The sequence below is a fragment of the Caenorhabditis remanei genome, chromosome X (assembly GCF_010183535.1).
Source record: "Caenorhabditis remanei strain PX506 chromosome X, whole genome shotgun sequence".
NCBI classification, from domain to species: Eukaryota; Metazoa; Nematoda; class Chromadorea; order Rhabditida; family Rhabditidae; genus Caenorhabditis; species Caenorhabditis remanei.
In genome coordinates, this window is record NC_071333.1 from 6,409,710 (window position 1) to 6,688,683 (window position 278,974).

Below are 278,974 nucleotides of genomic sequence, written 5' to 3' on the forward strand. Positions count from 1 at the left end.
GAATCCGTACTAGCGTGTATAATTAGCTGCAGAGGCTACCACCGATAAAGAGTATCGAACAGCAACAGTGTCAAAAATGAGAAATGAGCGGAGAAGAATAGATGCGAGGGGTTTGAATGGGCCAAAAAGCGCGGGAATTTATTTAGAGGGAGAGAGACGCAGGCAGTCGCAACACGGTTAGAGAGAAGGAGAACGCGCGGAGTGCTCCAGAAAAAGGGCACCCGTTGGGGAGAAGAACACTGAGTAGAGCGGGGGGGGGACAACAATGGTGTGGAAAAGAGGGGAGAAGGGACGACCGATGCGGACGGACCGCCGACTGTAAGAATGAGGTTGGTGAGGACGGAATGGAATGACAAGTGCGAAGGAGGGTGAGGGGCGGAGCGTTGACAAAAAGAGTGAGAGAGAGCGGAGAGAGCAGAGAAGTGATTGTGAGGTGGTCAATGGCATGTGTACTTGGGGAACATCTGTTGGAAGAATGGTTCAGAGAGGAGGAGATGGAATGGTCTCGAAAAATTGGGTTTTGAACGTGAGTATATTGAATGTTGGGCACAGGGTACGTAGAAAAAAAAAGAAACTTGGAAAGTTGGTCGAAGATGTTGGAGGAGTTATGGATGAAATTGACATTGACCTCTTTGAAATTGAAAATAAAATCTCTTGTCAAACTAAAAAAGGTTGAAGAAAAATTGTGCTTCCTGGGACTTCCTGAAACAACAACTATCAAGAAAACACATTTTTGTCCAAAGGGCTTTCGGTCTTTATAGAAATGTCTTGGAGGTGGAGCTAATCCCTACTTTTCAAAATGATGTAAGATGATGGTTTCCGACTTTTTTGCAAGATGTGAAATGTGTTCATTGTGTAAAGTATACAAAAGCCCTCATTTTACAAAAAAAACTGTGTGGGCTCCCAAAAACTCAATTTTTCAAAAGATGCGCCGGAAACGACGGATGAAAACATCCGTCCTCTCACAAAACCTCTTTTCATAAAATATTCGATTGGAAGTTTTTGATGGGAACCTGGCAAAACAACTGAAAAAAACCAGACTACTTTTTTTCATAATTCAGAATGAGCAGAGCATTCTTTCCTGTTTTGAGCAACTAGACAAAGCAGGTAGAGGAAAAATAATCAGAACGTTTTTCTTCTGGAAATTTCTTGGAAAACGCGAGCAAAATACATCCAATACCAAAAACTGCCTAATTGGTGCGAGTGCTACTTGAAATCTTAACCACTCAAGTTTCTCCAGAATTTCTTATTTGTTGAATGGTTTTGCTGTTTTTTCCCGGACTGAATTTTGTTATTTGTCACGTAAACTTCTGCTACTTGTGAACGCAGCCAAAAGACGTTGTAAATAGGCCACGAGGGAAAAAGGTCAAAAACTGTTTATAATATTACACTTTATAAGTGGGCCCACTAAAATGTGGTGCATTAGTGAGATTGTGCTCAATAATCATTTACAATCGGTCGGCTCTGACCTTTGATTTATTTTCAATTACCGACTGTAATAATCAAACCATAAAACTTTGTTCTTTATGATTCTAAAGAGCACGTGAGGAGGTAGATCTTCCGGAAAACTTTTCCCACAGACATACAGCCTGGAGCTGAATCTTTGGCCGATTTTAATAACGTTCGAAAAGTCTTAGAAGATCAAGGAAACGCAATAAAGAACATTTTTATTCTTTGAAGTAGCCGACAGTCTGGATTCGAGCCAGGATTTTCTAGAAAATCTTTGATCTCTGAATGATTTAATGTGACTATCACTTCAAAACGCCTGCAAACCATTCGCAAACTCTAGAAATTTCTAGACGATAGGCCGCAGACGTTCGGTAAAAAAAATTGTGTTCTACAGATCGTACATCTGGTTAGAGGTCAGACACCCAGACATGGATGCCCAGGTGTTCGAGATGTCTAGGTCCCGTATTCTTGCTCGTATACCAGTATGGTACACAGAAGAGACCAATGATCAGACTGAGTATCAAAAGATCAATTGAGATTCAACAAACTGCGAAATTTCAATATTCGAATATGCATCTATTTTTTGGGACGATGAAACAATAACAAAGGAAAATAACTATTTGACCCTAAAAATTTAATGTTCAGACACCAACTGGAGGGGTCAAAGTATTACTTCGTAAATTCTGATAATCAAATAAAATTCCGGGTAGTTCCAGTGAAAACTGAAAAAAACTAATCAAAAGTCGAATGATATAACTGTTGATAACCGATGGACTTTTTATGTGTGCGTAACCATTTTTCAGACGGCAAAAAACTTATCAGTGAGTGCGTTTCGTGCACTAGTTGTCAACTAGAAGGAAATAAAATGGAGATTATAATGACAGAAATCAGACAACTGAAACAGCCAGGACTGTTTTATAGAAAAAACTGCCGCGCTATAAAATACTGCCAAAAGGTGCGAAGTTGGTTGAATATGTTCTTCAGTTTGTCTATTCTGGCAAGTATGTTCCACAGAAATTAATTTCCGTTCGGAAATTGTTTTTATTTTTCAAATTTGAAGTGCACTCTGAAAGTACACCGTTTGTCGGAAGAAAGGTGTTGAAATGTGAGAAAAAATCATTACTACCGGGCAAAATAAGACATTCGAATTCTGCTGACCTTAAAAAAATATTAGACAGAAATAATGGTTGGGAGAACAAAGGAATGGGCAGTATAAAAGTTTGAATGTAAAATGACGAAGCTATTTTAATAGAGTGAATTTGACATCACGAAGACGTGTGAATAATTGTCACTTGAAAATAAAAAAGTGGATTGGATAGTGATAGATTCTTGGCGTAATGAGAGATAAACTGATGTCCTTCATCATAGCGAACCCAAAAAAAAGAAGATAAAAAAGGTGAGAATTGTAACACAAAATTCCACGCGCGCATCACTTTTGACAACTTTTGCAAAAATGGAGAACAGAAACCAATTTTTTCTGAAGAATTTGCAGTACAGAAATGTTTTCTTCTTTCATTTTCATTTTGGCTAACCGAGACTAAATAAACGTTAGTCAAGAAATTATTAATAGAGAAATGGAATTCACAAAAAAACGTTAAAAACTGGAAGTAGTAGTCTGGATAAATTGAACGTCACCGAAACGAGATCCGTGTGGCTGTCTGAGAGCACCTCGAAATGCACTGAACACGTGATGGACAAGCGTTCCGTTCTCTCGTCACTAATTGATTAGTGTTAACTGGAGTGTAAAGTAAAATTGGTCTCCGGTTTTCGCTTTCAAAACCCATGTGTTCATTCAACCAAGTTTTAGGCACAAAAAGTTATATATGGGAAAAAGAGAAAAGTGACAAATTTATAATAGTGAAACTCTACACAATGTTTCGGTGAAACTGTTACAATTTCTGGCGGGAGTTTTTGCAGTGGAAGATAGGCACCTATGATGATAACAGGGTTTCGATGACAATTCAGTTCAAGAAATATGAGATCAAGGACTCCACGTGGAGGAGTGTTTGTTTTGCATTTAATGATAAAATGAAAGTGAAATCAAAAGGCGACAATGTTCGTTGATTGATTGGGTCTTGGCAAATGTAAGAAAAATGTGGAAAGATGATAAGTCTACGGAGAACAAGTCACGTTTGACTGGGCCCCTCGAGGTGTCCTCTGTTATCAAGTGATCAAAGTAGGTAGGTGGGTGTATGATTGAGAATAGTGAAGTGAACGGAGGACAAATATACATAAATTACTCTAAACAGCTGTTCCCGCGAGACCTTTGGCGAAAAGTACTTACTAAACTCTCTCTTCTTTCTTGTTCTCTTTTTCAATACTTCAGTGAAGTACTCAGAGCTATAGTTGAGTTTACATTTCATGAGTCAGACAACGGAAACTGAGAAGTATTGGGATGGTATAGATTAGAGGTCAGTTTGAAAGTTGTTGAAAACAAAAGATGTAAGAAAATATTGGAAGAATCGCGAACTTTACTCGAACAGCGAACAGAACTTCAGAAAGTTCACATTTCCTGCTAAATTCTCAATTACCAAGAACTGACAAAACAGACACCAATTTTTAAACAAATAAACAAATTCTGAGCAGGATGAACCTTTCAATTTGTTTATCTTTTTTTCGTCGTGATGTCAGGACTGAAGCAAAAAGGATACAGCTACCCTCAAAAAATGAAGGAATAAGCAGAAAACATCTGCACACCATTATTGTTTACGACTCTTCTCAAGGTCTTCATAGAAAAGTAAACGGGAGGTCGTAATAAAAACACACAACAAAAAAGGAGCCGGTCAGTTGACGAGACTGAGTTCAGTTTCAAATTGTGTGAGGTGTTGAATTACAAGGAAGGAAGATACGAAGAGTATACCGAGTTGAAATGTGTCGAGTTACAAACAACGCCATTGTTGATTGGATTAATCCGGAGGATGTGGGATGGGAGAAAAAAACAGAAAAGACGGATAAGAACAAATGAAATCAGAAGTATTTGGGTAGCGGGAGAAACATTGATGTGAGAAAAAATATTTAAAGATCAACAAATTGAAGACTTTGAGAAAAAAAATCAGAATGTTTCGGAAACCTTTGGAGAATAAAAACTAGTCTAGAATGTAAAAGAAAGAACATTTTTGACTTGTTTTTCCTTATTTCCTTCTTCCCTAAGCACTTGAAGAATTAGCTATTTATCTGTCATTCCAATCTTTCACTCACGCATAACATGCTCTCTGAAAAGAAAAAGTAAACAAGTAAGCTTTTAAAATTCTCATCAAATGATTATAATCTTATTCTATTTCCAATGAAAAACCAAAATGTGTTTTAAAAAAAGACGAAGAAATTCGAAATTAAATTTAATGTATGCAAAAGAGTGCGCGTGGGGAAAAAAGCAACGAGGTGGTCAGGAGAAGGTCTTTGTGTTGCTCATACTCCTCCAAATGTGATGCAATCTCTCTGTCTGTCGCATACTCCAAAAAGCCTCGGCCTCCTTGTCATGTCTGCTTCACGTCAGAATGTAAAAACGCTTTTCATTTCCATATTGCTCGGTTAGAATATATTGAAATTGAGAGAAATGATTGGCGGTCTGAGTGGTTTTCTAGTAACGTACAAACCGCTTTCAGAATAATCTGAAAATGCAATTTTTGGAATACTGCATTTTCCAAGACTCAGATATTTGAGTCTTAAGTTTGCATCTTATCAATGTTCTTATCACTTTTTAAAATGTGTCTACTCTCCAGCAAAATGTAGGATAACGAAAAGAATAAAGAATCAAATAACGAGTGGCAACTTTATTGGAAAAAAAAGACATTTCATGGTAGAAGAAATGAGAACAGAGCAGAAAAAGAAGACGGATGGAGAAAAATGATCTTTGTAATGGGGCTTCAGTTTTCTGACCATGAAAAGACATATCTAGAAAGTACATAGTCATGCCCTATTCCTTCTTCGTTGCGAGTTTAAGTTAGATTCTTGTTTGCATTAGCAGAAAAGCAGTTAGAGAAAAATAGAGAAGAAAACACATGAATCAAGATTAGAAAAGGGATGAATCCACTAGCACGTATTCCGGAACTCCAAACGTATCTTGTTGGATAAGAATACCTGTCCTCTTCGTCATCGGCAATCTGAAAATAAGAAACGAACTGAGATGTTCTTCGACCCTTATGAGGTGTGAATGTCTCGATAAGAGTTACACGTACCGTTTGATTGTTGCAAAAGTCGCTATCGCAAATATGAAATGGTGTTATAAACGGTGTAAGATGGTATAAGCCGGCCTGAACATGACGGATTTTATTGCACTTCTTTTGTTTAGTTTGGAGGTACTACGATCTATTTTAGGACGTTACTGGTTGAAACAAAAACGGGGAAGAATATTTTTTGAACAAAAAGATGTTCGAAAATCATTATTCTGAGAGAATGAGCTCACAGCTGAACATGATCACTTTCCGAGAAATCATACTCGTCACGGGCCGGGCCAAAATCAGGAAAAATCTCGGCCCGGCCCGCTCGGCCCGTTTTGAGACATTTTTTGAAACTTTTTTTTTGAATTGTTTTTTTCTGAATCGACTTTTTTTGACAATGGAACACTTCTGATCTTATATTCTTTTTTCCTAGCCCTCTAACACAATAAGAAGTAGCACACATGTGGCTCATAGAACACATCAATTTTATTGTGAAGCAACGACGAAAACATGACTCGTCAATTTTAATTGGATAAGAAGCACACTACGGTCATACGGTAAGTTTATCGAGTCTTTAATTACAGAGTACTCTTTTTCAACCAAACACAATTTCTAGGGAGTGGGTGTTACCTTCAGCGCAGCTCCTTCTTTGTTGAATTGGGAAATGCATCCAAAATCCGGTTCGGCGGAGAAACAAAACTGGCCGACACATGTTGAATTCTAAATTTCTTAGTGTTACCTACACGTTCCGGTTATGGTTCTTCTCACTTTCATTCGTTGATCTTTAATTTCTGATGGTGCATAGCATTTTATATTTCCGGGCACTTTTTGCTTGAATGGAGTGGTTTTGTTCTGTATTTATTTGTTAGTGACAAATGAATTGAGTTTAACTCACTGTTTTATAGACACAGTATTGATCTTTTTCAAAACGTGAATCCACTTGTATTGAGTAGCAAGCGCTTATAGGAAGTAGCATTCCAGTTTGGACAAACCTGCAATAATACTGATATGTTCTGTTTTAAACATTCTAAGTTACCCAATATCATACATCTCGATTTCTTTTTCTTGAGAAGTGCAATAAACTCTCTGAATTAAAAAAAAATTTTTATTGAAATAAACCCCTCTCACTTCCTCATCATAACTGGATGATTTCTTGTAACACCATGGTTGAACACAGTTCTCTACAATTGGCCACATAGCATTATCAATCGTTTGACAGGTCAAATAGGTCAAGTTTTTCTCATCTCTGACATTTTGAAATTCATTGCAATTGTTGGTGCTGCTGAAATTCACAAATTTTTCCTGAGTTGGGTAATAACAGGACTTACTTGCAGATACAGAACACACTTCCTTTATTGTTTTGAGAACATCCAAGAGGCATATCAATAGGAGAGGTTAGACAACCCTGAATGTATTTCAGTTTTAGTGATTCTGATTTAAAAATAAATATCACTTTCTGAGTTCATACTAATAACTTTACCTGAAAGAACGATTGTTGTGCTTTGAATGAAGTATGCCTATTGTTATACTTCACAATGTAACAATAATCTCCTGTACAGTTAGTGCATCTAAAAAGCAATTTTGTTACTTTTATTTTTTTGTACTGTTTTTACGTTTTGTCAGGAGACACAACTCTACCGTCGCACTTGACGCATTCCAGTTCACCGTAACAAAACGGCGAGAGTAACAGTAAAAACCATAAAATCGGAAGCAACATGGGACTGAAGTTGAGTTGACACCTTTATGTTGGTTCTCATGTATGTTACCAGCTTTCAATTTTCTCATTTTCAGCTGCCACATTCTCGAAGAAAAACCCAATTCAGGTGTTACTAGATTGGTTTCTATAGCAATTTGTATGTAGATTATATGATTGAAAAAGTGAGACTTGGTGTAATTGAACATAACCAATTGTCAAGAGAAAAAAGAGAGGAGGAAGAGATTTGTAAGATTAAAATTGATAGACAGTTGGTGAGTTGAGGGCAGAGTGGTCCCGTGAAAAATGAGGGGAAGTGCGAGAATGAAACAATCAAAGCTCATTGAACCAACGTATTTCGATTACTATTGCTGTGCAATGAGTTGGGGTTTTTGGACTAAAACTCAACCAATTCTCAAAATTTCAAAGTTAGTAAATGTCAGGCTGATTAGATATTTGATATTTAAAATGTGTCAAAAATACAAACTTATTAGTAGTCTAGTGTTCAGCATTTCTGTGTTTCAAGTTTCTTTTTCTTACAAAGTTTTTTCATTAGTCACAGGCCAACTGAAGACAGTGTTTTGTATACAATTTTTCTTTGACTTCCGCTTATTATCTAACTGCAATCAAAATGCAAGAGAGGAGAAGATCAGCGTCGATTCAAAGTTGGCAGTAATATCTTTTATTACCCTTGTTCTGTTCTATGTACTTCTTTCAAAGTAGCGTAAGACCTACAAAAAGATTATGACGGTAGAATGCTCTTCAATGTATAGGATCTTTCCTCCAAATATGGTTTGGTTTTTCTTTTTTACCTGATTCAGTCTTTGTTCTTTACCTATTGTTACCAATATGTTTTTCAAAGTTTTCGCTTCCCCAACATCAAAGGTATTGTTGTGTCCAATCGTGTATCGAAACTAACGAGAAACACTCGTCGCATCGAAGTTTTGAAGGTCACTAGAAATTGCCAAGAGAGCGATCATTCCCTTCTTCTCCATTTTCAAAGATTCTTTTTTTCTATCTGTATATAGAACAACACCATTTTAGATTTTCTCTTTGAGATTCATGATAAAGACACAATCTGAGAACAGGCAAATATGAATCAGGTTATACATTTTATTTGTTTCATTTTCAACGACATTGAGTAAAATCGGAATTACTGGATTTTTCTCATTGTTTTGAATTACACAAAATGTTTATGAGTATTCAAAGGTTCATTATAATACGCACTTTTCTAAATATTCCCAGAGAGCGTGTACTTTTGTCTTTCTTCTAGAATATGAGTCATTTGTGTTTAAATATTCATGTCGGCGAATTAGAAAAATTTGTTCTCTCGCATATAATTTTTTTCTAGAGCTGCAAGAGACATTAGTCTACGAGATGACATCAAAAATAGAATGGGTTCGGACTATGTTTGATTCTTCATAGATTTCATAAATTTTTAGTAAATCTAACAAGCAAATATGATAATTTTATGAATCATTGACATTTCCAATCAAACTTGAATAGCTAGAATTTTGATTGTTCTGTTCGGAAATTATTTCATTGAATTCTGTTGTCCTGCCATTTTCAAATCATTCGACGCATTGATTTATTGATACGATACAAGACCTATTTCCGTCGGTAATCAATCAAATCGCAATTCCATACTGCATTTTCTATTTCCGGTCGCCGCGTTTTTTCTTTCTTCTCAATCTAAAAAGAAAAATTAAGAATACCAAGTCCAGCTTCTCCACATATCTCTTCTCTGATTTATTTGCAATTTGGTTGCATGACGCATAAAGTTTTACTCCTGTTTTTGCTCTTACTCTATCCTATTCAAACAAGCAGAATGTGTGAGAATTTTGAGTATTTTTTTAGGGAAGTGGAAGTGTATTTCTATTACTTCCCACACAAAAAGTATGTTCATGGTAAAAACTTCTTTTTTTTCCCAATTCACTCCCAATTTGACCGGTTACTATCCAGTTGTCAAATCAAATTGGATACCTGCCTGTCATCTCATCCGCCTCTCATTCTCTCATCATCTACCCTCAGTATTTCTCTTTTCCAAAATGTCCATTTTCACTTTTCATTCTGTATTGTTGTTGACACGGGGCCGACGACTGTCTCGTTTCGTCCTTTACTCACTCTACCCCCGCCTTGTCTCGTTTTCTGCCTCAACCTCTACTCAAAACGAGTCTGAATTTCGTACCGTAATCGATTTTTCGATTTTTTAATAGAAGTTTGGCCAGCCGTCGCACCCTTACTCAGATAATTCTTTGAAGTGAAATTATATTATCGGGCATAACTTTCAGAATACAATGCCAAAGCAAGATTTCAACCCACTCGACTACACCGGACCAATTGTCGTTGGAGCCATCTTTTGTGTTACACTCTTTCTGATCTCATTCTTCGTGATCAACTTCTTCTGTATCACCAAATACGACGATATCACCAAGTTTGAATTGGTAAGTTGACTTTGTTTCCAAAGAAACATACTTCATTTACACACTATAGGCTACATGAGTTACTTGGAAAATTATTTCATCCTTTTTGCTTTTTTTTGTCTGAAAAAACTCGTAACCTTACATGTTAGCTATACATTTATTGTACTCTCAAAATATTTCTCCATCTCAATGTGTTTCAGATGGGTGGTAAATACGGTTGGCGTCTTGGGCCACATCCACTTGTCATTGTCAAGAAAGGAGGATTTGTTGCTGAGGAAGACGTCGACGATGCTGAGAGTGTCTAAGTATTGGATACGTTAGCCCTACAAATGCTATTTTATAAATAAGCTTTTATGATAATTTTACGAAACAAATGTTCAGCATTTATTTACAGCATTTGTACAAGCAATCACATTCCTAATAATGAACAATTTCTGAAATTCAATGAAATTACAATGTGAGATATCAATTATTGGAGTTGACGAACAGCGGCATCGATTGCGCTGGCAACGTACTCCACGTTTTGAGTATTCAAGCCGGAAAGACTTAGACAACCACTGTCCAGAATTCGAACACCGTAGTTATTCAGCAGATATGTTATCTGAATGCCTAGAAAAAGTTAGTTGAACCGATAATCACGATTATTGACTTACTGTTAAGACCAGTGGACAGAAACAAACCTTTCTGTTGTTTTAAATGGATCCAGTGTCCCGGTGTCTTCATTTTTTCGAACGATGAAATAAGTTTATTACGCACATCTTTCAATCTATCGTACATAGTTTTTAACGAGTTCGTCCATTGTATCTTGAGATCCTGATTGGTAAGAATGGATTTCACGATACATGCTCCGTGGGCAGGAGGGTTGGAGAACTTGGATACATTTACACAGGTAAATTGCGATGCAATCTGAGACATAAACGTTGATGTTCTTGCCACGACGGTCAGGTTGCCAACTAGTGAAGCTGAAATAATTATTATGACTGATAATTCGTTTTCATCGAGGTACTCACAGTAGAGCCCGAAGGTTCTCGTCATGGACTGGGCTATAAACATCTCCAAATCCATTTCCACAAAATAACGCACCGCCCATGCGTCGTCATCGAGATCTCCTGACGCTAAGCCCTGGTCGAAGGCCGTAAAGAATGGAAACAAGTTGCGACGCTTGATCACTTGAAAAATTTCTTTCCATTGAGATCTGCTTGGATCAAGTCCGGTTGGGTTATGAGCGCAGGCGCTTAAAACAACGACCGACTTTTCTGGAGCTATCTCTAGATCTTTTATCATTTGAGTCACATCGATCGATTGACTCATTTGATCCAAATATGAATACGTTTTTATCGATTTGAATCCAGATTTTTCAAATATGCGGAATTGAGTATGGCTGAAATGAGTATACAAATATGTTTCAGATTTTAAACTATTATTACCATGTCGGATTAGATATGTAAACAGTGTCCAGATGAAGAACTTGAACGAGAAATTCAGCTCCAGATCGAAGAGTTCCAGTTCCGGAAAGACATTGAATTCCAGCAGCACGGTTTTCTTTGATTGCTCGAGAATCTTCTCCAAGGACAAGTTTCATAGCAGAGTCCCGGAACAGCACATGCCCCAAAATGGGAAGATAATCATGACAACCATATGGGCTCTTTGCGTACTCCAACAAAGCCTCTCGAACGACAGGAAGAATGAAGGGTTGTCCATCGTCAGTACGATAGGCTTCAAGAGTCAAATCCACCACATGGTTTTCGTTTTCATCGGAAATCGAATCGTTCAGTGGTGAATCGGCATCGAGAGAAACAACACAGTCAAAGAAGGAGGACATTTCTGAAAACAAGAAGTATGAATTCACAAAACCCGAGTTGAAAGAAGGAATACTGGTGAAACTTGAAAAATTCTGATAATTGTGCCCTTTTATGAGAATTGGACTGAATGTGAGTTCAAAAGTCGAAAAAGAGTGTCTAGAATTACTTATCTTGACAGTTGGTCTTTATCGTATCACCGGACACGGGAGGAGACATATTTCATTTCTCTACCCTGGAATAAGCCGCCGGAAAAAATGGGAAACTGGCGATAAGACCTTGACACTTCGAGGTGCACTTTCTGTCATGGAGTTACTTCGTGGGTTTGTCACAAAATTTGGGGAATAGAGTTTGGCGAGTATGAGCAACAGTAAGGAGAATTTTTTATAAATATATTTGCTCCGGCTCATTAGCATATCCAGAGCATTCAAGAAAGGTATATGCCGACTGCTCAAGGAGACCTAGTATAAGACAAAAGATTTACACTAAACGTAAGTTCAACCAAATAGTATAACTGCAAAAAGCTGTCATCTACAAATATTTATTAGGATTACTGTACCAATCGAACAAGTTAGTTTGGGAAAATTCAGAAGCCACAAACTGCGGCAAATGAAGCATCTTAAAGATAGAATGCTCTTGAACATGTCGAATCTCCATCAATCCATTAACAATCCCAATTCAATTATTTTCCCAATTTCTTGTGTTTTTACGATTTCTGTTTTTTTTCAATGAAAACTACACATGATGATCATGTTTCATTGAACCGTTACTGAATTTTTCGAAAACTGTTAATAGATATTTCTTCCGGAATCGCATCATTAATCATTTGGTAATAGTATAATGATAAGAACGAAATGAAATTAAACCTTTTCCCACTCCCTCATTCCTTTCGTTTTCAACGAAACGCACAAATATTTTGAGATAAGTGATATGTTATTGGAAACACGGGCACAATTTGTTGTACTTTGAATTGACATCACGCGCTTTTTTGAGCTCTGATAAAACTATATACTTTCAGTTTTCATCATCCTATCGAAAATGTTGGTGTGAAAAACGGAGGAGAATTGGAAAAAGAAACTAAATTTTATTATTTGGAAAACAGAAAAAGAATTTTGAGCGTCTTGTCGATAAGCCTGACGTCATATTCATCATTCTTATGCTCAGTCCACAGATGTTGTTCGGTCATCATTGAGAAAAAAAACTTTGTGCTGGCCGGTGTAGATGGTCAATTTGAGCAGCTGTAATTCAAAATACAAGCTAGTCTTGAAACCCACATGGTAAAAAATGAAAAAAAACTGGTTTGCTAAGCAAGTGTAACTAAAAAATCCAATCCAATTTCTTAGGTGAGATGTTCTCGAAATTCAAAAATTTTACATCTTAGTACGGTTCGTCAGTTTGATAAAAGAATTTTATATAAATTAATTGTTATGGTTTCTGGATTTTAAACGTTAAAGTCGAACAATTCCAGCCCTAGCTTCAAAGTGTTATTTACAGGTATCAGTATCGGACCCTCTAGACGCCAAGATAAGATCATTTTTTCCAGAAAACCTTTTAAGTCGACTTCCATCTGTTTTGAATATACACCGTATTTTTTTAAATACTTCCGCCAGGAAACAGTATTCGTGATTACTGAAAATGAGGAGGATGAAAATGGACAATGTGAGCAGTTGCTTTGTAAACGCTCAAACTGCGATAAAGTATAAAGTGAACATTTGAAATCCAGTACATTTCTTAAAATAAATAATACAGAAGAAAGCAATGCTAAGTGCATAGAAAATACTCAGTCTACACTTAAAACTCAATTTAAAGTAAAAAGAAGTCGAGTTTCATTAGAATCAGATGTTGCTCTTGACAGCGCGGACGGTTTCATCGATAGCCTTGGCGACGTAGTCAACGTTTTTCGTGTTCAATCCGCAGATGTTAATGCGGCCGTCGCTGAGAAGGAAGACTTTGTGTTCGGCAATAAGATGATCAACTTGAGCGGCTGTAATATGGAATCCTAATATCAAACTTACTGTTCTCAGATGAAATAAACATACCAGTGAGTCCAGTGTAACTGAACATTCCAATTTGCTGAGTGATGTGTCCCCAAGTTCCAGGTGTCTGAAGCTCAGTCAATTTGTTCAACAAAGCAGCTCTCATCTCCTTTATACGGGATGACATCGATTGAATAGCTTGATTCCATTGCTCACGGCGAGCTGGCGTAGTGAGAACCTTGTGGACAATGCGGGCTCCATGGGCTGGTGGGTTGGACCAGTTGGCTCTGATAACCAAAGACATTTGGGATTGGAATCCAGCAATGACGGCTGGGTTGTTGACAACGACGGTCAAGTTTCCGACACGCTCATCTACAAAAGAAGAATTAAAAAAATTGGCTATTTAGAACGATTGAGTCACTTACTGTAGAGTCCGAAGTTCTTGGCAAACGATTGAGAAACGACCATCTCCATTCCTTGATCAACAAAATAACGAATAGCCCATGCATCAGCATCTGGATTTCCAGAAGCGAATCCTTGGTAGGCAATGTCGAAGAAAGTGAAGAGGTTCTTTCTCTTAATCACCTCACAGATCGACTTCCATTGGTCTTGAGTTGGGTCCATTCCAGTTGGGTTATGCGCGCATCCATGAAGAATAATCACAGACTTTTCTGGTGCGGCCTCAAGATCGGCAAGAAGTTTCTCAATGTGGACACGCTTGTTGTCGTAGTCCCAGAAGGTGTAGTCGTTGACAGCAGTAAATCCGGCCTTCTTGAAGACAAGCTTGTGATTTCCCCTGAAATATTATAACCTTCTTTTTGTGTTTCGACAGTAAGATGTGACCGCATTTTTATCGAAAGCTTACATTCCATTGTCTTTTCAAAATAACTCACCAAGTTGGGTTGCTTACATAAGCGGTTTTCATGTTGCAGACACTAGCCAAGAACTCAGCTCCGGCACGGAGAGCTCCTGTTCCTGACAAGCATTGAACTCCGAAGGAGCGTCCTTCCTTGATAGCTGGAGAGTTCTCTCCAAGAACCAATTCAGTGGCAGCTTTGCGGAATCCCTCGTGTCCAAGAACTGGGAGATATTCATGATTGAGGGTGGTGTCGTTGGCAATCTCAACTTCAGTCTCATGGACGACTGGAAGCACCCATGGCTGTCCTTCTTCAGTACGATAAGCTCCAATAGTGAGGTTGACTTTCACCGGGGCAGTCTCGTTGAGGTAAAGAGCGTTTTTATGGAAGACTTCGATTGGTGGGGCAACTGGGATTCCGTCGAAGAAAGACATGTTGAGTGGATACCTGAAACAAAATAGTATTATTTTTAGCGGAAAATTGAAATTCAAACGTAAACGGTGTTGTATATAACATGAAAAGACGAAAAGAGAAGAGTGAGTGTGTATGTCAACACTGCGAAAGACGATAATGAGGTGCATTTATATAGTGTTGAGATCAAAATCGAAAAAAGACTACGTACAAAAAAGAGGTCATCTTGTGGTGGTCACCTCATCGACGAGGATTTGACGGGAGAAAAAAAAGGTTTTTTGTTCTGTGTAAACGTTGTATCGATTTGGGTGAATGGGTTATTAAATGATTAGATAGAACTGATAAGAGGTGTAAAAGGCAGACAATTTATTCTGGAAAAAGATGGAATTGAGAAAAAGGGTGAAATTTAGAGAAAAATTAGAGTAACTTCGAGTTAATCAACACTTTGGAGATGAAAAATAGTTAATTTGAAGGTGAAAAATACGGATATTCGTTCCTTGAGTTCTATTGTTTGCCAACTCTAAAACTTATTGAACGAATTGCTTTTTTTCTGACGTTTTGGGGGTCTCAAACACGGACTGCCTCTTCTCAACAACTCTTTTTCGTCAGTCACACTCCGCAATGCACACACTATTTCTAAGCCACAGCACATGCCATCTCGGATAGAGATTCAAAGAAGTAGGTAGAGAAAAGCGGCGAAGAAAAAAATGTTTGCTTCAAAAAGTTTTCTTTTGCCCATTGGCAATGAACGTGACCATTTTGAAGTAATTTTCAAGGAAGACATGTGAAAAACGTGATTTGAAAAACAAATGTTGCAGAAAAAGGACAAAGAGGACTGATGGGATCAGATTAACAAAGTGATTTGTTGATGAAGTGTCAATGTTCTTTGGTCATTAAGATAAGAAGAATAATTGAATAAGATTCCCTCTGGCAATCTTTCTTAATATAGGTAACGTTTCCTAATGGTAGATTGATCTCAAAACACAGAAAAAATTCGGAAATGACCAGGAAAATGACAGACTTCATATTTGAACTAACACTGTGAAATAAATCAAAATTCAAAAACCAATCGACCATTTCTTTTGACCTTCTGAGAAATGAGGAAGAAAGTGACGCCAGCGAAAACTACCATTTCACACATCCCGTGGACCGGTGATGCGGAAAAACATGTTTATGCAGATTTTTGGAGAATAATCGGTTTATATCTATTTTTCTAGCGATGACAAGATCAAAACGATGAGCGGTAAAGGAACAAACCATGGCAAAAAGAAAAACCCCGACTTTTAACTGTTGAGTGAAATGTTTCAAGAAAGTAACTATTAGGGTTACTTATGATATAAACGCAGGAATATATTAGTTTTGTACTAATGGAATACACCTAAAGAAATCAGAATAGACTTGAAGAATTCAGTTTCATCTTGCACTCGGTTTTCGGAAAGTATTTTAATCGAGCATTAAATAGTTCGTAAGAGGATAAGAATATTTCCGATGGCTGAATTAATTATAATTTGACTGTTCAAGTAACATGATATGCTCACTTGAACCACATAAACTTTTGTATCATAATGGAAATATAGCTAGAAAGTCGCAGGCCAAAGTTCAGCCGATTGTTGGTCAACAATGGAAACAAATAATAATTGAAATTCAGATTTTCAGTAATTTTAATATTGCAGCAAAGCTAGAAAGTCTTTGTCGGGTAGCGAATAAAAAAAAAAAAAAGAAAAAAAAAGAAAATTGGAAACAACGACACTAGAATTGTGCAGGGAATAAACATTGTTTCAAGTTTCCACCGCATTCTTCTCCGTTATTTTTAACTCTTCAACCTCACAAATACTTTTGTTTAGAAATATGACTCTTTCTTACTTTTTCTCCCGTCGTTTAAGTTTTCCATTGCTTTCTTCAATTGTCATGAGAACTTGGTGAGACGTAAGTCTGATTGCTCAAAATATTATTTTTAGAGCTTTTCGCACTTCTTAAACAGATTATTGTTATGTGATATTCTTATTCCTGACTAGATATCACATGAGTATTCCCAATGTTCCCCCTATCTAAAAGAGAATCGACTTGCTTGTTATGCCACTAGAAGTTCCACTAACACTATAATTTTCTTCTCGAACAGCCCAGTCCAACTTCCCATTGTTATTCAAAAAATGGAGACTATGAAGTTACGATATTGCACATTTGCTGTTTCATTTTTCTCTAGAGGCACGTGACCGGGCAGGTACACTCCACAACCAATATATTCCCCGTTCTGATCCGATTACTTCAACAAAAGTCGGGAGTCTGATACTCACTTGTCACACAGTAGCCTCCTGGCTCGTTTCGGCGGAATCGAAGTTGTTATAAAGTTACAGTTTTCAACACTTTCAAAGTTTTAACTTACAAAATTTCATTTTTTTTTTGTCATTTCTTACCTAATATGGGCCAAATGCGGGCAATAAGTGTTCTTAGAAGTTGACCTATTTTTGAACGTCTAGGTCTAAATATAATCTTGATATAATGCTCAAAAATCCTAGGGATAAATACCGGATTAGAAAATAAAAACAAGCGGATTACGAAGAATTTCCGTAATCCCCATTTTGACATTTCTTAAATCACTTCTAATGTTTCAAACACATCGTTCCAAGTGCATAAATTTACCAAATCTCAGTCTTATGAAATAATGTTTTATGTATAACTATATATTCAAAAGCCGAGAATCGTGATCATAAATTCTTCAGAATGTAAGAGATTCTGTTTTTTTGGTTTCCACTTGCTCCCGATTCCAAAAATATTGAGAGCGCATTGAAATTCTATATGTAACATCGAGTCCCAATTATTTTCCACTAACTAGCTAAAACTAAAACTAAAACAATGAGGAAAGTTTTCCGTGAGTTTGATGTTTTCAGCCACGTTCTATTTACTTAGTGAACCGCTGGCTTCGAGCTCGTGGTTTGCTCAAATAAGTTGGTGGTCTGTTCGACGTTAGGAGAAATATGCTTATTCACGTTTCCCGTTAACCATCATATTTTGTGAGCATAAAGTTTTGTGCATATTCATTTTTCCTACTCCGTCCCATTTTTATTATTTCTTGCCTTGAAAAAAAAACCAAAAATTTCAGAAATGTTCTCTCATCAAAACCGAGATCGAGACCGTGGACGAGGTGGTGATGAAGACGATGCGCCCGATAATACGGAGATGAAATCAAAGAGTCGCAGTCAACCGAGCGGACTTAATCGGGTCAAGAATCTCTCAAGAAAGCTATCCGCCAAATCGCGGTGAGTTAAAATACAAAAAACATTTTTCGAAAATTCAAAAACAGGAGAGAAAAAAAAAACAACAAAAGCAAGTGTCCTATGCAACAATAAAACGAAGTGCGCAGAAAAAGAAAACAATCAATAATTGTTTGCCACGTAGTTATAGTTTTGTACGATTGAGGTTGGGGTGTATGTGTGTATGCGCGCGCTGCGATAGTGGCCATCCAAAACATTGCCAGTACGATGCTCCGTAATCCCCCTATTACGAATCGACCTTTATTCCCAAAATTTCGTCATTTGCTCATTCGTTTTGGTTGTCCTCCCAATATTTCCACTTCTTGGGCCCATTTTCACAGCGACCATGCTGCAAAATTGCTTAGAATCTAGACGAGACGCAGACTCTTGGCGCCCCGTTAAAGCGCGTGAGGCGACGGAGACTCTTTTTCTTTCTCTTTCTCTCTATTGAGAATAACGTTAAATTGAGTGATCTCATCGGTTCTCTTTTTTTTCTGTGTACGCACCAAAGCTTGATGGAGTCACATGTATATCATGAAAAACACAAACAGATACACACCACACTACCGCCGGATGTTGAGAGTCTTAGGTTTTCCATTTTTATCTAATTTCCAAAATAGAGGATTAAGAAAGAACGAGAAGGATTTCCTATTCCAAGATTATCCGTTTTGATTACTGTAACTAGTGCAAGTGCACTAGTGATTTGTCATGACAGTTTTTAAGCTAATACCTTTACCTTTTCCCTTCCATCTTTTTAAGACCACTTTAGATCGTATCATATTATGATTACTGTGATTATCTTCACCTCCCTCAATCATTTCTGTGTGTGTGTATCAAATTTCGTCGACAACACTACCAAATTTCGGCGCCTCACGGGCTTGTTTTTCTCAGTCTTCTCTTCTGTCTGGTCTCGTTGTTTTCATTTTGATTCGGTGGGGACTTACCTACACAGAGAAGCCAAAATTATTTGAATAACTCGAGTTGATTTGTTTTTCCTAATTATTCTTCAATTGTTTTCTTTTATGCGTCAGTTTACTTGGGAGAACAAGGTCGCCATGAGACTACTGTTTTGGCAAGTAGTGTCTGGTGTCTAGGCGTAAAGGGGTGTCATATGACTGACCACTATTCAAAACCGTTTCCTTTTCAACACGTTTTTTTTTCAAAGAACAAAGCGTCAACTTTCCGAACCTCCTCTGCTTTTGATAAGATGTTTATCCATTTTCGACGGCGTATCGTGTTGAGTTATCAATTTGAAAACTAGGGGGAATCGATCAATCTTCACCTGGTCAAACAACCCCGCTCACCCAACCCATGTTGTGTCCACATTGTACTCGCCTTTACAAAAACGCGATTTTCGGTTTTCAATCTTATCTCAATTCTGGTTTTCTCAGCGCCCTCTCTGTTTCTCTCTCACACTGTCTGCTGTTGTATGTATGTACAGTGGAAAAAATGTCATAGAAAGAAAGTTTCTACAAAACATATTTCATAAAAAATTTCGAAAAAAAGAATGAAAAAGTCAGTTTTCCTCCAAGAGGAAATTTTTCCTCCTTTCTATCATTTTCGTTGACTACCACGCTGTTTGCATCCACGACCACCGATCTAACCGATAGAAGACGAGAGGAAATGAAAAACGAAGGAACGGATTCCTGTCTTTTTCTTTGTGTTTTTCTCGTTTTCTCTCTTTGACCCCGTGTTGAATGACTATCTCTAAGACTACTGTGAGCGCGTGTTTGTGTGTGAGAAAGAACGAAAGATTGTGAGGGAGTTGTGGAGGGTGAGCGAGCGAATGGTGGGGGGTCGTGTGAGCGGAGGTTGAGTGAGCGCGGGAGGTTTAGCGAGCGGAGAGGTTGGTGGGACCTCTTTCCTCAATGCCAAACCGAAAATAGTGCATTTAGCCTTTCTCCCTGTTTTCTATCGGTATCGGGAAATGTTAGTTTTGCGAATTTTTTCCGCTGTTTTTGTCGTCATTTGTAAGGAGACTTGTTTTGAAGTCACATATTTTCTAATTTCTCTAATATCTTGTTTTTCAGTTTTCTCCTTACCTTCGCAAAAGAAAAAATCAATTGTTGAAAAATAAGTAGAAAACTTTCGAAAAATGCGCAAGGTTTCCATTTTAGTTTAGACTACTCCATCTAACAGGTAGTTAGCTCGTCACGAGATCTTCTTCCTTACAAAATTTATGTGCCTTCTCGTTGTTTCGGAGAGGCTCCTTGACGAAGTGATGTCGTTGTCGTCGTCGTTGTCGTCGTCGTCAGTCGTAAATTCCCAGGTTTTATTCATATTCTGCGCGACTACCAAGCTCACGACGCGAAAAAAGACAAAAAAGCTCGGCGAGCTCCACCCCACATCCACTAAATCATCCTTCCGTTCTAAATTCAAAACTAATTCTTTTCTACTGTTATTACAATGCGTCGAAGTATTGCCTTTTTTAGAAAGGAACGTAAGGACCGTGATCCAATTGACAACAACTCGAAAATGTCTTCACCTGGAGGAGAAGCATCGTCGAAAGCACAACCGGAGCTCAAAGCTCAGATCAAGATTGGTCATTACATTTTGAAGGAGACATTGGGTGTTGGTACTTTCGGAAAAGTCAAAGGTAAGTATTTTCTACGATTCGAAGAAATCACAACACCAATTCTTCCAGTCGGAATCCATGAAGGGACACAATACAAAGTGGCTGTCAAAATTCTGAATCGTCAGAAGATCAAGTCACTGGACGTTGTCGGAAAGATCCGTCGTGAGATTCAAAATCTCTCACTGTTCCGTCATCCACACATCATTCGACTGTACCAAGTGATCAGCACGCCATCGGATATCTTTATGATCATGGAACATGTCTCTGGAGGAGAACTCTTTGACTACATTGTGAAACACGGACGTCTGAAGACTGCTGAGGCCAGAAGATTTTTCCAGCAAATTATCTCTGGTGTTGATTACTGTCATCGTCATATGGTTGTGCATAGAGACTTGAAACCAGAGAATTTGCTGCTCGACGAGCAAAATAATGTCAAAATTGCTGATTTTGGACTCTCAAACATCATGACCGACGGAGACTTCTTGCGTACAAGTTGTGGATCACCAAATTACGCTGCCCCAGAAGTAATTAGCGGAAAGTGAGTTCATGGTCTGATGATAAAGCGAAAAGACCAGAAATTAGAGTGTGCAAAAAATGTGCGTGAGTCCGCAAACACCGTCACGTCACATTACACACACTGCCGATTTTTTGTCGACTAAAACCCTACTTTCGTGCTTTATATCAAAATTATCAACATAAAATTGGAAACAAATCACCAAAAATAAATATTTCAGATTGTATGCAGGTCCGGAAGTCGACGTGTGGTCATGTGGTGTGATACTCTACGCCCTTCTCTGTGGAACCCTTCCATTCGACGACGAGCATGTTCCAAGTCTCTTCAGAAAGATCAAATGTAAATTTTCAATACGCAGAAAGTTGGAAACCGTCATAAAGCTTTGATTTACAGCTGGAGTGTTCCCAACACCAGAGTTCTTGGAGCGCCCGATCGTCAACTTGCTTCATCATATGCTTTGCGTTGATCCAATGAAGAGAGCAACGATTAAGGACGTGATGTAAGTGTCATTTCAGAATCCTCACCACGTCCTTCTTCTTCTTCTTTCAAACCCTCTATTCAATTTTCAGCGCACACGAATGGTTCCAGAAGGATCTCCCTAATTATCTCTTCCCACCAATCAACGAGAGTGAGGCTTCAATTGTTGACATTGAGGCTGTTCGTGAAGTCACAGAGGTACTGTAACAGAACATGAGTCATTTTCTAACCTCTCTGAAAGTTTCAGCGCTACCATGTTGCCGAAGAAGAAGTGACGTCAGCTCTACTCGGTGACGACCCACACCATCATCTCTCTATTGCCTACAATTTGATTGTCGACAACAAGCGGATTGCAGATGAGACAGCCAAGCTGTCAATTGAAGAGTTCTATCAAGTGACACCAAATAAGGGACCAGGACCGGTTCACCGTCATCCGGAGCGTATTGCAGGTAAGAATGAGTATAACAGTTTCAAATAAGGGATTGTACATTTTTAGCTTCCGTGAGCAGCAAGATCACTCCAACTCTCGACAACACTGAAGCTACCGGCGCTTCTCGCAGCAAGCGTGCTAAATGGCATCTGGGGATTCGTTCACAAAGTCGTCCTGAGGATATCATGTTTGAAGTTTTCCGTGCCATGAAGCAGCTTGACATGGAATGGAAGGTGCTCAACCCGTACCACGTCATTGTGAGACGCAAGCCAGATGCCCCTGCCGCGGACCCACCAAAGATGTCCCTTCAGTTGTATCAAGTTGACCAGAGAAGCTATCTGCTCGATTTCAAGAGTTTGGCGGACGAGGAGTCCGGATGTGAGTTTACAATATGATGAACTCAAGAATAATTATTTTTCCAGCAGCTAGTGCATCATCATCCCGACATGCTTCCATGTCAATGCCCCAGAAACCAGCTGGTATCCGTGGAACGCGGACCTCAAGCATGCCGCAGGCGATGAGTATGGAGGCGAGTATTGAGAAAATGGAGGTGCATGACTTTTCGGATATGTCGGTGAGGGTTGAAGTTTTCTTACATTTTTAAATCTTTGCTTCCGCTAACTTGAACTGTATCTGGAGTGCTCTTACAGTTTTTAATTTTCCTAAAATCTTTCGAGTGGTTAAATTCAATTGACACACTGGAACCCTTTGTTCCAATAACTAATTCTACAAATTATCTCAGGATTTCCAGTGTGATGTCACACCACCACCATCACCAGGAGGAGCCAAACTGTCACAGACAATGCAATTCTTCGAGATTTGTGCTGCGCTCATTGGAACATTGGCTCGTTAATACCATTTCACTACAACACTTGTTCTTCTCAACCCACATCTATCCATTCCTGTCTTCAATGTCTTTTTATTTTTGCTTTTTAGTATATTTTCATATATGAAATCATCATTCGCTGCTAAATTGTCTCAGACTTTCTTCCATTATTTTCTTTGTATTTTTCTGACTCTCTTGTTTGATTTCTTCCTCCACCTCAGTGCATGCCACGTATGGTTTTATTAGTGCCGCTTTCCCAACTTTTTAGCCAAATCTTCTTCTTGAAACTTGTAATTTTTTGTAGACGTATATATTTTCTTTTTCTTTGATTTTTATTTTTTCATTCTTGTCATTATACTTTTCTGTGAATAGATTTTTGTTCGTGCGAGTAGTGCTTAATTTTCTTATTTTCTAACTTAACACCACACTTTTCCCCGTACTCACCCGAATTTTCTGCTAACACTATTGTATGAACTGTATGCTCCTCGTTTTCAAAAAAAAGAAACGAATGTAAATGAAATGTTTTATTTCAAGAAAAATAACAAAGAGGATTGTTCTAGAAAGATCCAGAAGCAACTTTTTTGGCTTTTTCCGCTTTTTTCTTTTTATACAGGGAATAATTATGCTCTGCACTCATGTATGCAGTCTCGAAGAACAGGAAGACGAATTCACAGCAAGTCAAGAAGGATATTCCACACCACAAACCGAGTTGACCACCAAAATCGGCCAGCAGGTTTACGAACTGAAAGTATTTGAATCAGAAAAACGAGAAATAATTAGTAAAACATACTCCATAGGCCTCTGACTCTGTAAGCATTTCGAAGTTTAACTGCTCATAGAAAACTTCCACCATAGCACCATTTTCTCTGGAAGATGTTAGTTCATTTCCTATTTTCATGTTTACTTTTTTACTTATAATGCTTGTTACACTCTACTGCTGTTCCATTACATGACCCTAGCTGAATCTGCAACGACAATGACGGCCACTTTGCAGGTGAATACGTAACGGAGTATATAGACTGTCGACAAGGTTGCTGACATCTGCAATACAACCGGTTTATCAAATATGATACAACGGGTATTTATAACCCACCTGCATCGGAAAGAACCATGTAGACCTCCCAAATCGTTCATTCTCGCATCCAAACATTTTCCTAAAAATTGAAAGAAATTGATTTGATGACCCCAGAGAAGTTACTTACTTGCAACTGGATCCGCTGCATCACAATGTCTTGCATTTTCAGGTACTGGGAAACGGGGGTCTCCACATCTGCACTCTTTCAGCACTAACTGTTGGAAACAAGAACGGTAGCATCCCTGAAACAATTGAGATTGCAAAATCTCACGGATCGGACCCTTACCTCTACGGAATATTCATAGTTACTGTAGATATAGTCCGAAGTTTTACCATCTGGGACACAATCACCATATGGTGCTGGTAAACGGGACATTTTCCTCTGAAATAATGAGACGTGTTATGAATTTCCCTATGCTTTTCATGTACCAATCTCAAACCAAATGACGATACATAACCAGTTGGAGCAGAGTATCCGAACGTGTCGGGAAATGGGAAATCCTCTTTGTCATGAATTGTTAATCTGACTCCTGTTGCTTCTGTGGTGGGCATGTAGTCAGAAGCGTTAACATATACCAGCATACGCAAGCCGTACATAGGACCTGAAATTAGTTTGTTGTAAGATATGGTGCAACCATTTCAAAAACGGTGCAGCCATTTCAAAATGATGCAATCGACTCAAAATTGATGCAACTAACCTGCACGGATGCTAGTTAGATTAACTGTTCGATTATGATTGAATGTGAAGCAAGAGCCAAATACTGGGTCGATATGAGTTAAGAAATCTCTGAAAAATTTCCGGTAGAAAATTCAGAACGTTAAAATGAGTAACGTACGCTTCAATGTCACAAGCCTTTCCATTAAACGAACACTTATGTACTAGCTCTCGTTTTGTGGTGCTCAGTCGTTCTCTGTCTTGCATTGAGAGAGTCGCCATAGCAAACATGATGTTTTCTTTTGCTTTTGTGACAATAGCTACTTCATCAGTCATACCCTGAAGACTCCGAACTATCTTTCTCTTTTTTACTGCAAATAATGTACCTGGAAACCCATAGCCTCCAAGAAATTTGGGTCCTCAGTTGGAGTTCCTCCTTGCAAATACGTCCAAATCTCAATTGGTGGTGTCTTCCCGTTATAAGCTACACAGAACCGCGATGGCGCACATATACATGGAGATCTGTGCCCTTTTGCTGAAATTTTAAAAATGTATTGACGTTTCAAGTAGTAATTTGTTACCAGTTTTGTTATCCTTGGTACAGAATGCATGTTCATTGCAAGTATCACATTCAGTAGTTTCCCAGGTACCGTTCAAAAAACATGGCCATGCATCATGAGTCGATCTGTCGAACGCGCAAATGCACCGATCATCAAATCCAGTAGGCTCATCAAATTTAGTTCTGAAATTTCATTTTTCGAAACTTTCAATAATTTCTTTTCTCAAGTTCACCTTTCAGATTGACATTCTTCCATCATATTCATTCCAGTTGTCGTTTCAACGTCATAATTCTCATAGTGCTCATTGTCATACTCCTCCACTCCATCCCACTCCTCATCGGCTTCTGTATAAAAGATGTTTCTCCCGATTAAACATGCAACGCTTACCATTAATATCAAATGACTTTCTGGTGGTCGTTTCGCGCATCTCCTCTTCTTTTTCATCATCTTTCTCCTCCATTTCACTGGAACCTTGACTTCCGCACAGACATCTCGCAAATCCTGGCTCAAAGAATGCACCAGACAGATCTCGTTTTCCACGACGACGAGATGGCTTTGTTGTTGGCGCTGGAGTGGTTGGTGGCTCAGTGACAACTTCCTTATCTTCTTCGTGTTCCTTGTTTCCTCCGGCTTTACCCATAGCACCGTCGAATGCAGATAACGTTCGCTTGACTAAATCGACACTGGTGGCCAGACTTGCCTTGTATGGGTTCAAATTACAAAGCGTGATGGCAGGAAACGGTGCAGTGTCTAAAAAAAAAGATTTGAGAAACTTTTCAAAAGGAAAATCTATCACTTACCAAATTTTAGCTGAATATCTACAATCTTCTCATTTCGGTTGTACTTGTCAAGAACGGATTGAGCATTGAGATACAGCATAATCATACATCCAAGGAATAACATAACCCAAACTGCTCTATAATACACATTAGGTGCTTCTCCTATCATTGGAATTCCATGAGCAGAAGTTTTGTAGCAAAACTCTTTGAAATGCCACGCAAGCCGTTTGTCATAAGGCAGTAACTTGGGATCAAACTCGCCAGTGATCAGTTCGCACTGAAATCTCCCAATAAAGAAACAATTTTCAAAGCTATTACTCACTTGCACTTCAGATTCCGAAGAATTGAAACACTCTCCATAGCCATAGTCTTCATAATATTCTCGCTCCGTCACAAACTTTGTGCTTTCTTGAAGATAAGCCAATGGGTCTCCGTAAACTTGGGACATGTACTCGGATGGATCCCGTAGATGTTGATAATTTTTCAAGTTTTGCATCCATGACATTCTGGAAATAAACGCAATAGTTGAATTAGAATGGAAAGTTAGAAATGCCAGAATAAAAAAAATAGAAACCGCAGATACCAAGTTGGGGCTCTGACGACAATGATTGTGGGCGTTGGAATGCTTCTTGAGTGATTCTGTATGCATGGAATACCAAGTCTTGGTGTTGAGAGCGCACGAGGAAGATTCTGGAAGCAAGGTCATCTTCGGAATGTGTTCGAGCCTTGAACTTTTGTGTTTTCTGAACATTGGAAGTGTAAAGTGTATAGTTTATGAAGTTTATGAAAAACTTTCATGATAACCGCCAATATTTTCGAACTACTGATTTGTCTAGAAATATCTCTCGATTTCAACTTCTTGAGCAGTAAACGCCAACAGCTGTTTTTTCATTACTTTTGTGTATCACTTTTATTTTGCAAGAGAAAAAAGTCTTTTGAAAAATAATTGAGCACCAGTCAGGCAGATACATAAAAGTTGTGATAAAGCGAAGTAGGCCGGGTTCTTATAAAGAATTTCCGGCAGAGCACAAATAATCGGGTCCATAATGGAGAAAAATAATTAAATGACGAGAAATTGAGAGTTACATTTGACGTTGTAATATAAAAAATATAGAGGCGATTAGGCGATGTCCGAAACGACGGTGACCAGTTTTCCATTGACAAAAGTCGTTTTGAATTGCTCCGGAACTGGGAACTCGGACTGAAAAAAATAAAGATTAGATAGTTATGTCTCTTCCTGAATTCTCTTACATAGTCACCGTCCTCGGTAGTTTGGAGGGAAATGTTCATTTCACTGGATTTTGAGGTGACGATCTCACAAGCCTGGGCAGCTTTGGAAAGGTAGACTTGGCATCCATCAGTCTTCTGGATAGAGAGGGTTGGAAGTTCTCCGAGGGTCTGAAAACAGTCATATCAATAATTTTATAGTTGGAACGCTCTATGTAAATTGCTTCCGATTCCCTATTTACCTGGATTTGAACAGATTGGCAATTGACAGTCTCACACTGCGCAACCAAAGCGTCAAAGACCACCGACGTTTTCTTACATCCATCCAAAGTGATCGAATTGGCTTTTCCGTTAACCTTGATTACAGAGTTCTCACAACGGAAAATGTAGACAGTCTGCTTCTTATCGGCAACATCGATGACAATGTTTGGGTCGTTGACAAAGTACTCCTGCAAGAAACGAGTGCTTGAAATACGTTTCAAATCAATGAAAGGTTCAATTTAATACTCACCACAATCCATTGCTTTCCATTTTCCAATTCCTTATGTGGTGGTTTCTTGGCCGGAGCAGCTGGGGCTCTTGCTGGGGCGGCCGATGAAGCACCTCCCTGTTGGGGCGCAGCTGGAACAAGAGCAGTTCCACGAAGACCTGGATTCTTATGAGTCTGCATATCAGAAGTGACTTTCTTTAGTCTGGAAGTGACATTCTCTCCTTGGTTCAAAGCAGCGAACAATGCATCACGATTAGCCTTGTCAGCATCAACTGGTGGTGGAGCAATGTTAGCAAGGAAATCAGCTGGTGGTGGTGGAGGTGGTGGGGGTGGTCCACCGGGGCCTCCTGGAGCTCTTGGTGCTGGTGGAGCTGATGGAGCAGATGATGACGAGTCTGGGACACTACCAGGAGCACTATTCCAGACTAGTCCGGTGGTGTGAACTTGGCGGACAAACTTCTGCATCTCTTCGAAGATGGATTTCCATGCTTTGGTCCATTCGACGTGGCGCGGATCAGAATCCTTGAACTCACGGAGAATTGGGTTGATGTAGAATTGAGCAGCCTCAATATATTCCTTGACATGAGGAGCTGGAGTCTTTTTCTGAAATCAGGTAACGATTGACATAAGGTTTGGAGACAGTAATTAAGATAGTTTCGTTTCTAAAAAAATACTCACCACAGTAAGCCATCCAAGAGCTGGAAGAGCCTCAGCAATTGAGTTGAGATGGTTCCATTGTGGAGTCTTTCTCTTAGTCTCCTTGAAATTATTGATTTCTCCAAGAAGATTGACGATTGGCGAGAGCATCTTCTGAGCCTCTTCACCAGATGGCTCAGGTTTTCCAGCAGCGGTCCAGAGATAGTTGCGAACACTGTCGAAAATAGCCAAGACTTTTGGTTTCTGAATTTTTGAATAGCTTTGTGAGAAATTTAATCAAATATCAAATTGATACTTACCACAGCAGCAAGATCCCCTCCAAGTTGGTCGGTCAACTTAGACCAGTTACTAAGAGGCTCCTCGATAGCGTCATCATAGGCACGAACATGAGGTGGAACTTCTCCCGAACCGGCGGTAGCAGCAGAAGCTAAAAATAAATACATTAACTTTCTACACAAAATCAAATTTGAAAATATACTTGTGTAAAAAACTGTTCGCTCCATCTTTGTTAGTTTTTTAGTTAGTAAATGCCACACACAATCATCACCTTTATCTTGATCAATAAAGACAACTTTCTTCGATGAACTCCGATGAAGTGATGGGTTTTTGATGAGAATCCCGTGCAAGTTATCACCGTATAAGTTTCGATGTCTTCCCGTTTTATCGCTGTCACGAAGATATTTTGGAAGTGCGCGCCGCGCCATTTCTTCAATATCCAAATCACTGTCGTTGTCGTTTTCGTAATTTGAGTTGGGTGAAAAAGTTGGGTTAGAATAGTGGGAGGTGGGTTTGACTGGGTGCACATTGTGACCGTGATGATGATTATGCGTGTGACCATGTCCATGGCCAAAGTGTGGTTTATTATAAGGAATCGGATCGGATGGCATGTGCACATTGATATTCGGCTCAATGACAGCTACTGGAGGTTGCGAAGAGTCACGTCGGTTCCTGGCATCATAATCATCTGTATGACTGTTATAGGTGTGACGGTTACTTGTGAAGCCATTGATCACAGTTGGACCAGATCGGTTGAACACTTTCGACTCAACAGGGCTAAATATCCTATCTGGATTTGGCTGTTGCTGGGGTTGGACATGGACTGGTTGAGATGGTTGGGGTGCAACTTCACGGATTGGGGAAGTGAGTCTAGCATAATCACGGAGTGGGGACTGAATGCGTGCACGTTGAGATTGTTGAACAGGTTGCTGTGGAGGATAATATGGCTCTTCTGGCATTTGATGATGATAAAGATCTTGTTCTGGTTGATGCGGATGAATACGAAGTACACGATCATTGGTTAACCGTATTGGTTCATTTTGAAAAACTGCGGAGTTTCTGTTTGACTCAAGATATTGACTAGCTGGCCGCTCTTTTTCACGAAAAGCAACTGCAGCCGCAGCCACCGTTGGAACATTCTGATAGACTTGATCTGTTGACCCTTGTGCGACCCGTTGGTCTTGGTACCCGCCGCCTGCTCCTGCTCTCAATAGGCTCGTTTCTTGGTTGTAGCTGACTTGATTGATAGGGTTAGGGAACGAGAACGGATTCGGTTGATGAGCATAAGAAATGATAGGTGGAGAGACAACAGGGCTAGGTTCACGATGTTGGATATGGTTGGAGCTTCGTTGGTAGGGATTATCAAAATGAGATGGTTGAGGTTGTTGAGGTGGCTGAGATTGAGGTTGGACTTGTTGGTCCGAAGACTGTGTTGGACCATCACGGTGGTAACTACGGAAGTTCGATGGATCAGTAACCACAGAAGTAGCACGATTGGGCTCACGATACGTTGGCTCCAGACGGAATCTTTCAAAATCCGAATTCACTGTAGTGTTCATTGGGACATTTCGAATAATATAATCTTCACGGAAAGATTTCGGCGGGGGAGGATCAGTCATCCAGTTAGGTTCAATAACACGATTTCGAAAGAATCCATCCATTCGATGTCCTTGGGCCCCGTTGGTACCAGTTGAGAAGTTATTGATAGAGTTGTGTAATAAACCACCGTTATTACTAGTAGGCGTGTTTGGAGTGGAAGTGTTATTGAAATACGTGTTATTAAGAGAATCAAACGACAAATCTGATTGAGTTTTTGCTAATCGTCTTGGTTGCTGATTAGCTGGGAGACTAGAATTTGGATGTTGTTGAGTCGAAAGAGGACTCCAATCTGGTTGACGAGAAGATTGGTCACCTGCATACCAACTCGAAGACATATTATGTGCTTCTGCTTTTTGGCGTTGCAAGTTTCGCAAAAAATCAGTTTCCCTCTGCGTCGGCAATGTATGAGTTTGTGGCTCATAAACTGGTGGTCTTGGCACATTATCATAGCCTCTTGGTGGTGGCTCTTGATACGCGGGGACAGGACTTTGAACACTCCGATGACCATACATACTTACAGATTGGACCGGTGGAGGGTTGTTACAGTATTCACTTGAAATGGATAACGGAGACAACTCTCGGGGTGAGAAATTGTTATCGAATACAGTGGAATTACTTTCAGAACGAATCGGTCGACGAGATCTTGGTGGTTCTTCGGCTGTCCAATAATGAGAATTGCGGTCAATAGGGGATATTGGTGAGATAGGGGAGGCTGGTGATACGCATGAAGATGGAAAGCGTGGAAGAGTCGCTGACCGCTGGTCACTGACAAGTTGTTGAGGGAACGATGACCAACTGCTTGACGGACGAAGTCCGCCTCCGAAACTTCTCAAATCTTGAGTGCTATCGGTGACCGGTCTATAGCCACGTGGATACTTGTTGAATGGTCTGGGAGCCGAGTAATAAAGTGAATCCATAGTGGAAGAAGAAAAACAAAAAGAAGAAGAATAAAACTAGAGCATTAAGGTGTTTTGGTATGAATGTGCGGGGAGATGAGAAGAGATTGGTAAAGAAGAAATATTGTTAAGATTCGAGGGCAGATGAAGAATGACGGGATGAGTGAGTGAGGTGCCAATGAGGGTGGAAACCTAGAAACAGTAGGAAAACGGAGGATAGAGGTTAGACGGAAAGAAGAAACACGGAAAAGACGCAATAGCAAGCAACTGTTGAACGGGAGACGGGACCCCTTCATCCATCGGCGACGGGAAGAGGCGAAGAGCATGCAAGTTGAGAGGCAAGTCCCCAGGATGAACAGAAAAACGACTCTCTTTTGCTGTAAAACACTTTGCGATGAGGAGAAGAAGGAGGGATTGACGGTTCTATGAGAGGATGAGGTAAGGAGTGCCATTAGAATTGATAACTTGTGCACTGAGAGATGACAGAGGAAGAGATGGAGTCAAGAACACGGACTTGGAGGAGTTAGGACGTACCATCGTAGAAAAGGGATCACTGAGGAAAAAGAATTGTCGTTTGAGTTTCTCAGCTTATCATTGATGAGGGTCTACTATGTCAATTTCTATTTTTTCTAAAACTTTCAAACTACAAAACTTAAGAAGCCGAGACTGACCTACTCAAATTTAATGTTGTAACCTGACGCTCTTCTAACATTTTTTTTCAAAACAAAAATATGTTGACTCTTTTTATTTGTTATTTTATTTTTGACAGAGATCCACAGGGGTTTGGATACCAAACACTTACAAATTCTTAAAAAAACTAGCATCTAGGAGAGCAACCTAACTGGAAACAGGTAGCAATGGCGGAGCAGAAAGAATGCCACTGGTCATAAACCTTGTTAAAAACTCACATATGATGCGTATCGGAATGTTCCTGACTCTCCCATTTGATGAAGCAGAAACAGAAACATACTCGTTTGTGCTTCCTTGATAGGTCACGCGTAGCCTCATGATGATATGAGAAGTTTGTGTGAGTAGTGTGAATGGTGAAATGAACACATGCAGCAAACTAACTTTCTATTAGTCATAAGATTTTGAGCAAACAGTTTTTGTCACCTTTCCATTTAGGGTAGTTGATATTTCGACTAACACTTACCACTCGATGCTCCCAAGTTGGTTGGTTTCGGTGCGAGCGCAGGTTTTTGTCCGGAAATTGCTTCGAGACGGATAGTTACATTCTCCAGACGCTTCAGGAAGTCCTCTTGAGCCGACATTTCTTGATCCTGAAAAATTTGATGATTTTCGACGTTTTCTGATAACAAAGTATGCAAAACCTTATCATTCGAAGAGAAACATAGCAAATTCATAGTAATACAACAGAGAAATCAATAGAATAGGAGCGCCTGACAAAAGTACGAGTAGATTTTGTTCCTCTAATTCCAAAGCAAAAAGGTATCACATTTCTCCGTCGCCTATGCATTTTAAATTTGTCAATCCCTTCGGGATAAATGATGAATGAGATTTTTTGAGGTTTTCGAACGGAAATGCCGTTGAATGTCTTGAATTTTGAGAAAAGAAAACAGTTTTCTGTAGAAACAGCGCGCGTTTCGATTTTTTGAATTGAAAAAACATGAGTCAACTTTTTATTTCGCAACATTTTGAAGATTTCAAAAAAGAAACATCAGAAGAGAAGAAAACGGAAGGGAGATAGAAACAAAGAAGAAAATGAGAAAGATGAGTCATTTGTTGTGGTGCGCGGACCGCCTCGGACAGTATAGAACAGCAGCCGCCTTGTGTTCCGTAGAGCGCACTTTCTTATGTATCCCGGTATTCCCAGTGCAGTGTAAATAAATGAGGAAAACGATGCACGGGGATATTAGAATAGAGGTACACGGCAGTCTTTGATGAATTAGTAAAGATTTAAACAAACGGAATATCTTTGAGTTTTTTGATAATGATGTTCTTGCTCGTCTAATTTTCGTTAAATTGGAAAAACTTGCGTAAAGGTTTGATGATGTATCTGAATAAACCGCCAAACCCTGTTATTTTCGAACTAATATTTAATATTGATATTACAAGGACACTTTGCCTAGTTGCGCATATTCCGATTTGGTAGAATCGACAGACCAGGTAGTAGAGTACTTGAGATGAATGCAAAAGAAAAGGCGATTTCGGAGAAAGAAATGAACGTCGGCCGCGTAAATAATTGCTCCCCCTGTCCGTCCGTCACTAAAGGGTAAGCCAGAAATGTGGGAAAAAGTGTTTCCTAGAATTGAAAACTTTTTTGTTTGATTTCGCCGGTTTTTTGATCAAAAAAACATAAATCACCTAGAATTTATACAAAACTCAGCTGGGTGTACAAAATGGGCAAAATGGAGGGAAACGATAGTTTTGAACTTTCTAGAATGGTTTTTTTTGTTTGATGAATCATTTTCTCTGCCTGCCTAACTCTTTGTTTCATTCTGTATGTATTTTTGATTATGTTGACAACGACACGTTCGGTAATTGATAAGAGAAATTGAGAGAAATGGGAAAGCGAAAAAGAAAAATGAGATGAAAGAAAAAACATCGAGATAAACTTTGTTATGGATATGATAAAAACAAAATACGGACAATTCCAAAAGTCTCGGTATTATGTGCTCTGTCGTTTTTGTTTTGTGTGCCTCTGTGGTGCGTTGTGTGTGAGGGGGCGAGCAAGCCAAAGCGCAATCAATAGCCGATGGTCTTCTCCTCCCTGTGTGTCTTTGGGAGGATAGACGGACGGCGGAAGGCAGATCTCATCTCTGCGTTTCTTAAAAGTATATTCTATATCATATACTTGTCGTGCTCTCCCAGGGTCATTGCATTAGTGTGTCAGCGGGTAGAACATCTGTTTCTATTTTTCTCTCACCGAGAAGATTTTCCATCACGAGATCAACAAGGTTTTCGAATCTTTATCTGATTTATCGATAAGCAAAACGGATATTTTGGTATTTCATTCAGTTGGGGAAGACGGCACTTTCTAATGATGAGAATGTTTCGATGTTGTCTGTAATTTAGTTTTTTGAATTTTTCTGGCGGATATCCAGATATTTCTTTATTATGGACGGTTCTTAACTCCTTAAGTAAATGTCCTGCCTATTAAATTTACAAAAACTCATTTCGCGGGACTACATACCTTTATAGTGCAAATTCAAACAATTTCCAAATATTATTTATACTTAATCAGTTCTTTCAAAATACATCAATACAAATGAAATAAAGTTTCAAGTGGGAAAATCAACATAAAGGATTGATGATGACGAGGTGGCATAGTTACCGGTGCAACTGAAGAAGAGAACGTTGATGATCAAGTTTTGTTATGCCATTTTTTCATAAAATGTTTGGCAACTTCTATGGGATATGGCATCACGATTGTGTTGTTCCTGCAAGTTTGAAACACTTTTTACAGTAAATTGTTTGGTTTTGTATGTTTTAGAAACGAATTCTGAGAAAATCCTACCTTTCAGCAGAAATCTTAACTAACGTCTGCAAATATCTCAACTGAATTGTCATCTTATTCTGGGCAATGGTGTCAGCAGCAGTTTGGAGACATCTGAATTCGAACGAAATTGTGAATAACCAACCGAAAAGAAAGAAGAATAAGAAAATGAACTTACGCGCTAGCATCTTTCTCTCCTTGGGCAGCAATGATAGCAGCACGTGCCTTTCTGACAGCTTCTGCTTCTGCGGCCATACTTCTCATAAGTTGATGAGGAAGGCGAATATCCTTGATCTCAACTCTCTCCACCTTTACACCCCACGGATCAGTTCCTTCGTCGAGAACTTTCTCAGTGATCTGAAAATTTGAAATGAACTATAAAATGTGGAATCAGAATTCATACACTGGCAATAGCATCACGTTCACTGAGCATTTCACTGAGCGTTTTTGTACCCAAGACATTTCTCAAAGTTGTTTGAGCCAGAAGGCGTGTACTGAATTGAGCATCATTGACATTTGTCACAGAGATAACTGGATTGGAGACACGGAAATAGATTACAGCTTCCACAGACACTGTCACAGAGTCTCGACTCAAAATTTCTTGTGGTGGAACATCGAACGACAACACACGAAGGTCCACTATTTTCATTGTGTCGATGCATGGCAAAACAAAAAACAATCCGGGACCTTTCGTTCCTCCCTTGATAAGCCTACCCAACCGGAATATGACAGCTCTTTGATATTCTCTGAAAAATAATACATTTCCTTTTTTCTCAATCTTGTGAGGAGAAAACAAGAAGAAAATCTTACTTGACTACTTTTACACAAAAGAATAGACACCACGGAAATGAGAGTAGAATGAGAAGAAAAGAGAAGATGAGCATCATATGAGAAATAAGTGGTGGTGGTTCCTGAAACACATTCAATATTAAAAAGTGAAATGATTCAAGAAATGAGTACTCACTCTTTCTTCATGAAGAAGATGTCTTGTCCGAATAAGCCAACTTTGTGATCTGGCTCGCATTGGGATCTTCTCAATGGCATCCTGAAAAAGAGGAGTTGGGAAAAAGGAAACTCTATTAATAGAAAATTACTCTTAACCTATCTACGAGTGCCTTCTTAGTCTCATGTCATTAGTGGCCGGCTAGTTTTAATTGGTGCGCGGAGTAAGAAGACCAACAAGAGTAAACTAGCTGACTGCCAATACCAACTTCACATTAACTGAATAACGTCACTTACAGCGTTCAGAATATATTAGTAATTACTTTATAGGGAGAGGAGAAGTATACCGCAAAGATGCATTCAGAATACAACTGAACCTTTATTATTTTCAGAACACTGGTTCCCTTTTTAAAACATTATATCCATGAAGTTAAGACTTTCAGTTTCGAACAAACTTTTGAGTTGTGAAACACAAAAAAGTGAGAATGACTTTCTTCTCAATGTCAGTTACATTGCGAATATTTCAGTCGAAATTAAATTTGCCCGTGGGTTGAGGCATCTGATTCTAAATAAGGAAGAAAAACACGTCAGTTTTCAATTTCTTCTCTTTCTGCACCTTGTTCTGACTTTCAGAAGATCTCATACCTTTCTGGTGAATATAGTCGAAGTTTTATGAATTTTCATATTGATCGAATTGAAAGTATAGACTTCAAAGAATTGGTAGAAATTGAAAGTTTGAGTTTCCAAATAAAAATCTGAGACACGAGAATAAGACCTTATTGCTTTTCGTTTTTGTTAGAAAAAGGAGGAGAGAAAAGGAAGAGAAAAAAGAAAAAAGGGAAGGATGAGGGCGAGAACCTACACATATATACGCACCCTTTTATGCGGTGGCACTTCACCACGATCCAAGCCGAGCGATCTAATATCTGGCACAAACAACAAGTTTGGATTAATTGAAGCGGATGGAGGTGCCGATGCTTCATCCTTCACTGAAGCAGTGCTACTCCGACGCGAATCCGCTTCATTACTATATCCGGTGTCTTCGGACTGGAGAGTGTGAATACGACGCATGATCCTTTGACGACGCTCCGTAGCACTCATTTTGTGCATTCCTCGCCTTTCTTCACCGGGACTCCGCTCCATTCTACGTCAATTCTTATGAACAAAGACAATTTTAAAAGTAGAAAAAAGTTCAAAAGAGAAAAAACAGTTTGCAGAATGTGAAAAAAGAAACAAAGAGGTTTTTTGTGGAACATGGATTATAGAGAAGTGATTCAAAGAAAGAAATGACAATCATTAAGACTAGTTTGTCTCAAGTATCGAAGTTTTTTTGCTTTCATTTGGCTATTCCGAAAAATTTGAATTCATGCATCGCTAACATATACATCACGCTTTGAAAAGTTTTCGGAATATGAGTAAGTCGAAATGCGACCAGGTAGTAAGAACTAGAGTACTCAAGTAGGCAAATGAAACATGCATTCTCAATTAGATGTGAGAATCCTGAGCACGCATGTTCTATGACAAAAGTAGGTCTCGAGCCGACTTTGAACTTTTAGACAAAATTAGTGAACCGGAAATAGAAAGGGTAGTGAGCAGAGACTATTTTCAAATATATTCTGGGCCAAAGAAGCTACGAACAGCTGAGCGACGGGTGAAAAATTTTGCAACTTCTAGATTGTACTTGTTTCAGATTTATTTTTGATCTGAACATGTGTTTGTAAAATATAAAATATGAAAGATTGCAAATGCATTGTTATCCGCCATCCTCACTGCGGTTGATCAGTTGGGTATCGGACAAGACAAGAAGACAATTGTGTGTAACATGTTTTAAATTTTTGGACGACAACTCGACTCATCGAGCTATTGAGAAAAGAGGTGGAAGGGGGAGAATCTCTGTCGTTTTCTACTCTCAATGGTGTAGGTTTAGTTTTAATGGGCCGGAAAAATAAGTCGAAACATTTTTGGGGGGTAAAGGGGCGAAAAGAAGAAGATGCAAGTGGTTTGGTGACAACCAAAGTAAAAGTGCAGTTTAATTATGTGGACTGGGACATGTGGACGAAACGTTTTTCAGTGTGTATGTATTTCCATTTCTATTTCTATCTATTTCCGCACACCTACTAAGTAGCCAATATCCTATCTTCGTTGGGTATATGTTTCACTCGAAATTGAAGTGGACTTCGATCTAGAAGACGGAAAAAAGTGTTAGATAGAAAGATGTGTGAAACGTTTTGAATATGCATAGAGCATCTTCACCCACGTTTGTCGCGGGGGGTCCAAAGTTGTTCGGGCGCCAAAATTATGAATTTTTTTCACTCATACACTTTTTGGAGCGGAAGAACAACTTGATGTGCACATTTTGTAAGGAGAAAGAAAACATCTCCCCTTTTGATCAAGTTTGGCAAAAAACAAAAGAATAATAAGTATCCGAAATTGAGGTTTTTGAAAGATTTTGTTCCCCAAAATTGATCTTAATAAAAACAATGAAAAGTGTGTAAATTAGATATCGGTGATATTACTACAAATAAATCGATAAATATATGTATTAGTTTGAAAAAACATAATTAATGAATGATATATTTTTCAAAAAACCATTAAGGTTTTTCCTTGTTGAAGGAGTTGTCAAACTCAATAACGATAGATCTATTAATCTTTGCTATATTGATAAAAGATGAATTAACGAATTACAATGAATCTACATATTGAGAATAAAGTTCAAAATTATTTTTTATCTAGAAAATATTCTGCAAATATCAAGTTAGCTTACTTGTTTAGTTGATATATAAACTTTAGAAAAAAATCAATCTTCTTCTATAACTTCTCACCCTAACTTCTTTTTTAATCATAGTCAGAGTTATAATAGAACAAGTTCTCTGTTTACAAGGGAAAAATTCAAAGTCATATGCTGATTGCGCCCACTCGAAGGTGTTATGTGAGAATGTGAGGTTTTGTCTTCGCTCTCACATCCAGGCAACTAAAATTACAACAAATAGCATCCCAATGAGACACAAATAAATCAAATGACACGAAATGTCGATAAGACGTCGGCTCTCGCGAGGTGGGATATCTTTTGATTGTGTTCTTTTCTGTTGATGTTGACTATCAAGAAGACTTTAAAATTTATCAGGTTCAGAATAGGTAAGTATTGAATAGAGGGGTTGTGAAATGATATAGTTGTCAGTTTGAGTTTTGAATTCTTCAATTTTCCTCTAAATATTTGGATGGTCAGTAGCTTCCCTACGCGTTCCGCTTTCTTTCCCTCAGGCATTTTAACATTTTTCTTCCTGCTATTCTACAGATTTTCATAATAAATAATGAAACTCACTTCCAAGTTTATTCCAGAACTTGCATGAGCCATTCCACGTTTTCGAACGCTTCTGTGTCTGGAAAAAAGATTATGAGATTAGAGCAATAAGAGTTTTAAAGAAAGAATTTTCAACCCTCTCTGATTAAAATTTAAATTTTCAAATATCGAACACAGTACACACACATATCACCTTCCACATCACTTATTCAATGTAAAACAAATATAACATACTTATAAAAAAACATGCAACACTATACCTTCGAAATGATTTCCGGACAGTCCGGAAGAAAGAAGTAGGTGAAGACGAAGCAAGCATGGTTAAATGTCAACAAGTAGTAAGTGTGGTAGTATCAGAACACGAATAGGACAATGGGAGTGTGAGAGTAGAATGTCCCAACAATTACATTCAATTGATGAGCTTCTTTATAGTGAGAATCCTCAAAAGGAAGTGCCGATTTGGTAATTGTATGTCCGTCAAAACCGACTTCTTGGCGACGAAAGAATCTTTTTCTCTTTCTCCTTCTCCTTCTCCTCTTTTACTCCAAATGAATAATTGGTATTGCCTTAAGAGTTCTTTTTTGTCTCTTTATGTGGCTTTCCAACTTTTTTTCATTGGTTGAATTGGTCCTGAGAGTGCGGTATACTTTACTTTAGACAGGAAATACTAAAAAAATTGGCCCCTGGCAGTGGTATCCCGACTTGTTACTGGTGTCGGTGCAGATATGGAAATGAGTGGGGGACTTGGTAAAAAGTTGAAGGACGACTGAGACGGAGCCACTTGATCGAGTCTCGGTTTCGTTAGCACAAGTTGAGTGCCCAAATTAGTATGCGGTGGGGCTGAGGGCGAGCACTGAGATTAAGTCGTTGATTGAATAATACTCTGTGATTCTTGAAGCACTTCACAGCTTGGAATCCTAGCACTGGAATAGAGAAATGAAGTGAAATGAGAGGATTGAAGAAATGTCTTAAGTAAAATAATTTTATTGCTGTGTGGCTACTGTTTCTGGTTTGCAAAAATGCTATTTGGCTTGTATGATGTAACGAAAATTTAGTTAAACTTTGATTCTAATAGTTATGACCATTTTAGAGTGGGACCTATTAAAGTAAACTATTGAATTTTGAAAACCTAATACTGAAACCACAAATGATTAAGTTTGCAAAATGAAAGTCTTTGCAAAATGAAAGTTTTCGAATTTTTCAAAGACTCAATGTGAACTATCTATTGTTCCGAAAATTCTCAGAGGAGTTATGAACTGAAATGTTAATATCACGTTTTCATCATTAATAATTGTTTTCGCTAAAATCTAGAGTTGGAAAAATGTAAATATGTTTCAAATCTGTCAATCAGATTTCAATCAAAGTAAATTCAAGTAAGTTTCAGATCCCAAGCCAGAAAAGTATTTTGCAGTTGAAAAGTTGGGAATATCAGGATGACTACAAGAATTCATTATACAACGTCATCAAAACAATATAATTCCGCGTGTTTCCAACTTGGAACACTGAAAGATACGGCTCTGATGAGACCTCAGAAAGAAAAAGCAAAAAGGAAATGAGAAATAACAAGGCAACGCCTAGTACCCAGTCTCCTTTCCTTGTTTCTGCCGTCTAATATGTATAAGGTGTGTATGCATACCGCTCATTACGCACCACAACTCGTCACTGATTTCGAGTCGAGCTGATGTAGAATGTTGAGCATTCAGGCGCAAGAGAAATTAGAGAAGAATATGGGGGACGTGACTAAAAATCCGGCTGGCGGACGCTGGAGCACTCCGGGTCCACATCAGTTTCTTTGGAGCTATACCGATTAAACATGTACATACACAATCGATGGAAGACGCTGGAGGTCAAAAGAGGGATGTACAGAAATAGTGCTTCTTTTGTTTAGAAATGACGATGTGCACAAATGAGCCGAAAGGCGTCTGGGAAAACGAAGGGTGTGAAGTTACTCATTACACCTCCGGGAATTGCACTTCCCATCATCGCCTTTTTTGTTGACGGAGTAAGTTTTGACGTATTTTAGTGTGAGCCGGTTTTTGTTCTCTTTGTTCCTGTTTTTCGTGGAATATCAGGAAATGAAACTTTTCGAAATTCCATGCATACGAACTATGCACAGAAAATAATGGAATGTGCAACCACACGTTTTCATACATACATCTGCAAACAAAAGGCATGCAAAAAAAGAATGATATTCACATAGCAATGAGCAAGGAGAAAAACGAGATTTTCAAAAAAAAAAGGTGTGAGAAAACATGAATTGGAAAATGGGAAAAATTGAGACAGATAGGACAAAGTAATTTCAAGAGTAAGGGGAAAATGCTATGAAACGTAACAAGATATCTTCTAAAGTTTCGTGAGAATCAGAGAAAGTCTGAGAAAAAAAGACACCGGAAAGATTTTTAATAGTTTTTCGAAGTTTGTCGTAAAATTGAGTTTAGGAACACATTTCAGGCATCAAAAAGCTTATTTTAAAAGAATGGAACCAATATGAAACAGTATTGAAACAGACAGTGGTTTTAGCTAGATCTCGTTTAAAGACACTCGCATTCCAACACTGCTTAAATTATTCTTTGAAGGCTGCCTAGTTGAAAAAATGTTCCGTTTTTTCAATGCATACGTTTTTTTCAAAAGTTCAAGAAGCTTAAGATCCTCCTCCTTCTAGTGTTAGTGATCCTTGGTTAGCGAAGATGTAAATTGAAATTTACACTCTAGAAAACACTGCCAAAATAACATTTTTCCAACTTACCTCCTATCTTTGGTAAACCCGGTAACTGTCAGTAAATCCTTCATGGTTAGATTTTCTCGACAGTTTGAAATCAGAAGAGTAGTAGTCACGAATATGTTTCTAGCTTTTTTCCTGCACCACTGATCCCGAGGGGTCAGATTCTTCTAGATTCCCAAAAGGTCAGTCAAGCAGAACCGTGGTCAAAACTTGTCAAAAAGTTTTTGGCGGAAAAATTATCTTTTTTGTGAAGCAAATGATATCTAGGTGCGATTGTCGCGTGTGTAGTGCTCAATGACACGCAGTTTATTACAATCATAGGCTGGGATGAAAGAAAAAAATGTTCTGCGAAACGGGTGTCAGTGGTTTGACATATGAAGTTAGAAAAAAAGATGATAATGATTGAGAGGTAGCTTCAATCGCAACATTTTCTGCAAGACGTCATGGGAATGACTCTTTTGCTGAGAGACTCTGTTTTGACTGCTACTACTGCATTTGTCTTTTTGATTCAATTGTCCCTCTCACCAAATATTTCCTTTATTGCATGTTCTAGCATTCTAACATGCTCTAATAAACAATTATACTCACTTTTGGAGCAATCGGTGACTTGGCGATGGCGACGGTGAATTTTCTCCACGCATCGATGCATCTGGGGTCGGGGTGTCCATTCCTGAAAATAATTATTGGTACGAATTTTTCAAACCAGGGGGAGTTTTAATAACAAAATAAAGTAAGTAATCTGGAAAATCTATAGATATGAAAGGGATACTATCAGGAACAATACATGACGGTATGTGTTTTATTAGTTTTCATGGTTCAGTGATTCTCAGAAGGAAATTGAAACTCTGTTGATGCAAACATCCTGTGAACTCTATTTTCTGAATTTCTAAGTCTAAACTTAGCAAAAGCACCATTTCAAAAACTATAAAACTTGTGGTTTGCCTTGCCATTATATTATTTTCTTCTAAACGGTTATATTACTTTCAAATTGGAATGACATTCGAAGGACCCAAATTTGAGAGCTCACTAACATCTACGATTCTCGGTTCAGCCGAAACGCCGTCCAATATTTTCTTACATGTGAATCCCGCAGTAAGTCTTCTTTTGCCAAATTATCCGGAAACAAATTGGTAGACCTCCCAGTTTTCCCCCTCGTCGTTCTTTTTTCTCAGTGTGAAGGGCTAATTAGATGTAACGAGGAAATGAGGGAGGAGGAAGAATCAATAGGAGAACGCCAGATTTTTTTTTCTAAACAAGTTTTTTGAGAAAGAAAAGAACAGAATTCAAAAAAAACAGTTACTCATTTTCATAAATGTAAAACACTTGCACATTTGTCAGGAAGAAACAAGCACGAAACAAGAAGGCGAGACAAATGTCACATTTGAAAGTATTGTCGAAAGCGCTGAAGACGATCACATGGAGAGTGAGCATCAACTACAGCTTATTCTTGATTGTATACTACCGCCTAGGTGAGTTACCTGGTAATTTAATAAATTATCTGCTTGGCGTGTGAGGAGAACGAAAACAACGTGGCTGAACGAAACACATATTTTATAGAGTTTACGAACAGAACGGAAAACTATGGAAACAACAAGCGTCGCTTCATCCCGCAACTAGATTGGACATGGTGAGAGAACCGCATAAAAAACTTTGTATACAATTGAAATTGAAGATAAATCTCGAGGAAAAACTAGAGAGCGAATTGAAAGACAGAGGTGCTAAACCATTCGGAATATGTCCCATCCGACGAGATCTCTACGGCCAGTTTTTTGGTGAGTCCCTTTTCCCAAACGTTTAGCGCTTAATGATCCCTTTCGGAGGAAGGACAGGTGTTTGTATCATTCTCATTCCAGATGAACTAATCCGTCAAGTCAGTGTGTCTTGTGCAGAACGAGGTCTTTTATTGGTTCGTGTTCGTGATGAGATTCGGATGACGTTTGCAACTTACCAAAATGTTCTTGAATCGGCTATTGCTTATGGTGAACTTAATCACTGCACCACAATTCAATTCATATTTCATTCCAGGCGTTCGCAAGGCATTATTTATTGAGAATGAGCAAACCAGAGCAACAACGGAGTGGAAAGTGCAGAAAGAGAAAAACAAAGAGCTTCTTTTGAAGGTGAGAACAAAAATAAATGGAAAACCATTAGAAATCCTAATGAGAAAATAGCGATTACACCATGTACAACGGATGTTGCAGATCGCCCAATTAGAGAAAAAATTGGCAACGGATAAAATTGTAAGCGAGGAGGAATTGGAAATTGTTGAGCAACGAATGAAGGATACCAATGAGCGTCTTGTGGAGGCTAATCGCATCTTGAAGGTTGATCTTTCGCAAAGATAGTCGAAGAGAGAAAAACTAATTGTTTCAGAATCAGCTTCAATCAATTCTTCAAATGGATGATATGTCGCATGTGAAAGTTGGTGATACATTGGCACAGTAACAATCCTTTACTTTTTAAACTCATTATATGGTCAAAAATTTGAGTAATGAAACATGAAATTACATATTTGTATAGTAATAATTGATTTTTCCTTGAAGTTCATCGGTGAATGGAATGGAACCACAGAGAAAACTGTTATCTTCATAAGTGGGAGACTTCGAAAATTCTTGTTCGTTCCAAAAGCTGTTCTTGAATTGGATTTTTATACTGTTAAACCAAACTCTATCGAGAGTCGGGAGAAGGTATTGGTAGACCAGCTGAAAGTTCCACAAATGTACTTTACTGCACTAGGCTTTCAATCTCTTTGAACTCACCATTTCATGGATCCTGTGATCAATTGGAGCATTACTCGTGATTCCGAAGTGGATTGCCCGAGCCAAGTACTTTCTCGTCTAAATCATTTTTCGTCGAAATTTTTTTTGTTACATTGCTTTTCTTTCAACTCACAAACTCCGATTTGTCATAAACTTTCTGCAAAAAAGTGAAAGCAAGGCAGTCGAGGTTGTCACGTGTCAAATTATAAACACTTGGCCAAATGTTCTGCAAGTTCAGAAAAAAGTTGATTTTTGCACTCAAAAGAATCAAAACTCACATCTTGATCACACCCGAATGGTCGGAAAGCAAAGTACACCACTGACATCAGTTTTTCAGTGGCGTTCACCAACCCGTCATCGTTCTCGAAATCAATGATTTGCTCTGTGAAAATCTGTTTGGCGTAGTCGGGAACAGAAGTATCCAGAGTTAAAAGTTCTTCCTCGTCAACCTCCTTCTTTGAGTTCTCCGTTAGTTGATACGCTTTCTGAGTTAGGTAGTGAGGAATTTGAATCTGCTCAATCAATCGTTGTAGCCAATATTCATCGACAACTGAAACAATCTAGCTCAAGAAGAACTATACTATTCTCTGAAATCCTTACGATTTTCATCTCCGGATCCTTCAAAAGATTGAAAGTGTCCTCCAGAGAGAATCGACAAAAAACACAGCAGTTCGAGTAACATGGAAAATTGAGAATGAGAAGAAGAGAAAGCGTCAGATGTGAGCTCAGTGTAATGACACTTGCGAGTAAATTTTAGTTTACATTATCTGGCACCACCCTCTTTCTCCCTCCTGACTCATCTCGGTTCTTCTTTTGAACGCAAAACGAACTTTCAGTGTAAACTCATTTTCAAGAAAAAGCAGTTTGGAAGTTGAGGAATGTGAACCTTTTGATTCTGCATTCTTTCAGGATACAACTTTAGTCAGAAAAGAAACAGAATTGTACAGTTATTGAGAAAACTAGAGAACAAAAATGTAGCTCTATCCTGAAAATACAGAAGTTTACAAAATACGCAGAAATTTACATTAAAAGGAACGATGTCTTCATTTAATTTGGTACTGTTCATACTTTAAGTCTCAAAACCCGCGCATTCTTACTCCTGGTTAGACAATCTTGTTGCTCACAATCCAATACATACGATACCCGATATACCTCCTATTTTCCCTTCCTCAGGTAATGTTAAACTCATCAACTCTAAACATCGCACAATTGAATTTTTCTGTTGAGTAGATGAATCAACCGTTTGAACTAGGCTTCATATAGCAGTAAGAGTTGATGAACTCCCTGGAAACAATTTTCCGCTAATAATACACAACATCAGAAATCAAATAAAAAAGGAAATGAAAACTTCCACATTCTATTGGAATGTGAGCATCACTCTATCGCCTTTCCCGCTTTGGAAGTTGACAGTGACCATTCTTCCGTCTTGTCTTCTGAATTGGTAAACATCTGCGTACGTGTTGTCTCTGCAAAATGAAACAGTTGAGTAGATATTTATAATATTTTCGAAAAAGGAAACAAAAAAAAACTCACACCACAACGTTGATTGATTCCAACTTGAATAATTCGTTTCGATATTTTCTTTTACATCCTTCCTGGCAATTCATAGACATAGTTTTCGTTTGTTCTAATCCACCATTAGCCCAGGCATTTATGCAAGCAGCAAGTCCTTCTGGACTGATGATGAAGTAGTTGTCTGGCTTCCTCAAATTGTATGGAGCCTCTTTTCCAATGCGAAGATTTGTGCAGCTCATCTCCAAGAGCGATTCTGGAGCAATCCAGCCACTGGTGGGTAGATCCACAAATGAATATTTAAGTGAAATCTTTACTGGTTCCAGAGATATCACAGTTGTATCCAGTTGTAGGTGTTCAATGTTTTTCTTCTCCATCAGAATGTCGACCTCCTCGACGGTCAGTTCTGGGCAAACCAGTTTGAACAGATTGAATCTGCTCATATAACTCCCAATGAAACCAAAATGGATGTTTGAATCGAAGTTGAACTCCCTGATCTTGAAAAGCCGAATGAGGAAATAGCTGAGATTTTTAAGCATTTCATGTTTCTCAGCCTGGGATTCTCCACATGCGATGAAGAAAACACGTTGACGACGGTAGAATTTGGTCGCCAGAAATCCAATTCTGTCCTCATTGTTTCTTTCGGGAGGAGAGAGCCGGAAGACAATCTTTTCCGTGTTTGGGATGTCAGGGAGAATGTTGATGGCGTAATGGCCAGGTGCTCTCACCAGCCATTTGAGGTTTGCTTGAATTTTGAGCAACTTCGCAGTGATGTGGATGTGTGGGAACTTCAAGGACAGATCGATTCTAAAAAAATTACCCTCTCGAACTTTAATGTAATTTAATCTCTTAACACACTTACATGTCTATCAAGTCCAGTTTTGCGAGAATCGGCTCCAGGACAACTGATGGGAGAACAACAACTCTCTGGTTGAGCTCCTTTTGCTCTGACTCCGACATTTGATGATCTGAAAATATACATTTTCAAAAAATGTTGAGTGCATTGTTTAGAAAAGCCAAGTTTAAGTGAACAAGAAAAAGAAATACAAAATTAAAACGAATAATCAATGTCAGAACGCCAAATAGGAAAAGCCAGAGCCGTGAAATGAAGCATGCGCACAGCAGAGCACGTTTGCATCGCTCTTTGGAAAATCTCTCTGCTGCTGCCCTTTTTAATACATCCGATTTCGCAATTTGATATGATATGTTTTAGATAATGAGAAGAACTTGTGTTTTAAAGAGAACGAGGTTAATTTTGATTTGCTAGATATGTATAACAACTCAAAATTGAGTTAATTGTTTGCAATGATGAGGAATCTTGTTTCAAGAAACTTCCATCTTTTATAATTACAATAACTTTAATTTTAAAAATAGAAAACAAACATCCAACAGTCTTCTAACAAGACTTCTGATAACTATATGCATAAAACAGAAAATTCAGATGTATGGGGTTTGGAAAAGGGTTTCCCATTTTTCATCTTGCTATTCCTTCCTTACTTTGACTGCTAGAGGATTAGCAATTTCAAAATAGATAAATCCATATTATCGCATAGATGGAAACAATGTTTGCTGGTTGATCTAATAATTATTTTATAAACGTCGAGGTTTATTTCTATTAGTTTCAATTCACATCTGTACATATTTAGTAAAATAGAAATCAATATAAAAAACTCAGAAATTTATAAAAATGTAATACATTCAACAGTCAGAGCCTCATGTACTTTTTTAGAACAACTTGCTTTTTGGAAATAAAATTGTACAAATATGTGGAAAATAGAAAACAGAAATTTTTTTGAAAAGTAGATCAAAAATGCTTTTAATATTCAAAAGCCTTCTAATGAGGTATGTACGTTTTCCGATCGAATGATTCAACTTGCATGGTTGAGAAACTTTTTCGAAATAATTGGGCTCAATATCTATTCTGAACAGACGTTTAAAACCAAAAGAAACTTGTTGTACACTTAATCTAATCGAACAACTATTTACTTTCGTGAAGTTAATAAATAAAATATATTTTGAATCTTGTAGATAAATACTAATGATTCTTGATATTGCATGTCCTATAAAGCATTAATTTTATCATATGTAAACAAATTAACTTTTTATTATAACCGAGATTTCAATGATGGATTTAATTATGTTGCTTCAATTTTGAAAAGAGATCAATCAGGAAAAAACACATCGAAAAATTATGTCAATTATTATGAGCTAATTAAAATGAACACGGTAAAACATTGTGGATTCTCATATACAATTTACACTGTGTTTGGAAACAATGAAATTATAAGACGGTTTCCTGGGTCAATATTTTTTCATAGTCATCATGATAAATAGCCCATTCTTCGAACAATTCAATTGTCGGGTCACCAGCATCAGGCTCAGATATTCCAACGGTGTAATTTATGAATAGGGAGAGGTCCTGATACATATGCTCTTTCCAATATCGGTACTGGCGTATAGCTCTAACATATTTTAGTTCGGGAATTCTCTGGTACCTCTGAATTTGAAAGCAATTAATTTCAGTTTTCGTAAAATTTATGACTTACTCTCAACGCATCCAATTCTCTCAAAGAGCAAATTCCTTCCGACATTCTGAATCGACCTTTCTCTGGTAGAGTCAACTGGTCACGAGCATCCTTGTGGAAGGCGGGATCTAAGTCAAAGTATCGGGCAATTTTTTCGGATCCTGAAAATTTAAATATGTAATCATAGACGAAAACCTAGTGATCTTTTGAAACTCACTATCTCTGATAGGCCTCATATCCAACATTTCAAATCGACAAAGATTAGTAACTACTCCGTCCATAGTCGCTTTCCAAATAATTTCATCCTCCTTTGATACATTTGGATTCATTCTTTGTTGAATACGTTCCCGTGTATTTTCAATCAGCAGATATTTGGCTTGTAGTAGTTTTTCCAAAGTATCTTTGTCAATTTCTTCTCGAACTTTGGCTAATCTCTCTTTTTCTTCCTCCTCAGCAATTCTCTTTGCTTCGAACTTGTTTATTTTTGATCTCTTCTTCTTCTCCCTATTAATCAGGTTCATTAACCTTCTTTTCTGAGATTTCTGTTCCTCCTCTCTAAGTTTTTTCTGTTCATCTTCTTCTCGCAGTCTCAGTTCCTCCAATTCCTGCTGTCTAGCCAATTCTTCTTCCTGAATTTTCTTCTTTTCTTCAATGATCTTCTGTTTTGCCATTTTCTCTTCTTTTTTCGATATCGCACGCTCCATTTTCTCCTTCTCTTCTTTCTTCCTTTGAGCACGAAGTAACTCTTTCTCTCGTCGCTTCTGATTTTTGTGAGCCGTATCTTTTACAGGTCTTTCTTTTTGTTTTGTGCTGGTCGGAGTGGATTGACTATTTCTCTCATTATGTCCGGAGGTAGAAGCGCCAGAAGATGTTGAAGAATGTTTGGAGTAAGAAGAAGAAGACGCACTTGGACACGAATACCCTCTGGTGTCCTCATCATCATCATCGTCATCAGAATTGTTATTATGCTTATTAGCAAAGGGTTCATTCCGACAACCTTGAGCGGCGTCCTTTTTCTTTTTCTCTTTATCTTTTTCAGACAGAGACTGACTATTCGAGCACGATGGCCCATCTGGACCCCCTGGAAAGAAAACACATTTATTCACAAATAGCACAAAACGATATTTATTTGCCTTGGTTAACACATTCATCGATTTTTTCGTATTCATTATGTCCTGAACATTTTTGCAAAGCTCGTGCCGCTAGTTCTGTTTGATGACGTCGTTCTAATGCTTCCATCTCGGCTTCAGTTGGGTACCAGAATCCACGCGGCTCCAGAAGAAGTGGTCCGGATCCTGTAACACGCAACAAAAAACGATTAGCCACAGTCACGAGTGCACAAGTGTTATTTCAGTGTTAATATCAGTGTGAAAATGAGACAATGACCACCACAGTACAATTTGTGTTAGCTTCAAACTTACCTCTGACGTGCTCCGGGTCATTAACATCGTCATTATGTTCTAGCATGCGTCTTCTGAATTCCTCAAAGTTTTCATGAGAGGGTAGGGTTCTGTGGGGAATATAGTTCACCCTAAAATGAAGAAGAAATGTGGTTGGGGGACCTAAGGGGACAATTCTTCCTCCTAAACTAATTGAAAACAAAACCAACTAACCCTGGTGCTCGACGTGCAACTCCAATCAAAGGAATTCTGTATGGTGGAAATGGGACACGAGCCATGAATTCCCTTTGTGTCGGTATGATGAATCTTAGTAGCTCATGATCATGAATCCATGCTCGGGGAAATATTCCATCCATTTGCCTAATGGTGCTTTCATGGGATTGGTGACGTCGACGCAATACTGGGACTGGTCTGAGACGTGGCGGTGGTTGGGGTAGTTGCTGTTGTTGCTCTTCTCGGTTGACTGGTGGAGGTGCTTGTCCAGAGATTTGAGCCAATGTGTGATGTTCACCCACCCTCCCATTTTGTACATTGTTACTATTTCCATTCCGATATTGTGGTGGTATTTCAGGAAGACGACGATGAGATGGTCCAGGTAGTCGATCGTCAAAGAGTGGGGCAGGTTGTCGGGTGAGAGGTGGATGGCCTTGTCTCATTGGATTAGTACGAAGCGTTGGCATGTTAGTTGGGTAAGTCATACTGCTAGTAGACCTGCCTCTGTTAGATGGTAAACCTTGGGTTGTGAAAGTGGAAAAACGTGAGGATCGCTGGGGTTGCAAAGAGCATCCATTAGAAGTTGAAGGACCGGATGAACTGACAGTGTTTGTATCAGGTTGGGTAGAACCGGATGTGCTTGTGCTGGGTTGAGCTGATCTCGAAGCGCTTGAGCTGGAACTGGTACGGCTCGAACTAGCTCCAAGAGGAAATTCTGGGCTGCTTGGCCTTGTGCTATTGTCAGAATTGTCACCATCATCCTCGGCACTGAAATTACAACAATAGAATTCTTCTAATGTATAAAATAGTAAACTCACTTTGGAAACTCGGTGTACATAATGATGGTGGCACGTTGTCCAGTTTTGAGAAGCTCAGCCATTTGCTCGTGCTCAAGTTTGTTCAAATTGATTGAAAAGTGATCATCTTCCAGTTTAACCTTTAAAAAAAAAGTGAGATGCTATTTAGGAAACTTATGATTTACCGTTTTCGGAGTGTCTTTGATGTATTTCTCAAAAGTTGCGGAGAGACGAGGACTGAAAACAAAAGTAATCGACATTAAGACTTTTTTACTGTACAAACCTGTCAAAACACATTTTTGAGAAATCTCTTTCAGACTCTCTTCCTTCTGGAATAGCGACATCCTTCTTGGACATGAAGAACTCAATTTTCAATTTTTTACCATTTCCCCCTTTTTGAGAATCATCGAGACCGGGATTTGAAACACGTTCTTCTTCGAACCCATCATAATCTTGGATAATTGCTGGTGCAGTAATACGGTTTGACACATTAGCCGATTCCCATGCGTCTGGATATTTACGGAAGAAAGTTTTCACTTGATCCTGAACATCTCCAATTAGTTTTACATATTCTTCTGCTGCCGCTTCTGATAAATTTCTTTTGGCAACAAGTGGAAAGTTCAGAGCGTTAAAAATGTAAGTCTCTAGTGGTCGTTGTTCGGATTCCGCTATTTCCTCCACGAAAAGAGTATTTTCTTCGTGGCTGATTTGTTCCGACTCAATTTTTGTTTCTTTTTGCGGCTGAAGCTCTTCAACTGTCTCTACTGGAGACGGAGTTCTCACTTCTTCGGACATCGAGTTGGAGAGAGAAGATGGGGAATCTGAGTTGCTATTCGTCAAGTTCATTTCTTCTACTTTTCCAGACAAGTCGCTTGGAGAAGCTGCCAAAACACTATTTGGTGAGATTAAATTGGCCTTGCTCTCGATGCTGGGTGGGGCTTGAAGTGGCGTTTCAGTTTTTACTGGTTGAGTCTGATTATTAGAAAAATGAGCGTTGTGTTGATTTTGAGGAACGGATGAATGAATTTCTGAATAACCGTCGGCATTTTGGTAGACTTGAACTTCACCGTTTGCAGAAGCAAAAGCAGGGTTCACAAAAAGCGCAGGTTTTGGTTCCTTTTTCGGTGGAATGTTGATTGCAATTTGAGGAGGCGGAGGGATTGGTTCTGGTGCAATATACTTCTCCTGATGACCGTTTGGCTGATTCGGTGGTTGCGAAACTGGATTGTAACTCATTTGGTGAGGATTAGAAGCTTGCATTCCATTGAACCCACTATGTGGAGAAAGTGTGACCATATGAGGGAATTGGCTTGGTGGTGTGGTATACGCTGGAGCTGAAAAAAAACATCCAATGTCCGATCTCATTTTTGTATGAATATAGGTTTTGGTCTCCTCTAGATATTGTAATTTCTCTAGATATTTTTGGCGGTTTTCTTCTCAGAGAAAAATGACTAATTTCTATATTTCCCTGTCTAAGAATATTTGTAACGAAAATTGTGATTCTGCTCTAGAATCGGATTTTATTGTTTCGTATTGGATTCTAGAATCTGGCGAAGTTAGGAGAATAGGGGGAACGGAAAAATAGTAGAAATCGAGTGTACTTTTACAATAAATCCCTAAACCACAAAAAATGATAAATTGAAATAACATTTAGAATTTTTACTTAAATATTAGATTCTTCAGTTGTAATCTTAAAGAAAAATTGTGTTAGGGAACAGTTTTTCGCTAAACAAATACCATAATGTTCTAAAATATTATAAGAAAGTTTTTGGTTTGTGTAAGAATATTGGTTAGTTATTCCGCATAAAAACGTGCCAGGTGTGTGAATTATATCTTACTATACATATATTCTTCTGCAACGTGAGGCTAAATCCATACAAAAAATATACAAAATACTGCCTCTTAACCATTATTTGGTGTCCGAAAACCACAATGCTTTTTGATCTCATTTTTTGGCCTCCACATTACAAACATAACCAGTGTTGTTCTATTAAACTGACTGCTTAAGATGAACAATATTCATCTGGGAAATCATTTTGTTATCTGATAATACCATCTCATTTATTTTTTCACATACCTGGTGTTGGGTTTGGAGCTGGCATGTACATCGGTTGTGGAGGGACCATTTGTTGCTGTTGAGGCATTATTCCTTGCTGCTGAGACTGTTGTGAAATCATTACAGGTGGAGGCATCATGTTTTGAGAAACGCTCTGCGACGGTAGTGGAACTGTGTAGGCTTGGTACTGTTGGTAGCCCCGGTTCATTCCATATCCAGTTGGTGGCCCATATCTGTTTCCGTTTCCATAAACTGGAGGACCTTGAAAACTCCAGTTCGTCTGGTACTGAGAATTGTTAGCCATTGGAGGGGGCATATTCTGGTACGTTGGCTGGCGGTGTTGTCCGTTTCTATTCCCATATCTTCCATGGTTTCCAGAACCCGAGTTATGACCATAGGTTTCATAACCTCCGTTACCATTTGTATGTCCTGATTGTTTTTCTCCGTTGTAAATTGGATGACCTGCATGATTACCGTGGCCGTTTCCTTGATAACCGTTTTGTTCGTTTTGGTATTGTGCGGATTCTCCAAAATGCTGCTGCTGACCGAATGTTTCTTTTGGTCGCTTATTGGACAGCATTACCAACTGAAAGAAAAAACACTTTTCTAGACATGCGGAAATCGAATTTCTATGTTTCCGTTTGCTCATATATCCTTTTCACGACTTTGAACGTTTTCATTTTTATGAGACCAGCTTGACGGCCATCACGCGTCGACTCGCGGAGAACAGCGTTTTTTACCATAGAAACATCACATTTTGGTTTCTACGACACAATGTTTTTTTCTATTTTCGGGAACTTTGAAAAATTCTGAATTCTAGTAAGAAAACGTGGAAAAAAGCTGAGGACCTTATCTTAAAAATATAATTTTAATCTGTTGATATATATTTAAAGACAATTTAAATCAAATGTTGCTTTTTGTAGATTCAAAATAGGGATTCAATGTTCCATAAGTGAGTGGTTTCGGATACTTTCAGATTATAGTTTTCTACAAGTTTTGAACCTATAAAGCTGTTACAAACGATCAATTATCAACTCACCGCTACAAACACCAGCAACAGTAATGTTGGGGAGATGGGAAACCGGAATGCTTTCATAAGCAACAGAAACTCAGACTTATATAGTCTGGAATCAAGAAAATCAGATAAAAATGAACGAAAGCAGCCACGATTGGGAATTTAGTCTTGGCGTTTGAGTCAGAAGAGCGGATGAATAGGATGAAAAAATCGGCTCGGGAAGAGTGAGAAACAAAGAAGTGGGCGTGGCCAGAGCAATGTTTGGAAACAGGAGGGTCTAGCCAGTAGCTAGATTTTATGCCTACAGTAGGATTTTTTGGGGCTGATGGGAGGAGTCTCCTTCATGACGTGGAAGAACAATATGATACAAAAATTGAGTCCAAAGAGTGTATGTATTCTGGAATATAGTGCAGACTACAATAAAGATCAAAAAACTAAAAACTTTTGAAAGTGCAGATAATTTGGAGTAGATGGAAATATAAATGTTGTATAGCGACAATTCAGAAGACAGCAAATGCATAACTTTTTGGTGAAATTTATTTTTAAGCAAAGATTGGACAAAAAAGTAATCTGATGAAAATTATGTTTTTCTACATGCGTGCGTTTCTAAGAAGGGTTTTACAATATGTCCAAGATTATTTTTTAACCAGCCTGGCTGCCGCGCCTTCGGCGCTTCATCCGGCTGGCCTCTCCTCATTTACTTGTTCACCTTCTCAGAAGTGTGTCCGCGTGGCCGAGTGGTCCAAGGCGGTGGTCGCTGCCCGAAGAGGGCAAGTTCGGTTTTGGGCTCGGCCGCCTTTCTTTCTCATTTCTCAAAATTTGCGGACATTGGGACAGATGGACAGACTCCACATGCGTTTTATATATAAGAATGATTGGCTTCTTTTTACAAAATCCTGGTTTTTTCACATAACCTATCACAAAAACTGTTATTAAAGTTTTTTGAACAAATTGTTTTTTCAAACATTCAAAAAAGTTTCAGAAAGAACTATAACAATTTCAAGATTTATGGAATCGTACCTCAAAGTTATACATAAGAACAATACAAATTTCATGAAAAGTAAAACTTCTGAAATAATTTGTTATCCCTGACCACCTCATATTCGGAGTTTCTTCTGCCGCAGACTACCCGTCATATACAATATTCTGTCCTGGTCAGTAAAATGAACTATTATCAGAGCAGTACTCACAAAGACATTTGGTTTTTGATATCTATTTTGAAAGCAATTTTCAAAATTGAGACTGATAGCAGTTTCGCCTCTGTCTCTGACTATTTCCTTGAATTTTTCACTTCATTAAGACGCGAGTTCTTGACTATCAGCGACTCGTCTAAAGTCATTCAATGAAAAGTTATAGCTGTCAGAGATAGTGCCACTGCTTGATGTCAAAGTACACACAATTTGATTCAGAATATGTCTAAATGACTAAGTGGTTCCAAAAAGACAGAAATTTTGAAATGTAAGATGAAATAAAAGAGTAAGTTTTACACAAAGAGAAAGTGGACCAAAAACATAAATTTCCCGTTGAAGAGTCGTAAAAGTTCTGTCAAAAACGAAAGTGGAGTTTTTGTAGAAATTTGGAAAAGAATAATAAATTTAAAGAATGACGTGAAAGTATAAATCATAGGTGATGTCATGTAAAATCTTACTGAAACATTCAAAAATAGGTCCGTTTTCCCGAAAAAGGGAACGTTAGAAGAACACTAGAACTTCTCAAACTTTTCTGTTTCTGCAGACTTCAAAGTCGTGCTTATGAAGAGTTTAAGTCGAATTTTAGTGTCCAATCAAAAACTTGTTCATTTTTTTGGATTCTGCTACAAAATGAAAAGAAGTAGCATAGATATTAAAAAGAGAGAAGCCGAACTGAGTGTCACCACCTATTCTAAAAAAGAAAATGCTGGTGAAAGCAAAATGGGACGTCGTCTAGATTCACGGCCCACCACGTCCTCCACCCATCTTTTTGCCCTTTCTGGGGGATGCCGCTCTTTCAGGAAACATCTGCTTAATTCGGAGCTCGCGAAAGAAAAGAAAAGAATGTGAAAAGAAAACGTTTCTTCATTTCTTAGCGCCGTTTTCAAGCTCAGCAGTCGGAAATTAAGCTGTCGACATAAAAAAAGAAGATTGGACGGCAGTGTGCAGCTACAGTAGGAAGGCAGTGGTTTGTACTTGTATCATGTGGTCTCTATGTTCCGGACTCACGTAATTTCTATTGTATCCCATACATACTACTGAACAAAAATTGTTTGTGTACAAATACAGAGGACACATTATTTTGCCTTTCCAAAAATTGGTATCTTCGTGGACGAAGAAAAAGAGAACCCACCAATTTCGGTGTAAAATAAAATCCATGCTCAACAATTATCTATGGACCAGTTGTTGTAACAAGAACCCATTCATCTTCACATCAATCTATCTCCGGACGAATCGAAATGTTGGGGAGCAGAAACAAAATCTTTTCTTTTCAGAATTTCAGTCGCAGTGTGAACTATGTAAACTTTCTATTCATTCCCAACACATTGGGAAAATCATCATATTTGCAAGTGTATTGTTCTTTAGAGGACTTTCTCACACTTGGTCGTTGTTCCATACAATACATATATTTGGAGTTTTTCATCTATATTTCAAAAGGAGCCACGTGTACTGACACTCGGTAAGCAGAATTCTTGAAAGTTTCGGAAAAAATATACAAATACAGTTCAATCAGAACATTTCAGTTCTATGTGGGCGGCAATAAATTTTTCATATTCGCAGGAAGCAAGACATATTGTGTTTCATGCGAGATTATTTCTTTGTGTCTTTCAGAACGTTTGTATAACTTACAGAAAAGTCACCTTACTCGAGTTTCTTTGTAAAACTATAGTGTATCGTGAGGTTACTGTAATCCGAAGCCCTTACTTGACTCTAGTCTAGTGTCTACTCAATATTTCGAAACTCGGACCAACATATGTGTAGACTGTTCACTGATCTCCAAATTTCTCCACTGAGCTCATTGAACATTGAACTACACCCTGTACCAGCCATGTGACTGATACATGTCTCTGCTGAACAGATGTTGCTGAGCCTATATAAGATGTTCTCCATTTCCCTATATGCTATTCATAAAATTTCTGTTTTTCTCGAGATTATCGAATATGATTGAAAACCATCATGAACTGTTTTCCCGTTAATTTGATATAACTATCACCAAAAAGAGAAGCACATGTGATATTGTATCACTCGTTTCATAATTTTATGGAACAGCTGGTTGTCTAAAATTTTGTGACTTGAAGTTTTGACGCCGAAATGTTTCTATCACTAGTCTCCCACTGACTAGGAAAGAGTATTTTAAAAAGTTAGAGTGCTCGAGTTTTTTGTCTTCGGTACTAAGAATCAAGAAGCTAACCTTTCCTCCACTCTTCCTTTTTCAATTTACAAATGAAATTCTTCTAGCTCTTCTACGTCAACATTTGAGTGCTCACGGTATAAGGTTCACATTAACACCACTCTCCCTCTACGTCTGTCCAACAAAGACGATTGAGAGGTCTTACTGATAGCGAGTGGTGGCCTCTATTTTATATTTGATAGCCATTTTTTCGCTCAATTATTCAGCTAATTTAAATTTTAAATCTGCTAGAGAGGGTCGTGGATGGCACGTATCAATATAACCAATAAATAAAATCTTTTCTTTATGGTTTTTCGGAGAATGAACTCAAAATAGTTTTCCCGTTATTAATAATTTTCTTGGAATTTAGTTCATTCAAACTGTTTCAGATGGCATACGAAAAAGTCGCCGGACGTGCTGAAATCATCAGTGTCCATGAAGGACACCTGCTGAAGACAACCACAAAAGAGGAGGTGGACAGTTATTTAAGGATGTCGGAGTCATTGGCCAATGTGGCACCGAGGTGCTGCTACATCATCACCGTAAGCTTTTGACTTTGAAAAAACGTTTGAAAAACTATAAAAATTCCAGAACGGGAAGTTGGTCGAGATGAAAAAATGCATGGTGTGCATCCAGAACTCTTCAAAGATCTCTCAGTTGATGACATCTCACTCCAACGGGTATGTCTTTCATAGTTCGACATAAAAAATAGCCCAACATTTCAGAGAATTCCTAATTCTAAAAGATGAAGGATATGAAATGGTCAATCCACGCATTATGGATCTGAAACTGGGAACACGAACTCACAGTGATTACATCCCCAAAGAAAAAAAAGAAAATCACATACGAAAGTGTAAGGCCACCACTTCTGAAAAACTAGGCCTCCGTCTCAGTGGAGCTGCTTTTGTCGGAAGTGGAGACTCCTTTGCAACGAAGTGGGACAAAGCTTTCGGTAAGCTCACTTAAAATCAGGAAAATCAAATCCAAGATGACATTATTTCAGGAAAGTCTCTCAAATCAGACCAATTCTTCAAAGCCATGAAGAACTTCTTTGACGTTGATGAACGTCAGAAAACTGAAGTTCTTCGTCAACTTCTGAAAATTAGAGTTGTACTAGAGGACAGTACATCTCATCGTTTCTTTGGAAGCTCACTGCTGATTCTGATTGATGACGAAGGGCAGGAGACTGTCAAAGTCAAGCTGATTGACTTCGCCAGTATGGCTCGCTCGGAGACCGGTCAGCAACAATACGACGGCGTCGATAATGGAGCAATTCTGGGTGTCAACACCCTCATCAAGTTTCTCACTAAATAAACCCATACATATACTTTCTCATGTCATTCATAATTCTTGATTTCGGTTCTTAATAATGCATAAATTCCTTGAAAACTTGTTGTATAATACTCAGAAAATAAATTATGAATAACTGTAACTGACTACAATTTTGAATGGTTTCACCTTATCACACTCCTATCGGAGCCTCTCCAGAAGCACGAGTCTGATATGATAGAAAACAAATTTCTTTTTTTCTCAGCAAGGAATTCTACCTTAATGATACTCTTCTTCCTCCAATATTATGCTACTCTTGTCGGAATCACAATCTTTACCCATTCTGATAGGCTAGACACCAGAGAAAACCTCATCTCCCTTAAATTGCCTACCTTTTTCTTGTCCTGCGCGTCTCTCTCCTTTTCTAGTCACCTAAGATCATACACTTGACCGCTGTCCTGTTTTCTCGTCTCTTGATGTCTCAGGAATCCGACGGTATTTTGTTCTTATCGTGTTTGATGATACTGCAAAAACATATGCAGTCTTATAGTAGATACATATTAAAAGAAGAATTATGAACGATAAGGAGCGGCGGAGAAGTGAAAAAATAAAAAGGAAAGGGAATGCGAAAGTAGAATTGAAACGGAAAGGATGGGGAAAAGAGAAGTCTGCGAATGGTTTTTTTTTCGAGGGTTATCATATTGAGAACAAAAGATTGATAATGGCAAGTACCGTAACCCGATGACAAATGACAGGTCATTAATTTATTTTTCTTCGGTTCATTCCTATAATGAGAAATTTTTTTTTTAACTATTCAATTTTTTTTTCCGGATATTAATCAAACAGGCTTCTGCTCCTGCAAAGATCCTAAGCAATCTAGCAACGTGTCGAGGCTCTCCCTCCAACTAAAATCAAACCGAATACGATGAGATGAAAAAGTGCTCCCCGAGTACGGGACCCCCGACGCTCCTTCTTTCATTTCCATTTAGCTTCCTTTTTTCTGCAAAAGAACGGCCTTCAGAATTCTTCTTCATCTCCTTCTGCTCCTTCTTTGGTCTTACTTTTTTGCTTCCTTCTTTGCATTTGGCCCATCTCATTCTCATTTTCATTTTCCTTCTGCTTTCTTGCCTTTCAAAGTGTGAACGACGGAGCAGAGTCCTCCTGGCGGAGGTCCTTTTCTCTCGATTCCCCGCGCCACGACCAGATTGATGTCTTTCACAGGCTCCGTCTCTTCAGCGCGCCACACTTCATCACCACCCATCTTTTCCTCCGGTCGTTTTTGGTAGTGTCGGCGGTGCGAGTAGTGTGAATGAAAGAGAGGAGGAAAAAAATGTGCTCGCCAAGGACAACCGGCACAGGGGACGAGCAAAGTGCTTTTTTATGAACATCTTCGGGGGTGAGGAGAGGAATAGGACAACACAAAAGAATGTTGGTTTTTTTTTATTTTTTCTGTTCGCAAAAACCGGGGAACGAAACCGAGTAAGAATTGGAATTACAAATTAGTACATTTGGTAAAGAAAAAAGAAAAGAGGATTGGACACCAGGAAGCAAACACTAAATTCGACAGACAAAAACCTACAAATTCGCGTGTGGGGAGTACAAGGGGGTGAATTAGGTGTCTAGAAGACTATATGATGTCAATTAGCTTATGTGCCAAATATCATCGAAATAGAATGAGAAATATAAAGTCAGGGAAAAAGACGGGGGTTGACTTAAACTTACTGAATATCAATGTTGCTCTACAAACTTTTTCTTCTCACCCAACTCGCAACCGTGAGAAAGTACATGTAAAACAACATGCCGCTCTCACGGTGTTGACGTTGATAAATCAAAAATTAAGTTTTTTCGGACTACTGTAGTGTCAAAATTGATAACTTACGATGCATAATATTCAAACTTTCAAATAAATTCACTTTTTCAACTTATTGCCAACAACCACGTTTGCAGAGCGCTTATCAGCACTCCATAATTATTCTGTCTCTCTGAAAAACTTGCAGCAACTTACGAATTTTCGAAAAGAATAAGAAAACACACTCCCCAAAACGAGAGGTTATGTCCCGCGTCGAATTAAAAGTAGTGAGAGAGAAATTATAAAGCTAATCAGTCTACGGTTAGAATGCCCTCCACTGCCACACCATATCAGTAGTCGAGAAAAGGAGGCAGACGCGAATCGCGAGATTATGAACAAAGTAACGTTTTTTCGTCGTCCACAAAAAAGAAGTTCGAATGATCGATAACAGTGCGTCGGTATAGTCGAATTCACTCTCTAAGCGGGGCAACGAAAGCGTAATGATTTGTGGGAGTGTAATAGGTTTTCAAATTGTCACTATATGTTCAGTGATGAGGGGGGTAAGAATACTTTTGGCGCCGCCGGAGAAGAGCAGGTACAAAGTGCAATCAAATAATTTTTGCGTACCTGCACTTTTAAAGTTCTGACTGGACATTCGTATAATAGACACTGATTACGAACACATTTTTTGGTGTATAGCGGAAGGTGTTGAACAGAAGAAGAGAAGATTTGTGTCTCTATGGCTACATTTTTCTTCGTGATGTTTTCACATTCTTTTATTCACAATTTTCAAATAAATTTTGGAAGAAAAAGGAAAAGAGGCTAAGATAGAAGGTTAATAATGACTACAATGATTGGGGATGAATGACTTAGCATAATATATCACAATTTGTGTCTCAAAGTCAAGAAGAACTGAGAACTGAGCTCTAGCAATTGAAAACATCATATGCCTAGATGTGGGAAAGAAAAATCCTATGGCGAGGCAAGAACTCCAAATGGGAAAAGAATGTTGACGTGATATTATACAAACAGGAACATTTTTGGGGAGTGAAGTGGGAGAAAAGAAACGTGTAATACAATAGAAAATGAGAAAATCGAAAAGAAGATTTTAATGGTGTGGTGGGTGCTTGGAGTAGCTGTTCTGGTTGCTAGGAAGCGCCGAGCCCGACGCGCTGCTCGAGTTGGATTCCTGCTCAAAGTTAGCCGCATTGGTGAGAAGGATCTCTCGGAGCTCCTGAAATGTACTTCATTGAAAAAAGTTCTCAAATATTCAGTCAATGACAAACCTTATCATTCATATCTCCTGTATGATGACGAGCCCAGTGTTTCTTCGGAGGAGTGACGCTTCTCAAGTGACTTCCTGGCTGAACCACCATAAAGTTGATGACGTCGGACAATGAGATCACTCCTTCAATCCCTCCCTGTTCGTTGACGGCACACAGACGATGGACATTGTGGTCGACGAGAACGTTGACTGCTTTCCAGAAACTTTCAGTGTCGCGGACGGAGACAACTCGCTCGTCGTTCTGAAAATAAGAAAAAAGATAGTCATCAGTATATTCTAATAATCATTCTAACGAATGTTTTTGCAAAATTCCATAATCACCACTGTGTAGCGAAACACTGGCAGCATTTTCCACCCAAAATACATTTTCTGCGTAATCACTTTGCTATAATTCGATAATCTAATAAAAATTCACTACCTCAAACCGTTTTGTATCTTTCGAAGAGATGTACGATCTTTGATATTTATCTTCTTTTTCCCTACTTCCAACCCAGAAAACCATTTCCCCCGGAATCACTGATAACTTTCTCGAACTGGTTTCAGTGTAACACCCGAATCAACTTTCCATTGATGCATGGAATTGATTTCCTGACGGTTACACTCTCCTCGCACTCACTTTCATCGGTCCTCCTTGAGATTTGAACGCCAAAGCCTCTTTGACGGTGATATCAAGACGGTTTTCAAGGGCGATTCCAACAGCGTCAAATCGGGAGTACATGTCGACAACCCTGAAAGTAACAAAACATACAGTTTGAAAAATTCAGTAAGGTCATTCGCGATTGGAATCAGACGTACTTGAAAGTCTCTCTCTCCACCACGGGGAGTCCGGAAACGCCTTTGTTGAGCAGAATATCCAAGCAATCGACAAGTTGAGTGTCTGGGAAGACAACACGGATTCCACTCCATGTTCCTATTCCAAGCTCCTTTGGCGATTTGTGAAGATACTCGAGTGGTGCCAAGTGTTTTCCCTAAATTAAAATACATGTCCTGAGATATTTCGGGATTTGGTTAATCTTCAGAGCTAACACAACGCATGGATGCTCTATTGCTTCATTAGTAGCTATTTACGTCATTTCCTCTCTTAAATATACTTACATAGAGCCACAAAAACTTGAGAATCCGTTTGTGAGTCAGAATGAAAAGAGCGGAACCATCATGAGTGTCGATAACTGGAATACGATGAACACGGTTTTCAGCCAAAATGCAGGCGGCATCAAGAAGACTGCTACTGGCGTCGACGGAGACGAGCGGTCGGAGATTTCCATCTTTCTTGATAAGTTCTGAAAACAAATCCACATATTTGGATTCTGCAGTAAAATTTTCAGATATCTGACGGCTAATGACTAACCGCGATACTGGCGAATATTCATATTTCCAATCTCCTCGTTAGCAATTTGAGTCATGTCAAGCTCTGTTGGCTCTTTCTCACCAACTTTGGCTCTTTCTCTGAAAAATATTCACTAATGACATCGGTTTAACCAAGGAATAAACTTCTGCAAGAATAAAACCAACCTATAAATCTTGAGCATCACTTTAATGAAATCAGTGACACTGAGAATTCCATCGAGTTTTCCTCCCGATTCTGGATCCGAGAGGAGCACGTGACGTGTGCTTTGAGCAAGGAGTCCATTGAAGGCCTTGTGCATCAAGAGCCCTTGATCGAAGACGACCATCTTGGAGCTAGAAGGCATTGCTTCGTAGCATTGGTTGATCCAGAGAAGGCGAGCGAACGCTTCTTTGTCATTAGGCTGAAACAACTTCAGTTTGAATATGACTCATTTTGCCTTTGAATCACAAAGAAAAAACACGTACCGTTTTTGGAAGAACCTCATCCGACTCGGTCATTGTCGTCGATTTTGAGGCAGTCATGTGACTGATTCTCTGGTGGTGAATGTCTTTGAATGAGGACATCTCTTCACACGAAACCCTGAAAAAGAAGAGAAAGATTATTTCGAAATTTCCAAAAAAGAAGACGACAAAAAAGAAAGATAATTGTGCTATCGGTTAGAAAGCGGAAACATTGGGAGGACTGAGAAAGAAGGAATGGGAAGGAGAAGGAGAGATATCAAACACTGAAAGACTGGAGCACAATGAGCAAGAAGTTAAGCGGCGCGAAATGAAAATATACATATTTTGGCTTCTCAGGTCAGGCGTTGTCGATGTCGACGTTTGTTTCCCTAGTGGCCACGCTGGGAGTTGTGATAACAATCTCGTTGAGTGCCCTATTTATTTTGTTATCTCAAACTGGTACAATTGAAATGAAACATTTTGTGTGTCGCCTGATGGTTTCCCGAACATGAATCAAATCATTCATGTGGGGCTAGCACACAATTAGATGTATAGATACAGAGAACATAGCATTGATTGATAAGAATGAGACCAACGGCAACTTTCGTTCGAGACTAACCAAAAAATGCCGGTACCCCAAATACGTGCTGCTCACCGATACACTCAAAGACTCTCTTCTTTCCAGCAAAAAAAGAAAACGTGACGCGTGCTTGTGTAAGCACATGGAAATTAGATTTAGGGGCAAGCGGAAAAAAAGGCGGAAACACGAAAAGGAATGAGAAGCGTTTAGTATGGCAACAAAAGTGCAGATTTTCCAAAAAAGAACAGAAAGAAAAACTAAAAATTGTATTCAGAATACCCCACGAGACATAAAACTCTAATACATGCAAAGTGAGAAAAGATTGGCTCGTTTCTTGTCTCTCTGGAGGATTAAAATAAAAACGTTTTAGGGAAGATAGAAAAAAGAAGGATTGCTTTTCAGAATGATGAATTTTTTGGAAGAAACACACCAAAACGTTGTGCTTCTTTTTTCTTCCCCACTGTTCTGTTCTCTAGACTTTGTACATCGTAATCTATTTATATTTGCTCCTTTCCGCCGCCTGAGAAACTGATCAAGCTACCGAAAGAGAGCTTGCCGAGTGATTAGAGATGAAAAGAAAGAACGTGGTAAGCCTGTCTACTGTCTAGAAGAAAACCTATTGACTGTGTAACATAATACCAAAAGATAGGTCTGACCTATCTCGACAATGGTGAGAGGTACAAAAATCGTGTGATCTCTCTTTTTCGTCTTTCTCTGTATGATTTTATTTTGCATAATAACGACTGTATTATACTAGAAAAGGACGTAGTGACTTTTAGTTTTCGATTCACGGAGAGAGAAGGAAATTCGACGCCGTCGACAATCTCTCAACAGTCTGATGGACCGAGGTGGAAGAAGACGCGCGGTTAACACGTGGGAATTGAATATATGTCTATGTATAGAATCAGGTTTTACAATTATGTTAGCAAAGAATGACGAGAGACCGAAGACGAAATCAAAGAATTCGTCTTTGAAGATTTCCGAAAAATCGCATCGTCCTAATCTAATCAACAGTCTTTCCTGAACTTGTCATTTTAATTACAACTTTTTTTGAAAAACGAACACAATTTTCATGCATGAATGCTTTCGTATTGGATGTTCGTATTATTTTTGATAGAGCGGCTTCTCTTCAGATGAAGAGAAAAACAAAAATAGAAAGAACTGCAACTGAATTACTCGGAAAATATGTGACGGAAAACAAGAAAAAAGAAAAACGTGCACAATAAGGGTACTTGTTATCCTAGTATTCTTTTTTTGGTGCACGTTTTCTATTTTTTTTTATGCAACGGAACAAAAAGGGTCTGGAAAGGAACCCGCACTTTAGTGGATCAGAAAAACATGCTATTCTTGCAGTTTTTGCACGTTTTATTTTGTTGTCTAGTTGACAGTAAGAATACATATTTTACAACAAATTGCTGCAATAGATAAACATTTTCAGTTTCCTCGACGCTCAATATTTAAGCATCTGTTCAATTACCTTTAATGGCTATAAAATATAAATCCTTCTTTTTTGGATACTATCCGTACGAATCCTATGAGAAATTTTTGATTTCTATTCTATACCGAGAGACAACAAAAGGCCAAGAAACACAAAGAAATAAATTAATGGACAACGAGGAAGATGCGAGAAGGTGAAGATGGAGATGACGACACACAACACAATGCAGTAGGACAAGGCGGTAGGAAGAGACGGTGTGGGGCACAGAGAGACGGAGAGAACAGCGGAGAACACACACACTCAACACACAGCAGGAGGATGACCTCAGTCGGCCAAACGACACTCCGTTTTCTCAGTTGCATTATGTTTAACTGTGACGTTTTTAGTGGGAAACTTTTGTTTTTGTGGCCTGTTTTTTGTGTACCACTAAATATTTTTTGATTCAAAAATTAAAATTTTACAAGCTTCAGGCAAAGTTTTGCGCCAAAAATCAAAACTATCCATTGAGAAATCGATTTTTACCAGGGACTTTCCTTTTATTTGAACACCGATGGCAAATAAATTGTCTACCCCGTTTTCCTCTCATTAATTGGCGTTTATTCAACCTTTTTGATTCATTATTACAGACCCGGCCCAAAAATGGATCTCTATCCGATGAATTTGTCTGATGAGGAGATTGACGTTCTGCATTCCGATGAAGAAGAATTGATGCATGCTACAGAAGGCGATGAACAATATATGCATGCAGAAAATGTGTACATGGATGAAGAGGGAGCGTACATCTATGAGGACGAAATCCAATATCGATATGAGGACGAAGAAGTAAGCGTAACATTCAAAAACCCCTTCTCAACTGACAAATAATTTTGATAAGTAGTACTTGTCGGCTGGTGTCACTGGCAAAAGCACAGCGAGAGAACATCATAAACGTCACAGTTTGGAAAACGCGGTGTTTGCCGATTATTTATGACTGGATAATGTTTAACAAAATTCCTGGAACCACGAACTTCCCATTTAAGCGTATTCGTCTGTTTCAGTACGTTCAAGCTAAATTTTCCCAATTTTATGCGTCGAAGTAGATGAATTGAACTCCATGATTACTTAATGCCATCAAATTCTAAAACGCATAATTTCAGACATATGACAACAATCCAGACTACAATTCTCAAGAAAACCCCGAATTCATTGATGAACATTACCTCAATACTGACATCGTCTACGTTGAGCAAAAGAAAGCTGAAGAAAACTATCATTTGCTTGAAAATCGTATGTTGTGGAAAGTCGACTTTTAAAACAAAGCATTCCGTTCATTTCAGCTGACATTATTGAGTTACACTCTCAAGATGATCGACTTAAAAAGTTCCCTGAGATGAACATTCTTCCCGCATTTCATCGATTGATGAAATTTGAAAAAAATGGAAAACCAATTAGAAAGGATCCGCCAAAACATAGAAAGCGTCTGAACGCAAAAGAATCAACTGTTAATGCGCTGTTAGTGGCAAATAAAATATATCCTGGAACAGGAGTGGAAAGACGAGCACCTGAACCATTTGTGAGTAAAATTAATATATTATTCATTAAAATGACTTCATTTCTTTTCCAGGTTCCCCTCATCAATAAAAAATTAAAAAGCGATTCTGCACTATCCAAAAAATTCAAAGTGAAAATGACGCCGGCAATGAAAAAGTTGTATCGGCCGAAACCCAGATTGTTTCCGGAACCTCGGGACGCTTACCTCATTCCAACGGATGAAATGACACCACTCCCGGATCGATATTTCCAAAAACGTCTCACGTTAACTGCTGAACAAGTTGGATTCAATTCGGACTGTGTCGCGTGTGAAACGTGTAATTTCGTTTGGAGACAAAAAGCGTTACATGAATCACACAAAAGCAAACACGACCCCAATGAAGAGCCAAAAGACATCATGAGGTTTGAAACAGCAATTAGGAATTTATTAATAATCATTTCACAATTTTCAGCAAGAATGTAGGTCTGCTTTGCCCAATGCCTCATTGTATGACTCGTTGTGACTCAATTGCAACTGTTGTCAAACACATGAAAACAATTCATAACATCCTCGATATCGCATTCGAACGAATTATTTTCAAAAACTTCATCGAATTCAAGGTAAGACGAGCTTTTTAGAAATGTGTTGAGTTTAAAAATACATTTTATAGTTGTGGAAAACTGAACTCGAGCGTCTCACCATGTCCAAGTTTTCTCGGTCCTCCGGAAAGCAGAACGTCTTCAGCAAGTCAACTTACTATCAATGTCGACTATCTGGCAAAAGGAACTGTGGTTCGATCAACACAAGAAAAAGGGACAGTAAGAAGATTGGGAGAACTTGCACAGCATTTTTCCAAATTCGGGAGAACGATGATGGGTTAGTTGAAGAGCTTAGAGCGGAAACCACTCAACATCAAATTTCAGAACTGTCCTTCTCCGTGGTTGCACAAAACATTCTGGCCACGGACGTGATATTCAAGCACTTCCGATCACTGAAGACATCAAAATGGAGATAGCCCATAAACTGATTGAAGGCATGGACGAAGTGCAAATAGTGGAGCAAATGCGTGAAGAATCTGATCCATCGGACCGAAGATACTACTTGCAAAATTATGAAGTTCGAAATGTATTCAACAAGATTGACAGCTATAAGCTTGAATTCAAGAGAAGGGTTAGTTTTCGGAAATGTCTAAACTCATTTTTATAATTTCTTCTTTTCCAGATGACAAGTGGAGAAAAAATTCCAAATCTTGGGGAGACGTATAGAAGTCCGGACGACCGTCACGGTGTTCTCTTCCCAGTTATCAAGGCAAAATTGGCACGAAGCAAGTATCCGGTTACTGCCAATCCGGAAGAAATTGCTTTGGCAGAAGCTTTAGAGGTTTGTTCTGAAAATAATATATTACGACTAAATTTTGAATATTTCAGGTTCAATCAGGCGATTTTCCTCAGGGAATTCTCATTGAAGAACCAAATGCTGTTTTCGAACCTCTGGAAGACGAAATGCAATCGGGTGTTGATGAATCCATGAGTTCAGAACCCTTGGATTCAGAACCCTTGGCTCCAGATGACGTTATTAAAGAAACATTGCTTCCCGAGGAGCCCAATCCAGTTGTAAAACCGAAGAGAAGCAAGAGGTCACTTCAAAAATTACTTAACACGGAGGGAGTCGGGAAAAGAGAGGAAGTGAACGTTGAGACAAACGTTAAAACACAGTCAGCACCAGTAACTTCCGAAGCAAGAACGAAAAGAGTCAGCCCAATTGGTAGAAATACTGCTAGAAAGCAAGCGGCGAAGGTGAGTAGTGTCTTGGATGTTGAAACAATGAAATAAAACCAAAATTTTCAGAGAAGAAAGATCGAGCAGGAACCAATTCGATACGAGAGCACTGACACAGAGTACGAAGAAGACACATGTCAAGCAAGTACCTCTAACGTGCTTCCAACTCGTATATCATCCCGGCTTCAGCAAAAAAGAGCAAAGTTGCAGGAAGAGGAAGCAGCGGAGGTACATGAGGAGTTTCCATCTTTGAGTTCCACTGGAGATTCCGTGTGATTCAGTTTTATATGTTATTTTTTATTGTCTTTTGTTTTGCTTTAAAAAAAATTTTATTCGACATTATAATTACTTGTAACTATATTCCATAAGAAATAACTTGAATTGTTTCAATTCTTTGCTTGTTTAAGGTATTTTAGTAGTAGACCAACTTGTTTTTTTGCACTTTTCCGCTTGCTGATTTTGGCATCTCATGTATTATTGAAACTCCACCCCGTAATTGTTTAACAGCAGATAGTTTTTCTGCAAATTTGTATTGTTTTTCGAGGATTTTTCAATAAAAAAACCTTTCATTGTGTGATCCAAATGTTTACGGAACAGCAGTTCGTCTGCACCTTTTTCAAGAACGATAAACGCTTTTGGCAGCTGGCCGCACAATTCGTCTTCAATCCCAACGACTGCAACTTCTGCCACTTTTGGGACTGTCAGGATCACGTTTTCCTGCACAAGATCACTCAGATATTTTTGATTGAAGTGTAAACTTACAATCTCAGTTGGAGAAACTTGGTATCCGTTCAGCTTAATTAAGTCTTTCATTCTATCCACTATATTGAAGAATCCGTCTTTTTCATTTGCAATATCTCCTGTATGTAAGTATCCATCCTCATCCAAATTTGGCGTACCGTTCCGGTAAAACTTCATTATAGCGTCGGATTTCAGTAGCAACTCGGTCTCACCGGTTGAGTGTCTGAGTAACTAAAAAGTGTTCGTAGTTATATTATTACTAGGTATCAAGCATACTTTTGCAACGAATCCAGGCAAAATATGACCACAAGATCCAAGGTGCTCGAAGTTGTCGTCAATTGGTGTAACACAACTAAGAACCACCAGCTCGGTCATTCCATAACCTGAAATACTGTTTTTTTTTACAGAAAGCTTTTTGGTTCACCTTGAATAAAATGTTTGACTTGTGGGAAGATTGCAAGCAATCGTTTACAGCGATCTTTTGTCAGGCCGGATGATCCACAGAGTATGGTTCTGAAAATGTTCTGTTTCTGGAATATTGACAGTCTGTTTGACCTCAGACTTGGGCATCTACCCTGAAGAAGCCCCATTTTTATGAAAATATTTGCAATTGAGGGAACAATGTTGATAGTGTCGATCTGAAAAGGGAAGTATCATTGTATGATCATATTCTGCTGCTACCTGGTATTTCTCCACCAAATCCATCATAATGATTGGGTGAAAATCTGACATTATGACAGTAGTGCACCCCTCGAGAAGACATAATAGCAATGCCCAGAATCCAGAAGCATGATGAAATGGTAGAAATGCCAATGTTTTCATATTACTCTGAGCAAGAAGTTGGTCGAAGAGAAATCTGAAAACAAAGCTAACATTTTCAATTTTACAATGAAACTGTATACTTTTTCAACGAGAAAGTCGAAGCAAGAAAGTTGCGATGAGTCAAAAGACAACATTTTGGCAAGCCAGTAGTTCCACTAGAAAATGGAGCTAGGAGATACGAGTCAATGTCCTTGGTTTCAATGTTCAGATGCTCTATCTCTACGATTGGCTCCATATAAGCCATAATGTCCTCAGGTAGGATTTCTACAGTAACCTGAAATATTTTTATTTTTATTTTCATGCCCACCAAAAAATTTTATTTACATACATTCGACAAAATCCAAGCATTGTCTTTTGCAACAGTTTCATCAGTGAAGAAGAATTTAGATCCACTCTCTGCCATGAAAAATTTCAACTCATTAGCGGTTGATTGAGGACTGATGCCGGAAAGAATCGCCCCAATTTTTGCGCAAGCCAAAAATATTATCGGGTACCAAATTGAGTTTGGCATGCATACTAACACTGTTTGATCTGTAAATTATGCACATTAATTATAAGATTAAACGAAAATCAGCTCACCACTTCCAACCCCTAGTTCTAGTAGCTTGGAGATCATTTTTGAGACCAGATTCGGAATTTTATCAAAAGTTATAACACGATCATTGTGAATCTGAAATATCACCCGTGTTTAGGTGTTCGTTTTTATCATTTCTCACCAGAGCTTCACGTTTCCCAAATTTCAAAACATTTTCAAGGATAAGATCGTGAAACAATACTTCCGGATAGTATTTCGCCATTGTAGAGAAAGAAAATGAAAAAGGAAGAAGAGTTGACTAACAGAGTCGGCTGGGCTGTTTATGGTCTATGCATGTCGTCTGCTTGGTGTATCATCTTGACATTTCAGATTAGCTTCAATTTTTGAAATGTTTTCGAGGTGCGGCACATTTCTATGTGAAATAGATCTGACATGATGGCGGCCACTTTGCGAATACGGTATGGCATAATAGTTGCATACACAAACATTGAAAATGTTTTCAATTGGGGATTCTGGAACACTACATATTGTATACAAGCAGTTCGGAGCTTTGACAATATCAAGCTCTCTGCATCACAAGAACACGTTTATGACTAATTCAAAGCTGTGATGCTTTGAACTTTGCTTTTGCGGGGTAGAGTAATCCGAGTTGACTTTTTCGCACCCATGATTTGTCAATAAAATGAAGAAGCAATTAAGAATGATACCTACTTTACTTTTAAAAATATTTACTTTCCAACTTGAAGAACAAGTTTTTCGAAGTACAGTCGAGTTAGTTAGATATAATAGGTTAAGCTGGAAACGCATGGCTTTTGGTTCTCATATTCAGGGATAGTGAGTACGCCTTTAAAAAAGTAATTCGTTTTAGAAATAAACTGCTTCATTAATCATTCTTAAACTATATTTTAGTTTGAAAACAAACATCATGCAACACTTTGTTATACTGAACGAATACACAAATATTAAACCATAGACTACAAAAAAAGAACAAAAACATTTGTACTCATTGAATCTCTGAAAAGTTTGTGAACTGTGACCTCATGTTGAAAATCTATTTTCAGCATGTTCCAATGCTCTTTGTTCAACCCTCCGTGTACCAGTGTTTATTTGCAGATCATACCACTATGCCTTTTTTTCAATCAAAAGACAAGCTAAAGTAAGACGAGGCAAAAAGTAAGAATGGAAAAAGTGTTCCAAAAATGGTTGCCATCTGTGATGTCAAGCAAACATTAGGCAAGCAACGTTTCTGTACCTCCATGGCGGTTGCCTCTCTCTCTCTCTCTCTTCGTTTCAAGCTCTATGTACACAGTACAAATATATTCCAGTTTTGATTAATTCTCACTTCCCACTAACCCTCCTCCCGAATCTACCGCTACCAACTTACTTGATCTACCAAGTTACTTTACTTGAGTCAATCAAAATTTTCTCTCAAACTGACTGATTTTCCACAAATTTCCTCGTTTCTACCAATATAGTCAGGCTAATGAAAACATTCGGTAGTTTACAAACTAATGAAGAAGTGGTAACAGTACTTTGTGCTTTTTCGGAAAACACTTAACAATACTTTTCACGTTTTTTTTCTCCGCGAACAACTCAAAAGCACTTTTCAAACATTGGTTACTGTATTTGAACATAAAAAGTGTGGTCTAACTTCCGGTCACTTTACTCTGCTTGGGATCCAAAAAGCTTTCAGTATAAAGAACAACAATTGCAGGTCACACCATACATGTACTAACTGAGAAATAGGTCAATGAAATCGCCCTCTTCATTTGTTTACCCAGCTTATTATATTTTGATCAAGTTCATTTGCTCCTCAACTTTGTCCACTCGTGAAACCGAAAATCTATGAACAGTTAGGTTCCTCGTTTTTTTTAAATCTGATAGCACAGAAAAGTTGTTAATTCATCATTTGATCAAAATGACTAATCAAACTAGTCAGTTTAAAAATAGTTGCACTTGGAAACGGTAACCAGTTCCATTCCGTTCTTATCTCCTCTTCAATGTTTCTGTTACTTCTTTTCCCTAACTTTCCCATACCTTCTTTCAATTTTTCCCACATTTCGTAAAATCTTCTAAAACGAAAAAAGTAACACCGCTAGCATAATAACCGGATTTGTGGTAGGAGGTCGAGTTGCACAAAATACGTACTTGAACCTACTTATGAGCTGAAAGCTGAGCCTTACTGTCTAAACATCGTTTTTTCGTTATATATCTGTTCTCTGTTTCAACAAAGTATAATATACATTTTTGGTTTCAGGGATGTTGATGGTTGACGAGCAGTTGAAAATTGGTGCGAGCCAAATGCACAGCCCGAGTCATAATTGTAAGTGCTTTTCGGTTTTAATTAATACGTTTATAGAATTTTCACAAATCATGTTGAACTTTCAAAACTTAACTTTGCCTACCTGCTAGCAACCATGATCAACCCCCATTTTTTAATGTTTTCAGTAATCTTTCAAAACAAATACAGAGGACATATTTTTGCACTTGTTTTTAAATACTAGACAAACGAACTCACTAATTCTTAGTTTTCCCAGCAGAACAGAACCATGTTCAAACAACTTGCATTTAGTATTATGCCTTCAGGCATCGTGATTGCCGATGATATGGAAAAAGGTGGAAGTGACAGTGATAGTATTCCTTCTTCACCAACACATCTCCATGAAATCTACAGGAGGCCTTGGATTCACGAACCGCGAGCAACGTAAGTATATTGAAAACTTTGAATTACATAATTTGAGATTGCAGTAACTTTTTTGTACGCCTGATAACCAGTTTATATGCTTTGATAATTACTATAATATCTTTGGTTGTGGAGGTGTCACCAACATGGAGAACAGACATGTGGCGGGCAGAAACGGTATGAATACATACGTTTATTTTAATAATAATTGTTATATTCAGATATTCTATATAGCAATGTATGGTGTTGGAATTTTATTTTTTGCATATTGCTACATCTTCATTATCTATCCGGGACCATATAACTATTTAATCTCCGTGCTTCGTAGGTACAAAATTATCAAAAACTCAGAGGTAATAACTGAAGATTATTGAAAAACCAAAAGTATAACTTATGTCAGGACTGGTTTATTATGCAAAGCCAACACAATGGTGAAGGAGCTGGCACATTGTATTTGCGACTTGGTGCTCTATGTGAGTGATGTGAACATTGGAATTTAATTTTTTATTGAAAAATATATTTTTTCAGTTTTCGGAAGTGTCGGAATCGTTCTATTTGGCCTTGAGTTGTTTCTGTGCATTGAAAACGCAACATGCAAGAAAGTGACAATTGCGAAGATGATTGTGGCAATTATTTTTACTTTCATACAAATGCATTTTATTTTTTGCAACTCTAAGGTTAGTTGGGTAAACAGAAGTGTCATAATTGATTCACTTTAGATAACTGTGAACAGCTCCCAGAAAATCGTAGCATTCGGAATGATGCACCTGATTTCGGTCAACTTGTGGACATGGTTCCGATTTGTGCTGGCTAAACAAGTTTGCATTTTTAGTACTTTTACTAACAATTTCAGCTAAAAATTAATCTAACAACTCATATTTATGTTTTCAGGAAGCGAAAGCTCACAAGAAAGCTCAACTCAAGCAAACATTTCGAAAGTACTACTCTTCCTCCTCCTCATCATCAGAAGAAATTCACGATTTAATAAATGCAGTACTGAATTCAACGGTACTTTGCAGTACCATAGGTCAAAACCGCATAAAGTTTTTTTTAGATCAACAACAGCCCCGAGACAAAGACGATAGAGCCAGCGGTCAGTAGATTGTTTGCTCTTGAGCACTTCGGAGATGTTGCCACGTTTTTGACCACTTGCATTGTCGAGTGAGTGAACAGTTTTGAAAAAAACGAACTGCGTAGAAAAAGTAAGAAAAAATAAGTGGTTTTTGCAGGTATTCGTTAATTGGGGCAGCAATTATGTTCATTTTATGGAAATCAATCGGCCAGAATAGTCATCATCAGAGCAATAGTGGAAAAAGGAAGGTCAAAATGAGGATTGATTGCAGGTAGCGCAGGTATACCGTGTTTTGATTATTTCAAATAACTATTCAGCTCATCATCTACTGGTTTGTTTGCTGGAATCATCTTTCTCATTGGATCACTGGTCTCAATGGGAATGTACACTATATTCGAAACTTTAAGAAACAGCGCCGGAGCTCAACTCGTATTTGGAATTGTAGATTTATCACTATTCTCTATTGCCCTTGGTGCATGTGTAATTGGACTATGGAGGTATTACCACAACAATCCTCCGTTGTGTCATAGTAAATCATTTTTAGGATGCGTCTCCTTCAATATCGCTTACACGCCCATGGTGAAGTAATAGACGAAATCTTGCTCATCATTGGATTGATCGGTGAAATTCTTTACTGTGCTGTTGGAATTGACGTATTTATAACGTGTAGAAGGTCTGCTGACTTAACGGTCAGCGCTCTACCAGCATTTGTGTTTGTGATTCGAATGATTCAAGTTGTGGTTCAAGCTGCATTTATTTTGACTACTTCAAGGTGACTAAAACAACAAAAAAAAGTCGGCTAGATACATTATAATTGAGTTTTTAGATTACGGTGCTTATCAAAATATTCCATTAAATACAAACCAGGAAAAGAAATCATCACATTTTTACTGGTGTCAAATGTGACTTTGTTTGTATTTCACACATTCGAAGGTATGAAATCAAGTTTCGGATTCTCCAGCAAAGCAGCAACGCAATATAACTATATTATTTATGCAGTTGGACCATTATTAGTTTTCTACAGGTAAACACTGTAGTCATTTTTATTAAAGAAGGCATTTTTCAGATTCCATAGTTCGGCGTGTCTTGCTGAAATATGGAAGCACACTTACAGCACAAAGAGCAACGAATACGACCACGAACATACGATGTCACTTTCGGATAGTAATCTCACTGCAATGACCCCAATTTCAGATATAAAGCATGCTGATGTTCCATCTCCAATTGGACATCACTTGAAACACTGATCTTAAACAATAATTTCACAATATATGTATTATATTCATTTCGTATGCAATGCTGATTGTACCTATTCTCATTCAACCTAGATCTTTGAACCATACTTGTTATTTTCTTATCGATATTTTTTCTCACACGGGATTTTTATTTGCGTAACTAGTCTTCTTGATTTGTTCGGGCTTTTTAACGTGATTTATTTTGTAATGAATACTTATTAATAAAGCCAACTGTTGAAAATTATGAACACAAGTACTCGAATTTCAAATTTGGTGTTATTCGAAGCACAATTTCATTTTTTCAGTTGTAGTTTTTTTATATTTATCAGAAAATATGAAGTTGAATATTGAATAAAAGGGAATCCAATCAACAAACTGTTATGTCCAGTGTATTGCAACAGTGTAAAACTAAATTAAAAAATTGTAAATGAGATAAGTTTATTGAGAAAACAACAGTTTTTCAAAATACATCATAATTAAATATATATTTAAAATAATATTAATACGCAAATAAATAAAGTATCTGAAGTTACATTAATAAATTAACAATTTTTCGTTTTAGTTATCCCGTTTGTCATCGTTGGTAACATGTTTCGAACCGAAATATACAGAAATCAAGAAGAATGTCATACAAAAATGTTTAGGCGAAAACTGGAATCATTTCGTCAGACTGGAACAGATACTTGTTCAAATCCTCACTTTCTACTCCTGTGTCATTCAATGGGCTCTCGTGGTTCATTGAACCTGAAATGAAAAATTTACATGAATATCGGGTACTAACATTGGATAAAACTTACTGATATCAATGAAATAAAGCTCATCGTCAAATGGTGTAGGTGTTGTTGCTTTCAAATCATGGTACTTCGAATCACTATTCTTCTTACATTTACCCTTGTCATCCTTATCCTCGAAGTTCATCTCAAGTTCGTATCCAATCTGACAGGTGCATGTGACTGTTTTCTCTGAGCAGTAACTGTTCTGGACTAGACATCTTTTCTCTTCGATTAGTGTCTCCAAACAGTATCCTCCAATGGTCCCATTCTTTCTCTCATCTACAGAGTCCATGAAGATAACAGTTGTTGGATCATAGCATCTTCCAGCAATGTTAGCAAATCCTTCTGGACAGTTAGCAATACACTTTCCTCCGTGAACTAGTGGTTTATCAGTTGGGCAGATACAGTAACCATTGTCACAGGTTGAGTTAGCTTCACGAGCACTACATTGATCATCAGAAATGCATCCCTTCTGTCCAGCAAAGAGAATCTTAAGACACTTTCCGTCCATATTGAAAAATCCTGGCGGACATTCGATCTGACCATTGGGAGATGGGGTTGTTTGTTTGTTAACTGGTTTGTTAACTGCCAACATGATTGAAACAGATGAACAACATTGGAATCTGTTATCCTTTTCAGCGAAAACGCAGGAGAATCCATCTGGACATGGTTGTTGGGAGCATTCAGTGATTTGTTGGTTAAATCCTATCAATGGGCGGGATCCGAGAGGGCACCCACTTTGGGAAGCTTGATTGTTGAATCCTGGGACAACCCCTCCTCCCAAATTAAAATTATTGTTGTTGTTTCCAAAGTTTCCATTATTTCCAGTGTGGCCAGATTCTTGGGAGTTATCAAAGTTTCCAAATTTGTTTCCATTTTCTGCTTGTTTGGCAAACTGCTCTCTGATCTTCTTCTCCATCTCAGCCTGTGCTAGTGCAGGTGGTAAAATTCTGGTGTTGTCTACACCTGGAATTGGGTCTGGCATGGCAACTGGCCCCATTCCTGGAGCTGATGGTCCTCCTGGGAAGGTTTGAGTCATTCCTGGAACGTTGGAATTTGGTGCTTCTGGAGTCTCAAGAAGATCGATATTCTTGGCCGGAGAAGCAAATCCTCTATCTGGATTCACAACATGCACTGCGGTATCAATAGGAGCACAACAGTAAGAATCTTGTTTCTCTGGAGAGTAGATGCAAACGTATGGAGCAGTAGTTGGGCATGGAGACAATTGCATGTGACACGTTGGCGGGAATCCGTCTCTTGAAATGTATGGAATTTGGCGTGGTGGGCAGTATCCTTGGAATCTGTCGCTGAGATCTCCATGAGTACAACAAATGAATTGAGAAGATTGATCGGATTCGAAACAAGTGTATCCTGCTGGACAGTCAGCTCTCATTGGAGAACAGAATTGACGTTGGTTGGTTGCTGGATTGACGTAAGCAACTCCTCGAAGACATTGTGGTTGAGACAGTCCCATTCCAGACCCAGAGGAACAACAGAGATGATGTTGTGGATTGGTTGAAGGCATGCAGCTGTATCCTTGTGGACATTTGTTACTTCCGGCTGGACAGGCAAGTGGTCTACCTCCATACTCGAATACTGAGGATCCAGATGGACAGCGAATCACATTATTATTAGTGCAGCAGACAGCTTGTCCGGTTGAGGAGAACTCGCATTGGTATCCTGATGGGCAAGTATTATGAACAAAGTTGCACTCTTGGAATTTGTTGTCTAGCCCGCGGAACGGTAGTTCTCCGTTCGCACACACAGCACCCTTATTGTTGTTTTGATTGTTGTTGTTGTTTGCGGCTGATCCTTGATTGACTCCTCTGTTCGCTGGCCTGTTGTTCGGAGTTGGTGGCTGATATTTCTGGCAGCAAATCGCTAGTTTTGCTACGCTTGAAGTCATGCATTTGGAGTCTTCTGGACATCCGTCAATATCAACCTGGCACACTTGAACTTGAGTTCTGTCGAGGAAAACTGGAACGTATCCTTTCTGACTACATTTTGGTGGAGTAGTTCTGCAGCATGCTCCCTGCTTGAATCCAACGTCACGGAAGCAAATATGGTTTTTTGGACAGTCTCCAATTTGGTTGACTGTACAACTCTGTCCGCTACTGAAAAGTTGTGGAGGGCATGGAGAAATATTGGAGAGAAGTTCAGCAAAACTATCCGGTTCATATGGTCGTCTAGTTTTTGGAGCTGGTGGTGGTGGAATTGGTCTTACAGGTCTTTGGGATGAGGGAAGTGGTCCGGAGCAGCACATGTGGAATCCTGGAGCAGTAGCTGATTCAAGGCACTGGAATTCTTCTGGACAGTCGTCCCGTTCAATGCTACAAGCAACGACGGAGTTGGTTCCAGGGATATTGTATGGAATACGGTTGTTTGGACAAGCAGTAACAGCTTTACAGCAGATAGGTTGATTTGTTGATGACTTGACACAAGACGATCCACTTGGACAAGTAGCACGAACATTCAGAGTACATGTTTTTGGTGTAATTTCTCCGTCTTCAGTGAATGGATTCATTCCTCTTGGGCAAAGACCAAAAGCGCTGGATTGAACGCATGATTCGGTGCAAGCGACTTTGTTGGTGAATCTATTAGCGGTACCTCCACATCCTGAAAGTTTGAAACCTTGTGATTATTGTTGTGAATCTAATAAATTATTACCATTGTATACAAATTGCGAGCACTTCTTCTTAGATTTGTCATAGAACCACATGCTTCTCTGGGTAGACCCTTTGCATCCGTTTCCTCTAGACATATTGGCGTTACAGGCATTTTCAGAGGTTGGACAACAGAAGGCAGAGTCATTACATTCGTATCCAGCTGGGCATGGATCGTCTTCACTGCATCTTTGAAGTTCGCTATTAGGATTCTTCAATGGGACGAGACCGTCACAAGCTGTAGTTTTTGGGAATTAGTTTAGGAGTTGGGAAAAAAAAAACTAACCATTATCAGCAGAATGGAGGCAGAAATTTTGACATTGGTCAATGGATTCGAAATTATTTCCGTTTCCATTACAACCGTAGTAGTGGAAGGGTTGGCATTTTCTAAATACTTGAAAAATTATTTCTGGATGAAAATAACAGAACTCACTGAGTGGAAGGATTGAAATAATATCTCTGAATAGTGAGCCCTCTTCCAAAACATGGCGTTCCCGCTGACACCATCTCATTGCACGTCAATTCCGGTGTTGGGCAGCAAATAGGGCTCGGGCCAAATAGCGGAAGTTGACAAAAGTGCTGATTTGGGCAAGTGTCTGCCTGTGCGAGTGCGCAATTGGCATTCACCGCACCGACTCGATGAGCTTGACCATTGGGGCATTGAGTGTCAACACAGAATCCCTCGCATTCTTCAAGTGATCCAAAATTATTGGCATTTCCTCCACATTGGGTGAATTTGAATGAGCGACACGTGGCGGTAGCGATATCAAAGTAGTAACGGTTGGAAGATTTCATGGATGAAGCACATTGGACACCTCCGTTTCTTGGCAGAGAGCAAACTTTTTCTTTAGCCGGGCAACAGTACTGAATTCCAGCATTGGAGATACAAGAGTGTCCTTCTGGACATGGAGCATTTTCACTGCACTTCATTGGTCCATTATTCAATGGAGCTCCTGCAGGGCAGACACTAGCGTATGGACAACACTTTTTATCGTTGCAAGAGAATCCGTTCGGACATGGCTTATTGGCAGAACACTGAGTATTCTCAAGTGGTGTTTCACCTCCAGGACATGAGCCTAAATAGGAAAGATATAGGGAGGATACAATTGCCTTTGTTGCGGTTTTTTGCAATAGCTCTGATTTTCGTTCTTTGTTAAGTGTATCTTATTTTCTTTTTCGCCACGATAGGAGAAGAAAAGAATAAAAAAGAAAAAGACAACATGAAATCGGATCGTATTACTCACCCATAATTTCACCGTCCGGATTAGAGCAACAAATGAACTTGTTCAGGTATTGGCTCTTGCTGCAGACATATCCACTCTTACAGGCGCTGCCATCGGTTGGTGAGCATTCAATCGGATTACTTCCTCTCAGCTGAGGAGCCGAGTTGATAGCACAACCCATATCCTTTGCACAACATCTTGTGGTAGTTCCAGCGACTAGAGTGCATCCAAATCCAGCTGGACAGGAGTTGTCATTGGCGAGAACACAGGAACGTGGTTTTCCAGTAGCCATCTGCAAAAAAAGCAAGTAGACAAATATTTGACCTTTTGGCCATTGTATTTTCTTTTCTCGTGGTGGAACAAAGAATCATTTCCTTCTGGGTCACCGAAGTGTGTTTTCTTCGTTTTTAATTCCGGCTTGTCTTGCTAAGACTGACCACCCAGAAAGTTTATGAAAATTGTGCAAACAGTCCGATGAGGAAGAGACAAACAGAAGAAGAGCATCGCTTCAGGAATACTCACCTCAATATATGTAACTCGTCCCTCGCCGCAGTTAATTTTGTCAGTTGAACTTTTGGCGGTTGGTGTTGGGTTTTGACAGCAGTAACTGGATCCTGTGCGCTCGTAAAACTGACAACTGTAGCCTGAAAATTTCAATTGTTAGCTGGAAGCCAGGTGGTTTAAGAAACTAACCATCTGGACAACTGCTGATTGAAGGATTACAGGTAACAGGTGCAGAGAGAATAGTCAATGGAATCCCTTCTCCGCACAAGTCATCTGAAAATTGTATTTCCAAATAAGAATTTGATAAGTTTAAGGCTCACCCGGTGCTTGGAAAAACGGCTGCGAGAAAATATCGTCAATCGGATCGTCGGCCTGCATTAAGGAGTCACATTCTCCAGTTTCACTATTGAAAATTTTGCCGCTAGCACATTTTCGTTTCGAGAAGGATCTAAAGTTTTTATTGTATTTCTGATTGAAATATGGAAATAATCAACACTCACCCTTCCAAATTGCAGTATAAATAAGATTCAGGACTGCCTGGATCTGGTTTTTTAACATTGGAAGTTGGATCACATTCTAATCCAGCGTCTACTAGGAGGATTATTGTGGATATCTGGAAAAACAGGAATACAGAATGAGTTGTTTAGAAAATCTTTACTTACACTGAATAGGTGCCTTAAAGTACACCAGCGCATTTTCTGAAAATGAAAACGGTAGATGAAACGAAATGGGAGAGAAACTTGAAAAATAATCAACAATTACAAAAAGAAAATGAGGCTGAAAATTAAAACGTGAATGATGTGATGATGCTCCCCCAGGTTAAGACGATATATATGACTGATGGATGGAAGTGGCCGAACACGGGCTTCAAGTAGGAAGGCACATGCCCTGCCCTCCCAGGCAAGAACACGAAACCGGCTCCGTGTACCCGCCCCATTGAGGCGCTACGGTCAAGCCACCGGAGCTGCTACAGGCAAACAGCTCAACGCATGTCGGTGCCGCGCGCTCGCGGAAAAAGAGACAGAGACATGACCTGGAAGGGACTCTACCTGGTGCCACACTATTTCTGAGGACCGCCTGTTTTTAATTGGCGCAATGCCTTGAGGAGGAAGCATTGTTCGGCACTGTGTCGTTTGTTTTTCGATTTCGGTTCGCACTGGGGGGCACTAAAACTGATGCGATGAAGAAAAAAAATTGGGTGGAAGGAAGCCGCCAAATATGCCGAAAGTGTTAGAAGCTCAATGAATCAGAGGGAAGGAAGACGAACAGGAACAGGAAGTTTTCGAAATGTGATATTTTGATTCGGGTCTAATTGGGTCATTTGTTGAAATATTTTGTAGTGTGGCAGTTGAAATGGATCAGTCTTTACAACAAAAATAATTTCGCAAGTAATTATGATTTTGGAAAGTGTTGCAATCACTTCTATTGTAATGTTAGGAAATATAAAACATCTCGGGATCAGATTACAACATATTTTTTAAATACGGATAGTCATGTATTGTAAGAACATACCCTGTTAAAAAGTTTTGTAATTCTTATCTTACCTCTGATCACCCCAAGTGTCCCGTTCCGGCGTAACCTCTTCAGCCACCCACATTCTTTTCTCATTTCGTAACCTGTCTACACATCTATTCTAGTACCCATTATTGGCTACTTGGCTCTTTGACGCCGAAAATGAAAACCACTAGAACAACAAACAACATTCTCCACTTTTTCATCCCCTTTCTTGTTCTCATCTCCTCATTTTTCTTCATTTTGTCCCGAGTACATCCGATCAGTGTGTTCGAAAACATTGACAAACAAAATGCGCATTTTTGAACGTGATTGTTCGCAATGTTTCAAAGATCAAAGAAAATCAGAGGATCAGATCAGATTCCTTTTTTCTAAGATTTTTATCACAAAACCAATACAAAGATGCTGTGGAATAATTGAACTTTTGTCAAACTATTCTGATCACAGGCTCCTTCAAACGCTTCTCAAACAAATTAATCATCATTTTGTCGGGTTGCGCGGCTAGTTTCCTGTTCATTCTTTTTTTTTTCTTTTTTTTTCCGGGCGAGCAATGATTGCGATCAGATGTTCAATGGCACAGAAAGCACACGTCAGCCGACGTATTTCAAGTGTGTCTAGCGGTTGCGAGAGCATGAGTCATAGGCCATGTCCGGAAGGAGTAGACTAATGCAACTAGAATATGATTTCATTTTGAAAGTTTCATTACAGTTCGAAGGGAAACAAAGGAATTGACATTGAGAAAAGAGAGAAAAATGGGAAAAAATAACCTGTACTACATATGGTTGTAGATCTAAATACGTTCATCATGCGGAGTATTTTTGTTCATTTTTGGTTTAAGACATTGAAAGCTAAAAACTGTGGAGGAAAGGTTAATTGATTGTGGGGATAGGTGGTCAAAGCTGGGATTGTGAACCCGAAAAAGAGTAGAAGTCATTTTGGACAGTAAATTGATAGCAGAAGTTTACACCATTCTGATAGGGTTCAAATGTTGGAATGAGATGAGAACTTTGGTAGGGTATATGTATTTCTTTCGAGTGAACTTTTTTTGGTGAAGGGAATGAATGATCCATGTCAATCTACATATGGGTCTCCTTGGCAACTCTTCTGGTACCTGGGCTGGCTGTGGATGACATTGTGGACGATGGCGAAGATGCTCCACGTCCCGAGTCCCTGCCATCCAAAGAGTACGACGATGTGGGTTCCGGACTTTTGGCTCTGACAGAAACGATGCAATCATCTAGATGTGATTGGAGCATTTCGCACACTCTCAACGAGTCACTCAGCATTGTGTCGTAAACCTATAAATCGGATCAGGTTGTTTGGTTTTTTAGTTGTATTCTTTTTACACTGAAGGACACTATAAAAATGAGATGAAACGTACTTCTTTCTCGAACAGACAATTTTTCATCGAGTTATCTTCTTTTTTGACGATTCGTGCGTGTTTTGGAATGCTTCTGGCAACAGTTGGTTTCTCATCACCGAATGTTTCGAGAGCTTCAACAAGTGCGGCGGCCTCATCTTCCAAAAGAACATCCATTGACAATGACTGAAACATTTTATGTGTTGTATGGATCTACAAAAGATGTAGCAAGATCAGTCTGGGAGACAGATGCTAACTGATTTCATTCAACATGCAACACAAAAAGTTGAAGAGTATAACTACCTAGGATTAGTAAAAGAAATCTCTGAAGATCCACATTTCAGTTTTCCTTTTTACTAACCACAATAATTCTGAAATTTGATATATTTTCATGTAGACACAATAAAATTTCTTATTCGACTGAAACATGGAGATAATATTGTACTAGAACATAAAATATCACCAATTTTTAACATTATCAGCTAATATTCAGCTGCCTATTTCAACAACTGTTTTATGACGACATATTATATTAGTCATGCTTAGGATTTTAGAGAATAGTCCAGAATCTATTTTTATCCTTCAAAGTAACGAAATAAGACATAACAAGCACAAACCTTTCCAAAATCCTTTCCATTCTTTGTCGATTTATTTTTCTTGTTCTTCTTCCCACCATCCATATCAGCAGGCATCGTGTTGCTGTTCACAATACCTTTGTTTTCCTTTCCAGTTTTCGCTTTGTCCTGAAACGGGAATGAAATCTTAAAGTGCAGAGTTGTTCACACTGTTTACAAGAGTCTTAAGCCTAAGGGTGGACTACTTGAGAGGAGCCAAGCAAGAAAAAAGAACTAGAAAAAAAACTTTGAAAAAACTTGGTGGTGGTGGTGGGAGTTCAGTCAGTGCGATGTTATGAAAGATGAAAGAAAAATGGCAACAAGTGGTGTAAAGCGAGGAGCCGCCGTGAAGGGAGGGCACTTGTTAAAAACCTCTATGTTTTTCAGGAGGGGGACGCAGGATCCCAGAGGGACTCCGGATATTTTTGTTGTGAAGCGGAAGGAGTCTAGTGGTGTTTGGCGTGACAAGAAGTCACACGCTATTGTCATGCTTCATGTTTCTTTTTCCGGGGCGATTTTGGAGCCGCATGGATAAGCGCCATAAAACTCACATTTTTCTTGACTGGCGACAGCACTTCAGACTGGGGCATCTCCTCAGTAACACGCTTCTTTCGACGGAATAACGAGAGAAACGGAGATTTCTTCTCACTCATTGAGAATCTGAAAATTTGAAAAACTTTGGATGAAAAAAATTAAAGTATGGAGAATTAATGACGTGTTCATATTCAAAATTAAAGACACAAATATCAAAAAAAGAAGTGGCAACTTGTTATATTCTTGATAGATATGAAAAATTACAAATTAGAACAACACAAACATCTATATTTAAAAGTTTTCTAAACTTAAGGTTTCACAGTATTATCATTTGTTTCAGGTTCAAAGGGGTTTGATGACTATGAGATATTTTACTTGTACACACTTATACAAAACACATTAATGAAAATGAAACTTCTTCTATTTCAATCTATTTTCTGACTGATGAACCTTTACAGTACTGTATCTTTTCATTACACTTTTCTCAATTCAATGAAATCAACCGGATAAGAAAACGTGTGAAAACGGCGGAAATAAGGAGGAAGAGATAGAAATAGTAACAGTATAGTGTTGTGACTCTAACTTGCGGAAAGTGATTGATGACAAAACTATTCAGTTTTGCTTTCAAACAGGTATATATGAATGTTAGAAATAAGGTTTTTAAATTGAAGAAAGTTATCCAGAATAGTTGAAAGTAAACTATATAGAATTGCTAACATTGTATTTGTTAGACAAGATAGTAAAAAAGACAGAAACATGAGTCAGAGATTCCGAAATACCCTTTTTTGTAGCAATAGTCTAGATGGATAGTAGCGTACAAGCATTTTAAAAAACTTGGTTAAGTTTTTTCTTATTTCTTGACATGAACAGTTGACTTGTGTTTATGGTGGAATTAGAAGAAGCTGGCAGTTTGCTCAGCAAACACTCGGAGAACAAAAAAAAAGTTTGACCTTCTTTTCTTATAGAAGAAGCAACACCCAAAAAATGCTCATGAAGTGAAATTGAGAACTTTCTTCTCGACTTTTTTGTTTGCCGTCTTTTTCGTTTTCATATTATTCCATGAAAAATAAAATGACTATCTTACTGTAGGATGACGTTGTTTGTATATATTTGTTTTTTAGACTAAGACTTTGAGTCAAAACATTTGAAGTTTGTCACTCTGGAAGCTGAATGTCAATAAATTGTTTGCACAACTGATTTGCCTCCGGTGGAAATAATTATAATCTCTTCATTTAATTTATGAAATGAAAACTGAAGAATAATACTAATACTATGGTGTCCAGCCGATAAGAAATGAGTAGAGACAGAAAATGTATATGAAACATTGGCAAACTTGAAGAACAGTTTTTTTTCAAAAACTATAAAATACAGTTGATGGCTTGACTCTTGGCAGAGAATAAAGAAAAGGCACGAAAAAAGAAAACCAAACACTGTGACCTCTCTTCTTCTCCTTCAACTTCAACCCCACAACTGTTGGTATGACAAATATTAGAGGGAAGATACCAACATAGGTTTCTAACTTGACTATTTTTTACTATCCGATATAATAGTCTGGAATAGGCAAAAAAAAAGCAAGTCACTTTTTCTTCCACTAGAATAACTCGCCTAATAGGATAATAGTAGGATCCGCTGTAATTATCGTTTTTGTTCATATTAGTATAGGCATGAACGAATTCGCACTTTTTGTGCGATCCCACCTTCTATGCGGAATTCAGTCTGGATTTTTGACCGTATGGATGACTAGTCTATTCTCACCATTTCTTCACTTTGGGTGGTTTAAAAAGCACTTCACGAATTTTAAGCTTTACAAGGCGTTAAGAAAAAAAAACCAAGAAAACCTGATAAGACGGCGGTAAGGAGCGTAAAGAAATAGGGTTAGAGTGGTTAGTGTAGTGACTAAACAGTCATGAAAAAGAGCAATAAACTTTTTGAGCAGAGAAAAAAGTAAGAGAAAACGCTTTCGGATCCTATCATGCCGAAAGAAGTCATTGGACCCATCTCGGAATCCCATACATACCAAATGGGGCTCATGAATAACAACAACTTTTATGGTTTGTTGTAGTGGTGGTTTTAAAAGAGACAAGAAGAGCAATGAAGAAGATACGAAGAGGAAGCTGAGGGAAAGCTATGAAATTGAAAACAACATGAAATACTCAAATTGAGTAGTAGTAGAAATATCTTCTTCTAGGAGTACGGTAGTTTTAGCCTTGTTCAATATTGTGACACCCAGTTAACGACCTTAATGAGAACTGTCATTAAGTGTTCAAATCGGCTGGTAATATCCTTCTGCACACTTTTAACAAAACGAGTGTCCAATAAAGGGGCGGAATAAATATGCCAGCTGGACCACCTGCGGCGAAGGAGACGAACAGCCGAGATGACGGCAAGTGAAAATAGGAATTGAAAACGGACGACGGTATTGAATTGAGAATATGGGATAGAAGGGAAACAGAAGAAAAAAGGAATAGGGAACGGATCACATTTCAATCTGACAAGTTGGATTAAAAGAACGCTTAAGCATAGGAAGAGCGCCCGGGCGGGTACTTGAGAAAAGGGTGTGTTTTGAGAGAGGATTGGCAGCCAAAAGCACAAAAGCATCAAAGCATCACCTAAAACTCCCTAAAAACTCTACGATCAAAAGCGTAGATAATACCAGAACTAGCAATCTGATGCGCGTCTCTCGAACTTTTTATGTCTAATCCCATGGAATCTGACAGATTTCAATTCTATCTGTTGAAAAGAGAAGAAGGTTTTGGGTTAGAGGGTTAGTTAGACTCAAAGAAAGCTAGACTTGCGTCAAATCATGACAATTGAATTGGTGGAAAAAGGCAAAGGGACAGATAGCACTCGGAGCAAATTTCTCCTTTTTTTTGAAAAAAAAACGGAAAAAGGGTATTATGGCCCTAAGGTTTACGAGGTTTTTCCGTTATTCAAAGTGGGTACTGATGATTTGAAAAGGGTACAGGTACTGGCATAAAAACCGATTGAGTTCTTTACATCAAATGTGATGGTTATTACTATTACACTGCCGAGCATAGTACAGCGTTAAGTAAAGAGCACAGTTATGGACGTTATGAACCACAAAAGCGTCTACCTAAAAATCCGTTCCACGGTTAACCCTGGATGATACTTTTTATTCCTGTTAAATGTTCAATGAGGGTATAAAATGCAAATTTTTCTCTCAATGAAAATAGGAAGTGCCATACGCGTTCAAAAACGAATGAGACATCTGTCTGCAATATGTCCGGACAATTGACAGACTCCCCCACGCGCATCACCATCTGCGAACGCTTATCAAGCATAAAAAATCAGCGTATTATTCAAACGAAAAATGGTGACCTGCGCAGTTGGTAACATTGGAGAAATATTAGTCAGCAGCTTCTATGAAGGTTACATGTTTTACGCGGCGAAAAATGAAAGAAAAACAGAAAAGAACGTGCGTACAGTCTGAGAAATGTCCTTCGAACCAATTTTTCTTTTTAACAGGTAGAACAACACCGCGGTGTATAATTCAAAAACGTAGAAAATGTTTCTTAATAATTCAAACGAAGTTAGAAGATGAAAAGTCCGAAAAATGAACATTCTGTCTGGAGGGAAGTGAGAAAGAGACCCGATGGCGGAGGTCATCAGTGTTTGAGAAGAATGAAAAATTACATTTGAATACGAGTCGGTCGTCTGTGCCCTCTGAGGGTCTTTTGTGGCCAAAAGATACACTCCGAAACCACACTCTTTTTTGGTTACTTCTTGGTTTTGTCTACCGAAAAAAAAGTAGAATAGAAAAAATTCTAGAAACCTCGACGGATATCAATCTTGAAGCGTTCCGGAAGGCAGATCGAACAACATTTGTTGCGTCGTCTCTTGACACCCTGTGCCGCATTACATTGAGAGGTATAAAATATGTGAGGGTAGCACCGAACGGATATATGTGAGGAAATGAGAAATGATTGTTTTCCGATGAGATATTCAAGCGGGTCCTTCAAAATCTAAATTACTTTTTCTTCCAAAAAAGAACCAAAAAACACCAATTCAAGATCATATATTTGAAATAGGCAACGCCCGATGACAAAGAAGGCATGGGTCGTTTGAATTTAATGTGATTGGCTTGTTTTGAAATATCCCTTATTTGCTAGGGTTAGGTAACAAATTAGACATTTTTTGCATTTATTCGCTGATTTTTGTTTTATAGACCGTTTGCACTGAACACGGTAAAATAAATGTTCTGGTACCAACTTGATTCTGATAACCGTAATAGTACTAATCAAGATAGCGGCATACTCATGCAAATTACAATGGAATTATTGACAGACGTGCCGTCTCAATAGAGATTGTGCAGAAAGGGAACAGAGCATCGGGTGTGATCAAAAAGGGGAAGAACACATATAAGATGGCAATAAAAATGTTGGTTTGGATTAACTACGATTTGAGGAGTAGTATCATGGAATCATGGCCTAGAATCGGAGAACCCTTCCGATAAAATTAGTTCATAAATTTCGAGACGCGCGGGAAGGAGTGGTCCTGAGAGGTCGAGTATGACAACATACGAACCGAACGATTGAGCGGGAAAAGGAAGAGAAGAGGTTTGATGTAGAAACGACGTGTCATAATTCTTTTGGTCAATATAGTCAAGAGCTTGTATGGTGCTCAACCTCTCATAACACCTTTAGTATTATGTACTATCTATGAAATGTCATTGGTTAAAAAGAGAAATGGTCAAGTTTATTGTTTTCAAGTTGATAGTCGATGAATGTTCAATATTGCGGCTGAACAAAACTTAATTTGTAAAAAATATCTGTATATGGGGCAAGATGGCAAAAAACAGGTTGCTAGCGTCTTCCTTCCAACAAAATAGACATTTTAATAGATATTTTCTCACTTCTCGGAACCAGAATAGGTGTTATAATGAAAGATACTTGGCAGAATGGACACCTATCGGCAGAAAAGAAAATAACCACAAAGCAATCATAAAACAACAGCTGACAAACCCCGAAGGATGTGCGGAAAAGATATTTAGGATCGGTGTGGCGGGTAGAAGAAGGGGTCATTTGCAATTTGGTGGTGGAAGTGCGGTTTTCTTTAGTCATGGCGGGCGACGACAGCAGTTAAGGGGCACCCATTGGGTAGAACATAAATATTTTTGCAACAGAAAAAAGGGAGACGGATTATAACACAAAAAAGAGATGGTCATTTTACGAGTGACCTGGCTTTGAGTTATGAAGACGGACGGGAGTTAGTGAAGTAATTCGTTTTTTGGTCTTGAGATTTGTACACTTGAGAGAAATGAGTAAACAATGCGTTTTTGTTTTGAAACCAAAAATAGAGATTGGTGGTTATTTTTGAATGAGGTTTTATGAATAAAATGTTAGGAAAAATGAAAATAAACATATTCTGTCCAAAGGTGACTCAGCGCACGTCTACAGAATATGAGATTTCAACACTGAAATCGGATAAGATGCATCCACTGGCGGAAAAGTCTTCAGATCAAACTGAAGATATAGGTTATATTCATATGCGTATCACTCACAACAACACATCGGGAAAGTGACAATTGATAAGCATTCTGCATTTGTGAGGTGTCGATCCTACTAACTATCCTCATTGTCAATAACAGAATGCGCCAGTGGTGTGTTGGACCACCTGCCTACCGCCTGGCGAAGTGTTGCCCACACCAAAGCAGACGGCTATGATATCCAATTAGTCAATTAGTGAAAGGTGTCACTTTTTATTCGAGTGAGAGGAGGAGAATGAGATAATCTCGTATAGCAAATGACCGGCGATCGGATAACAATTATGATGAAAGTTTATAAACATTCTCAAAAGTTATGTAATCCAATTAAACTACAGGTCAAACTAAGCAGAATGGAAACTCCAAGATGTAGAACTTCTCATATTTTTCTATTGAGAAGATGACTACTTGGGAACTAACGACATAACGTAACAAAGAAGTCTTCAACTCAAAATTTCGGCGTTCGGAAAGAAAAAAATAATGATGGGAATAGGGACATTTCGAAATTACACCCCCCCCCCCCCCACACAACGGTAGTTACGTGATGTCCTTGTGTTTTTATCCTCTTGGACAACGCAATTGTGTAACTTTGGATTTGATTTGAAAAGAGATTGAATCGTCAAAAACACAACAGAAGAGAAGGAAGGAAAGGCTAAGAACGAAAAAAGAACAATTCGATGTGAGGCAAAGGATTCGCAATTGAAACAATAGTCTCATCTCTGGACAGATGGATGACGGGGAGAGGCCAGAAGATAATAGAGAGCTGCAGAGAGATAAAAAACTATAAAAAAGTTCAGGCATCTGCTGGTCAAATGATTTTTTCTTGGTTCTACAATTATTCATCGCCCAGATCTTCAAAAAACAGAAAAAAAACTCCGAGTGCCACATGTAAGTTCTCATATGATAAGTTAAAAGTTGGGCACCTGCTAGTGAAGGAAATTTGATAGCTCTTTGAAATTGATACGCGGAACAAGCGTAAAACAAGAGGAAAGAAAGTAGAAACTTTCGAAGAAAAAATTGAAAATAAACATAGCATAAAAAAGGAGAAAGAAAAACAAAGTAAACAAAATCTCTTCACACCTACTCACGGCTTCAGACTTCTTAAGAAAGTGCTAGATTTGCATATGCTGATGGTGGCCCACCAATTAGTGAAGAAACACTTTTCTCTCAAAAGACCCATAAAATCATCACATGTGAGAAATTTTCATGGAAAAGGGACCCTCTTCTCTTCCGGATCTCCAACCCAATATCTTTCACTTGCCACTATCAAATCATTTTCAAATCAGAATGATTATCGAATACTTTACACTTGAGAGAAATTGAAAAGATGTGCCACCATCAAATGATATACATTGCTTCTGCCGGGCACCACATAATTCAATTGACACGATTTTTGAGTCAGTGTGTTGTGTTGTGTTGTCAGTGTGTATGTGGTCCTTTGCGAATAAAAAATGAGGGCATTCTTTGTCGGATGAGATGAAATAAAATGAAACGGGGATGAGAATGCAAGCAAGTAGAAAAAAAAGAAAAGAACAAGAGCGTGGATCTGATTTCATTTGAAAAGCGGGGTGGTCTCGTCATCGTCAACAGGCGATTTGAGAAATGCTTTCTTCAAAACATAAATCAGGTAGAATATAATGAGGGCCACCACGACGATAAGTGCGTAAAACCACCATTTTGAGGAAACGTCGAACGATGATGATTCATTGGTTTGGTGTGGAAGAATTACGGGACCCGGATACATTGGGTACCTTCCGGTTATATTGAGTAGTTGCTTCTGGAAAAAACATGATGTGTGAGTCAGAGCGAACAAGTAACAAAAAAATGATGCGTGAAAAATGAAATTTGAGAAAGGCGTCAAAACGTTAGGGCGCCCAACGTACCTGTCTTGTCACCTCTCTGTCAAACGCCGTCATATTGATGAACCAGAAGTTGACGTCTGCTTCGTGAAACCTTTCTTCCATTTTTGGACCGACCCCTGTCTCAGTATTAACTTCAATAGCATAATAATTCATTCTTGCAGGGTCAAGAGGTTCCCACACTGAAATTAATAGACGATAAATATCGAAAAGTTGAAAAAATAATAACTCACTCGGTGATGGTACTCCGTATTTAGTAAAGTTTACAATCAACCTAGAATAGAATTTGTCCACGAGATCCATGTCGGGTGTATGATAGTCTTCTCGGTGAGTGCCGACGAACCACTGCATATCGGATACGTGACTTGATGGTCTTTGACTGGATAAGAAACACAAATTTAAAGCATTGCTATTTGAAACTCACTTTGATTGAAACAGATAAACCTTTCCTCCAGCATTCACCTGAGCAGCGGCATACGTTGCAGTCGAAACATAAATGCCTTGAGTGAATGATTCGGCTACTGTGCCGTCTGAAACAAAACTACATAGGGTCTCAAATCATTGAGAACCACATACTTGGAGCATTGTCATGATAGTCGTCAAATTTGTTTGCTACTTCATATGGATTCTCCCAATCCATAAAACTGCCTGCAATAGATGGGTTTTCTTTTTCTCTCCATGGCCACCCAAGCTCATCGATTGTGTTTCCAACCATCATTTCGCGAGTCTAAAAGATATCAGTTCTTTTGAATTTCTCATATTTAAATATACCACGGCGTTTGCTTTGAAATGAGCAATACTTTCATCAAGATGCATAAACGGTTCGCCTGCCAAGAAATTCCAAAAGTACAAGTGATCGTGTTCCATTTCCCTCTGCATCAAAATCAACTCATGACTATTTTTCCTTCTCAAGCATGCCACGATTTCTTCGTCATTAGTCTCATTCTGTTTGAAACACTGAAAATATAATTTCACTACCTGTGATAGATAAATAGTTCTTCACCAACCCCTACTCTATTGGCGAAATCATAACAATTTTTGATAAGCAATTCAGGCATGTCGTAGGACGGTACAGCACTGATAACAACAACTCGCTGTATGAGTTGATGGTTGGGATCGATCAACCTATGTTTTATCAGTTGTTTGCAACATTGAAAAAGAGTATATACCGACTAAAGGCAAAGACCATTGAAATATGGCCACCAGCTGAGTGTCCCATCAGATTGATGTCATTTGGATGGCCACCAAAATGGGAGATCTCTTGATGGATAAAATGAAGAGCGTGCTTACAATCTGGTGCAAGAAATTTGAATGCAAGATTGAGATAAACCGACAATTACCATGAATTCCAAGATTATGAGGAACAAGATTGTCATTCCCAAAGAAAAGTAATCCAAAAATTCCCATCCTGTAAGCGGGGATGATGAACACAATGTCTGAAAACAAAATCATAATTGTGTTTTTCCATCAAACTTCAATGAATAACAAACCATTTTGTACATATCTCTCTAATATAAAAGTGTCATTGAACTGAATTGCAGAACCTGAATTGATTCCTCCTCCGTGAATATATATCAAAGTTTTACACTTTTTTGAAATCTGAATTAATGTTTTAGCAGATTTGATTACAAAAAATTCAGACGTACCAAACAATTTTCATTTGTGAATACATTCAAATACAAACAATCTTCACTCATAGGCAAATAATTTGTTGGAGTTTCTTTTGAGGCGTTACTCATGCATGCCGGGCTATATTCCCTAGCGTCTCGGATATCATCATATGGTTCTGGCCATTCCGCATAACTAAAGCGAAGTCTTCCTAACGGTGGTTTGGCAAATGGTACATTCTAAGAAACAGAAGAATCCGAATCGGAACATATCAGTGTCTTACCTTGAACATATGTTGGTCCCTATTGACTGTTTTACCTTCTAACTTCCCATAGCTAGTCGTTACCACCCTCTGACCAATTGTAGAAGATATAAGAAAACATAATAAGAATATGGAAACAGTACAATAAAATCTGAAGCTAATCATTCTCAATAAGTTAGACTGGTGATGACCAACAGTTTTTGTCTGCAAACATTGGACATAAGAAGACAAATGTTGCCATTTATTGTTGACACTTGGCAAAGCATTTCCATTTCTGAGACAGTAATATAAAATGTAGAGTGATTTATTAATAATGAGAAATTAGTGGTTTACATTCATCAGATTTTGATTTTTTGAGAAACTTGAATAACAAAAAGAACATAACACAAAATATTATTGTAGCTGCGTAGAACCATCATTGCTTATACAACCGAAAGTTTTCATTTGATAACTGCAGTTCTTTGGAACGCTTCGACCCACCTGTCATTTTTTTCTAAAAAACTGAAATTCATTTAATTTTTTGTATGTAGATACCTGTTCACTAATATTTCTGTCTAACTGAACCATATCGTTCAACCAAAATTCCACAATTTTTCTATTGAAGTTGTCTTCCATTTTTGGAGTTATTCCTAACTCGGTATCAAGCTTCAAGTAGTTCATTCTCATTGGATCATATTTCGGCTATACTGAAAAAAAACAGCTTTCAAACATCATTCGCAGCAACAAATTTGTTTTACAAGGTGATGGACATCCATATTTTGTGAAGTTCACCAAAAATTTTGAATAAAAAGAATCTAAGAGGTCCATGTCCGGATAATGAACAACTTCTCGATGAAGTCCAATGAAATATTGCATATCAGTCACATGAGCACTGAATGGTTTCTGTGTTGTTTCAAACACATATACATCTGCACCAGCGTTCACCATTGCTTTCGAATAGGTAGCTGTAGAGACAAAAACTGCTGATGAATCATGTTTCATGAATATTCCAGCTGAAAAAGCATTTAAAAAAGTGAACACAATGCATGACCAACTCTGATTCATCACTATATTATCAAAATACTTGTACACAGCCGTAGGATTTTCTAAATCCAAGAAATGCCCCGCAATGTAGGGATCAGCAAAAACAAATTCATGCTCTGTAGTACCAAACAGCAGACTTCTGGACTGAAATTTTTTCATATTCAAACATTGGATTCTTACATACCGGGGTAGTTTTCTTAAACTCTGAAAGTTTACCACCAAGGTCCATGAACGGAGCTCCTTTTATTATGCGAGTGAAATTCTTCCCATCCTCATCTGTCATCTGAATTTGCATTTTGAGTATGTCCATCGCATTCATGTTTCTCATACAGTTCAGAACAGGAGCCAGATCAAAGTCCGTCAAATTTCCAGAAAAACACTGCAATTATAAGTTATTTATTAGATAAAAATGTTGTTGATCACACCCCAAGTTTCTTTGAAATGAAAAGCGAGCTTTCAACAGCTAATTCCTCGTAACCGAAATCTCCAGGCGCACTCAGTCCAATTATTTGTTGAAATAGTTTCATTTCCGGGTCGATTAAACTTAAAATACTACGTGCAGCGTCTAGCAATTAGAAGAAAAGACTTACTGAGAGAATCCTAAAGCTTCAATCATGGTCCCACCTGTTGAGTGCCCCATTATAGTCACGCCATTTGGGTCTCCACCAAAATTTGCGATTTCAGTATTAACATATTCAAGAGCTCGGACAGCATCGAAAAATAGAATGCAAGTATGCCGAGTGCTTTTTAAAGAAACAAGCTTACCAAAAACCAATAGATTTTCTTTCAATTGATTGTTTCGGCCAAAATACAATTGTCCAAACACACCAAGGCGGAATGCCGGTATAGTGAAAACTATGTCTTCACTTACATATCTTTCCAAAATGAAGTCATCAGGAAACATAATCGCTGAATTCGAATGAAATCCACCGCCATGATAATAAACTATAACTGGACATTTTTTGACCTAAAGCATTGAGATTAACATTTTGTGCATGAAATTCAGAAGAATAACCAAACATCTTTCGCTTGAAAATATATTAATGTAAAGACAATCTTCACTTGCAACTTCGTTAGGTCTTCTCTTACTTTGTTTACTCATGCATGCAGCACTGAAACTCAAAGAATCATTTATGTGAACAAATATATTAACTTGCCTGTAGTTTGATGCATCTCTTATACCGTTCCATGTGTCTGGAACTTCTGGAAGTTCAAATCGCAGTTTTCCAAGGGGCGGTTTTGCAAATGGAACACTCTTTCAAAACATTATCTAAAAAGATACACCAAGAAGAGACTCACTTTGAAAGTGTATTTGTGATTCTTGTCTTCAGACCAAACAGTTGATCCTTCCAATGTGCCATAACTTGTTTTCACCAGTTTCGAATCAGAAAGTTCTATCAATGACAATAGTAAACACACGAACTGTGTTCTTGGTATCATTTTGTGAAGTGATTAAATGGCTCAACCAAAATAATGTGTCTCTGAACTGTTACAGAAACCTGGCAACATTTAATTTTCAATTATTGATTGATAAATGTGCAACGTTGTTGTTATAACTCTTATCAGTGCAATATTGCATGTTTGGCATTTTCATTCGGTTTGGGTCGTGGAAAATTGAGAGAATATTACATATTTTCGAGGTTACTTTTTTACCATAGAATTGAATATTACAAACGTTTTTTTTTGTATTTTCATGTTTTAAGTTTTTGAAATTGTGACAAAATTTTTAGACCAAATTCAATTTCCTTGGCTTTCGAAAGATGAAAGAGGAGTTTGGATCATTTGCAACAGGAATTCCGCCAGGTAACTATTTTCGTTTTATGTGAACGTTTTATGTGAAAAATTCAAGGTTGTCTTTGTTCATTGTAGTTAACACAGCTAACGCAAACTATACAATAGTTTTCCGAGCAGGAAATTGCGCCCCTATTGTCATTGACTAAAGTTGAATTTCTTTTGAATCATGTGATGTCATTAGGCAAACTTTATATTATCACTGCAACAAAAAGTTGATCACTACGACTATAGAAATTCAGTCCAGGACTGACTGATTTTGAGACTTTATTTTTCATTTCTTCACTTTTCAACTCGTTTTCAAAATTTATTTAATTTTCTTTGCTCGGTAAGTAATTATAAATCTGAAAAGTTCAATGATACCGTATATTTTTCCAGACATCGATGGACTGCAACATATTGAAGGAGAGCATAAAAAATTCGAAGAATACTCAGAATCCGTGGAAATAATAAATCAGATGGCAGAAAAAATAGAGACACTAAAAGACAGATGTAGGAAACTACATGAACAGTCAAGAGAACTGTCAGACAAAATCACAAAGAAGAGAGCGGAGTACAAAGAAGAGTATGGCATTCTAAAAACTTTGAAAAATAACTTTTCGGATTCATTACTGGCTGGAGTGGAAACTTTCCAACGGATTTCTTCGTGTAAAGCAAAGATTAGTGTTATTAAGACCGAGTTTAAAGAATTGACAGACAAGAAGAAAACTGTTGGAGTAGAATTAAATACAGCCGAACGTGAACTTGCCATCATGGAAGGAAAGATCATCATGGATAGAAAAGTGATGCTAGCAATGAATGCGGTGTTTTGGAAGGTAGACATCCTGTACTTGTTCCAGAATTTCATATGTATCAATTTTCAGTATGGAAGTCCTATAAGTGTCAATATGCTAAAACAAAACCCTGCATTCGGTGACATTTTCAGTCTTCAGAAAGGTTTTTTCATAAAACACGTGTTTTGAACTACCAAACTAGACTGTTTGTACCAAATAAATTTCAGAACAAACATCTATAACTGTAATTTCGAACAATATACTTTCTGCCATCGAATTGTCAGATTCCGATGAAATGAACGTCAATGAAGAGGGAAGCACTGCCGTCAAAGCTATAATTGAAATGCCGGATATACTTGACAACATCTTTCTTGTTGAAAAAAGTGAGAATTTTAGCGTACCTTTTCTTTACCCTAGATCTGCCTCTTTCACCATCTTCTGTTAACTTCTCAAATGAAGATAGAAACTATTTGTCAGGCCCAACAAATCCCGTGATATTGTCGTCAGCACCAATCCAAATGAAGAAAAATTGTGAAAGTGACCAATCAAGAGATATTCAACTTCAGGCGGCTGATCAACAGAAATGTTCCGAAAATTTGTCTAGAGATGATGTTGTGGACAACATAGCTTCCCTTCCAAGCCAAACATTTGCAGAGGAAACTAACGAGGATCATGAAGCCGTGCAAACCAAACAAAACAAATCAACTAATATTACAACAGATGATCCAAAAGATTTCAACCAGCACGTGATTTCACCAGAGGAAGAAAGCAGATCACTAATTGCACCAACAACGCCAAAATCCATCGACAGTCAGTCATCAATTCCGTTAATTTTAACCACAGTTATCGTTGAAAACCCATCGTACTCTAATCCAGGGACATCACCGAGGAAACAATCTGACAATTCTTTTGTTTTCTCACTTGCTGAGATTGCACAAGTGGCTCTCACTGAACAAAAGAATGATGAAGAAGTTCTCAAGCTTTCAAAAAAATCAGATCCAGCCAAAATCATAACAACATTGCCAGCAACAAAAGAATCTTGTATTACAAAAACAACCAACCCAATTGAGAACACGACGAAAAAAATAATAAATCCATTGGTCAAACCGTATACAGGAATATGGCCGAACAAAAAACCCCCTCTTCCTTTATTCATAAACTTTCTCTCGAGCTATGACCAGTTTTCAATTTGGTCTCGTTTGACGTCAGTAACAGTTCAAGAAACAACTGCCAAAGAAGGAATTGAGGTTATAGAGCCTTCAGTGTCAATTGTGTCAGTGCCGTCTGCGGTATTGCCATCAGCAGTGAAAAGCTTTGTCCCTATCGAGAACACCATGAAATGTGGAAGAGGGCGGCCAAGGAAAAATTCTGTTGTTCATGCTACTACAGTAAAGCGTCGTTCTAAAAATAATTCACTCCCAACATACTTCGAAAATGGTGTTGACATAAATGAGATCCAATTGGAAGATATGGAAACTGTCACCTCGGCTAAAGTTACGAATGAAGACAATGCGGAGTTGCCAACGAACAACAGGAGAGAATCTCTTTCGAGAAAAGCAAAAACGTTGCCGAAAAGCTACGTTGATCTTGCTGAAATTTACGATGACGATTTTCAATTGTCACCGACTTCCTCTGAAACCGAAATCTTGGAATTGTTTTGTTGCGAAAAGTCAGTCAGCACTATTATCAAAAACGAAACACCGAGAAAAAGAGGAAGACCAAGAAAGATGTCAATTGTTACACCCATCACAGAAAAACTTCCGGAGTTTGTTATCTCCACAAATCAAGATCATCATGCGTCAATTGAACCTCCAACAAGCAAACGTTCAAGAAACGATTCACATGTCCTCTCGAATTCTACAAAAGAAATAGTGGTCGTTCTTCAACAGGGACTGTATGCATTTGACCATGATTCAACACAACCTGTGGAACCCTCAGAATGCACAATGACACAAGTAGATGAAAAACGTGGTGAGATAGTCCTAGAAAATAATATAACAAAAGTTTGATGTTTCAGATTGCTAATCAAGCTTCAATAGAAATAAAAATAGATGTTGGAAAAATCCCAGCGAAATTTACTTATAAAAATATCAAGTATGCTTTTTATCATTTTCATTATTATTTTTCATATTCAGTATTAGCAGTCCTTGCTTGCTTTTTTAATGAATTGGTTGTTCACGACTTTTAATATAAAAAAAAGCTCAAATCACATTTTTGACACTCGAGACTAAACGAGAACGAGTTAAACTGCAAGTTTTCTACTGGTGGTTCAGAAAATATATGTCCTGAAATTGTACTTCTTTTACATGTACTGGTTCAAACTTTGAACGTATCGAGTTGATTTCTGTGGTCGGACCATTCTACGATGCTTTACCTAGTTTTTACTACTTTCAGATTTTGAATATGTAACGAATTTAACAAACCAGAGGCTGCCACACCTATAGACAAGTCAAATCTCTGTCCATGAGTTATTATTCCTGGTTATCAGCAAAAATTTTTTGATCAACCTGTCAATCGATAGTGCTCTTGCAAACAATATACATACATATGTATGTGCGTTTTATCACGTTCAGTCGCAGCTGCTGTCCATTTTATTAATAGGCAAAAACAGAATTCAGTTTAGTTAATAACGTTTATCGAATACTCAAAATGAATGAATTGTTAAAATCAAGCTAGAAGTGGCCGACTTTCTTCACTTCTTGACTTATTTAAAATCATCAAAATTACAATAGAAACAATTATAACAATGAAAACAAGAATCCCATAAAACCACCACTGATTGTAGATAGGAAAACTTTCTGGAGTGAAAGGTTCAAAAGAGGAATGCGTTGTAGTAGAAGTAGATTCATTACTGGTAGTGCTTGAGTGAAATTGAGTACTCAAATTTTCTGGAAGAGGAGTGTTGATATTATTGAGATTAGGAAAAGTAATTATATTCCAATTCTGAGTAGTCCAATTAATTGGATTCTGAGTAGTGAAATTTGATATAGTAACATTAACCAATTTTCCATTTTCTCGCTTCTGTAAATATTATTTATTCGAAAGAATAAAATCTCCTATTACCTGTTGTGTTATATTACTGTCTAACTCCATCATATCTGTTAGCCAGAAATTTATCAACTCCTCGTGGAATCCGTCCTCCATTTTGGGCCAAATTCCGTGCTCTTCATCTACTTCTAGTGCAAGAAAATTCATTCTACCGGGATCCAGTTTTTCCCATACTAGAAACAAAAAAAGATTAGTTAGTTACTTTTCAATTGGAACAAACTTGGCAACGGTTCTCCGTATTTTGTAAAGTTCACAAGCATTTTTGAATAGAATGAATCCAAAATATCCATATCCTCTGTATGCGTTTTTTCTCGATGGATTCCGATAATGAACTGCATATCAGATACATGCATACTGTATGGCTTTTGTCTTGTTTCGAAAAGATATACTTCTCCACCAGCATTGATAAGCGCTTTGGAATAGGTTGCAGCAGATACAATAACTGATGATGAATCACTGTTCAACAAGTTTTCAGCTGCAAATAAAACACAAGGTGAAATAAAATGCAAAAGCATACTTCGATTAGCAAAATTGTCGTGATAAGTCATAATAACTTCTACTGGATTCTCAAAATCTAGGAATCTCCCTTGTATTCGGAAATATGTATATCGAAACTTTTCAAACTCGTGTTCAGTTACTCCACATAGCATCTTTCTTCCTTTCTGTAAGAAGTTACTTTGTTATTTTTGCTATTTCTTCATGACGTACTGGAGCATTTTTCTTAACCTCCGCCAGTTTTTCTCCAAAATCCATCAGTGGTGGCGCTTGAATAAGGCTTCGAAACAAATGGTGTTCCTGTTCCTCCATTGATTTTTGAGCTTGTAATATATCAAGAGCATTCTTTCCCCTCAAACAGTTTACTACCTCTTTTTCGTTTTCTGAAAAACACTAAAAACAAACAACTTCATGAACAAAAGGGAAATTTACGTTCACTAGCTTTGCAACTTCAAATGAGTTTGCTATTTTGAATTCTGGAAATCCGTATAACTCATGAGCGCTGAGCACAATAAACTTCTGAAACAGTTTCTGCTCAGGATCGACATAATGTGAGAATCCAAGTGCATTGACAAGCTGTGCTCCTGAAGAATGTCCCATGAGAGTTACATCATTTTGGTCTCCACCAAAGTTTGAGATTTCTTGATGAACATAATGCAATGCTTCAATAGCATCTGTAACTTCCGCCGTTTCATCTGTCAATCAAGTATTGAAACGATTACCATGCACTATCAAATTAGTTGGTACAATGTCTCCGTCTCCCAAGTAGAACTGGCCGAAAACTCCCAACCGATAAGCAGGTATCACAAAAACTATTCCGTTTTCCACGTATCGCTCAAAAATAAATCTGTCTGGAAACATTGTAGCCGAGTCCAAACTGAATGAGCCACCATGATAATAGACTATCACGGGACACTTGTTTATCTGAAGAAAAAGAATGAAACACCTGTCTCTCAAAGTATTTTTGTCACCAGGCAATTTTCGCTAGTGAAAATATTGATGTATAGACAATCTTCACTGATAAACTTTTGTGGCGTAGACGTTAACGACGAGTTACTCAAGCATGCGGCACTGTAAGGGGTTATTAAGAATGCATTTGATATGAATATCACCTATATTTTGAACCATCCAGTACTCCGTCCCATGAGTCCGGTTTCTGTGGAAGTGAAAACCTTAAATCACCCACTGGAGGTTTAGCAAACGGGACACTCTGTAATCAAATTTGAGATATTGTTTGTTTTAGAACTTTAAATACCTTAAAACTGTACTTGTGGTTGCTTCCTCCCGTATAGTCTGTAATACCTCGAACCTTTCCATAACTTGTGGTCACAGTTTTCAAACTGTACGAATCTGTGAATAGTAATGAAAGCAGAAATAGGAGCATTAGAAAAATGTGCTCGACTCAATAAAAAACTGATAAACTTATTCTACTCTGTTCTCCTGGCTATCTCTGTTTACATTATAACAATGTTTTCGTACAAATATTTTTCATGATCAACTGACACAATCAAATGGTTTTGGACGAAATTATTGTGCACAAGTTTATTGACTAGCGTGATAGACAGCAGACATCAATCGGTCTACCTAAGCAAAGGAGTTTCCTCTTCTCGTTTTGATCTAACTAAAGAAATTATTACTAGAACAATAATCATTACAACGAGAGCGACAACCAGATAGAACCACCATTGACTCAAAATTGATCCACCGGTTTTTTTGTATTCCTTTTCAGTTTGTACAGTCGTGATTTTCGGAGGAAGTGTATTCTCTCCAAACGCACTAGTGACCGGCAGAATTGGTGATTGTGGCGTTCCTTCCGTTTGAAGTTGAGAACTGACTTCATGACTCTCTGGTTGCAAACCTTGTGCCTTTCTCTGAAAACTCTTACGTGTTAGACCTATACACACATTGATAAGTACTATTTTTGTGACGTTCTTATCAAACTCTGTCATTTCACCGAACCAGAATTCCATTTCTTGGTCATGAAAACCGTCAAGCATTACGGGACCAGACTTATTCTTTGTGTCCACTTTGAGTTCCAAATAGTTCATTTTCGTTGGGTCAAGAACTGGCCATTCTGAATTAGAAACTTATTTTTAAAAAAGAAGCGCATCTCAATTCTCACTCGGTGATGGCACTCCAGTTTTAGTAAAGTTCACCAGCATTTTTGAGTAAAAAGTGTCCAAGATATCCATATCTTTAAAATGCCAAACTTCTCTATGAATTCCAATAAAGTATTGCATATCAGAAACATGGAAACTGTATGGTTTCTGCCTTGTTTCAAACAAGTAAACGTTCGCTCCTGCATTTGACATTGCTGCCGCATAGGTAGCAGCAGACACAAAAATTCCAGCAGTGTCTCCGTTTATCCAGTCGTCTACTGTAATTTGTCAGCATTCTAAAGTTTTAAAACTATGATAACATACTATGATCCATCAGCATGTCGTCAAAATGACGCGAAACGGCCACTGGATTCTCAAAATCTAGGAAGCAACCAGAAATGTACGGATTTCTATACTTAATTGTGCGGAACTCATGTTCCGTCGTTCCATAGACGAGGTTTCTTGGCTGTAAATTATTTTTAAGTGAGATTTAGGTCTGCTGGTGCCAGTCTCACAGAAGTTTCTCTTTTCAAATCAGCCAACTTTCCATTTAATTCTAAAAACGGTGCTCCTCTAATTATGCTCCTGAAGTTCAATCCATCCACTTCTTCCATTTGTCTTTGCATTCTCAGAATCTCGTGACCATCAATTTTCCTTAGGCAGTTTACTATTTCAGCAATATTTGCGTTAGGTCGATCCACCTTCGCGCCAGTGTAGCACTGAAAACTCATCTTCCGGATTTTGTCAGAAATATCAAACTACCCCAAGTTTTTCTGCAAAGACAAACGAGTTCTCCACAACCAAATCATAGAATCCAAACATTCCAGGTGCACTTAGCACTATCATTTGCTGGAACATTTTTACTTCCGGATCGATTAACCTAAAGAGTCACATATGGTCATGTATAGAAAACAATAAGTTTTACTTCGAGAAACCCAATGCGTCCACCAACGTCCCACCAGACGAGTGCCCCATAACTGTGACTTGATTAACGTCTCCTCCAAAATTTGAAATTTCATTATGAACATAACTGATTGCTTGGACAGCATCTGAAACAAACCAATTTTCATCTGCCTAATCAACTGTAAAATCTCACCAAACATCAGCAAATTTTCCGTTAGAACGGCACTGGGGCCAAAGTACAGTTGTCCGAAAACTCCTAATCGGAATGCTGGAATGGCAAAGATCACATCTTCCGTTACGTATCTATCAAGAATGAATTTGTCGGGGAACATGGTTGCCGAATCCAAGTTAAACGCTCCTCCGTGGAAGTACACGATGACGGGACACTTGTTCTTCTGAATCAACAAAATCACAAAAGTTCAAGGACAACGTCATCACATTACCAAACACTTTTCACTGGTAAAAATGTTAATGTACAGACAGTCCTCGCTGATGTATGATTGTGGTGTGCTGGTTTGAGTGGAATTGCTCATACATGCTGCGCTAAACATGTAAAATTACAAGACTTTTTTCAGGTTTATAGTGGTACCTATATTTGGAAGCATCGAGAATTCCACTCCAAGATTTTGGATTCTGTGGAGGAGCGAACCTCAAATTGCCAAGAGGGGGCTTTGCAAATGGGACGCTCTACAACTTTCTAAATTAATTATTTTGAACAACAAACCACCGACTAACCTTGAAAATGTACTTATGGTTCTTGTCATCGGACCAATCCGTGATTCCTCGCACTCTACCATAACTGGTTTGCACTACTTTCAGACCCGGAACTTGTGGCAGTACACAGAAAACTAATAAGAGTACGAACATTGTCGCCGACAACTGAATCTACAAAAAATGGAATGATCGTTTCAATAGGTTTGAAATACTGATAGTGGCCCGTCGACTCCGATGGTTAAGGCACACTAGCAACTGATAATAGCAAAAGTCGGGAGAAAAAAAAACATGCGATTCGTTCTCGCTTTGTCACGTTTTGAATGTGACGACAAAACACAAAATATCGCATTTTTGTTTTGATAAGAGGGAAGAAGAGGAAATACAACTCTTTTATTGCTTTCTTGTTAGGTAACTGAAAAAAGGTCATGATAATTTGAAGTTGTCTGCATCGTACTTCTATAGTTCTGGGTTGAGACAACAAGCATTTTATTTATTAGTTGATTCATTTCAAAAAAAGGCACTAAAGAATCAGTGCAAATTAACAATACTTTTCTGACAATCGAAAAGTGGAATAGTGCAGATGTCATTTGAAAACGTCGTTGGTATCATAAAAATAACTAATAGTAAACAAAGAAGCTCGCAACAATGAGGATCTTGAAATGGTAGCCAGATTTGGGACCAAAACCCATGAAAGTATTACATATTATTTAAAAGTTTCTCCAACAGCCGATCTTGCACATTGATATTCTGCCCTTCCATCATCAGTCCAACTCTTTTTACCTGAAAATGATGCATGAAGTAAGCTTCATCATCAACTTGTACCTTACCTGTCGTTTCTTTGCGAAATACTCGCAAATCATGTACATTGCACACATAGGAATGAGTGAGATAGCACCAAGTGGTCCAAGAAGGAACACCTTCCGGTTGTAGTAACTATAAATTTTCTTAGTTTCCAATTCGTCGCAGTGTTTCCCAGAGTATGGATCATCACAATTGCATTCAGTGAGATGAGTATCAGGAGTTCCGTTGTAACAGATGATCTCTTCACAGAATTCTCCTTTGTAGCCTTTCAAGCATTCAGGGCATCTGAAATATCAGTTTCTTTATTTTCAAGAAAAATCTAGCAATGTCTGTTCTCGACATGTCTTGTGTATTTTTAAGTAACAACTTACGATCCATTCTTATACCGCCGGTAAGACTGACAGTTTTTCTTCTTCTCGCAATGTTTTCCAACAAAGTCCAGTTCACATTCGCAAACACCTTCCACTGGTTTTCCATTAACACACCTGCAATTTCTCACATAAATTCACCACTTCCTACATAAAACTTTCTCACACTGGTTGTCTTTTCCGATGAACTTTCCCATGCCGAATCCGATGGTGGTGATGATGATGTGATAGAGCCTTTGTTTCATCCGAAAGACTATTCTCGTCAGCTACTACTTGTTTCTCATCAATTTCAGAAGAGACTTGTTTCAGAAGACATATTGAACTTATGACTATCAGTGTTGTCGCCAGAGATCTCATGTTTTTTTAGAACTGAAATAAGTGATTGATCATAACAATAACAGACAAAGTGTGAAAAGTTTTGGAGTGAAAAATGGACAAGAGTGGGTGGAGCAGAGAAACAAAGAAAATTGACTGAAAGAGGGACAGTAGCAATTGAAAACTTCTGAAAGATCAACTTGTTAATTAACTACGTCAGAAGATGAAGTGGTGACAGACAAACAAGCAAGTGATCGGACACCGGGCTGAATAACAAAATGAGACGGTCGAGAACTGAAACAAGAGGTGGAGACTTGTATGATGGGCTACTTGATCTAGATGACTACGTTTCGGGTGGCCGAATGTAGTGTTTGATCTGAATCGATTATCGCATCAAGTCAGTTCGCCGAAATCATCCCCACTACTTCTACAATAAATCAATGGTTACAAATATAAAATTGACGTCAGAGAGTTGATCTTTAAAGGTTGCAGATGCCGTTATATTGAATGTGATACGGAAGATATGAGAAGGTGACCTGAATGAAAAAAGTCAAGACAAAAGACAAAACGTCATTTAATTTCTCCACCTCTATTTGAAAACGAAAAAGGGAAGAAGTTAGTTATTCTCAAACGACAGGTGTAATTGTAATCACTAATTGAATTTTTGATAGGATTCAGGGAGGGACATAAAAGAGGAATAGGACTTTGATTTCACCGGTGATTTTTGTTCTAATTTAACTACCGTATCAGAAACGAGAAGGTTACCGATTTCAAAAAGTCAGTCTCACTGATCAAAAAACCGTGATCAGGTGAATTCCGTATAGAATGATATATTTCATAAACATAAATTTCGGGCAGCGAAGACAGTGATGAAAAGTGCGAGAAACACGTTTCTTGACTGAATGCAAATTGCATCTCCCATTTGAAAAGACGGGTTAGAATAAAATAGGAAAGAAAATAGGTGACTGTGAAAACTACTAAAACTCAAACCAGACGTCGTTCAGATTCTGAAATTTGGAACATTTTTATAAATAACTACTTTTCCATTATTTGAAAAGTAGAGGGATGTTGAAAAAACGGCTCACAAACTGTAACTTCAAGTGCTTGGAGTAATCTTGTGTAAGAAGTCTGAAAAATCAGCCATTAACCCTTTGAAAATTATTGAAACTGAAACAGAAGCGAAAGTGAAGAGTAACAGAAACATTAATTTAAGACTTTGCGGGAGAAACGAAATCGCATCAAATTAGCCGTCGCACTTGAAAACTTTTTGATGTTTTCGCTTCGAAATTGAAGTGTTAATGTTTGAAAATAAAATTTGTTACTATCCTTCAAACTGTTAGACACTCTTTTATAAATGAGTTCAAAAAAAAGAAGTTTTTTGATCGCAACAAATTTCTCCCGTTTTTTACTTATCTGGGGCACTTGTCTGTTACTAGAAAAACGAAACTCACAACATACTGCTCTGTAACAAACCAAAATCTAATAATTTATAATTTTATTGTACATAGAACTATGCAAATCCTCTTTTATCCGAGTATTCACAGAATCAAAAATTCATTTTATTGCAAACTTACGGTCTACGGTTGAAATGAAGCACTAGATACGTTTTCAGTTATATCTCCAATGCAAGAATCTTGCAATCAAAATAATTGAATGTTTCTTACTGAGAAGTCATTTCGTTTCTAAGAAATGTTTTCTTGTAACTGGCTGAGTGCACTTGGAATAATTTTCTTATCCATAAAACTTGATTGTATGTATTAGATTTTTTTTCTAGAAGTTCAACTAGTCGGCTGTCTGAAACAAACCTGCATTTGCAAATGCCATCAGTCCAATTTGATGCTTGTGTTGAGTTTTGGAAAGTTGATTGGCAGAAACTTACAGAAGTTTTATAACTTTTATCCAAACAGTTGTTTACATATCAAGTGAAATAGTTACAGTACTTAACAAACGGATGAAAAAGTTAAACAAATCAGAAAGATTCAACATGAAAAATGAAATAAGAATTCTTACTTAAGAAGTGAAATGTAACAAAAATTAATGACGTATAAACAGGATAACCGCATATAAATTTGTTCCAAAAGAAAGGAAACATGAGAAGATAGAGAAAACCAGAGATTCAAAACGGAAAGAAAGGAAGAACCTGAAACCAGAAGAAAAAAAAAGACGGAACAAAGCAGTTACTTTCGGACCATTAGCTGCTGCCACTACTGACTTCGTCAACAATAATACAGTCATCATTATCATCAGTATCGTCGTCTTGAGCATTAAAATTTGAATCTTCGACTTCAAATTTAACTTTTTTAGCGTGGTTCGGATTGATGCAATGATTGTCTGACTGTTGAGCAAACTTCCGTTTATTGTTTGCCCTGAAATTGGTGTATGAGTTACATAATAACTTGGAATCTAAATTGTATGTACTGTGGAAGACGTCACAAACTAATTTGTTTGTGCAGAAGTAGATTAAAACTCACTTCCTACTGGCCTTCTTCATATCAGCTTCAATCTCAGCCATAATAGCTACACTCTCTTCTGTGTACTCTGCAATTTCTAGCAAAGTCTTCTCCCGCCACGGAACATTGACGTGCTCACCGGCCCAAGTGTACCATGGTAAGGAAGTTCCTCGCTTGTGAACTCTTAAAATTCTTCGTCTGTTGTCGAGTTTCAAGTCAGCTTCCAATCGGATCTTTTCTTCAAATTCCTTAGAGATGCTGACACTCATAACGAAAGCCATCTGGATTATTCGATGAAATTCGATACCCTCCAAGGTGTGGCCGTTGTTGAGTAATCCGTCGATTCTGTAAATTTTTTGAATTTTTTACACATTTCAAAAGAGAAACATGTAGTATCATTTATGGAGTAAAATGTGGACAACTTGATTTCAATTATTTTTTTTTATTTTCAAAATAACTCACCTTTTGCGCATAGCATGAGAGTTAGTCCCGACCCACGGCCATCTGTACATAAATTCTGCCATACAGAACGGCTGAACCTGTTTGTGCGACAGGTCAAAAATGAATTTGATAAGCACAAGATCATCTTGAGGCGAGAGGATGACATCTTGAGGAAGTGAATAGGACATTCTGAAATCCGATCATTAATGGAAAAAAGACTTGATGAGAGCGTTGGCAAGATGAAAAAAGGAAAAATGTTAGAAAATGGAGAACTATGTAGTGAGATATATGTAAGTAGTGAGATATATAAAAACATATCTATTCAGATGCTGCATATGGAATTAGTTTTTCTTTAGGAATCATCTTTTTTAAATTCAAAAAACTCCAATATGTTGATATTGAAGATACATTTTTTAGTCAGCAGAGCAAAAATAGTTTGGTTTTGAAATTTTAGAGCTAATTTCAGTGTTGTTGAGGAATAAGATAAGGGCCGTTGAATTGGATAACGTTGGATAAGTTGGACAAGTATGGATGAGAACGGAACGTAATGAAAGAAACCGAGGACTCGGCAGACTGACCACTGAAGTCGACACAGTAAATCGATCTGGGGTTTGCTCATCAGCGACCCCTCACCGCAATGCGACCGCGTTGCAAACGGTGAGCCTGCGCAAGGTACTGAAAGAATGTCGTATGATGAATAACTGTCAGTGAGAATAAGGAAAGGCCAGCTGGGACCACCTGGCGTTTGTATGCGCAAGAAGGACAATGAGAAGAAACGTGGGAAATCGATAGAAAACGTATGGCTACTAAAACTGACAAACCGAAGAAAAAATGTTGCTAGTGTTGATTATGTTTTTATGAACCGTTAAAAACACGGAGTGGGAAATTGAAAATATTTAAAATATTATAATTCTTACTTGCTGGACCTAAAAATCGGGAAATGTTTCATGTTGGTTTTGTATGAGCCTCGATGAGTCAGAAAAATGCCTTTGTAAAAACTTTTATTTCTACATTTTGATTTAATGGATTAGTTTTACGACAACTCTAAACATTTTCATCGTAATTTTAATTTTGATTTTGAATTTTTCTAAGTTTCTCTAAATGAAACAGTCATTATACGATAAAAAAAAGAAAAAATTAACAAATATACACCGAAAAAAGAGGTTTTATTCAAAATAAATTGTACACTGCGTCTCTTTTCCCTAATGCGTGTCCGCGGAGCGCGTTTGCATCATGTTTTGGTTATGAGCGAGTATAAAAATATACACATGTAATTTAGAATTGACAGATATTGGAAAAAATCATAAAAATAAAGCAAAGAATGTCAACCCTAAAATTTCCAATGAATTATTACTAAAAAATCATTGTGGCTGACTCAGAAAAAACACATAGCTCGTCAAAATTTTCTATAAAAAAGCACGATGTTTTATTAATCGGTTAAACAAGTTGGCACGCATCTACTAGAATTAAATCATTCTTTTACTCCCGATTATTTGAACGAAACTGAGATGCTGATGGTGTGTTGCATCTTATCATCTCTAGATCTATCAATTACCCTCGCCTCCCACTGAGATAACTATCTCTCACACTTTTTTTTCTAATTCTTCAACATTTTTCGGTTCTCCCACAACATGAAAAAAGAATGACAGCATATATTTCACGAACTTTATTGTTTACAGAAGCTAAAAATGATATTGTTAGGAATCGTCAATCCAAAATCCAATCATAATCAGAAAATTGGCACATGTCATCAGTTCTAAAGCCACAGCACATGTATATTCCAATGGAGTTCCAATGAAGGTTTCCAGCTTTGCACTGTAATCATTCAGTATGATTTTCAGAGAAATAATGAAAAATTACCTGAATAAACTTTTCCTTTTTCTCAACCGTGGAGTTGCCCACCTTCGCAGTTTATTAACAAGCATTTCTACGCAAATTGCAAACAGCATAATCAAAAGGTTTATGATTATGTATATACCAAGTAAAGGGATACTCCCTGTCCTCGGGATTTTATCTGACATTACTCCAAGAATAAATGTCATTGTCATAATATTTGTGAGGCCAACGTTTAACTGAAGTGAAACATATTAATATATATATATAATGCTTCTAAACTACCAACCTTTGACATTTTATCGGCTCCTTTCAGGAAGACACCAACAATCGACACCGAATTGATCACAAACGATGGGAATACTATCATATAAAAGTAATAGAGCGGATTTCTTGCAATTTTAATTTCAAAAACTGACAACTCCACATCAAACCGATCATTGAATGACAAGAAATCCACCCGATTAGTAAGATTTATTAGTTCCCATTCCGAGTTTCCCATTCTTTCAAAAGACGACACATTTTGAATTCCCTGGTAGACTTCGTTGAATATCTGCACTTCGAGATAACTAAATATTGGAAGTGAGAATCTTATTTGACAGGTTTGTGTGTCAAAGGGGAAGTTGGCAACGTTCATCCGGCAGTTAGCAGATACACGGACTGATAAGTAGTCGTAGATCTGTCCCAAGTTATCTATACATACTAGACGGAAGTCCTGATCACGGAAATCAATCAACTCATTTCTGAAACATTATTAATGATTGGAATGAGTTAACAATCAAAAAAAGTACTGACGCTCCAAATGGAGTAAGTGTCGGACTCCAAACTTTCTCTTGTCTTGTGAAGATTGCTGTTACATTTTTGTAGTCTGATGCATTCCATGATAGCCGAGGGTCGTACCAATACTGAAATACATATAAACTTTTTCCAAAATCTAAACGTGCTACTAGGAAACGCTGTTTCCATCTTTTTAATTCTTTTACATCAAAACACAAATATTCGAAATTCAATACTCACCTCCATAAGCTCTAAAACCACTGAAACCTGCTCTTCTGGCTCGTTGACCTCAACCAATTTTAGACTATACAAAAACAGAGTGTAATTCCATCGTTTCGGTGCATCTGAATCATAACCCAACGGCTTCGTAGTGTCAACTGAAGTTGAGTTTTGACTTTTGGATCGCTTTTGTTACAATTACTTACACCAAGTATAAACAGGGGAGACGTCTTTTTCATAGGTTTTGAATAAATCTCTAGTTAAATTCCCTTGTGCTTCTAAGTAATCACGATATTTTGGGACTGAAACATTCAAAAATCAGAAAAAAATGCTCCAATATTCTTACCGTATAACTGTGGGTCATAGTAAAACAAGTGAGATTCTCCAATCATAAAAAATAGAAGATATAAACAATAACACATACTTACAGAGGCCAGTCAGTAACAAATTGAAACAAAATCGAATAAGCAATACACATAGGTTGATCTTATGTCCCATGACCAGAAAGTCAGAATGTCATGAATGAAATTTGAGACTCAAATACTAAAAATACGTTGGCGTGAATTGGTGGTCCTTAATACTCCAAAAAACCAGGTTCACATCTGAGTACATTTTTGAAAAACCAGAAAACTAAAACATAAAGTATAAAAAGAAACAATTGTTGTGAAAAATGAATCACGGCATAAGGCAGAGAAAAGAAAGCTGAAAGAAATGTATAGTGTGAAGAGTTTTTTTTTTGATGTATTGTATACTTTGCAATACTTTTTCTTTCTTATTGTAAAGGAAAATGGGAGTCACTTTTCATGAAAGTGTTAGATTTAATGGTGATGACATGGCTTCAAACTGTGGGACATGGCAAAATTTTGGTGAGTTCATAATACTTTTATGGCTGTTTGATTGTAAACCTTTTCAGTAACAAACCTGAAACAACAACGTCTGAAAGGGCAGATTCCAGTAGTAACTCGACGTTATGCAGTTTCTATCACTATATTTTTTGCATTATTGTTTCTTGGTATTTCTCAACTGATTGCTGCAGCAAATAATCAAGGTGAGCATGCCATTCTCATATAATTAGTACAAATGGTACAGGATCTTAGTTCATTTATTGAAAAATCAACTAGCCTGTGCTGTGACAATAAGAACACATATGAACAGGCTAACATGATAACTTTGTTCTTGACGAACACATAAAGACAGCCATTAAAACTTTTCAAAAACTCTAATTGAAGTGCAGAAACTTACATAATTCAAGTGTTTCAAAATTTTAGTTATTCGCATTCGAGTAAAATATGACGAAGAGTTCTCTGGATTTATCGACGTTAACGTAACAGGGTTCATACCGGTAGGTGTCAGATATTGTCGAAATTCAAATTGATTTATTTTACTAGGCACCAGTCTATTTTTACTATGAACTTCAAAACACATTTCGAATGCATCGTTCCTTATCTCAAGCGTATTGTACGGAGCAATTGTTAGTTGGTAACAACGCAGCATGCGATAAGTTTAAAAACAGAAGATACTCTTGCGAAAACCCAAAACAAGACAGTTCTGGCATTCCTTTATTACCCCTGTTCTGTACTGAAAAACAGAAGTACTATGCACCAGTTGGAGCTGCTGCATCGATTATGTTCACTGGTGAATCATAAACATGTTTTCTGTTTCCCCAACATTTCTTTTTAGATTACTTTAGTTTAACACTGAACAACACACCAATTGCCTGGACAGAAGACGGAGTGATCGATGACAAACTTCGAGAGGCATATTTTCAACCAAGAGAGAAGAACTTGTGTGATGCAGTCGAAGTATGTTCAGAAACCATTTCTTATCACTAATATCTTTTTTCTTTTTGAAAATTTGCAGTTTCGAAATACAGTGAAACCAATTGGATGGAAACATCATGTTTGTGAGATGGGCGGGTACCGTAATATCTCTCTGATAAAGTGGCTTGAGTCAACGACTAACAAGAACTTCAAAAAGTTATATAGGATTTTAGACACGAAGAAGCACAATGGTCTAAAACAAGGAGTATACAGGTTGCAAGTGGATAACGTTTGTCAGTGCTCGACTCATGGTAGTTCAAGGCGAATAATTGATTATTTTCAGATAACCCTAGTGTAATTAACTGCACCAAACACAAAATGACGAAATACTTTTGGATTTTACACCCATCTTGGTTGGGAACCGAACAGACGTTCTTGGAAAAGACGTATCTGCTTGTTGGATTAGGCTTGTTAGCACTCTCATGTTGTCTCGTTGGATTTCAAATCTTCCTAATGGATCGAAGAATAACTTTCGATAGTGATGACATGTTCTGATAGTGAGAATGAGCCCGAAGTATTTTTGTATCTCTAAGTTTTGTGTTCTGAAAACAAGGATGAAACAGCGCTTTGAATGTTACACAACACACAACGCGCCGAGAAATATTTTGGGGAACAGAGAGGGAAAAGAAAAGTTCACATGTACACTCTCACAAATACACGCAACATTTTTCCCCTTCTCTTTTTACTTTCTCTTCTCACGTCTCTCCGTTTTCAACACGTGAACTTCACACTATTTATTCAGCATGCACCCCTCATACTATCGCCGCCCGGTTAGCTCAGTCGGTAGAGCACCAGACTCTTAATCTGGTTGTCGCGGGTTCGAGCCCCGCATTGGGCTTACGTTTTTGATTTTTTTAGTATGATAAGAACATTATGATGTGGCAGTTCATTTCGTTTTGATGAAACACATTGAGTGAAAAAAGACATATAAAATGACTATATAAATGTCTAACGTTTGGTTTAATATCCTGGAGCGGTTCTTGGTGGTGGGCAGTGGTCGCATCCTCCGCGGGATCCTTCCTTTCCTGGGGCTCCTGGTTGTCCATCGGATCCTGGCTTTCCTGGGGCACCATCTGGTCCGTTTCCTCCTTGCTCTCCTGGAGCTCCTGGTTGTCCATCACGTCCTGGGCGTCCGGCGGCTCCTGGTGGTCCTTGTGGTCCTGGAGCTCCTGGGGATCCTGGCTCTCCAGCTGGAGATGGAACAACATTAGATCCTCCTTGTGGTCCGATTGGTCCAGCTGGTCCGTCAGATCCTGGGTTTCCGGCTGGTCCACGTGATCCTGGTCCACCGCGGGCTCCTGGGCGTCCAGCAAGTCCGTCACGTCCTGGTTCTCCAGCGTTTCCATTCTCTCCGTCTGGCCCTGGACGTCCTGGTGGTCCCGCTGGAGCCTCTGGGCAATCAAAGCAGAATTGGCTGGCATCTGGTTTGTAGTCATCACCATCAGCATCCTCTCCTGGGTTTCCTGGACGTCCGTTAGATCCATCCTTTCCAGCGGATCCGTCCAATCCTGGTGGTCCTGGTGGTCCAGCTTGTCCAACTCCGCAAGAACAGCAAGTTCCCTCGGCGGCACGAGCCTTTCTTGGTGCACGAATTGTGCTGAGCTTAGCAAGCTCTCCTTCAAGAGATGTGGCACGGACACGGCAGAAATTGACCTCATCTTGAAGAGATGAAGAAACTGATTGAAGGTACAAGCATAACATTGGAACGGCAACAATAGCGGTGAGAGTAGACACGGTGGAGACGGCGATTCCAAAGAAAGCAAATCTCTTCACTTTCTCGGTTTCGAATTTCTTATCCATCGTCATCTGAAAAGTAAAAGTATAGTTGAGAAGAAGAAGTGATTAGAAAGTGAATTACCTTTGAAATCACCAGAAAAGATGGAACTGATACATTGGATGAAACGACGCCTTCTTTTATACACAACCATTTCTGTGGGTAGCTGTTGATAGTTACCGAAACGTTACACAAAAAAGGTTTTGTGGATAGATGATCTGCGTCTCCACACAATCATCTCCTTTCGCCGCGCACTTTTTTCTTGGTTTGATACGTCCTGGCAACGTTATCACATGAGTTAGAGAAACAAAGAGCGGCTTGAAAAAGGTTCGAAAGAGAGTGAGAGATAGATAATGAGTGTGTGATACGCGGATGGCGCTGGGCGCCTGATTTGTGGCCGTTTCTGTTCTCTCTCTCTTGGCTTTTTTTGGTTGGCAAGGAACAAGGGCAATGATAGAGAGTGCAGAGTTAACAGTGAACTTCCTGAAACCGACGAATTTGGCAATAATTGTGTTTGTCAGTTTTACCATTTTGAGATAGACGCCGCCGCTATCAAAATGATTGTTTGAAGTTGATGAAAAGGGAGAAGGTGAAAGTGAATTAAAATTGTAATCTTCTACAAAATTTCAGATGATTGAAAAAACATATCCCTTTGATGATTGTAATATCATACCATTAAATTCAGCAGATTAGCACTAAAAACTTTCAAAGAACTGTCACTTTTTCGATTCGACATATCCATCACGTTCCCTTGGCTCGATCCAACATTCTTACACTTTCCGGATAAACGATGCATCTTCCAATGTTTATACCCGCTAGGTTGATACCAGAAAAACATTAAGTCTCGTGCCATTACAACTGAGCAACTGCTTTGCGACCCCACCTCGTTCTACCAGGAGTTCATTTCTTCAGTTGAATTATTTCAGCTCAATCAAGATGATGTTCTTTATTGTACTGCTGATCTTTCTGCCACTGTCCAATGCGGACTATACTGTAAGTGTAATTGGTGACTAATACGATCAATAATTTTTTTTTAGCCCGATTGGGATTCCCTCGACAAAAGGGCTCTTCCTCGATGGTATGATGCATCAAAGTTTGGAATTTTTATGCATTGGGGTGCTTACTCAGTGCCGGCGTTGAAGTAAGTTTTTTTTTTCAATTTGACAAGTTCACGTTCGAAAGAGATGGAATGTTGTTGATTGATAAGAAAAAAAAGTACTGGTTTGCAAACAAGGAACTTTCTTTTCTTATCAAATGACAACCTGAACACTGTTTTCAATTTTCTATCACTTTCGATTCGAGATTTTTATTTCTGTCCTCGTACTCGAGAGATAATGACTCCTTCGAAAAGTGAAAACATTCTTCTTTATCTCTGGTTCTCTCAGTAGTTTTTTTGAGATGATAACGGATGACCAATCAAATTGAGATGATTCAGATCGGAATGGATGTGGTGGAAATGGAAAGGGACCAACCCTGATCCAGAAGTTGTTGAGTTCATGGAGAAAAACTATCAACCTGGATTCTCATATGCCGACTTCGCCACTCAAGTTAGTAAAACTATTGTATTCGAAATCACATAAAAATATGTTTTTACAGTTTAGGGCGGAATATTTCAACGCAAGTCGTTTTGCTGAAGTTGTCCAGAAAGCGGGAGCCAAGTAAGAAAAACTAATCTAGTTTTTGTGATGACTTCGAAATTCAGGTACTTCGTGTTCACTTCGAAACATCACGAAGGATACACCATGTATCCGTCCAAGTATTCTTGGAATTGGAATTCCGTTGACGTGGGACCAAAGAGAGATATTGTCGGAGAGCTGAAACAAGCTTTCAGTCAGACTGACATACATTTCGGTCTTTATTTCTCTCAGTTCGAGTTCTTCCATCCGATGTTTTTAGAGGATGAAAAAAAGAATACAACGACGTATCCAGAGGTTAGTTTTTTTTTCAAAAGAAAAGATTCGTGTTCAAACATTTTTCAGAACATCTCGTATCCCCAAATGATTGAAATTGTGGAAAAATACGAACCGGAAGTTATTTGGAGTGATGGAGACTGGGGAAAAACGGACATCTACTGGAAATCAAAGGATTTCTTGGCGTGGTTGTACAATTCCAGGTATGTTCACTTTAAAAATGTCTAATTGTATACTGGTAATCTCCACTTCTCTGTCCAAATCTTAGTCTTGATAAGATGTGCACAACAAACACTGTGATATAAAAATTGTAGACTTTGTTTGCGTCTAACACAAAATTCATCAAACTTACCATAAATAAAAACTATGAGTGGTTGTGAATCATTTCTTCAAAATCCTTTCTAAACTTTTGCCTTTCCAGTCCAGTCAAAGACAAGGTCGTCGTCAACGACAGATGGGGAGTCAATACATCTGGTCTTCACGGTGGATTCATGACTTATGCTGACAACTACGATCCAAAAGTTATCCTCGGAGTCAAATGGGAAAGTTGCGACATGATGGATACGCATTCTTGGGGACACCGAAGAAACATGCGTCCAGAAGAGATTCGTACTTCCTACGAAATAATTGAAAAACTCGCTCGCACCATTGCATGTAATGGAAACCTCCTGCTCAACATTGGACCTGACATGCATGGTCTCATTCCGCCAATTTTTGAAGAAAGATTAGCTGAAGTTGGAAAGTACGTCAAGGTCTCTTAGATTGTACAATTCTTGAATTTTAAATTTCAGATTCTTAGAATTGAACGGGAAAGCGGTTTATGGAACCATACCTTGGTTGTACCAAAACGACTCAAGTACATGGTAAATTATGAAACATTGAAAGCAATGGTTTGCAACGATACATTTTAGGTACACATCGTCTCATAAGTTCCAATACAAATCTGGACATCCGTCAAACATTGTCCATGAAAACACGGACTTCAATTCCCAGAAAAAAGATAAAACGGTTATATATGCTTTTGTCTTGGATACAAACAAAGATGTTTTCGAATTTCCATCCATCAAAACTACTAAAGAAGTGAGTTCTGCTTGTTTCTGAAAATATGATAGACATTAAAATTACTGCATGAATTGAAAATGATTGATTATAGCAATTGTTCAGAAAAGATATTATTCAAATTAAAAAAAAAATTAATTACTGTTGCGCGTCGCCTTCATCCAAATCAAATTTTAACCCATCTCAAGTTTCCCGAAGTAGTGTTGTTCGAACAGTTATTAGAATTTATTCAGTAGTATTTTTAAACTTTAAAAAACCAGTAATTCTCCACTAATTATTAAAAACGTCAGACAGTGGTCACCTTCCTCGAGTCGAATACGCAGTTGAAGAACTTCAAAGAAAATGAAGTGCTAAAATTCCCATATAATAGTGTTCCATGGAGGAAACTACACAGGCAGGACGTTTTTGTGATTCGTGTGGATTTTGCTGCTGATGACCCGGTAATACCTGCTGAATAACTTTAGAAAAAAAATCATTTCAGACCAACTTACGCAGGTACATAAGTCACATGAAAAAACTTCGCGAAAGGAAAATTGTCAAAGAAGTGAACCGCCGTGGATACTAAGTGACTCGAATAATATCCAATATATTCAGTATAATTTAGTGTGAATTAATCGATTTTTGTTAGAATACAGTTTCAATTTCTCTTTTTCATTTGTTTTCACTTTACGCGGTGCTTGTTAGTTTTGTGTCACTCACATTCAGACACTTGAATACATCAAAAACGTCATGATGTACTCATCACAACTTCAATTGTTTTCTTTTGGAAATCGTCCCCTCACTAATGTGAGACCACATTCACAATTCATTCCTTCAGTTTTCTGAGATGGTGACTGAACCGTGGCCCTTTTTTCTTCGTCCTCTTTTTGCATACCCATTAAAGGGCACGAGGTGGTAACTGAGACGATCTTGGAAATAGGCGAATGAGGACAGGCGCAACAGTAATTAAATATTTTGGATATCGAAACGACCTTTCGCGGTGAAGGAAAGATTGGATCCGCAGTTTGGATGGTTGAAAAGAGGATGAAAAAACAAGGATAATGATGGGACGAGCCAAATGAGGCGCGTGGAGGTTTACCTGCCACCTGCAGCATAAAAACACTAAAAGCGATAGGACCTTGAGAAGACCTTACTCCATTTGAAGAGCATATATTGGGCATTTTGACAAATTACTTTTTACGAAGAGATGAAATATGGATTTCGAAATTCTTGGTTTGTAGATTGTAATCGAAGAATGTGTTTGAGAAACGAGGTGAAAAGCTTTCGTAATCGAATTTCAAAATATGCGTTTTGAAATTAATTTGTATGAGAAAGCGTGGGTTACAGTATAAATGACTTACGAAATCGGATTGTGAAATAGATGGATTGTTTCGTTTGGTTGAAGAGGTGGAAATCAAAAATTGAAAACTTGGAACGACAAAGAGTACAACTATTTATCATGGAACATTCCCAACTAATATTCATAATACAACTATTTTATTTCAGGAAAAGCATTGAGAAACTATTCACGATTGTAGGAGAGACAAAATTACACATATTTCATATCATCCTGAGACATGAGGACCACATAAAACTTTTTCGAAATATTTTGATTTTGACATGTTGCTCTTCTTCTAATGTTTCTCTTGTCTAATATCCCTTTCTCTCATCTTCAATCTCCGTACCTCTCACCCACATTTTGTCCTCACCTCTAGAAATTTGACCACCTGAACTTCTTTATACCAACAACCCTTTCTGTGTTGTTATGTCGTAACTCTTAACAAGAGAATAGCCGCCAAAGAAAGGGCCCTTGTTGGATAACATGCACCCTTACCCATTTTTTTTGTTGCATACATCCTCTCATCCCCTTTTCTCTATTATCTTTGTTTCCACCGTGTTTGACCAGCCGACTTGGATAGACTCTTCACATATTTCTTCCGTTTTGAATGTAGTCATCTCACATCAGTGTGAAGTTTGTATTAATATTTTCAAATGCATTCTCACAATTTTTTGCAAGTTAGAATTGCAAACACTGAAAACAAAATGATTGTGTATGAATGGATTGGTCAGATAGCTAGAGCAGCATTTGATTTATTATTGTATCAAGGAGAGGAAATTGAATACTAATGAAATATCAGAGAGAGCAGGAAATTAAAAATTGGCATGGAACGAGGCTAGGAGCAATAACTATTTGTTGACTTTTTTGGCATGTTTGGCTCAACTCAGTTTTGGAACTTTCTTATAGAAAATATAAACTCAAATCCCTGAGAATTCGATAAAAACAAGAGACATTTTTAAAAACGTTCTTCCTGTTCCTCAATTCCACACAACACACTCCCAATAATTTATCGCTCAAGTTGACAATAAAATTGGTTTTTGTCGAATGTGAATCCATGGCCTCTGGCCGTCCGTCTGTCCACTGTCTCTAGTGTCCGTTCTGTAACCGCCAATTTAAAAAACCCTGGTTGGGAGATTGGCTTCTGGTTCTTCTTTTGTACGTACCGTTTTATCCAACAAACACTATTTTGTTTTAATTGTCCCTCTCTCATCTCTAGTCTAGCCTACGTGCTATGTTTCTGTTGACTTCCTACCCAAATCCAGAGAAATTCGCAAACCGTGAAATAATAATTATCGCCACCAACCAACCCGTTGGCTGCTGCTACTATTGCAGCGTAGCCTCAAAACACTTTCCTCTCATTCCTTTCATTCATATATAGGTGAGATGAGGTATACACTCTACTCCTGCACGCATAGTTAATTTCGGACCCATATAAAACTGGTTTCAAGTCGGAAAATAAAAAGAAGAAAAGACCAAAAGTATGACCAAGAAAGTGGATGACCGGTGCAGGTTGTCATGGTAAAAAGTCCATTAGCTAAATACCCGAATAATTTAAGACTATATAGAATTAGGTTTTCCCTTTGTCTATCCATTTCAATTCCATTTTCAACATGAAACGAATCCGAGGAAGAATGAAAAGAGAAATCCCTTTTACTAAGAGTGGGTTGTAAAAGTCAAAGCTGTCGTGGTTTGCCCATATCCTACAATCTCCTTCAGTGCTTATGTCTTATTTCAGAACAATGACGATTATCTTCCGGCGGGGAACCCATCAGAAGCTCATAAGACGACGGTGGTAAACCAGTGGAAAAGGGTCATAAACATACTTGCCCATTATTCCCCTGTACTAGTCCCGATTATGGGACGTCTGATGGTTTATGGACCCTAAAAATGACATTTTCAAAAGAGACGAAAAACTAAGAATATGAAAGTTGAAAGATAGATAAGTTACTTTGATAGGTTCGCATTTCCGGAAGACATTTTTCTGAAAAGTGGTGACAAGTAGAACGCGCACATTTTCCAGTGGTCGGTCGAACGAAGACGGGGGACCCCATCTTCACCTCCACATTTTTATTACCCTTTTACACAACCAATCCCGATGGGTTTTACTTCAAGAAACCTGTCTTGTCGAGGTTTTCGTGTCCAGCATAATGTTTCGCAATAATCGAAACGTTTGTTCTTCTGTTTCTATACATGTTCGCTCTTTCTTTTTTTCGTCCCACGAGTTCCTACAACAAAAAACTCCGAAAGAATGATGAAATCGGTTGCCAATAGTTCCCAAGCACCGCGCATGCATCTCCAAAAATTTCACTTCAAACAGAATAAGACATGAAAAATTGTTTCTTATGTTGATGAGTTACATGCTGACAGCTGCGAGCTCGATCTCTAGTTGTCCCGGCTGCCGTCAGATACGGTAGCTGTAAAAACGGAAATTGGATGTGAAAAGAAGAAAAAGAGCCGACATCTGTGTGTGCTACTGCCGTATCATACTCGTTCGTTTCTGAATGTAATGTTGACTTTTGTGAGATTCACTTTTTCTTTGATGAAATACACAATGGTGTAAAATAACTGAGAGCAATTCTTATTATTAGATGAACGTACGGAACTGGACAGATTCTGAGACTAGCTGAAGAAAATAGTGGCATTTCTTGATATTAAAACCCTATAAGATGGACCTGAAATCCTAAAACAGTTTTTCATTCGCAGTGGGTTTTATATCAAAAATTTGAGCTCCATTTGTTTTCTGATAGTATCGTTTTTACTGCGATTTTTTTTGGTTCATTTTTCTGAATTAACAAATGTTCAAGTCCCTTTTATCCATTTATAAAATTCAAACCCGGAACTATAGGCATTTCTGATTTGAGACCTTCATGATTATACTTATCTGAACAATAGGTCTTATGGCTCCTTACACCACTTCCGGGTCTATAATTTCAAACTCGTAAAATCCAGATCGACGTTTATTAATTATCACCTCCACTAGTGAGAATGACTCTTGGAAGTAGGCAAAGCGGAAGTAGGATATTGTTTTATGTTGCCTGTCAATCACTTCCTGAAATTAACTTAGGAAATTGCAGAAACTGTGATTTCTGGTCGGTGAAAGTACTAAATTCAGTATAGAAAATTTTGCAGATTGCACTTGTTTTCACAAGACATAAAGTCGTGAGAAAATCTCAAGAATTTTCCAATAAAAATACTTTAACTCGATTAAAAAGCAATATTCAGTATATTTACGTCCACTGCCCTTTTTCTAGTTTTCCAACTATACAATGCGCCCCAATTACTAGTCATTGTGTGAATGTAAGAGACAGTAGAGAAAGAACTTTCTAGAATCTCAAATGCTCCGCCTATCTACAATTGGTCCTACATGTAGATGTCGGTCTGAAGGGCCTTGGCTCCACCCCTCGCTCCCCTCCTCCTGTTGCCCGCGCCGCCGTCGTCAGTCGACATTCGTGAGTTTGGTGCCCTTCAACCACTTCTCTTCAAGCTCTTTTTCTCAATTTGATCGTCTTGCTCAGTGAATTTCGCCTCATCCCCCTATAATCCTATTTCTAATAATTGGTGCAGCAGTACAGTCCGAGTCGGAAACATCAACTGGATCAAGCTGACGTCCACCGTCGCCCGCCTCGTCGTACCGCTCGTTTTACTCTTCGTTTTCTCTGGTAAGCCAATTCACATAGGCTCTCAACGGGTTAAGCACTTGACACCGTTCGTTCTCATATCGCTTCTCTCTAGACTTGAAAGGATATACGCGCATGTGCCTAAAGCAGCGACAGGTGTGTAGAAGAGGTCACTATCGAACACAAAAACCTTGATGCGGCAGGAGGTGTTCTCCAATGGCGCCTTAGAGGTCCACAGGTGTCATGCAGCTGGCGCCAGGACCGTGTCATAAAATAAGAGTGAAAAACATCTAGAGATTTGCTAGAGAAAGTATTTTTGCCTACAATTCATCATTTTTACAGTTTATTGTGTTGCCGCTTTTTCTTTTTCATCGTATATATGAGTTTTTCGTGCTAACCGAGAAGTAAGAATCAGACAATTGTCATGAATGAGGCACTTTCGGTTTTTTTGTTATTGTTGACAACCACGAAACCAAATTTAAACTCGAATAGCTTGAGTATCCCAGCAACTAAAAATGTTAGCCTATACGTAGCAGACTGTTTTCGAAGATTGATGGCTCTTTGGAGCTTTAAAAACGGGAAACCAAGAGACTGATGTAAACAAAATGTAAATTTTCAGTCCACCTACATAAATAGTAAATAAACCTCTACCGTACTCCACGCGTGTCCAAACAGCGGTCATTTATTTTTGCGCCTGAACAACGGGTCAGTCGGTCCGGTTGGTTGCGCAAAACAGATAGGAGCACACACACAATAGACAAATTACCGAATCATACTGATTCGATGAAGAGAACAATAAATTATGTGGCCCCGCAGTGACTGGTGACTGTCGGACATGGGGAATCCAGTCAGTTAGTCAGCTCGTTTCATTTGAACTGGTTCTATTCTTGGACGTGGAAAATGAGAGAATAATGGAAAACACATCACATTACCGGTGTACTGTAAATCAGTATTGGAATTGGTTGTGTAGGTTTCTGGAACCAATGAGACTGTGGCGTGGGCACATCAAGTACCTACTAACATACCAACGTCGTAAAGTGGAAAACACTACTAGAGAATTCAATTTGACCAAATGGATAAGGGAACTTTCTACTGAAGAATAGAACATTCTAGTCTTATGCTCTTTCTCTCTGTTTTTTCTTCTGTTTTTGTGTCTGTTCGTGCATAAGCCCGTCTAGCAGACCGAATCCATCAAATATCTTCTTCTTCTTCTCGAATGTTGGGGGCAAGTAAGAAGACAGTAGTGACAAAGACATAATGTGGGTTTGGGTTCGGGTTTCGAAGGAGGGAATGGACATATGGATGCAATAATCTGTTGTCGTTGCCATCTCTCATCTTTTCTTCAAAAACGTCAGTTGCACAATTTAGATTGAATGTTAGGATTAGAAATTGAAGTGGAGGAAAAGGAGGGGCGAATGATGGTGTTTTGTTTCCAAAAGTGTCAAGACGTTAGAGGTTTTGAGTTCCTGGCTCAGTTAATCTTGAGAGTCTAGAGAGCTGACGGAACATATAAATTACTGAAAGTATTGGTTAGTTTCTCTCAAAAATCCCTTTAATAGGGACATTCGACTAAGAAACATTCAGTGACCCAGAATCTCTGCTTTTCCTCCGACCGACTACTTTTTTCGTGACTAACAACCTCTTTGGCGGCTTTTGAAGAATCCACTAAATAAGATAAATGGAAATGAGATTTACGATAATGATGACGATTTTAATCAGTTTTTGAAAGATGTATGATTTGTGTCAATGTCTCCGGTCTTCGCTTTGAATATGATACAAAAACCGGGAATCTTTCTATCATTCCAGAGTTCTAGCGTTGAGAATTTTTAGAGCATTGTTCTTTAATATTAAAAAAAACCAAAAGTCATGTTTACAAAACAATGTGAATACTAACATTCAGATGATCCAGGTATATGGTAACCGGTATTTTTTAACTTGTCATTCTTCACGTCGTTTCATTCAAAATTTCCCGTTCAAAACAAAAAATGTATGTGTCCCCATTCGCGGAAAGAAGACAGAAGTCAAAATTAAAAGCAGAATTGGAAAGCTGGATGTCTTTTCCGAAGAAGGCGAAAAGGAATGAAAATTGAGAACCTTTTTCTGTTTTCTCCATTCCTTCGCCTCTTCTTTCTCTCAGTTTTTCTTTGGAAAAAACCCATAAAGCTTGGACGTTTTATCTCGGTTCTGTCCAGACCAATAACTCCGCTCTCTTTTGAATTCTTCCGCGTGTTAATGAGTTCCATCCGATTTTCGACCAGTGAAGCATTGATTTAATACCGTTCCAATCTTTAAATTGAATCAGCTAGGTTATCATTAAGAAACATTAGTATAAATCAACAAATAAAGACTAAAATGTAATAATATTGTTATTTACATTTCCCACAAACCCATTTTTTCCAATTTCCGGTTCCTCATAGTTTATTTATAAAGGATAGAGAGAATAGAAGAGTAAAGTTGTTTCCTATGTGACTCATTGCTTTTTCCACTTGCCGGCTAGTCCGTTTACAATCATCGTCCCCGCAATACCGTCCTTTTATTTTATGCGCCGCTAGTTTCCCGCACTTATCACCCATTTCAGGCAGGGATGATTCATTGAACAATCGTTTCCTGTCTTCTTCGTCCCATTCTTATTTTTCTTATTCTTTATTTTATATTGGGTTTATTCAGGACGCTTATTAGTAGGGACTTGTGTCGGATCGGAAAAAAAATTTGAGAAGGGATACATGGGATTAGATTGTGAGAACCGGCAAATGAGTTGGCCTGAGGTATATTGATTCTGAAATATTTTTACCGGATATGTCTGACCTCAATCCCAACCTCACAACAATGTTTTCCATGTGGGTAATTTACGTTGACACCTCACTCGCCAATCCGTTCTTCTCTGATTGCTTAACCTATGCACATTTCTTTGTGCATCGTTGATATATCAGGAAAATAAAGGACTGTACAAACACTATTCGAATATTCATGTCCTAGTACGGCCTCTTCTCTCGACAATTCAAAGTTACGGTCCAGATGCGCATAACTAATTGACCCCGGACAGTTTGATGGCAGAAGGATCAGAATTTCATGTCAGGCAATTTTTCAACGAGAAGAGAGGTCTCCGCAAGAGAAGAATGCTCTAGATATCCCTCTTAGAGAAATCTTCAGCACATCTGCTACCACTCTGGTGTAGGTCGTTTAGACCGGTTGGCGGAAGACAAGGGGGGGGGGCAGACCGCTAAATTTTTATTAATGTATGTAAGGAGGTCTGTTGTTGAACGTTAGAGTTCAAACATCGCCGAGTAATGAACTCATTCTCGTTTCTATTTCAATGTAACGAAGAACAGAAGATAGAAAATGATGAGCAAGAAAAGTCATCTTTCGTTCTTTTGCTTCGCCATGTGTGGTTGGAAAAATAGTAGTAGTCTCAAGCACCATTGTCTTCTCATTTATTCGTTTATGTTCGTCCAAACATATTGGTGTAGCAGCAGCAGAAGATGATGCCTCTATACTCCGGTAATCTATCCGTCTTTGGCGAGGGAGGCTCTGTCTGACACCCCATCTTTGGCCATAATGCTCCGTCTTCTATTTGAGCAACTTTTTCAATCGCGGCTTATGATTCCTGCGTCTTACCGATTTCTATCGCTCCATCGGCCCGAGTTTGACCCGGCCATAAGGAAAACCGAACGCGCATCTTTTCCAAAGGTACAAGTACTCGTTGTTCTTCTTCACAGCTCTCGTGTCAATATACTGTATCCACAACAAACAGGGCCGAGCCTTTTCAATTCGCGTCCTGTAGGATGGAGGGGGTGTTTATGTGTTCCTATTTGTTCAATCGACTCTTCACTCAACTTGGCACGTTTTTTTATATTTCTATAAACTCTTTTCTTTCCTCTAAAATCATTCTTGACGACATTTGAAACCTTCTAACCTTAAAGAAACCTGAATCCCATTTATCTCATTCTAAGCATCCTAGCTTCAGCAAAAAATTATTTTTTTGAAGGCCAACCAGCAGACCAAATTATTATAAGGGTAATAAATTTTGTTGAAAATGAGAAAGATGCAATTGAATGAATAAAAAAGGAAAATCCTATTAGCCAACATCATTAGTATTAATTGCTGATCCTGCCTAAGCTTATAAACCTGCATGTACCGTAAACTACAGTAGCCCTGCAAATAAAATCACCCCATGCGTAAAATGATGTAATACCCTCACTAAATATGAGATGTGCCTGGACCACCTGCACTAGAATTAGCGCAAATTTAGAGAAGGCCTACTGATGATGAGGTGAGATTGTTGCGCACGTGTAATAATTGCGTGTACTCCTTGAGAATCTGATGATACAGATTGGTTTTTGGTCTTCCAGGAATAACCCTTTTTTCTTCTTTTTTTGTTGCTCTGTACTTTCCACAATTCTTCATGTGTCATCCATCAAAATTATGTATATTGCTCTCAATTAGTCATCATCCATTTCGATCCTCTTTTCCGTTAATAGATGAAAATTGAAGGATGTGGTAGGATAATGAAGCAGCCACTTTCTTCTCATTTCTACTAGAATTATCTCATCTCCTCTTTAGACGTGTCACTTTTTATGTACGTCTCCAATTCTTTTTTGTCTTCTCATCCTCTCCGTCGTTTTCTCAAAGCCTGAAGTTGACCGCGCATGCCCTCGCCTTTATCCTCATCGGATACAAGAACAAATGTATAATTACCAGAACGCAAATAGGGTAAGTACAGTAATCCGTGGCAATTGTTCCGAATCCTGAATCGCTGAAACGGCCTTCGAACCTTCGATGCTGGCCTAAAAGAAGGGAGAAAAATGAGGAAGAAGGCCTTTTCCAACAATTTCTATTGTTCTCCGCAATTTGGATATGGTGCGTCGTCGAACTGACCGGACGGCGCCGCCTACCTAACTAACCCAAACATTATCGCCTAGGACGGACGCAGATTGACATTCATCGTGCGCCGGGTAACAGTCCTAGAGGGCGGAGCTTGGAAATTGGCAATGGGCGGGCGACGGGTCACCTGGAAACATTACATTAGTCCCGTCCGTCATACCGTCGTGCGAGCGTGCGCCGCAATGGTTATTGTAAGGCGATGGATGGGTGGACGTCGCTAATATCGTTGGACAACAAAAGAGGCTTCATTATTCTGTATTCATAGTTGGTTTGTTTTTTTACATCAAACGATCATAGCAGTATTTGATATTTTGAGCAAAACTGAATAATTGCTTTTATATAGACTAGCTAAAAATTAGTTGAAGAATGTTTTCCTATTTTGAATTATTATGTTTATCCGATGAAGTAACTAATCAGGAAACACCGATGTATTAGTACACACTATAAGATCTTTGGAATATCCAGAATACATATAAATAGATATATTTACTCCAAACATCCGACCAATACATCTAGTTCTCAACCCGGTCCTCTCATTCTCCACTTTTCATTCTCACGTATTTCACATGCATAATCTTGCTAAAAACCTGCCATAGTAAAAGCCTCGCATCTTTTCTCCGCTGATCGCTCTTCTATTCTCTAATCTTTAGTCCATAACAGGTGGCTAATTCAAATATCCACATCAAAAACTTTCCGTCGGCATGGTGTCCCGTCCTATATCACAATCACCCGCTGTTTTCCACTTCTTCACCAAATTTTTGTGTATTTTGCCATGCAACGGAGGGACCACATCGAATCGGCAGATGTTAGAATGTCATAATGCGCAATATTTTAGATGTCCATCTCGCTCGATATTCCCAGGGACCGTATGCCCTTTTGATCTATGGTTCTTTTGATGCTCATATATCGGAAAACGAAAACGAAACCGAGAAGCCGTGTTGTGTGTATGTATGTCTATGGTGTGTATCGCTTTTGTATGTTTTACAAGAACAGTGTAAAAGATGAATGAGAGTGGGAAGATGGTATGAAAGAGGAGAAAAAAGAGAAAACCTCGGAGGTCTTTGGATGAGACTGGGAGGAGGAAGCTTTTGCCTGAACTAGTCTCTTTTCTATAAATGTTGGTTGGACACACGGGTGTCAAGTTTCGCTTTCCATTATTTTCCTACCATCGGGGTGGCCCCGCTTTTAGTGAAAAGCATCACTTACCTGATGGCCATGCGTGCGCATTGTGAGAAACCAAAATATCAATTCACAAGAAGAGGAGACGCCCCCCCCCCCCTTCTCAGTTTTAGTCCTCCCACTTTTCGGCGCAAAAGTCGAGTGAGCCACTCCCTAACTACATACAAATGTAAACATTGTCGGGAAAGGATCGTTTACATGCCTTCTAAGTCTACGATGGGCCGCACCTAAAGATCTCTTTTCTCCAGTTTCCCACTCGATTCGGATCAGAAAACAGTATTTAGTTTCTCATCAGTCTCCCCTTTTTTGGTTTTCCAAGAAGATTCCTCTAGAAATTTGGACCAAAAGTTTTGCAGAAGCTTCAACACCAAATGCTAATCGAATCTTGGGTTGGTGATGCACTTTTTATTAAATTAAGCTTCGATGCAGCGGGATAGAATGTTAGAATGAACTTTTGTGCTGATGTTCCCATTTTTGTTCGAAATCCCTTCTAAGTTTTGGCTTGGTCTGGCATTAGTTTATTTTTTCTGATTTCTCATTAGACCTCATATTAATCAATCAAAATATTTGAAGCGGTTAGTATTCAAAGAAAGCAATTTACTATTACCTCTCAATGTCTTTCCTTCTTTTCTTCAATCTCAAATCGCCTAATTATGAGAGCGAAAAAGAAATTGGGACTTGTGAGTGACAACAATTATAAATATTGTGAATAGCGGAGAAAAAGGAAGCGAATAGCAATTGTGAAAGGCCCCCCCCCCTTTTTCTCTTCACTTCTTTTTATTTTCTCTAGGGCCCACTACTCACTCTCAACAGCAGTAGCTGCAGCAGTCATGATTGTATGCTCTTTATATACCGGACAGGTGTCTACAAATGTTGAATGACTATATAAACAGAAGGTCGTCGGCACATCTATCATTATAGGATTGATCTTTGGTCTCACACGTTATCCTTGGATCATTTACATTTTTATTGTTGATCGGATATATTACATCTTCTCCTAGTCTTTGCTCTGACTCCTGAATTGCAAAGCAGCGAGGACTGGGAGTCAGTGAAACGAGTCCTAATGAAGTTGTCTTAAATATTTCATCTTCTTGCTCACCGACATAGTCAGGCTCACTGGTACCGGGCCTGGAACCGAGGGTGCCTTCAAGGCCCACCCTCTCGAAACTTGATTTCCGACTCGCTCTCCGGCGTCCTTGCTCCATTCCTCCCGTCTTCTTTTTCTTATTCACTCATCTCCTCGCCTCCTCCACACTTCTCCTCATTCCGTCTGCGGTAGCGGTTGTGTTGGGAAATTTAATCAAGCGGCTCGCTTCCACACACTTCTTCCTCACTCTCGGGAGTGAGAGCTGCAAAACGTTTGCAGCCCATAGGCGTGTGAGTAAAAGTGTCGCAAATTAATATGTAGGTGCTGTTGGTGAAGGGTTCTGGAAACTGAAAAGAAGAGAAAAAGGGGGGAGTGCATGCCGGATGAATTATACACATGGGCGGACCAGAGTGGGACAGATGTAGCAGTAGTGCCATGAGAGACTTGGTTTGAAATATGACAAAAATAAAAATATGAATCTAACCGTTTCAGTTCTTACAATTTCCTCATAATTTTTCAAGCATTTCTAATTTTACTACATAGAAACCCTTGTTTGGACGTTTTCTACAGTAATCCACTTTAGCTCTGCCGCCAAAGCTAAACCCATTTTTGACGTTTCCACCCCAATCCGTACCGACAAAAATGCCATTTTCTCAGGCATGCCCAAATCCGGACGAGTCCTATAATTAGGCATGACCTTTGTCACCTCTTATTGATGGAGAGGCAGCAGGTGGTACCATTGGGAACTTGACCCTCTTTTCTCGGCCATCCGCCTCCGTCTCCTTTTTTGCTTCTGATACATCCTTCTCTTCTTCTTCCCCATCCTTAGTCGTTGTTTACAACTCTTTTGCGATTCATCTCATTTCTTTTCACATTATTCTTATTCAATTCCTTTTGCCTGTCGCTTTTTTCTCATTCAATTTTAAATTGATCTTTCATAACTACCGAACCTTTTCTACCCCTAACTACCACAACACCATTTATTCATTCGATTACTTTAATGATCCATATAATACAGTGAAGTGAGTCAAATGTTGTGGTGGTATGAGGAGAATAACGATCTTCATGGCGGCGCCACTCAACATCTTATTCGTCTCCTTTCTTCAACCCTACGACGTCTTCTTCGCGCCCTACTCTTCGCTTCTCCATTATTTATTCAGTCACTTGTTTGTCGACTAGGACGGAAAAGGAACATAAAGGAAGACTTTATAGGGTGCTAGGCCAAGACGGACGGCCCAATTCACCTAGGTCAACCAACTCTGAAAAGAATTTCAAAATCTGTTTGTCCCCTCTCAGTGTTTCTAGAAAGCAGACTTTTCAATTCTCAACTTTTTTGTGCCATCTCATCCCATGTTTTCTGCTGCTGCTTCACATCAACATGATGGCATCTCAAAAGGATCGAGGCGCCCCTCACTCTCTGGAGAATATCGCTCGTATCGCGCCTATCCTAAACATGTTTTGATTGGCCTGCCGACAAGAACCATGAAAAACGGCCGGCCACTTCTTGACACTAGTAGCTCTCTTGGGAGTATTGTAGGTAATGATTGTTTACGTTTCACATCTCTTAGATCCTAGATTAGCATTACTCAATCGCCCCTTCGTCTTCTCCTTCCATTCACACCCACTAGTTGCTAGCCAGGCAGAAAATTTGGTTATTCCGGGAAATTAGATATTCCTTATAAAATGCGCGTCATGTTCATTTACACATTCATGATTGTCCCTGTCCGTCCTCCTGCAAAAAGATGGTATGGGTGTAATGCCGGAAACAAAGAGGGTTACAATGCTTCTTATCGGTCTAGAACTTTCTTTGGCAATTTAATTCAAATAATTTTTAACTTTTAAAAGTGTAAAACTTCAGTTCCATCTGAATGATTCTTAGGAAATGGTTCTTGAAAGTTTTTGATTTTCGATACGGTATTTCTCAAAATAAGTAAACTTCCGAAGTTGTGTTTTGCCGAACCACTTGACAAAAAATGTTCGCTTCCTATTTTTCCGTACCGGTTAACGAACTGTATGGGTGGTCGAGAAAGGAAAAAATAAATAAGAGGCCGCTCACCTTGAATCTTCCTAATTTCTCTCCCACTCTTCACTTTTTGTTGCTGCCAGCCTACCAGCCAGTTCGGTTCAAAAAACCGTTTTTTTTGTTTCTTACCGTCTCCATTCTTTGTCTTGATATTTCTTCTGTCTTTTTCTTCTATCACACCAGCAAAGAATGAAATTCTACCAATTTCCTATTAAGCCTCTCCTCCAACACTATGCGGCGTGGAGGTCATGATAATGGCGGGAAAGTGTTTCCCCCTCGTTTTTCTCCCTCTTTTCATTTCACTTTCTGACCCCGCCCATTTCTTTCTGGTGCCCGCAACTTCTAGAGTGTATTGGCGGCCACTCATTGTCAAGACAATTTGACAGCATAGTTAGCTAGCTTTCGATTTTTCAGTGAGGCAGACATGCCGACGCCTTTTTCAAATATGATCATTCTGACTAGCAAGTATTTTCATATATCATAGAACAAAGACTATAAAGAAGTGGTTTGTGCAAAAAAAAACTATAGTATGATAAATTAATATTAACATTTTCGAGAGATATAAAGTTGCCCACGCAGCCTAAATGATTTGACCTGAGACCTTGCGTGTTCCGTACCCACTTGGTCATAGAAAAAGACGGCCTTTCATTTTTTCCCGCAGTCTTCCATCCTCCATATTTTTCTCCTATTTTTCCATCTTCTTCGCCCTCGCCTTCGTCATTTTTTCTCCGTTTTTTTTCACACAAGTTTTTATTTATCTCCATCTCCACTTCTTCATTTGTTCTTGCTTTCCAATGCCGTGATTTTTCGTTTGACTAATTCAGATTTTGTTTCAGACCGCTTCTACCTCAACTTGGTGAACAACAAACATACGGGACACTTCACCATGCTTGACTATAAGGGAATTTTGTAAGTTGCAAGTCTAGGAGGAGTCGGAATGAGAGAAAGTTTCTGATATCTGATCCTGAGCATCTTGAGAAGAAAAAGTCAGAGTTGAATCCATATGGCTCCAATTAGAAATGTAATTTCCCCTCGTAAAATTTAGTTCCTCATCTCATTTCGTTTCGTTTCACACACACTAACATTTGAAAGTGGACGATTGAATCCAGGAGAAGAAGAAGAAGAAGGAAAAAGAGAAACGAGTGGTGGTGGTGTTTCGTTAAGTGTATTAAATTTGTATACTTTCTACTGAAAGAATTGAAAAGTCAGTGAGCACTTGGCGCATAAAGCCCACTGACAAATAAATAGTTCTCGATTTCAAATTTTCTTATAAACAAAATATTGAATTACTCTCATTCTTTAGTTCTTTGGGATACACGGAGAGAATCTAAAACTTGATTATTTTATGAAAACAAAAATTGTTTATTTTAGAACCAACATTACGGGTTTCACGAAGACAAACTTCTACGTGGCGTTACGACGAGGAGGCCGGAATTCTACCAACACCTCGGTCACTTCCTCAGGAACCACTTCTTCCGCTTCAACATCTCGGCAAGGAGGCCAACAACAGGAACGGGGAAGAGATCAGGAAAAGAGCCGTCGTCACGTTCGTTTGTCGTCAGAGGAGGCTAGAACAACAACAATCATGGGTCGTGAGGCTCGTGAAGATGGAATCTACACAGAGGAGAATGGTGCTGGATCACCATTTGTCGTAGTTGTCTCTCGTTACAATCTTGGAGACATGAATGTTGAAAAAGAAGCTGACAAAAAGAAGAAGAAGGGGAGAAAGAATCATGAACTCAACATTCCAAAACGCGACATGTTTGCTCCAGACTTTGTTATTCAGCCGGATGAGGATCTTCCAGGATTCACACCGATTGTTAGCGATTTCGACTCCGATGAAGATCTATATGAAGCAGAAGAGGAAAACTTCCGTCGCGCATCTCTAACTATGCCACCACCATTGATGGGATGCAATCCAGATGTTCCAAATGAATACGATCCAGTCATTGGAATCATCTCGATTCAAGGAGTGCCGATTCCACGCAGCCGTCCGATCGACATTGTGCCAAATCGCGAGCCACCGTTTCATTTTTTTGGGGTAAACGGTGATCTCCAAGTCATGCTGATAACTGAGCGGTGAGTGATTTTTTTATTCGAACATTCTAGATTTGGATTCCCTATCTCCTCTCATTATTTGCCAAGGCGACTGTTACAATTTCCCACCTTATATTGTGGTCTAGAAACCTGTACAGTTGGAGCAATAAATGGAAACTCCTGAAGCGTCTCTCTGTCCCGCTCATCCTGTTGTTCCAATATTCCAACAGCCCAGTGATTATTGAGCAATGCGCATGTGCGGGACAGATTGTATGCTGCCATTTGTCCCGCGGTCTCAAAACACGTTTTATCAACTTCAGCCAAGGTTGAAGATCTCATAAATATAAATGTAATTTCAGAATGTACGATGTCTTCAAGGAAAGAGTGCGCACCAAAGGAAAGAAACAAATGTTCACCTTGATGGAGAACATGGCAATGGCACTCACCTGTGGTCAAATGTGTGGACGACTGGTGCCAGTTCAAATGATGGACGAGTCCCTCTTCTACTATGACTATGAAACCGTCACTTTCTTGTCTAAAGAAGAACTTGTCAATCTTTTGATCCTTTGTGAGCCGGATGATATTGAAAACAACTCAGTGGCTGCTTCGTATCCAGATATGTTCTATCGTGAAAACCCAGAGCATAAGCTGGAGAGAAACAAGTTCTACCAGCACTTGATGGAACGTTCGAAGATTTATCTCCGTCGTACTGACTACATGGTTAAGATGAATCATCAGGATTTCACAGTTCCATTTGTCGATACTGTGGACACTGAGCAAAATCAACGCTTGGTAAGAATATATTCCAGATTTCCCAATATCTCCTAAATTTCAGACCATCGAACGCCAGATCAAAGACAACAAGCTCAAGGACATTAAGAAACTTGACGAGCTCATTGAATCCATCAGCCAGAATCTCGAAGAAGCCGAACGTCTTCAAGGCCTTGACTTTGTTCGTCGTAGCACTCTAGCCCTCTATGACGCTCGTGTTGTTATTCCCTCAGTCAATTAATCATTTTCTTCTTTTCTTTGCTTTCACCAAGCTTATTTTTCCACTTCTCAAACTTTTTCTTTTCTCTACTTTTCACCTCTGGCTTCTTAGTTTTGTGGTTGACGGTATAGTTCTAGCAGTCTTTTTTTTCTTCATTTTTCAGTCAGCGCTTGCGCTTCGAGCTATCCCGTGTTACCGTCCCCATGAAAATCAACTCTGGTAGTTTTTCGTTTCAAAAGAAAAAACAAAATCCAAAAATTTATTTTTTCAGTTTCTCTCTTTTATGATTTGAGTAACCAGGTCATGAAAATGACATCTCTCCCAATCATACTAGTTCCCCGTGGAGAATTCCTGTCACTTTTCATTTTTCTTTTTTTCAAAAAATATCAAAACTGATACTGTCAGTTTTATTTTTTCATTTCCAGTCTTTGGTTAAGGCTTTACCCGTCAATTTTTAGTCACTGAACTTTGTTTAGTGCATTTTAGTCATTTCACTTTCCCTCTCCCAATGAAAATCTCCTTGTCCATCCACTTCTCTCCGAATCTAGTTAGATATTGTTCCCATCTCTTCCATATTTTCTAGTATTTTGTCACTACCGACCCAGTATTACATGTTTCCCATCTTTCCATCATTATTCAGGCAACAGAAACAAATTGACATGTCAGTTCGATGTTATTTTCAATTCCCAACTTTGAAAAAAATCATAACAACTCAGTTCAATTTCTTTCTGTTTTTGGATCCCCCAAGTTTTACAAACAACCACACTACGTTTGTGCATTGATCCCTCTTCCATTTTCATGTTCAACTCTATGCACTCATGTCAGCTACGCTGCCACCCATTAACCCTCTCTCAATTTCCGAAAATCAATATATCTCTAAACACTAACATTTTTTGACCTATTATTCCTATTTATCCCTCTCCTGCGATGCAACACATGCGACATGATAGCAGTGGATAGCAACTCTTGCTCAAGGCCCATGTCGCCATTCTGGGTAAGAACATTTGTTTAGTTTCTGAATACTTATTACTAATTTTTCTATTTTCCAGATGTCTTCATGACCATCCAAAAGTTCTTATCCACTGCCACGTCACAAATGCACAACTTTCAACTAACACAATTTTATTGTCCCAAAATTTCAGTTATTTTACTCCCCACCCAAAAAAATATTCTCATTGATTCATGTAGTGTTTTTCTGTGCTCCAAACGTTTTTGTGATTTCCTTAAGTAATCATTTTTCTGTTTTGTAATCGCTTGAATAAATGTAGACTCTAAAAAACAGGTGTTTCTTATTTTCAGATTGAGCGTTTCTTCAAAATCATTATTGTCGGCAAGTTTCAAGTTGTCGAGAGTTTATTTTTTCGGCAAGTTTATTAAAAGTTTTGAAAACAGCTAGGTAAACTATTGACACATTATATGAATGAGTAACCTCTCCAAAACAACAAAAAAACATGATGAATGATGTAAAGTCAGACTTAACAAAACAGTGATGAAAATAATGAAGTTGAGAAGAGTGTTTATGCGAGTGTCACATAAATTTTTTGAACCTTGTATTCAGTTTCCTGGATATAAATATCCAACAGACCGCGTTTTCTCAATTGGAAGAAAGGATCATTGCAACCGGCCAGACTGTGAAAAAGCTTTGAGACAATTTTATATTGGAGTTCCCAGCCATGGGGAATCGTTGCTTTTTCAGGCGGCCGAGTAGAGGACAAGTAGATTAGTCGAGGTTCAAAAGTTCAGCTCAATTGGTTGTACCGCGGCCTAGGTGGCTCTAAAAGCCGCTGGCCTCTAATTTTATGATCGTTTTTACAACAAAAACTGACTAAATACCGCTATTTTTGACGACTGTTAATCACATCACTGCTTAAATTATGAGTTGAGGTTTTATTGTTCCTATCTAGGCGTAACTAAATTCCATATCTGCACTGCTTGCTTCTCAAATAAAAATTGAGTCATAATTTGTATTTCAGCATAAACACTTTCTAATAGTTCAATTCTTTCGAAATATTTGAAAATTTTATAAAATCTCTTGAGGCAAAAAATGAGTAACATTTGAGTTTTAATCATCCAGAGTCACAAGACATGCACTTCTTCCTAAGAACAGCTCTAATTATCATAGATTTGCTTGAAACTTTTGATCTTTCAAATTGAAAAATTGGAATTGAATGCAAAAAGAAGCACTTTCAAACTAAATCTCACGTGAGAAAAAAAATAATTTCGAAACATATTCCTTCTCCAATTTTCTAGGACAGCCGTTTCGGGAAACGATGATGGAAAGAGAGCGGCGGTGCTTTTACGTTTCATTTTCCCTCTTCCCGTCCGTGTCGCATAGCAACTTCTTTTTTCCTCCCAAAATGCATAGGCTCTGCTTCTTTCACCACAGGCTTCACCAATACTGATGAGAGCCGGCAGGGGGAAGAGAGAAGCCTGAGAAGGAGTAAGTGGTGACTACCAGTTTTATTTTTCACTTCTCACTCTTTTCTTCATAACATATTCACCGTCTTTTTTTCAACTTATTTTTGCTTATCTTGTTCGGCAGACTATTGTTTTTCAGCTTTTTTGACGTTCAAGAGACCAACCACTTTTCATTATTATAATAAGATCTCATATTCCATATTCAGAAAAAATAAGACTTTCAAGAGGAAATTGAACGATCTCCAATTTCCGTTGACAATAATGATTCACGTTAAACCCAAAATTATCATTTTATTGGCCATATTCTGTTATCATCATAACATTGTTACTGGCAAACGAACAAACGGAATTCTTAAATCTGAACTGGTACGATTGCAACAAGTCATGGGGTTCCAGTTTTGGATTTAATAATTATCTTCCAGGATTTTGCCTATCTCGATCGATTTTGTTTTCAATCTGACACAGGCGCTCTGGAATACACTTTCAAATATCCCATGGTAACCGGAACTTGTTATTCTTTTTCTTACATCACTTTATTTTTATCTGATTTTTTTTCAGTTTTACCCCACACAAATGTTGCTTTTATATTTTGACACGGAAGACCAGTGGCCAAGAGCGTATAAAGAATTGGAAGTGAGTAAGGTTTCCCAGAAACCAACGAAATATTCAAATGTTTCAGACATGTGAGGATCGCGTGACTCTTTTAACCAATCATTCCGATAACCATCAGATTGTAAGCATTCGTTTTTATTTGCTCGTTTCATAAATGAACTATGTTTTTAGGTTTATCTGAGTCCTCTGGTGCCTGACAGCTTTGGAAATGGACGATGTGAAATACGTCAAGATGCTCTATCAGCGGACTGGGTAGTCTGCTCAGGAACTCGTGTCTTCCGGTTGGTATTTATAACTAATGTGATGTTCTGTTAACCAACGTTCTGAATTATCAATTTTCAGTTCTGCAAGAAGTCGGTGGTGGTTTTTAGCAGTTGCAAACTGTGATCCTGACGAAGCGGCAGAACGGAGAATGTACAATGATAATGAATCTTATGGAGTGTATGTTGAGTTTTCACTTCAAATGACTAACGGAAGACCTACTGAAGTTTTGAAGTACCAGTTTTCAATTGACCAGTGGCGTAAGTGACAGTGAAATTGTTTCAATAACTTTTTTTACTACAGTAATCCTACCGTCCGACACCTTATTCCTAGCACTCCAATGTGTTCTAATTGTTTGCGTATTGTTCATTGGAAGTGAGTAAATCATGGAATGGTTACCACACTTCTGTTTTGTTATTTCAGAAAGTCTATCAGCACGTCGTCTTTATCATAACACGTTCCGCATGTGCTCTCAGTCAATCGTCCTGAACACAATTGGATTAGGATTTCTGGTCACCAACTATGTTATTTACGCAATAGATGGAATAGGCCTACCGCTTATAATGATATCGGGACAATTGATTCGGTAAGTGAAGAACAACGACATGTAAATGGTAATTATGATAAGAATCTGGTTAATTGGTTTGCAGCGCACTGGGAGAGATGCTATTTATGTACATGTGTCTTGTACTGGCCCGTGGATTAAACGTAACAAAGATGCGATTGACCTTGGTGAATACACAATAAAGAGATTTCGGCTTTTATGAGGAAACGTTTTTCAGATGGATAAATTGTTCCTCACGATCATGTTTTTTGTCTTTATCTGCTCGTATTTACTCATGGAATTTTGGGAAGTGAAGGTGGGTTGAGAATTCTCAGTAATTCAATTCAATTTTGATAATAGAAAGGTTAGAACTTGAACAGAAGCTCGATAATAGTTACAGTATGAACATTTAATTCAACTCTTCCAATCTATAATTTGAGCTCCGCATAACAAATTTTGATAATTATTCATGACAATAATGTGACTACAGTAATTGCAGTCAATCCAAAGATCAAAACATCTTCATTTTAGTATTTCGATCCGGCTATGGTGTATGCTCCATCCGAATCCCTACCAGGATATTTGCTTGCTGTTTGGCGTCTCATCGCGTGGGTCTTCTTTTCTTCAGCTGCAATGATGTCTCGAAGTGTTTCCCCTCAAAAAGCTCCCTTTTTCTTGAATTTTGTGTTGATGATGACACCTTGGTAAGTTGGAAGCAGGTGATATCAGGTCAGTATTAAATATTTATAGGTTCTGGGCGCCACCAATCTTTATACTAGTTGCAAATTTTTTGCTCAACAATTGGGTTCGGGCGGAAGTGGTTAACATCGTGGAAAATATTGTCACATTTTACGGATACATTGTTTTCTTGGTTTGTTTTTGTCTAGTTTTTCAATTTTCATATTTCTCCTTTTCAATCAGTGTTCTTAGTATGAATTATGTTTTTCAGTATTTGTCCCGACCGACCGACGGCAACCACAACTTTCCATTTCACATCAGAACCACTCAAGTCGACATTGATATTGGATTTGATCCACAGACCGCTTATGTATGCTAACCTGGCTTTAAATAAAAATTAAATTATATTTTTAGGCCGAGAACAACGGAAATAACATTAATGATGGAATGCATGGAGTCATGGAGCTCGCTGTGACAAGTGGGGACGATCCGGAGAAGGATAGTGGAAGTGATGAAATAATTGAAGACCGAGGGGTGTTGGAACGACCACAAATCACAACTTCTTAAAATCAATCACCTGTGGATTATCTCAATATCAACAGTTAACGCGGTGTTTTCAAACTTTTTTCTGTTCATTGATATTATCTTTAGTCAATCTAATATTTCCTCAAAAAAAACAATCATATTTAACTGCGATCAGATTTTCCGAAAACCCATAATCCTGTGTAAAAACATATTTTGAAGAAACTCTTCCATTATTAAAATAAAATTTGGTTCACAAATATTGTCATTGTATTCAATCAACCAGTAAGTTTTTCAGAACTTGCAAACATACGGTATAAAACAATATCTGACACTTGAAACCTCGATTTTGTTTGTTTTTTTTTTCATTTATTTTCGATAATCAAATGCAAGTGTTGCATAACAAAACAGTTGAGGTTAACTATAATTGTTTTTCCGATAACTATAATTGTTTATATAAAAATAAGAATCATGAATGATGGATTGAAAAATTGAATACATTTAACAGTTGGGTTACTAAGAATAAATTATGACATTGTACAAATTCACAATGCAGAGAAAAAAGTAAAGAGCTGGCCGAATCTTATCAATAGCTAAAACAATCATCAATAACACATGATATGATTCGTGTAAATAGTATTTGGATGGCGCATTGATTGGGAAATCGTATTTCACGCGAACTTGCCAAGAGAAGATTCTCCAAACTATGAAGAACACAGTTTCCAAAGCCAAGCAGCCAGCAATTGTAACTGAAATAGTTTTTGTTATTCGAAGAAAAGAAATATTAGATTATTACCAATGGGTGGAGTACTATCAAAATCCGCGGGTAAATAAGATTCCATTGTCATAAAATTCACAAATTGAATTGCAAAAGAACCGATGAGAACAAACAATTCCATACCAGGAAGCAAGCAGCCGCATGAACCGATCAATCTAAACCTTTAATGTGAACTTGTTCATTTAAAATTTTGAACTTACAAGGTGATTGTAATCAGTGAAGCTCTGAGTTGAACACCCGTTATCCTATTAAATCGTTGAAAGACGAATTCGAAAGTTAGGACGGAAACAGTTTGATCCGCTTGATCCCTGAACCAAACAATAATGAGAATCCGAAAAGTTATAAAGTTAAATGACCTGTTCAATTTTCTTGAAGTCTCTGTAGTTGACAAAAAATCAACATAGGCCAGAATATCCATGATCCAAAATTCTTGGACACTTACTGATCGCTCCCCGTGTTTTGTTATGTAAACAATGTCCACGGATTCGTTCATGATGACTCTGAACATGAGACCAATTATTTCAAAACTAAAAGGCAAATCTTACTCATCTGCAAATGATGACGGGGCTATACGAATTGGGCACTTAACATAATCAGCAGGGTACGTCGAGTAGTCAAATTCACAACTCACTGAAACAGTTGTGTCGATATGAACTGTGAGACGTCCTTTGTTGTTTACAAAAAAGTTTTCGATAAAGATGGTTTGCAACAAACTTTCTCTGCTGTCATGTCCAATCCTGAAAATATTCAAACAATTCTTTCCTAATATTATTTGTCGTATGCTTACACATTAACAATAGCAATGTTGGGTGCCCAGATCTCGTATTGATCGAATACACTAGAATCGCCCATGAATACTCCTATGTCAGAATAATTTGCCGGATTCCAACACAGTTTTTCGTCAAACCAGGTCTAAAATAAAATATATCTCTGTTTTACAAATAAAACTCACGATTGCAAGCTGGAAATTCATTTCCATCAAACCTCGATTTTGATCGATGTTCATGACGTGGCGAATACTAAAATTAACACTGACATTTAATGGCTGAGCGACTGGCCGAATTCCATCCTGTTTTCCAAGAACATCTTCAATCAGTTTTTCCTGTAAAAATAAGTATTTTGTAAGTGGTAACTTATGTCACAGAAACACACCCGAATTTCATTCTTCTCATGTTTGTTGAGATTTGAACTCATAACAGGCGAAATGGCAAGTAGCAACAGGATCACAATAAGAAGGCGAGACATTGTTAGAAGTATCACCAGAATTCACAGGAGTGTTATAGCAATGAATGGGAAAATGAAGAAAGAATTCAATGAAAATTGATACACAATTTGTTTATTGCGATTTTCAACAATTTTTGCAGGGATGTGTGAAGGTAAAACAATCGAAAGTTTATGAATTTTCTCTTCTGTTTATATTCAATCAATTTTTAAGTAAACAGTTGAATATCGGATTGCAAAAATCATTTCATTGAGCAATGAATCTTGTGTAAAGAATCAGAGAACAGATAACGAGTTGGAAAGTTTGGAACTTGATTAATGTTTCCAGATTCTGCAAGATTTTTATGAGTAATCTTCGCATAAAAGTCATACATAGAAAAACATATTCTCGCTCTACTAAAATGTCCAATAATGTCAAGAGAAACGCGTTTATGGGTTTTCTGATATATCTACTATAAATACTAAAGCTTTCGATCTTGTCTTACTTTTTAGTTAGGAGTTATTGATGTAACCCCCAATACTCGTAATGGTTGAGTTCTAAGCAGTTGATATATCATTCTCTTTAAAAATTTCTTTGCATTGAAATATCTTTATTTATTGCTTTTTTCTTTTCAAAAAATATTTTAAACGTCGCTCAAAAATCATATAGGATATTTATCGCCTTTCCAATCGTTTTTCGTTTTTCTCCCATCTCTTCGTTGCATGAAAAATAATCCATGAAATAAGAAAAATGACTTCCGAACAATTGTTTTCTCAGAGTTCCTCGTGGAAATACGTCGCTCCCACGTCTTATAATCCACCTTTTTGCGAATCTGGGAACCCGAAATCCGCGGCACTCGCCTGGTTAATTGAGCGACCTACATCTTAATTTCACACACGCCGTGTCCACACTTTTCCACGATTTTGTGTTTCAAGACGAGTACCGATACGGTGTGTTCTATTGTTCCGGGATGGATTGCGCTTTATTCACAAGTGCATAAGAATAGTAAATTATTGTCGGAAGGAGGAGAGAGATGGTGTCCTTTCTCTATGTTTGCAACAATCCTAACGCATCCGTATGGAAGTGGACAAGTGGTGGCATCTCTTTCTGGATTCATTTCTTATGCATTGCCTATTTTTATGCTTTTTCCTCTGCTCCATTAGAACTCTCATTTCTAGTTTCGCAGTCATGGAGGTCAAATTAATTTGCTAGTTCCGTTCAAATTGTTGGACTTTCCCCTTCTTTTCAAATCGCTTCTTACAGACTCAACCCTCAAAATCATCTTCATTGTTTCTAATCGTCCCAGTTTCCTCCTGCGTGCCACACAGTTGCCTCTAAACAAAGGTGACAGATTAACAAATGGCAACACGAGGAGTACCACCCATCTCATTTCCTTGCCTATCGCGCACCAACTAATGACTATGTAAACGTTCCAACGTATAATCCTCTATGTTAACATAATATTAGTATCATGGAAAATTACTGTAGAACTCGAATTGGCAGACTTCCGGTGCTTATGTCTCGTATGGTTTTCAGAGACAAAATAGGAAACTAAAAACGTTCTGTAATGCTAGAAAACATACGAATATAAATAAGCATCGTTTCCCATTTACATCCCCTTTTCTAAACAAACTATCCCGTCTCTTCATCTTCTCCTTGAAATCATCGTTCCACACCCGTTTATTCGAATTGTCAGTTGACAGACAGGCAAAACGAGGGCACAAAAAGTGGAAGGTGAATGAATGTGTCGGTGTCGACACATGGATCTCCCTCTTTTTCTCGAATCGCTTCAAATTGGCCGTGATCTAACCGTAACCAAAGCTTTTGTGTCGGTTTTTGTGCCAACAATTAACCCAGGTTGAGGTCGGCGCATGTTTTTTTCTTCTGACGGCTTCAAAAAAGATCGCCTTGCATCAAACAGAAGGATTTGTTATTCTTTTGCGTCAATGGTCCCTTGATTACATCTAATCCCTCGTTCTTTCCAAAAACCCCTCACCTTATGTATGTATGTATACTCTTTACCCCTATTATTAGTCAAAAATCCATGCGGACCCGTCGTCCAAACCCTCTAATCATGTCTCATATTCTTGTTCATCTTGTTTCTGTTTCTGTGCCCTTCATCACTCCTCTTCCGTTCATATTTTAGGGATGATTTTCGGCTCGTATTTCTTTTGCCCTCCGTTCCTCTATCCTTACTCTATCTTTAGTTTCCCATTGCCATTAAACCTTGATTAATTACCTTGTTCGCCCTCCCTCCGACCTCAACACCTCATAGGAACGTGTTGTTTGTGAGTTAGGTCAGGTAAATAATAAATTCGCAGGTGATAACAAGACACGTTCATGGGTTTCCCATGGACCTCATTACTTGATAAGGTCGAGTAGAAGACGTTACGAAATCTCTTAGGTAACAGATTATTCACCTCACTTTTTCTCCATTTCTTTATCCATCATTGGTGATTGAACTTCTAGCCTACATCTCTGCAAAAACTGTTTTCAGATTCTTGATATGATTGTCTTGTTTGTTGCCTTTTGCACAGTTTCAATATGTTTTTCTCATCACACCACCCACATAACATTCTTCATATATAACCGGTCAATGGAGCCGGAGCGCATCATATCTATCCCTGCTCTTGCTCCTTTCTTCTTGAGGCCACTTGATCAAGAAGCATAAAAGGAGGTCCAAGGCAGCTGCTTGTTCGACTTTCGATTCTTCATATTAAAATGGGTTCTATCTCTATGGTCTATTGAACAACAATTATGTAGAGAAAGTGAGCCGCCAGACAGTGTGAAAAGATTGCCGAAATAGAGAAGTGCGACTCATCCACTTATCACCAGAAGACTATTTGCTCCAACCGACTGAAGCGAGCCGGTGGGCTCTGAAGATGGCTCCACTTGCCGGTTAGTGAGAGGATGAGTGATAAACAGGCAAGAAATTTCTCACACCATATTAGTCACATTTTCCTACTAAATTTAGCTGAAGTAAAAAATTTTATTGCCTGATATGTTTTTTCTTAGTCTCATCTTATAAGTGTTTTTCATATGGTCCACCATATCAGATAGCCCTCATATTATTTTTGTTTGTACCATATGCTATTGTATTACCAGCCTGTTGGCTTTTTTCATTTAGACTTAAACCTCTTTGAACAAATCCCTTGTTCCATATGCGTGTATCTAATTGACACTATGGGCTTCACTAAATCTTCCTTTCTGTAGCCGATGGCATTAACTCCCTAAGATGCTCTCAAGAACCTTTTTGGTCTAATTATTTGGGTGTACACACAGTGACAGGGGCTACAAACACATGTACAACATCATCTTACCGCATAAAACCAGCTGCCATACCCGCATTGCCCCCATCTTCTAGAGATACGCCTTATTTGAAGTGCCTGTTACAGTGAGCCGCATCATCAGCTGTTGCTTGCGTTTTGTGTAGTCAGAAGCGATGTACTTTTTTCTTGGGCTATTTCGTTATGGTCACCAACGCATTCAAAACGAAAGTAGCCACACCTTTTCTTCGAACACTTTTGCTTAACTTTGCCTCTGTCAAACAGTAAAGACGTCTCGTTTTCTATATGTGAATATAATAAAATGACAGTGCTAGTCTTATTGTGATCAGATCGAATTACGGTCATCTTGATCAAAACTTTTCTCTATTCCACTCCGAGTTTTCCATTCGTTGCATCAGTTGTGTGTGTTGAAATGAATAGGTTTTTCGCAATGTAAAAGAAATGAGGTACGATGACGTTTAAAACGTATATGAAATTTTAATTGGTTGCCAGTATAAGTGGAATAAGCATGAGAATGTGTAGGGATGATTCAAGTTCACTTTTCTTTCTGATGGGTGAAAGTGTAAGTTTAAAACAAACAGAATGTGAAAGTTCATCCCTGGTTTTAGTAATTCGGTTTTAGAACTTTCGTAGCTTGTGATGGAAATTTTCTTCATCCTGCATTTTTGAAATTCGAATTTTATTTTTTGTAACCCTAGTTATTGCAGTTCACGATGCTGAATATTGTACTTAATCGATACGAGAGTGAATATTAATTTTTCTTTAACCAGGCAGTTGTAACATTTTTGATGACAAGAAGCATAGGTTGACCTTGCGTTGTAAAATATGACAATATTGTAGAGTTTACCAAAACTTTTGATAATCTAAAGCCACGAGATTTTAGTTCTCCTCGCACTGGTCTCATGTTTTTTTCAAGCTCTTATTCTCAAATTTCCTGATTTCCTCAAAATGTTATTCTCATCAGAAACTGTGAACTAGCGGATACACAGTTTCTCAACGCCGAATTTCACTTAATTACAAGTATCATCATCCCATGGTTTGCCCATCAATTTTCGGATCCTCTCTCCTCCTCCCTGTTTTCCTCTTCTTTTCCGATCGCATTGTTTCAAAACTCTTTTCTTCTCTTTTACACTATCCCGTCCTTTCGCTTAGCGCTCATAACAAATTGCCAGCTATTAGAACTGTTTTGTACCAGCAGACACCATTCTGTAGTATTCGATATTCCCAACTAACCAAGTTATTATTTTTTGGTTTTGAGGAAAAACAATAGACTGTAAAACTGAAAACCGCTTGACCATGGGTAGTTTTGAGGACGCTGAAAACACAGAACACTGACTGCAATTTGGTTTTTTCCTTCTTTCTTCCAGTTTGGCAGACTCAGCAGGACGCCAGTTTCAAGGGTATAATTGGCCAGTGACATTTATACTGTACAAGAAATAGCTAGTCGGATTTCCTTACAAGGGCTGTGACATGGTTTTGTATATCAAAAGCTGATTTGGATTTCGAAAAGAGATCAGAAAAAGTTCAAGTTTGAAACAAGGAGACATTTCCTTATTTGCCTGTGTACTTCTAGCCAAGTAAAAAAAGATAGAGAAAAAAGATAAATAAATCCAATTTGTCTCGCAGATTTCCATTCTTGCACTTGTGTTCCGTTTGATTCATTGTATCATCATTCCGCCTAACTTGGCAAAAGTGTCTGTCACAAAAATTTAAACTTGAAATTTGTTTTTTTTTTCTAACAGTTTTTTACAAATATTTTGATATTGTTTATTAGAATTCATGATACGGCATTTACGAAAACAAATTTTCTCTTTCACAGGTCTGAACCTTTTTCCCAGTTTTGTTTTTAACGTGACAATTCCAAAAACATTGCAATTTTTCAATATTTGTCTTTTCATCAGTTTCCACAATTTTTCACAAATTCATCCGGAATATTTGTTTTTTGTCCGTACCCATGTTGTCGAGGTGTCTTTCCCTTCTTTGTTTTTGATATTGTTTGCTGACATTTTCGTCAACTGTTTGTCAACTTTTAACCCTCCTCCAGCCTATCAATCCCGTTTTTTGTCACATATTGATACTTATGCAGGTGTGAGCGCGCACCACTCTCTTCTTCTGAAGTTTTTATTTTCTTTCATTTTCTGAATTTTTATCCTTCTGGTTCTATCTCGTTATCACCTTGAAAAAACGAAACTAAATTAATCCAATTATAGACCGACTTCGGATTGCAAGACACGTCTTCTTACACCATTTGTCTTGACAAGGTGAGTAACAACAGGCTGAGGAGAAGACAAATAGGATTACAAGATTTGTCACTCAAGATTTCATATAGTACACAACAATCCGAGAACCTACAATGCCTCTTGTCATCAGTCTTCAATATAAATTAACATAAGCTGATGACAAATTGAGCTATGAAGAGTAATAGGGTTTGAAGCTCTGCAGCTGGGGTAGAATTAAGTTTTCAAATTTTGTTGGCGAAAAAAAAAGAGAATTGTATTGAAAGATAGCGTAGCAGGTAGGCATAGAAAGCGATGACCGAAACTTGTGCATACAAAAGAACTAAAAAGAGATGGCGCCTTTTATGAAACACCAATTTTTGAATAGAACGAGCTTATGCCCACATCTGCTCGTCCTCTTTACCGCGCCCGACACCATTTGATTTGAATGGGTTGTTGCTGTGGGGGACGGGTGGAAATTGCAATTTTGTGGGAAGAATCGGGAGTGCCTACTAGAAGCGATCCTTTTCTCTTTTTTGCGACATGACCGATGCCAAATGACACGTGTCGTTCTTCTGGGCTTGCCGATTTTGATTTACTTGTCTTTGGGTGTTTCGCTTCCTGCGACTTTCGCTCCTCCGGAACCCTGATTTACGAGGCGACGCGCGGCGTTTCTTAGAAGGGGCCACATTTTCATACACACACACCTTTCTTTTCGGTCCTTTAGTTGAAAAGAAAACCAAAACCAAAGAAAGTGGTCATTATCTTAGCCACCTTCTCAAATTTCATCTATATTGTTAGTGTTATGAAAAATATGAAAGAAGGGGTGGGGATATGCGCTCACTACTTCCGGACACTCCTATCTATTCATGATTTTGTTCTGATGAAAAATCTGATGAGAAAATTTAGAGAATGAAAGATAGGAAAAAATAATTATAGTTACTGATGTAAATAATTCAGTACCAATAGCTCTTTATCAAGAAATGTGGTAATTTTACAAAAATAACCTAGTTGAAATTTTGAAAGATTGTATTATCTTGAAAATCTTTGTCCTTTTCTCTAAACTGATCTCCAAGGTCGTTGGATATATCTCTTCCAAAACTCTAAAGAGGTTGTTTGTACTTGTACCTGATGGCTTATTTACCAATTACCCTTTCACCTCTCTACCGACCCACGCACGTGTCAAGGGATCCTCTCATTCTTCTCGCATTTCGCTTTTTGGCACACTGTCATCATTGTGTGTCCGTTTTTGTGTTTTGTCGGCAATTAGCAAAAAAGGCCGATTGTTTGGATATATACAGGTAGAAAGCTGGCGGATAAGTAAGCCGGTGCGTGTAATTGACAGTAACCTCATACTGTTTTGTGTTTCCGTTTTGTAACCCTATTCGTGTATAGTACACAAACAGTTCGTTTGCCTAACTGTCTGTCGGCATTTCCGTTCACTTTGATTTCGGCACCAAGTGCTTTTTTCGATAGTTATCGGATCTTTTCTCCATAACGGTGTCTTCTTCATCTCTCTTTCTTTCTTCCATTTTTCTTCACGTTATAAGTGTGTCTATGTGTTTTTTATCCTATCCTCGCGCACTCTTCTTACCGTTCACGGGCACTTTTATAGGCTTTGTTCCTCTTTTCACGGAATAGGCGGCAAAAAGGGTGCCGACAAGTCTGGTCGTCCTTATTCAATTGAAACGAAGCGGATTGTGGATATATATGTCATAATTCGAGATTTTTTGATTTCTCATCTACTCCCCAGAGGTGTTCTTTACATTCTTTCGTGCAAATATGTATCTACAAATCACTTAAGACCCCCGACTACAAAAAATGCTCCTTTGTACATTTCCCTAGAGTCTATTTCAGTCGTTTCATTCATTTAGTTCCAAAACATTAAGGTATTTATAGTATCCTATGAAAAACCCTCGATTATAACATTCAAATGCTAAGACTGTTAATATGTCTCCCTCTCCGGTACCATTTACTCAAGAAAAACACCTAAAGTGTCAAAAAATGGCATGCAAACAGAGAAAAACCCTTCTTCCGATGAATCACCTCTGACGGGGCCATCATTTGGTGACACCTCCCCCCATGGTGGAGCTTTTAGCCAACACACCATTTGCCTTGACTCATTTTTTGGTTAGTGGCAAGTTTACACTTTGGAGGAACACTTTTCTTTGGTGGGATGTAAACATTTTTTGAAATTTCCAAAGCTTCATAAAGAACACTTCCCTAATTTTTTCTCTTGAGAAGAGTAATGTCCTTGTGCCTAATGCGTCAGCAGGTGTTGTGAGAACTGTCTGTTCTCTTCGCCTTTCTAGGAAAATACTTGTAAGCATATTCTTCAACCCTAACCAAACACTATTGATACATTTGCACTTTTTCGAACACTTCCAACATGCTTAGTCATTTTATGAATGTTCTTTTTGATCATGTAAGATGTCATGAAAAGTTAGACCCACTCCTCTTCTAAACACCTACTCAAAAAAGAAAAACGAAAACGAAAGATGCTAGCAGAAGTGTTCAAATAAAATATTTCTTCCTTTTTTTCTCGAAACAAGTCAAATCATCTCTTCCTCCCACGCCCTGATCCAAGTTCAGTTGTCTAGATTTTCAGTCTGCAAATTGTGAAAAAGAAAATGAGTTTTCTTAAATTTTTTGAACACTTTCCCATACCTCACTATTTCTGTCCACCCTTTTTCGAGAAACGTCTCCTCCTACTTTTTCCACCATTTGAGCGGCTTGTGTGTGTAGACCCCTTCTGCGTCTTCAGAAGAAACAAGAAAAATAGTGGCTTCTTAGCTCCGCCCACTTTTGGTTTTCATATGGTTCACCCTTGTTCAGCAGAGAATGATTGCAAAAACGCATCTCAAGATTCATCATCATTTTTTCCATTAAAAATTTTTTTCGAAATATGAAATACATTTTTTTAATTTCCGGTCCCGATTTTTTTTCCTTGTTTCCTTCCTCCCTCCTACATTTCATTCCCAATCTCTTTCATTGCTCGTTTCTATCCAACATTTCACACCAAAACCTACCCAATTACATCAAAAGAGTCACCCTGTCGTCGCGCCACGCCGCCGACGTAGGGAAATTGTTCAGTAGTGGCTTAGGGGTGCCAATAATTACGGGCTCTTCTCAAAACCAGTCGGCTTCCGTCACCTCTCTCATTAGGACCAGCCACTAACCATGTCGGAAAAAAAGAGAAACTTCGCCTTGCCCAACACATGGTTTGTTTTTCCTTTTCCGCGTCTATCCACGAATATCCTTTACTGTCCGGCAATTTGACAATAGTGTGACATTGAATTGTCAGGAAGAAAGCCGGAACATTATGTACCATTTTCATTTTTTTATTAGACTCACTTGATTTATGTATATACCTTCTCACTTCTTTTCATCTCCTTATTTTCTCTCTGAGATACCGTGTACCTCTCTTCCGTTCTCTTTTCTGCATGATCGCACAGCGCTTTTGTAAGAAAATCAAGGAGAGATTGGTATCTATAGTTTTCGCCCATACTCCCCCCTATTGTGGTCCCCAAGACAATCTGACCTCTTTCCATGTATACATTGAACCTGTAATTAACGGTTTCTAGCAATTAAACATAACCATCCGTCACTATATACTTAATTGCCATCCCTTCCAACAACATGATACTGTAGTCGTACAATAATAAACAATGATGTTCCCTGAAGCTCCTAGAAAACTGATCTCGAGGTGGAATAAGAAACCACAAGACCAAGAGACGTCGAATAAAATGGGAAAGCAATAAAAGAGTTTTGATAATATGAAATGGATGCGAGAGGGCGAAAGGTGCGTTTGGGGTTGGCACCAGATGGTTATGAGGGAAACCGAAGAGTGCTCATAATCATCATCTTGCGTTTTACTCCTCCCTCTTGCTCTTCTCACTTTTCTCATCATGAGTTAAATATATAAGTGGTCTCCCCGGTGGGAGAGAATCATCACTTTCCGAAATTCCCTATTAATTCACGGTCATCCACAATTGCTCAATATTTTACTCTTTCAATCTTTCTTTTTGGTTTTCTGGTTTCTCAAGTTTAGATTATTCATAGGTTCTCAGAATTTTTGAAATATGTTCCGTCTTGAAGTCTACTTGCTCTTTTTTAAACTTTTTTATGGCAAGTGTTTCTTGGTCCCAGTGGAACTTTCTGACACCTTGACTAGTATCCAATATTCATTGCAAATTCAGGCACAAACCTGGTCTTGCGCGAAAAATTGGCGGAGGGCACGGCATTGTTTGTAAGGTGAACAAGTTCTCAGTTTCTGAATTTTTCATCATCCAGCACCTTTCTCACCAAAATTTCTTCGCCTACAAAAAACTAGGATCTTCAATTTTCTGGTTCCCAGCAGTCCCCCGGATTTCATTACTGCCGTTCCCATGAAGAGCCTAACGGAGAGCTTCATCCACTCTACTTGGGTTTCTTTCTCACTATAAATGTGTCAGATTGAGAGTATCCGTTTAAATTGGAAAAGGAAACGGAAGAGGGGGCGCAGTGGCTACTGGGGAGGAGTGAGTCGCCAGAACTTTTACGCCTTTTTCGTGATGTTCTTCTTCTTCTGTCTCCTCCTTTTCTTTTTTCCATTTCGACCACATCCCCACCCATCCGTTGCCTATCTCCACTCAATCTATCCATTACTTGTCCCAAAACTAAACAGCCCCATTTTAGGACCACCAAATTTTTTGAAACATCCAGTGTTTCTTCTCCAAAAACTTTTGTTTTGGAGAAAAGGATGAAGTGAGGGATAAGATGAAGAAACGAGAAAGACTATTAGCCTAATAAGTGTCTTGTAAAACATAAAAGCCTGCATTTCCAACTTTTTCGCATTTCCCATTTCTCATTTCTTATGTTTATTTTCCTAACTAGTAAGTCATCATAATAGCAACCAATAATAACATGGGATGTGTTGCGCTCGCTTGATCTTCAGGCATAATTGATCCACTTCGCTACCATATGCCACCACCTCATTATCTCATTTCGAAAAGCATCCACTCTTTAAACTTTCGGGTTCTCTCATCCCACTTCCCTTAGTCTACCCTGTCTAGGTTTAAGCTCTTTACCCACCCAAAAAACTCAAATCATGTTGGTTTTTTTGTGTCGACATGTACTCCTCTCTTTTTTCCAATCAGGTCGGAAACGCGGAGCGAGAAAAAGTTGATTTACTCTTCCCACCCAATTTGTTCGTTGTTCTGCACAAAATCTTTCTGCCTTTCTCTATTTTTTTACCTCCCATTGAAGGAATTTCATGTTTTTTTCGTCTCAAGCTCGAACTTCACTCTCTTGGTTGATTAATCCTGGTGCCTTGACACGAAATGTCAATAACTCAACTTGACATTCTCTCTCAAGAAAGGTTCTCTTGAATTTAGTCTAAGAACATGTCTATTTTCAGTTGATGTTGATGATACAAAACATGGAAAATGATGTTTTCCTCGTAGGGTCCCAATTTCATAATTTGTTGGGGTCACTGCTCCGCACAAACAGTCTTGGTCTTCATCTATACGAAAAATGTTCCCCAAAAATAAAAATTCTTTTAGAACCCTACAGAATTTTGAAAACATCTGTTGTTCAGATGCTATCGCCCTTCAAATAAACCAACTATTTTGTCCTTCTCAACACTTTTTTTTATTTTTTATACTTCTTACATCTTATAGATTTTTATTCTCTCGAGTACTTCTTCAATTCTGAAATTTCAGCCACCAACTCGCCTTCCAATGTCAAAATGAAGCTACACGACCTGCTTACAACTCTTCTCACTCTCCATCTGACATCTACATTTTCCCTTGCCATCGCACCATTGTTCCCGTTTCTGGGACCATGTCAAAAGCGATGTATCACTCAGGTAATCCGATTTCTCACAGCCTGGTCCGCCACATGTCTGCATAATTTATATGAGAACACTCGTCAAACAGGCTCTTCAAAAAAACGAACACATGTACCCTTTTCCATAATACAATTGCTTAGATATAGTATTATTACAATGAAACGCATCAATCCGGGTCACTGATTCCAATTCCTCGGGATTGGGGATTAAAATTGTATACCGAATTCCACACGGGATTTTCTCAAGCTGAGGTTAACATATTGTTTTGCAGTTTGGAGAGATAAGAGAGCTAGTCACCAACACCGATTCTGTGTACCGCGAAATCGACGTCTTCAACAAAACCGAGTTCTCGCTGGTTAGTGGTAGTGATGATGATGTTTTTCATGTTCAATTTAGTTAGCATCTGGTTCCTGTCTTTTTTCTGATTATCTGGCCTTCTCGCTAAAACACCAGCTAATTAACTAAACTGAACATGAATTGTCGATATTAGTGAAGAGAGAAAACGTGTTCCATTTTACAGTGCAAATTGGGATGCAACAGCCCCGAATACACTGAATTGAACCTGCCTGCGTTTCGCTTTGGACAATCTGCTTATCAACAAATTTCATTGAACGCTGAAGGTAAGACAAGGGTCTGGTATCGAGATAATTGATGAATAAAATTAGTCCAAACTAAAGTTGTTTTCAAATTTGAACTTCGATTTTTGTCAACTTGTTCAATTGTTCAAATTGTTCTCTTTTCCAACATCCATTTTCTAATTCTTCTTTTTTCATCTGACGTAGTACAAGGTCAATCAGTAAGCCAGCCTAATTCGACTAGAACTCACTCATCAAAAAGTGTTCCGCACTGTCACAAAATTTTTGGCGGTAAATGCAAAAAAGGGGGGCGAGAAACCGAAGATACAATGATTGATGGGAAATGTTGCGTGACGAGATGAAATTTAATTTATGAGTGACGGGTGTGAAGTCGTTACCTACCTTTTAGAAATGTTATTTTTGATAAGAAGTTTTTCGGGGAAAACGTTTTGATGGGAAGAGGGCAGAATTAATAAGTGAAGGGTTGAAACCACTGGATAACAATGCAATTGATTAGAATTGAAACCCAAGGAATTTCAGACAAACCAACACGTGAAAGCATCGTGAAAGATGTCAGTATTCTTTGCCTTGACAATTTTCCCTACATGACCAAAAACAGTTCTACTACCATCAATAAGCGTGTGCTCACTGGAACAGTATTGCTAGTACTGGACGATGGAGTTCCTGAAACAGACCATATCCATTTTGTCGAAATTGTTGCCAGAGATGCAGACGATGAAGATACATATATTGTATACCAGGATTGGGTAAGTTGAAATAAGAAGTTTGAAAAATTGAATTCCCATTTTCTGTCACCTACAATTTGAGGCAACTTGTCATTATGTCAACCGTTACCTCTCAACGCTGAGGGATAGAACAAAGGCAATTTATTAAGCGAAGGTTAGGTGGCTATTCTGCAGATAAGGTGTTCTTTCCACAAGCGGTTTCTTCATTTTCCATATTTTGTGTTTTGACAAGCTGGGACACTTCAAAGTGGGCGCCGCTCGTCAAATTAGTGATTTCCACGCCATCTTGAGCCAGCTTTGCATAAGTTAGTAGCTTTCTGCGAGTTATGAAGGGACGTGTGCGACAACTGAAGCGGACAGGCTGCTTTTCCTTCTTTCGAGAAACGGGTACCCCAAATAAATTCAAGTGGCTTTTGCCTGATTTTGTACTACATATGTAAGGTGCATCTTTTTTTTTGAAGATGAAAATTCAAAAAGTAGTATCTCGTACTTCTTCACAAAGAACCCGAAACCACTTGAAAGTCGTACAATCCCAGAATTCCGGCAGATTCGCTCTCACGGAAAGGGCTTGCCAAGAAATGGTAAATGAATGTTGAGACGAGCGTGTGAAAGTGCCCCCTGAATTGAGTAATCTCTTCCCTTTCTAACTCATCATCATGATGGAGGCTTATGAGTTTGACCGGAGAAGGAAGGACCATCACCGGGGGTGAAATAAGCGGGTTGTCATCTTTTAGATGACACTCGTTTGTCTTTTTTGATGTAGCGAGCACGGGTGGTCACAAAGCAAAAAGTATTACATAGTAGTTGTAGTATGCATATTTTAGATATTCTCTACTCAAGGATTAAAAGGTCGTAGGGTGAGAAAGAGGGTAAACGATAGAGTTGTCAGCTAGTTTTATGTACTGATACAACACTGGGAAAAATAGAAGGGGTCTATTGAGATGGTCTTTTTTCAGTGCTACTCATCAAGCTGTAATTTCACGTTCAACACTCCCATCGAGACATCTTCTGGACTGGAAGTCCGTTTGAGAGTTTCTACATTCGATGACAATGGATCAGTCGGAGGGCTTGTGTTATCCAGATGGTATAATATCAACCATATCTTGGCTAACACTTCTGTCGATATGAAACTGAAATCTGTTATTTGGAATGACGATAAAGCAGCAGCGCGTTTAGCATTTGACCGAGACGGAAGTGTCCATGTACCAACTTGCTCCCTTCAAATGATGTACAAAAATGCATTGAGTGCAGAATATAAACATGTGGATTTCCATTTGGTAGATTCATCATTTCTATATTAATGTTTTCAAACAAAAATTCATTTTCTAGGATCGCACTCGAGAAATCATCATCAAGAAACTCGATTTCAACCAAACGTACACGATGCGTCTGGTCCCAGCCACGGACTCAAATCGTCCATCAAGTGCTCTGGCAACCACTAAATTCCAAGTTCCGGCTTGCAGTGACATGGTTAACGACATGACCATGTGTGGTAAGTGAAACATGCAAAAGCTACATTTTTCATGGGATTTTTGGACGTTTTACGCACAACTGAACGCATCTCAGTAGTGGTATCAGTAGGGAAAATCTTGGATGAATGAGCCAAATGTCTTTGCACATTTATCTTACGAACATCCAATACGTTATTTTGTGAAGGCCAGGGGGAGACATAGAGGGACTTAATGTTTGCAAACTTAGAGTTGTTTTCTTGTATTTGGGAATTGCGAAATACGTTTTTAGAAGTAGGGAATGAATATGGACTTAATTACAGCACCACCGCCTGTCATGTCGCTAACACCTCACTGGAACCTATCATCAACCAACGGATGTGGACTGGTCATCGAATGGTCGTACTTTTCAGGTACTTATTCCTGAAATCAATTCTGATTTTTTTATTCAAAATATTTTTAGACGGGTTCAAAAACCAGACCATCCCGATGATGTCCATGTCTCATTTCATGTTTTTTGTGCATCCTCTCATCACGGCAAACAATGAAAAATGTGAAAAATACGAACCGATTCGAAGAGATGTTACATATACTCATCGCAAAGTTGTATTCTACGTCCCTGACGCAGAATGTAACTATGAAGTAGAAGTTTCTGCTTTTGATACTAAACAAAGAACTAGTGAGGTTAAAAAAATCAAGGTAAGTTATGACTCGATAAGGTTTTGAAATCACTATTTAACCTTTTCAGATTTTCCCAATGAACCAACCTGCTTATATGTCGTTTCTCCTAGCAAAAGATATCCCAACATCAGTTGGTCTTGGACTACTTTTGGTTATCGTTCTGTTAAGCTTGGCTTTGTCGGTATTGTTCGTTGTGCACAAGAAGAGAAAGAATACAAAAAAAATAGACGATGAGAGCTATGGAACTGGAGAACGGATGGTGTATGCATATGTTGATGCTACAGATGCCTCCAAAACAGTGATTGGTGTCAGACCGCTGAATTTCCGACTCGAACCAGTAGAAAATATCAATCGGAATATTGAAGCTGCGGTGAGTTCATAATCATTAACACAACGGCTTCTTCTACATTTTTCACTATTCTTTCTCTTCCAACCCTTCTCTCCTTTTCAGCTCGCACAACGAACTTATGGATATAACCTTCATAGTGGAACAAGAAGAGCAATGTGTCAAGTAATAACCCTTCTAATTCTAACTTTTTCTATCTTCAACTTCTTTGCAGAACGAACTCTATCCATACTACCAACCACAGAATCCTTTCCGACGTGAGCCTCGAGAACCACGGATCCCGAGAAGCACTGTTGAGTTGTCGCGGAATGATCATACTTATGCCACGATAATGGATTTCCGTAGCGAGACTGATATGAGTGATGAAGTATTCGAGGTATAAAGCGTACTCCTGTTTTTTCTATAAGAGTGACTACTTCTCTAACCAAAAATTTTACAAGTGCCTGATCCGAAATGATTAATTTTTAAAGGACTCCTCATCATCCAGTCATAGCGAATCTCCATCTCTGTGCACGTTGCCACCAATCGCTCCATACGAATTTTTTGATAACTTCACTGCCTTTCCACTTCAAGACTTCCGAGTCCGTCCTCTACAGGAGCCTGTGGGAAGTCAATACTGGACAATGACAACAGCAATGGACGTTGTTAGAGGACACTGTTATTCATTAAAAATTGCAAAAGACTACTGTAAGTTAATTAGATTTTTTAAATTCTCTCCTGAATTGTTTATTTTCAGCTGAACAAACGATAACAGCCATGCGGAAAGAGCTTGAGTTCCTAAAGATTCTTCCAGTGCATCAAAATTGTGTTAGTTCTGAAGGAGTTGTTTTGTCTAGATGGGAGAACAATCCATATCAAATTGTTGGAATTCTCATGGAATTATGTCGTGGTGGATCTCTTCACAACTATATCATCTCTGTTGGTTCGGTGCTTCGCCGTCATGTAATTGGAACTCCAGAAGCTTCCACTAGTGGGAGACCAATTGAAAACAATGATTTGCCACTTAGAAGTTACAATGAATCACCAAACCCATCATCTGGCTACGACAGTTTTTCTAGTAAAGATAGAAAAACTCCAGAGACTCAAACTCACCAAGCAGCTGAATTCTCTCATCACTATGGTCGTGTCTCCATCCGTTTCACTCAATTCGCCGAACAGATATCCTCCGCGTTGGAGCATCTCCATCGGTCTGGTATTGTCCACACCAGAGTTACTACAATCAGTGTTTATCTCCTCCGTGATTACACTGATCCACTGGATATGTTGTGTGACCAAATGGTAAAACTGGGAGATTTCGGGAATGCTGCAAGAAATGCAGATGAGGTCGTCGTTGATCAAAGTCTCCAGCCACCTGAAGTTGCATTGGGGAAGAAATATGAAGCGAAGGGAGACATTTGGCAATTTGGAACCTGTCTTGCTGAAATGTGCAGTTTAGGAGTACCATTTCAAGCACAAAAGCAAATTCCAACATCTGGATTGGAAGAATTGTGAGTTTTTCAGAGTTGGAGAATGTTCTGAAACTAATAATCTGTTTTCAGTGACAAGCTACCATCAACCGCCGTGCTACAGGATGCCGCCAAAAGATGTCTCAATCCACGAAACCGACCATCCGCTTCTGATCTTCGTGGACTATTCCAAACGGATACGGCTCGCGACATCAAAGCATTGGACATGGCAACTATGGATCAGATGAGACAGTCATTACTTATTTAAACTGACTCATTTTCATGTTCTTCTTGTTTCAATTCCTGTTCAGGTTCACACTACCCTTAATTGTTCAACTCAGTTTTCCAGAGACGGGTAACTCCCTAGTTCCAACTAGTCAATATGTACTAACTTTTCCATTTCTGTCTTTTCAAACATCACAAAATACACGGTAATTTTCCTCCCGTTCAAAAATAGTCGTATACTTTGATAATAGTTTATCCTAACAAACATGAATACTAAAACCCGAGTGGTCTATAATAAAAACCTCTTATTGAACGATACCAATGTTGCCAAAGCCCTCCCCCGTCAGTCCATTTTGTTCTAGTCATTCCCTCATCTTCTTCTAAGAAGATTCCAGTCTCATACAGTTATTATGAACCATTGGCTTGCCAACTTCTGAAACGTTTTTTTCTAAATTAAAATTGCATTTTTCATAAATTCCTTTGTACCATTTCACCGTGTTGAAACGGGTTTTCTCAATCGCTCTTACTGAGTCTTGTATAATAAAGATATTTTAAATGTAAATCAGTTTCTTTCAGCACTAAAAGATTAAAAATCCAGTGATGAAATCATAGCAGATGGTACCACTTAATGAAACTAGAAGATGTTTTCCATTTACTTGAATAGTATAAAAACTGACTTGAAGAAGATGGATGATGGACATGAGCGCTCGCAAAATCAAATTCCGTAAAACTCTGCAAGAACGTCTCCATTATTATTTAAAGGAAAAATCCACGTGTTTGTGTTTAATAATTTGTTATTTCTGATTTTTTTAAATTCAAACGGAAGTTGATAAAATGCGATTTTTATTGTTTTTGATGGCTTCCAAAATCGAAAAAAATTGTATTCCAAATTTAAAACAAGATATTTAAAAAGTTTACTTCCCGAATTCAAAAAAAACTGAAATGCGACAAAATCCTTATTTTTATCTGTTGTTTTTTCTTTTCAAGATTAGCTTTCCGGATGTGACAAAGACAAATCAACTTTGATTCTGTCTAGAATCTTTTGAATTTCAGAGAACAAGCTTTTTGAGAAATTTCAATTCCTTTTATCTTTCTTCCGCGTCCCTTTTTACCACTTTTTTTCTTTATTTTAAGAGATAGAAAACACGTCGGAAGTCAAGCTCGTTAACTTTTTTGTTTATTTCATTTTCAAATTCTCCGAAACTATCTCCCTCCGTTTTTGTCTTCACTTGGTCCCCGTGACTAGCCTGCCCACCCAATTCAGTGTTTGTTTTGTTTGCTAGTCAAATGATACCGACCGGGAGTTGGCTTCTCGCTGGCCGTTCTTCCACTCATCATTCAATAAGCATCTCTTTTCCGTTTGTATATCTTATTAGATTATTTCATATCTAAACATATGAAACCACACGATTCTCAAAACTCAAATTTTAGTGATTCCGATTTCCGATTTTGATTTCATTCCGTGTCTTCTCATCGAATTGTTTATTTTAGAACCGTCTTGCCGTTTCGTTTCAAATTACATTACCGAATTCGATTCCATTATACTTTACGGTATATAAAAGGTGTACATAAGAAGTCAGTCATCTATGACCACAGAATATTTTGTGTTCTTTCTGACTGCACTCTTACTTCTTCATTTTCTCACGAGGCTCACTCATAAGAATATCGACTCCAATACCTAATAATCTCTGTCACATAATACTCGGAATAGCTATACATAGACCTTCTCTCTTATCTTCCTGAGAAAATATTCATTTCCTCAGACGTTCCCCTCCTACTGCTATAATCAATCACTCCCCTCTTCTCCGCACAACTATCAATCAAGAAAGTAGAGAACGGAGACACGAAGGTCTCGCATAATTCAACACTGATATCAAATGTCGGCTGGTCACAACAACATCAGTTATAATGTGATAATGATCTCCCTATAATTTCCCAAACTTGCAAACAGTGTTCGGTTTTTGAACCAAAACATTTTAACGTCATACCCTCATTTTTTGTTGAAATCAAATCGGAAGTAAGTTTTCGCAATCTGGCCATGTTTCTATGCAACTCGTGACAATCCGACTTTCGTTTTCCTCGTTTTTTTCTTCGCTCCCTAACTCACTATATCTCATGATGCTTGTTAATCTCTGCTTGAGATATTCCATCCGTTCCACTTTTCAGTAGTTTTTTGACGTGAGTAGAGCAGAAACATCGCTACCCGAGCAGGTGTGCATTTTACAGATTTTTCCATCTGTTGTTTTAAAAAAAGGTGTGATGAATGTAATACCATCTGCCCTAGTGGGAAAAAGTTTCACTACTCGTAGGCGGTTTTGACTATTTGAGATTTTAGTTATATTCATCACCGGTTTTCCGAACGCCATATTCTTATTTCTGCTAAATCATTTTCCTTCTAAATGAAAATACGTTTTTTGGTTTACATCTGAAAATTTACATCACAATACTTAACTTCCTTCTTCTCAATTGATATTATTACATTCCTTTCAAATCTCTTATGTGCTAAGCATTCCCGCAAGATTTATAACCCATATATAACCCTGAACCGCTTTCTTTTGAAGAGAGGGTAAGCCGGACCGGAACAATTGACACTGATTAAGAAGAGACAAGCTGTTGTGCGCATGAGCACGCGAGAAACAGCACAGCTCCTCCCAAGAGCAACATGATGTTCTTCATGGGTCGGGGGCAAAAGCGTCAACCCAGAATATATATGCAAATCAAAAATCGTGTTATGTGCAACTCTTTTCTTCTTCTCTTTCGCTTCTGCTTTTTCACTTGACACCCTTTTTTCTTTTTTCATTCAGAGTATACATGTTTTCTTTTCTTTTTCCTTTTCTTATTCTTGTTCTTAGTTTATGGATATCTTCCAAGTATGACCTCATCGTCTCATCCTGTTTTCACTTTTCCGGCGCTTTTGCTTCTGAATGACTACAAAATAGCTTCTGGAAATGTGCTCTCTGGTGCAGTTTGATCTCAGTTAATATTACCAAACTGGCGTGTTTTTTTGTTCATCTTAAGTCCCATTCCTCTTCTTTTTGTGTCGTTTTTTTGGTTGCCTCGTGGTTTCCGTAGCTTCATTCAATTAAACCAGGTCCTTCCACACCGCCTCTTCATTGGCCATCGTTCTCTGTTCAGACATCATCAATTTTTTCTCTGTTTGGACCTATTCTTCCTACCAATTTCCTTTCTCCCGAAATCAATCAATCCGAATTTGTTTTTATTCGTGTGATAGGTTTCAGTTTTGACGGAATTCGTCATTGTTATGAGATGAATAGAATTTTATGCAGTCCATATTTTTCTCAAATTTCACATTAAAAATAGAATGACACATTGTTGATGACTAGTGTAAAACTGAATTTTGCATCAGGTCGAAGAATAATAGAGGAATTCTTTGAGACTATTTTTCAGATCTAGAAGCTCAAAGAAGCAAATCTAGAATCTCCTAGAACGGCAGTCATTTTCTGAGCTCAAAAATAACAACCATTTCGCTTTTGTTAAAACTCAATTTTTTGTGTGTGCTTGTACTTGAATTTCAAGAAACACAAAACAATGGGTACCAATTTTTGAAATTCGATTTTGATTTTTTTTTGTGATCTTCAACATTCATTGACATTTTTGTGTTGTTTTCTAATTTAAAAAATTAGTTCTGAACAGATTTTTCAAAATGGTTGTTGTGGTATATTCTTGAGTATCACATCTATATTGGGCTTATTCAGACTGATGAATTCACAGAACTCTGTCTGGCTTCTATTTGGCTATTTTCAGAATTCTGATATTCTTATGGTTTCTTATGGTTACTGATTAATGATATGTTATTTGAGTCATCGCTACCGTATTCTCTTTTTCTCAGTATTCGTTTTCTTCAAAACCTTCTATATTTTGTCACTAGCCCTTTATGAATAAGCGGAACGTGAGAACTAGCCAATCTCTGTCTCCAAAGACTACAAAATCCGATATTCGAGAAAGCGGATTAATTAGAACAAAATAAGGAAATCTTCTCTTTCTTCTTTGTCATCTCAACCCAACTGCTAGCGGTCAGAGGCTCCTCAAATTGACACATGAATGAAAAAGGAATCTTTTCGTTCCCGTTTCCCGTCAGTCTCTAATACCCCTTCCAAACCAATTGAGTGAGCGTTGGCCTTCTGTCGCGTACTCCTACCAACCAAACTAAATGTCCGAATTTATAATTTGTTTTGTTCTAAACCGGCAACAAGAGGAAAAGGCGGAGGCGACACACCCAACTCTCCTGGAAACCGGGAAAAAGAAGAAAAAGAGAAAGAGGAGGATCGGGAAATACTTCGTCTCATATTCTTTTTTTTTCTTGAGTAAAACAACTTTCGTGTCATTTTGCAACAGCCTCATTCGATTTTCCACCCGCTTTCAGCCAGTATCTGGAACAAGTAAACACGCGGAGAAAGAATCTTTTTTTCCTCACAATCCACCTTAATTCTCAATATTGAGTTTTATAAAAGTAGTTGCGCAGGCAGAAGAAAAAAAGAAGAGGATACTAAAAATATACCAGGATACAGAAAATGTCTGAAGACAACAGACTGGCTAGTCAAAACTATGAAATTTCTGACTTTGATCCAAAGAATTAGTATCAGATTTAAAATCAGAAAGACTCTCTGTTGTTTGAATTTTCACGTATTATCTGGTCATAGTAGTTTCTTCTAAATAAGATTCTGCTCATTTTCTAAAAAGAAGCTAGGTGATCAGAGATTCAGGTTCCCAAAGGTGCAACTCTCGTTTGCAACCAATTTCTTGTCTGCTGTTTTCTATTGTTAGGACCCACTAAACTTTCAAGTATCTTCTCTGCTTCCTTTTCTTTTGTTCTTATTCACTATTTCTATTGGAAGAAAACCCCATTTTTTGAGCTTCATGAAAACAGTAGGCGTGATATTAAGGCTAGTAATGTCACCCGACGTTTTCATCCCAATTAGCATGACCACTGATGCAAATCGCGTGGCACATAGCCTCGTCTTTCTGTTGTTCGTCTCTGTCATTATAAACGGTCAGTGACAATGATCGCATGACTTTCTCAAATATTCATGACCGCACGTCCGAACGACGACATTACTCAATCTGTGGCATATAGTTATTAGCTTCTTTATCCTTCGTGTCTATGTCCGAGCATGCAAATTTAGGTTGAGTGTCGTCACTTTCATCTTTGTTCATTTTGAGATATGCATACATCATATTGTAGTAAAATATAAATTAAAAATCTCGGACTTTGATATCAAAACAAATAATTTGTTAAAGTGAATGAGACAGTGAACATTTTTGATTTCAGTTTCAAAAGTATAGGATAGTATTTCGTTTCAACAAATCGCGTTCGACTCCTTTCTTGCAAAATCAAATCTTCACTAAGTATTGCTTAAGTGCTATCAGTATGCATCAATGTTGCTTATTTCTTACCAGTGTTAGCATTTACTCGACCTTTTTCTGATTCCCAACAACAGTCATTGCCCACCCGCTACGTGACATGCTGCCTTGCACAAGATTTATGACTCATTCTTTCAACATTCCATTTCTTACCGTTACCCTTTTTCTTCTCTTTCGACTTTTCTCCGAACTTTTCCTCCAAACTTTTAGAAAACGGCTTTGAAAAGAAAAAAAACTTCCGACTTCCAAGTTTTTCCTTTTGTTACAATAATTTTAGCCTTGACCGATGATTCTATCTCTCATGTTTTTTGCAAATGTTTTAGAAGAACCGTTCTTTCTTGTCTGCCCAACTTTCTTACCTCTTTCCCTTTCCTACTATTTTCTCTTCCCCCGCAAAAAAAAACATTTCTCCATCAAGCATCATTTTTACATTCTCCCCCCAATTTTGATATCACCATCATACGACTGTACTTCTTTCTCCCGTTCTACTATTTTTTAAATTGATTAAAAATGGAACAGTATTTAAAGTACGTGAGTCCAATGCGTCCGGTGCCTCAGCACCGTGGACATCCGCCTCGTAACCGTCGATCAAAAAGTTGTACAGGATGCTGCTCAAAGTGCCAATTGTTTGTTTCATACCTTCTTGTGGTTAGTTTTTTATTAAGTTTTTGGAGAGGAAATACATGTAACAAGGAAGTGAGCAATGAGGAATATGATTCATATGGGAAACAATAAGACGGGGTAGCCAACAGAGGAAATGCTTGAATAAAGATTTAGCGTAAAAAGCAGTTCAAATAAATTAATGAACGGGTCTTTAAAAAGGAAAAAAAGAGTAAAAACCGTTTAATGTTTTGTCTTAAACTTGTTCAAAACATCATCAGTAAAATTGACCTCATCAAAAAAACAGTTTCCCTAATTTCAGCTCGTAATAAACATATCCATTTTAGAGAATACTGACATCTTACAAATTCTATATATTTGTTTTCAGATTGTTGGAATTCTATTCCTTGCTTTGTCCATATGGCTCTACTTCTTCCGTGGTGATCTCATCCCTCTCATACGAAGTGATTTCTACATTCAATCCATCTACATGGCAGTAGTTTGTGGAATTTCAAATGTAGTCATCGGATTTTTGGTTCATTCAGCAGTCAGCAACCGATGTGTGCTTGTCTTCGTGAGTTTACAGTCTTGAAGACCGATATAAATTTTCAGTTTAGTACCTCTTGATGCTCATCGTCTCTATGATTCTGGAAGGATGTCTTATCTACTTCACCTTCTCATACCACACAACGTACATGCAAGAACTGGAAATATCTTTACCAAACGACATTCTCAATAACTACAACTCTGACCTCAACATTGCTAAAGCCGTCAATTTCCTACAAAAAGATGCAAAATGCTGTGGATCAAACGCTTTCAATGACTGGCCAAAACCTGAAGTCGAAGACCATTATCTTCCATATGCTAAGGTATTTTCTGTCAAAAAAAATAATGAATGAAGTAACAATTGTCGAGTTCAGACAGTGATGCAACGTGTTCAGTATGTGCCAGATTCCTGCTGTAAGAGTACTCATCAACGAAAAGGGTGCGCTTTGAGTGATAGTCCCAACAACATCTTCTACAGAGTAAGCGCATTTTCACTTCTGCAAATTCTTTCTTAAACGTCATTTTAGCTTTCTCCTTGAATAAGAAATCTTCAGCCAACAAAGAACGAAAACATACTCAACTATTTTTCAGGGATGTTTGCCGTTCTTGAAAGAAGAAGTCTACAACAATCTCAATTTCCTGTTCACCGTCACTGCAGCTTCTCTGGTCCTTCACTTGGCCAATTTACTCTTTGGATGTTGTGCTTGTTTCAAGACAGATGAAGATGAGGAAGAAAATCCATTCAAGGACTATGTTCAGGAAATGCATCTTTTCGATTAAATTTTTGACATTTTTAATGATTAAACCTAATATTTTCTAGGATGTAATGGTAGCTAAGAAGTTTATTGAAATCAAAAACTACGAACAGTCAATTCCTACCTTCACATTCTATACTCTTCCACTACTTAGGCCCGGCATTCGGGTTAGTTCACTCACGGTAATTCTCATTCATCACAGTTTCATGCCTAGCATTGTAATTTTTCAAATTTCCATTGTCCTTTTTTCAACACTTTCATACAACGATTCCATGGCTTTCTCCCAAGATTTGCGACATTTTCTCTGTCGATCTCCCCCAATTTTCTTTGCCTTTTTTGTCTATTTTTACTCTTGAAAATGAGCAAAAAACGTTTCTTTCAAGTGTTCTTTTATATTCTTTTTCTACTTTTTCTCATTCTATATATACAAGTACTGAAAGAAAAAAGTGTTTTATGCTTGACCCAAAGATTGACAAACAGACAATTGTTTGAAATTGAAAAAGAATAAAAGTGGATTAAGAAATGATTTTCTAGATAAATACAGTAACATCTCCGTTTCATATCAGATAGCTCCGTTCGTTGAGTACAAATGACTCTCCCTGGTAGGTTGTATCATTTCCCGCGGCAACCGATGGACTCGAAACTGGCGGTGTGAATCTTCGCATCGAACCGTATTGTGTGCACTCGCACGTCTGAACTGAACAGTTTCATTTTCGACAAAAATAATTGCACTTCAAAATATAAAATAATAGGGAAAACAGACAAAAAAGGGGTTTGGAGAGTTGACACTAGACAGATGACAGAAGGGGTTGAGGAACATGGACACCACAATGACAGGGAATACTCACATCACTTAATGCGATGGATTGTTCTCCAGAATGAGAATGTCCGGAATGATTGGAGTGACCAGAATGATTAGATGGGTTTGAAGAGTAGTTTGAGTACGTATTATATATAGATGGTCTGGGACTCCGTCGAGGTGACGATGAGTTCTTGTGATTGTTCATATGACGAGGTAACCCGTAACACCGGTCGTCGTGGTACTAAAATTCAAGAATAGTGGTTAATTTTCACTGCTGAAACTAACCGGTAGCTGTTTCAGCGAAGCATTATACTGTGAGTAGATCAAACACTGCTCCGGAGAATGTCTCTCTCCTTGTCTTGGAGGTATACATCCTATAGAACTCCTCGGTAACCTTCCACCGGTATGAACCATTCTGGGAATCCCGTTTTCTGATACAGGACTGTGTATGAACTGCATTGGAGGCCGATATCCTATTGGTGATTGCATTTTGTTATTGTTGTACTTTACAAAACTAGCTGGTGATGACCCGGATCCATTGCACTTCGGCTCGTGCTCTATTCGCATTTGACTAACAGCTTGAGGTCGTAGTGGCTCGGGATATCTACTTGGTGCCGGCTGGTTTAACTGAAAATGTATATCATTTAACTACAATCACAATAAGTTACGAGTTATTACCTGATCAAATAACCTGGAATCTATAGACCCTTCTCTCGCATGTAACATTGCTGGTCCCCAATCAATCACCACTTTTCCTGCTAACACCAATCCGACCACCATTGTTGTCGGGCCCGCAAGCCATACTTTTCCGATTTGTGATTCCTTTTGGAAAATTGCAAAAACAGTGAAAACTAAACCCGTCGTAATAAGTCCACATGATACGATTCCATAGCTGAAAAACAGAAACGGAGTGTTCAACAAAAGACGGCAATACAATTGAGTTCGTTCAACTCGACAAATTGTCCATTTTCAAAGAGACGAAAAATCAAATTGTCTGAATTGAATTTGTCTCACCTTATGAGATGAATCTGATGTCGATGCAATCTGGTGCAGCAACACATTCGGTCTGTCTTTAGTCAAAACTCCCGTGTGTCAACCGGCGATGAGTCGCAGTTGCTCTATCACTGATCTTTGGTTCCACCTCTCAAATGCGCTCATTTATGGACATAGAACAAAATGAATTGATAATTAATTGTGTATCCAATGTCTTGAGTTAGCAACTGACTCGGTCACGTCGGTACTTTTCTGAAGAAAGAGAATTGTTTTGAAATACAACTGGACAAACTGAAAACTGGACAGATCAAAAATAAAGCACCCAAAAAATAACTGAGATAAAAGGAACAGGAGAAGAAGAAAAGTGAACACAACAATAACAGGAAGAATGTGACAAAAAGCGCAGATTTAACATGAATAGAATATCACAACGGGTGTGAACAAGATGTCAGAAGAAAAGAGGACTGGGTAAAAGAAGATCCGACTAGTGAAGGAAACAACTCTAAAAGAAAGAACAATGAAAGTGGTCACGTCGGGGATTTTTGAACCTTTTTTTGGAATTCCTAGGTGCTAGTGATTGGTGCGTACACCTCCCGCGATATGACGTAAAGAAGTGTGGGAAAAACCGCAAAAAAGTTAAAACGTGTGCACTTGGTGCTTCTCACTTGTACTTCATTTTTGTTGCTTTTGTTTTCAACTGTTTGTCCGCCTAAGCTATGTACTACATCGCGTGCAACTTAGTTTTGAACGAGGGAGGAGAATGTGAAAAAAGAAGTAATTATTTTCTTGTCTTGACTAACAAAAGTGGTACTCCCTATTTCTATTGATTCGATTTCCTAGTAAAAAAGCAAAATAAGAGAAAAAAGCCGGCTGGAATTATGCAATTTGCATCTTATTTCATTTGGTGGGTGAAGAAGAAGAGAGAAATGTTTTGTTGATTTAGTCTAATAGAGAGCATCTCTGAAATTTGATAGGACTGGATATGAGAAAACAATATGAATAGGTAGAAAAACACATGTGAAGAGTTTCAACCAGTGATCTATAGGATAATGAATTCAAAAAAAACCAGCTTTATTGTTTAGAGTACGTTAAAAGAAGAAATGCTCAGATTGACCTCTGAATCAGAGTCACACCGTGAAAAATGAAATTGCAACAAGCCTCCCTCCCCCTCTCTCTCGTTGTCACAATTCTAGAAATGACCTCAATTCAATTAGCCAGATTTATAAGTTTTTACGATTGAGTGAGGGTGGAAAAGTGAGCAATGGAATGGGAGAACAGAAGTCTCTTTCTCGCTTTCATTTTCTAGTGCCAGCCTCTCACTTTCCAATTTTATTTCCTGTTTTAGACTCGACTCACACCACCACACCCTATATATTCATATTTGCTTCTGCTTCTGCTACTGAACACATTGCGTTTCGGTGCGCGTACGGGTTCGAAATAAAATGAAATGAAATAGGGGAAACGGGAATTTTGGAAGAAAAAATATGAGAAGACAACAGAATGCAAAAGAAAAGGGAATTGAGAGATGGTCTACTCAATCTGAACGATAGGCGGGTTGAGAATGGGCGGAGTTTAGGTTCATGTCATATACTTTTCTGTCGTAAATAATAAAACATGAGTATACAACGGAATACTGTAGATTTACGACACGAAGTTCTCAATTATTTTCAAAATTAAGGCATATATCTTCGAAAAAGAGGGAGAACATAAAAATAGAAAAGAAATAATTGGATCACAAAATGTCCCCAGCCAATAATTGTCACGAAGAGGTAATACACGTTTTTTTTCAATTCGTTTAAACTTGGATCGGCAAGGCAAAACACAAAAAAGGGAGGGCTCCTAGATGGCCCATTGCAGACACTCAGACTGTGTCTATGTGTGTGTGTATGTGATTCAAGTATCCTAGGAAGGACGAACAAAAGATTTTCCAAAGAAGTAGTGGAGAAGCACAAGTGACTGAGTGTATGTGTTATGTGTCGAGTTGAAAAACGACAAAAAACGGGGAAAGATGATGGGACCGCTATGGAAGGGGGACCCTACACCCCAACAACGACCAATGTGACAATAGCTCAACAATTATGGAGTTTTCCCAGTCTAGAAGGAATGGTCGTATTGACCTGGTGAGCTGTATGCTGGAATTATTGGCATAAAAAGTGAATAAAAACTTTAGAAAACTGTGGATGAATCTCTTATTGAGACGGTATTTTCTATCCATTGAAGCCACGGAGCCACTTTGTGTAGCTGTCTCACACTCATTTGTTTAAATCGTTACGTTTTTTTCTTTCTAATACAGTTCCTTTAAGAAAAATGTGTTTTCACGTTTTCCGAAATCATTTTCGTAATTTTCACCCACTTCTCTTTCAGACTCGTTTTAGGTCAACAACGCTGAACTTCAAAATTAAAACCTGCTCAAAACCGCACAGAATCTAGAAAAATAGTTCCCTCATCTGAACTGTCTCTCTGAAACTAAAGCATAACACAAAAAGCCGAGTGTGTGCTCATCCTTCCTATCTGGTGTCAAAACAAGCCGAAAACGAAAGAATGGGAAATGAGATGAGGGGAAATTGGCTGGAAATTGGAATTCATACATATATCTATCTATCTACAATGTGTTGATCTTTTTGAGAAGCAGCCCCAGAAACCAGAAACAGAATACGTCACAGACACTGAAGCGAATCGCCGACGATATCAGTTTTCGGTACTTGTCTGAAGAGCGGCTCTAACGGGAAATAAGAAAACTCTGGTTTCGTTTGGTTCATTGAAAAATTGAAAAGGGGTTTGAAAATAGAAAATGAAAAGGGCGGAATTCGTTTAAAACGGAAACATTCTCACGAAGGATTTGGGTTGGTTCGTTGGGATGCCTGGGGCATAGTCATAGTCGCTGACCACTTTTTTCAACACAAAATCTTCAGAAACGAAGAAAAAATAGAGCCTTCTTTGCTTCCACTTTACTTAGAAAAGGATAAAGAGCACGGCCAATTGGGCGTGAGGTTTTGACACTGACATCATGGACCGGGCACCCATAAGAAGTAGAAAAAAGAAGAAAAAGTGAAGGAAAAAAAGCAAAATAAGACGAAAAGGAAACCGGGTGCGGGTGGGAAAAGAAGTGGAAAAATACTAGAAACTGAGAAGAATCGCATCCTTTTCTTTGGCCTTTCAACAAAAAAGTTCCTGTGACGACATCGTCTCGGAGGGCGTGAAAAAGAAACGGAAGTGCTTAGCAACCATGCTTCTTTTGCTTCCTAAAAATGCAACGACTAAAAACAACAAAAAAGTGAGAAGAAGAAAAGATGGAACAATGAGATGGGGGGAGGAGAAGAAAGTCTGACTCTGGGATACGGATTCAGACCAAAGACAAGTCAGATTCTTTTGTGTCGAAAAGTGTTTGTCAATTGTTCCTTATGCATTAATTCATAGACGGCTCAAAAGATGTGTAAAGTCTTCACGACTTTTAAAAGCACTGCGAAACATGACATGTCCAGAATATGGGACTATTAATGAAAGGATCTAGTTAAGGTGGTAACCAATTTATAAAAAACATTTCAACCAGGAGTTTTGAGTCAATGACTCATTTCAAGAAATCACACGTTTCTAATCAAAAAATTTTTAAAAAAATAAAAAAACAACATAGCGTCATTCGAAGCCAAACTTTGACGGAAGTTATAGTTGTGGGATTTTTCACGAAAAATTTTTGTCACTTGACTAGACTTATTAGGGGACGGCCATGTACTCAAGTATCTGCAATGTGACAATATGGAAATCACGAATGAGCATATATAGAGATAATTTTTTAAACTTATGTAAAAGTTACCTCAAAAAGTTACGAAAATTTTTTAGAACGTTGTCACTGCAGTTTCCTCTAATATAATTGCCTTATTTTTGACTGAACAATAGCAAAAACTAAAAACCAAAGTTTACGATGAAAACTACAAGTTCTTTCTAGGGACATCGTAGAAAACTTTGCATTTAAAAACACGTACACATGCACCCAACACGGAGAAACACGATCAGATTACCGGAAGTGCCAACAGAATTCCTCCCTCTCTCATCAGAATCATGAATATTTGACAAAGAAGTGGTTGGGGCGGAGAGCGGATTCCTTTCACATCATAAACCACAAGAGTAAATTCAAGGAGAATTAGCGAAGATTCAGTTTGATTTAGCGGAAATCTAGCAGCTCTTTCTTCATCTCTCTCAGCCTCTTCATCTTTTTGATTGGAATTAAATACGTGTCTTTTCTCAGTTTTTATAATTAGCAGAATTAAAAAATAGAGGGAATCCAATGAAGTTGCACAGGACGGCGCAAAAAAAACATAAAAACGAGAAAACCGGAAATCGAGGCTAATCGAGATCTGACTGCGGACGAGATTTTCAGCAAAGTGCTTGCAAAACATGAAACAGCTGAATTGATGTTCTTGGACGTAGAGTTCCGGTTGAAACTATTCTGTTTTTTTATATTGATACATTTCATAGATTACACCAACATCAGAACATTATATCGGAATTTCAATATTCAAGATAAAAGCAGGTGATTTCAGAATCATATAGTCAGGTAACACCTGCTTTTCAATACAAAAATGTTGATGAAAATGTATTGAGTAAGGAATAAAGTATAATACACAATTTTTCATCTTTTAAAATAGTCCTGGAACTAGGGCTATGTACGATTGAAAAACCCATGTATTTCTCTAAGATGGGAACTCTGTACAGTAGTGCGGGAAAATAATCTTTCGTTCCCGGCGATTTATAAATTCTTGATACCACATGATCATGGAAACTAAACGACCCCGTAATAGGGGTTTTCAGGGCTCACCCATGGTTTTGAACTCGCTTTACATGCAAAGATCACACAAACTTTCAAAATTTCGCCGGAAATATTTTGAATTTCACTTCCAGGTCAGTGCTTTTGAGTTACAAGAAGCCTTTGAAGAACGTGCAACGACTAGACACCCCAACACCCACCAAAAAGTAATAACGGAATTCGAGTGAGAAGAAAAAAAGGTTGAAAAACTTTTTCTTACTAAACTTTGTGTCTCTGATGAAGTATAAAAAAGAGGAAAAAAATAAGAAAATAAAGAAAAGTGGGACCCTGATGATTTCAAAAGAGAAAAAGGGGGAAGAAAGGAAAAAAGAAAGGTTGAAGAAAGGGTCGCCAGCGCAGACAAATTCGGTTTTGAATAATTTGACTTTCTGTGCATTGCTTTTTGCTACTTTGCAGGGTCTCTCCGTTTTTGCTACGTCGCCAACAATAGGTACATCATGTGAAGAGGGTGTGCGTGTGTGTGTATGGGACCTCATCCTCCGAAATTTCGTCGACCAACACGACGTCATTTTTTACGCGGTTTTCATTCTTTTCCGAAACCACCAAAAACCTTTTTGGTGGTTTTGGAATATCTGAATAATATGCAATAACCCTGACCAATAAAACAAGCTAATCTTATTCTTTCATTCAGAATTCCAATTTCTGAACACATTCTACAGTATCTCTTAAAATCGGAAAGTGGGGTAAAAAGACAGAGAGAAAAAGAAAAGGAATTGCATACAAACAACATTAAACAATGTTCTTTGACAAGTCTTAACTTAAAATTTTATGATTTTTAATGTTGAGTTCGGGCGTTCACAGCTCGTCGAGGTACGGAACAAGGGCGGTGCTTCCATAGGCAGCGAGAGAAAGTTTTCCATTGACACGAGACAGAGCCTGTGAAAAAAAACGTTTGTGTTATTGTTACACTCCAATCCAGAAGAATCAATTAGTGAAATTGATATCCTCAATACATTCATTCTCATGAATTTTTTATAAATTGCAGAATGGAGTAGTTTTGAACTGAACCCTATTAAAAATCCTCACCTGGGTGACGTCTTGAGCAGTAACTGCCTTGATGGCATCCGAGATATCACGTGGCGAAGCGTCGACTCCAGCGAGAACTTGGGTGGCCTTCTCCAAAGCGACTCCGGAAGCATTTTGAGCCTCCGAGAGAACTTGGACAGAAGCGGCGCTCTTAGCACTGTCGAGTCCGTTGGCATTAGCTTTCTTGATAGCAGCGGCAATAGATTTGGAGATTTCGGTGATTTTTGAGTTATCGGCAGAAAATTGAACTCCAACAAGTCCGGCATCTTGGTAGTTGACATTCACTGAGATGGCCTCAGAGGTGATTTTTTGAGCAGCGCTCAAAAGAATTTGAGCAACAACGGCTTGAACGGCAACATCCTTGACAGAAGTGATGGAAGATCCCTCTCCGGCGATGGCAACATACGATCGGTTTCCACGTCCTTCTCTGGAACGAAAAATTAATGAATACAAGTAGTCTCAAACAAAACTCAAGAGTTGCTAATTTGAGCATAGCTGGGAGGAAAAATTACTTTTATCAAACAGTCGTCTAGAGAAACAAGATTTCACTAGAAATCACACTCATAGTATGAGAAAAATTATACTGACTATGGTAGCCGAGATCATAACAGTGCCATTTTTCTACTTTCGCTACCTGCAAATGAATTTGCGGGTCTCGCAAACATAAATAATTATTTTCGGACAAAATAACTACTTACTTGCGAATCTCTCCTCCAAAATATTTGGCTGGTGCAGCCTTGGCGGCTTGTCCTTGACCAAGTGGGAATTGGGAGTTTCCGGCTTGGACGAGAGTGTCATGATCAACGTTGACTCCGACAAGAACAGCTTCTCCAGCGACGAGTCGTTCCTTCTGAAATCCATCTGAGTTACTTTCAAGACACTTTTCCTTGAACTCACGGCAAAAGCAGACAAGTCCTTAGCAGAGACGTTGTTGACGCTGTAGTTGGAGAGTCCAAGACCTCCGTTTCTGAAGGCAGCTTGGTGAAGTTGCTCAAATGCAATGGTGGTTCCGGTGAGGTAGGTGGCGTCAGCTGGGAGGGTGTCGTGCTTGACGTCTTCAACATCCCATGGCTTGAAGGCATTATTTCCGAGTTGTCCAAGAAGCGAGAGGGCGACGGCGGATTGATCACGGACAACGTTGACTTCAATGGCGAGAACGTCACGGTTGGAAACGGCGGTCTGAAAATTGAATGTTTGTAACTTTGCCGTGAATTTTTTGAACACTTTGCATCGAAAAATTGTTCATAGAGAGTCAGTGCAGATTTTAATAATCTTGGTTGAGTTAAACAGATATTTCATAATCACATGAATTTCTTTTCTGCTTCGCTGAGTTTTGCAAGAAGGTTTACTTTCGCTTTGAAAACTTTTTCTTGCATTTACATTTATAAATCCCAAAAATTTGCTTTCTCACCAATTGTCCTCCGTTTTGAGCAGTATTCCAAACGAGAGCCAATCCTGGGAATTCTGGAGCATCACGTCCGACACTGTTGCGGATGAGGTGGGTGAGTCCTTGCTTGTTAGCTGGTTGATAACGACTGCCTGCACGGAATGCCAATACGATGGAGGAAGTGGCTCCTGCAAATCGTAATAAGTTTTCTTGGATCATTTTGCGCGTTTCGTGAAGGTAGTCCCTTAATTTTATCTACAAACCATTCAATTCGACGCTCGAGACACGGAGACCGTTTTCCAGGACGGTGGTTCTTTCTTGGACTCCGGCTGACTTGGCGGCGGCCGAAGCAAAGCGTTTCTGAAAAACAATTAGATAATATCTTTCAATTTAAATCTCTCTTTTTTATTGTTATCTCTGTTTGCCCAAATCACGATTATTAGATAAGATAAGGTAGAGTACATTTTTAATACAGATGCATATTACATGTGGTCATTTGCATTTTACGTATCTGCATTTTTTTCAAATCCTACATGTTTTGGTTGTTCATTTTTCTCTTTTAGCGAAGTCTAAGCCTGCTCAATCCGAAATTCGACTAGATTCTTTCAATTTTTTCTTTTCTTTATTTGATTGTCATTAATTCGTCTCTAATGGTAAAAAAATCAATAACTCACCGCGACAACTCCAGATGGACGCGACAGCATATTTGTAACCCTGAAAGTTTACAAGTAAATTCTGATAGTGAAATTTAGAGAAATTAAATTACGCGAACACATGTATTTTTGGTTTTTAGACTTTAAAATAATATATTTTGCACAAAATATTTTCCTACCGGTGTCTTTCGATAGAGAAAAAAATCAGCTATCTAATGATATAAAATTTGAATAAAACATAAAATCCCAAGGATCAGGAAAAGCTGAAAACTTTTGGGCGGTGTGTATAAACGTGCGTCTCCGCAATGAGTTATATCAGAAGAGCGCGCTTACACATGGTGGCCGTGGCCTAGCAATCTCCTTTACGACCGCTAAATCGCATTTGTTTCTTCAAGTGAATGAGGCAGAAATGACGGGAAAAAGGGAAAATGAATGAAGTGAACAGATGTATGATTCATTGGAAAGTGTTTCGAAACTAAACAAATAGACCATTCATATTTTAGAATTATGATGATTAAAGCTTGTTTGGAAATAATTAATTGGTGTTATCTCTGAAAAAGAGTTGCTATTTTGTAATAAAATAAAATAGAGTTGTGTTCAGCTAAGATTTTTTCCTATCAGTTAATATTTCATTTCGAAAAACATTATTCTCATTGATGTTGGAGCTTCCATTCCCTTGCCTCTGTAGCTATAGTTCACATTCTCACTTTTTTTTCAATTCTCAGTTATATATTTCAATGTCTTCAACAACTTTAGGAATCCAGATGAGAAACGTCGTGATCCTCGCTGTTGGTTCATTCAATCCTCCAACATTTGGACATCTCCGTATGCTTGAAGTGAGTAATATTGTGTCTTTGAGTTTCAGAACAATGTTGTATTTAGGATGCAAAGGATTCCTTGCAAAAAGCTGGAATAAATGTTTTGGAAGGAATTATGAGTCCTGTCAGCGATGGATATGGCAAGAAAACGCTGATCAGTTCGGATCACAGGTGAGGGAGTAGTGAAGTCACAGATGTAATTGATTAATTTCTAACGCGTATCCGGCTCTTGCAAACGTCTATTAGGGTCTCGCTACAACCGGGATACTGTAGACAAATCGTTCAAACTCTGAAGCAAATAATAAATTAGTAGAATTTGGAAAAATTGACTATTTTGAGTAGAACAAAAAGTGAAAACGAAATAAGAAAGGAGAGATAAATGAGAAGACGAGATGGAACTATAATTTCTCGAGAGTTTGATAGGAAATTCGGTGTAACCTGAAATTATGGGTGCCGTCAAGTTGGCATGTTGTACTGTAAAGGCGTTGAACTGACAATACCTACATTTACTATCAACAAATTATTAAGATTTGCAATGGTTGTTGCGGCAACACAAGACTCAGACTGGATTCGTGCGGATTCTTGGGAATGTTCGAAATCCGAGTGGACAACAACACTCAACGTCCTGAAACATCACGAACATGATGTCAAGGTAAATTAAAAGTTTCTGTCTTTCTTGAAAACAATAATTTTAGGAGCGCTTCGGAGACGATGTCGGAATATACCTCCTTGTTGGAGGCGACGTCGTCGAGACCTTTGACAAGTTCAATGCTGATGGGTCCCCAGTTTGGAAAAGAGAGGACGTTGAAATGCTGGTTTCAATTGGTTTGGTTGTTCAGCCAAGACCAGGTTCAGATCCTGAGAAAACTTTGGAAATTCTGGGATTGCAGGGAGGAGACATTAATGTTCACATGATCAGAGTGAGTTTGAGATAAATGGAAATTAAGTGACTGTTCTGTTTTCTTATACTATCGTCAGTATACATATATTTTCAGAACGAGATTGCTTCGAATGCTATCAGCTCGACTCGTCTCCGTGCAGCAATTAAGGAGCACCGTTCCATCAAATACACAACTCCAGAATCGGTTATCAAATACATCAAGGAAAATAAGCTCTATGAATAGATCTTTGCTTTTTTCTGTTTTAAGTTTTAAATTTTATAATGGAACTGGCACGTGTTGAGATTTTCTCCAAACAATAATCGGTGATATTCAAGTATTTGGGTTCCGTGCGTTTTAAATAAATTGATTGTGCTTAATATTTTATTGAATGTCTGTAAGCACTTTAAATCTGCATAAATACCAGTTAAGCTATTTTTATCATGAATCACAAAAAAATTGATTATTCGAAATTAGACAATGTTTGCTTCCTTCCAGGAAACCACAACACAAATTCACTTCCTTCAATTTTCTCGCCTACTACCAATTTACCGGTTTGACCCCTCCATACTCTTCTAACCTCTAACCCGTTCCTTTCAACAAAAGCGCGCCCTCGAATTTTTTCTTCCATTTTCCGCTCCGTGTTTCTTCTTCTTCATTTTCATCTTGCCCTCGTTTTTTTCATTAGATGTTCTTGTTTGCATTTATTCTCAAATAACTCTCTCCTTCGTGTCTTCTTTCATTTGGGAGGTTGTTCTCCGTTTACTCTTCTTTTCAGGGGGGCAAGTGCGTGGGCATGGGCCAAATGAAATAAAACAAATGGGACGAGTACAGTAATCCTACTTTTTCACTGGGCAAAAAGAAACAATGACGGAGATTGGTTAATCCGAAAAACAAGCAAAAGATTGAAATCGGTCAAATAGACTCTACTTTTTTAAAAGTGATATCTGTAATAAGTCAAATATCTTTTGTGCTTTATACGTCATTTCCCGAGGATTTTTTTTCTGAATGCAATTCGTCAATTTCATATTCTCTTCTTAATCTATGCATGTATCCGATGAGATAAGGTGTCATATTTCAGATGGTAGCATTATTCTGTACTACAAGCCTAACAAAACACCTGAAAACCAAAAATAAAGTGTCCATTTCACCCAAAAAATAATTAATCTTCCGGACTTCTCTTTGGCAAAAAAATAAAAACGAGTGACCCAACACCGCTGTGTAATAAGCGTGCTCCCTTCTACCTGGATCCTCTTTCTAACATTTTTGTTCATTTTCTCCCATTCATCTGTTGAACATGACAAAAAGTTAATTTAACTTTTTCCTCTTTTGGGGTACATAAGTACAAAATTGTATAGAATTCTTCGATGGTCTCTTGAAAGTGTTTTTTTCTTATTCTTCGAAGACAAGAGGGTTATTCCCAAACTCAAAACTATTTCCTTATGGAATGCCACTGTGTGAAGACAGTTTGGCCATTGTCCTCGAACCCCTTTGGCGTGGCATTAGTAGAAATTACGCAATCGAGTTTGATTCCTCTTCTCTTTTCCCCTGCTTTCACTTTTCGTGTATACTCAAAACTAAATGGTTTGTTTTCTTTACCGATTACACTGTCCTTTCTCTTCTTTTCCAACTTTTCTTTTTTCTCTCTCTTTTCTAAAATTCTGAAAAAAGTCTTTGCAAAATGTTTATCAGGAAATAAATAGGAAATAAGAAAGAAGAGAAACGTGGTCAAACGCAGGGAACAACGCAATACCAATACAAAATATAATACAGAAAATATGAGTGTACTTATTCTGCTTACTGCTTATAATCTTCTTACGTTCCGTTTTTCATGAATTTGTGACAGTGAAAAGGGATTTGAATTTGGTTTAGATTCAACGGCAGGAATATTTATTATATGTACTCTACATTACTTTTGGCGGGTGCTGTAAATACAGCTAGTGTTGAACACTAATACGACCGGTCTATGTGGTCCAGTTTGTCTTTTTGTGAGATTTGGTTTTATTTCTTCTACATCGATTCATTTCATTAGCTACTGCATCAATTTACAAAAAGGAAAACTTTCTAGTTGACTGTTTTTTTTTCAAAGTTTTGGTTACGGTACAACAAAGTATTCTTGAATTAAAAAATGATATTATTTCTTTGATCTACAGTACCCAGTTAACAGTGTGAAACCGAATCTTCGATTTTCTGCAGATCTTGCTTCAATGAACACGATCACTTTCTTCATGTCTCCTTTTTCTATATTTTCTTGTCACGATCTTCAATTACCTTTTGTACTTCCAAAAATAAATACGGAAGGACAACCCACACCACCACATTTGCCATATTTAGGAAGTTTCTGGTAGTGAGAAAAAGTGGACCGGTCAGTGTATGAATGTATGCTAATGTGTTTATTTGTCCGAGAAAAAAGGGTTGAGAAGAGTGTGGGAGAACGCGAAAGGTGTGTATTTGTCATATTGGTGTAAAACACGGAAAGAAAGCGGTTTTTGCGGAAGGAGCCGGTTGATATTGTCGTGTTCCGTAAATTTGAAGACATGACATGTGAACGGAGAGAAAGACACCGATTTCTGATGATTAACCCTTTTATGGCTTCTTCGCTATTTTTATTGCTGTCTTATAAATAGAGGCAATCTTAAGAACACCGCTTGTTCATTTAGTCCAGACCACGCGCTTTGTCAGGCAGAATCAAATATAGTACACTTGTAAAAACACAGGTGGTCTATTCTCTCATCCGTATATTCATTTTTGTCCATTATTATCTTCCGGAATCCAAAACTTCGTGTGTCCCATCGGATGTCCTATGTGACTGATGGCCTAGCAATTATGCGCGACACCATCATCATAATTATGTATGAAACTAGTGCCAGAACTTTTTTCATCTTTGAAAACGTGCGCAATTCACTCACTGACCCATATCGTCCCTGTTGAACTATCAAGCAAATGTTATGGTGTTCGTTTGAATCCTATTCCGCCTGACTGCCCACATCATCCAGATCTTCCTTCTTTCTTCATTTTCTTCTAGATCTCCACGTCTTCAGTTTTCTTTTATTTTTCGGAGATTAGTTCATCTAATCTTATATTTCTAACGCCTTATTTTCTAAGTTTATTTTATTTTCTTCCCATATTTTTTGCGCAGGCGGCAACCTTGAATCAAAAACCGAAGCTGTATACGACACACCCTGAATATTGTCTATTTTTCCGAAGAATGTCGTAAATTACCTAGTGATCAGAGTCTCTAATATCTATATGGGTAGTGCTAAGCATCATGCGATGTACTAAAGGAAAACTACGCCCGGAGAAATGTTTTTATTCAAACTTTTTTTCATAAATCTTGTGTCTCAAGTTCACTCTCGGTTCTGCAAAACCATAGGTCAACTCTACAATTTCATTCTTGCAACTAATCGAAGACACACCCAAAATAAATTTTTCCAAAAACGGAAATTCTCATAAATTACCATGTTACACAGTACGGAGAAGATATCTCATTTAGAACCCCCCTTTCAAGATATCTAATAAAATGTCTTCGGTGCGCCGAGATGACCTTCGTTGAAATCCGCCTACTACTCTGAAGCGCGCCTAACATTATTCATACGCCCTCCTCAACCCTCGAACCAGGTGATATCTTGACAGATGAGAGATGAAAACGCATCAGTTTCATCTTTTTGCCGTATTCTTATTCTTTTTGACACTTTTCGAGTGGCAAAGACCTTTTCCGTTAACCTTTGTCATCAATCTCACCATCATTATGATCAAAAGCTTCTTGTTTCTAGGCATCCGCAGTTCTCGTCTATTCTCTTTATCGTCTTAGGCGACTGGGCCACCTGCTGATTTCTGCGTTTTCTCCTTTTTCTCCTTCTAAATATTTGCATATCTACCTAACTGTCTGTTCCGCCTTTCAACTCCGATAATATATTTTTTGCATGAGGAACCTAAAAAAAAAACCTGAAGCAAGTTTTTTTTCGAGGTGATTGAATAGTGTTAAACGGATTGTTTTTTGTTTCCCTTTTTGCCAAAATTTTGGCAATCGTCCCATTTTGTAATTACACACGGGTTTAAGGATTAGTCCTTTCGATAGTTTCAATGTGTAGTTTTTGAACTGGCAATCGGTTTGATCTGTGAATTTACCTTTCAATTGTCCATTTTTTATAGTTTTTTCCTGTACCCATTCTTTCATCGTGACTTGAACTTTTGAATAAGTTTAACAAAACACGAATAATTAACGTGTTTTTTTCTAGCTAAAGAATATCTATTGATTTATTTTTCGATTTCAAATGTGATTCTCGATTATTATTTCAAAACATAAGCTTTTGAATTTTCTTCTTGACCTTGTTCCTGTTTCTTTTTTCTCCTGAATAGTGTTTGTAGGCAAAAAATGAGAGAGAAAAACTGGTTGCCTAGGGTTTGACTGTATACATATTCGGAAGTGAAGGGATCTCATACATAAATAGTGACGACGATGAGGTAACAGCAGGATCTATGGAATAAAAGAAAAGAGCGTGTAATTACCGGAGAGTAGCGGATGATAATCAGAGAATACAGAATTTTCCTCCCCTTCTCTCTCTCTCTTTATCCTCTTTCACACTAAAAGGATTTGACTTTTTTTGTTTGATGTTCGCTTACTGGGCTTACCTCTCTTTTACTGGCTTACAGGGTGATAGAAGGGCTAAGACCTTGTTTGCCATAAAGCTTTTCTGTCATTTCAGACTGAAAAATGAAAAAAGAAAAACATCGCTGTTTATTTTTCAATCCAAAAACTGTCGTTTTACTGTGCGTTGAGGACTAAAAAATCAAGGTGTGAAAGCAACGTCACTTCTTTTCTTTTTCGTTCAATAGTTTAATATGGGCATAGATATGACACCTCTGATGATAGACTTGTTACATTCTTATCTTTATAATAAACCAGATAGTCGAGACCCTTGAATTCTGAACTTCAATTTCTCTTTTCATTCATACGTCAATGCGTCCGTCTACTATGACACGTAATTGACATGGTCGTCTAACCTTGAAATTTTTGAAGAATTCATTTTTCCTCTTCTGGGCCCCCAGCTCATGAAACGACAGACAATGCGAAAATGACCCTATTACGGAAGATGTGGTTTTCTGGGGTAGCTGAGAGGTTGAGGGCGTACATTTTGTAGCACCGCGGGTGGTATCGTTATGCAAATACTCTGATCTCCCAATTTTCTTCCAAGGGCAGCCGAATCAATGAACCCTTCAAATCGAACTGTGGCCAAGAGATCAGTTCTGTCAGATACTCCTACTACCGAGTTCCCGAGAGGGGTGGCTCTACGTGAGTGTTTACACACGTTACACGTACGACGAGCAGAAGACGCGCGTGAAAATCGTCGGCAAATAGTACAACCTGCTACTCATCTTATTCTTTCCGCTCTACCAGCTTGCCCTCTCCAGTCAACCCTCATTTTTCTTGCTTCTCGCAGTTTTTTGCGTTTTCCGCATCTTTCCGCATCTTTTCGCATTGTCATTTGTTTAAAAATCAACCTTCGAACTTGATTTTAGTTTTGATTTTTTCACAGTTTTTGTTGCAAATAAAAATTGTTAGTTCATTTGATATACCTGAGGTTCTGAGAAATTTTTGCAGTTAGCAACTTCAAAATTGTGATTGTTGCCTTTAGTATTGATCCAGTTAAAATTATCAGCAGCCATCATGACCAACATTTCATTCTAATATACTTATTCTTGCTAATTCAAAATTTTACTTTCTTAATTAATTAGAAACACATATTCTTTACTAATAATATTCAACAGATTCCGTCTGTCCGTTTATGTGTTGCAAGCCATAACTCCCTCTGTAGTGGACCGATTTTTATGAAACCTAGACAGATTGATTGGAAATTTCCCTTCGATGATGCCCGAACTTTTCTTTTTTCGAAAAAGTTGATTTTGACGTCTTCTGGAGACGATGACCATTTCAACAGTAAAAAGCGTTGAGAAAGGTGTGTCCCGACAGGGTGGTAGAAAGCTCAAACTTACCGACTCGGTGTTTCTTATCTGCATTCTCGAAATGGCCACGGCCGCGTATTTGGTGTAGCGGTCTACGCAGATGACTCTCACGCACGGGGTGGTGAGTTCGTTCCCACCAGGTCGGAAATGTTTTTTGGTTTTTTGTTTTGATAGAAAAATAGACAGCCAGTATATGAAAGTTGTAAATAACGCCGTTACAGTCGAGATTTCGTAGATCAAAAGGGTTACGTGGGTATAATCGAGGAAAAAACTACGGTTTGGAAACTGCGCCGCAAATTTGCGTTCGTATGTGCACCCTTTCCCCAATTTTCGTTCCTAGATTAAAAGGCTCTCTCCGATTTTCGTAGAGTTCCCAACTTTCAAAATGTTTAAAAATTACAATCCTGCAAACGCTGAGTCAAAAACTGATTTATCCATAAGACTTTCGTCCGCATCTTCTTGGGGAAAGGGAGGCGGCATCGCCGCCGATCAGTCAAAAACTCAAAAAGATTACATTTTCTGTCAAAATTTTTTGTTAAAAGGAAAATATGTTTTGAAGTTTTTGAAAAAAGTTGTAACGTTTTTTGCGTATATCACTATTTAAGCCGCACCCTGTACATAAAGTGCATTTCTTTGAAGATCTTTAAGAATTTTGTCAACTTTTGTGGAGCACTTTCAGGTACAAATGAGGATTGGAATCAAAATAGACTGAATAAGAGGGTACTTCTACTTTTGAACTGAGAAGTATGTAAAATAGTTTTGAAGTATTCCAGAGAAAAGAGGCGGCATCGCCGCCGAAGAGGTATAAAATCAGAAAGCAGAACTTTTCAGATCAAACCAGACTAAGAAGAAGATTTCTGTGTATGTATATGGAAAACATCTTGAAAGGCTTTGGGGAGGGAGGCGACATCACCGCCAATCAGTCAAAAACTCAAAAAAATGCTTTAAGCGCATTATTCATACTGAAATTCCATATTCCAAAGGAAAAACTCATTGAGAAAATTTGTTAAAATATTATCAGAAATACAGAAGTGTTTTAATTGTTCTCTACCGGAAAGGGCTTCTTAGCTAACGAAAACTAGCTTACAAGTGAATAAATTATACGATCCAAAAGTAGAGGAGAATTCTGAGACCTCGATAGTAGTAATTCGGCATGATCACTCGCCTTTTGAGAAGGGAAGAAAGAAGAGTTATCAAGTTCACGTTCTTCTGTGAGATTTTTTTGAAATGAGGAAAACATAAGAAGAAAGTTCAAATTGGTAAATTCAAAAACAGCTCATTCTAAATTCCATATTCTATCAGGATGGAAAAAGTCATTGAGAAAGTTTATAGAATTTGAGTCTGAAATGGAGAGATTTTACAATTGTGCTTTATCGGAATGAACTGCTCGGCTAAGAAGCGCCGTAGGCGCTGTAAAACTGAGAAGGGTAGTGTAGGGAAGGAGGTTTAGTCGCCGTTAGGCGACGTAAACCGACTGGTATTATACTATTGAAGGGAAACACTGTTAGATTACACCAAAAGCCTCCGTTCAAAAATACAAACATTAACAACAAAAACGTAAATAGGAATGTTGTCATGATGTTCTAAACATATTATTCATGTTATCAACCTCTAAAGATCCTATACAGAGCACCAAATCGATTGCGAAACACGCACTATTTTTCCCAATTATCAGCCCTTATATGTCATTTTTTAGTTCATGATAACGTCGTTCCCACTCCCCCGCTAACGACGCCCGTTTCAACTCGCTTTCGACTAGTTTTACCGCATTTTTCATAACTAGTATTCTATTATAATGGGATTATTCAACAATATTGTGGATAAGGTAAGTCATTATTATTATTTTTAAATTTTCATACAGTTATTTTGTAGTTTTTTGTTCTTGAAAATGTTTTCTTAGGAATTAAAGACACGTAGAGGAATAGGAAGCGGAATTGAGGAAAGACACACCCAATTGAACAGAAACAACAGAAAAAAGAATGGATACATAGTAGTTGCTGAGGGGTGATTCATGTTGTGATCACACCTATTTCTCTCTTTTCCCTCTTTCCCAAACTTCTTCATCATCAAAAACCTGTAGTAATTAGTATTCGGTTTTCTTTTTTCTTATTCCGTTGTTTTTCAAGTGGTTCTTTTCTTATTCAACTCACGGCTTAGTTCTTTCCGGATCTACTAGTTTTTTTAAATCTTAACAGCAAGACTAATGACCAAGACTAGAGACAACAAAGAAAGCTTATCAGAAATTTTCCTGGACATGGAATGAGGAGAGTTGCGAAATTGGGTGTGTCACTAGTATAGTTCAAAATTAAAACTTCAGTGAAACTGAATGAATTGAAACAAAGGAAATTATAATGAAAGACTGGAAATTGGAACCGGTCCTAGGAGGGCAGAAGAGCAGGTCGTGTGATTGCATGATTACAGTTTTTCCTTCTTTTTTCATTACGTTATCAAGTCTTAGACTACTGTCATGTGATGAGCGTTTTGTATACTTCATGGGTGGTTTCAAATAATTATTTTCTGTATCAAAAGCGTTGTACTTCTGATTTCGCTCATAACGTCATTTGCTGTTTTTGATTTCTCAATTCTGAAAACTTGAGTTGACTATTTTGTTCCCATTGGTCTGATTTTCATTGCGAATATTCAACTCATTATCAATTTTAGCAAAATTTTCGGTTTCAATTTTTTTTTTACATCCGCTTTATCGGAGAGCACTGATTCATAGAGAACTGTTCCGAACAGAAAACAAATTTTGCGTAAAAACTCCATCAAAACGCGGAGAGTGAAATGTATCTGTAATATACTTAACCCAAATTCTACTACAACTAAAAGATTCACAACTTTTTTGACAGATTCAGCAGGAAACTGGAAATAGCCAGAAAGAGTACTCATATTTCTGGTCATTGACACACTTTCGATTTGTGGAAATAGTGTGACACCCCCGGAACCGGAAAAAACCTAAACCTGACCAAACTTTAGCATCTCCTTACCTTATCTAAGTCTGCCGAATGCTTATAATCCGAATTCTTTTTTTTTGAACACAACTATTCTGCAAAGAGAACAATGAGAATTTGAATCAATCTGGGAATAAGCTCACAATCCTTAAAACATCTTAATCAAACAAATGTTTCCTTTCTATATTTAGAAACAAACGTTCCCTTATCAATTCACACCTCTCGTAAGGTCTTCTGCGTAGGAGTGTGATTCACGTTAATTTCAGTTTGCTCACCCACTTTATAATGAATGAATTGGCGCCAAAATGTTAGTTTTCATTGTTCTTTTATGACCAAAATCATCTGGCAAAGTTTTGATAGGATTAATTTTCATGTGTTAGTCCGCATGTACTTTTTGAAATTTCTGGTATAAAATACTGTTCTAATCTTGCAAATCGTGTAGTATTAATTTAATTTCAATATTACTTCATTTTATTCAATTTTCTTTTGCTTTTGGGTTTGAGAAAAACTAAACCTCATTATTCTGACCATAGGAAATTTGTTCTATTGAGCAGCTCCTGATAATGGTTTTCTTATTGCAACTTTCACTTTCCGTTCAATATCATTCTGATTGAGATAATGAAACCTTCTTTATGATCTCGCCGCCGCCAATTCGTGTGACAGTTGTCTGGTTGCAATAAAAAAGATGATTTGACACTTCTCGACTTCCGTTAGTTGAATCATTCTCAGAAATCAGGAGAGAGTCAGAACAATGCTTAGGATCAGAATCAGTTCAACTCCAGCTCAATTTCCGTTGCATTATGTACGTCAACCCTCTCCCACTTCTTTTTGTACAGTTTTGACACATCATATCAGCAAGATAATCCACTTATGTTTTCAAATGTTCGCATGCAGTCTGTTTCTCTCAAAAGGCAAAAATACTATCTCAGTTTTTGACGTAACACCTTCCTAGAGCCTGCCCCCACCCCAAAAAGCTCCGCCCATCTCTCGAAACTTTTCCTCTTCTTTTCTTTTCTTTTACTTTATGGTTTTTGCGTTTGTTGCTCGTCCAGCCACATTGTGCATGCTTATCATATGCGCCGTAGAAAAACTATCATTCGTTGGCACCGATGACGGGTCTAGTTTTTTTTCTGCCTATGAAATAGATGATGATAGTAGTAGTAGTACTGTTTTTGATATTCAAGTGAGACCAGAACCAAAGCATGTATTCAAATGTGTGGTTGGTCATAAATTAGTCTTATCACACTCCATGTTACAAAGATAGACTTCCATTTTGGCAGACAACACTTGATATTTTGTGTTATTGAGGAAAAATACTTAATCGGATGAAATAAATTGCTTCTAAAAACAAGATTGACCATTCAATATTCACAGTATTCTTTAGTTTTCAATTTCTAATCCGTTTTTGTTCCTATTTCAGCGTACTAAACGACTAACATTTCCAGGTCAAAAGCCTATTCCAAGCGAAGGAGAAGGATCACATCGAAAACATGTCACCCCCACAAGGAAGTCTATGGTCTGGAGGGTACCGTCCAAATTCAAATAGCCCAAAAACTAACAACACCTATTTTACCAAAAGCAAAGGGTCCAGAGAAGCAAGAAAACCGTTGGGAGAAGCCAACTTGAACATTCAAGGTGTGTAATAAGGTTCACCCACTTTTATGACCCTTTGTTGTTTTTTTGTTCCTCAAAAAGTGCTACTTCACTTTCTCTCCTACTCTTTACGTCTTCTAATTTATGACTTTGATAAAATCGACAATTTCACTTTCGATGGAAGTTTTGTTCTTGAGGCAACTTTCAGCTTCCTTCTTAATGTCCCTCAGTCCATCAGACCCCACACCAAGTGTCAAAAGTCTATGCAAATTGAAAGAGTTCCTTATCATCTCCCCATTGTCTCCTCTGACTCGTTTCGTGGTCTTCCATTTCTTTTTATTGCAGTTTTCTTCCAAACCGCAAATTGACTTAGTTTGTTCTTGAACATGTAGTTCAAACTTCATTTTATCCTTGTTGTATTTTGCTGTCATGTATGTCCATGCTCTTTAATTAGTATTCGTATGTTCCTCCATTCTGTTTTCCTTCTTCCCATTCATTTTTTGTCCTTTTATACCGCAAACACTCCTTATGTCGTCTTATTGTCGTCTTATTGTTGTCAGCGGGCGTCATAATCTCATTAGTTGTTGCCACAACTCTTCTTCTCAGAACAATTTCCTGTTTCCAGGCTCAATGCCGGCGAAGAAAGAGGGTTTCAACCGTGTGCTGGACGGTTTGAAAAAACGTCAGTTACAGCATGACTTCAAATTGGAGCGAGCTGCAGAAACATATGAACCAATCCAGAATATTGGGTCAGGAGCGTTTGGAATTGTTTGTGAAGCTGTGGAAACTTCCAGTGATTATAAAGTAAGTATCAAAGAAAGGTGACAATTCATAAATGTCATTTTTAGGTTGCCATTAAGAAGGTTGCTCATGCATCGGCCACACCAACCCTTGCCAGACGTACACTTCGTGAAATACGTGTTCTTCGCTACATTGATCATCCAAATATTGTGACACTACGTGATATCTTCAGAACCCAAGGTCCACTTGGAATCGATGTCTTTCTTGGTAAGTTGCCGAATTGTTTACGACTACTCCACCGAGCACAACTGATAAGCGTAGACTTGCTTGTATTTTACACTATAAATACATCGGCCTGTTGTCGTAGAAAACGTTTGGAACAATTATCAGTACTTGAGAATAGTACAAAAGTCAATATTGTTACTTTTGCAGTGATGGATCTCATGCAAAACAACCTTCATCACATTATTTATGGAAATGAGGAACCATTGGATGAATACTATATCAACCAATTTCTAGGACAGCTTTTGCGAGGATTGGAGGTAAGAGGACTGGTGTTTTCATGTTTTCTCATAGAATCTCAGACAGTACTATGTATTCAATTCATGTATTCATATTCTTTTCTTCACTTTCTATGTATTGATAACACTAATCAAATAGTCCTCTTCTTTCTGAGCGGAAACCAAAAGTGTACTATACGAAAGTAAACATATGATTATATTGTGGACTGAAACGAGCCACCGCCCCAGTTCTGGAAGGAGGGAAGAAAAAAAAAGTTGTATGGTTAGATGAATGGATGACGTCTATCTTCTGGCGCCAAGTCGTAAAATCATAAAAAGTTGAATCAATTATAAAGACTATCTTTGGAACAAGCAGTTCATTGCTGTGTGATAAAATTATACCAGATCGGAAACACTTTTTTTTTAGAAAAATAAATTTACAGTATCTTCATGTCGCCTCGATTGCTCACAGAGATTTAAAACCATCTAACCTACTTGTCAACCAAGATGGTACTCTCCGGATAGCTGATTTCGGAATGGCTAAATTCACAGACAACAGTTCGAAGAAACACGATGACGAGGAACATTGTTACTATATGACTCAACATGTCGCCACACTTCCATACAGAGCTCCAGAACTCTTGTTTGTCCTGCCAGAACACTCAACTGCGGTTGACATGTGGGCGGTTGGATGTATCTTTGGAGAGATGGTCACCAGAAATGAGTTGTTACCTGGAAGAAGTGTGCAAGGACAGATCAAAATGCTTCTGACAATGTTGGGACATCCACCACAACATGTCATTGATGAGGTCCGATGTGATCGTACGCGAAAACTGATTCAGGACTATGGTAGGAAAGCAGATGCCGAATGGGATGATATTATGTTCTGCAAAGCTAGAGGAGAGAATGTAAGTTGATAATTGGTTTTGTTCGTAATCTAATTGAACTGGTTTCAGCAAATCGTTCGTGGTAACTGTGATACGATTGATTTCGTAAAACAATTGTTCCAATACGATGCAACAAGACGCATCAGCATTCAAGAAGCATTGGCTCATCCATACATTCAAAGAGTTGTTGAGCCAATGGGATCACAGAAAAAGTGTCCGTTCAGAGTAAGAATTCTCCGAAACAACGGTCAGATCATTATTATTTTATATTCTAGGTGAAGAAAGACATGATGCAAGTTGAAGATCTGAGTCATCAAGATCTGATTGAAATCATGAAGCAAGATGTTCGATCAGCGGAGAACACTTATAATGAAATGCGCTCTGGAGGTACTTTTTATTCCTGAAATTCTCATTTTCCTGCATGTTCTAACAACTCACTAAACTAACTATTACTAACTTTTATTTAAACAGATTATAACCGATGGACAGCTGGATTCTTCCAAAGTGAGCGAATCAGAGAGATCGAGAATGCAAAGTATTCAAATGGAACTTCTGCCACTTCATATACTAACGGGTGCTTATTTTGCTTGTTTTCCAGTTTTTCAACCTAATTAAACTCACTTTTTACCAAAAATCACAGAATGTGTTTCTAATTTTTTTCGTTGTAGCTAACTGATCCACATAATTGTTTTTTGAATTCAAAGTTTTCAATTTTCGATTCCAGATTCGACAGGAAGCCACAGTTCGGATACCTCAACGGACACGAGCGGAGAATACCCCCCTATTGTGCAGCATGAGCAACTAATGGAAGACGTGGCTACACAAATCTCAATTTGTGAGCCGTCATCTTTGTAAATCATGTATTCAATTCTTAATCCATTACAAATAACATTTCTTCATTTCAACATATCTCCGCAACAGTTTCCCCATCCACTCTTTCTCTATTAAATTGTGTCTGAAAATTGATGGCTTTGCCACACATGTAACATTTCTTCAAATTGAAGATGGTGTATATAAAAAAGTATTTCCTTCATTATTTGTCTTATTACTTCACCAGGTTTATTTATGAGACTATCCCAATATCTTAGCATACATCCCTTCTTATTGCTTCTAGAAGCGTTGGTTCGAACTGAGATTATATTTATATATTGAAAAACATCACTGTGTCTTTTTTGTCCTCCCATCTGAAACCGCTGTTCTGTCTGTTCTAGTCTTTTTTTCCAATGTCATCAATTTTCTTTCTTTATTTTTTCAATTGATGATTCTACTTGTATCTGTGAATTATACTTAAATCATAAAAGATTCGATTCAACAAAAAGTTTTTTCTACAAATTTATTGGCTGGAACCGGAACACAAAACCCTAGAAAAAAGATTGAATGCACTGTAAATCAACAAAATTGGTTTTAATACATAATTAAATAACTGAGAACGTATTCTTGTAAATGAACACACGATCATTTCCAGTACAAGTTGATGCTCAGAATGCTGAGGGTCAGATTTTGGCATCACTGTTAGCTCACAGAACATCTTGAAACTTCAAATTTTAAGTTATTTTTCATTTATTGCTTGTGGTCATTTTTCGTATAGTCACAAACTCAAAGTCCACTTTACTATAAAACATCATCTGATAACCAAATGCCCATTCATTATAATTACTTCTTTGTTGTAACTTTTGAGTTGTCCAGTTTATTAAAAACGTCACCTGATAAGACAATTTGGAACTTTGGAACAAAGGGTTTCTCTTATCAGTTACTTTACTTTTCAGTCTTTACACTGTACGGAAATTGATACGAAATGATTCAAATAGAGAAGTGTCACAAAAAAGAAGATAGTTTAATCCAAGAGAATACACGACAGATATTGCAGAAAAGGGATAGTGACACCAAACATCTCTTGAACGAAACCGGTATTCTAGTTTTTGGAAAATGGTCAACAACCACAATCTGTTTAAGGAAAGTATGAAATGTGAAAGTCAAATGAAGGTTCCTAAAAGTTTTATTCAATTTCAAAATTCAACCATTAAATAATGAAACTCGATTTTGAAAATTGGACAAACAGTTGATTTAGGCATTGTTGACACGGTTGATGATATCTTGAACAGTACTCAATGGCTCGACATCAATTGATTCAGTTGGAACGTTGAAGACAGAAGACAACGCTTCAGCAATCGACGCGTTTAAGAGATCAACACGATCCTTATTAGCGCCCGCCTTGAAGTTGAAATCGTTGTCGATCTCCTCGGCTGGACGTGCGGCCCAGAATGCAATCAATTGTTGAACTTTTCCTTCGACCTAAACACATTTTTGTTGTGCATTGATAACAAAAACTCTGAAATTTGCAGACATTAAAAATTCAAACACTAACTTTAAAGCCTTATCTCTAAAGAATTTATTCTATCACTAGTTTTTAATGGATTTCTCTTTGAATTCCTAGGAATGGCTGTAGTTTGATTTGAAACTTACAGTGTCAGCGGTGATAACTTCGTCGTACGTTGAAGACATCCTGAAACAGGGAAGTTGCCGGTGGGCATTCTCGCCGAATCCAATGCCCCATTCTTACGGTACACGCATACAATCGCAACGACGCTCCGATATCCCGCCACGTGGCAAGGTCGCGTACCACCCATCGCTCCACGCAAGATTAACAGTTCTTTTTTAGTTCTTACTTTTTAAGGTAAATTCTCCCGTTTTTTGTTTGTTTTCCGTGCTGTTTTACTATTTTCCTCTTGTACTTTTACTGTTTATTCTTGGATAAGAATAAATTGGTGTTTTCGAGTATAAAATCTCGTTCTGTTCGTCAAAAAGGCCGCTGAATCCGTAACCACCGGATAATTTGGGGGCCGAACGTGTTTTCTTAGTGAAGCTTTGAATTTATCGTTTGGGCGAGTATAAAACCCAGGCGATTTCGAAGTTTTTGCTGGAAAATAAGAATTTTTGGTGAAATTTGGATAAATTTTACCGAAATTTGTGTGATTGGCGTAATAGGCGATTGATTGACGAGGAGAATACCAAAGTAGTATAAACTTTTGGAACTCCAGGCGGAACACTCAAAACGAAGAATGGAAAAGATGGAGACCGAGGATGCACCGAAGGCGGTCGACGGCGGAGAAGGAAGAGGCGACGGGGACAGCTTGGACGGCTCGTTGTGGGCACACGTCACCGAGTTGGAGAGCACGAATGTGAGTTTGAAGGAAAAAATGAAGAGAATCAGAGGATCCGAGAAATTCGTGGAAAAATCGGAAGAAGTGGTGCAGAACCTGCAGAAGGCGCTGGGAGACACCACGCTGGCGGCGAGAAAACAGGACCTGATGTTGGCATCTTGTCTTGTATGGGCATTGTCTTGTATGGGCAATTCTTCAGGTGAAACACAAGTTTGTTCACATATGCTTATAGAATTTATTCAGATTATGTCAGTTATTGCAATGTTTTATGGGATCAAAACTATTCGATTCTGGTTCTTCCTTCCGCATTTCATTTTCAGGTGAGATGATGTCAGAGCTGGTTTTGTTTGTTTATTGGGGTGCTCTTTGATTTTGAACCCATTTTTTATGATTAATTGTTACACTCTCGACATGTCTCTCCAACTTTAACATGATTCTTCCAGGATTGCGTGCATTGTGATCATTTGTGTCATTGATACTTGGCTCATTTTACGTGCAACCGGAGAAAATGTTAACGAGAACAACGTTGCACTTCTTATATCCGTCATCTCTTTTGCCGTTGCTGCTTTATGTGCTCTTTATGCTACAGTGAGTTTTCTAATACTACTTCTCCCTCTTAGAGTCTCACAATACTGAATCTTCCAAATATATATTTTTGCAGTGGGTTGAAGTAAGATGTGCACATTTCGTAAAAAGATCACGCGAAACTGGTTTCTCAATCAGCGTACCTCGTCCTGTCGGTCCTGCAACAATATCTCTTAGTGAACCCCAACCTAACGCTCCAGAACCACCGCTGCAGCCGGTATATTTTGAAACTCTGATTAAACTTATTATTATTATTTTCATTTGAGATACGTCGACTTCCACCACTCCGTCACCATCAAGCACAATACATTGTCAATGATGAGACCCTACCAGCACCCCGTAATCCCAACGAAGGTAAGTACAATTTTTTACATTTTTGAACATTAATGGTTTTTTTCAGCTAACTGACAGTGGGAATAATAATTTCTAAGCATTGCGGGATTCATCAAAAATCAAGACATCATCAAACTCAACCCGTCAATTATACATTGATGTTTACAATTAATTTTCTGTAATAATCTCTATACTGTCAAAAAAAACGCAAAAATTTTCGGAATGTTTTCCTATTCTGCTGAAACGCAAGTAGGGCAGGGTATTGTGGGCGGAGCTTAAACGGCAATTGAAGCGGATAAAAATCTAGACAATTTTAAGATAAATTTGTTTTTCAATCTTATAAACATGCAAAATATACGAATATGCTGCAAAGAAGCGTTTAAAAAATTTATTAAACAAGGGAATAATACCAATATTCAAGATCGATCGTTAAAAAATTATCCGCGCCGCTTATAGTTCAGGCTCCGCTCACGATGTTATGCCGGACTTGCGTTTCAGCATGTGAGAAAAAATTGTGAATTTCTTGCGGAAATTTTATTGTTTGACAGTATTTGTATATCAGTGAACATAATAACTTTTCCGATATGAAGATTGTTTCCTTTTTCTAATGACATGATATGAAAAAGATCCGGATACTTGATTGAAGATTACCATCGGAAATGTTTCTGAAATACAACGTTTTGTAAGTTTCTTGAACAACGGGCAACAAAACAACTGTGGAGGTTGCTGGCATTTGTGTCTTCTCGTGTTCCATCAATTGCTATGTATGAAATTTGAACTGTGTTAGATTTCAGTGTGGGGTTTTACTTTGAAATTGTTTTCTTTACCTGGTTCTACGATTTCGTAGAATCAGAATTCACTTCGGTTTGGAACAATGAAACTACTTCCGATTTGCCTCGTTTCACATTTGATTCGTAAAGAAGACATTTTGTAAGGTCAGCAGTTCTTTTTTATTATCCACTTGATTTTAAATTTTAACGAATCGACTTCCCATCTCTTTTTTTTTGAATTCGGCAGTTTCAATTCTCGATTTCAAAAAATTTCAAAAGAAGATAGAATCGCGTCTCGAAGCAAATTAAAGAGACAAACACGCCCACACCGATAAGTATAAAGTAACCGACTTGAAAGAGGAAGATAGATTTTTTTGTTTTTGAGATTACAATTTTTCGTTTGAACTACCAGAATTTCATTTTCCTGTTCTAGGTGTTTCAAAATGTTCGAGGAATACATCACCGCTGACACTGTAAGTTTTCAAATCAAACTACACCCATCTCTTGGAATTCAAAAAGAAATCCATAGAAAATTAGTGATAGAATAAAGTCTTTAGAGATAAGGTTATTGCGTTAGTGTTTGAATTTTTAACGTCTGCAAATTTCAGAGTTTTTGTTATCAATGCACAACAAAAATGTGTTTAGGTCGATGGAAAGGTTCAACAATTGATTGGATTCTTGGTCCAACGTCCGGCCGAGGAGATCGACAACGACTTCAACTTTAAAGCAGTTGATGAGGATCGTGCTGAGTACTTCAACACCATGGTTGCCGAAGCGTTAACTTCATTCTTCAACGTTCCAACTGAATCAACTGATGTCGAGCCATTGAGTACTGTTCAAGATATCGTCAACCGTATCAACAATGCCTAAGTCAACAGTTTTTCTTTCAAAGAATCACATTACTAAATGGATAACTTCTGATGTAAAATAAAACATTGTGATATCTTCATTTGATTTTCACATTTCAGACTTTCCTTAAACAGATTGTGGTTGTTGACCATTTTCCAAAAAACTAGAATACCGGTTTTGGCCAAGAAATGTTCGGTTTCACTATCCCTTTTCTGCAATGTCTGTCGTGTATTCTCTTGAATATCTTCTTTTATATTACACTTCTCTATTTGAATCATTTCGTATCAATTTCCGTACAGTGTAAAGACTGAAAAGTAAAGTAACTGATAAGAGAAACCCTTTGTTCTTGAGTTCCAAATTATCTTATCAGGTGACGTTTATAATAAACTGGACAACTCAAAAGTTACAACAAATAAGTAATTATAATGACTGGACATTCGTTATCAGATGATGTCCTGTCGGTCCTGCAACAATATCTCTCAGTGAACCACAGCCTAGAACCACCGATGCCGCCTATTCACGGACGCGTCGGGATACGGAATTGGAGCGGTGTTGGCTCAAGCAGGAAAAGACGGAAAAGTACATCCGATCGCGTTTGCGTCGAAGTCGTTGAGTTCGGCGGAGAAGAACTATCATGTGAGCGATAAGGAGGCGTTGGCGGTGTGGTTTGCAACCAGAAGGTTCAAACATTTCATCTTCGGATGTCCGACAACAGTTTTCACCAATCACAAGCCACTCACGAGCTTGTTCAAGACGAAGAATTTGGTGGACAGGTTATTGAGATGGTCGATGGAAATGCAGGATTTCGCGTTGAACATGGTGTATTTGAAAGGAAAGGCGAATGCAGTAGCAGATGCTTTGTCAAGAGGTGGAGCGCAAGAGCCTGAAGAGATGAAAGAAGCACATGAGCAAGCCAGAACGGAGATTGAGCGTGTTATCAATGTAGTGGAAGTAGTTAAGGAGAATGAGAGGAAGGAGATAGGTTGGAGAGAGTTGATCATGAAAGAAGAAAGCTGGAAGAAGATCGTAGAGAAATTGGAAAATGGGAACCAAGAGGTAAAAGTGGAAGTTCCAGGATGTGGAGAAAAAGACATGAGGGAATTTATGATGATGGGAGGAGAATTGATGTTGGTGACTAAGTATGGAGCTGCGTTGAGGGTGGTGCCGGCGGAAAAGCGGAAAGAATTGTTTCTGGAAGCACATGGAGGTACATTCGGAGGACATTGGAATCCGGAGAAAGTAGACGCGATGTTGGGGAAGAAGTTTTGGTGGCCAAGAATGAGGGCATGGATTGGAAAATGGTCGAAAGAGTGTCAACAGTGTCTGTGCGGGAATGCCAAACGGATATTGACATCTCCGTTGACACCGATCGAAGCAAGTGAGCCGTTGGAGATCGTAGCGTTGGATTTGTTGGATTTCGGGTTGAGTTCCAGTGGAAATCGATACGTGTTGTCGATTGTGGATCTGTTCAGCAAGTACGCTGGGGTGGTGGCAATTCCGAATAAGTCGGCTGAGACGGTTGCTAAGGCGTTTTTGGAGAGTTGGATGTTGAAAGAAGGGAGAATTCCAAAGGCAATATTGACAGATCAGGGGTTAGAATTTGCAAACGCTACCTTTGAGAAGATTGCGACGATGTCGAAAATCAAGTTAATTAAAACTAAAGGGTAACACTCGAGGATGAACGGAGGAGTGGAACGATTCAACAGAACTATTCAGACAGTGCTGAAGAAGATTACGTTGATTCCGACTGAGTGGGATGAGAAACTGCAGTACGCAGTGTTCGCATACAATGCGTGTAAGCATGAGACGACTGGGGAGAGTCCACATTTCCTGATGTATGGAAGAGATCCGAGAATACCGCTGAAGGTTGATCAGGAGGAGTTGGTGGGGAAGTATCAGGTGGACGTAGACGAGTATAAGTTACGCCACGCTGAGCAGATGCATTTGGCTCAGGAAGCAGCAAGGGAGCATATGAAGAAGGAGCGAGAGAGTATGAAAGAGAGTTTTGATGAGAAGCATAATGTGGCTGGGAGGAAGTTTCCAGTAGTAGGAGATAGAGTAATGGTGAAGATTCCTGCGGAAAAATTGGGAGCGAGAAATGCGAAGCTGGTGAATGAATGGAAAGGGCCGTACAGAGTGGTAGAAACTACGGAAAACTCGGCAAGCGTACAGTTCATGGGAGGAGAAGAGAAGTTATGGATCCCTTGGGAGCAACTCCGGAAGGTTCCAAAAGAAATAGTGGATATGAAGTGTGAGACTAGCGCGAGAAGGGGGCAGCGTGGCAGAAAAAAGAAGGCAGTGGTAAATGTAGTAGAACAAAGAAAACTATGTGAAGGAGAAAAAGAGAATTTGACATTGGATAATGTGAAATTTTACAGGAAAGCGGATGGAGAAGAGTGCGGCTGCAAGAGAGGAAACGCTCATTTCGTTGATGGATACGGGGATAGATCGTATGACCCCAAAAGCTTGGCGTTGAAGATGTTGGCTAAAAATGAGAAGATAACGCCGGAAGATGTGCATCTGATGGTTTTTGATGAAGAATTCCAGAAGAAACTCGGGAAGTCTGAAAGACTCGAGGCGCTTCGAAGATTCGCTGAAATCTGTCCAACGTGGGCGCAGAAAGTCATGACGGGAGCGGTGGAGGAGTTCGAAGTCGAGTGGAAAGAGGCCGCAGACAGCTTGAAAAAGGAGGTGCTGCAAAAGAACCAGCCGAAGAAGTCAACAATCAAGGAAAAGTTTATCCTCATTGGACAGAGAATGAATGTGAAAAGTAGAGCGGTTTTTGAAGTCCGATCGGCAACGATCTCAACATGGAAACAAAAGTTCGAATGGGACCAGGTGGAGAAAGCAGTGATTCTGGTGGAGTGGACGAGAAAGGAGCAAGAATTGGAGGGACTGATGCATCTAGTGGAGGAGATTGCCAAGGAAGTGCAGGAGGTGGTGGTCGTTCCGGCCAAAATGGAGTGTGCATTCGATGAGGTTGGAGGAGTCACGGCCCAGTGGAAGAAAACTCGGAAAACGGCGTTGAACGTGGAGATAGTGGACCCATTGACGCCAGTTGGAACGAAAAAGACTCCATTGATATTGTCGGAGTTGAGGTCCGGATCGCTGGAGAAGATAGTCGCTTATCTCGAGTTGGCTGTTCCAAGTCACCCAGTGGTGGATCGTCGGAAGGAGGAGGTGACGGGTGAGCCGAGAGCGAAGAAATCGAGGGGACAGTAGCAGTCGAGGCGAAGGAGCCGAACAATGGTGTAAAATTTTAAATTGTTTATTATGATTGTTTGAGTATTACCGGTTTTAATGAGATCTTGAAGTCACTAGGACAAGTAGTTTGTTTTTTCTTTTCTGAGGTCACTAGGACAAGTAGTTTTTTTCTTTCTTTTCTGAGGTCACTAGGACAAATTGATTATTTTTGGTAGTGTTTTCTGTTAAGGAGTAGGGTGAGTGACTGCGGTGGATGAGGACTAGTGAGTTGAATGTAAGCCGAGTTGTAGTGTGCCGTTTGCTGTCACCGGTCAGGGGTCCGGTATCTAAGAGGAGGGGGAAGTTGCCGGTGGGCATGCTCGCCGAATCCAATACCCCATTCTTACGGTACACGCATACACTCGCAACGACGCTCCGCTATCCCGCCACGTGGCAAGGTCGCGTACCACCCATCGCTCCACGCAAGATTAACAGTTCTTTTTTAGTTCTTACTTTTTAAGGTAAATTCTCCCGTTTTTTGTTTGTTTTCCGTGCTGTTTTACTATTTTCCTCTTGTACTTTTACTGATTATTCTTGGATAAGAATAAATTGGTGTTTTCGAGTATAAAATCTCGTTCTGTTCGTCAAAAAGGCCGCTGAATCCGTAACCACCGGATAATTGGGAAATGAAATTCTGTTGTATCAAATAAAAAAAAATTTTAATCTCAAAAACAAAACTATCTATCTTCTTCTTTCAAATCGGTAATTTTATACCCATCGGTGTAGGTGTGTTTGTCTCTTCAATTTGCGTCGCGATTTGATTCTATCTTCTTTTGGAATTTTTTGACATCGAGAATTGATACTGCCAAATTCAGAAAAAAAGAGATGGGAAGTCAATTGGTTCAAATTTTGATTCAATTGGATTATAAAAAAAGACTGCTGACCTTACTAAGATGTTTTTGTTACTAATCAAATGTGAAACGATGCGAATCGAACACGGAGTCTACAACGAGCCATCTCGATTCAAAAAAAAAAGCGGGAAAACGCGTTTTTTCAGCGGAGCGCGTTTGCACACACACAACCTTTTACAGCGGCAATTATTAATTTTTCTCAGTATTTAATCGATTAAATGTGTTTTTAAATAATTTTCTCTCGTTTTTGTTATTAAAATGTCAATTATATGCAATAATTGTTTATTTTTTACTTATTTAGTTATGAATTTTGTGAAGAATTTATCGATTTACGAGGCAAGAAAAACAACGGTATTTTTTTTCAGGGAAAAACTGTCAAGGAGAAGTGAAGGAGCAAGAGAGAAATCGAATTGAAATGCTGGAAGTGAAATTCGTATTTTCAGGTCATATTTGTATTCAAATTTCCAAAATTTCACATATTCCCGTAGGGTAGTACCAATTTTCAGCGCGATGGACTTCACGAATTATGAAGAATGGAAATGAAGAAAAAAAGAAGACGAAGAAGAAGAAAGAAGAAAACGTTGAGGAAATGAAGATCAGGACAGATCGAAGACTCTGTTGTTGATTAGGCAGCGCTTGAAGCATTCTTTTGCTCTCAGAAGATCGTTTCGAGTCGTGCGATAACGAAGTTTCGATGTATTATAAGCAGCATGGAATGCTTCGATGGGATGTTCGCTGGTTTTTGCCCATGTGTGGTGAGTTTCAACGAATTCCATCACGTGTTCAAGAAGCGCATGGAGTTTGGGCGTCACATTGTCATCAGCCGCAAACTCCTGGAGACAGAGCCACATGGTGTCCTGAATTTCGAACTTTTTTTGTTTTAAAAAACTGGAAAATTACAATGGCGTTTTCCATGTCTTCTATCTCCTCTGGATGCAGCTTTCTTGGCACGCACAAACGCCGAAGCCTTCCTAAAGCCTTGAGAAACTGTGTCATGCTATTAAAATGCTTGTGATTTGTGAAAATCGACATGTAATCATCAATAGCATCTTCCTTCAAAAGATTGTAGATGTGGTTGCCGCAAAAGTTTTTTTGCCACACACTCATGTCAGCACCCCATTTCTTTCAAAGATCTTCCAGTTTTTTCCTGTTTTTTTTTTGCCTTGGAGTGCGTCCATCGTAGAATTATAGATAGCTTGTTCTTTTCTAAAATATATAGAATTTATGTGGGAAGGGGTAAAATAATGTTTACTTCAATTCATCTTTCTTCAATTCTATTTCATTTTTCAGAAATTCAATCGCCTCGTCAGCCAGTGCGTTCACTTTCACTCCCGTAATTCCACGACAACCGAGGCAACTTAATGGATTGTTAGGATCATTGGTCAACTCCCATTCCTCTGCAGCCCACATACCACAACAGACTGCATGGTATGTTTCTTCGCACGTTTCACACTTCACTAATCGAGCATCGAAAAGTGGTGCTTTCCCAATCGATCTGTCTCTATAAAGACATTTTTCAGCTGGACACGCTGCCGCTTCCGTTTCATCTGTGCCATCGAGAGTCGAATCCTGGAAATGCTGGAGAACAACGGCTACTGTCAACATGGAAGACAGCTCAACATCAAGCATTTGAACTGTTTTTTGGAGATTTATAAGGTTGGATTTCCGAACTCTAGACTGTTTGATGTCGGCCTTGGTGATCTTTAATCCCGTGTCTTCACAATCCATTGTTGTTGTCCATAACAAAAGGTTATCGAAACCGAAACCTTGGGCTACTCCCATGATGGTGTGCAGACTTGGGATTGTTACGTGATCCAGACTGATTCCGGTGAAGTTATGTTCTTTCTCCAAAAGCTCTAACTGTTCTCGCAATACACGAATAGTTTCTACCGGATCAGTGTCGTTCCCGGCGCTGTCAATTTCCATTTTTGGAGCTAGAATAAGTCAGCTTTAGAAGCTATTTTATACATTCCAGTTAAAGATGGGTGAAGGAGCAAGGTTCCCTTTCAAATTATAACAAAAAAACACATGCTAATATCTTCTTAAATTTATTCAACAAAATGATTTATTTCAGAAAACGATGTGGACGCCTCTCGTCTTCGATCTTCTCAACGTCGGATTCTCATCTCATCACACCACTCCACTTTTCTCATTCAGGTCCATTTTTCCTTTACGTGTCTTTCCGTTTCTCTTCATATCGTAGTTGAGGTTGAACATTTTTCAGGAACTATTCACGGAACTTCTCTCTTCGAAACACAACAAACGACAGAATACAGGCACATCTCAACACACTATTATTTTCGATTGTTTGTTGTTTCTTTTAAATAAAACTCTGATTTCCTTACTTTCATTCAGCTCCACTGTTGCTTCCGATACCAATATCCAAAAATCGAACGGTTTTTGCAAAGGAATACACCTTCTCCCTCTACAAAACAGCGAAACCCCCCTTTCACCTTACCAAATTTTGCCAAAAGTCGGAAGTTTTTACAATTTCCAATTCAAAAAACCTTCCCTAAATTTATTAGAGCTAAAATTGTGATCAAAATGTTACTTTTCTATCGAAAAATTTGGTTTTAAAGGAAAAAAATTCATTCAGAAAAAATAATTAAATTTGAATTTTTGTGCTTCGCGCCAAAGTCCCGTTGAGCGCGATTGCGTCACTTTTCCTCGAGATGGCTCGTTGTAGACTCCGTGATCGAAATTAATTTCACTGTTCCAAACCGAAGTGAATATTGATTCTACGATATCGTCGTGCGCGGTGAGGAATTTGGTATGTTTTTGGGAAAATAGACGAAGCGATACAACGAAGCATTCAATTTACTGGGGGACTCATCATTGACAATGTATTGGGCTTGATGATGTTGGAGTGGTAGAAGTCGGCGTATCTCAAAATAAGAACATAATAGTAAATATAATCACAGTTTCAAAATATACCGGCGGCATCGGTGGTTCTAGGCTGTGGTTCACTGAGAGATATTGTTGCAGGACCGACAGGACATCATCTGATAACGAATGTCCAGTCATTATAATTACTTATTTGTTGTAACTTTTGAGTTGTCCAGTTTATTATAAACGTCACCTGATAAGATAATTTGGAACTCAAGAACAAAGGGTTTCTCTTATCAGTTACTTTACTTTTCAGTCTTTACACTGAACGGAAATTGATACGAAATGATTCAAATAGAGAAGTGTAATATAAAAGAAGATAGTCAAGAGAATACACGACAGACATTGCAGAAAAGGGATAGTGAAACCGAACATTTCTTGGCCAAAACCGGGATTCTAGTTTTTTGGAAAATGGTCAACAACCACAATCTGTTTAAGGAAAGTCTGAAATGTGAAAATCAAATGAAGATATCACAATGTTTTATTTTACATCAGAAGTTATCCATTTAGTAATGTGATTCTTTGAAAGAAAAACTGTTGACTTAGGCATTGTTGATACGGTTGACGATATCTTGAACAGTACTCAATGGCTCGACATCAGTTGATTCAGTTGGAACGTTGAAGAATGAAGTTAACGCTTCGGCAACCATGGTGTTGAAGTACTCAGCACGATCCTCATCAACTGCTTTAAAGTTGAAGTCGTTGTCGATCTCCTCGGCCGGACGTTGGACCAAGAATCCAATCAATTGTTGAACCTTTCCATCGACCTAAACACATTTTTGTTGTGCATTGATAACAAAAACTCTGAAATTTGCAGACGTTAAAAATTCAAACACTAACGCAATAACCTTATCTCTAAAGACTTTATTCTATCACTAATTTTCTATGGATTTCTTTTTGAATTCCAAGAGATGGGTGTAGTTTGATTTGAAAACTTACAGTGTCAGCGGTGATGTATTCCTCGAACATTTTGAATCACCTAGAACAGGAAAATGAAATTCTGGTAGTTCAAACGAAAAATTGTAATCTCAAAAACAAAAAAATCTATCTTCCTCTTTCAAGTCGGTTACTTTATACTTATCGGTGTGGGCGTGTTTGTCTCTTTAATTTGCTTCGAGACGCGATTCTATCTTCTTTTGAAATTTTTTGAAATCGAGAATTGAAACTGCCGAATTCAAAAAAAAAGAGATGGGAAGTCGATTGGTTAAAATTTAGAATCAAGTGGATAATAAAAAAGAACTGCTGACCTTACAAAATGTCTTCTTTACGAATCAAATGTGAAACGAGGCAAATCGGAAGTAGTTTCATTGTTCCAAACCGAAGTGAATTCTGATTCTACGAAATCGTAGAACCAGGTAAAGAATACAATTTCAAAGTGAAACCCCACACTGAAATATAACACAGTTCAAATTTCATACATGGCAATTGATGGAACACGAGAAGACACAAATGCCAGCAACCTCCACAGTTGTTTTGTTGGCCGTTGTTCAAGAAACTTTCAAAACGTTCTATTTCAGAAAGATTTCCGATGGTAATCTTCAATCAAGTATCCAAGTGTTTTTCATCTCATGTCATTAAAAAAAGAAAACAATCTTCATATTGAAAAAGTTATTATGTTCACTGATATACAAATACTGTCAAGCAATAAAGAAATTCAACTTTTTTTCACATGCTGAAACGCAAGTGCGGCATAACATCGTGAGCGGAGCCTGAACTATAAGCGGCCCGGATAATTTTTTAACGATCGACCTTGAATATTGGGATTATTCCCTTGTTTAATAAATTTTTTAAACGCTTCTTTGCAGCATATTCGTATATTTTGCATGTTTATAAGATTGAAAAACAAATTTATCTTAAAATTGTCTAGATTTTTATCCGCTTCAATTGCCGTTTAAGCTCCGCTCACAATACCCTGCCCTACTTGCGTTTCAGCAGAATAGGAAAACATTCCGAAAATTTTTGCGTTTTTTTTTGACAGTATAGAGATTATTACAGAAAATTAATTGTAAACATCAATGTATAATTAACGGGTTGAGTTTGATGATGTCTTGATTTTTGATGAATCCCGCAATGCTTAGAAATTATTATTCCCACTGTCAGTTAGCTGAAAAAAACCATTAATGTTCAAAAATGTAAAAAATTGTACTTACCTTCGTTGGGATTACGGGGAGCTGGTAGGGTCTCATCATTGACAATGTATTGTGCTTGATGGTGACGGAGTGGTGGAAGTCGACGTATCTCAAATGAAAATAATAATAAATTTGATCAGAGTTTCAGAATATACCGGCTGCAACGGTGGTTCTGGAGCGTTAGGTTGGGGTTCACTAAGAGATATTGTTGCAGGACCGACAGGACGAGCTACGCTGATTGAGAAACCAGTTTCGCGTGATCTTTTTACGAAATGTGCACATCTTACTTCAACCCACTGCAAAAATATATATTTGGAAGCTTTAGTATTGTGAAACTCTAAGAGGAAAAAGTAGTATTAAAAACTCACTGTAGCATAAAGAGCACATAAAGCAGCAACGGCAAAAGAGATGACGGATATAAGAAGTGCAACGTTGTTCTCGTTAACATTTTCTCCGGTTGCACGTAAAATGAGCCAAGTATCAATGACACAAATAATCACAATGCACGCAATCCTGGAAGAATCATGTTAAAGTTAAAGAGACATGTCGAGAAAGAAACAATCAATCATAAAAAAAGGGTTCAAAATCAAAGAGCATCCCAGTAAACAAACAAAACAAGCTGTGACATCATCTCACCTGAAAATGAAATGCGGAAGGAAGAACCAGAATCGAATAGTTTTTATCCCATAAAACATTGCAATAACTGATATAATCTGAATAAATTCTATAAGCATCTGTAAACAAACTTGTGATTTACCTGGAGAATTGCCCATACAAGACAAGTGATGTTGTTGTTGCAAAGAACTGCACTAACATATGTGACGTTCCTGACATGTCTAAGAAATTGAAAGAAATCTTCTTTTAGATTGGAACGGTAACTCACTCTAAGGAAAACTCTTCGAAAGCGTCATCGAAATCAAGATTTGTGTGATTGGACAGTTTATCACATACACGAGTTGTTATGTCAGGAAGCACTGAAATAAAAAATTCATGGAGAAAAAAACAGTAGAGCAGATGTATATAGCACAAAAGTTCAACCTCGAAATTCAGTTTTTGAACATGTTTTTCCTCACAATTTTCGAATTCACATGACATTTTGAATTTTAATAATTACTGGAAAACTCACCAGCCACAAGCAGGAAACAAACGGTGAAAATCTCAAAAATTCCAATGAAAATAGTGAACGTTTTTGCATGACAGCAACACGATTTGTACATGTTGTCATTTGGATTAAAGCCGTCAGGATTCTGGAAATGCATCACTACATTTCCGCCTCTTTCCCGTTTGTTCGCCATGACTCAGAGTCTGATGAAACGATGTGAGCTCAGTTTCGTTATCGATGTATCACTCGACAAAAATTCTGTAAAAAGTGTTGATTCCACCTGCATGGTTAGTGAAAAATTGAAGAAAAGAGTTAATAAAAACAATCATTGTTTTAAATCAAACAGAAAAATTGATTTTCATCATATAAAATATGTAAAGTTACTATCAACATAAGGTAAACAGGAAACAAATTTTTTTGAAAACTTGGATATTGAGAGTGATTGAAGTAAAAAAATAGGATGAAAAATATGAAAGCGGCATTTGGAAAGATGTAATTAGCAAGAAAAAGTGTCAGCATGAGTTAGAAGAAGACAAAAAGGCGGAGTTCTATGCACTAGACTATGACGTAACAACAGTTCAGTGGATGAACAAAAGCTGATATTGTGGAGAAAAAATTATCTGAATGAAACGTATTCACTCTATCAGACATCCACTATCCCGACACATGAAAGGTTTTTAAAGTTTTTTTTAAATGGCTTCACAACTACACTAGAAACACAGAAAACATGCATCACTCAATCCATTTTCATAACGGAAGCCATTTGTCTCTTTGTTATCAAAATTGAAACAGATTAGTATCCCAGCAACAAGAGTAAAATATTCGTAAAACTATTATGTGTTTTTGACATCAATGTTAGTGACTTCTGATTGCAATAATAATAATAATAAACTTTTCTCAATTTTTTGGTTTCACTTTCATTCAGAATAAAATTATTTTTTGAAAAATTTTCAGAAGTTTCGATTGCTTTCATCTGACATACGTGAAAGAACAAAAAATTCACAACAAAAAGCCTCTGATTGGGTTCAAATATTTTTCTCCGAACTTTGAGATCTGTATTTCGTTCCCCAAGGCTTTAAGGACGAAGTGATAAGTATCTAAAACTGAAATGCCCAGTTCTGCGTTTTAGAAACAAAACGATATAGGTCGCAGTTGATTCTCACCGGTCATTGAATTGAGGAAGTTTGAAAATGCTTCTCGTATTTTGAGATTTATCTGCTTTGAAAAAGCCACAAAAAGGGGGATTAAAAGACAAAACTCCAAAATGTGGGTTGACTATGGCTAGGCTCTGCCAGCTACTAAGAGCAGGTGTCTCCAGTTCAAATTGGTAACCGGAATAATTTTGAGTGTGCACTACAAGTTTACTTGATTGGAATATTTTGTGTTTTTGAGTTCACCGGTTGTGAACAGAAGTGAGATAGAAAGTTTTGTTGACAAAAAATGAAAACTTTGGAGAAAAATAAGATAAGTGGGAGTTTCGAAACATTTGGAGGAAACGAGTGGTAGAAAAGAAAGCTGAGCACTGAGCATTCCATAGGCTGTAATTGCGTCAAAAAAGTGATGTATGAGAAAAAATGTGGTCAGGTTGTGACTAACAGAGAATATGAACATATAATGAACAGGTGTCTGAAAAAGGGATGAGGAAGGAGACCACATGTTCAGAGGTCTGATCATATTTAAACTGATTTCAAAATAAAAAAAGAATTATCTAAAATTTCATCAATCCGAAATTCCTTATAAACAACATGATTTTTTGAGGATTTTGTTTTTTTATTGGCCTCCAAGTGTTTTTCTAGAAGACTTCAACACCACACACACTCAAACAGAAATTATATTAAAAAGGAATAAATTGAAAAAGAAATGAGTTTTAAACACAAAGGTTAAATCAAAAGCAGGTTACTCCCAATAGCATTCGTTTTGGCAGCTGAAATTGTCTAATTTTTTGATATATTTTTCGTGTGTGGGTGCTACAAGTTATATTCAATTCTCTCCTCTAACCAACTTGATAAATCAATTTCGAAAAGAAGGAAAAGAAAAATGAGAGAAGGAGTTAGAATACTTGGAATCGAAACTCCTAATGATAGAGCTTGGAAATGTCTCGAAAATGTCAGCTTCAGTTTGAAATCAAAATTCCTCTGGGAGCCAGATAGATTGTTAACCTTTAATTACATTCACTTCATTTGTTTTTTGCATGAGTTTTTTTTTGAGTATGAGTATGGCAAAAAGATGATACTAGAATATTTATTATAAATTCAAGACAATTTTAGAATTGTTGTGGCACCAAAATAACAAGGAAATGACAATCCGATGAGATGTGCGAATGTGACGAAATTTTCTTCTTGTCCGCGTTGAAGCCTCTCAAGTTTTCTGGATGCATCTGAAAACTGCATATAAGAAAAAGGAAATCTCTTTCATCATTTCTATTTCTTTATTATTTCTTAATATATTTTTTTCTGATTTGATGACAGACGCCAAACCTTACAATAATCTCTCAATTCCTTGGAGCACTGAGCTCAGTGAGCTTTTTTCTTGGAATAGATTGAGAACATGCACTCGCATGTATTTGTATCACAAAACGCTCTCACCTATACGCTACAAAACCGACGGACATCACAATCAGGAGAGCAATGAAAATAACGGAGCTTTGAGTGAGAATATCCAACGTCTGTTCTGCAGCAGGATCCATTTTTTGAAAAAGGCAAAAATGACACGCTCTTAGAAAAATCTGAGATTTCAAAGAGAATAGAAGGAAGAAAATGTAATGTGTATGAATAAGACTTCTGTTTATGGTGTTGGCTCTTCAAGATACATATTGCGTGCGCAACCGGCCTGTCATAAGATGGACAGGACAGAGAGCTGTGGGTAAATATCAGAGGTCAGCGGTTAACATTTAGAATGAAAAGATATCAAAAGATCTTATGTTGTGTTAATGGACGAATGGAGAAACTGGGAGTCAAAAATGTTTTACTGATATAAAAGATAAGATGAATGAAAACCACATGAGTAAAGTGAAGTATAAATAATTCGAAAACTGCGACCTGATTCAACGAATCACCGTTTCTTAAATTGTTTTATTTCAAAACAAGTTTTAAAAATGTACCCGTGATTGAAAAGAAAACCGAAAAGGTTGGAAAATTTTTTGTATTCAAATTTGAGGAAAAAAAGCGTTTTAAATCTCAGAAACAAAATTATTTCTCACTTTTTTCTTTGTTTTCCCCTAAGGCCACAGCGTCTGTACTATAAAAAAAACAAGGATTTCCACAATTAGCGTTTGCTTGATCCAACCTTCATATTGCACAAAAATAAGTACTGGAAACATTAAAATTAGACTCAAAAAAAAATAACAGATTGTTCACAAACTTTCGAATTTCTGCTGATACCAGGAAATCAAATATATCTGGAAAATAAAATAAAATCCCATCTCAATTAACGTTTTCTAATTTTTCAGAGGCACAACTTCAACCAAAACATTTAGTTTCTTTCTTCAAGATCGTCGCGTTGCGCCCCTTCTGACATTGATATGTTCAATGTTCACTCGGCTCCGTTTTTTAAAGTACAGGTATAATATAAACTGGAAAAATACAATTTATGTCTGGATTGCACTTTTTGAATATTGTAATTTTTCTGGAAATCTGATGATTTTTTCTTCATTTCCGTTCTCGTGTTTCCAAAAAATTAAATTTTTGCAAATACTATGCACACTGTGGCATTTCGTTCTTAATTATAGTAAATCTCACTGACAGGAAATAAAGATATACATCTTCTAAACCCCACGCGCTTTTCCAGTTAATGCGTGGCATTTTATTTGGTGGCTTTATTCAGTAGTCATTTCCATACGCCTCTCAACCCAATTTCCACGTCACCAAAAAAGAGCAAAAAGGCTATCCATTGTATTGTCACTTATACCCAATGTTTTTTCTCATTCAGTTTTCCCGCCTTTTCTTCGATCTGAGGATTTGAGAAAGGGGTACAACTACAAGAAATTGTATGAAAGCTCTTGTTGGCTCTGTCAGAATAATTTTAGAGCTGTGAGATTATTGAACTTTTTCAGTTTTTTTCCCACACCCTTTTCTTCATTTTAACTTTTCTATTAATCAATCTTTTCACAGACTATGGCGGAAAAAGTGGACAAGTACCTGAAACCCAGAATGCGGTTGTATACCCTTATTCGTCAGGCTGACGAAAACGATGGATCGAGAGTCAAGAAGCGGACCTACTGGGATAAATACCCGGATCTCAAACTATTTAGGCAGTTGGGAAAGAGAGTGCGTTTCTCAGAATTTGTCTCCAACTCAAAGAATTTTTTAGCGTCTCATCAGTTTCATGTTCTTTTCTTATCTTTTCATGCTGACTGCTTCTGAATACACCCGCATTATTCATTACGTAAGCTTTATTATGTCGTAATTAGTTTCCAACATGCCTAAAATTTTAGGGAGTGGGAGTTGTAGTTGCTCAAACTGCAATCAGTGTCTTCATCGTGCTCAGTGTTCTGTTTTTTGACTACGGAATCAATGACTGCAGAGTTGCAATGATCATACCGTTTATGTCTACTGTGGTAGGTACCTTATGGGGATTTATTAGAAAACTACGCTGATACCATTTCCAGATGGCCGCTCTCTCGTGTTACATTTGTATGTTCGGATACATAGCATATTCTGTTCTCTATGTCCCACCATACCACTACTTCCTCCTTGGTAAGATTACTAGAAACATCGGCTCCACACACACCTTAGGAAATATGGAATTATATAGTCCCATAATTATAGGTTTTCACTTCTATCTCTTCTCAATAACTACCGGGGTAACCTTTATTCTGGCGAAAGGGGCTGATATGTTGTGGCAAGGATTTTTCTTGTTGGTTGATTTGGGTGCGGACGAGGGACTTTTGGAGAAGTTGAGAACTAACGCAACGTGGGAAAGGGAGCCGATTATTGAGAAAGGAAAGAAAAACAAGAGGAAGACAGGAACAAGATATTTGATTGCTGAGAGAAGAAGATATTAATTAACGCAATGGTAAAACACAGGATAATCCAGAATATTTAAAACAACGCGTTATTTTCAGACTGCCACAAACTACAATATACGCTACTACTTCACAAAACATAGTAAAAAATTCACTTGCTTTTCTAATAATTCTTTCTAGCTTCAGAAAATCTTTAAAATATGATATGGATAGTTTATGAAATCACATCTAGAAAATTTCACTTTTACCCTAAATTGTTTGTTCAAATAATGAAAAGTATGTATTCTAGACTCTCTTCTTCAAACGTTTATCCAACATATGAACTTATATTAGTTTTGATCCCGATTAATCGTCTCATTTCAACAACTGTCATGTCCTCATCTCACTCAATCCATCTCTACCTCATAATACTCAAAATTAACCCTCAAGTTCCTCAATGTCCAGTCCCATTAACCTTGACACCTCACAAGTGTGAGTGGTTGGTTTTCTAGACGTTGTTCCTCTTTTCGATTTGGACTATTGAATTTGGATTACCCCAGTTGTTTTTTTTTGAATTTTACAAAACAGAATGTGATCAAAAGTTTTCACAACTAGCCAATTACCCATGGGAGTGGAGACCAGGGTTATCAAAGACAAAGCTCAAACACAGGTTTGAAGTGTTTAGCCAATTGCTCTTATCTGTTGCTCATTTCCGACATTGTTCCCCTCAAGAGCCGACCTTCTTTTTCCCGTTTTCATACTTTGAAAACAAACCAAAAACATCTAAATGAAGTCTATAAGAATAAACTGTTCCTTCGAGCCCTTCGTTTTAATTTCAAGTCAAACCAGTTGTGCAGAATCGCCTCCGTGTTCACATATATTCTGTTGGAGGAATTTCAATTGTTTGGTTGGTGAGTTAGAAAAAATTCTTATAAAAAATAATTGGATAGAAATGAACAAAGGCTCCCGAAAAATTTCAGAAAATAAAGTCATGACTATTTTCTTTCAATTATTTGCTTCCGATTTCTAAACAGTCACTTGTCCCCTCTCCATTCAATATACTCAATCATTATTTGCATTTCCACTTTTTCCCCCATCCGATAGAACGGTTGGTGGTGCTTTTTGTGTAGTACTTGATAGAAACCTCAAGTGTGGCAAGAAATGATAAGATAAAATAGGAATCTTATATAATATCCACACCTATTTGATGATATCTTATCTATATGTTAGTTTCTCTCGATAGAAAATTCACTATGACAAGAAATGTTGCGAGAAGCACTTCTTTTTATCAAAAAGTGAAAGATACGAATAAGGGGGAAATTCCAAGATAATATACGCGCATTTTTGGCGTAAGATCAGGTTTTAGACGATTAAAATTATAATAAAAATATAAAATCCGTTTTAATTTTTGTGTCTGTTTTTTGTTTCAATTTTTTGCTAATCGGGAAGAAATTTGGTTTGTGGTTTTGTCAAGTACGGAAAACCTTTTTTCAAGGTAGGTGTTCCCACGGGATTGTCCTTGAGACCTCCAACGATTGTTGCGAATCAGGTTTCGACAAATTCCATTCTCAATTTTTGATACATAAATATTCCCTTCTCGTTTTACGTAGGTTTTTATTTGTTTCTTTTTTCTTTTTCTGATAGGAATTCAATCCAACAAAGTTTTCAATTCATACCTGCTTAACCTTTCCAAAGCTGACCAATGTTCACTAAGAGGTAAATTGAAATGCCAAATAGGGAACAAATTGGTTTGGTTCCTTCCCTCAACTCTATCGTTTGTCCTTAAAAGTAGCTGTTAGTCGAAATTAATGTGCCCCTTGAGACACTGCAACAAAAAAGGTCCTTTTGTCTTGATTGTTGTCTTTTTCGTCCTTTTCCCAATACACTTTTTGAAAAATGTTAGGATTTTGAGTGAACTCGTTTCAACAAAAAGTTAATATATGATTGTTGAAAATATTATAATTTCACAGATCTCAAAAATTACCTCTAAAAATGTTTTGTTGGAATGAACGGAACTTTCAAAAAAAAAATGAAGACAATGTTGGTCCCTACTTAAAATCAGAACTTAATACCTCCCAATAATTATTTTTCATTGAAAAAAATGCCAAGTTAACCTCGACCAAAAAAAACGAGATTCCTTTCCCACCATATGTGTTGTCTTCTCAAACGTTTAATATGCGTTGCAAAAACCACAGAATTTTTGTTTAAACTAAGCCTTGTATAGTAAGAAAATAAAGCATCTAAAAGCTTCCGGTTTGTCGTGAAAGGTCATTTATAAGTTACTCAAAGTGTAAACACGCTTTTTCTCCTCAACACATTTTCTTCTCTTTTTCTTACTAAATTTCATAGGTGACCCTGTGAACAGACAAAAAACCGTACCTCTGGGTTAATATTTGCCAACTCTTAGTTTCCCCCTATCCCTGACAACAAGACATGCTCAAGAGATTTTTGGAAAAGATTGACGAGAGCAAAAAAATGCGATACGTAAGCCAAAATGTGCGAAACTGGCGTGCCAACTCATTGCTTTCTGTCAATATATCATGATGGTAGATCCAATAATTTTCTATTGCTATATCACTACTTTTGTCCTCCATTCTCCTGTCACTGATTAGATCTCTGACCAGTTCTTGTTTTTCTTTTCTCTTTTTTGCCTACCACCTGTTTTCTCCACCATTCTAATCATACAGCACGTGTTATCCTATCTACTAATTGAATAAATTAATATCGTTTCTATATCTAACTTCTCCTTTTTTCTCTTCTTATTACCTATTCTTGTTATCCGCCTTGTTTTGAGAGATAACACCAAAACTCTCACATCTTCCCACGTCGTCGTTAGTTAGTCATGCAAAAATGATAACTGTCAACCACACACAAATATATACGCCTTGACACATTTTTCGCTTTTTCTTATCAACATACTTATATACACTTTACGCGTTTCTTCTTGCATGAAATGTTCTTGCTCCACCTTTTTTCTAGAAAATTATTTAAGTTAATTGCTGTTTTAAGCCAGTTTCCCCAGTTTCCTCGTGTTTTTCATTTTTTTTAAGGTGGGAAAAGCTTATTGAGAAGTACAGCCGAGGTTTCAAAAGTTCCTAATTTTTCTGTTTTTACTGTTCTTCCTCTTGCAAATTTATATTTTAATTAGTTAATTTTTTATTGTCTGAAGTACTGAATTTATACAATGTTTCTAGAATCGTATTTGTAAAATTTCAAACAATAAACAAACGTCATATTTTTTGTATGTGAATATCATAAAAGCCCCATTCTAGGAAAATCATAACCGTATGCATTCAAGTGTTAAATATCACAGGTTGTATACAATATGTCTCCTCGAAAAAGAAGTGTTCCCGTATCTGTCTGTAAATACATTCAGTTCATGCCGAGGCAATTCAGTATTCAAACACCGCACTCCTCTCTACTGTCTCCACCTCCGATTCTTACATATTTCTATTCCTCCATTTCCAAAACTCCGTTTGCATTTTCTCTCTGTTTCTCTTATTACTCTCAACATGAATAATACCTAACCTGGAACATGGACCCAGCCTCTATGACTCAAATTTCCAATTTTATTTCTGCTTACCTAACCAAAGACTCCCACATTCACATAGTACTACCTTAAGTTAGAACTAGTTTTCCATTATACTATTTTCTTTTCTTTTTTTTCTCTCCTCTTCTATTCTGACCACCCACTTGAAAACTTAATGATGCCATCAAGTCGTCTTGTGGTCAAGATGGCATTTTTATAATAGTTGTTTCTGGAAATTGAAATATCCACTCACGCTGAGCAATGAAATTTTAATAATATAAAATAGTGTTTGTTTAAGTTGATTACATCAAAAGCTCGAACCTCTTTAGGTTTGCTTCTTCCTCCAAACCCGACTCCTATTTGTCCAAAGTTTCAACGTGTTTTGTTTGACGTGTGTCGTCGGGAGGGCCCCCGGGACACCTTTATGCTCTTTCCATTTCTATTCATATACAAATTGCATATCATCACCATTTCATAACAATCATTCCTTTATCAGGGAGACGTCTCCAAGTTTTGAATACTTGAAGTGCCAAACAAACTGATTTTTGTACAAACATCAAGACTCATTGTTATTTATTCTTTTATTATTGAACTGAACTTGCTATCTATCGATTAAGTGAAAGAGAGCTTGAGCGGTTTGAACTTTTCGTTTTGATTCAAAAAATAAATACAAAAGAATCTTGACGAAGAGGTTTAACAAACGGAAGGACACAGTTTATATCAGTGTCTCTCAAATTTCTTTTTGAAAAAATAGTTGCAATGTAACTTCGATAAAACTAACAAGCTCAAATTCATTTTCATCATTGATACTCCTAAGAATCTTTTTGACTATTCATCATCTTTTCTGTTGATTTGTGGTATCATTCCTTCCTATTGAATTCCTCCTCTAAATGAGTCATTTTCCCTCCTATTCCGTTTGTTTTTGTTTTGAATTTTGCTCTTTCATCACTATCATCATAACATATACAATTTTCAGTATATAAAATACAAAAACTGAGGCTTCAATATTTCTCTGAAATTGATACACTTTTTCTGCTAAAATAAATAAAACAATTTTTGCGATTTCATTCTCACTTTCACTTTTCCATCATAAATAACCAAGGGTTAACTTGAAAGTCACTTCCAGTATTACTTTTTTCACTTCTTGCCCTCCCGGTGGTCAATTCTGAATAAAACCACTTTTTGACACTATTTATGTCCTTTCCCTTTGAATTCATGAAAATAACTAGTTTTCTTTTTCTAGACTTTTCTATTTCTAAAATTCAATGCCCTTTCACAGATTCATTCCTAACATTTTTTTTCAGCATCAACACTTTCTCCGATTATTTCTGGTTGCCGTTTGGACGGAGAAGATATATTCTGTATATGTCCTCCTAGACGTGTACTCTACCGGAAAATGGCGTCAAACAGTACAATATCCGGCAGCAATTTTGTGGATGACAACAAAGTGTCGCTTATAGATGCCGTCAGTGCAGTAGATAGTGCCAGCAGCAGTGGAGGTGGAGGATTAAGTGGTGGAGCAATTGCTGGTATTGTTATAGCAGTTGTGGTGAGTCATTTGATGAACTTGGTGTAAACCGTTTCAAATTTTATTGCTGGACTTTTCACTGAGTCAGTACTCAAACAAATTCTTTTGTTCACTAAGGTTTATGTTCTTGAAAATGTTCTGAAAATTTCAAAAGCAAATACAACAAAGGTGAACATTGTGAAAGTATAAGCGTGAGCATGAAAAATTTCCAGTTTCCTTTGCTGTGATTCTGAAAACACAGAAAGCAGGCACAATCTTCAAAATGTTCATAGATTATTAAGCTAAAACATATTTTTTTATTTTTATCAACAAAGTCAATAGGTTTATTGTAAGCACCAATGAATCTTTATAGCAGTCTTCGATTCAAATATATTCCAGGTTGGAGTACTTCTACTGGGTGTCCTTGGTTTCTTTGCATTCAAATATGTGAAGGATCGTCGAAAAAATCACGGTGAATACCGGCCACAATTCGAAGAACAGCACCATGCCAAAGACCTACCATATCTACAACCACCAAATCTGGAAGGACTCATTTGAATTTTTTGTTGTCCTCATCACAATTCCTTTCATTTCTTGAAATTGGGCGATTTTTATGTGTATTTATTGTTCCCCGTTACCGCTCCTTCTCTTCTTTCATTTTTTTTGGAAAACACTAATCTAATTACGCATGACATCTGCATTATTTGGGATTTGCCTCGAATAAACGAAATTTGTACAAAAAATTAGGGTTTATGAATGTTTGATTTTCCAAAAACTCGCAACATTATCGTTTAGGTCAAAAAATGTGTGTTGCCTTTCCGTTTTTCTAACGTGGCGATGAGTAGGAGCACAACCTTCAAAGAGTTGGCCGATAAGCAGTGTTTACACAGCGTGACTGAAAAAAAGACGGAATTCTGAAATGACACCATTTTTTCATTTATGTTTCTGTTGAAAACGCGTTTTTCTAACTCAATCAAATTAAAAAATAACTCATTTTGATAAAAATGCACAGAATTGGTGGTTCAAGTGTTTGCGTCTCTTCTTTCAAAGCACTATTTCCTAAGAAGATTCTAGAAAACCGAAAACTAAGAAATTCTCACATCCGTTTGAAAAAAAATTAACCGTTTTTTTTAATTCTACCGAAAATATAAACTTGAGACTGCTCTATTTTTTTAGAGCAAGATTAAGTTAAATTTCGAAAAATCTTGGCAGCAACAAAGCTCCGATATCCCGTTCGTATCCTCTTTAGCGAATATTTCCTCGAGAGGGACTTTGTTGTTTTTGTGCAAATACTCGGCCACCGCAATGTTTTTCATTTTACGAGAGATATTTTCCAGTTTTTTCTCCTTTTTCTACACCAAAATATGTTGTTTGGTGTCTTGTTCTTTTCTCTCTAGTTAGAATAAGTTCAGAAAAAAGAAAACACATTGAAAAACAACGGGAAACGCTGGACAAATCTTATTTCTTTCTTTTTATTATTACTTTTTGCGACAACAAACCACAATGCACTTGAATAATCGACCTATCTGAATAATTGATAAACTCTTCCCGCATGCCAAATATAGTGCACCAAAACCCTGCGCATGTCTTATCAGTTCTCTTATGGTTTTTCTCTTGTCTGTTTTCATTTCTCACGTGGTGAGACAAGAGATTGAGAGAAATTGAGAAGAGACTACTGATCGCCAGTCAGAGATTCTTCATTCGGACAGCAATTTTCATCCTCCATTCTCTAGCTGACACCATTCCTCTCTTTTTTTCTCTGGTCGAACAACTACTTAATCGACCATTTTTAGTTTGAAATCGGACACAATGGCATGTGACTTAACATGCACTTAGTTTCCCTTCAACCCCGTCTCCAAAAAAACTAACCACCCTTTTTTTGTTATTCTGGTTGATACCTCAGTCCTTCCGTTGCATGAACGAAACAAATTGATAACAAGTGATCATTCCAACTATTTTCAGACACATGTTCACTGCTGGTTCTCCTTCAAAACATCAACGTTTGTGGCAGATTTCGAAACGATATATCAGTTCCAATGAGGTTGCTCAGGCTCTCCGACCCTTTTTGTTCTTGGTTCACCCGGATAAGTAAGTCTCAAATTGTCAACTTTTTACACCGAAAATGTCTGTTTTAGGTACGCCAAGTTTCCCGAAATCCAAACACAAAACGAGAAATCTTTGCAAATCTTCAATGGCTACATGAACGACCTGTTCCCGGTATCCCCGTCATTGAAGCCTACGAAAGTGAGTGCGAATTTTTCTTTTTCATTCACAAAAATTGAATTGCAGGTCAGCTTCTCAATTGCCGACAAACAGTCAACAACATTTCGTAAAATTCACATCAATTTGACTGGTACCGACCCGGCGAAAATTGTAAGGTCAGTAAGTTTGATGATCACGTCATTTTCTTTTATTTTTATCATCATAACAGTTTTAGTAACGATGTGTTTGCAGAGACGCCCTTGAATCGTGCGAATTGAGTACATCGGAACTGAAGTTCAAAAATGCAGCATCTTCAGGACATCGAAATACATCTGGTGGATTGGGATTTTCAACGACTAACGTGGAAGAGGATTTACTAAGATCGTAAGTGTTTATTTCCAGTGTGAAATGTTTTTGCAGCTGTTAAGTGAGAAAAATCAGTTTTCTCACTCTATCAGTATCATAATACGTGTCACTTGACATTGATAGACAGTGTTTTCAGGTATCTGAGACGAAAAAAGGCTACAGTCATCACGAATTTGTATGATTCTTTGACAAATCAACGAGATGAGGCAATGAGAAAGCGAAGAGAGGCCAAAACACTTCGAGTTTCAATACAAGAAGATATTTCTGATTTGAAATACAGAACACAACTGAAAGATGTGAGATTTCGTTACTTGACACTGCTGCTAACTTTATTGATTTTTAGGTTGTATGGCAGATGACATGGGAAGAATCACATATGCGTCGTTGCATAGCGAATGTGAACCGAATGATAGACCAAGCAATCCCAGAGACAAGAATCGTACTGGAAAAGGCATTTTTTAAAAATGTACTGAGATTTGGAAGAGGATCATTCATCTGTTGTGATGGTTCTATTCAACTAGGTGCTGACCACGTACCTGAGCAATGGGAGCAAGCATGCCAAGAGTATCAGATCCGAAAAAATCAAATACCGATTCTGAAAGAAACTGCAAAGCAATTGGAGCAGACTTTCGGAGGTGCTCAAATCCTGTTACCTCATTACAAAGGATTGGCTCAGACTTTGACTCAACTGCAAACGTTGACAGTTAGAGTTTGGAAGAAGGAGGCTTTGTTGAAAAGAGTCGAGGATTCAGCGAAAAACTCCATGCTAGAGGTAAGAATACATATTTAACTTTGAAAAAATGATGAATAAGAGTTTTGCAGATTGTGACTTCATACGACGAACTGGCAATTGGTGTAGACGGACGATTGTACATTCCTTGCAATGTGGATGTCCCATCACTTGTTCAGTTTTTGGAGGAAAATGCGAAGAGAGCTACTGAAATCAACCAGCATATGCATCATTTAATGGTGAGTCGATTTTCATTCCAAATCTCTCAAAGTACACGTTTTTTCAGAATGAACTCGAGTTTGCTCGTGATGAATGTATCAAGGAACTCAAGCTTACTGGACTCAAATGGGAGCAAGCTTTCACACCTGAAGCACTCATACAATGTATTAACCGTCTTACGCACTGCTCTGAAGAAGTTAGAAACTTGGTCTCCGGTCTTTCTCTGATCATCTCTGCTAGTCCGAGTATTTATGTAACTAGTGATGGTACCCTGTCAATCCCCTTGAATTGGTCATAAACGTTCTAGCTTTTTTAGCTTAGCTGAATAGTTATATATTTGATGTGCTGGTATATTTGACGGTAGCATAAATGAATCATCTCTATTTTTTTGTACATCTATCGAGGTTTCCGTGTAAATAAGTGTCAAATGTGGCTATTTTCATCTCTTACTGTTTTATCACTACACTTTTGTTTGATGTTCCCATCACTTCTGGAAATAAAATTAATAATGAAGTTTTGAGTTTTAAAGACGGAAGCATTCATTATTCACAACACAAGCAGCCATTTCACATTTACAAAAATGGATTAAAAGGGGGAAAACAAAAGACAATGACATTTAGAGCACTGATGGAACGGGAGAGGACAAAGTGAATCTAGTACTAGAGGGTACAGTAACCGGAAAAGAATGATGTGGCTGGTGAGAAATTGTAAAAGTTGAGAGAAATAAGGGGTAGTGACAAGATTGGAGTATTATGACTAGTGTTGTCATAACACAGATGTATATAGTATCGGGAACAACTATGTTGTGAGAGAATGGGACAGTAGGAAGGAGGCATCACAAATTTCAATGGCATTTTTGAAGGGTTGACAATAAGGGAAATGGACAAGAAGGAATTGAAGCGATATCAAAATTAAGCACTAAACACGTACAAGTTGTGAGATTTTAATCAAAAATGTTGTTTGGGGGAGTTTGTTCAAGAGAAATTGAAAAAGGGTCTAATGAAGATCTAATCAGTATTTCTATCGGCAAGTTTTAGGAATTGAGTACATTTATAGAAGGTGAAAAACTTAAGAGCTGGAAGACGTTGGTGTGGATGGTCCATTATCATCAGAGATTGATTCGAGGGCTTTGACGTAGCTCAGCGGAAAGAATCCGGTCTGAAAAACTGGAATTAGTTTTCAAGTTTACTTGAAATGTATGCTACCTTGTTGTTAACTTGACCTTTCCACCATCCTCGATCCTCTCCTACAGTGTCTAGTAATACAACGGTGTCACCAGTTTTGAACGAAAGAAATTTGCCGTCGCTGTTGGGAGAAGGGGGATCGTAGTCGTGCACAGCTTTGTAGACCTCCAAAGATATATTGTTTATTTATTGTAGTTAGTGCGGTGCTCAATAACTGGACTCAGTGTACTCTAAAAAAGGGGTTAATGGTTTCCGGTCAGGTTTTATCTACTAATTCTACGGGTTTTTCTCGGAAAACTCTTGTTATATTGATGACTAATCTTCTCTATTAGTTCTTCTTTATCAATCTTCATATCATCTGTCAAAACGAGAACAAATTTCAATTTTCTCTTCCGTTCGACCTTCTTCAATGACTCACCTTGCATGCTGAATATGGAACTTTTAGACATGTGTCAAGTGCTTGGAAAATCTCAATCAAGTTGTGGTCACGATAGTATTGCACGAGCTCCTATAATAGAAAATGCTATTTATTTAAGTCTAGGACAAAATTTTTGAAAACAAATTCGATTTTTGATTGAAAAAATTCGATTTGGTATCTATAATAAATAAAACAGAATGTCAACTGACCACAGTAGAATTGAAAATGTAATCTTCGTCCAAATACATTTTCCCATCTTGATTCTTCTCAATAATCATGTGCTTCACATCATTTTTATAGCTGAAAACGTAAACTTTAACCAATATTTTTGATGCTTCGACTCTCACCTCAAACTGATTGCAGTCTGTTTACGGTTCTTGCTATATCTGACCAAAAATGTACCATTCGGTGTTCCACGTAACGTGCTCTCCGCTTTAGTTCGTTCCATCTCACCCATATACCATCTGAAACCCGCTATCTCAGTGTTAACGTATTCTTGAGGCCGCCCATTTTCATTGTTCCCATTAACCGTAGATGTAGAAGAAGTGCGCGATGTTCTTGACAACTGGGGATCAGAGCTTCTGGCACTACTGAAAACAGACCGTCAGAAAGATAGGGATACAAAAACAAAAAAGGTCGGTGCGTGTTTTCTCACTTACGTGGCAACTATAAATACCATTGCACGTGCGATTAAAAATAGGAAGCAGAGGAGGAAAATCAAGTGAATTAGGGAGGTGCGAAGCGGATATAGTCTCGTGTAGGTAAACGACGACTTACGGATCAGATAACGGTTTATTCGGTAAAACAGTCGATTCGTGTCGGCCGATGCGAACAATCGATCCAGCTGGCGATTCCATTGGGCTGAGTCCGATCATCGATGTGGTCTGAATATTTCCAATATTGGAAAATGAACTTGAAAAAAAGAGAAAAGAGCTCTAGAATGTGCAATATATGAAAACTGTTTATTCCCTTCTCTCCACCTCAAGAAAGTTTTCCGCTCCGCCTACAAGTTTGCAGATAGAAAAAGAGATGAGTCACACCTATAGGAATCGGCGTGGTCTGGGAAATATATTGCGCCGGTTGAGAAAGAGTGTTAGATGACAAGAGAAATAGAGAAGGAAAGGCGATACTGCTCATTGCTTCTCATTTTAATTTAACAGGTGTTCAAACGCAACGATGATACTAACTAGTGTCTAAACATCAAGTACATCGCGTGTGGAATAGCAAACATTACGAGCCAGACGACTCATCGCGTATTGCTCATATTCTGTAACTTTAGAGCATGTGGATTCTCATTACCTGAGTGATTTCACATTCGTTTGCCACGATGCAAACTTTGACTCTAATAGTATATATCAGAAAAGGCTATTTACAAAAAGTGCTCAAAGCAGTGGCAGCAATCTTAAGTTGCGCGCGAAGCATTTTTTTTCTTTTAACCTTACCCGTGGTTTAGAAATGTGGTCGAGATGTACAAGTCCCGTTCTGTTGCGATTATTCGAGACGCAACCAGTGAACCGATTATGAGACTGCATTTTGATCACTTCAATTGTGTCTCCCTTTGTGAACTGAAGGTACGACAGATCTTGTGGAATGACTGTTGAGCTGGCAGTAACGACGTCGCCTTCACGGACCGTTAAACGTGGTCTACTGATGTTAAAACTGTGAGAACTTCTGTGTTCGTGTGTAGATCGACGAATAGCCTCACATTTCTTGAGACCGAGACAATCCTTGTGCATTATCATTTCACACGCTGAAATGAATAGCAGCATTCAATTTATTTCAAATTTTCTTCACTTACATTCACACTTATATCCTTGGTACCGCAACCCTTTCATCAATTTCTCACAAACACCACACGTATATGGTTTCTCCAAGTCCACTCTAAGACTGTGAAATGAAACCTTGTGATTGGTATCGCGGAGATATTCAGTAGGCGACACATTTGATCTTTAAATACAAAAATTAGATTTTTACACTGTATCAAATCTGAATCTTACTTGGATAGGAGAAGAGCAGTCATCCAAGCTGATCGAGTTGCTTCGTTCTTGAAATAGAACGAAATCTGAGTGATTTCACTCCCTTCATTCCTATCTCGATGCATATGAATAACATATTGAGTTCTTCGCGTGATTGTTCCTCCAGATTTTGTGTCGATAGAAACGTTTTGATCGATATTGAGCTCCGACATTATATAGGCGTTTTTGTAAGTAAAAGTATTTGATTTGAGGTTTGATCCTGAGGGACTTTTTTCTTTCACCGGCATCTTGGTCATTGTTTTGCAAACCACAATCACTTTATCGAAAAGGAAAACGTATCGTTGTTTCGCCTTCCCATATGTGGTTGCTGTTGATTCAGACATTTTAACTTCACCGTCAAAATTAACACGTCCATAATCATGAAGTTTCACATTTTCTGGCATCGCCAAATCAACAATGCTCTTCTCAATCTCATCAATCATCTTCTTAGAAGTCGTATCACGGGATTCTTCATTAATATAGTTACAAACGTCTTCCATCACTTCAACCGCTTCAGCTAACGATTTTCTATCTGGACTGCTCATATCACATTTTTTCAGCAATTCCTGAATAGATTATTAAATTTCAAGTTTTTTTAAATTTTAAAGATCACCTTCAGAAGCAATGGATACTTTGTGATTCGTTGGAATGGGACACAGAGGAGATCATTGAGGCTGAATTTACATCCTGCTTGTTGTGCCGATTCATTAACTAACTTCGCAAATTTTTCGTTTGTGTTCAGCAAGCTATTTATCATCTCTCGACTGTCCAGCAGGTTACTGCAGTATTTTCCGTAAATGAGAAATTGATCGCGATACCTAAAAATGGATGTGGATTTCAAAATGTTCTGCTCTTTTCAGTTTAAGGTATTTTGCAAACACAAAATATTTTTTCTTACTTTACAAACACTTCCCCAATAGTCCTCGGAGCTTCAATTCCATTCAATGTCGTCGGTCTTGGAACTTTCTCTTCAGAAATACCCCAAGTAAAGTTTACTGGATATTCCAAATCCGCGAGCAAAGACACATGAAATTTATGAATAGGTTCAATGTTTGCAAAGACGGTTTTGAACTGTTCAGTAGAGATAATCTCCTTCAGAGGCTTGTAGAAAATATCGATGAGCTGTCCAAGCGCTGATCTCACGTAGTTAACTTCCGTATCATACAACTCTTTGACGCGGAGGTCTTTAATGTTGCTGCTGGACGTTTTGAGCTATAAATTGATGGATATAAGCTGAAAATGGAAAGAGAAAATAAAACTAACATCGTTTTCATTCATACTGGGTTTCCGATTTGTCACGATTCGGTCATAGACCTGCTCATTCTGCTTTTCTTCCGCGCTAAAAAATTAATTCTTATGAAAACCTTCATTGTATTCTCTTACCTTGTGATAGGGCCGTAGATTGTCTCATCCGGATTGACGGAATCAATGTCTTTTGGAAGCGATTGATAAATATCCTCATCGTCGTTGAAATCCAAGCAAGGGGAACATGATGAACTCTCCTGACTTGTAGTTGTCTCGGGGAATGGGCTGAAAATGTTGATTTCTACTTATAAACTGGAAGAATAACCCACTTTACTCCACGTCGGATCGACTCATCAGTATGTGATAAGATTGACAGCGTTTTGAGAATTTGCTGAAATCCGTCCATGTGATACAACTTTTCCGGGTTGAACAGATCCGAGTCTTGCATTTTGAAGTGTGATTTGCAAAAGTTGACAAACAATCGGATGTTACGAGTACATGTAAACTGAAAAAATACATTCAATTAGTATAAAATAAATCATGATGATTACCTGAGTTTGCTGTTGTGCCTTGATAATATCATTTTGGTTGATGGCATTTGGTACCAACGTATTTGCAAGGCGGCAGAGAAGAATACCATCTCTCAAAATTGAAGCGAATTCAACAATGGTTCCATTTTTATCCGTTGTGAGCACGTTCAGATCACGTAACCATCGGGCGCACCCAATCCAGAGCTCGCTCCCCGAGCTCATGGGTACCTGAAATGAATATAATAAGTTTTTTCATATAATTTTTTTTGAAAGAAAGCTCTCATGTGTCGGCATCAGAATAGAGCAGAGCGCACTGTATTATTCGCTGTTCTCTACACCTCCCCCCGTGTTTTCTCCCCACTTTTGTTCGTTTCGCTAAGAGTAAACATTACTTTATAGACGAGTCTGACATAGAGAACCATGTCAGCAGAGGTATATTGTCCGAAACGATAAGGTACCGGAATGACTCAATGATGTGTTGGACAAACTCGGATTGACATAGTAGCGTAAAGGTCAGAACAGACCCAATTGAATAGCTATGAATGGAGGGAAAAGAGGAAGAATATGGAATAAATCAAGACTTTTTTCTTATTATATCTGCCGTTTCCTCTCAATCTTTTATCGCCCCGATACAGGTATATAGGTCAGAGTAGCAGCTGGTTAGTTTGGTTTCACTGAATAAAAGAATAAGAAATGGGCGTTATGAAATGGGGGTGTGGACTCGAAGGAGGAGAAATATAGTATTGAAAAAAACGAAAGTGTACTAAGATGAGGTGACGCGGAAAAAGATTGATGAAAGGCGTCTCTAAATTGGAGGGACTAATGTTGAGGAGCAAGTACAAACGGTGTCAAGGTCACCAGATGGATGCTCCATCAGGCGGGAATAACGGGAGGGATAGAGATTTTTGAGACTTTCATTCACAATAAAACTATTAATTGATTGAGTTTCAAAAACATATCAGTTATACCCCGTGAAGTTGAAAAATCATCTGAAAATAAAATGATTCCTTGAAAATTCGCACTATTTCTATCACCCGCAAACATTCTGAACAATTCAGTTTTAGAGACGTTGAATTCAAACTGGAAAAAATGATCTTTCACACCTAGACTAGCACTAAACAACTGCTCAGTCGTCAGAGCTGTTCAGTGGGCCGCTCTTTTCTGAAAAGAACTCACTTCTGACCAAATTATAATTTTGTTTTAGTATTGCTGTCTCTTTCTCGTTTCTAGAATAACCGCAAAATAGCAAAAATTGACATATTTTTGTTTTCATATGGGCGAAAAATAATTTATTACTGGAGCGGGAGTCACAAACTAACCCAAACTGAATTAATTTTTCGAATGAATATGATTTATTGGAATCTTTTTTTTCTGCTTGAAAGTTCATCACGTTTGTGCCTTGAAATTTCGAATTTAAAACCACTCGAAAAATAATAATAATACGTACTAATCAACGGCAGAAAAAATGAGAGTTAAGAGAAACTTAATTGGAAATTACATTTGTTTCAATTTCGAACATTTTCCCAAAATGAAGATAGGTAGAAACAGAATCAATGGGAAAAATGGTGATCACTCTCTTATCTTAAGTCATTTTCTCTGATTTATAGCTAGTTTTGCGATTAAACAAGAAATTGGGACAGGTTTGATGCAAAAATAGAAATAAATGAAAACCAATTTACCTTTTCAGAGATAAGCGGCAAATAATTACTAATTCCTTTATGAACAACTTTTTGGACAGCTTTTAGGCAGGATCCCATCAGAATAAAAGAGCTTATCGCAGAATGAATAGTCTATTTAGGTCAAAACCGGCGCACTAATTGTTGCGGACCATTATGAGTTTGAGGAGGAAGGAGGAGGAGGTAGAAGAGGGTTGGGGTGAGGATAAAAAACAACACGAGAGAAAGAAACAGGTAGAAGAGACGCAGAAAGATTACAGATAGGAGAAGAGACCAATACAGGGGTGCGTCGCAATGTCATAGCGGTATAACACACGCTGCCGCTCACCACTACCCCTCACATTGTCGCACCGGACAGGACTGTCTGTACACTCGTGATCAGGTGTACTATCTAACAGTTTGACACGCTCATAGAGAGTCTCTCTACCTCAGTGCCCTCACAGAAATGAGTCTACTATGCCCCGGTAAAGAGACGAAGAAGGAGGAGGACAAATGGACGAGAAGAAGTTTGCACAATGCCTAAAGGGTGTCCTTCCGATCAGGTCGTTCCTCACACTTTATTGTGGGAGGATTGAGAGAACTTGACAGACGAGAGAATTAGGTATTAGAAGGTCTTTGATTTTTTCTTTGGAGCAATATGTTTACCGTATTTGTTCAGGCTATTTTTCATATGTACTTTGAACTGTATGTAGCAAATAAAAATATACCGGAATAGGAGTCGGACAAAAAATCTATGAACTCATAAAACTAGTCCAAGAAGAATAGTACTTCGAAATCTTATACATCATGAGAATCTCTGAATTCGTCTACCTAAACAACTGAATACAAATTTTGATACCACCCAGTTATTTCATTTGCCAATGCATCATTAATAAAACATTAATTTGCTCTTTTTTTACCCCACTGAAATGCTCTGGATCATGTCCCATGTGAACTAGAGGTGCTCTGACTCTCCACGACCACACACATACACATTTTGTCCACTCAACACAAGCTTGATGTCTCCACTGTCCACTCGAGAAAAGCGCATTATCCGCCGCCACCTTTCTAGGATCCAAGTCGTGAGAAAATAACGACTTAACCCAAAATGGAAATGGCTACATATTTGGAGAGTGGTACGGTACTGGCAAGAATTATATTCAATCAACACGATTATTTATGCGAAATGGTCAAAACAGGGCGGATTATTTCTCCTCTCACTTAAAACTGAGTGTTCACAGTTCATTGAACTTTTTGCTAGTGGCGGATTGGAATGAGGATGATGACAATGACATAACACAATGAAGAGTGGTCAGACAGTGAAAGTATTCGGAAGGAGTAGAGTGACCAATGATATATGTTGTATCCAGAGAGAAGAGTGAATACGGAAAACGAAAATGTTTGTTCAACGGATTTCTAATGATAACTCATGATTATCACGGAGTTTGACATAAGAATGTGTAAAAATGAAACACAATAGTGAACACTGATAGAGAAACAATAACAATCGGTGTACTATTGGATCAAAAATGAAACTAGAAATCATATTCAGTCTCTCAAAACGGTCAATAGGACATCAATGATTCATTGTTCAATTCGAAAAATAATTCAATAATTTCGAAATGTATCAGATCCCGAATATAAACAAAACAGGAAGGGGTGTGGCCAATTTTTTTTTTCATTTTTCCAGAACATTTATGTTAGTCAGCACTATTCAATCAATATAAAAGACCTAAAAGTAAAGAAATTTCTGGAATTCATCCAGGTTTTGATCTCTGTTTGCAAATGTTGCTGCGGCTCCCGAGGAAAAAGGGATATAACAAAAGATATAGTTGAAAAAGAGGGAGATAAAAGAAGAAGGAGGTCCATCAGGGATATTGAAACTTGAGAAGGAAGTGACTTGCTGTTCCTCGTGTTTTTATTATGATGAAATAAGTTGAACATACAAGTTGGAGCATGAAAAAACGAAAAATGGTGTTTTGAGGGATCCAAGGCCCGGTAAGTACTGAATTTAAAGAAATATGAATCCGTTAATGCCGTTTCCAAACAGAGAACATTTGAAACTAGATATCCTCGTGATAATTATTTTTTTGTTTGAAATGACCGGTGTCTCATAACAGACTCGACAAAACTGAGCGATTTCCGGTGGTTCTGTGTGACCACGCATAGATGTTCCGTTCAAATTTCAACATTTTTCTAGAACATCAGAACCAATTTCGAAGTTTGTGTTTTTTGGGATTTTAAAAGAGGCGAAACTTTCTTTCAAGACCAAAAATGACAATAACGCAAAAAAAAACCTGGCAATTAAAAAACCAATAGGAATGGTGGTAAGCCTATTAATTTAATATTATGAGAACGTGTGAAAGGAATATTTATTTTTGTTTGCCCTATAAAGCCGAATAGCCAGGTAGCTTGAGTAGAAAGATGACTCAAACGGTCAAATTTAACTTTTTAGTCAGATCTCAACATTAAAAGCAAAACTGTTCATATGTATATAGAACCAAAAACGCTTTCTTCCAGTAAAAATTTTATGAAACCAGATCTAAATACATCATATCCGAATGTATCCGTATTCAAAAACAAGATATGTTAAAATAGTGACCGATTGAAAAACGGCTCAACCTCTCTCTCCCGACATACACACACCTCAAATCTCGAAAGAAATCAATTATGTTCGAGGGGGCATCTCTCCCATATCTACACGCCTGTCCTGTTCTCATCCTCTCTCCTACTTTTTTCCTCCTCCCTCTCCATTTTGTCTGTTGAAACCGATCGGCGGGGCGCAATCAGCCTAGCCGCCGTCAAGATTAGGATCTATTGATTTCCGCGCGGAAATCGAAATTGAAATCGAATAAGAGAAACAGAAATTAGAAAAGAAATAAAAATTTTGTAATCGTCATCATGATCGGACATATCGAGAGCGTCGAATTGACCATCACGTTTTTCTAATTTGACATCCTTATTTCTTTTTGATTGGAAGGTCAGTATTGAGAAAGAACAGATGAGTTTTCATCATGTTTTCTCATGAATATTTTACGACTTAAGACATCACACTAATGACAAAATGTATATTTTCCGGGAAAATAAATGTTTGTTTATTTGCATCAAAACAATGCATGTCGGAAGTGCGAAAAATGACAGCTTTAAAAACATCGTACACAGAAACTCAAGCCTATGTTCAAAAAACATCCAAATTTTCCGATTAAGATTTTTTAAGGCGTTAACAAGTACATATACTAATTCATATATGGTGAAACATCTCACAAAAAATCACCCGTTTCGAATTTCTGATTCATAGTCACTCATCATTTCAAAAACCGAAAATGAACGCGCGAATTATATCGGGGGTTAAAGGTAGTATCCGGACGTTGTTTGCAGAAAGGCAAAAGAAATATAAAAAGAGAGAGAAAGAAGAAGAGATTGTGTTGCCGAATTAAACCAACCCAAAAAATCTCTTTCTCCACTTTTTTCCTTCATTTCCCCCAAAGTGAAAAAAGGTGTGTAACAATAGGGCAAGTTACGGTTGCCGCCCGACGGTAAGGCCCCACAATTATGCGTCCTTATGAAGTGAGATATAGAGAGAGAAAGACAAAACCAGTGAGTGTTGCTAAGATTTACACCATTTCCCCATTTCTCTTCCGCCCAGAAAACCGACTAGTCAAGAAAAAATACGCATGAAACAAGATTCTGAAAGGAAAAGTGACAAAAGTGAGATAATGTAGGCGACCAAGTAAAAAAAATGAGCAGATGAGTGAGGAAAGAAGAATGCGGTGGGTGTGGTAGAATGTGCTTAGGACCAGGGGCACTTTGTAGATGCAGAGGGCAATTGGTTGAGAAGAGTAAAGGGACCCTTTATGCCAGATGTGTGAAGAACGTTTGGGCTCCTCGTTTTTCTTCATTTTCTAATACAAACAATATTTTGAGTATGCTTATTTTTCTTGTGTACATTGAATATATAAGAAATAATAATAACAATCATTATTCTCATAATGCAAATCATGTCTAAAGTGTCAACAGAAAATCTTTTTGGAAAAATGGTATGAATGATATAAATGTGGACATATCCAGAGTTTTAAATTAAAATACTTGTGTAAAACTAGCAAAGATATGGGTGTAAGCTAAATTATTATGAAAATAATCTAAGCTATGCGTGATCTAAATAATGTTTGAAACTGTTTACAAGAGATCTCTGACTCACACTCAACCCACTACATTATACCCCCATTATTTTACAATAATAAACATATATCGGAAAACGAGACGAATGTGCAGATTAGGTCAAGTGTCGGAGGGGAAAGCAGGAGGACCAATATGCGACTGTCCACGATAGACGGATAAGATGGATGAGAGAAGAGAACGCTCGTAGCTTTTTGGGTCGACTCAAGTACAAAGTCTCAGAGCAACATATTATGCGTTTCTACCAATAGATCAATTGCGGACCACGGATGAAATGACACTCTTTTCTCTTTCTTCTCTATCATCATCATTTATTGTTGATGGATCACTCAAATTAGAGAGACGCAGACAGATGTAGGTGAGCTATCACAAGAGCAAATTTATCATGGAGCCGGAATAGAATGGGAGAGGACTCTTTGGAGTTCGAATGAGTCCACCGCGGTGGGCCAGGTGTGTGGTGTGCAAAGTACTGAGTGTCCAGAAATGTAATGATAAGATTATATGACTCATCGGTCGAAAAAAAAAAGATTGGCTCCTGTGTCACTTTATCAAAAAAAAAAGAGGTCATCCGTTCAACTAGGAGAAACATTGTCTCTTGAACTTCTTCTGTAATTATTTTCAAAACTCGAAAAACATTGTTTCTACCTCCCATAAAAACGTTCTTCTCAAAAAAAGCTATTTGACGTGGAAACAGCTGAATTCTACTATTGCCTGCATTTGCTTCGTTTCAAATCAGTTATTCCAGTTTCAGATGCTCAATGACGTCACTAATCCTAAATCACAAAAGCACCTACCAGAAGATTTTTCTCTTTTTGGTGGTTAGAAACTTTTACACATGCGAATAGAAACATTTTGAGCAAGATTACTAATGTATATGGTTACCAAACGAATTGATGGAAGTAGAAACATGAGTATCATAAAAGAAACGCAAACAATAACAACAATACTTCCAAAAATACATACAACACTAGTAATTTCAATGTATGTCTTGTAGCCGATACGCGTTATCAATTTACACCTCTTATTGCCTTAACACAAATATACCCCGATAACCGTACATTTCATACTATGATGAGAACTCAGTGACCGGGGGTTTTAACAGAATCGGATAAAAACTGACCTGTACAACTGCTGTAGTGCTGGATAAAACGTCGACAAGACTCCAGGAGAGCCCAAAATTACTGGATGTTGTGCCTCTCCGCGGCATTTCGATTTTCGGGTTGCTTCTGGTTTTACTCAATTATCAGTCCATCAAATTGATTGAAATTTTGGGTTTTCTAAATTTAGAATAGAAAATTATCTCTTTGTTTTTCCACAGTTATTTATTCAAAGAATAGTAGAAGGATAAGAAAAAATGAAGAAGAAATTTTTGAAGAATGAAACAAGAATAAAAATGAAAAGAGTTGGGTTGAGCAGTAAACGAGAAGATGGAACATGAAAAAAGAAAGTACGAAATTTTATGTACATACATCGTTTGAAAAGAGAGCGGTTTTTGAGAGATGAAAAAAACGGAGTATATGACAAAAACGTATAGTAACCTTAAAGATAATAAATTTCATGAACTAATCTATGCTGAAAGGTTAAAAAATACACAAGTAATGAAAATCGTAAGAAATAGTAGGCGTAATTGGATGGAAGTCGTTATTATAATAATAACTAGCATTTTTTCCGTTTTTGTCATCTGACATTAGACACCCTTATTTGGAAAATGCGAAAAGAAAAATTATACGATTAGACAGTTTTTTGCACCTGTCCCTCGTTTTGCTTTCACTGTCTACAAAACTTTTTTCCGACAAAAAATAAAAAACGACGCCTGAACAGAGAAAAAAGTAAGTTTCTATGTTTGTGTGTGTGCAGGGAAACCGATGATAGAGAAGCATATGACAGAAAAACTGATAAGAATTTACCTTTGAAGTTTTGATTTCATATTTCCAATTAAAGAGTCGACCGCAGGTTAGTTTTTGATAGAAGGCGAGATCTTTGAGAACTAAAACAAATCGGCTTTTTTGTGTGTAACGTACAAAAATTGATAATGTGGGGTGCTCGTTTTTGTTGTTATATCATATGTGTATATTCACGGACGATTGGAGCAAAGTACAAAAGATTCCTTTTTTGTTTTTTTTGTAGTTTTGTTCAGCTTTTCTTTGCACATAAAATTTATTGAGAATACAAAAAAGAGATTAAATTCAATGAATAAATTAGTTGGAGCGAGATGGGCATTGACAGTATCCAGCGTCTGGTCCGATTGGTCCCTCCTTTCCACACTTTCCTGGTGCTCCATCTTTTCCGTGGGCTCCAGTTCTTCCATTCTTTCCTGGGTGTCCTTGACGTCCTTCATCTCCTGGATTTCCCTTTGATCCGTCCTTTCCTGGCTCTCCTTGTGGTCCACGTGGGCCTTGTGGTCCTGGACGTCCTGGATTTCCTGGAGTGTAAACGGTTCCTGGTTGACCAGATTCTCCACGTTGTCCTGGTCTTCCTTGTGGTCCTTGTGGTCCATTGTCTCCTGGCTCTCCAACTGGTCCTGGGGTTCCAGCCTCTCCTGGAACTCCACGTTGTCCTGGACGACCTCCGTTTCCTGGTGGTCCTGGTGGTCCGGCATCTCCTCGTGGTCCACGTGGTCCAGCTGGACACTTGATGCATCCACCTGGAATATCATGAGTGACGAGAAGAGCAACTCCTGGTGCTCCGTTCTTTCCGTCCTCTCCATCTGGTCCTGGAAGTCCTCCAAGTCCTGGTTCTCCTTTCTCTCCTGGTGGTCCGGCTGGACAAGCGGCGGCGCGGGCCTCACATTGACAGCCATCAGAACTTCTCTTGTTGCGGAGATTGATTCCCATGAGCTTCTTGACATCACGTTGAACGGAACCAGACTGTTGACGAGCTCCACCATGAAGTGCCATAATATTTCCCCAGGTTACATCAGACACGTCCTGAAATCAAAAATACTCCAATAACAAAAAACATAATAAATGTATAGACACTGACCTTGAAGTTCTCCATACCAAGAGAAATATCCTCGCTGAGTTTGTTGATATCATTCATAATAACAAGAACAGAGCATAACGAGGCAGTGATAACTACCACGCTAGTAGCGCAGGAAACTGTGAGAGCGAATGTCATCGTCAGAAGACGTTGATGAGATTTCTAACATTCTATCTGTCTTTTATATGGGAATGAAAACGGTAGAAAAAGTAGTCCTGGGTATCAAGTATTCCGTGATGGCGGCCGCCATCGTTTCTCAAAGAAAAAACTCTGCGGCGTATTTGACGCGCCTAATATCTCATATCGCATCATTGTGATCATCGTCAAAATGGAAAAAGTAGGGAGATGTTTTGAGAATTTATGATAATAAACAAGAAAAAATTGAAAAAATCAGAAAAAGTTGAGAATTGACATAATTGAGTCATTATCACGATAGGCTACAGGTACAATAAGGAGGCAGATGATAGTGAACAATGTTGCAGTACAAAACAGACAAAGCAGAAGTCGATCGACCACAGAAGCCAGTTGTTGCCACTGCCATTGGATTCGGGATCTTTCGTCGAGAATCTGAAATTATTGTTTAAAAATTTTATAATTTGGTACTAGTAACCATATTGTCAATTTCAAATCTTTATTATTTCAATCCCACATTTACGACCAGAAAATATGAAACAATTTCTAGGAAGCCCTCCAAAATTACACGTCCCCTATTAGTGACAGCTGCTGTCTATTGCCTCCTCATTTCACACCGATATGCGGCAAACCTGCCCGCGTTTAATTTGCAACACACAGAGAAGAGGCATGCGGGGGTATAGCTCAGTGGTAGAGCGCTCCCTTAGCATGGGAGAGGGCTGGGGTTCAATTCCCCATACCTCCAGAAACTTTTTTTCTTTTTTGTTTTAGTTTATAGCATTAAGAGGCACTATCTGTAAGAGTGAGAATGTTTGTGTTGGGCCTTGGCACAGTTGCAAAAAGTTGTTTCAATCCAAACTCTTTTTACAGCATATGTACCCCTATGGTAGTGACTTACAAAAAATATGTCACCAGTCCTCTATGACGTCATCATAGGAAAATATGCCCAATAATCGACTTTTCACCCAAAAATTCATAAAAATTTCAATTTTTCAAATAACTTTAGGAAACTTTGGCAACATGTTAGGAGTGATTTTGACTACCTCTACACAAATTTTCAGCCCCTCAGACACCCCAGAAACCATTCAAGTTAATTCCATTTTCATGTTTTTCCAACTTTTCTCGAAAAATCCCTCTAGAAGTACTCAAATTTCAAATCGTATTCGTATTCTCCGCAAAAAGTTTTATTAGGTCCAGTAAAAATCATCAAAAAACCATTGCACCATTTTGAGATTTTTTGGTTTTTTCAAAAATCACATAAGGGTCCCCCCTTATGAAAAAAAAATTTTCACGAAAAATTCAAAGAAAAAATTTGTTCCGAAAATAATCAGAATATTGAGAAAAGACTTAGAATAAACCAATTCCAAGATTATACATCTCAGAAATTGGTTTGAACCAATTTCGTTTTTTTCTTCATCGAAATTTTTTCCCATTTTTTGACGTTTTCATCAATATTTTGTACTGAAGTACACAAATTTCAAGTAATGTACTTGATACTCGCTAAATTTAACAAATAATCAAAATAAGACAAATGAAAAACCATTGGACCATTTTGAGATATTTTCATTTATTTCGAAAATCACATAAGGGTCCCCCCCCATGGAACACAATTTTTATCGAAAAAATATTTAAACATTATTTTGATTTAAAAACGTTCAGAACATTGATGCAATATTACAAGACGTTTAGTAAAAGAGTTTTGAACGTTTTTAAATCAAAATAATGTTTAAATATTTTTTCGATAAAAATTGTGTTCCATGGGGGGGACCCTTATGTGATTTTCGAAATAAATGAAAATATCTCAAAATGGTTCAATGGTTTTTCATTTGTCTTATTTTGATTATTTGTTAAATTTAGCGAGTATCAAGTACATTACTTGAAATTTGTGTACTTCAGTACAAAATATTGATGAAAACGTCAAAAAATGGGAAAAAATTTCGATGAAGAAAAAAACGAAATCGGTTCAAACCAATTTCTGAGATGTAAAATCTTGGAATTGGTTTATTCTAAGTCTTTTCTCAATATTCTGATTATTTTCGGAACAAATTTTTTCTTTGAATTTTTCGTGAAAATTTTTTTTCATAAGGGGGGACCCTTATGTGATTTTTGAAAAAACCAAAAAATCTCAAAATGGTGCAATGGTTTTTTGATGATTTTTACTGGACCTAATAAAACTTTTTGCGGAGAATACGAATACGATTTGAAATTTGAGTACTTCTAGAGGGATTTTTCGAGAAAAGTTGGAAAAACATGAAAATGGAATTAACTTGAACGGTTTCTGGGGTGTCTGAGGGGCTGAAAATTTGTGTAGAGGTAGTCAAAATCACTCCTAACATGTTGCCAAAGTTTCCTAAAGTTATTTGAAAAATTGAAATTTTTATGAATTTTTGGGTGAAAAGTCAATTATTGGTCATATTTTCCTATGATGACGTCATAGAGGACTGGTGACATATTTTTTGTAAATCACTACCATAGGGGTACATATGCTGTGAAAAGAGTTCGGATTGAAACAACTTTTTGCAACTGTGCCAAGAGGAATCCTCATCTTACAGACAACGCCTCTTAAATGATTAATAGTAATAGTTTTTCCAACAAAATTTACAAAGGATACTCACTTCTTCTCGGATTTCATGTTGCTGAAGACTTCTGTAAACCCTCTTCAATATCCTCCTAAACCTTGTTTCAAATTCTGTCAACACTGAATTTGATGATGCAGATATTCTTGGCATTATCTGAAATTTTCCATTTGGATATTATCAAGCAAAAGATAATACTTACGCCATCACTAACAACCCGTCCTAAGAAAGTACTCTCACTCGCGAAATCTTCTCTTATTGTCGACCCATTCATTGGCTTTGAATCGGCAACCAGTGAGCTCATTATTGATTCTGCGTAAATGTGCTGAAAAATTCTTTTTGATTCATGGAACAAAAAACTAGAACACATACCACAAGTGGATCCATACACTCGCACTCTCGATTTGCATTTTGTTCTTTTGATTTCGCTCTAACATTTGACATGTTTTTCACTCTTTTCAAATCTCGAAGAATTGAACTTCGACGAATTGTTGACTTTTTACTCTGCAACATTAGTTTGATACAAAACTATAACAGATGGTATGTCATACCTGTGATGCTTTCAATAAGGCTATACTATCTGGCTCTCTAATCGACATCCTCATAAATGTCGCCAGATATCCTAATATCCACTTTTGCATCCACGCTGGAACATGTCTTCCCTGATTTGCTGCTCCATTTCGATGCATGTTTAGAGTAATTACGTTGACACATGTAGCGAGACACACCATGAGTAAAGAAGATACATAGTACATTCCTAAAATATACATGTTGTCATTTGTTAGAACGAAGAATTGACTCACCAATTAGAGGGACTCCTTCAGATGTCGGAGGAATGGACTCAGTAATTGATTGGAGATAAACACCCATAGAGAGCAATGTGGTGATGATCATATTGATTTTTTCTCCGGTTTCTGGAGGCATCAAGAATCCAAGAACAGCCATGGAGGAGATGAGAACGCAGGGAACAATCTAAAATGGATAAAACGAATGTGTACTCAATAAATGTGTACTTACATGATTAAAAACATAAAATAATGGTCTTCTATGCATATGAATCCTAATTACAATTGTTGGCCAATCACTATTGGTATCTGATGGAAATCTTACAACTTCCCGTACAGCTGTCATATCGACAAGATCGAATTCACTGTTATTCATGTAACTCGACAGATCCCCCTTATCGGTGTTTAACCCAAGATTGATCTCTGTGATGTCATGGGACCACGATGCGAATTTGAGATCACATTGCTGAAAGTGTCGTTTTTCTTGTAGTTAGTCACCACTACTTTTCCCATACCTGATCATCAAATGGATAATATCTGACTCGTATTGGACACGAACTCCGGAACAATGCGGAAAATAGCCATGTCACATTCCCATCACTTGTCACCATCACATCCGTTGAAACAAGAGACGCATAATATTCGCGAATCGCACTGAAAACGGGTTTTATATGAGAGATTAGAAGATTTCTCTGCTGTAGCAAGAACTAGCTTATATATATATTTTAATAGTGATCCAATGGAGATATGCGGGGGTATAGCTCAGTGGTAGAGCGCTCCCTTAGCATGGGAGAGGGCTGGGGTTCAATTCCCCATACCTCCAGAAACGTTTTTTGTTATTATTTTTGATACGTGCTATAATTACTTCTGCAATTGGTTTTGATTCCATCCCTTTTTTCTTGGAAACAGTTTTTGCGCAGCTTGGGAAATACCAGTTCTAAAACATAATTTGAAACTGCAGTCATGCATGAAGCACATCATGTTTCAAAAGTGCCCGAGACAAATGTCATTCCAGAGATCACTCCCTCGCTATCTCATTATAATTAACCCCATACCCTCTTCATCTCTAATTCCATATTCTTTTTTTTATGTCTCTTTTATATTTGAATCGAATGATTTGCTCTCCCCCGCTTTTGCTTCTGTCAGTTTTGATTTTCATAAAAAATAACATGCAAATTCAATGTACTTGGGAGCGCAGTTGTGTCAAATTATGCAAAACATTGTGTGATTTTCTTAGAAACTAGGTTTTTTGGTTTTGGAGTAAAAAACGCACTTTCAAAAGTTTCCAGGCGCAGAAAAAAATAGAACGCCTCGGGGCTTGTTTTTTGTCAAAACTAATACTAATTTGCATGCACATCAAACCCGAAAAAGTGTGGGGACGAGTCTTATTTTCTGCGCGACCCCACATTTTTTCTCACTTTTCTGTTTTTTCTTTTGTTTGGTTGGGTTCGCAACCAAATTGAAATATTTATCTGAATGAACGTTGTAACGTTGGGCTGGTCGTCTCGGTTGCTGATATGTAAGCCACCGAGTTTGTTTCTGTGTGTTGGCTCAAAAACATACGGAGCAACAGCAGCAGGAGCAAAGAGAAAAATGAGAGCTTCGACCCCTTAAGAAGGATGAGACGACCGTTCACGAGCCAAAAACAAGTAATTATTTTGTTTTCATTTGACTAACAGCTCAACGCAAAACGGCGAGAAAAGACCCTAGGATTAGAATTACGTTTTTGCCCCTTCATTTTTCTTTTCACACACCGGTATTTTCATAAATTAAAACTCATCAATTTGGTCTATGAGTTTTGTTGGGATCAGAATGAATTATTTCAAAGAAAAAAGCAGGAATCTAAGAATACTATGAAAAGAGCGAGACAGAAAAAAAACCCGGAAGATTTGCGTTCTATTCAATAGACAAATGAAGAGGTTCTATCTGTTTTTCAAGCCAATTGAATACTTATAAGTGGGAAAATCTCAAGATTATTCAGATACAGATAATATAATAGAACTCACTTATTAACAAGAATGATGTCAGGTTTCCAGATTCTGGCGTGTGGGATATATATCGCTTTTATATCAGACCACAACGTTTCATTCCAGGATAATCTCGGATCCATCCAGTTTATGTTTAGCCAACTCCTTGTAGTCAACGCCTGGTTTCGCTCATCCTGAAAAATAAGAGTTCATCATTGTGAGCTTTATTCTGTTGTTGCGCGACCGAAAACTAGAAATTCCATTAAAAATTATTTTAAAAATGTCTTCTTACCAAACGTACCATTGGTACTTATTTTGAGCTATTCTCGAACAAACATTTTTACAGAGTTTCACTCCAAAAGGAAAAAAAAAGAAAACTCTTGAAATGCTCCTAAGTGGAATTCAGATTAAGAACCAAAACACTCATGTACCAAAAAAGGAAAAAAAAAACACAATTACAACTTTCACAAATTTGCTTCTTTTTTCCTTACTTACCATTTCTACAATTTGATTCAACAGGAAGCCGAATGTGACATTTGTTGGTTGCGAATGATGTATACATGGTCTCACATCTTTTTCGTATATCGTATGATCCAAGAGTGACCGATACAAAGCCTCCTCGGTTCCATCAATTGAGCCCTCTGAAACAAGAAAAATGGAACTTTTCTTGGGTCTCGCTTTTATGGAAGCATTAGAAGACCCAAATTCGTCCCATGGGATCATAATGATGAACATCTACATTTTTATCACAACAACACAATCTTTTGTTTTACTTTGTCTTCCTCTCCTGCTCCTTTTCAAACAAGTTGTTGGGAGAAATTTTACAACTGTGTTGCCCCCAACTCAAATCCAATTTGCCAAATTACATCGTTTTCGTTGTTTTCTGAACTTTGCCCCGGCACACCCCATCGCCGACCGCCCTATTCTTATTTCTTCTCTTCTCACTGCTTCCTACAAATCAAAACGACGGTGGATCGAGGCATCTAGAAGCTATAAAATAACCCCAAAAACTAGTTAGAGTAATGCATTTCTTTCAGTGGACACACCTATAGTTTCCGCAGGACCATTCGACACCAACTACTAGTCCTTAACTCGTCCCGTCACATTTTGTTTGATGAGCTTTTGGAGAAGAGACATCAAAGGATATTGAATCTATTTATGCTCAAAAACAACAAGAGTGGAAGAACCGGAAGAGAAAGAGGGGGTTTTGGCTTTGAGGATTGGAAAACTGGATGGAATATAAAAGAAAAATGAAAAAGGGGAATCTTGTGACTTTGAATTTTGACTTGATGTCATATCAAGAATAAAAATGAATGACAGTTCTGGGTGGATTGACATCTGAAAACTCACTTGTTCGAAGGGCTTTTTCCAATCGATTTGGGTCAAAGTTAAGCATTGGAACAACTGCGGGGACATGTTCTTGTTCAGATGATAATGATGATAGTTTTGATATCGTTCCTAATGAAGTCTCCTCGTTGGGGACTGTGAGTTTTCTGAAAATTGTTAATTATTCATATTTCACAGACATCAATGCATACGCTTCTGCAATCTCGAAATGTTCTTCTTTCCCGTCGGTATCATTAGTCTGTCTACTATCCAGTAAGGAGAATAACACTCGATTCTCGACATTCTTCATTCCAACTATTCCACATGGTACAAGTTCAATGATTAGAAGAATACAAAAAGTTGGACACGAATAACATATGACCATAAAGAATATTTACGAAGTTGAGACCGACGACTGGACTGGGTAGCCAATTTGAGAAGCCGACGACAACGTCGAAGGGGACGGATGGGCGGAGAAGAGTAGAAGAAGAAGAAGAAGCAGGAGGTCCTCTCTTCTGACGTACGTGACGTGGAGTGCGAATGTGATGGTGTGGAAGAGAGCACAAAAAAAGATGGAAAAAGGAGCTAGAGAGAAGGCAGAGCTCGACGAGCAAGTTTTGAACGGTGGCACGGCTCGTCGAGTTGGAAAGGGCGGAGTTTGGAACGACGAAGATGTCCGGAGGAGAGAAGAAAGCGTGGGGAACATGGAGAAACGACAAGTTTCATATTCTGTTTTTTTGTCATAATCACGGGAAAATATTGATAGGGAATACGTGGTACACTGTCTAGATACCGAAAGTCTATTCAGGGTTTCAGTAAACAACATCGACAAAAACTAGTTCACTCGTGGTAACGTCAAATAAAAATGTTACAATTCAGTTTCAATTCAAAAAGTGCACATGGAACATAACGAGATAATTGGATGTAAAATGAACAAACTCATCTGTTTGGATACTGTATAATAAAACATTTTTGCATAGTGTCAACAGTATGGAACAGCGATACTGAGTATATCTTACAGAACCTCCCTCCAATTTACACCAATTCAAATGCTTATTTCTTCAAAATGAACTTTTCTTCATCTTTGGTTTAAGATGAAAAGTAGGTAACAAATTAGTCATCCTACAGAAACAAACATGTAGAGATAAAGAGACAAAGAGATTTCGGGGTGGGGATGCTCTTCCACCTGTTGAGACATTTCAAGATGTTGTATATACACTACTGAGGATGTTTGTGTTGAGCAGGATCCTGTGCCAACCCCACAGCCTACCCCATCCTCTTATCACCCCCTATTTCCGTCCTCTTTTGTTTGCCACTACAACGGCAGGAAAAAAGAAGTCACCCTCATTTTCCTTCATTTTCATTTCTTAACTTAAAAGTTTTAGGTTTTCATAAATTTGAACTTTGTCAGATTCTTCATCTACTTTCAAATGAAGCAGATTGTCAAATGGATACGGACGTTTTTCTCGTGGTGAGTGATGAAGAGGGTATCCGATAATTGAATTGTATCCAGATCCAATAAAATTCTAGAACCAGTTCTGTACTTTTTAGTTATTGTACGGTATTGAGTGATTGATGTCTCAAAAATCAAGGGAATATTAATAATAGTACGCAACAATAGTGTAACTTTTTGGATAATTCAGCTTTTCAGACATTCAATCAGATTTCTGACTATAATTTTATTTTTTTTTATTTTTTTTTTTTTTCCGATTGCGTAGTAAAATTAAAGTTCTACGATACAGATTTTTATTAAATCCATTTTTAGACTGATGTATTACTGACGTTACCAAAAGTCAATAAGTAAATACACAAGGAGATTTCTGTTCAGAAATCATATCTTACGTATTAAAAACTCTACAAGCTCAGTATTCATCTGGATTATACGATCAAACGTGTATGTTTCGAATTTTCCTCCAGTTATTTTTATTCACTTTATCTAGGTTAGACGTAAATTCTCTTTCATCTTTTCTAGATTTTTCTTTTCTGTGTAAAAACGACTATAAATTCACAGTCCTCTCTGTTAGTTACTATAACTTCAGTTGTAGTCTCATTTGTGTTTCGTTGGTCATTTACGGCATCTTGATTGAGAAAAAATGACAATACAACGTCTTTTTTTCTGTTCCACCTCTTTAATTGTGTCTCAAAATGGGTATCATTGTTTCTCTCCCACTAATTTCTGTTTTATCTCTGATTTACCTTTTATTGATTATTTTTTGCAAGACTGTCTACGTCTAATCTTTCCGTAAATCGTCCGTTATCTCTCTCAAATCTTTTTTTGATCAGAAAGAGACAAAGACAGTGAAAAATTTGTCAATACAGTGCTGACAACTCTATTTGATTTGCGCAACGAATTCTCGCTTTTCTTCACTAGAGAAAGTACTCTCACTATTTTTTGTTTCCATCTATTTCTCGACTGTCTAGTACATATTACTTTTTATTGTTATTTTCCACCTTCTAGCCCATGCTAACTATGAGTCACTTCTTCCAAAAGTCAAAAAAAATCTAAAGAAAACAGTGGAGGTGGTGGCATGTGTAATTCCGTCGATATTGCCGATTTTAATCGTGGTATGCCCGATGGAAAGCTGGTTGTCCCATGTCATTCCTATTCTTCACCTCCAATTTTTTCAATGAGCAACCTATTCGAGAAAATCAAAAGAATAGCTTTGCGTGGGCGATTCGGAGACTTTTGTTTGACCACGTGTATTATGAACACCTCCCTGTTGACAAACACAGCTGTGTAATACGGTGAAAACTGTCAACTAATCACTCTTGTTTTAACTTTTTTGGACTTTCAACTTTTTTTGTTTCAAACGCTAAGAATTTAGAAAATATTACATTCTAGTGAATTCAATTTAAGTTAGAATGCACTGAGATAGATTGGGACATCTAGAGTCTCTAGATATAATTAGAAAAGCTTAGATAGTCTAAAAACTTGTCCATTTGTAATAACTTTACTAGAACTTGAAATTTCGTTTCTGTCCGGTAGCCCAAATCACGAAAAAAAAAATTTGCAAGATATCTGCGCAACCAATCTCTTATCAACCCGATCAGATCGGTAACGTTTTCTTTTCAAGACTTCTGTTTTTTTTTTCACATCGTCCAATCAATTTACCTTCGATCAGGTAACGCGTTAATAGTAATTTTATGAGTCATTCGTGCTAAAACGTGTCTTGACTGTGACGTATTGCCGTCGCATTGTACTCATGACCTCCTCTGCCACTGTTTGCAATTTGCATTTCGCATTTCGCATGACTTTCTCCTTCTCTCCCAGCTTCAGCTAAACGCTTGTTATATATTTTGTGGTCAAAGCGTCTCGTTTTTCCGTCTAAAGTACTCAACAAGGACATACTTCTGGTTTTGTAGCCCCCGTCTCTTAGCCAGTATTGTACTTTTTATAACCTTTCCTTTCTTCACCATCGTTTTTATCATCTATCAATTGGATTGTTGTCTCCCTGTCTCCTCACGTCCTATTCACTCCTCATTTTCTTGACAGATATGAGAAGGGACAATGGGCAGTAGCGTGTTCTCATATTCAAGTGTTTCACTGACCTTGAGACAAAATACGTCTACCCTTTCATGAAAATCGACTTTTTTCCAAGAGTAAACATTCAATTCAGGTTGTTCAACATGGTATGCTGCTTTGGCAAGAAAGATGAACGGACCAAAACCATTGAGAAAGAATTGCACAAAGAACGAAAAATTATGAGAAGACAAGTGAGTGGTCATAAGGAATAAAAAATATTTATCAATTTGCTTTTTTTTTTAGATAAACTTACTTCTTCTCGGATCTGGAGAATCTGGAAAATCCACATTTGTAAAACAGATGCATATCATTCATGGAGCTGGAGAGTTTACAGCAGATGAAGTTAGAGCATATAGACAACAGATTTATCAGGTGGGAAATGCTGATGAATAATCATTTGAAAGTTTATATATGTTCAGAATGCAATCAGTGCAATGCGAGTATTGTTAGATGCCCGAAATAAATTAGGAATAGCATGGGAAGATCCTAAACGACAAGTCGAAGTAGAGAAAGTGATGAGGTGAGTATTTCAGTTTCTAAGATAATACTAGTCTGCAAATCCGAAAGCTATGTAATATATTTATATCCGGATCAAAAATGATTAGCCTAGTTTTCGCATATCACCTTCAAATATTGTACATGTGAGCGGAAAATATTTTTTCAGATTCACAGTTGGCGACTTATTGAAAGGTATAGATTTTACCACATTTGTTGAGGTTGCTCCAATTATTAGTGACTTTTGGAATGATGCTGCAATCAGAAAAACTTACGAACAGAGGAACTTATTTCAAATTGTAAGTCACATCTCACTCAAGATTTATTCAATACCACTTGTTTTCCAGAGTGATTCTTGTCAATATTTCTTTGAACATATTCCACGAATCGCCATGCCTGATTTCTATCCAACCAATCGAGACATTTTATTCTGCCGAAAAGCAACACGAGGAATCTCTGAGCACATATTCGAAATAAACAAGATCCCATTTAGGTAAGTTCTTTGTTTTATCGCCCATAGATCATCGTTTTATCAGGTTCATTGACGTCGGCGGTCAACGATCACAACGCCAAAAATGGTTCCAATGTTTCACAGACATCACAAGTATTTTGTTCATGGTGGCGAGTAATGAATACGATCAGGTTGAAGATCACTTCACATTTCGCCTTGTTTACAATATAATTTCAGGTGATTCTCGAAGACAGACGGACAAATCGAGTGGTAGAGTCACGATCTGTTTTTGAGACGATTGTCAACAACAGAGCGTTTTCAAATGTCTCGATTATTTTGTTCATGAACAAAAATGATTTATTGCAAGAGAAAGTGCCGAAGTCGGATATTCGCCAGTATTTCACAGATTTCACCGGTGATCATACTTTAGTGAGTTTGGAAAATGTGTGACAGAGTTAACGTTCTACAACTTTTTCCTGAAACAACATGTCTTTTCAAATATATTTAGAGATGAAATTACATAATTATTCTCTCCAACAAAAAAATTATTTTAGGTACGAGATGTCCAATTCTTCCTTGTTGACAAATTTGAAGCTTCCCGACGTGATCGTGCTCGACCGTTCTTCTATCACTTCACAACTGCTGTCGATACTGAAAACATCAGACGAGTATTCCGAGATGTGCGAGAAAGTATTCTGGAGCAAAACTTGAAAACTCTCATGATGCAATGAGAGGCTAATTTTACCACATTATTTGTTCTGTATTTTTGTTTACAAACCTATTCCTTTAATTTCGTTTTTTTTCCAAATCAAAAGCATCAATTTCCTTCAAAGTAAGGGTGTTCCTGCCAGTTAATGATGTGAAACTTATTTGTCCATGTGATTCAGTTCAACGCAATTTCCTTGGTTTATCTTTCCGTCGTATTTTGTAAAATAATATCATTTTTGTGCATACTTATAGTAATAATAAAGTTTGTTACAATTCAATGCAGCTGGTCATTTTATCAGAAATGAAAACAGCTCACCTTTCAAGAAAAGTTTCCAATCAAGGTGTGTTCGAAGTATGCAAATATAAACATGGTTTCGAGAAAATTGCATGTTTGCACTATGGAAAAAAAACCAGGATAAAAGTAACAATGACCATAACGACGTAATACATTAAAAGTAAAAGTTTGGATGAAAAGTGAACTTTAATTTTGTTTGGAAATGTTTGTGAACGTTTAGAAAACTAAAGTTCAAAATTGTACGGTTTATGCAAAACATTGAACATGACACAGATCGGTGTTATTAATTACGAAACAAGCACTAACTGATGTCTTTCATAATTACAATTTTTAGTTACCCTTTCCAAATATCACATTTGTACTATGTTATTTTTCGCGGTGTCCCTCAAAGAAGAAACGGCGAATTTGAGACACTCACTAAAGATATGTGTATGTTTTTTGCCGTGACTCATGCCAAAAGAGGCGTGCTTTCATCCCAATTTTAGAGCGTGGAAAAGGACGACGCCGGACAAGGGGAACATATTGGTTAGCACGATACTTGTATATAATAGTAGCCACTGCTGCACAGAAACGGACACACCCCCGTTCAAACATTCTAAACACCGTCCGTCGCACACTTCGTCTTCAGTTGTCACTACTGATACGGTTCACTTATTCGCAATGCTCTTCTTAAGGCATTTCAGCATCTGTTTCTTATTTTATTCTGTTCGGGCTGAATTGGGAGTTCCGGAGTTGAGAGTTGTACCAAGTAAGTGTTCTGAGTTCGTTCAACGTAGTAAATATGTCAGGTCAGAATATTATTGTTAAGAATGATAACAAGTTAACTAATAGTTGATAGGTGAAAAACTCAGGTTTCAGTTTTGTATAACGACTAACTGAAACTTGCACTGTAACTTAACTTTCTTCAACTTTTACAAAAAACAGTACCTAATCGATTTGACATTTTCTATTCATCTGATATTGTCTGTTTCTAGATGGAGCCGATATCATGTCTGTACCCCGTGGACCTCACGTACCCATTGGTCAATACACCGTCGGCAGAACCTACACTTTCGAAGTTTTCCTTGATGAAACAACTCAACATGACTACGTGATAAACAGCTGCTTCATGAATAATGATCAGATCATTGGTCCTAACGGGTCAGTTTAGATGTGGAATACTGTAGTTATTTTACTAACGTTTTAGGTGCGTGGATTGTGGGACCTGTATCAGCAAATCCGTGGAAACCGAGTCGTACAACAAACCCGGTGCTATCAAAAGAACTCTGGTAGAATTCGTTGCCAGATCATCCGTTAGTACTGATATTAAGTTCATAAAAACAGTAGTTTCAATTTCAGACCATTCAATTCACTTGTCACATTACAAGATACTTATGCTCTGGGTGTGCCGAGGTAAGTGAATAACCAATTCGACCAATTTCGTTTTGAATACTATGTAGTCAGATGACGTGTCAAAAAAAAGAAGCACCAACAAAGTATTGAGAAAAGGCGAGAAACGTGAACGCCCAAATAATACAATTTGTTTCCGAACCATAGAATTCCATGTAAAAAAGTAGTGCAGACACACCGGAGGGGTGGGTGGACGGTGACTAACAAAGCTGATGAAATGAAAGAATAAGTAAAAAAGAAGGACCGCCTTTTTCAGCGCTCCTGCCAACGGTACAATATGATTCCTTGGAGTCATTTTCAAGTCATTGGCCAGAAAGAGGAAGCCTACATGTACCCTCCAAGTGGATACCCGATTGGACCAATGGGTAAGTGTTTGTGAGACTTTATGTCTGCAGGGTTTTGCACGTTATAACTGATTCTTCCTTTTCTTCTAAACTTCTACTTCTATGCATGAGATTCAGGAGCATTCCCTATTCCTATTCCTCCTAACATCTATCCAACTCCTCCTATGGGTGGATTCCATATGCCTCCTCAAGCTCCTCCACAAATGCCACCTCCGGTCGGACCACCAGGTCCCCCGGCTGCATATGGCGGTAAGTTATAATATTTCATCTTTCTAACAGTGTGGCATGGTTTGATAATGTTCTTGGTGTAACTGCGGTGAAGCAGCATGTCTGTAATGAGATTGACTAATTACAGTACCCTAATATTTTTACTACAGGAGGTGCTGGAGTGTGGCCATGGTGGGTATGGCTCCTAATCATTCTCCTTCTACTCCTCCTTCTTTGCTGTCTTTTGGCACTTTGTTTTGCTGCTTTCATGAAGAGAAGAAAGGAAAAGAAGACAACTGAGTGAGTTCAATTTTTTTTGTTTCAAAAGTAATACAAAAAAAGACAAAACAAAAATGATACGTCGACCAATATTATTTTGGTTGGTTGACGTAGTCGTATAGTTATAGTCAGTTTCTGTTTCTTCCACAGTCCAAACATATGTACGCACAGAACAGAACAAATATGTTGGATTGAATGCAAAACATAGTTTGTACATTACATATCTTTTCTCTTTTTGCAGGGTTGTTGTCGTTGATGGCAAGGATTGTGCAGTTGGAACGGATCATGTTACGATGACATGCGTCGGAACTGATACCCAGGATATTGTGAAAGTGCAACCAGCAGTACGCCATTTTTCGCTTTGAAAAAAGAAAGTACTATACATTTTTAGGTTGTCCTTGGAGCCGACAGTCTGGAACAACATCACCACCATCAACTACATCAACAAAACCAATACTCCCGAAATCAAGCGGAGTACGACCAAGGATCTGTGATGGCCGGAGGATCTTATTCTCTGAGAGAAGGAGTGGTCCACGAGGGATACACACGCACTCTTCCGTAAGTTCTAACAATCCGCATACGGTATGATCCGCATACAGTATGAATCCGCATACAGTACGATGATCTCTGATAATTCAGAAGAGAAGTCTACGCTGCTAATGATCGTTATGCCAGTCGCGACCGCTCATTCGAACGTCACAGCCAAGACAAGTACACCGATCGCTCGAGCTACCGTAACTTTGCCTATGAGAGAGATATGGGAAAAGTGGAGCCAATGGATGGATTTGATGAGGTCGAGACACGTGAACGCACGTATTGCTTGAGCGATGATGATCAGGAACTTGTCGAGAAGAATATCAAGAGAACTCATACTACCAGGTAATATTGTAGAGTTGAAGTCTATTTTAGAGCTTGTTTCAGATACGTCACTGAAACCAGAGAGTACGAGCCAGAGCATGACAACGAGGAAAGAATGAGAGGAGACGAGTATCACCATGCCAGCTACACCCACAGCCTTCCGGTATAAAATGCTTTTTTACAACTCTGGTGCTAATTTTTCGACAACTTTCATGTAACCCTACTTATTTCTACCCACTTATTCTAGTATCAAAATTATCAGTCTTTCTTTTGTTTCAAATGTTTTCAAATGTTTTCAAATTTCTATTCTCATTTTATCGATTTCCATTTCTACTTTGCCGACGCCATTTTTTAAAACCTGCTTCTATTTGTTGTATTCTGATATCTCTAAATCTGTCGATCACTCCCAATGTCTTTCTTTCTTTTTTTATTTTCCTGCTTAAATAAAACTGACTAAAACGTTCAATTATGTGGTGGTCCGAACATTTAAATGCTCAAATATTTATTATCCCAAATAACACATTCAATCAACACGAGTCATTGTGAGATAGAAGTAAAGTACTTCGCCCAAGTCGTTATCCACTTTTACAAGAATTTCGTCTTGTTCAACATAGCCGACGCCATCTGAAATAGAAAATTGACCCTCATCATCTCGAACTACAGTTTACCGGTGTAACTGAACGCGGCGTAGTCATCGGCAACCTTCATCACTTTAGCTGGCAATTTTTTCTCTGTAATTGACTTGACGGTGACCCTGTAAACTAATTAAATATGTACAAAAGTTAACTTGATGCTATGTAGACAAAAATTAGCGTACTGTTTCTGTCCATTTCCCGAAACGTAGAACATGATTTGTCCCCTTTCAAACTTCTTGATGGTCACGAAGTAAACATTAGCTGGAAAAAATGTATTATGGACTTATCTTGAAATGTGATCTACAACTTACTTTCCGAAACAAAACGATCAGTCTTGTTGGCGGTCACGCGGTTCAAAGTGATGCTATCAAGGCGGAGAGTGTCTGAAATTGTAATTAATTATCGGAGAACACACTAATTAACTCACTGGAAGAGAGACTCGAATTGTCTCCAGTCAAAACATCGTCAACCGATGGGAATTCCACATCTTTAATGGTGACCTGGCTGTTGGTCACGTTTCCAGATGCTCCCTCACTTTCAATGACTTTGGTGTCACTAGGGGGAGGAGTAACGGTGTCCGTTCCGGTTGATTCGCGGGTAGTTTGAGTCTCATTTCGCACTTGTTCCATTTCTTCCGGAGTGAAAATTATGGAGGTGTGGAGGCTTGGAGGACGTGCTGAAATCAATCATGGGCTCAGCTCAAATATGCGGGATACAGTAACTCACGTGGCTCCAAATCCTTGGTACTAGCATAGATTAATGTGGTCTTCTCGATGCGTTTGGTAGTGAGAGTCACTTTTATTGGAGTTTCACGGACACCTTGAAGGACCTTGAAGGGAATGGAGATAACCGCACCTCTATCAGTGACGTTATAGGTACCATGAAGATCAGCAAAGACACTTGGAAGGGTTTGAACGTTGACTCTGGAAGGGAGAATTGATAAATAGAGAGGCAAGTGTTGAAACTAACGAGAAATTTCCACGTCCAACTACAAAGAACTGAATGGTTCCGGTTTCATTAGCTTCAAAACGAAGAGTTTCGTCGAATTCCGATTGGACGACGAGCTTGGTCTCAGAGCTCAAAGATTGGGACACGTTCTCTTCTTCATCGGCGTTTTTGTAGATGGCTGGCGTTGGACAACGGTTGATTTGGATGCTGACAATTTTCGGAGCAGGACTTGAACGTCTCGACAAGACCCCGAGAGCCAAAGTTGAGAGGATGATAGCAGAAATAAAACGCATTGAGGACGATCGCTGAGGGAAGAAGCCCGAGGCGAGGTTGGTGAATTATCAGTGAGGCCGCCGGTTTATATAGGATGGTTTAAATTCGATTAGAGCAATTTCCCAGCGCCCGCGGGTTCCGATTTATTTCTGGGAACGGTGAAACGATCAAGAACCGCAGATTTTATGATCGATCGTTGAGCTATTGATCTTTTTCAGTACGACGAAAGTAGAAAAAACCTTTCTTTGTATTCAGTGGTGATTATGAAACACGTAGACAATATTATTAAAATTATCTAAAACGGTGCCATTTTCAGTAATTATGCGAGAGAAAATTCAAAAATAAAAGCTGAAGTTGTTTGTAAAATTGAACCGTAAGATAGCTTCTTCATTTCTGTACTTTTTCAAACAGTTGTTCTGAAAACCTTCTGAGTACTGAAGTACACACATCTTTCAGTAGAAATTAGGCTTCTGCTTGTTGACCCTCGAAATTCTTTTTTTTCGTTTTGTCTATCTTCCACTTGTTTACAGTTTTTGCATACTCCAATATCCCACAATTTTTGGCAATGCCGTCGATTTGTTTACTCAAGTAACCCGACTGTTGTTCTTTTTAGTAAAACGACAAGAGAGAAGCAATGAAGACTGTTTCCAAATTTAGGTAGAGAGTCACACGTTCCCTCCTTCTCCTTTCTTATTTTTGCCCACCCTTTTCTTCAACATGCGCATTGTCTAAAAAAGAGTATGAATTCACTCCCATTAGTATGTGTGAACATTTTGAAGACAGTTTCTAAATGGGCCTCTGTTTCTGTTTCCGTTGCTGTGTTCCATACTTGACTCCGCAAGTCAATATTTTTTTTTAGTTTTCAACACAAAGTTTTTTAAATTTTTTGAATGATTTTTTAAAATCTTATGACGTTTTTATTTGTTAATTGTAGTTCCAAAATAATACTGGCAATACTAATTCAAAAAGATATAAAGCCCTCTCAACGTGATTTTATTGCCTGCTTTGAACTTTCTGAAAAACTCACATTTGCACACAATTTCCCATTTTTTAGCTCATTGAATGAAAGCATAAAATAGAATAGGGTAAATTACTGACCCTCCAGTATCTGGTAGTTCAGTTTTTCAGTTTTAATTGTGAATCTCTTCGTAAAACGCGAATTTTTTCTGAAAATTTCACACGAGCTAAAGTCGATTTTCCTTTTTAGCTAGTTATATAACAATTGCACTACGTATATTCTAATTTCCGCCGCGTTTAGTCTTTTCCTGTGTTGTGTTTCCACATGTGCTTTTTTGTTCTATTTTGATATCCCATCGTTATTTGCAATTTTTTTCATTCATTGTGGTTTTTAAAAAAACTAGTTTTTTCAGATGACAGATTTAAACTGCAATTGGGAAAAACTCTTGAAACGTGCTCACTCACCAGATAAAGAAACTGAACAAATGTTCAATTATAATGAAGTCGTAAGTTCTGTAAACGAAAAAAACAGTTAAAAAAATTTAATCTTCCAGAAACAAAGCAAAACTGCTATAGCCGAGCACGTCCAGCAAGATCATACCGAAAAAGACAATCAATACGGTTATGGAAAAAGTTACCTCTACATATTGCCAAGAAAGATAAGTATCTATGGACCACATTTCAAATACGGTCCGAATCGTCGGCACTCGGAAGAGGTGAGTGGATGGGAATGAGTCAAGCTGTAACTGCTGAATTTAGGATGATGACGGTGACGATGGCAGAGAAGAACATGGTTCAGATGGTAGACCATGTGATTCCGAATTAAATGAATCTAATGGAAAACCGAGAGAATCGGAAGAAGAGTCCCCATCCGATGTGCAGTTCTCAGAGGATAACCTGAAGGTTATTCATTTTCACCCTTTCCACACTAAAACAAGTTTTGAAATTTCTGAAAATCTTGTAGAATGGAAATGTAATTTTTTGTAAAGAATTACTTATTTGATTAGAAGTTCATTTCAAAAGTGACTTTTTGCAGGGTAACAAAACTGACGATCAAAAAAAGGCACTTCAAACCGCGTGAATTCTCAATAAAACACCCGCTCTAAATGCCCCATGTCATAATTTTGCTTATAAGTGATTTACTATACCCATCTCAATTTATGTTCAATTTGTGGAAACTGTACTGCCTCTTTATGTGGGAACTCACATTAGTTGGTCCCAACGCCACGTAACTTTACTTTTTGTCTAAGAGTCATTAATATTGTATTACTTCTTATGATTTCGTATTTCTAATAATTACATTTCTTGTTCAACACGATTATGTCAAAGTGCTAATAACACTAAACGCTTTTTATCAACACAAGAGAACTTCATTGGTGTTTTTGATTCTCGTCATGGGTAAAAAATTACAGAAAAATCATTGAAAAGGTGAAAAATTTAATAGATTTTTGTCCAAGTCCCTGACAAATAAGTTAGGTTAAAAAGGAAGATTTGATCGTGACAAATGTAAGAAAAATTGGTATTGAAATGAGTTTCACTACAAAAAATAGAGTTTGTGTGAGAGAGAGAGAGTGAGAAAATGGAACGATTGTTGGATGGGAGAGAGAAAAGAGAGGGGGTCACTGGTATCTAAATGGAATTGAATCTGAGAAGATGGGTAAATCTGGTAGAAGGAAAATGTGTTATGCAATGCAAGAATGCGGCATACAAGACGGTATCTCCTGGTATAGTGGTTACAATAGAAACATGGGGAAGATAAATAATTTGCGTACAAATGTGAGTAATTTGTTTTTTTTTTGTTGCAATAAGTACAGTCTGCGCTTTAGAATTTGTTGGCATAGAGATTGTCGTAGTGTTGGTATTGCTCGACTGGTGGGTATTGTTCGACCATTGGATATTGGTAGAACTCTTGATATTGTTGGTAGTTCTGATACTCTTGGTACTGATACTGCTGGTTGTTACTGTCGAGGCTCAAGGCCATTCTGTTCTTCTGAAAGAATGTCGTTTTGATTTGATCAGTTTTACACCCCCGCATGATTTGTTTCGAGTTTTCAGTTTTTTAGCTTTTTTCAGAATCACTGATTGTTGTTTCCGTTCTCAGAAAATTGGAATTGGGCCCCGCCGAAATTGGTGATTGAATTCAATTACACATGTTTTTATTCGTATTTGACGTGAAGTCTGAATACCCGATTTCTATTCTTTTCACCTGTCAGAAATCATGTTTCTCTATACACTTTCTCCTGTTGTTCAAATAAGTTAATAAGTTATGGAGGTCGTTCGGAACACTGATTTTTTGAACTAATGATAATCATGATGTCATTTTGAGGTTGTGAGGAGCAATTATGGAATGACGAATATACTTCCCTGAATGGTTGACTTACATTCTCATCGTTGAATTTCTCAATTTGAGCCTGTTGGGCTTTCTTCTGCTCTTCAAGAAGCTTCTGTTGTTTTTCCTGATCCGCCAATTGCTGCATTTTCTCACTCATTGCTTTCTCAGCTTCCTTCTTCATCTGAAAAGTAAAATGAGATATTTTGAAGGACGGGGTTACTGTATAACTTGGAAACTATGGGAATGCCTAAAAAATCCCCTTTTTCTATTACTAACCTTTTCCAAAAGTCGTTGCTTGCGAAGTTGAATTGGTCCGCAGTTGAAATTTGGTCCATAGATAGACATCTTGCGTGACTGGTTGATCACAACGATTGGTCCAGTTCCAACTGGCTCCATGTCATCGCTGTATTCTCTACGCTTACGAGGAAGCGCTTTACCCTCGTTCTTGTCACCGTTCATGATCGGGATACTGAAAAAAGAGAGGATAAAAACCTCAAAAGGTCATTATGAAAACAGAAGGAAAAATGAGACATGAAAACAAATGTGAACTGAAATCCCAGGCACCTTTAAAAGAAAAGAAAACACCCGCCCCACATTCAATTTTCTTTTTTCTTTTCTGGTCGGTTTTTTCTTTCTTCATTTCATTTCTATTCTATATAACACATGAAATGGTATGATTGAAGAATGATAGAATAGTGAGAGCATTCTAGATGATTGAATAGGAAATGAGATTTTCTTGGCTCGACTCAAAAAAAGAAATGAGACGTTTGAAAAGGGAATCGGAGCAAAAAGAGATTGGTGACTATGGCGGCGGTCACAAAAAATGAGAAATGGGAAAAGGAACTCCACATTCATTCATCAATTCTCGTCTTCCCGACGGCATCACATCATCGTTGGATTTCTTAGTGCTTTTTTTCCGAAAGACAAATGAGATGAAGTGAAAAATGACGAGAAAAAATTGAAGGAAAAAGTGCTCCTCCCGTATTGAAAGTGTAATATGTTGCTGTTTCTGTGGCTTATCAGTCACCTGGCAAGAAAAAAGACAGCCACGTGATGCACAAGAACGCACTCAAGTTACCGATTGCGGTCACTTCTTTCTTGAAATCGACACTTCGATTCGAATTTCAGACTTAATATCGAGTGTAACTACAATGAAAGAAGACAAAGAAATGATAAGAAATATAATCGTAGAGCCGTAAAACCGAACGTCGTTATTAATTGGTCATGGGTGTTTCTTTTTAGCTTTTTTCTGTGTTGGTTTTATTTTTTCTGAAACAGAAAATAATTGGTCCTCAGAAATTGATACCCAGAAGCTCAGGGCAAACAACATTGGGAGGTTATTGGAGTTCAAAAGCTGAAAAGAAAATTACTTTTTTGTCTGATTCCAATTGAAAACCGTGACAATTTATGATCTTCTGATGATTTCATCTTTGAAATTTCAACGGTACCGAAGAAGAAAAAATGAGAAGAAGAAGGAGAAGAAAAGAAGAAGAAAGAAGAAAAACGGAAATGCCAACAGAAGAAGAAAACGGTGAGAAATCTGATTGATTTCTTTTTCTCTTTGTCGTTTCTATTTTTCTCATCAACAGTTTGTCAATTTGAAAGTTTAGATATATGTTGAAAGAAGATAGGCGAGAAATGCGGAGAAAGCAACGAAATCATTGGCCGTTCCACCGAGTGGAATGAAAATCACGTGAACAGACCAGATAGGTCAAAATTTACCACAACGAAAAAATGTAGATAGTGTGAAGTTTCTAAACTCAATTCAACATACACAGATTTGTTAGAGTGTAGAGAATGATCACTAATTGTATGTGATTCGAAATCAAAGTGAAAGAAAAAAAAATTGAAGGAAGTGTGACAAAAAAAGACGTATTTGAAAATGAAACAAATTGAAGGCTGTCAAATGTAGAAAGAACTGAAATGGAATGTGTTTGCTTTAGAATTAGAATCTGGAACTAATCGAGATGACTGTCAATCACACTAAATACCGGTTCAACAAAAAAATTTCATTAAAAAAACAATTAAGAGGATTGCAATTGGAGCCACATTAAAAATGACTATATTTTCCTAAGCTGGTGACGACCGCTATTCTCCCCATTCACTTCCCAAAAATTCTAACAAGTGGATCTGACGCTTTTCGATTATTATAAATGAAAAGACACGGATTTGATACAGATGTTTCTACAACTGTTTACTCATTTGTGTCTTATCTTTTATTCTCGTTTAAACATACATCAACATACACGACTAGATATTGGCTACAAAAACTTACTGGCCTTCACTGGGGATACTTGCTTGGAGTCATTACAGACATACGGAGAAAAAGCGAGAGTTCAAACTGAGGTCGTGAAAAAAACAAGCACCATGAGTCAATGTTGCTCTCTCGCTGTTCGTCTCTGTCTATCTATACAGACGAAATGGTAAGACGGCACAAAAATACAGGCAATTATGGCAGAGCAGTCGGAGGGCACCCAAGAAAATAGATTGGACTTTTTCTAAACGCAGACAGTCCGACGGACTGTCATTGACGGGGGACACGCTGGGGGTTGCATTAGTCCTCACTCGTCTCACTATCTGCGCGCACATTGTTCTAACAAATATGATGACTGGGCAGCGCGATTTTTTGTGTTACGTATGTCAAAACTAAACAAATCTTGGGATCTCTCTTTCTTTTGATAGGAAGAAGATAAAAGAAGGGAATACAATCGGTATTGTTAGAACATGTAAAGGCGAAGAAATGAGCACAAACTGTTTTGCCAGTATAACCACATGACAGACTTTGGAATTTCACAAATTGATAGCGCCCGAACGAGTCGTTTTATGAAACTCAATGGCAATAATCTTTTGAGAACTAAATGATGATAAAGCAAAGTGCCCTATTACAGGTACAGTAAATGATAAGGTCTAAAATAATTTTTGAGAAATTATGTTTTATGTCCGTGGAAAAAGTACAATTGTATGAAACTCGTCAGAGAAAATTAATGTCATTAATGAAGGAAGAATGATATCATAATTCAAAACTTCAGACCTCTATTTTCAGATACTGAGAATCTATATATATATATATATGGTTCGATCAGACAGAAAGCTGATCAAACATGTTTTGATGTAAATGAAATTTAAAACATAACTAACAAATGTGCTCTTTAATCTATTGATTTGTTCGAGAATGTTCATTTTCTTCTCCGATTCTAAATGGTACTATATTCCCACATTTTGGTCATGACTCAGCAGAAATCTAAAATATCATAAAATCTTGAAAGATAAAAAATACTGAAAGAATTCGAATATGCTAATGTTCCAGTATACAGTTTTATGGGCCAAAAATGGAATATAAATTCGGCACAAAATTTCCCAATAGTCACAAATCTTTTCTATTCTTGGTGTGGGAGGTGAGTTTATTTAATATCTTTCGCTTTCGTTACAAGAATCCAGTTGCAGATCCTAATCAAGAATGTCCATCTGTCCAGTTTGCAAGAAGACTGTCTTTTTTGCCGAGAAAATCACCACTCTCGGATCGGACTGGCATAAGTCATGCTTTCGCTGCTCCAACGAGTCATGCAAGAAACTTCTTGTTTTGGGAAAGCAATCCGATAGACAAGGAAAACCATATTGTGCTCGTTGCCACTCAATCCTCTTCGGCCAACACAGCAACGGACCATCTGAAAGCAAAATTCATCAATTCCACGAAGGCGAGGTGGTTGTATATCGCATGTAAAATAGACATCGATGTGATACCCATCAGCTGATTTCTTGATAATTTGTTAACCTTCCATCAATTATTTCTTATCAGTAATTTATAACACCATTCACTGAAAATTTAATTTCGTCACAGTCGATAAATGTTGCTCTCTATAAATTCTGTAGAAGCTGTCTGAGTTAAAAACTGAAAATAGACAGCCGGATAATAAATGAATAAATATCTTCTGACTATGGAAGGTCGTTGAAGCCACGGAGGTCAACACTGAGGTAAAATTGAAAATTTTTGAGCGAGCGTATCTCATTTGCACTTTCCTCCGTCAAACTTCTCTGAGTAACCGATAGAATAGATGAAAGACTATTTTAATAAAAAGCTACCCTCACTTTAGTTAACTGTTTTTAAACGTTCTGTCAAAATCTGTTCAGAAACAAGTCCCGCCCGATTTTACCGAAATGGTTGGTTCAGCGGTATTGTTCTAACCGTTTGACTCATCATTGATACGCAGGAATTATGTAACCATTTAGAGGGCAAGAGATTCGTCACATTCACTTTTTTTAGATTTTTGAATACTGAAGTTTTTAAAACAACTTACGTCTATACCGGCAGATTTTTAATCAGTTTCGTGCTAAACAGGATTCTCCAGTAAATTTGAAATCCACAACACCTGAAAATGTTTAAAAAAGAGATAACATTTTATTAAAGCAAGTTGCATTTGACTTCAAATGACCAAAGTCGGTACAATTTCAGTCAAATAGTCAATGACGGCTTCAGGCTGCCTGAGATTTCAAGACGTACACAACCAAGCATTAAATCGAGAGGCTAAATGCTCAATAATAAAGTATCAGAGGTGTGGAAATGATCCTTTTAAGAAGGGTGGAAAGATAAAAGGGATGGAGGAACAAACAAAGAAAATTAATACCATAAATTAGATGAAGGACCATACTTGAGAGGGATTGATTGGACGTGGTGTCCTTATTAGGAATTTGGAGAAATTTTTGGATGAGGGGAAGGCTGAGAAAGAAAATGCTTGTAAAGTCATTGTACAAGTGATCGAAGATGTGAGGAGTTCAAGGAAAAAAGAATAGTGAACTCTTGGTTTACTTCTCCTGAAGTGGTTGAACCGCACTTTCCGTCGGGAGAGTGATCCTATCCTTGTTTTGATTGGAGAGCTCCTTGGCTTTGTCAGCTGTAGCACGGTTTCCACGTTCCGCTTCAAGACGTTTGTAGACTGGCTTGAAGAGGAGTACCAGAGAAAGGACCAGAAGGGTAGCCAACAGGGAGAAGATCTAAAACATTTGAAAATGAGTTGAAATTCTCACTAAACGTGTAATGAACTTACCATGATGGACATTGTGTTATCCTTTGGTGTGTTGACAAGGTCATCTGGAGTAAGTTGACATTTTTGGATGTGCATGCGATCTGGTTGAAGTGGACGAGCAAAGTTCTTCATGATGAAAACGTAGATCACACTTTGGATTTGACCAGAAAGTACGATGAGTCCAGTTGATGTTGCCTCAGACACAGGGAATGTGCATTCTGATGCCAACTCGAGTCCAATTGGGTAGGTAGCCAATCCAAGGACTCCGAAGAAGAGACATGTGATGGCCAGGAAAACTGAGAGACCTTGATGAAGAGTGAGTTGGAGGAAGATGAGTCCAAAGATGACAGCAGCTCCAAGAGAAATCTTTAGCGTCTCCTCGTACAGCTTGGTGCGGTCGACAAAGATTCCACTGGCGGCAGCTCCGAAGACTCCTCCAACAATCATAAGGGCAGCGCAGACACCGGAGAAGAAGTTGGTGTACCCCGATGGACACAGAAGTTCAAGCATGACGGTGTAGAGGCAGTTGAACATTCCGATACCTCCTCCCATCACGATGAGCAAGATAATGTATTGTTTCGAAGAGAAGCAAGACTTCATTCCTGACACAAAGTCCATTTGAGGCTTACTGGCACTGAAGGTTGGTGGGATCTTTGGTTCACTTCGGTTGACTCCAAACTAAAAAAAAAAGCACGATATGTTTCTGGAAATTAAGCTATAATTCTTACCGTGGCAATGAGCATAGCAATAAGTGATGGCACACAAGTGAAGATGTTGAGCCAAATAACGTGGTCCGGAGACTTGACGATAGCTGGACTGATGAGGTTGGCCATGAGCACTCCCAATGGGTTAGACATCACTCCAATGGTAGTGGCAATAGCGCGTTGTGTGTCGGGGAACCAAGACCCAGCGACCTGAAATGTTAAATAATAAATACTTTGAACCAGCTTATCTTTGTACCTTTGTTGGGAGGAACATAATGAACGGGTAGGCGACAGCAGCAATACCCTGTCCTGTCATGCAGATTGGGAAACGCCACTCAGGTGGGACAAAGTCAAGAGAGGAAATGACACGAATGACAGCTCCGATTCCATTGGTCCATCCAGCGATGAGAATGGCGGTGCGGAGACCCCACTCACGTCCGGCCCACATAGCGAAGAGTCCGACTGGGATTGTGCAGAGCATGTAGATCATGGAGAGCCTGGAAAATTGAAAGGCTTGTTTCAAGAGTGGAAAACTTGTGTATTGAAAACCGATTAGATTTTGATTTGGAGAGCTTACAAAAAGAACGTTTTGTTTCATAAAAATAAACTAATAGTAATCGTAGGGAAGTCGGATTCTCCCAGGATCTTACTAAATGTAGCTTTCACCCGTTCAAAACACTCACCATGCAGCACTGCTCTCTCCATAAAAGCTGTTGACGTAGTTTCCAGATGGTGCATATCCAATCCATGACATTGTGTTGGTGTTGTTCAACAGTGCAACTGTCAAAAGCACAATCCAACGTTGGCGGTAGACACGAAGTTGGATTTGGTCTCCGGCGTCCTCTTCAACTCCATTTGGGTCTGCTGAATCAGCTGCTCCAGACTTGTTGAGTGGTTGAAGTCGAATATCGACTTGATCCGCACTGATTGGCCCGTCATCGGCGCCCATTTCGATTTTTTATATTACCCTGAAAGAAAATATTTGTGAAAATGGGTAAGAAGAGGTAAAAGATGGGGGAAGAATAAAGGAGTGGGTTGTCAAGGGAAACGGATGAACGCAGGTGTGAAGCGGATTTAGAAAAAGACGACTACAAGATGAAAATTATATGTATTACTCGCATCGAACAAGAGAGAATGTAGTAAAGTTGAAGGTGACAAAAAAAGAAGTAAGAAAATGAGTCATTCCGTCTATGTTTGTCCTTTTTCCATGTCCCTGGTCTCTTCGTAAGTCAACTATTGATCGGAGACGAAGAAAGAATTCAAAATCTAATTTCGAATGGATGAAAGAAAAATGGGCATCCCGTCAAACAAACGAGAGATACTTTCGTTGTGGTTTCGAAGGAAATCGCGGCGAGTCAGTGCTAATCACGCCATTGAATCTATCGAATCTTTTTTTTAGGACACTGGGTCTTCTTCGTCTCATCTATCATCTTTTGTCAAAAAAAAAGAACAACCTTCAGTGTCTTCATTTTCCATTTAAACGGTGAAGTGGGTTGACTGCACTATACACCCAAACGTTTCAGATTTGATTGTGACTCCAATGACAGCTGACAGGCAGTTGGATGACATTTACTAGCAGAGGGAAGAGAACAACTAGCCAACTTGTACTTCCGAAACGCGCTAACGGATGGAACGCTCCTCGCCGCCATAAAAAACAAATACACGAAAAACGTGAAGAGGAAGCTGGTAGTGGCGGACGGGAAACTCGTAGAGATACACATATAGAGTAGTGAGGAGCGGGAGCAGTGTTTTTTCATGTCTTTTGGGAGTAGTGGTGGCGGTGGAAGACGAGAAGACGGACGGAAAGAACTCAAAAATTAGAGAGCACAAAAGATAAAGAGACGGACCGGAAGAGTTCTTCTTTCTTTGTTTTTTTTTGAAGGGACGAGCCTAGTCATCCGAGATGAAAGAAGAGGAAAATAATTTTTCTTTTCTTTCATCGTTACATCCGAAAATGTGACGTTTGAAAAATGGGATAGGTCAGTAATTGAAATAGACCTCCGGAAAATGTCATGGTCCCGGCAAAAATCATCCCCCGATCGATATTCCCCTTCCTGTGCACACACCTCCACACGCAACACATCAACCGAGAAACAATAATAGTTTTCCAGGTTTTTCGCATATCTCCCACCGGAAATAAACTATCTTATCACTACGAAAACTGCAAAAAAAGCAACATGACACCTAAAAGCAGCGAGAAAAAGAGAAGAAAAAGAAAGAAAAGGTGAGGTGGCCGATAACAGTGCAAGAGAGCAGTGTTGGCCTAAATGGACAGTGTGTGCGCGCCGTTCTGTGTGCATACACCGAATCTGACGACACATTGCGGACTGACGCGCAAAAAAAACCGTCGAAGTGGTATGTACGAAAAAGAAAAATAACGTTTTGTGAGAGATTGAAAATGAAGAAATAAAAACCGGTGTTGAATTGATCGAGAAGAAGCGAGGCTAAGGACCACATGACACATGACATCACAAAAGTACATTCTCAAAGATCACCACAACTGGTAGTTGTGATAACAATTGTTTGTTTTCTATTGTCCATCTCTACTCTCGAAACAAAACAACAGTCATTGAACAGAAAAATTTGACTGAGAAGGATAAACCAACAATGTTGAATGTGTTTTGTAACCATGAGTTCACCAAGCTAGCTAATTCAATTTCAGACTTCATTCGTCACGACTCCAAGTTTGATTTTCAACTTTCAACTTTGGTTTTCTCTATTTATCCCTTCTCCCGACATCAAAAATCTTCGAAACATTTTGAGAATGAGATCATCATGACACTCCGAACAAAAGGCATTCATGTCTATTGTTTATTCACTTGGACACCACCTGGTGGTTTGCATCCAAAATCAGCAATTCCAGGAGCGAATTAAAAAATTCTGGACGAAACGAGGGAAGAAGGCAAGCCGGAAGTAGCTTTTTCTATTTGTTGAATTCTATAAGATCTATGTCACATTTTTCCAAAAAGAAAAGTTCAATTTCTCCATTCTTTTGAGCTTCTTGTCATTTTTCGTATTTTTGTTCTGTTCGAATCTGCAGCTGAGCTGAGAAGCTATGACATTCGAGAAAAACGGACCAGCTGACAGTTGTCCATCAAAAAGGTGTTCGCGACTTCTCGAAGACCCCAAAGTCACTATTTTTGATCAAATAAAAAATATTTCATCTACTTCCTCGATTTCAGAAAAATCACAAACATATCAACAACAACTATTTTTCTCTTTTTTTCTTTTCTTTTAGATGCAATGTATTTCAGACGTTCCTTCTCGTTTCCTTCGATGTAGTCGTTTTCCTCCCATTTGTACCCCTTCCTAGTTTTTGTCTTCTTTGGGAATAAACATTCTTAAACATAAAATGTTTTCTGCTCAAAACCACTAGCTGAATAGGTTATGGAGTTATTTTTATATTCCTCGAGGAGCACCTACAATGGAACACAATATGTTGGGTGGTCCGTTGTTCGGAAAAACAAACTCATAGCAAACTTGAGCAACAAAAAACATTTCAACTTTTCCCCAAACTTCTGTATGATACTGAATGACGCATCTCATCATCTCATTAAACCTTGTTTTTATCCCAGATTTCTTGTTTGTGCGTAAACAGCGTCTAAAGTGAAAATGTTCATTGGGTAAATGGAACTTTTTTGTGGCCATGTTTTTGTCGTGAGAGATTCTATACTTTATTTCCAGCTTCTTTTAAACTTATTTCCTCCAATTGCTGTTCCAGTGACTTTTGTTCGTTTTTGAAGACCCGGTGTCATCTTCCCGTTTCTCGTCACGGTTTGCTTTAGACGGTTGCGTATTCCAGATTCCACCAGCCTTCTGAAAACAAAAAAGTATTGCGAGAACAGAATTTCGATTTCTTATCGATCTTTCAAAACGTATTTCTTTAGCTACTCCCGTTTTTTTTCAATTTTTTGAACCAAGTTTTTTGACGTTTGAATTTCTGAGCAACTACTTTGAACTTCCACTTCCGGAGCCCCAGCTCTTTTCGTCTCACCATAAAGACTAAATAACAAATGACAAAAATAACTCACAATGCTGTCTTCGGCAAGTTTTTGAAAGACGTTCTTCTTTTTCTTCTTTTTGTCCTCTTTATTGGAATCTTCCATTTTCAGATAAAGCAAAAAGAAATGACTTGTGATTGGAAAATTCTCGAGAATGCCAATTTTTCACAGTTTGCTTAGTTTGCAAGCCGAGCACAATACCGTTCCGATGAATTCCAACTTTTCTTCTTTCTCTTCTTTTCTCATTTCTCATTTTCATTTGATTTTGGTATCTTCTTTTTTCTCGTTCTGGTTTGGTACATTTCTGAAAGAGAAAAAATGTTTTTGGAATAGAACAGACGTTGAGATGAAGCCTTCGAATATTTCAGTATTCGGAAACGATTCTTTTTGTTTTCGTTGACAATGAACATTGATGTTTTGATGACCTTCGGTGAAGAGAGGTGTGGGTGAAATGCTTTTATTGAATTGGGAGTAAGGGAAGGGTCCATTGAAAATTTCGTATAGAGTTTTCACTTTTACCCCTTTTTGTTACTCTTTTTCACAACTCCATGTGACTATCATATCAAAGTAAGTGCTGAGATCAGTGTTACTTATAAACTATGAGAACTGTGTGGCTTCTATCTATATTTAACTTGATAAAAATAACGTCCGTAGTGTGAACTTATTTTTCCTCCTACTGAAATACAACACTTAAGAACACGGTCCTCGATTACATAAATATTTATTAAACGGAAACTAAAGATAAGAAAAACTTAAGTCAAAGTTAAGGTGGGAGGTTAATACTAAAAGAGTGTGTTTTGTCTTCTTAGTTTTTCTGATAACCTTCTAAATGAACATAGGTCAAAAATCAGCGTTCCCTGAATTCTGAACAGACAAGTCTATTGAATTCATTGCTTGGTCTATGATTTTTCCTCCGAATTTCCAGCTGTTCGAGACTACTGAATCTAATTTTTATCGTGTTTTCATTAGATGATATCTTGGAATAAATAGAACACCATCCTTCATTCCGTAGCAAAAATAAACTAAAAGTAAACGATCACCAATAAATTAGGGACCTATTTTTTCTCTCACTTCCGCAACAACAAGGGATTTTGAAGAGGGGTAGTAACAAATAGCTCGAACTTTCAACGTAATTCAATCCTTGCCGACCACAATTGTGTTTTATCACTTGAAAACAAAGCGAGGAGGTATCACTCGGCGGAAGAGTCTCAATTTTCGTGCCTTCTTGTTTTTCGTCGTTAGTCTAGAAACTTCTTGGCACTTCTGTTTCTTTCTTCTTTCATTTTTTTTGTTACAGTGAACTTTCAGTCATTGAACTGTTGGAATAGCACTTGCACTCTTTTTATTCTAAATTGAGCTCTGAACTCTTCTCTCGAATATTCAATTAGAGCAATTTGCAAGCATTACCCAAATTATTTTCGCCCAGAATCAGTTTTGATGAACTTTTTACCAATTGTTCACATTTTTGTCATTTCTTCTCCCATTCGTATCACCTTTTCTATGTTTTCACATGTTTCCTTTCATCTAGTTTTCTAATTAGAGACAAACAACACAAAACAAGAAACAAACTCAAGTGTACTTCTATTTCTGGAAAAGGAGGTCATGGACATTTCTTCATCACAAATATCGTCATCTTTATGAGTTTTTACTTGGTTATTAGTCTTAATGTGTTGTTGGATTTTCAATCGTCCAATGATGATTGACAAATAAGGGAGAGTTGAAATAAATAAAAGCGGATTATAAACATAAATAGTTTTCTTTATTTCAAGGAATAGCAGGTGTTATAATATTTTCAGTTTTTCATTCCAGGTGATTGATAACCGGGACCAATACAGTTGAATGGATCTGAACTTCAGACTGTCATACTTTTTTGGTTACCTGAAATTCCTCTGCACCTATGTACTTTCAACCTTAAAATTGCCCACTTCCGATTTCTTCCGGTGTGATTCATTTTTTAGAACGGAATTTTTCTTTTCAAGGGCACACCCATTTGATCCTATCAGACATGAACTCTGGTAAATTTTTGCTTAATTTTGATGACATGTAATTTCTGATGCTTGATCTCTTTTTTCATTTTAAATACTGGGTTTTCATGCAAATGTATCCGTCTAATTCCGGCTGGCCTTAAAAAAGATTAGTCGTCGGCGATTCAACAACCGGTCCAATAACCAACAAAGTTTTTTCTGAACCTCTCACTTTTTTGCATTTCTTCACTGAAAATAGTTGTCGATGGAGAATTTTTCGATTATGTCGTGGTCCTACCTCGTTTTACCAAATAATTCATACCTTCACACACTTCTTCCCAAGCAACCAAACTTCCGCTGCTCTCTACATTTTTTTCTGTCGTATCTTTTTTCAGTAACTCTATGGCTAGAAGTGTCTAAATAAACTTCCGGTGTCGGGTTCTCTCAGGAGTATAAAAGTTAAATTGAGACGGGAACAGATGAGGCCGATCGCACTAGTTTTTCTCGCCTTGCAATTTACTTTTCCCAATGCAACATCTCTCCCATCCGTTTTTTTTTCGTGGTGTGCTTCCGCATCACATTTGCGCCTCCATCGTAGGTTATAACAAAATTTCCTTCTCGCAATTTTCAAGAGAGCGTCACATGCACCCCAATGCAACTTTTTGACTTTTAAGCACAGAATGTGAATTTTGAAAAAAAATGTATATTGAATGAACTTTTTCGTTGCATCTTCTGAACTTTCAACTATTTCTCATCTGACCACAACCATTGTTGTGGCTTGCATTTGGTCAAGCTTGAATGATGCATCTTTTTTTTACAAATTAGCTTTCAGACGCGAGAAGAAATGTGTCACGGAATATGAAAGATTCAAAAACCTTTCCCGATTGCGTAGGTACTCAGAAAATTTTCGAAATGTCTAGGTTTTCTGAAAAAAATATCAGAAATCACTGAGACTCAGTGAAGCATTATTAATTAGTTTTGACGGCACGAGACTTCAATCATTGATATCATCAGCCATGTGCAGAGTACATATTTATCTGTGCATCTGAAGTAATTCAATCTGGTTCACTTGCTATTTCTAGCTACACAAGTTACATAAGTGTCAATAACTGGGTACCATCAAATATTCAAAATTTACATGCAGCGCTAAGGAAAATAGAAAATAGAAAACAAACTTGAACACACGCGAGGAGAAATCCCTCCTACACTTTCTCGAACCCCAAATAAAGTATTCACTCACTCTAACATCCCAAAATATAAGAGCGTCTGGATAAATCTGGAAATCTAGAATTTTCTTCTTGCCCTACCCGAACTTTTCCAAAGTGTTCTATCTGAATCATTGTTTATTTTGCTTGAAGCCCTTTCTGTTTCATGGATCACTATCGTTTACTGGAAAAAAGTTCGTTTCCGAAATTGGCATCGTCAACCTTTTCTCACTCCTTCTCTGCTTCCTCTGACACACCAACTGAGCTCATTCGGCAACGAACAATAATACATTTTTAAATTAGCGGATGCCCAAATGTCTCTCGTTCTTCTGTTTCTTCGCCTTCTTACTTAATCTTCCGGAGACTTTGTCAGACATCATCACTATCTTCCTCCTCGTCCCCTTTTTTTTCTCTTGTTTTTGTGTGCTTCTTTGGTCTTTGACATGGTAAGAAAAAAAAAGATGAGTAAGAGAAGGAAGAACAGTGGCATGGGTATGCACACTGCATTAATACTTATTTCAGAGAGAGGCTTGAGAAAAAGTTGTTTAGGTGGTCCCTCTAGAAGAAAACAAAAAGATTTACTCAAATGATCTATTGGTGTTCCCTCATCCTGGGGTTTCTTAGCGGGTTCTTTTCATCTAAAACCTCTTTGCGATTCCGGAACTGTTTTTACTTTTGAGATTATACCAGAAAGCGGTAAACATAGTAATATAGGGGTTTTGAAAAGTCAGAAACAAGAATTATGATGTTAAGGGTGTATTTAAACTCTCCGAAATTTTAGAATTTTTAAATCAAAACCAAATTTCTTGTGTTTTAGTTCAATTTGAAACTGAAAGAATCTGCGAATTCAGTTTCGAATGTACTATGATTGTTTTTACTGAGAGCATTTTTCGAAATATCATAAATAAATAATGTTCAATTCGGACGTGTTTTTTATAATATTGATGCTGAATCTAACAGAATTTTGATAACGCTCTTAACATAGTCCAAAGGTTAATGAGACATAGGTCATCTCTGGCACTCCAGAAATCAACATGTCTGCAATTCTAGACAAATTGAAAAACTACCAAACCGAACAAAGCGGTACCTAGAATTTCAATTTTCCAAGTGTTCCCTTTTACTCAGTCTAAGTGTTGACAACAACTTTTCTTCCAAAAAAAGAGAGAATGAGAGAAAAGTACGAGTGAATATATTGTGACAACTCCATAAACGTTTATTTTCTCTTTTTGCTGTCCCATCAGTCGTATTTTACGTATTTTCCTTTTTCTCCCATTTTTTCTTTTGCCACCCTCTACTTTTCAATGTTCAAAACGCATCTATTCCAGTCACCACTTCTCCCTCACTCCTTCTGAACTTTTTCAAGTCCAAATACCACTTTAATTGCCTGTAATTACTCATCAACTGACATTTAATTGCATCTCGCTGAATTTCAATTTCAAGTCTGTTACTTCTTCAGATACTTTTTCTGATACCAGACTGCTTTCCAAGAAATGAAGGCTTCCGGACAAGCGTTCGTGTTAGTATGGAAATGAAAGCAGAAAAAGAAACGGAAAACACCCAAAAGAGGGTGGAGCTAACTTTTGACGGTTTTCATTTCTTTCTCGTTTTCTGCCAATTTTGTATCGGGACCCGAAGACAAAAGGTGGGGGTGTCTTCTTGTCTTTTGAAGTATTTGTCACGAAGTAAGCGAAAAAAGCAAAAAGCAACTTCCTTGTTTTCCATTCTCTTTTTCCAACATCCATAGTTGTGTTTTCGGAACCTTTGTGCAAATTTTCATCGAGCTCTCTCCTTTTATCTATCACTCCAATAGAGTCTATTTTTGTAAAACCTCAGATTTTCATTTCTCACATTTTGACATTTTTCACGTGTGTATTTATCTAAACCGCTTTCCAATAATTATCATATGTACTTCATGTCCAATCATAAATAACTCAACGTTTAACCCTATCATTATTTCCATATGCTGAAAATTCGTCTCTTTTTTCATATCTTTCTTGCGACAAGTTATGTCATTCAATTTCCGCTCGAAGTATACCCAGAATAGAATTCATTCAATCAACAAGTAGGCGTTCTAATGTTTTGAACGCGGACGGCTCTTTGTTTCCATTTTCTCCTTCTCGACGGACGCCTCCTGATTTTTCCACATTAATTTTTGGTCATTGTTGTCGCAACTCATGTTCTGCTCATTTTGTCTTCCATCATAGGTTCCCATTCTTTGTGTTAGCGGTAACGGGGAATAGTCATCTGTGTTGTTTGTCAATGACGTTCGTTTACATACGTTCCAGACATGGAGAACTGAGAAAATTAGTTGAGCTAGAATCACTTTTTGAGGGAAACCAACTCATTTTCCAAAAGGTTTTTTTTGTTTCTAGTTAAAAACAAAACCTCTTTTTCAACTTTTTTCTGAGAACTTGTTGAATTTCTGTTCAGTATAGACCAGCAAACAGTTTTCATTTAGTTTTCGAAAGATTTCAATCTCGAATATTGATATTCTCAATGGTATGACTCCTCCCAAAAACTAAAACATAACATATTGCTCACCTTCTCCATAACATTGCTACGTTTCTGTTTATAGAATAAACCTACTAGATCCATGTTCCAATCCGATCGGCTTACACGTCGATGATTCGATTCATAGACTCCTATCCCATCTGATAAATGTGTTGTTGCCTTTTGCATTGTGTTAATGACTCGTCTATGAATATTTTAAACCGATCGCTCTTGCGCTTCACTTCACCCCATCTCATGCATTTTCTTCGTTTCCGAACACCCATTGTTATTCCATGACTAATCATTGCAGATCCCCATCCTAACGAATAAATTACCGTTTTTTTCGAATGCTGACTAATGGGACAGGAGAAGAGAAATGAATGAAGACAACCATGAATCGTCATCGAGCGGATGTGATAATCAAATGTATGTTTTGACCTTACTTCTGTTTTTAGTCACTTTTTTCACACTCACTGAATTCGTTCGAGTTCTCAGAAAAAAAAACTGAAAACACGATCAAATCAAATGCATCAACTGGAAACAACCAAAGATCGTGTGCAAATCGAATTACCCTCTGATTCTCTTTATTTCAGCGAATTCCTTGTGTCAGAAGCCGAACGACGACGTCGAGTGAATCATCTCGACACCGAAGTACACGAGCTCGGTTACGATCCATTCTCGTATTGTGGTCGGAGGGTTCATGTATTGGTGAGTTGACCATAGACCAAATAAACAAGAGGGTCTTAGTAATATGAGGGTTCATCCCTACCCTCCGTCCCAAAAATGCTTTTAGAGTTAATGATTGTTTATATATTTGTACACATTGTTTTTTTATTTTCAGCTACTCACAAAATTGATTAGCGTATTGACGATACCCTTCTACATAGCCATTGTCATCTTCATTTCTTTTTTCGGAAACGCCACATCGGTCATGTTTTCTGTGATAATTCTAGGTACGTCGAGGGAAAGAGATGCGACAAGTGCAAAATTGAAAATCTTATTACACTTTTTGTTTTCCAGGATCCGTAGTTATTTCCACGTGTTACGGTGCATTTCGAGGAGCTAAGATGTGTCTTATTCCATTTGTGATATTGCAAGTAAGAATCTTAGTGCAATATGGACATTCATCAACATCATAAAGTTTTCAGCTCGTTTTTCTAATCTATGACTTGATATTAATAGCTATTCTGCTGCTGGCGGTGGTGTTCCCTCATATGTTCCTTTCGGCATTGCTGAGGTTGCCCTTGGAAGACATTCCATTTGGAACAGATCAAGGTGAGTAGTCAACTCAACAACGAATTCTTATCAGTGGCAGACTTCAAAAACGTTAACTCATTTTCAGTACTCCTCGGCTGCAGTCTACTTTTAGCTTTGCTTCTTGCCCCATTAGTTTGGACCACTCATGTTGTATATATCGATTTTCTGTTTATTTCTCAGGTTGATGAGACATTACACATGTTAAAGGAGGTAAACGCCATTACTTCCGGCTCACCGCTTCACACACTCACCCACTTTTCAGGCCAATCAAAAGGTTTCGCAAGATGAAGTGTCCCCTAACCGTATGATGTTTTAGTAGAATACACGAATTCTCACACTTCCACTCACGTCGTCGTCGTCTTCCAACTAGTTGCTTCTTCTACCATTTCATTTTCTTTAATTGCCTTTTTAAAATTTGCTGATATTTTTGCGTGATCTTCAGCTCTGTGTTAGTGCGCACTTACACTCATTTTTCCCATCCGTTTCCTTTTCCACCGTCGGGTTTCATTAATTGACACGAGTGACTAGCATGTTGCTGTTACAATAATACTTGTCCGCTTTTCTTGTACTTTCCCCTTCATCATGGCCAAATTAAATAAATAATTTTTTCCATGATGAAAAATTAATTTTTACAGTACAAAACAGAACGGAAAAATGCTTTAACATAAGAATAAAAACAATCAAAGGCGTCTGAATGTTTGTTTTAAAGAGCACAAAAATAAAAACCCCTATCGAGATAAAATTAAAACCAAGTTTTGGATGATAATACGGCAAGATATGAGTATTAAACCATCACAGTTCCCAAAGCTTGAAGGCCAAATGAATCACTAAAAAAGATGATAAACTGACTAGTTGACAAAAAAGGAATGCATGCAGAAAAAGACTAGAATTGTTTTGAGTTACCCGTACTACTAAAATAGAATCTAAATAAAAATTAAAAATACATAATCAACAAGTAAATAAATATAATGAACAACCAGCCGATTACTCCCCAAAAGACGGTGGTACAGCCCAGTCTGGATTGTACCCTGGCACCTTGGTTCGGTCGGGTACCAGATAGATACGGATTCCGTTAATGAAGCAAGTGACAATTCCATCGTAGGCAGTTCTTGGTACACCTGCTTTGAAATCGTGCATAACGTGAAGTTTGTCCGCTTTTTGGATATAATCCACGTTGCCATCGTATATAACTCTAAAAAACATAGATGAAGGCTCATATTTTAAATGAGTAAATCTATTCCAGCAATTAATTTGTCTATCTCATAGATCTTTTGTAAAAACATAAGTCATGAATAAATTACACTGTTCTGTTCCAGAGTACTATTTGAGTCATGTTCGTATTTTAAACATTAAGAGACACGTTTTTCTTGTTGGAATATTCATAACAACATACCTGACACTTTTTCCTTTGTTCTCTGGCTTCAACACAAAAGAAGCCACATCATCAATTCTCATTTCAATGGCTTCTTTCTTCACTTCGATATGTGTCTTTTTCGCAAAGTTACCCTGAAACAAATAGTCGATGAATACAGTTGAAAAAAACGATACAACGCACCGGTAGCAGATAATCCAGATTAATCTTTCCAAAGTCGGTGTACTTGTCATTTACTTTAATTTTGATGAGGTGTTTACTGAAGAACTGGCCTCTGAAATATGAAATTTCGCTTTTATAATGAGAAATAGAGAATACTCACTTGCTGGCACCTTCCTTTCCATAAGACATCATACCAGTTCGACTGACTTCTGGGCGGATGCATTGTCTGTTTTTCCGACGAAGAGGGTCTCTCATCCAGTCATCCCAAAATCCAACAGGCCAAATTGGTTCAAGCTCGTTCCATGTTTTTCTGAAACAAACTTCGTGTTGTCATGTCATTCGTTGCGCTTCTAATCCCGCATAATGGGAGATAACTCACGATGACATCATCCACCCGAGACCAGCGAAGAAATCACTTCGGTACAATTTGGATGCTGCGTTCACATCAATATTCTCGAGTTTTCCATTGTCATTCCACGCCGTCACACACCACAAATTGTCGTCGTTCTCTAACAAGTAACGAGTACTTGAGAAATATGAGAAGAAGTCCGGGGCGATGTCGAGGTCATCTGAACTTTTAAACTTTTTGTTCAATAGTTCAAATGTTTTAGTACAACACACCTTCTGTGATGATTACCGACGAGTATCCCTTATCAACAAAGACGTGGTTAAGAGCCAACTTGTAGTGACGTGCAATTCGATAATAGGCAGTGTACTGTCTATGACTCGGTGGAATTGTGATGTTTGCCTTATCGCCGGCCAAATGCTGTAAAATTTATAATTTTTGATAGAAAAAAAGATGAAAAATACCTTGATATACTGAACCTTGTCTCCGAAATTCATCACTTCGTTCTTAACGTTGTCATTGTCACAGTCCTGGGATACAATGATTGGGAATCTCTCTTGGCTTGGTCGATACCTGAAAAGAAAAAAACGGAAACTAATCGGACAATCAAAAACAGAACATACTTTATTAGTTTCTGCACATGATCTCTCACTGCTTGCGCACGATTGCATGAGAATACCTGGAAAATCAATAATTTTGAAGATAATACCAAATTCAAACTCACCAAGACAGGAATCGGATCTTTCCAGTACTTCAGTTCGGGTGACACCTGGAATATTCAATAATAATACGGGTAAAACATGGAAAATCGATCGGAGAAAAGTTATCCATGTATTTTCAAAGGAACATCAATTCTCGTAAATTACATAACCAAGGCTCCTCACGATTTTAGGGTTTTTCGATTCGACTTGATTAATTTTTATAGTTTAATATAAAAACCACTCACCATCTCCTCCATGACCATTTTTCCCGACCTCCTCCGTGCATTGAGCTGGTGTACATCTTCCGTCAATTCTTTGATTTTCTTTGCTTCATATGCTAATAATCTCTCTAATCTTGTGGCCGACTCCAACAAATCATCGATATTGTCCGTGTTACGGGACCTCTAAAAATTAGAAAATAATCTCAAGAAATCTTCAATTATTCAAACTCACAGCAGTTATTTGATTTTCTACGTATAGTGTCCATAATATGAATACAAATATAAAAACCACAAAAAGTTTTGTTACCGCTTGCATGATTTGGCGATGGGATATGTACACATTCGCCCTGAAAAAAATCACAGATCAATTTTGAACATTTCGATAGAAAAAACTAGAAAAAAATCGAATAAAAATGAGCTTAATTTGTTATTAATCAGTGTACTACGTGGTTTTGGTGTGTGGCCCCGCCTACCGCAACCCGCCGCATGGTGTTTCGCAAGTGCGCCGCATGGTTTACACGTTATGTGTATTTTTAGTCGAAAGGAAATCCAAGTAGATTATTTACGTTTTGCTAAGCACTTGTTTTCATAATGAAGCAAATTTTCTTTGAAAATGTATTCATTTTCATATAGAATAGAATAAAAATGTTTATTTTGAATCAAAGAAGGACTCGGGTGAAAATCAATAAATGTGACAAAATGAAAAGAGACAACAGAAAGACTATTTGATGAAAACTGAATAACTATTGATGTTAACGGAGCTACAATATGACATAAAATGGAAGAACATTGAGAAAAAACTGAAATTTCAAAAATCATATAAACGAGGAAGAAATTATTGTGGATTATTCGTGTTTAGGTTGAGATGTTGACGAATTGTAGCATGTCTGCAAGAAAAATAATTAAATTCCGATTGGTTTATTGTTTTTCTCTTACTCAGTTGGACCTTTCGGCAATGGGATTCTACGGATATGAGTTTTGAAGACAGTGTCAGTTGAGCGACTGCAGTTGTGAGTGACCACCATTTGAATTTCGAAGTTTCTCTGGAAAAAATTTAACAACATTTTATACCACTTGAATTTGTGATGGAGGCAAACTATTCGATATGTTTTGAATTTTCATATTACTAATACTGATAACTACAACACAACTGGCCTTTCTACATATGAATATTTCATAATTTTCAAAAAAAGTTTGTCTCTCATAAAATCACAAAAAAATACATCTAGCAAGCCATCGTTCTCATCAACTCCTTCAATATCATAAGTTCGGGTTGTTTCATTTGAACAAAAGTCGTCTGCAGCAATTTCATCATCAATCCTGAACAAGAAAATCTGAATTTCTCTCAATCTGTTGGAAACTCACAATGAATCCACTTCTATTACTCGAATCCTGATACACCATGGTTTATCACTCTTACAAAGAATAGTTCCAGCGAAACGGAACTTATTTTCATAAGACACAACGCCAATTATCAAAAAAGAAAAAAGTAAGCAAGTTGAGAATTTCATTTGCGAAAAATCAAAAAATGAATGAGAGAAATGAGAAATTTTCTCTTCGCTTACGAGATATGATCAATTCAAGAGAGAACTTGTTTTCAAGATGCTATGACCCTAGTGTTGACCGTGACCGTCAGTAGCATCGTTGTTAGATCAAAAATTACAATTTACGAACTACTTCGAAAGAAGAGATGTTTCCTCGTGACTATTGTTTGTAAAGAAGATACTAGCGTAAATTTGAAGGTGATGAGTAGGAAACACTTTTATAGAAAGAAGTGAACTATTGGTGGCGTCATTCTTAAAGTAGACATCTGAAAATGTTTCATCTGAAATTTAAAAAGTTATGTACGGTAATTCTAAATCATCACGTGGGTAAAAACTTTGTTTTTCGCGTTGTAAATTCAGTTTTTTTGAAGTTTAATTATTAATTCCGAATTTTTCAAACCCAATTTTTGAATATTTTTCCTTTTACAGTAACCACACTGCTTTCCAATCAATAAATTTTGTAGTCGATCTGTAGTTCCGGCTTTTCGTCACTTCCCCATCCATCATCCTATGCAAAATCTACTTCCGACTTTTAACCCCACGCGTCGTTTTTCATTTTTTCAGCACGCGCTGGGCTTGAAAACCCATAACAATTATCGGTTTCGCATGGAAAAAATGATGGATCTGAAAAGAATAATGGACGCTGTGCTTTGAAATGTGGAAGGATGTGCAGTCACAAAAAATCTGAAACCTGGAATTAAGACACGAAGAGATAATTGGAGGGCGTGGTTTGTATACCCGGATATAGTTTGGAATTGAGCCCTTTCAGATTTTCACACGTTCATTCGTTCCTTCAAAATCTGAATCTGGAACGACGACTCTGAAAAATGACGACCATCGCGAAATTCGCTATCTTCTTCATCGTGCTGTTCTTCGTTGAAGCATTCAGTAAGTTGATGAGAATAACTTGTTACTAACCAATTTTTATGATAGTTGTCTTTCTTTTAGACATCAAAAAACCAAAAGATGAGGTTGGCTCACGCTTCCCACAAAACAAGCCGTTCTTCATGATGAAGAAATCAATGTTGGTGGGAATGAGTGAGACTACAGAGCAGGTCTGCGAAACGGTTATCATGCATAACCTTCAACCAGTCTTTGGACACCGTGAGTAGCCCTCAGTAGGGACCGTTTACACTAATAGCCAATTTCTAGTGATCAATGGTAGTCAAGTTGAAATTCTCCAACGGAGTGATTTCAAGTTCACCAAAACCTATGTAGAATGTTCTCGAGACGACCGTCCAACTTGCCATGGAGTGAAGGAAAACATGTAAGCTTAACAGAGTTGTTTTTATAAATGACTAAGGAATTGTAGGTACATCAGCGAGTGCGTCACTGTTTTCGAGAAAGCAAGAACAATGGTCAGACTTGTCGACAGCTTCGGACCATTTGCAATGGGAACTATCAAGGTAAGTAAAATAATTTAGAAATGAAATTGTCAGCTGTGTAAAGATCAAAAAAACTAACTAAATCTTATATAAAACATTCCAGACCCCGATCCTCTGCGAATGTCGTCTGAGACGCCAGTATCGCGAATTCGAACGCTCAGATGCGGACGAGGATGAATAAACATCTCTATGCTGGATTATAATCCCACTGATTTAAATTATATAATCTCGAAAATAATGATCGCAAAAAATTTATCCCAATCCGCAATTTGCTTCTCCTTTCCCACTTTGGAACTTTCTGTCCTACGAATAAACTTTTCTTATTATAGTTCTCAGAAATTTTAAAATCGAAGTGTAACTGGAAAACGAATCTCACTTGAGCCCTCTACGAGATGATTAGTGACTCAGCTCAAGTATCACAAGGGATTACTGTATCAGACTGGGACGAGCTGAGACAGGATGTTGGCACGGTAGCGGAAACAACAATCTGTTTTACTGAAACAGTTTTTAGCCTGTTTCATGAAGTCAATTCATTTCATCACAATTTGAAAACTTATATCAATGATCCCTCCTGCTCCTTCATAAAACCAGTTTTAAATGTGTTGATTCCAACACCTACCAAGAAACGTAGTACACTAACAACAATTGATAAGACTTAATGTCAACGGAAGTGGTTGGGACAACTATGCGCGCACAGATTCCGTGAAGCAACTGGTCAGTCACAAGACGCCTGAATAATTGCGAGCGAAGCGGAAACGTCTCTCGACTGGTCAAGAGCAGCGCATTCACTCATACGCCACAAAGAGGTGTAAACGGACGGCGCGAGGACCACTGACAACTCGTTTGGTGGTGATATGAAGAGAAGATGGAGCGGCTAGAGATAGAGGGTAAGGACCAGTTGAGTAGTGGACACTGGTGTAACATTTATACTCACACCTCTATTCTATCTGGTTGGGGGGAGATGCTTAGTGTCTCGAGTAAAAAAATACGATCACCCGTGTTGTTGATAGATAGTGAACATTCATCTCTGATTTGTTTTCAATTTTCAAGTGTAGTACAATGTGCGAAAGCTCTGTTTTTCAATTTACTTGGGATATTTTATTTTCGTTTAAGAATAGCAAATTCTGGTAAAATTCATCTAAACTTTAGTTTCAAACTTTTAAATGCCTAGACATATTCTATCTGTATGAATCTTAACAATTTTCCAAAGAACTCTTCTTACAAAAAACGCTATTCTGAGCTCCGCCTGTTTCATGTCACTATTTCAATATCCGTTAAAAATCTAATCGCCATCAGAAAGCCATTAAAAACAGATAAATCTCGATTGGCCGAAACATCTCGCAGGTTGTTAACTTCGCACCTCACGTTTGTGTCAGCCGGCACTCTTTGACACTTGTTTCAATTTCGTCTTCTCCCTCATTCTGATTAGATATTTTGCTCAATTGTACTTTGGAATGTTTCATTCAGTGTCTCTCGTGATCTTACACGAATTGCACTTCTTATATTTGTTCTTAGTTAATGTTGGATGTTGGGATATCTTCTTTTTCTTCCAGATAACAGAAAATATCTTTTTTCATTTCAATTTTTAAACATTATTAGCAGTGTAA

The 278,974-nt window shown here is 38.0% G+C and overlaps 63 protein-coding genes and 1 pseudogene across 64 annotated transcripts; 28 read left to right on the forward strand and 36 right to left on the reverse strand.

Annotated features, from left to right (window-relative positions):
* Positions 1-5,458: 5,458 nt before the first annotated feature.
* GCK72_023215 (uncharacterized protein) lies at positions 5,459-7,363 on the reverse strand (the record flags this gene model as incomplete). Its single annotated transcript, XM_053735291.1, has 8 exons — positions 5,459-5,549; positions 6,346-6,458; positions 6,502-6,598; positions 6,643-6,692; positions 6,735-6,888; positions 6,935-7,011; positions 7,087-7,174; positions 7,272-7,363. The coding sequence occupies 8 exons, from the start codon at positions 7,361-7,363 to the stop codon at positions 5,459-5,461; spliced, it is 762 nt and encodes a 253-aa protein (XP_053578857.1).
* A 2,233-nt stretch (positions 7,364-9,596) lies between these two features.
* GCK72_023216 (uncharacterized protein) lies at positions 9,597-10,027 on the forward strand (the record flags this gene model as incomplete). The annotated part of the gene is made up of 2 exons (XM_003106747.2): positions 9,597-9,743; positions 9,923-10,027. 2 exons carry the CDS (start codon positions 9,597-9,599, stop codon positions 10,025-10,027), a joined length of 252 nt encoding a protein of 83 aa, XP_003106795.1.
* Positions 10,028-10,191: 164 nt separating this feature from the next.
* On the reverse strand, positions 10,192-11,544 carry GCK72_023217 (uncharacterized protein; the record flags this gene model as incomplete). Its single annotated transcript, XM_003106664.2, has 4 exons — positions 10,192-10,331; positions 10,376-10,684; positions 10,733-11,103; positions 11,150-11,544. The coding sequence occupies 4 exons, from the start codon at positions 11,542-11,544 to the stop codon at positions 10,192-10,194; spliced, it is 1,215 nt and encodes a 404-aa protein (XP_003106712.2).
* A 1,812-nt stretch (positions 11,545-13,356) lies between these two features.
* GCK72_023218 (uncharacterized protein) lies at positions 13,357-14,788 on the reverse strand (the record flags this gene model as incomplete). The annotated part of the gene is made up of 4 exons (XM_003106722.2): positions 13,357-13,505; positions 13,561-13,869; positions 13,923-14,293; positions 14,391-14,788. The coding sequence occupies 4 exons, from the start codon at positions 14,786-14,788 to the stop codon at positions 13,357-13,359; spliced, it is 1,227 nt and encodes a 408-aa protein (XP_003106770.2).
* Positions 14,789-17,867: 3,079 nt separating this feature from the next.
* On the forward strand, positions 17,868-22,865 carry GCK72_023219 (uncharacterized protein; the record flags this gene model as incomplete). The annotated part of the gene is made up of 10 exons (XM_053735292.1): positions 17,868-18,022; positions 20,449-20,612; positions 20,661-21,129; positions 21,326-21,444; positions 21,499-21,604; positions 21,675-21,780; positions 21,830-22,031; positions 22,079-22,390; positions 22,435-22,586; positions 22,764-22,865. 10 exons carry the CDS (start codon positions 17,868-17,870, stop codon positions 22,863-22,865), a joined length of 1,887 nt encoding a protein of 628 aa, XP_053578858.1.
* Positions 22,866-23,394: 529 nt separating this feature from the next.
* On the reverse strand, positions 23,395-26,412 carry GCK72_023220 (uncharacterized protein; the record flags this gene model as incomplete). Its single annotated transcript, XM_003106595.2, has 15 exons — positions 23,395-23,580; positions 23,629-23,704; positions 23,751-23,879; positions 23,932-23,992; positions 24,041-24,155; positions 24,200-24,295; positions 24,343-24,515; positions 24,612-24,700; positions 24,750-24,907; positions 24,955-25,103; positions 25,150-25,310; positions 25,361-25,472; positions 25,516-25,878; positions 25,929-26,184; positions 26,230-26,412. The coding sequence occupies 15 exons, from the start codon at positions 26,410-26,412 to the stop codon at positions 23,395-23,397; spliced, it is 2,307 nt and encodes a 768-aa protein (XP_003106643.2).
* Positions 26,413-27,027: 615 nt separating this feature from the next.
* Positions 27,028-31,073, reverse strand: GCK72_023221 (uncharacterized protein; the record flags this gene model as incomplete). The annotated part of the gene is made up of 7 exons (XM_003106677.2): positions 27,028-27,108; positions 27,159-27,305; positions 27,377-27,583; positions 27,646-28,227; positions 28,303-28,524; positions 28,581-28,708; positions 28,829-31,073. The coding sequence occupies 7 exons, from the start codon at positions 31,071-31,073 to the stop codon at positions 27,028-27,030; spliced, it is 3,612 nt and encodes a 1,203-aa protein (XP_003106725.2).
* A 271-nt stretch (positions 31,074-31,344) lies between these two features.
* On the reverse strand, positions 31,345-32,416 carry GCK72_023222 (uncharacterized protein; the record flags this gene model as incomplete). Its single annotated transcript, XM_053735293.1, has 3 exons — positions 31,345-31,475; positions 32,206-32,332; positions 32,384-32,416. 3 exons carry the CDS (start codon positions 32,414-32,416, stop codon positions 31,345-31,347), a joined length of 291 nt encoding a protein of 96 aa, XP_053578859.1.
* Positions 32,417-34,377: 1,961 nt separating this feature from the next.
* Positions 34,378-36,594, reverse strand: GCK72_023223 (uncharacterized protein; the record flags this gene model as incomplete). The annotated part of the gene is made up of 7 exons (XM_003106621.2): positions 34,378-34,453; positions 34,531-34,623; positions 34,688-34,866; positions 34,913-35,255; positions 35,320-35,420; positions 35,474-35,554; positions 36,328-36,594. 7 exons carry the CDS (start codon positions 36,592-36,594, stop codon positions 34,378-34,380), a joined length of 1,140 nt encoding a protein of 379 aa, XP_003106669.2.
* Positions 36,595-38,781: 2,187 nt separating this feature from the next.
* Positions 38,782-44,915, reverse strand: GCK72_023224 (uncharacterized protein; the record flags this gene model as incomplete). Its single annotated transcript, XM_003106755.2, has 8 exons — positions 38,782-38,831; positions 39,455-39,605; positions 42,063-42,144; positions 43,983-44,176; positions 44,234-44,311; positions 44,367-44,459; positions 44,512-44,783; positions 44,834-44,915. 8 exons carry the CDS (start codon positions 44,913-44,915, stop codon positions 38,782-38,784), a joined length of 1,002 nt encoding a protein of 333 aa, XP_003106803.2.
* GCK72_023225 (uncharacterized protein) lies at positions 42,468-43,919 on the forward strand (the record flags this gene model as incomplete). Its single annotated transcript, XM_003106695.2, has 8 exons — positions 42,468-42,566; positions 42,813-42,943; positions 43,032-43,101; positions 43,147-43,246; positions 43,328-43,453; positions 43,500-43,594; positions 43,676-43,798; positions 43,848-43,919. The coding sequence occupies 8 exons, from the start codon at positions 42,468-42,470 to the stop codon at positions 43,917-43,919; spliced, it is 816 nt and encodes a 271-aa protein (XP_003106743.2).
* Positions 44,916-45,590: 675 nt separating the features above from the next.
* GCK72_023226 (uncharacterized protein) lies at positions 45,591-46,705 on the reverse strand (the record flags this gene model as incomplete). The annotated part of the gene is made up of 3 exons (XM_003106649.2): positions 45,591-45,699; positions 45,767-46,552; positions 46,608-46,705. 3 exons carry the CDS (start codon positions 46,703-46,705, stop codon positions 45,591-45,593), a joined length of 993 nt encoding a protein of 330 aa, XP_003106697.2.
* Positions 46,706-48,026: 1,321 nt separating this feature from the next.
* Positions 48,027-53,316, reverse strand: GCK72_023227 (uncharacterized protein; the record flags this gene model as incomplete). The annotated part of the gene is made up of 10 exons (XM_053735294.1): positions 48,027-48,242; positions 48,292-48,431; positions 48,488-49,351; positions 49,452-49,565; positions 49,692-49,801; positions 49,884-50,651; positions 50,702-50,820; positions 50,866-50,917; positions 50,964-52,014; positions 52,758-53,316. The coding sequence occupies 10 exons, from the start codon at positions 53,314-53,316 to the stop codon at positions 48,027-48,029; spliced, it is 3,993 nt and encodes a 1,330-aa protein (XP_053578860.1).
* Positions 53,317-57,500: 4,184 nt separating this feature from the next.
* Positions 57,501-58,425, forward strand: GCK72_023228 (uncharacterized protein; the record flags this gene model as incomplete). Its single annotated transcript, XM_003106581.2, has 4 exons — positions 57,501-57,653; positions 57,703-57,791; positions 57,837-58,063; positions 58,115-58,425. 4 exons carry the CDS (start codon positions 57,501-57,503, stop codon positions 58,423-58,425), a joined length of 780 nt encoding a protein of 259 aa, XP_003106629.2.
* Positions 58,426-61,277: 2,852 nt separating this feature from the next.
* GCK72_023229 (uncharacterized protein) lies at positions 61,278-63,365 on the reverse strand (the record flags this gene model as incomplete). Its single annotated transcript, XM_003106615.2, has 8 exons — positions 61,278-61,403; positions 61,456-61,695; positions 62,071-62,182; positions 62,250-62,422; positions 62,550-62,734; positions 62,803-62,900; positions 62,967-63,202; positions 63,267-63,365. The coding sequence occupies 8 exons, from the start codon at positions 63,363-63,365 to the stop codon at positions 61,278-61,280; spliced, it is 1,269 nt and encodes a 422-aa protein (XP_003106663.1).
* Positions 63,366-65,899: 2,534 nt separating this feature from the next.
* Positions 65,900-68,824, forward strand: GCK72_023230 (uncharacterized protein; the record flags this gene model as incomplete). The annotated part of the gene is made up of 10 exons (XM_053735295.1): positions 65,900-66,082; positions 66,397-66,526; positions 66,577-66,812; positions 66,864-67,192; positions 67,243-67,390; positions 67,441-67,646; positions 67,694-67,940; positions 67,992-68,150; positions 68,198-68,566; positions 68,618-68,824. The coding sequence occupies 10 exons, from the start codon at positions 65,900-65,902 to the stop codon at positions 68,822-68,824; spliced, it is 2,214 nt and encodes a 737-aa protein (XP_053578861.1).
* Positions 68,825-68,960: 136 nt separating this feature from the next.
* On the reverse strand, positions 68,961-70,908 carry GCK72_023231 (uncharacterized protein; the record flags this gene model as incomplete). The annotated part of the gene is made up of 10 exons (XM_053735296.1): positions 68,961-69,067; positions 69,112-69,265; positions 69,311-69,520; positions 69,566-69,672; positions 69,864-69,927; positions 69,971-70,145; positions 70,192-70,385; positions 70,440-70,642; positions 70,691-70,781; positions 70,828-70,908. 10 exons carry the CDS (start codon positions 70,906-70,908, stop codon positions 68,961-68,963), a joined length of 1,386 nt encoding a protein of 461 aa, XP_053578862.1.
* A 1,997-nt stretch (positions 70,909-72,905) lies between these two features.
* On the forward strand, positions 72,906-75,648 carry GCK72_023232 (uncharacterized protein; the record flags this gene model as incomplete). The annotated part of the gene is made up of 14 exons (XM_053735297.1): positions 72,906-72,969; positions 73,233-73,350; positions 73,395-73,506; positions 73,551-73,682; positions 73,730-73,802; positions 73,858-74,006; positions 74,049-74,147; positions 74,221-74,337; positions 74,384-74,490; positions 74,559-74,672; positions 74,719-74,898; positions 74,946-75,173; positions 75,363-75,425; positions 75,468-75,648. The coding sequence occupies 14 exons, from the start codon at positions 72,906-72,908 to the stop codon at positions 75,646-75,648; spliced, it is 1,737 nt and encodes a 578-aa protein (XP_053578863.1).
* A 628-nt stretch (positions 75,649-76,276) lies between these two features.
* On the reverse strand, positions 76,277-81,494 carry GCK72_023233 (uncharacterized protein; the record flags this gene model as incomplete). Its single annotated transcript, XM_003106592.2, has 11 exons — positions 76,277-76,380; positions 76,434-79,025; positions 79,077-79,310; positions 79,359-79,459; positions 79,506-80,148; positions 80,317-80,587; positions 80,818-80,939; positions 80,989-81,072; positions 81,120-81,247; positions 81,300-81,412; positions 81,462-81,494. The coding sequence occupies 11 exons, from the start codon at positions 81,492-81,494 to the stop codon at positions 76,277-76,279; spliced, it is 4,425 nt and encodes a 1,474-aa protein (XP_003106640.2).
* Positions 81,495-83,379: 1,885 nt separating this feature from the next.
* On the forward strand, positions 83,380-83,607 carry GCK72_023234 (uncharacterized protein; the record flags this gene model as incomplete). Its single annotated transcript, XM_053735298.1, has 1 exon — positions 83,380-83,607. The coding sequence occupies one exon, from the start codon at positions 83,380-83,382 to the stop codon at positions 83,605-83,607; it is 228 nt and encodes a 75-aa protein (XP_053578864.1).
* Positions 83,388-84,938, reverse strand: GCK72_023235 (uncharacterized protein; the record flags this gene model as incomplete). Its single annotated transcript, XM_003106628.2, has 4 exons — positions 83,388-83,609; positions 83,693-83,857; positions 84,289-84,414; positions 84,837-84,938. 4 exons carry the CDS (start codon positions 84,936-84,938, stop codon positions 83,388-83,390), a joined length of 615 nt encoding a protein of 204 aa, XP_003106676.2.
* A 6,936-nt stretch (positions 84,939-91,874) lies between these two features.
* On the reverse strand, positions 91,875-94,081 carry GCK72_023236 (uncharacterized protein; the record flags this gene model as incomplete). Its single annotated transcript, XM_053735299.1, has 12 exons — positions 91,875-92,099; positions 92,206-92,363; positions 92,415-92,560; positions 92,606-92,711; positions 92,758-92,908; positions 92,953-93,138; positions 93,189-93,306; positions 93,351-93,474; positions 93,522-93,617; positions 93,672-93,780; positions 93,828-94,028; positions 94,073-94,081. The coding sequence occupies 12 exons, from the start codon at positions 94,079-94,081 to the stop codon at positions 91,875-91,877; spliced, it is 1,629 nt and encodes a 542-aa protein (XP_053578865.1).
* Positions 94,082-95,183: 1,102 nt separating this feature from the next.
* On the reverse strand, positions 95,184-95,601 carry GCK72_023237 (uncharacterized protein; the record flags this gene model as incomplete). The annotated part of the gene is made up of 3 exons (XM_053735300.1): positions 95,184-95,213; positions 95,259-95,453; positions 95,500-95,601. The coding sequence occupies 3 exons, from the start codon at positions 95,599-95,601 to the stop codon at positions 95,184-95,186; spliced, it is 327 nt and encodes a 108-aa protein (XP_053578866.1).
* Positions 95,602-96,834: 1,233 nt separating this feature from the next.
* Positions 96,835-99,663, forward strand: GCK72_023238 (uncharacterized protein; the record flags this gene model as incomplete). Its single annotated transcript, XM_053735301.1, has 6 exons — positions 96,835-96,877; positions 97,244-97,680; positions 97,729-97,801; positions 97,866-98,021; positions 98,116-99,609; positions 99,656-99,663. The coding sequence occupies 6 exons, from the start codon at positions 96,835-96,837 to the stop codon at positions 99,661-99,663; spliced, it is 2,211 nt and encodes a 736-aa protein (XP_053578867.1).
* Positions 99,664-100,668: 1,005 nt separating this feature from the next.
* Positions 100,669-105,050, reverse strand: GCK72_023239 (uncharacterized protein; the record flags this gene model as incomplete). The annotated part of the gene is made up of 20 exons (XM_053735302.1): positions 100,669-100,859; positions 100,907-101,161; positions 101,204-101,348; positions 101,395-101,574; positions 101,620-101,855; positions 101,904-102,105; positions 102,153-102,252; positions 102,354-102,391; positions 102,437-102,521; positions 102,766-103,052; positions 103,098-103,255; positions 103,304-103,558; positions 103,605-103,746; positions 103,796-103,999; positions 104,043-104,160; positions 104,206-104,329; positions 104,377-104,578; positions 104,627-104,726; positions 104,773-104,870; positions 104,919-105,050. The coding sequence occupies 20 exons, from the start codon at positions 105,048-105,050 to the stop codon at positions 100,669-100,671; spliced, it is 3,252 nt and encodes a 1,083-aa protein (XP_053578868.1).
* Positions 105,051-105,593: 543 nt separating this feature from the next.
* On the reverse strand, positions 105,594-106,423 carry GCK72_023240 (uncharacterized protein; the record flags this gene model as incomplete). Its single annotated transcript, XM_003106771.2, has 4 exons — positions 105,594-105,677; positions 105,725-105,983; positions 106,070-106,183; positions 106,233-106,423. The coding sequence occupies 4 exons, from the start codon at positions 106,421-106,423 to the stop codon at positions 105,594-105,596; spliced, it is 648 nt and encodes a 215-aa protein (XP_003106819.1).
* Positions 106,424-108,572: 2,149 nt separating this feature from the next.
* GCK72_023241 (uncharacterized protein) lies at positions 108,573-109,460 on the reverse strand (the record flags this gene model as incomplete). Its single annotated transcript, XM_003106588.2, has 3 exons — positions 108,573-108,747; positions 108,853-109,176; positions 109,294-109,460. The coding sequence occupies 3 exons, from the start codon at positions 109,458-109,460 to the stop codon at positions 108,573-108,575; spliced, it is 666 nt and encodes a 221-aa protein (XP_003106636.2).
* Positions 109,461-110,969: 1,509 nt separating this feature from the next.
* GCK72_023242 (uncharacterized protein) lies at positions 110,970-112,493 on the reverse strand (the record flags this gene model as incomplete). The annotated part of the gene is made up of 7 exons (XM_053735303.1): positions 110,970-111,087; positions 111,292-111,344; positions 111,395-111,848; positions 111,901-112,010; positions 112,123-112,259; positions 112,308-112,403; positions 112,448-112,493. 7 exons carry the CDS (start codon positions 112,491-112,493, stop codon positions 110,970-110,972), a joined length of 1,014 nt encoding a protein of 337 aa, XP_053578869.1.
* Positions 112,494-113,531: 1,038 nt separating this feature from the next.
* GCK72_023243 (uncharacterized protein) lies at positions 113,532-114,416 on the forward strand (the record flags this gene model as incomplete). The annotated part of the gene is made up of 4 exons (XM_053735304.1): positions 113,532-113,736; positions 113,782-113,903; positions 113,962-114,154; positions 114,205-114,416. The coding sequence occupies 4 exons, from the start codon at positions 113,532-113,534 to the stop codon at positions 114,414-114,416; spliced, it is 732 nt and encodes a 243-aa protein (XP_053578870.1).
* Positions 114,417-114,881: 465 nt separating this feature from the next.
* On the reverse strand, positions 114,882-116,491 carry GCK72_023244 (uncharacterized protein; the record flags this gene model as incomplete). Its single annotated transcript, XM_003106707.2, has 3 exons — positions 114,882-115,727; positions 115,780-115,851; positions 116,369-116,491. 3 exons carry the CDS (start codon positions 116,489-116,491, stop codon positions 114,882-114,884), a joined length of 1,041 nt encoding a protein of 346 aa, XP_003106755.2.
* Positions 116,492-116,631: 140 nt separating this feature from the next.
* Positions 116,632-119,229, forward strand: GCK72_023245 (uncharacterized protein; the record flags this gene model as incomplete). The annotated part of the gene is made up of 10 exons (XM_053735305.1): positions 116,632-116,688; positions 116,733-116,836; positions 117,131-117,242; positions 117,292-117,353; positions 117,398-117,626; positions 117,675-117,808; positions 118,027-118,347; positions 118,397-118,468; positions 118,517-118,685; positions 119,146-119,229. The coding sequence occupies 10 exons, from the start codon at positions 116,632-116,634 to the stop codon at positions 119,227-119,229; spliced, it is 1,344 nt and encodes a 447-aa protein (XP_053578871.1).
* Positions 119,230-132,096: 12,867 nt separating this feature from the next.
* On the forward strand, positions 132,097-135,818 carry GCK72_023246 (uncharacterized protein; the record flags this gene model as incomplete). Its single annotated transcript, XM_053735306.1, has 5 exons — positions 132,097-132,283; positions 133,606-133,678; positions 134,141-134,848; positions 135,166-135,598; positions 135,642-135,818. 5 exons carry the CDS (start codon positions 132,097-132,099, stop codon positions 135,816-135,818), a joined length of 1,578 nt encoding a protein of 525 aa, XP_053578872.1.
* A 2,970-nt stretch (positions 135,819-138,788) lies between these two features.
* GCK72_023247 (uncharacterized protein) lies at positions 138,789-140,877 on the forward strand (the record flags this gene model as incomplete). Its single annotated transcript, XM_003106718.2, has 12 exons — positions 138,789-138,848; positions 138,895-138,948; positions 138,999-139,108; positions 139,170-139,348; positions 139,392-139,463; positions 139,512-139,674; positions 139,739-139,820; positions 139,871-139,948; positions 140,164-140,336; positions 140,383-140,503; positions 140,582-140,680; positions 140,725-140,877. The coding sequence occupies 12 exons, from the start codon at positions 138,789-138,791 to the stop codon at positions 140,875-140,877; spliced, it is 1,344 nt and encodes a 447-aa protein (XP_003106766.2).
* A 471-nt stretch (positions 140,878-141,348) lies between these two features.
* GCK72_023248 (uncharacterized protein) lies at positions 141,349-142,855 on the reverse strand (the record flags this gene model as incomplete). The annotated part of the gene is made up of 8 exons (XM_053735307.1): positions 141,349-141,581; positions 141,629-141,765; positions 141,811-141,918; positions 141,967-142,110; positions 142,156-142,347; positions 142,398-142,470; positions 142,595-142,712; positions 142,763-142,855. The coding sequence occupies 8 exons, from the start codon at positions 142,853-142,855 to the stop codon at positions 141,349-141,351; spliced, it is 1,098 nt and encodes a 365-aa protein (XP_053578873.1).
* An 11,187-nt stretch (positions 142,856-154,042) lies between these two features.
* On the forward strand, positions 154,043-159,653 carry GCK72_023249 (uncharacterized protein; the record flags this gene model as incomplete). Its single annotated transcript, XM_003106569.2, has 14 exons — positions 154,043-154,162; positions 154,416-154,499; positions 154,665-154,764; positions 155,260-155,486; positions 156,422-156,742; positions 156,795-156,957; positions 157,237-157,326; positions 157,377-157,612; positions 157,662-157,964; positions 158,046-158,105; positions 158,155-158,316; positions 158,411-158,627; positions 158,677-159,427; positions 159,479-159,653. The coding sequence occupies 14 exons, from the start codon at positions 154,043-154,045 to the stop codon at positions 159,651-159,653; spliced, it is 3,009 nt and encodes a 1,002-aa protein (XP_003106617.2).
* Positions 159,654-165,532: 5,879 nt separating this feature from the next.
* Positions 165,533-166,918, forward strand: GCK72_023250 (uncharacterized protein; the record flags this gene model as incomplete). Its single annotated transcript, XM_003106746.2, has 5 exons — positions 165,533-165,640; positions 165,981-166,166; positions 166,210-166,461; positions 166,513-166,617; positions 166,730-166,918. 5 exons carry the CDS (start codon positions 165,533-165,535, stop codon positions 166,916-166,918), a joined length of 840 nt encoding a protein of 279 aa, XP_003106794.2.
* Positions 166,919-167,450: 532 nt separating this feature from the next.
* Positions 167,451-168,756, reverse strand: GCK72_023251 (uncharacterized protein; the record flags this gene model as incomplete). Its single annotated transcript, XM_003106739.2, has 5 exons — positions 167,451-167,585; positions 167,742-167,936; positions 167,981-168,322; positions 168,374-168,587; positions 168,710-168,756. The coding sequence occupies 5 exons, from the start codon at positions 168,754-168,756 to the stop codon at positions 167,451-167,453; spliced, it is 933 nt and encodes a 310-aa protein (XP_003106787.2).
* A 5,549-nt stretch (positions 168,757-174,305) lies between these two features.
* On the reverse strand, positions 174,306-176,627 carry GCK72_023252 (uncharacterized protein; the record flags this gene model as incomplete). Its single annotated transcript, XM_003106616.2, has 7 exons — positions 174,306-174,386; positions 174,537-174,963; positions 175,235-175,386; positions 175,434-175,715; positions 175,948-176,111; positions 176,187-176,283; positions 176,598-176,627. 7 exons carry the CDS (start codon positions 176,625-176,627, stop codon positions 174,306-174,308), a joined length of 1,233 nt encoding a protein of 410 aa, XP_003106664.2.
* A 686-nt stretch (positions 176,628-177,313) lies between these two features.
* Positions 177,314-178,518, forward strand: GCK72_023253 (uncharacterized protein; the record flags this gene model as incomplete). The annotated part of the gene is made up of 5 exons (XM_003106765.2): positions 177,314-177,412; positions 177,459-177,565; positions 177,923-178,046; positions 178,090-178,314; positions 178,390-178,518. 5 exons carry the CDS (start codon positions 177,314-177,316, stop codon positions 178,516-178,518), a joined length of 684 nt encoding a protein of 227 aa, XP_003106813.2.
* Positions 178,519-186,031: 7,513 nt separating this feature from the next.
* Positions 186,032-191,763, forward strand: GCK72_023254 (uncharacterized protein; the record flags this gene model as incomplete). The annotated part of the gene is made up of 9 exons (XM_053735308.1): positions 186,032-186,061; positions 188,633-188,822; positions 189,406-189,584; positions 189,629-189,788; positions 189,954-190,063; positions 190,465-190,929; positions 190,978-191,133; positions 191,184-191,295; positions 191,633-191,763. The coding sequence occupies 9 exons, from the start codon at positions 186,032-186,034 to the stop codon at positions 191,761-191,763; spliced, it is 1,533 nt and encodes a 510-aa protein (XP_053578874.1).
* Positions 191,764-192,972: 1,209 nt separating this feature from the next.
* GCK72_023255 (uncharacterized protein) lies at positions 192,973-193,410 on the reverse strand (the record flags this gene model as incomplete). The annotated part of the gene is made up of 2 exons (XM_003106717.2): positions 192,973-193,200; positions 193,372-193,410. The coding sequence occupies 2 exons, from the start codon at positions 193,408-193,410 to the stop codon at positions 192,973-192,975; spliced, it is 267 nt and encodes an 88-aa protein (XP_003106765.2).
* Positions 193,411-193,976: 566 nt separating this feature from the next.
* Positions 193,977-195,062, forward strand: GCK72_023256 (uncharacterized protein; the record flags this gene model as incomplete). Its single annotated transcript, XM_053735309.1, has 5 exons — positions 193,977-194,389; positions 194,513-194,657; positions 194,731-194,871; positions 194,921-195,008; positions 195,055-195,062. 5 exons carry the CDS (start codon positions 193,977-193,979, stop codon positions 195,060-195,062), a joined length of 795 nt encoding a protein of 264 aa, XP_053578875.1.
* Positions 195,063-196,200: 1,138 nt separating this feature from the next.
* On the forward strand, positions 196,201-196,627 carry GCK72_023257 (uncharacterized protein; the record flags this gene model as incomplete). Its single annotated transcript, XM_003106744.1, has 2 exons — positions 196,201-196,230; positions 196,403-196,627. The coding sequence occupies 2 exons, from the start codon at positions 196,201-196,203 to the stop codon at positions 196,625-196,627; spliced, it is 255 nt and encodes an 84-aa protein (XP_003106792.1).
* Positions 196,628-197,031: 404 nt separating this feature from the next.
* On the forward strand, positions 197,032-202,407 carry GCK72_023258 (annotated as a pseudogene). Its single transcript has 6 exons — positions 197,032-197,058; positions 197,105-198,198; positions 198,283-199,793; positions 201,360-201,552; positions 201,991-202,128; positions 202,221-202,407. Coding segments are annotated over exons 1-6 (3,150 nt in total).
* Positions 201,297-201,696, reverse strand: GCK72_023259 (uncharacterized protein; the record flags this gene model as incomplete). Its single annotated transcript, XM_053735310.1, has 2 exons — positions 201,297-201,557; positions 201,601-201,696. 2 exons carry the CDS (start codon positions 201,694-201,696, stop codon positions 201,297-201,299), a joined length of 357 nt encoding a protein of 118 aa, XP_053578876.1.
* Positions 201,949-202,626, reverse strand: GCK72_023260 (uncharacterized protein; the record flags this gene model as incomplete). Its single annotated transcript, XM_053735311.1, has 1 exon — positions 201,949-202,626. One exon carries the CDS (start codon positions 202,624-202,626, stop codon positions 201,949-201,951), a length of 678 nt encoding a protein of 225 aa, XP_053578877.1.
* A 1,502-nt stretch (positions 202,627-204,128) lies between these two features.
* On the reverse strand, positions 204,129-204,555 carry GCK72_023261 (uncharacterized protein; the record flags this gene model as incomplete). The annotated part of the gene is made up of 2 exons (XM_003106606.1): positions 204,129-204,353; positions 204,526-204,555. 2 exons carry the CDS (start codon positions 204,553-204,555, stop codon positions 204,129-204,131), a joined length of 255 nt encoding a protein of 84 aa, XP_003106654.1.
* Positions 204,556-205,682: 1,127 nt separating this feature from the next.
* On the reverse strand, positions 205,683-207,010 carry GCK72_023262 (uncharacterized protein; the record flags this gene model as incomplete). The annotated part of the gene is made up of 8 exons (XM_053735312.1): positions 205,683-205,690; positions 205,737-205,824; positions 205,871-206,011; positions 206,084-206,228; positions 206,352-206,428; positions 206,473-206,551; positions 206,599-206,689; positions 206,842-207,010. 8 exons carry the CDS (start codon positions 207,008-207,010, stop codon positions 205,683-205,685), a joined length of 798 nt encoding a protein of 265 aa, XP_053578878.1.
* A 3,919-nt stretch (positions 207,011-210,929) lies between these two features.
* Positions 210,930-211,819, forward strand: GCK72_023263 (uncharacterized protein; the record flags this gene model as incomplete). The annotated part of the gene is made up of 5 exons (XM_003106749.2): positions 210,930-211,082; positions 211,126-211,200; positions 211,250-211,372; positions 211,424-211,511; positions 211,584-211,819. The coding sequence occupies 5 exons, from the start codon at positions 210,930-210,932 to the stop codon at positions 211,817-211,819; spliced, it is 675 nt and encodes a 224-aa protein (XP_003106797.2).
* A 4,865-nt stretch (positions 211,820-216,684) lies between these two features.
* GCK72_023264 (uncharacterized protein) lies at positions 216,685-217,353 on the forward strand (the record flags this gene model as incomplete). The annotated part of the gene is made up of 2 exons (XM_003106574.2): positions 216,685-216,837; positions 217,195-217,353. 2 exons carry the CDS (start codon positions 216,685-216,687, stop codon positions 217,351-217,353), a joined length of 312 nt encoding a protein of 103 aa, XP_003106622.1.
* A 1,408-nt stretch (positions 217,354-218,761) lies between these two features.
* Positions 218,762-220,610, forward strand: GCK72_023265 (uncharacterized protein; the record flags this gene model as incomplete). The annotated part of the gene is made up of 8 exons (XM_053735313.1): positions 218,762-218,883; positions 218,931-219,039; positions 219,085-219,173; positions 219,250-219,381; positions 219,500-219,659; positions 219,707-220,135; positions 220,186-220,332; positions 220,380-220,610. The coding sequence occupies 8 exons, from the start codon at positions 218,762-218,764 to the stop codon at positions 220,608-220,610; spliced, it is 1,419 nt and encodes a 472-aa protein (XP_053578879.1).
* A 770-nt stretch (positions 220,611-221,380) lies between these two features.
* GCK72_023266 (uncharacterized protein) lies at positions 221,381-225,926 on the reverse strand (the record flags this gene model as incomplete). The annotated part of the gene is made up of 15 exons (XM_053735314.1): positions 221,381-221,470; positions 221,518-221,661; positions 221,915-222,004; positions 222,124-222,214; positions 222,262-222,504; positions 222,692-222,798; positions 223,357-223,664; positions 223,713-223,861; positions 223,912-224,495; positions 224,543-224,747; positions 224,828-225,141; positions 225,193-225,268; positions 225,313-225,459; positions 225,504-225,679; positions 225,726-225,926. The coding sequence occupies 15 exons, from the start codon at positions 225,924-225,926 to the stop codon at positions 221,381-221,383; spliced, it is 2,925 nt and encodes a 974-aa protein (XP_053578880.1).
* An 8,978-nt stretch (positions 225,927-234,904) lies between these two features.
* On the reverse strand, positions 234,905-241,685 carry GCK72_023267 (uncharacterized protein; the record flags this gene model as incomplete). Its single annotated transcript, XM_003106625.2, has 12 exons — positions 234,905-235,081; positions 237,262-237,378; positions 237,425-237,547; positions 237,595-237,726; positions 237,774-237,979; positions 238,026-238,194; positions 238,240-238,473; positions 238,523-238,661; positions 240,014-240,168; positions 240,470-240,615; positions 241,325-241,467; positions 241,513-241,685. The coding sequence occupies 12 exons, from the start codon at positions 241,683-241,685 to the stop codon at positions 234,905-234,907; spliced, it is 1,914 nt and encodes a 637-aa protein (XP_003106673.2).
* Positions 241,686-244,927: 3,242 nt separating this feature from the next.
* GCK72_023268 (uncharacterized protein) lies at positions 244,928-246,500 on the forward strand (the record flags this gene model as incomplete). Its single annotated transcript, XM_053735315.1, has 8 exons — positions 244,928-245,014; positions 245,067-245,195; positions 245,243-245,343; positions 245,488-245,617; positions 245,666-245,811; positions 245,855-245,960; positions 246,007-246,198; positions 246,324-246,500. 8 exons carry the CDS (start codon positions 244,928-244,930, stop codon positions 246,498-246,500), a joined length of 1,068 nt encoding a protein of 355 aa, XP_053578881.1.
* A 932-nt stretch (positions 246,501-247,432) lies between these two features.
* On the forward strand, positions 247,433-250,018 carry GCK72_023269 (uncharacterized protein; the record flags this gene model as incomplete). Its single annotated transcript, XM_053735316.1, has 11 exons — positions 247,433-247,520; positions 247,747-247,912; positions 247,959-248,064; positions 248,111-248,164; positions 248,418-248,526; positions 248,623-248,754; positions 248,883-249,012; positions 249,233-249,335; positions 249,383-249,549; positions 249,631-249,870; positions 249,913-250,018. The coding sequence occupies 11 exons, from the start codon at positions 247,433-247,435 to the stop codon at positions 250,016-250,018; spliced, it is 1,401 nt and encodes a 466-aa protein (XP_053578882.1).
* A 354-nt stretch (positions 250,019-250,372) lies between these two features.
* GCK72_023270 (uncharacterized protein) lies at positions 250,373-251,725 on the reverse strand (the record flags this gene model as incomplete). The annotated part of the gene is made up of 7 exons (XM_003106627.2): positions 250,373-250,473; positions 250,518-250,603; positions 250,667-250,745; positions 250,796-250,867; positions 250,912-251,160; positions 251,211-251,407; positions 251,454-251,725. The coding sequence occupies 7 exons, from the start codon at positions 251,723-251,725 to the stop codon at positions 250,373-250,375; spliced, it is 1,056 nt and encodes a 351-aa protein (XP_003106675.2).
* A 1,350-nt stretch (positions 251,726-253,075) lies between these two features.
* GCK72_023271 (uncharacterized protein) lies at positions 253,076-253,743 on the forward strand (the record flags this gene model as incomplete). The annotated part of the gene is made up of 4 exons (XM_053735317.1): positions 253,076-253,168; positions 253,217-253,378; positions 253,422-253,565; positions 253,699-253,743. 4 exons carry the CDS (start codon positions 253,076-253,078, stop codon positions 253,741-253,743), a joined length of 444 nt encoding a protein of 147 aa, XP_053578883.1.
* Positions 253,744-254,484: 741 nt separating this feature from the next.
* On the reverse strand, positions 254,485-255,453 carry GCK72_023272 (uncharacterized protein; the record flags this gene model as incomplete). Its single annotated transcript, XM_003106733.2, has 3 exons — positions 254,485-254,652; positions 255,044-255,175; positions 255,271-255,453. 3 exons carry the CDS (start codon positions 255,451-255,453, stop codon positions 254,485-254,487), a joined length of 483 nt encoding a protein of 160 aa, XP_003106781.2.
* A 2,998-nt stretch (positions 255,454-258,451) lies between these two features.
* On the forward strand, positions 258,452-258,715 carry GCK72_023273 (uncharacterized protein; the record flags this gene model as incomplete). Its single annotated transcript, XM_003106578.2, has 1 exon — positions 258,452-258,715. One exon carries the CDS (start codon positions 258,452-258,454, stop codon positions 258,713-258,715), a length of 264 nt encoding a protein of 87 aa, XP_003106626.2.
* Positions 258,716-259,794: 1,079 nt separating this feature from the next.
* On the reverse strand, positions 259,795-261,668 carry GCK72_023274 (uncharacterized protein; the record flags this gene model as incomplete). Its single annotated transcript, XM_003106642.2, has 5 exons — positions 259,795-259,983; positions 260,037-260,693; positions 260,744-260,929; positions 260,976-261,216; positions 261,403-261,668. 5 exons carry the CDS (start codon positions 261,666-261,668, stop codon positions 259,795-259,797), a joined length of 1,539 nt encoding a protein of 512 aa, XP_003106690.2.
* A 9,236-nt stretch (positions 261,669-270,904) lies between these two features.
* GCK72_023275 (uncharacterized protein) lies at positions 270,905-271,662 on the forward strand (the record flags this gene model as incomplete). Its single annotated transcript, XM_003106745.2, has 4 exons — positions 270,905-271,087; positions 271,221-271,332; positions 271,400-271,476; positions 271,528-271,662. 4 exons carry the CDS (start codon positions 270,905-270,907, stop codon positions 271,660-271,662), a joined length of 507 nt encoding a protein of 168 aa, XP_003106793.2.
* A 958-nt stretch (positions 271,663-272,620) lies between these two features.
* GCK72_023276 (uncharacterized protein) lies at positions 272,621-274,754 on the reverse strand (the record flags this gene model as incomplete). The annotated part of the gene is made up of 11 exons (XM_003106680.2): positions 272,621-272,828; positions 273,030-273,142; positions 273,192-273,282; positions 273,331-273,480; positions 273,550-273,739; positions 273,792-273,936; positions 273,981-274,089; positions 274,140-274,195; positions 274,241-274,285; positions 274,463-274,621; positions 274,671-274,754. 11 exons carry the CDS (start codon positions 274,752-274,754, stop codon positions 272,621-272,623), a joined length of 1,350 nt encoding a protein of 449 aa, XP_003106728.1.
* A 519-nt stretch (positions 274,755-275,273) lies between these two features.
* Positions 275,274-275,949, reverse strand: GCK72_023277 (uncharacterized protein; the record flags this gene model as incomplete). The annotated part of the gene is made up of 4 exons (XM_003106602.2): positions 275,274-275,325; positions 275,375-275,481; positions 275,662-275,758; positions 275,804-275,949. The coding sequence occupies 4 exons, from the start codon at positions 275,947-275,949 to the stop codon at positions 275,274-275,276; spliced, it is 402 nt and encodes a 133-aa protein (XP_003106650.1).
* An 860-nt stretch (positions 275,950-276,809) lies between these two features.
* GCK72_023278 (uncharacterized protein) lies at positions 276,810-277,548 on the forward strand (the record flags this gene model as incomplete). The annotated part of the gene is made up of 5 exons (XM_003106663.2): positions 276,810-276,870; positions 276,931-277,086; positions 277,135-277,249; positions 277,295-277,388; positions 277,471-277,548. 5 exons carry the CDS (start codon positions 276,810-276,812, stop codon positions 277,546-277,548), a joined length of 504 nt encoding a protein of 167 aa, XP_003106711.2.
* Between the last annotated feature and the right edge of the window lie 1,426 nt (positions 277,549-278,974).